The 288,358-nt window shown below is 33.6% G+C and overlaps 15 protein-coding genes, 1 long non-coding RNA gene and 6 other non-coding genes across 34 annotated transcripts; 7 read left to right on the forward strand and 15 right to left on the reverse strand.

The window, feature by feature from the left end:
- Positions 1 to 1,002: 1,002 nt before the first annotated feature.
- Positions 1,003 to 41,143, reverse strand: LOC129805585 (kinesin heavy chain). The gene is made up of 9 exons (XM_055853613.1): positions 40,558 to 41,143; positions 28,510 to 28,681; positions 23,735 to 24,401; positions 18,559 to 19,824; positions 15,625 to 15,726; positions 10,777 to 10,894; positions 10,369 to 10,708; positions 2,494 to 2,636; positions 1,003 to 2,429 (listed from the first exon to the last, which is right to left on the reverse strand). Exons 1-8 carry the CDS (start codon positions 40,705 to 40,707, stop codon positions 2,542 to 2,544), a joined length of 2,910 nt encoding a protein of 969 aa, XP_055709588.1. The 5' UTR covers positions 40,708 to 41,143; the 3' UTR covers positions 1,003 to 2,429; positions 2,494 to 2,541.
- Positions 41,144 to 45,203: 4,060 nt separating this feature from the next.
- Positions 45,204 to 47,443, forward strand: LOC129805594 (splicing factor Cactin). Its single transcript, XM_055853627.1, has 2 exons — positions 45,204 to 45,326; positions 45,391 to 47,443. Exons 1-2 carry the CDS (start codon positions 45,307 to 45,309, stop codon positions 47,360 to 47,362), a joined length of 1,992 nt encoding a protein of 663 aa, XP_055709602.1. The 5' UTR covers positions 45,204 to 45,306; the 3' UTR covers positions 47,363 to 47,443.
- A 3,680-nt stretch (positions 47,444 to 51,123) lies between these two features.
- On the forward strand, positions 51,124 to 66,201 carry LOC129805596 (ankyrin-1). Its single transcript, XM_055853628.1, has 5 exons — positions 51,124 to 51,338; positions 51,432 to 51,663; positions 51,753 to 52,089; positions 59,324 to 59,474; positions 59,598 to 66,201. The coding sequence occupies exons 1-5, from the start codon at positions 51,125 to 51,127 to the stop codon at positions 60,461 to 60,463; spliced, it is 1,800 nt and encodes a 599-aa protein (XP_055709603.1). The 5' UTR covers position 51,124; the 3' UTR covers positions 60,464 to 66,201.
- LOC129805642 (ankyrin repeat domain-containing protein 39) lies at positions 66,106 to 69,827 on the reverse strand. The gene is made up of 2 exons (XM_055853686.1): positions 69,708 to 69,827; positions 66,106 to 66,698 (listed from the first exon to the last, which is right to left on the reverse strand). Exons 1-2 carry the CDS (start codon positions 69,820 to 69,822, stop codon positions 66,235 to 66,237), a joined length of 579 nt encoding a protein of 192 aa, XP_055709661.1. The 5' UTR covers positions 69,823 to 69,827; the 3' UTR covers positions 66,106 to 66,234.
- Positions 69,828 to 70,091: 264 nt separating this feature from the next.
- Positions 70,092 to 81,535, reverse strand: LOC129805648 (uncharacterized). Its single transcript, XM_055853693.1, has 2 exons — positions 81,479 to 81,535; positions 70,092 to 70,428 (listed from the first exon to the last, which is right to left on the reverse strand). The coding sequence occupies exons 1-2, from the start codon at positions 81,505 to 81,507 to the stop codon at positions 70,092 to 70,094; spliced, it is 366 nt and encodes a 121-aa protein (XP_055709668.1). The 5' UTR covers positions 81,508 to 81,535.
- Positions 74,463 to 81,560, reverse strand: LOC129805647 (uncharacterized). Its single transcript, XM_055853691.1, has 3 exons — positions 81,479 to 81,560; positions 74,994 to 75,097; positions 74,463 to 74,674 (listed from the first exon to the last, which is right to left on the reverse strand). The coding sequence occupies exons 1-3, from the start codon at positions 81,558 to 81,560 to the stop codon at positions 74,480 to 74,482; spliced, it is 381 nt and encodes a 126-aa protein (XP_055709666.1). The 3' UTR covers positions 74,463 to 74,479.
- A 4,281-nt stretch (positions 81,561 to 85,841) lies between these two features.
- LOC129805622 (reticulocalbin-2) lies at positions 85,842 to 92,422 on the forward strand. The gene is made up of 2 exons (XM_055853665.1): positions 85,842 to 86,933; positions 91,990 to 92,422. Exons 1-2 carry the CDS (start codon positions 86,116 to 86,118, stop codon positions 92,159 to 92,161), a joined length of 990 nt encoding a protein of 329 aa, XP_055709640.1. The 5' UTR covers positions 85,842 to 86,115; the 3' UTR covers positions 92,162 to 92,422.
- LOC129805652 (intraflagellar transport protein 80 homolog) lies at positions 92,421 to 107,634 on the reverse strand. Its single transcript, XM_055853697.1, has 5 exons — positions 107,170 to 107,634; positions 101,667 to 102,073; positions 101,234 to 101,610; positions 96,050 to 96,860; positions 92,421 to 92,701 (listed from the first exon to the last, which is right to left on the reverse strand). Exons 1-5 carry the CDS (start codon positions 107,543 to 107,545, stop codon positions 92,429 to 92,431), a joined length of 2,244 nt encoding a protein of 747 aa, XP_055709672.1. The 5' UTR covers positions 107,546 to 107,634; the 3' UTR covers positions 92,421 to 92,428.
- On the reverse strand, positions 107,634 to 136,365 carry LOC129805574 (dedicator of cytokinesis protein 7). 2 transcript variants are annotated; one of them, XM_055853575.1, is made up of 12 exons: positions 136,153 to 136,365; positions 135,991 to 136,075; positions 135,538 to 135,918; positions 129,299 to 131,073; positions 124,087 to 124,342; positions 123,184 to 124,005; positions 123,007 to 123,113; positions 117,364 to 118,453; positions 117,141 to 117,299; positions 112,277 to 113,162; positions 109,350 to 109,899; positions 107,634 to 109,270 (listed from the first exon to the last, which is right to left on the reverse strand). In XM_055853575.1, exons 1-12 carry the CDS (start codon positions 136,191 to 136,193, stop codon positions 109,231 to 109,233), a joined length of 6,192 nt encoding a protein of 2,063 aa, XP_055709550.1. In that variant the 5' UTR covers positions 136,194 to 136,365; the 3' UTR covers positions 107,634 to 109,230. The 2 variants fall into 2 exon arrangements, with proteins under 2 accessions (XP_055709550.1, XP_055709549.1); XM_055853574.1 differs by having other exon boundaries at positions 135,985 to 136,075.
- A 53-nt stretch (positions 136,366 to 136,418) lies between these two features.
- Positions 136,419 to 169,353, forward strand: LOC129805613 (cytoplasmic protein NCK1). 2 transcript variants are annotated; one of them, XM_055853652.1, is made up of 7 exons: positions 136,419 to 136,609; positions 149,783 to 150,149; positions 150,231 to 150,435; positions 154,792 to 155,140; positions 157,862 to 157,962; positions 158,042 to 158,339; positions 162,725 to 169,353. In XM_055853652.1, the coding sequence occupies exons 2-7, from the start codon at positions 150,128 to 150,130 to the stop codon at positions 162,932 to 162,934; spliced, it is 1,185 nt and encodes a 394-aa protein (XP_055709627.1). In that variant the 5' UTR covers positions 136,419 to 136,609; positions 149,783 to 150,127; the 3' UTR covers positions 162,935 to 169,353. The 2 variants fall into 2 exon arrangements, with proteins under 2 accessions (XP_055709627.1, XP_055709626.1); XM_055853651.1 differs by having other exon boundaries at positions 136,433 to 136,609; positions 154,792 to 155,146.
- On the reverse strand, positions 138,886 to 138,958 carry Trnas-aga (transfer RNA serine (anticodon AGA)). The gene has a single exon. It is a non-coding gene; the product is annotated as a tRNA-Ser (tRNA).
- On the reverse strand, positions 139,244 to 139,316 carry Trnas-aga (transfer RNA serine (anticodon AGA)). Its single transcript has one exon. It is a non-coding gene; the product is annotated as a tRNA-Ser (tRNA).
- On the reverse strand, positions 139,602 to 139,674 carry Trnas-aga (transfer RNA serine (anticodon AGA)). Its single transcript has one exon. It is a non-coding gene; the product is annotated as a tRNA-Ser (tRNA).
- Positions 139,960 to 140,032, reverse strand: Trnas-aga (transfer RNA serine (anticodon AGA)). The gene has a single exon. It is a non-coding gene; the product is annotated as a tRNA-Ser (tRNA).
- Positions 140,318 to 140,393, reverse strand: Trnas-acu (transfer RNA serine (anticodon ACU)). Its single transcript is given in 2 exon segments — positions 140,318 to 140,353; positions 140,357 to 140,393. It is a non-coding gene; the product is annotated as a tRNA-Ser (tRNA).
- Trnas-aga (transfer RNA serine (anticodon AGA)) lies at positions 140,679 to 140,751 on the reverse strand. Its single transcript has one exon. It is a non-coding gene; the product is annotated as a tRNA-Ser (tRNA).
- On the reverse strand, positions 168,650 to 174,362 carry LOC129805640 (uncharacterized). 2 transcript variants are annotated; one of them, XM_055853683.1, is made up of 3 exons: positions 173,961 to 174,362; positions 173,560 to 173,640; positions 168,650 to 169,602 (listed from the first exon to the last, which is right to left on the reverse strand). In XM_055853683.1, exons 1-3 carry the CDS (start codon positions 174,247 to 174,249, stop codon positions 169,394 to 169,396), a joined length of 579 nt encoding a protein of 192 aa, XP_055709658.1. In that variant the 5' UTR covers positions 174,250 to 174,362; the 3' UTR covers positions 168,650 to 169,393. The 2 variants fall into 2 exon arrangements, with proteins under 2 accessions (XP_055709658.1, XP_055709657.1); XM_055853682.1 differs by having other exon boundaries at positions 173,560 to 173,742; positions 173,961 to 174,360.
- LOC129805657 (uncharacterized) lies at positions 170,651 to 174,168 on the forward strand. The gene is made up of 2 exons (XR_008752106.1): positions 170,651 to 170,825; positions 173,475 to 174,168. It is a non-coding gene; the product is annotated as an uncharacterized LOC129805657 (long non-coding RNA).
- Positions 174,363 to 177,493: 3,131 nt separating the features above from the next.
- Positions 177,494 to 180,735, forward strand: LOC129805588 (26S proteasome non-ATPase regulatory subunit 2). The gene is made up of 2 exons (XM_055853618.1): positions 177,494 to 177,693; positions 177,854 to 180,735. The coding sequence occupies exon 2, from the start codon at positions 177,929 to 177,931 to the stop codon at positions 180,635 to 180,637; it is 2,709 nt and encodes a 902-aa protein (XP_055709593.1). The 5' UTR covers positions 177,494 to 177,693; positions 177,854 to 177,928; the 3' UTR covers positions 180,638 to 180,735.
- A 3,566-nt stretch (positions 180,736 to 184,301) lies between these two features.
- Positions 184,302 to 185,841, reverse strand: LOC129805633 (40S ribosomal protein S2). The gene is made up of 3 exons (XM_055853675.1): positions 185,757 to 185,841; positions 184,887 to 185,382; positions 184,302 to 184,675 (listed from the first exon to the last, which is right to left on the reverse strand). The coding sequence occupies exons 2-3, from the start codon at positions 185,379 to 185,381 to the stop codon at positions 184,361 to 184,363; spliced, it is 810 nt and encodes a 269-aa protein (XP_055709650.1). The 5' UTR covers position 185,382; positions 185,757 to 185,841; the 3' UTR covers positions 184,302 to 184,360.
- A 4,895-nt stretch (positions 185,842 to 190,736) lies between these two features.
- Positions 190,737 to 195,533, forward strand: LOC129805602 (sodium channel and clathrin linker 1-like). The gene is made up of 5 exons (XM_055853638.1): positions 190,737 to 190,934; positions 190,993 to 191,100; positions 191,165 to 192,220; positions 195,212 to 195,310; positions 195,404 to 195,533. Exons 1-5 carry the CDS (start codon positions 190,908 to 190,910, stop codon positions 195,518 to 195,520), a joined length of 1,407 nt encoding a protein of 468 aa, XP_055709613.1. The 5' UTR covers positions 190,737 to 190,907; the 3' UTR covers positions 195,521 to 195,533.
- LOC129805578 (tyrosine-protein phosphatase 10D) lies at positions 195,533 to 241,909 on the reverse strand. Of its 10 annotated transcripts, none has more exons than XM_055853586.1 (14): positions 240,667 to 241,884; positions 216,794 to 217,040; positions 214,783 to 214,889; positions 213,767 to 213,935; positions 213,502 to 213,552; positions 210,620 to 211,717; positions 209,242 to 210,033; positions 206,796 to 207,869; positions 206,549 to 206,563; positions 202,875 to 203,557; positions 200,321 to 200,579; positions 200,127 to 200,255; positions 198,430 to 199,053; positions 195,533 to 195,879 (listed from the first exon to the last, which is right to left on the reverse strand). In XM_055853586.1, exons 1-13 carry the CDS (start codon positions 240,730 to 240,732, stop codon positions 198,998 to 199,000), a joined length of 4,746 nt encoding a protein of 1,581 aa, XP_055709561.1. In that variant the 5' UTR covers positions 240,733 to 241,884; the 3' UTR covers positions 195,533 to 195,879; positions 198,430 to 198,997. The 10 variants fall into 10 exon arrangements, with proteins under 10 accessions (XP_055709561.1, XP_055709559.1, XP_055709558.1 ...); XM_055853584.1 differs by having other exon boundaries at positions 198,445 to 199,077; XM_055853583.1 differs by having other exon boundaries at positions 198,430 to 199,077.
- Positions 241,910 to 288,358: the final 46,449 nt, after the last annotated feature.

Consider the following 288,358-nt stretch of genomic DNA (forward strand, 5'->3'; position numbering starts at 1 on the left):
GGGTAGATGCTCCTAATATCAAAACGCTCTAAATATCGATCAAGCAATGCTTGTTATATCGAATTCTCTTCCAATTGCTGAATAAAAAAATTATTTTTTCAACATGAACTTTAATTATTATAAGATTGTTTAATTATTTTATGTTTCACGATGTCAAATAAAAAATTTCACAATTTTTACAGTGATATTTGCACAAGAAAAGTGATTATTAAAAATGTGTGCACAAAATTACAATAGTAGCCATTCCAAAAATTTATTTTGTTGCCATTTGTCTTAAGCAAATGCAGTCAGTTTTGTCAGTGAATTGACCAGTTTGTGCACTTCTTATCGATACAATTGGTATAGATATTGGAAGCCAATTAAGGATGGAAGCTTACATGTGAAGATTTCATAGGTAAGTACTGTTAGTTGAGCGTAATAAGAGATTTTCTGTAATCGATAATCTCAAATTCTGATGTGTGGAATATCGATCACTTTTTTCTTCAGCAAAAATATGGCAAAAACACCAAAAAAAGCCTTCAATACCGGGATAATGAAATGGCAAAAGTCCTTGAGGATGCCAGGAATGGACTTAGTAAATATAAAATACATATTCACATTCCCTGATGGTACGTGTAAAACCCATTTTTCCTTGATCGATACAACAAGCATCAACTGATCGATAATACCATCAGCTGATCGATATTACATGCAAATGCACTTCAAAAAGTTTTTCGTGTTTTAAACCACTTCAAAATAAATATATCAAGAATGTGAGTGGTCGATCTTGTGGAGGACATCTGCAAGATTGACTATAACAAGTTTTCATTTTAAAAATACGAAAGTATATATGGTTTTCTTGTCTGTTAAAGTTGATCATTTCCTTAACTGATCGATAATACCCACTCTTACCCTACCACTGTTGACTTCATTTGAAAAACTGATCATAAACCTTTAGAAAAATTTTCAAAACGTTCAAAACAAACAAAGAAAAACACCATCGACACAATTTCTCGTTCTCAATTTGAAGACAGAAAAATGTTTCTTTTTATTTAGCCAAAGCTCATCAAAAAATGTTCATTTTTTATCATTTTCGTGTATGCACATTAAATCAAACAAAAAATATATTGCGTTCACTTTCTTTTTTTTTATAGTTAACTCCTTATGTAAAAATACATTTACGAAATTGATTAAATTATGCATCTTGCAGAGTTCCATTTCTTTTGTTTTTTTTTTATTAAAATAATTTATAAATTGTAATAATTTACTAAGTTCCTAAGGATGAAGCACTGAGTTTTTTTTTATTATTTACCTTTATCTTTATATTTTTTTATAATTTCGGATTATTATATAGATTAGCTCGACTTTTGTGATGGGCAAGCACGGCAAAAAACAGTTACCAAGTGAGGAAATGTTCTTCCTTTCTCATTAAGTGACTCTTTATAATTTATAAACATTAGTTATTTAATTATGTTGTAAAGTATCTTTCATTGCAATTAAGCATTGATTTTTTGCCCTTTTGCTTTATATTTTTTTGTTTTTGAAAAAAAAAGAGAAAAAACAAGAGGTTTTAACGAATGATAAGCATTTCAGTTTCAGTGAATGAATTTATGACTGATGAAGATTTTGCATTAAAAATGTCTTGAACAGCTGATTCACAATCATTAAGTTTTATATTACCTCTATTTTTCATTTTCTCACAATTGCAAGAAGAAATGTGTGACCGAATGTTTTACAAATAGAGTTAATTTTATCAGATTATTATGTTACATTATCATGGGAAACATTAATTATTCACTGGGAATTTATTTATAATCATCTATTAATCGTAATGTACTCGGTAGCAATTTTTTATGCTCATTTAACTCTGTTTTTCTTTTCTTTTAAATTTTCATTTAACCATTTTGCATTTTTATCGTAAATAGCATAAATATTGCATCTCACAACGCAAAAGGGTTTTTTTTTATCAGCAAAAGTAGAGTTATTTCAAATTTCTGAGATAAAGAAGTTTTCACTTTTCTTTAATAAGGAAAAGAACTTACCAATTAATTTTCTTTTTCTTGAGTTCTTCCTTACGTCTCTCGTTCGTTTCGCATTTTACACTATATCATCATTATTTAATTTTTTTAAACTATTCTTCACAGGGATAGTGCCAAAGAGAGAAGCTTCTTTTGATTTTTCATTAGCAGCACATCTAAACGGGATATATCTTTCTTTTAAAAGCATTTTTTTTGGTGTGCAACTCTTCACAAAGAATGCTAAATCAATTACATTTTTTTCCTCTTTTCAAAACAGAAAATGCTAGTATGGAAATACAGGCAGTGTTGAAAAAAACTGCTGCACATTTTTGTCTCAATAATTCTTTCATTTGTCCACTAGAAAAAAAAATACTACTATATTTAACTGGATGTCTCCTCTCTCTCTAATAGGAAAATTGTCAATTATTTCACCTGAAAGATTAAAGAGCAACAATTTAGCCTTTGACACAAGATTCTAGATCAAAAACTTCCATACTTTCGAGAATGTTCACTAATTTTCCACCAAGAAGAACCTCTGATAAATTTACTGAGGAACTGCATTTCCACCGGCTGGAATAATTCCGCCACCACCACGAATTCCACTCACAATATGTCCCTGACCAGCACGAATTGGCTTGGCTGAAAGAAAAATATTCAATTTCATATCACATTACAAAAAATGTCATTATTTATTTTAAAAAAGTGGTGACAAAGCAGCCCAGAATTTGCAAAGTGCTCGAATTCTTGACTTAGATGCTGTTCCTTCAAATTACTTTCACATCATTTACCGTTTACCGGTTCGCAATTGATTTAGTAAATCACTCGAAAGATTCCACAAAATAATTTTAAGAGTAATAAAATTGATTTTAGTACAAAAAATATTTATCGGATCATAACCGGTGCATTACCGCTTCAAAACCGATTGGAACTGGTTCAGTTTTATCGGAAATTCCAAGATCTTTCCAACGAGCTCAAATATAACCCCATTCGCCTAGCTAATGCGCTCTCTACACGGTAAAAACTTTTGGACACTGACCAAAATATTGGAACAAGTTTTCCTTGGAACAAATTTTTTTGGAATCAATTTGTACCTAGAGAAGATAATTGTTTGTTCCAAAAAGTTTTTTTTACAGTTTTGTTGCGGAATATAGTTACAATTTTGTTACAGTTTTCTTTTGGAACCGTTTTGATACAGTGGAATTTCTACAAATTTGAGTTGATTTCGTTTTATACAAATTTGTTCCCGAAATTTGGAACAGAATTTGTTGCACTCGGCTGTTTTGTTCCCACTGTCAGGAACAAATTGGTACATATTTTTTATAACAATATTATTCCTACATCTGTAACATATTTGTTCCAAAAATTTTCGATGTCCGTGGACGAGGTAATTTTTGGAACCAAATTGTTACTCATATGGGGAATCTTTTTGTTCCCATTGTCGGGAACAAATCTGTGTAACCGATTTCGTCTTACAGTTAAGGCCTATACTTCAGTCGAGATAGATTTCGGTGGCGAAAGTTCATAAGGAACATCAAATCAAAATCAACTTGAGTGTTTTATACAGACGCATGCATGACGAAATCATACGCAAGTGTTGGCAGCAGGAGGGGAAGGGAATCTCGAATTAAAAAAGTTAAACCATGTAGCACGAAAATTGCCACAGATTTGGCGTCCTCTTCACTTCGGTGACGGGTGACTGAGTGTGAGAGGAGGGATACGCTTTTATACTAGACGAGCTATTTATTGGAACAAATTCGTTACTAATATTGGGTATCTTTTTGTTCCTCCTAGAAGGTACAAATTTGTTCCAAAAATTTTCGGTGTCCGTGGACGAGCTATATTTTGGAACAAATTCCTTACTATTGTTCCTCCTAGAAGGTACAAATTTGTTCCAAAAATTATGGTGTCCGTGGACGACCTACAATTTGGAACAAAATCGTTACTAATATTGGGTATCTTTTTGAGTCTCATAAAATGAATAAGATTATGCCAAAAATTATGGTGTCCGTGGACGAGCTAATTTTTGGAACAAATACGTGCCGAAATTTTTTACCGTGTACACAGTAAAAACTTTTGAACACTGACCAAAATATTGGGACAAATTATCTTTGGAACATTTTTTTTAGAACAAATATGTACCTGGAGATGATATTTTTTTGTTCCAATATTTTTTCTTTACGGTTTTGTTACGGAATGCAGTGACAATTGTGTTAAAGTTTTCTTTTAGAACCGTTTTGATACGGCGGAATATCTCCAAATTTGAGTTGATTTCGTGTTATATCAATTTGTTCCTAAAAGTTGGAACCGCATACAGATATTAGGTGAGATTCTTAACAATCTCACCTACTATAATCCTAACAAAATTTCATGTCGTCCGATCGACCTCAAACTTGGCCAAAATGTGTTTCAGCACTTCCTGATCACGAATATATATGTGGCTATTTTACGTTCCCGGCCGGCCGGCCGGCCGGCCGGCCGCTCTTTGGAGCTTAATAGCTCCTAAACTAAAAAAGATATCGACTTGCGGTTTTCGGCAAAGGTTATATATCGGGTGAAAATTGCAACTTGGTGCATTGACCCCCCACCCCCCACCCCTCCTTCCGCCATTTTGAAGACCCCCCTTTTTTTGTTTTCTCAATAGCTCCGCCCCTATGGCATCGAGCGGGCTCAAATTTTAGTATGTTATAGCTGGGCCTTAGAGCTTTCCATAAATACCAAACTTAAGGTCCCCCGACCCCCCTGACCCGAGCTATAAGGGACCAAAAAAATTTTCTTAAAATGGCCATAACTCCGGTTCCAATTGTCAGAATTTAAAAAGTGAGGGCTTTTTGGAAAGCTCTCGTGAAATGCCACTTCTCCTTCTAACATCGCAAGTTCATAAAACCACCGCTAGGGGCGCTATTATTAAAAAGAAAATTTTTAAATCTTATAAGTTAAATAACTCAAAAATTCCATTGTGCATCGGGCTGAAATTTTAGTATGTTGTAGCCGTTGATTATACCCATCAAACAAAAAAAACCTTAAGTCGATCCATAACCCCTGACCCGAGCTATAAGGGGTCAAAGTTCGAACATTGACCGGCCTCTATCTCCAGTTCTAACTAACATAGCGACCTAAATTTTACCTTTTTGGTTTCGTCTCGATGAGCACTTTCAGATGGAAGTTCAAAAAGTCACCACAGGTGGCGCTGTGATAGCGTCAAAATTCATCGAAATTCAAAGTCACTTTTCTCAAAAACGGCATTGTGCAAGTTAATGAAATTTTAATATGTTGTAGTCCAGTCTAGGACGTTTCCAAAATGGTGCGTATGCGCGCTGTGGTTTCAATAGAACCGGAGATATGAGGGGTCAAAGTTCACAAAATTCAAAAAATCATATCTCCGGTTCTATGTGACCGATTTTGATGAATGAGGGCTTAAACGAAAGATCTCACCAAATGCTACAACTTTCTAGAACATTTGAACTTTGTGGGACCAACACCAGGGGCGCCACAGTCGAAAAACCAATTTCAATATCACATAACCTCAATTATCTCGACTGTCGCTGAACCGATTTTAATGATTACTTCAACATAATTGTAGAGCACATTTGTCTCTACATTTCGTCCATACATCATTTTCCGATCAGACTACGCTATCACTCCGATTTTGCCGTTTAAGTGTGAAAAAAATGATTTTTCCCATAATAACGCTTTGAAATCACTCAGATGCCAATTTGACTGCCTCTACTCCACCAAGACACTTAAAATAGGGTTTTAAATGGAAAGTCCCACAAAATACAACAATTCTTTGAAATAGTTGAAGCTCAACAAATGACTACTTGGGGCACTCTGGATGAAAAAACAAGTTAAGAAACAAAAAACCTCGATTATCTTGGCTTCTGAGTAATCGATGAGATCATGTTCTATAGGAAAATTATAGAGTACATTCTGGTCTACATTTCACCCATATATCACTTTTGTGCCAGTTTATCCAAATCCTTGATATTTTGGTTTAAATACAAAATTTGTATAATTCCACGAATTTGATTCAAGATAACTGAATGGCGACTCACAATTTCAGCTCTAAATCGAATTTGCATGCACTCCGAGTTAGTTCACGTTAAGAATCTCACCTACATAAGCCGGTTAGGATTATCTGTCCCTTTTGTTCCCATTGTCGGAACAAATTTGCGTAATTTAAAAGATTTCGTCCGTTTCGTCTAACAGTTAAGGCCTATACTTCAGTCGAGATGGATTTCGGTGGCGAAAGTTTATAAGAAACACAAGAAACATCAAATTAAATTCAACTTAAGAGTGTTTTATACAGACGCGTACATTACAAAATGATATGTGAGTACTGGCAAGCAGGAGGGGAAGGGAATCTCAGGGGAATCCCGAATTAAAAAAAAGTGAAACCATAAACATTGTAGATCGAACAATGCCACAAATTTGGCGTCCTCCTCGCTTCGATGCGATGGTGGCTTTCGGAACAAATTTGTTACTAATATTTGGTGTCTTTTTGTTTCTCCTAGAAGGTACAAATTTGTTACGAAATTTTCTGTGTTCATGAACGAGCTAATTTTTGGAACAAAGGACATTGGGCAAAACGGTCCAACCTTTCGCCACGAATGAGACCTATACCATCGAATAGGTATTGGCAAAGGTAACAACTTTTGTTCCGGGACCAACCCCAAAAATATGTTGGAAAAGCACTAAAGCATAAAACATATATGTATAAGAATTGTAATGTTTTTTTTTTGCAAAACTCCTTTTATACAATAAAGGTTAATCGTATATTGGTCGTTTCTAAGAATAATTTGTGAAGAAGGACTCAAAGAAAATTTTCCTGGAACAAACCATATCTTTATCTCTTCATTTTCCCTGCAATTTTCCAGATCTTCCTTATAAATCTTTTATGATCCTTCAAACTCATAAAACAAGGATTGTATCTAGGAAAATGTCTCTTATGCAGTAATATTCTTCTTGAAAAAAGAATTAAAACCTCTAAAGATCGCAGGGTCCTAAAAAATACCGTTATTTAAATACTTTGAGTAATAAATTCAGAGAAAAAATGTATAAATTCATCCAAAAGCGAAAAAAAATCCCACGACGCGTTTTCGAGCAATCCTAAAAAAAAACCTGGTTTTGAAGGGGCAGGGGAGGAGTGGGGGAAAATGATGGACATGTTAACGATCCTTCGGTCGACTTATGAGAGGGTCCCCCTTAGGACCCAAGTCGCTGTCTCTAACCATTTGGACTCTAGAGGTGGCGACAGCTGGACAGACAGACGGACAAACAGCGCGACAGAGGGATTATTACTGCTCTTTCTGTGGAGTTTAAGCAGTACAGTAGACTCTCGCTCAATCGACTCTTTTTCAATCGCGCGAAAAATTTTGTTGACAATTTTCACGTTTAATTATGAAGCTAATTTGCTCAAATTCGCTGTAGTTCTTCCTATTTTATCGTGATTCTTTATAATTGAGCGCTTTTTGTGGAATTTACAAAGGCTTTGATGCCCAAATCTATCGATAAACCGGATGACATTTTGCCCCAAATGCCCAATTGAGAGAGAGTCTACTGTAAAATAGACAAAAGAATAAGGTCTTCCCGTAAGTGAGATTTCTGGATTTTAACTGTTATTTTACTTCTAAACTCAATAAAGCATTTTTTTTAAACTTTTTACCATGCTGGATCTTAAAAATTAAGAGGTATCAACTTCCAGTCTTCGGTGACCCCTCCCCTTAAAAATATGGTTCCTCCTATTCCACACATCCTTTCCATCCCCTCTTAAATAATGTTTTTTTTGTGTTTTTCTTGAAAACGCCTCTAGAGATTTCTTTTATTTTCGGCCATGGTCGAAAAAAATTCGACATTGATTGTTCGAATGTCAAAGTTAAACCACTTTGAAGGGCCTATTTCTCAATCGATTTGTTTAAATTTGGCTTTTTTTGGAAAGATTTCTTGAATTTTCTAACTCACTTGTACCGTACTCAATCGGCAATGAACCAGATAAAGACCCGTAAATGACTTATTTTGGGAAAAAAACTTTAATGGTTGTATATATTTTTCGATCTAGGAGCTAAACGATAAGAGATATCGACGTTTGGTCTTCAGTAACCCTCCACCCTTCTATAAGTCTATTGTCTAGGGGAATCTTTCCTCTTTTTCCCCTCATCCCCTCCAACACCTCCAAAAACATGTTCGATGATACAAATCAAACGCACTTAAAACAGTTTTGAGGGGACGATTAAAAATCCAGGAGTTTCCCGTTCATAAAGTTTTTATAATAATAAATTGCAAAAACAAATAATAAACTCAGTTTTTGTATCATTGAGGTGTTATTTCAATGAAAAATTAAAAGGGGAAATCTTTTTCCTGAACATTCCCGGCTGGAACAAAATCGGAGCTTTAACCAGGGCAGAGCATTCTCATACATTTTCCGTACAAAAATTAGGTATATTTTTTCTTAAGTGGTTTTTTTTTTGGTATAAAACCAAATACAATCATTTTAAAACTTTTACCAAATGAAAAAGTAAGGTAAAGTACCCTTACTCGACCGGGTTCCTCTATTCGACCGGTGGGTCAATTTTTGAATATTTGATGGTGAATTTCATCAATTTCTATGAATTTGTCACTTATTCGTATTATTTAAAGAATAATTGACCTATTAATGTTAGATCATACACAAAATATTATAGCAAATATAAATAAATTGAATAAATAAATCTATCGGTCGAATAGAGGAACCGGTCGGATAAAGGGTACTTTACCTTATCTAATGTTATGTTATTAGCACAAAATTTATAATGATTGCACGAGGATAACAGTTCCTAAAACCTATATGAAAAAGACGTAAAATTCGCATTTTTTTTTTTTGAATTTTTCTGACAAAGTTTCTATTTGTAATACCAGTAAAATTTTAAATTTAGTAAAAATATATTCTCTGTATAGGGTGAGTGAGAATTTCGGTATAGTTGCATGCAAGCGACAAAGTCTCAAGTTTGAAACGTAATATTTTTAATAAAAATTAAATATTTTTGTTACTCTTTTATAAGGAGTGTTGCTTGGAACCTTGCAGATAGTTTATCATCTTTATTTTCTCCAAAATCATTCTTAATACATTTTAAAATGAATAAAAATGTAGAAATAGCATTGGTGGCCTATTTCGGCCACCTTCATTCTCATAGTTCATTGTCCTTCAAGAATTCTTTCAATGTCTTTTTCAGGTCATCTTGCTCGTCGAAGCGACATTTTTTGTAATTTTTTTGCATTGTATAATCTCTAGACTATGTAAAAACTAAAAATTCATGGAAATTCGAGGAACAAAAAAGGTGGCCGGAATTGCAAGCTGGCCGAAATTTGGCTCACTTACCCTATGTGGCTACCATTTCGTGTTTTATTTATTTTTGTGGGATCTAAAGTTAAAAAATTATAAAGAATTTAAGAAAAATATACCATTTGTGAATTAAAATGATCTATCCATTAGGCTGTAACATATTTCCATGATACTAGTCCGATTTTTATTACATTTTTCATTTATGAATACAGTGCCCGCTTTGTAATCTTTGTATCGACTTTTTTTTGTACTGGTTCCTATCTCGACTATTTTCCCCAATCCACGCCGTGTTATAGAATCACAAAACAGTCGTGATAGGAACAGGAACCAATAAAAAGAAAGGTTGATTATGTAGAATCACCTGAGAGCAGAAAAGTGCTAAAAAGATGTTTATTTTTCATTGGAATACCACCATTAGTCAATTACTCTTAAAGGGGATCTCAGTGGCGCAATAGGCAAGAGCGTTCCCAAGAAGCAAAACAGCTGCCTTATAGAACCAAGTATTAGACAAGTCTTTTAGTACACTTTTAAAAGACTTAAAGTGAGAATTTTCGATTTAAATTTTTACAGAAGCTCTTAAGATCCTTAAGAGTGCGCCACTTCACTTATAAGTAATCTCAGTGATGGAACCAAGAGCGTTATAAGCAAATAAAAAGAGTTTTGGTTCTATAATGCCTTACTTAGGGAATTCTACAAGACTATTTTAAGAAAAAATTGTTTTTTGGGTTGAGTCTTGGGCGGACGAGATCTCTGAATCGACTCTCACAGTTGTGAGTTCGAATCCCGCCGGATGCAAAGATCTGAATTTAGACAATTTTCACACTTCGGGGGCATGAAAGAAGCATCCACGCCACGGGAAGGCGCTCCTGGGCGGTCTACAATGGACTTATCAGATTTTCTACTACGAAAATTGACATTGTAAAGATGATTGCCTTGTATATCTCGATACGATTAATAATAAAGGGGTAGTAAAAAATCGTAAAAGATGAAACTTATCCTTCTTGAACTGCCCCACCCTCCCCTATGATCCAAATAGAAAAATCATTTTAAACTTACCAATTTGTGCCTGAGGGCCACGTCGAGCGAGATTCTTCTGTCGAACGGCCTCCTTGATGCGATCCACTTCATATTGGTAGCGTTTGCGATCGCGCATTGCACCTTCCTTTGCCTCCTTTAGAGCAGTCTCTAGCGCCTTGACACGTTCCATCGTTGTCCTCAGGCGCTTCTCCAATTTCGGCAACTCACAGCGCAAATCAGCATTATCGCGCACCAATTGCTTGTGCACTTTGGTCAGTTGCTCCAAATTATTCTCCAGGAAGGAGATCTTCTGCTTCTGAGCCAGTGATCCTCCATCATCCTCATTGTCTTCCGAGGTGATTGATTTCTTGATACGTGCCTAAAAATTTACAATTAACAATTTTTCGGACAATTTGCTAATGAGTAATTCCTGAATGATTTTATTACCTGGAGATCTTGCACGAATAATTTACGCAAATTGTGAAGGGTCTGAAGTTCCTTCGAGACGGTATCTTCCAATCCTTTGAGATCTTTTCTTGCTTGTTCACGACGCTCATTTGTCAAGCTGTCGGAAAGGTGAGAAACAAGAGGGAAAACCCTTTGATAATAAATCCATTTGGCAAGAGATAATTTTATCGAAATAAAAAAAAAAAAACTAAATGCATAATTACAATTTTAGAGGGAGAATTTCTTGCTGTTTAGTCCATTTTTTTTTAATCACACACACAAAATACTTCTTTGTTTTTCCTACAACATCCTAAAGAGATGGCATGAGAAAGAAAATTCCCAAGAGACCACAGAAGGAAGTGAATAAAATATTCTTCGAGAACATGTGTTATGATCTTTTCATAATATATTTACATTTAATTTAACACCTTCTATACATGGTTGTTTTTTTTAATTTATTTATAATTGTTCACTTTCTTGTTCTACAATTAATAAAATACTTTTTTTTTATTGCATTTTCTTTAAGAACATGAAAGGGATGTTATTTACACCATCACAAAAGAAGCTTGGAAAATAACTTAAGCAGTTACATTTTTTCTTTCTTAAAATATCACATTTAAGAGTTAAATAGAGCGAAACCCATAAAATTGAAATTAATTGCAAACCTGACACTTAAAAATCATTATTTTTTTCATACACATTTTTTTCTTCTTCTTAAACAGTAAAAAGTGTGTGTAAGTACAATATTTCGTGTTGTTTTTCTTTGTAACTCTTCAATATCATTAAAATTTCTAATATTGTCCAAGAATAGTTATATTTTTCCAATATTTAAAAAAAAAGAAGAAATACATCAAATACGCAGAATCTCAATGTAATTTCAAAACCAAAGTATTTTTCTCTTTATTGAAAAATCGAAAAATCCGGTGAAATTAACCAAGATGAAAGAAACAAAATGAATTTCAACAAAAATACAAAAATCCATTCTACGCATTTTTGCCAGGTCAATAAATTACAAACAACAAAAAAAAAGAAGAAGTTCCAACTCATGAGTTTTGTGTTAAATCAAATGAGAAACTATAGTGTACGAAAGAAAGAAAAAATAAAACAAAATAAACCAATTATAAAATTGCTAAATGGAACCAAGATCAAACACATTACAAAATGATCGCGATTCCCTGGCAAAAAGTCATCCATTTTTTCTTCATTTCTTTTTTTTTTTACTTTGCTCTTTCGCAAAACACATGTTCTCGTTCTATAGTCTCTTTCTTTTGCAATATCTTTGCACTGTCTCATATTTATATATTTTCTCAGCAATATATAAACCAGACCATTTACAGAAATTAGATTCAATCACAAAAAAAAACTATTACATTAATGGAAAAAAACAGCAAGAAAATACTCTTTGTGAATTTTATCATGACAATTTATAATTCTTTTTTTCTCTATTCAATCTTACTTTGATTTTTAATTTTCTATTTTATTTTTTGTTTCAATTAATTTCACAGTATGAAATAGCGATCATTTAAACAGAGTGAAAAATAAAACAACTAGAGAGGAGAAAATTTAGTCAAGAGAAGCATGCAACTTAATGTTTAAACAAAAAATAAGATTACATCAGGCAAAATATGTCTGTTCAAATGATTATAAAAATAAATAATTACTAATAATTCATGGAAGGAACTTGAGTATATTTCATGAAAGGTGTTTCATTTTGGGATAATTAAAATTGTGCAACTTTGCGGGCTATAATTTAATCAAAAGGGAATATGATTGCTAGTTTAACCCTGTTCGATTGCAATTTGAAAGTATTAAAATTCAAATTCAGAGGAGAGTGGGGCAGTTCGCGTAGCTGATTTTTTTTCAGGACTCAGGTTGCTAAATGAATACACTGAGAAAAGAAGAGGGTGCGATTAACTTTTTTTCCTCATAATTTTAACACTTTTTAGGTGTAAAAATATATCAACATTTTTTAATGTTAATTTTACACCTTTTTAAGGGTAAAATTAACATGAAAAAGGGTAACTTTAACCCCTAATACACCTAAAAAGGGTAATATTTACACCGATTTTGAATCAATACTGCAGGGTAAAATTAACATTTCCGGAATGTTATTTTAACTTATTCGGATTTCTCTCAGTGTAGGAATCATAATGGTTCCGGTCAGTAATAACCTTTCGAAGAGACAAAGCCACTCCAAAGCCAAGCCAAACCTATTCGAAAATCCACCGGAAGTCTAAAGTACAAGTTTCTGATTGTTCTGCCATTTCGAAGTTCGATATTCTTAACACTTTCATCGTCAACAATGTCAACAACAGTGAAATATTTGCTTCAAAAAGTAAATTTTTATGCAATTTCAGGATGGCAGAACGTTTGAATTGCAATTTTATTAAGATAAATGTCCTTTTCATGAACTTGCTCACTTTTGTGTAACTCGTCGATTTAAACCAGGCCTGAGCTAAAAGAAAAGCCGAAGTGAATTTGGTGGTGCCTGGTTCACTGAGAGAAATACGAAAAAGTTAAAATAACATTCCGGAAATGTTTATTTTACCCTGTAGTATTGATTCAAAATCGGTGTAAATATTACCCTTTTTAGGTGTATTAGGGGTTAAAGGTACCCTTTTTTCATGTTAATTTTACCCTTAATAAGGTGCAAAATTAACATTAAAAAATGTTGATATATTTTGAACCTAAAAAGTGTTAAATTTATAAGAAAAAAATGTTAATCGCACCCTCTTTTTTTCTCAAAAGTTTGCAGTGCGATATTGTCAATACTAATTGTTTTTTTTTTGTTACTCTCTTTTTAGGAAGGTTGTTTAGAAACTTATCAAGCTGTTTATCGTCTTTGTTTTTACTAAAATTAGTCTTAATACGTTTAAAAATGAATTGATATGTAGAGGTGAATTTAACTTAAATTTTGGATTGGACACCTTGGTTGTAAATTTGGACACTTTGTTTGTAATTTTGGACAGTTAATCCACCTCAATAATTTTAATCATTTTTTCTCCATTTCAAGAATCTATTTTACCAAATCATTTTTTCTGTTTATGTAAGGGGACAGTAGAAAGTCACAAGAAGTCCGGAAACTTTCCATATCATTCATTAAAATGAGTTGATTTCGGTACACCAAGTACGCGCGGATTCGTACATTCTCTGGCCTTTCCGAGACCCTTTTAAGCCTTTTCCCACTACATCTCGTTCGTAGAGATGATACTCCTTTAATAACCTAGTCATCACGAAAGCTAAAACATCACGAAATTTAGTGAAAAGAAACACCTGCCCAAAATAAAAAGTATCACTTCACTGGTGAATATTTTCTTCTGTCATATTTCACGTAAGGAATTGCTCACAATGCAAAAGAATAACAAAAAATGTAGTTTCGACAAACAAGATGGCGTGAAAAAGAGATTTGAAGAATTCCCGATGGGCAAAGAACTATGAGAATGAAGGTGGCCGAAATAAGGCACCAAAGATATGTCTACATTTTTATTCATTTTAAATTTATTAAGAATGATTTTAGAGTAAATAAAGACGATAAACTGTCTACAAGGTTTCAAGCAACATTCCTTAAGAAGAAGGAATAAAAATATTCAATTTGTATTAATATTGCCTTTAAAACTTGAGACCTTGGTGCTTGCATGCGACTATGCCGAAATTTGGCACAGTTACCCTAAATATTACAAGAAAAATTCATAATTTTAATTAATTTATTTTTAGTGTCCAATTTTACCCTCAAAGTGTCCAAATTTAGAAACTATCCACACTTATGAGCTCTTTCCCTACCTGAGACATTTTTATCCAAACTTTGTGATTTTCCCTGAACTTTGAAAAATGTGTAAAGCCTAATTACTAAGTTCTTTTGGATCGGAAAAAATCGTTCTATTAAAGTAAGACTGAATGAAATTTGCTTCCTGAAAATAGTTAAGGGATCTTTTCTCTCAATTTAGCAAAGGAGAAGGTCTAGCAAAAATTCAAAGTTGCACGATTAAAAAGCTTACTATCAAAATGAGAGCTTTTTAATTCCTTTAAAACACCCTTCATTTTCAAAAAAAAAACAATATGTATATAATAAAGAGAGAAAAAGCTCAAAAATATATTAATTAAATAAAAAAAAGTTATAAATATATAAAATACTGAGATAAGGATTTTTTCATATCAAAAATATACAATCCCATTCACCAATTTTGCTTTAAGGATTCCATTTGATATCTCTCAAAAAATTTTGAATCACGATACATTTTGACTACAGTAATTTTAGCTCAATTGAATATCACAATAATTTAGTCAATTAGAATTTTGCCATTATTGCAAAGTAAATAAAAATATAAAAAAACGCATATTTTGGCATAAATAAAAAGATAAAAGGGATTATTTTAGACGACAATAATATACTGGGGACATCGATGAGTGAGAATGACCATTGTGAGGGAGATGAGAAGATGCAAATGCAGCGTGGGAATTGTAAATGGGAAATATTCAAGAATTGTCGATAGAATTCTTCTGGTAAAAGTATTCGCCCTATCAGAATACTCAATCAGACAATTCTTCTTTACACTTCCCTTCATCACCACGGTTTCTGCATCATCTTCATCACTGCTAGATTCTACCATTTCATCTTCGCAAATAATTTGTCGCGAATTTAGCAGATTCTTGTGATATTTCGTGAGAAATTTCTCATCACCAAATGAAATAGCCGTTCTATCGTGATTCAAATTCAACAAATTGTATCTTCGTTTTGGTGATGTTGTTGGTGAATGGACTTGATGATTATTGCATTTTACGGGATATTCTAATACTGCTTCTTTTCTTAAATTATTCTTTTGGGACTTTGGAATTTTCTTTGATACTGACATGAGCTCCTGGAGTTTGCTGGACTTATCTGCCTCCTCCTGCTTCAACTTCTCATAGTCCGATGACATTTGCTGGTGAGCAAGGGTTAATTTTTGGTTCAAACTGCAAAAGAAAATTTTCATTTATTTTTTTTCTTCATATTATCAAAATTGGGCAATTTTATTCGGTATACTTTATACTAAATCGAAATCAACTGACTAAATGTAAGACTTTACCATAATAATTGTATTTCAAGACCCATAGCATTGTGATGGGCAGGGCTTAAGATGCGGTAAATAAAAAAATAGACCACGCCTCTATTAGTATTTTTTTGTTTATAAAACGCCTCTATTAGTTAATTCAACTTCTGAGTGGGTACATGCAGAAAAAAGTTGTACTCCATGACGTCTCGACTGAAGAAATGTTTATAATAAATATGATATAGGGTAAGTGTCCCAAATTCCGGCCGGCTTGCAATTCCGGCCACTTTTTTTGTTCCTCGATTTTCGATGAATTTTAGTTTTTGCGTACTCCAGAGATCATACAATGCAAAAACATAACAAAAATGTCATTTCGACACACGAGATAATGTGAAAAAGACACTGCACTGGAAAAATCCCGGGAAGGCAAGGAACTTTAAGAATGAAGGTGGCCGAAATAGGCCACCAAAGCTGTGTCTACATTTTTATTTTTTTTTAAATGGAATAAGAATGATTTGAGTGAAAATGAAGGTGATAAACTGCGTATAAAGTCCCAAGCAACACTCGTTAAAAAGAAGATAATATAAAAATCAATTTGTATTAAAAATATTACTTTTCAAACTTGAGACGACTTTGACGCTTGCACAGTATGGCAATTTGGCACAATTACCCTATTCACAAAAAAAAGCAAAAAAAAATCTGATAATGACGGAAAGGGGCCAAAAGTGACAGAAAGAGCTAACTTTCCTGTTCGAACTCAAAGAGAACGGTAACTATTCACTTTTTCAACTTCTCTCCATCTTAGCGTTCCAAACTGTAAAAGGTATCAACTTTCGGTCTTTTATTACCGTCCCACAAGTCAACGTTCTCTAGCGAACTGACTTTATCTAAACCATTTTGGTTTATTTCGAAATTGAATTAAGCGATTTTCTTCATTTTCGAATATATCGCTGGAAAGTATCGATAATAGGTTCATTTTAAAAACACTGTAAATTACTAAAACTGTAATCAAATGCAACAAATATCTAAAAGTGGTTAGAGGACACCTTGGATGCACTTAAGCGAAAGAATTTTGATTCGAAACCATCTTTTCGAAATAATAAATCTCCCACTACACTGTTTATAATCAGTTGATTATATGAATATTTCAGACTTAAATCAGTTGTTTTTTATTACTGCTCGAACTCAAAGAGAGAGCAGTTTTATAATCGTCTTTTTCCCTGGAGCTTAAACGGTAAAAGGTATCAACTTCCGGTCTCCAGTGAACCCCAATAAAAAACAATATTTCCAGACGTTTTCTTCCCCCCCCCCACAATCCCACCATCCCCACAAAAATCATGTTTTTTGGTTTATTTCGAAAACGGCTCCTACGATTTCTTTTATTTCTGGATATGTTTTGTAGGTCATCCAAGTAGACATTTCCTCCAAACATATCTATGACCTAAAAATCGTCATCTTGAATAATTAAAAGTCAAAGTTTAACCAGTTAAGAGAGCCAATTTTTCCTATTTGACTAAATTTAAATTTTTAGGACAGGCCTTGACATTTCCAAACGAGCTGTATCGGTCACAATCGGTAAAGTACCCATAAATGACCTATGTTTTATAATTTTTTTCAGTCCGTATACTCGTAACTCAACTAGAATCCAAACAAGTATAATCATAACAGTTTTATGCTTAAGCTGTGCATGTTTTTAGCACCATTTTCTGTTTTGTGAATTGGCTGTGAGTGCTTCAAACACAATTTAAGTCGTTTTATGATTGAGCTGCGCGTGTTTTTAAACGCAATCTTGACCGTTTTATGATTGAGCTGCGCGTGTTTTTAAGCGCAATCTTGACCGTTTTATGATTGAGCTGTGCGTGTTTTTAAGCGCATTCTTAACATTTTTACTATTGAGCTGTGCGTGTTTTTAGGCGGAATCTTAACCGTTTTGTGATAGAGCTGTACGTGTTTTCAGCACATTGCTATAAAATGTCGCTGAAAAAATAATAATTTTCACTGTTCTTCTCCTTTTCTGCGTTGCAAAATCAGTGCTGGGATTTTACATCGTCTTTCCATAATAATATTAAAATACTCCCTCTGTCCCAAAATAGGATTTGGGATCTGTACAGAATAGGAGTGGGGAAGCATAAGGGGCCCAATTGGTGGCCTGGATGCATCGGAAATCCGAAATGGAGAACCCCTGGCAAAATCTTAACTACAATAAAATTTCTATAATTTGTTCAAAATTCGAAAAAAAATAGGTGCGGTTATGGTTTTGTCGCACATTGTATTCATAAATGGCTTACGGGTGTAGCCGGCGTAGCTTATTTTTTATGATTGAATTTCTGCCTTCAATTTTTACAGATATATTTAAAAAAACCCATAATAACATTAAATGATGTAAAAATTCAAACTGACGTGAAAAATATGCGTTATTCCATTGTAAAACTCTCAGGGGGCGTGGCTTATGTTTTTGTGTGTGGAGCTTAATAAATCTTGCCAATATTTCAAATTGTAAAAAATTTTCCTTAAATTTGCCACAGTCTATTATCTGTAATCAAGTATTGGGAATATAAATATATCAATTTAGAATTCTTACAATTCCTAAAGAGGGCGGGGTCTAAAATTATTTTACGCTAGAACACAATCAAAAATCCAACATTCTTATTTTGGGATTTAAAAATGAAATATTATGGTAAAGCCTTGGAGTCTCTATGGGATTTTTCATATGAAAAAAAAATTATAATAATTTAAAGTAAAATTAAATACGTACTCCTTAAGTTCATTGATAGCCTCTTGTTTCTCTGAGATCTCATCTCGCAACTCGGCCACTTGTGCTGTATGCCCATCGCGCAGCTGGTCCATTTGCTTATCAAAGGCCTCCCTCAGCTGTTCAGCCCTCTGCTTCTCCTCCGCACTCACAGCCGAAACCTGCTCGGCAGCCTTCAATTTTGCACATTCTTCACGTAGCGCATCAATATTCTCCTCCAGCGTTCTCTTCTTATTCTCGGCTTCACGCATTGACTCCTGCAGACTCTTCATCCTGGCCTCATGCTGCGATATCAGCAATCGACAGTCAGCCAGATCCTTCTCATACTCTGACACTTTCCGATTGGAGTCCATATTCTGACCCTCGAGATTCTGACAGCGCTGTGCCAAATTCTTCGCCTCACTCTTCATCTTACTGATGTACAGCCGAGCAACTGTGAATTCCTCCTCAACTTTCCCAGCTGCTGTATCTGGGTTGAGCTTGAGATCAGCCGAAGAGTCAGTACAGAGTGCTTGACCCACTTCCGACAGATCCCGCAGGAGATTGCTCAAGATCTCATTGTAGCGCTTCTTCTGATGTGCCGACATATCACGCAATTGCTGCAAATCCGTTGAGGTAGTATTCAAGAGTGCCTGCTTCTGCAGCAACTCCTCATTGATGGTATCAATCTCTTTATTCTTCGTCTCAATCTCCTGACTCTTCTGATCATAATTCACAGCCAGCTCCTCAAGTGCCTGCAACACCTCCTTCACCTCCTCCTTGGCACTCTCATTCTCCTGCTGGATGCGCGTCATTTCCGTCTGCAAATTCTCATAATCCCTCCTAACATTGCCAATCAACTCCTCCTGATCCATTATCTGCTCCTTCAACTTCTCCACATACTGCGAATGCTGATTGATCTCCTCATCCTTGTCATCGAGTTGCTGATAGAGACGTTCACGTTCACTCTCGAACCTCGCACGCTCCTCTGCACTAATTGATCCAACCATGGTCAAGCCACTAGGTGTTGCTGGGACAGGGGCTGGAGGTACATTTTCAGCCTCAATGACTTCAACATTCGGCGTACTGGCCTCCATGGGATCCTGCAGATTCACCTGTTCATCGGACGATACCGTTTCACCAGCACGCCATCTGGCAAGTTCAGCTTCCAACTTCTCCACTTTGCCCTTGAGGCGACCCACCTTCTCCTTCTCACGCTCATACCGCCTCTTCCATTCCTCAGCCGTGAGTTCCTCATTGACGCAAACGACATTCTTAACCGTCTTAGCACTGCAATACACAATGCAGAAAAAAATGTTTTAATTATAAACACGAATAAACTTGTACCAATTGGAGATTCTTTATTAATCAACTCTGAACAGATGATTCAGAAGGTCTGTTAAGGTCGCCTAAAATTATCTTTTGGAATAGGGAGAAGTGGAGCAACTTTGAAATAGGACTTTTCTATCCTATTACTGCTCGAACTCATAGAGATAGTATACTTTAAACAATCCTTTTTTCGAATATATTTGGAGTTTAAACGGTAAGAGATATCAACATCCGATCTTCGGTGACCCCCGCCCCCATAAACCAATACTATGTCGGGATGTTTCTCCCATTTTTCCTCCTACCCTGCTCCTTCCCATAAAAAAACATATTTTCTGATTTATTTCAAAAACGGTTCCTACGATTTCTCTTATTTTCAAATATTTTGCAAAGGGGAACATAGTGTTCATACTAGAGCGCGGATGGAATGGACCTTGCACCGAAACATGCTGGAGTGTCTTCTATCACCAGCCACTCAGAGTAGAGTCCCCATTGCCCATTACCGGGAATTCACGGACAGAGCTTCCTCGCAGCTTCACTCTTAAAGGCAGACTGACGAAGTGGATTAGAATACGCTTTCGGGATAATCCATCAGACTCTCACCATTACATCTCTTGGCGATTTAGTGTTTTCCAAAGTTAGCAGCCCATATAGTAACCCTCAGAGTCACCACCCCAACTGAACAGTGATTGGTGCACGGTAAAAACTTTCGGCCGCTGATCGAAATATTGGAAAAAATTTACTTTGGAACAAATATTTTTGAAACAAAATTGTATCTAAAGAGCCCGATCACAAGTAGATTTTGATTTTCCAATAGTGTCTTGGATAAAAGGTAAATGGAACTCTATTTGCACAAAAAGTCGTTGATGTTCGAAGAATTCAAATTCAATTTCGAATTTTCATACTAAATTTTCGAGCAAGGTGGGGAAAATTTACCAAATATTACACTAAAAGGCTGGCAAAAGAGTTACTCAGTGATTATGGAGTGATTAAATACTGGGGCAAGAACAGTAAACGTCGTTGTTCTGTTATTTTTCCTCACAAAAATGTAAGACCGACACATTTTGACACTTGAGCACTTCGAAATTCGAACAGGATGTAACTTCCGCCACCTTACGAAAGTATTAAGAAGTAAGAAAGTCCCTTTTGAGCCTGATCACAAGATTTTGATTCTCCAATAGTGTCTTGGATGAAAGGTAAATGGAACTCTATTTGCACAAAAAGTCGTTGAAGTTCGAAGAATTCAAATTCAATTTCAAATTTTCATACTAAATTTTCGAACAAGTTGGGGAAAATTTATCAAATATCACACTAAAAAGCTGGAAAAAAAGTTACTCAGTGATTATGGAGTGATTACATAATGGGACAAGAACAGTAATCGTTTTTGTTCAGTTTTTTTCCTCACAAGAATGTGAAGACCGTCACATTTTGACATTTGAGCACTTCGAAATTCGAACAAGATGTAACTTCCGCCACCTTACGAAAGTATTAAGAAGTAAGAAAGTCTCTTTTTTGGATCTTCAAATAGAATTTAGAATTTTTCAAGATCTACTTCTGCACGGAAAGTTTTTGGATCTTCAAATAGATTTTCGAATTTTTCAAGATCTACTTCTGTACGGAAAAAAGAAGACATTTTAATCCCAAATACATACAAATTTGTTTCAAATAGATAGAAATTTTTTCTAAAAATTTGGGTGTCCGTAGACGAGCTAATTTCGGAACAAATATCTGCCGAAATTTTTTACCGTGTACCGTTGGCTAGAAGGTCTTCGTCAGGACGGGCTTTTTCCTTCAACTCCTATAGGTGCAACAGTCCTATTACAATAGGGAAAAGTCGGGTACCTTTGAATTAAGGCAGATCCGAAACTTGGTTTTTCCTTATTTTTAAATGGAATTGAACTCCATCATGATGTAATTTAGATTCAAAATTGATTTATCAACTTAAATTATGTCATTATAAAGTCCAGTTTCATTTAAAAGTATGAGAAAAAAGATCAATCTCAAAGATGCCCCACTTATCCCTACATAAAAATGACCGAAAAAATTTTCGAAAGTCAAAGTTAAACCGTTTTAGAGGGTATATTTCTCAATCGATTCCATCAAATTTGTTTTTTATGGAAAAAATTTGAAATTTCCAATCCGGCTGCATCGATTTTAATCGGTAAGGAATCGGTAAACTCAAAATTGATTCATCTTTTTTCACGTTTTATTTTTATTTGTTCGAAAGTTTGTTACTGGGTTAGACGTCAAACGGTAAGAGATATCAACTTTTGATTTTCGGTGACCCCCCCCCCCCCATAAGTCAATATTATCTCGAGATGTTTTTTTTTATCCTACTATAACATAACACTAATATAATAATAATGCTGCAACGACATTCCATGAAGGAAGAAGGCCTTCCCACAAGGGGATTTCTAGACAAGCATATTATTATTTTTTCTTGTACGGGATGAGGTTGTCAGTCCCATGCCCGTGGAATCATGTGCAGTGAAGCTCACTGGATGCAATACGAACACCTTTAACGCCAGAAACATTCCTGGTGGCCTAAAGGAGATTTGAATCCGGGACACTTGCATCATAGAGCGAGTGCTCTACCACTTGACCCATTGAGTGCCCTTTCTCCTACTTAAGACTAATGTCATTTTTAATGGTTATCTGATTTGCGTATCGGCTCACTATTTACCACTTTTAATACAAGTATAATTAATAAGTCTTATTGCACAAATTTGTTTGTTACATTGCAAATTAATTAATGTAATGAACTGTGGAACTGCCAGTGATATGGGAAAGATTTTAAGCTTCGTATGACGACAGTATCGTATTTCTCGATTTTTCTTGTATTTCTTAATAATTTTACCTATAGCCCTCATCATGAAAGCAATCCATAAAAAAATGACCAAGGATTTGCTTTAAATAACAAACATTTATTTTGATTTCTTGATAATTTCTCAAAGCGACTCATGATTTTCTGTTCAAATTTCGATAGATCTCGATTGTCAACAGTTAAAATATTTACTTTTGGGTGGAGTAACCACTTATCGCCTCTTTTAAGAAAAACCGAAATCAATTTAATTATAATTTTTAAACCCTTGTTACAAAGTAACTTAAATTTGACACAAAGTCACTTAGATAATGTTGTCTATAGATATATAAAAGTAATAGTCCCTCAATTTAACGGTGGATTACTTAAAAAAAATATTTTTATTAAAAATTAAAAAATAACCACTTCTCGCCACCTACTTGAAAAGGCCCAAACTCAATTATTTTGTAAAATATTATTAAAAAATATATTCAGCGTTGCTTTTTCTTCCTGATATCCTTTTTTCTACTCGTATTATATGATTTTTCTTCGATTTAACTATAGGTGGCGTGAAGTGGATCACTGGCGAGAAGTGGTGACACCACCCTATTGGGAAGTTCACAATGTCCCTATGTCCTTTCGTAACACGCAACCATTTGCGAAGATCAACATTTCATTAATTACCACAAACAACCAGAAAACATTTTTTTTATAAAATTGAGTTCGTAATGTTCGAACATCAGTCTGAAGATTCGAACATATCAGCGACATATTTTTTTTAGCCGAGACAATTTTAATTTAAAAACCGGCTGTGAACTAGCCGATTGTGTTATTAAATTTAACTTAAATACAAAGAGCATTTTTCCCATGTTTTTCAATTTTTATATTTTTAATCAGTCAAAAACTCAATCCTTCAATTAAAAAAAAATCATTACAGTACGTCGTAAGGAACAAAATTTGTCTCTACTTTTTTTCGACAAATAAATTTTTCAGAGATTTTGTCGACGAAATGTGTTTTTAATAAAGAATTCCAACTGTAAAAAATGTATAAAAAGAAAATTAATATATACTTACCGCTTTCCAAATTCAAGTGTTGACTTGGTTTCGGACTCATTGAAACTTGCGGGAGAGCAACAGATGACAATGGTTGTCCTTGCATTGCCACCTAGTGATTCCTGCAGAATTCTAGTCAATTTGGAATCACGATACGGAATGTGCGTTTTATTGCCATCAGCTAGTGCTGATATAACATTACCAAGGGCCGATAGTGATTTATTGATATTCTTCGCTTCATCCAGCACCGTACCTTCAGCTCCAGTCTTTGACACCTTCTCCGAACCAGCCAAATCAACCAGATACAGCTTTCCCGACAATTTCTTCTGATTCTCCAAATTCTCCTGCTTGACATTTATTAGGAATACTGAATGGGATCTCGATGAGTGTTCATTCATATTTGTCACAGCAATATGCCGATTAGCCTTTCCCTCTTCAATCACCTCAAAGACATCTTCGGGACTTGAGACAAAGCGCTCAGTGGCACCTTTGACATAAGGCACACGATTTTTATCCTCATGCACACTCAAATTCACCTTGGATATATCCAATAAGTCCCGAATTTTGTCCATGTAAATCTCATAATAGGATACTTTTATGTGAAACTCCAAATTCACCTCCATCGTGTAAATGTGATTGAAGATGTCATTCACAATACGAGGAATGATACCTTGTTTTATTGAGTCACCTGAAGCACAGAATCATTTTTTTTTTACTAAATTTATCTTTCAAAATTGATTATTAGTGTATTTTTTTGTCTTTAAACTGATGAACAATGAAAGATTGACTGCAGATAAATCAATTTATGAGAGAAATTTTTCTTCTTTTTACTTTGGTCCAATAAGACTTTGATACTGATAATAAATTTGTTAACTAATGATGATATTTCAAATGACTTTTAGCTTCTTAAATGGTTTATGATCAGTAAAAAAAAACCTGTAGAATTGAATTTATTTTTTCACATTCTCCCAAGACCAAAGAAACTTCTAATCAGGATGTATTTGTAAGAAATTTTCCGCTCTACATTTTTTTCAGAATTATTTTTCACTATCCTAAAGAGACATGTTCTTCTTGAGTTATTTTCCTAAAGGGGATTTCCGATACATTTTCGGGATACATTTGCCTTTACTTGTAAAGTTGTAAAAGGAATCTTTTACAACTTTGTCACGAACTTAACTGCTCGAACTCCAAGAGAGAGAGAAGTTTCTACAATTCATTTTTTTTTCAAATTCTCACCATCCTGACCGGAAGTCAATATCTCTAACCGTTTAGGTTAGAGATATTGACTTCCGGTCTTCGATGACCCCCCCCTCCCACAAGTCAACATTCTCTAGCGAACTAACTTCCCCAAATTGCGCCCCACTTTTTTCATCCCGTCCCAAAACATGATTTTTTGACTTATCTCAAAATTGACCCTAGCGATTTCAATAATTTTCGAATATGTATTGTAGTTAGTCCATCTGAACACTTCGTCCTTAAACACCCTTCCCCGGTTAATTTTTTCAGTCTTTTGACCAATATAAAGTTCAAACGGTAAGAGATATCAACTTCCGGTTTTCGATGACCCCTCCTCAAATGACATTATCACGAAACTAGTCTCTTTATTTTTCCCCCTCCCCTTTCATGCGTTCCCCATCACTCAAAAATATGTAAGAAAAAAGAGGCTTTTCCAACTTTGCAAAAAATTGGCCCTGACGATTTCGTTCATTTTTGGAAATGTTTTGGAGGTAGTCCAGCTGAACAGTTCGTCCTTTGACACCTGTCACCGGAAAAATCGCCATATTGAATTACAGAGGTCAAAGTTCAACCACCCTGGAGGACCTAATTTTCAACGGATTTGATTAAATTTGGACTTTTTTGAAAGATCTAGTGATTCTGAATTGGACTGCATCGGTCATATTCGGTGATGGATCAGGAAAATAACAGTAATAGCTCTATTTTAAAAAAGTAGGTGAGATTATTAAGATTCTCACCTAATACTGTTTTTCGCACTTTTTCAGTCTTTTGCGCGATATAAAATTCAAACGGTAAGAGATATCGACTTACGGATTTCAATGACCTTCTTGAAATGACAGATTCTCGAAGCTAATCTCTTTATTTTCCCCCCTCCCTTTTTATGCATTCCATATCCCTCTAAAATAGGTAAAAATGAGGTTTTTCTAACTTTGCAAAAAATTGACCCTGGCGATTTTGTTCATTTTTGGAAATGTGTTAGAGGTAGTCTAGCTGAACATTTTGTTCTTTGACACCTTTCACCGGAAAAATCTCGGTCTTGAATTATTTAAAGTCAAAGGGCCTAATTTTCAACCAATTTGGTTAAATTAAATTAATTATGATATTAATTATTTTTTAAAATCCCCTCCTCTACTTGCACAATTTTCAGCTTCAAGATTGTATTGTCGTAATTCATAGACAAGTTAATCAAAATCAATCTGGTATAAGCATACAATTACATTTCCGAAAAAGTATATAAGGTAGAGCTCCTCATCGGGAGTTTTTTTTTGTTTTAAACAAAAAATAGGGTAAATTAAGCTAATTCAAAACCTGTTCCAAATGGAAGCTTTTCGCTACTCCAAATGGAAACATCATTCTTTTTCCCATGATAAATGCAGTATTAAATTTTTATTTATATATTTTCTATATTTCATTTTCATTATTTAATTAATTTTACTCCAAATAAAGCGAAAATCAATTCATATTTACAAATTTTAATTTATAAATTTCTCAGAAAAGTAAAAGTGTACCTTTTCACCATCAAATTTTTCATTTATCAACCATGTTTTCTAATGAAAAACACAATTAGGCTGATGGGAATTCGTCTCAGGTCGGAAAGGAGAAAACACCAAGAATAAGAATAAATCTTACATTCAAGCGCAATTCAAAAGGTTTTTGGAAGCCTTTCGTTGCGGTTTCACTTACACTGTTTGTCTCCAATTAGATACTTTCCCTTGTCTCCATTTGGATTAATATGTTTCCAATAGAAGCATTTTACACTTGTGTATTTTTCTTGTATTTAAGGAGTTTTCAAATTATATTAAAAGAATTTTCACTAAACAGTAACGTTCTAGAAGAGTCAAGGAGCAAATTTACGTAATTTTCTTGAGAAAAAATTAACTTAATGTGTTGAATCTTCTGTCAAAGTTAAAGCGTCTGGAAATGGTTTTGAATTAGGATATTTACCCTATTTCATGAAATTATTCGTCAATTTATGTAAATTCCCAATGGGGACTTACGGAATGCTCGTTAAATCGTATAACTCACTAAAAGGTTTGTAAAAGTTTTCCTCAAACATTGTTCGTAGCATGATCACTTGACGAACATTTTTGTTCTTTTACAAACTTTGTTCGTATAGAAAGAATACAAAGACCGTATACGAATACAAAGAATGCTCATCAAATGATCATGTTACAGTGAGAAAGAAAAAGAGGGTGCGATTAACTTTTTTTCCTCATAACTTTAACAATTTTCTGGTGTAAAAATATATCAACATTTTTTAATGTTAATTTTACACCTTTTTAAGGGTAAGATTAAGATGAAAAAGGTTAACTTTAACCCCCAATACACCTAAAAAGTGTAATATTTACACCGATTTCGAATCAATACTGCAGGGTAAAATTAATATTTCCGGAATGTTATTTTAACTTTTTCGGATATCTCTGAGTGTACGCACAAACGTTTGTGAAAAAATACAAACTTTTATACGATTTGGAAGCATTTCTTAAGTTCCCATTAGGATTTCATGAACAATTTTGCGAAATATTTTTTCTGTGTAAGACAAACTTTAAATAAAATGATTCCTGACGCTGACCGTCTTAAAAATGTTTACACTTCAAATTGAATTATGAAAAATTAAGACAATGTTGATGCTTTTTGACCTAACTGAATTTTCAGTAATCTTCAGAAGAATTACAAAGTCTGTACATTTTTTTTTATGGAAAAATAACAAAATTTTAATTATTATAAATCCGCCTTACAGACTTTTCTAAATTAGAAAAGAGGTTTGAAATGTTCATGTTTCATTAAAATAGTTATTAATTAATTAAGAAAAAATAATCTTTCAGCAGATTAAATTTTTCAAATACAAAAACTGGAATTTTAAAAATGTTTTCATAATCACTCACTGATTTTTTTTGTCTATTTCTCATTAATAAAAAAAATAAAATAATGCCATAAATTCACTCTTCAGAATGATAAACAGGTGGGAAATAGAATCAGATCGAAAACAATTCAACAACTGACTGAATAACAAATTTGTTATATGAACTGTGTCATTTTCCAGTGACACAAAAATAGAGAGAAAATTATTCTCTATAATAAATTAAATTGCAAATTGAATAGTACACACAAAAGCCCACAATTTGATGAATAAATTTGCTTTAACTCTACACAACTTGTCCAACAACACCAATAATATTGAGTCATGAATCGATGATTGCTCTTTTCACCTACAAAACAAAATTCTCTATCTCTAGCGCAAAGTTGGAAGTGAAATAATGTTGAAAACATTATAATCCCAAGATTGTTGAGAGTAACAATCATCATCAGTTCATGTTCAATCAACTGTGAAGTTAATTCAAATCAATGGATTTTCTTTAGACTATGATAAAATGTAAAAAAAAATATCTCATCATTTGATTGGAATTTTGCTTTTGGCTAATTGGTAGTCTTCTGACTCTGAACAGTTGAAAAAAGTACCAATTCAATTATACTGCGACAATCTTTCAAGTGATTCTTTGTTTAGTTTTTTTTTTTGTTATTTGCTTTGCAAAGAGTCAAAGAGAAATTTATCTTCTCACCTATAACACCTTCCATTGTATGTGTTTTGCCAGATGATGTCTGACCATAGGCAAAAATTGTTCCATTGTATCCCGCCAAGACATCAGAGACGATTGATTTTGCCGCCTCATTGTAAACCTTCTCCTGCGATGCATTGGGCTTGAACACTTTATCGAACAGGTAAACTTTTCCCTGTTGTAAGGAATCCAACAACCATCAAGGAACAAGAAAAAAAATGCATAAAAAGAATCAATTAGGGTGCATCAACCTCTTTCAGAGTTCAAAACCTCAATGAAACATTCATAAAAATCATTAGTATAGTTTTTCATTCTACTCTATATTTCTTTCCCAGGGAGGCCAAAGAAAGGACACGGAGAGGGAGAGAAAGAGAGAGCCATTATCCTTGAAGGAATTTTATTGCGGTTCATATTTGACTGAATTTATCAATGTTTTTCTTTACTGATACTGCGCACAAAACTGTTAGTCTTTTGGTGAATCGAAAAATTTCTAGGAAATTTGTACTCCTATATATTGGAATGGACATGCGTATGATATCATGCTGAGAATCAGAACAGAGTTGTTTAGACAAAAAAAAAACAAATATATCTAGTACATTTCTCCAAGAAGTACAAGCCTATCTAACTAATCTCTAGATTTTTTTCTGATTTTAACTCTGTGTAAAATTATGTGGCTTCACCACTTCATCTATATTACTCATCGTTAATAGAACTTATATTCCATTTAATGAAAAATATTTTCTCTTCTTCACACCCAACATACCGTATTATGTTAGATTTATTTTTAAAACATCCATCCGTTATTCGATGCCTGAAAACAAAACTATGCATGAGACTATTAAAAAACCAATTCCTCGCGAGAAAGAGAGAATGTACAGAAATACACAATTGACAATTTATTTCTTTGCAATTGCTCGCATTGATTTTCCATTTTGGTCACTATTTTCTATCGTATATATATCAACGTTAAAATCATTTAAATCCACGATTGCATGTTGTTAAAAGGACGATAGAGGTGCAAAAAGGCGTCCACACCGTTCAAAAGTGTTCTATGTCATTGCAAATGCTTTGTACATATTTTTTTTTTATTTATAGCCTTAACCCTCATGCCTTTAACACTTCATCTAACCCATTTAGTGTATGATCTCAATACCAAAAAGCATAAAACAATTTGTATGAGAAAACACTGTACAAAAAAAAGTAAATATTTCCTCAACATTCTCAAATAAATACGTACAGCTACAATTCAATGGTGAGAAGAGTTTTAAAATGATTCAAAAACAATAAATAGACATTTTCACTTAAAATGACTTCAGAAGAATTTCCTGTATATAAATCTTTAGTTCTGTGTTCTATAACTGGGAGCCAACGGAAACCAAATTGTTCAGGCTTATACCAACTTATGATAGAAGAGATACTTAATTTTAACCTCTCGAAAATTAGCAAAAATCAGTTCGAAATTGTACAAAATTTGCTGAAATTCTGAAACCGAAGATCAAAATTAAAATTAGTAAGGAGAAGAATAAGACATGTGCTCGGTAACAACCGTGCAATACTGGAAAGTTTGTGTTGATAATTTTAATGGAAATTACCGAAATTACAGATAGTCATACTGGTAACACTAATCCCGCTCATTCACGCTGCCATGATAAATATTTTTCCGTCAAAAAGACATAACAGAAATAAAAACTCATATTGAAATAAATTGTCTTGTTGATATCTTTGTCGGAAGACGGATAGCTGTTCAGTACACACCCTTTTACTTGAATCTTGCAGAAATACAAAGAAATTAAATGCAAATATCACTTCAAATTAATCAGTTCTTAAATAGCGCGCAGTTCAACTGTAAGAGAGAGAGATAGAGACCCAAATAACTCACTTGACAAACGTCTGGCGGCGCTGCGGTTGCAAAAAATCTCTAAAATGCCACAAAATATTTTCTTCTCTATTTTATGCTTATTAGCAGGTTGTGTCCCTTCTTGTAATACGTACTTTTTGCATTCCTTATTAACCAAAATAGTGTTGTACAAAAGGGTTTTTCTCAAACCTATCCTGAATTTTGGGACAGCTCAAAAGAATATGAGTATTCCAGCTCAAAATTTCATCCCAATATTTTTGTTGTAATATCGACAATTATTAACAATAATTAACTCAAATAACTATATTCAACTAAATTATTAAAAGGATTTTCTTGTGAAAATGACTTAACTCTAAGGAATTAAACAATTTTCACATTCAAAATCCTCTCATTTTCTCTACGTGAATTTTCGCGGCATTTCGAAGAATGCCATCAAGGCACCACCAAATTCACTTCGGCTTTTATTTTAGCTCAGGCCTGTAAATATTAGGATTTTATAGTTTTCTTTAAAAGGAACAACGAACAAACTAGCACAGGGATTCTGTAGAAATATGACAATGTCATATGACAAATTAAAAAAATTTTAAGTGGTAAATTCGAAAGAACTAATCAAACAACCGATTTATGTCAGTTACTCAGAGTTTCATAGAGACTTTAATGTTATTCTGCACCCTAATTCACCATGAAAGTTTGTCATAATGACATTGTCATACCGTTATTGACAGGGGGTGACATTAGCTCTGAAAAATGCGACCGGTTTTAGTGTAAATATTTCCCTGTATTCGTACACATTTCACAAGATATCTCCAAAACGTCCAAAAACGACGTAGGTTACCAATTTGTAGTTTTCGGTTGCCTATTCAATATTAAGTTGTCTTTTATTTTGTATTTATATTTTTTGCTAATTCATTCTACACTAACAGAAAACAGCTAATAAACCCGAAAGTTTTTTCGGCAGGCTAGAAACATATAGGAAACATAGAAAATGTCATGCCCCTGGTTATAGATGAATATTCTTTTTTATTTTTCCCTCTGCAAACCAGTGCTTAAGGATATCGTTATAGAATTATACCCTACAGATGTGACACTATAACTTGTTTTCGACTGTCGATTCTGAATAATGTTGTAAACGATATTCAGAACACTCATATTCTTTCAAGGGTGTCTCAATATCAATGCGTAAAAAGTCGAGATTCACTGAATCTAACAGATATAGTTTTATCGATATTATCGATTCGATAGTATCGAAAACTTACCATACCACTCCTGTATTTATTCAAAGGATCTCCTCTTTTATTAACTAAAATATTTATCAGTCTGATTTAAACATTCTTTCACTAAATTATATACACAGAAAAATCCGTTTTATAGCTTATTCTCAAGGGCTTCAACACTTAAAAAAAATGGCAATTCTAAAGTATTTGTTTTCTTGTACAATTTGCTTAAGAGCTCTTATGTCCAACGCACAATAACTTTTGTTTGTAAACATGTTTTCAAAATTTCCTATGAGAGAGACCGAGATGACTAGATATACATTTCATTCACTCTCATAGGAAATTTTGAAAGCATGTTTACAAACAAAATCTATTGTGCGCTGGGCATTATAATAATTAAATAAAAACATATGATATAGATATGAGAAGTCATATTCGTTAATATAGAGAGAGTAAATAAAAGCTACTGACAAGCAATAAATGCGATAAATCCTGAAATTTTTATGGTAGGGTAACGTGTGGTTTTTCCGGACAAGGTGCTTTTCGGGACATAATACGGGTATTTTTGGACACATTAAAAATCCTATAAATATTTGTTTTCTTATTCTTTTTATGTTCTTTATGAAATATTAAGCTCTTTACGTATCAGATAAACAAAAAACTTCTGAAATGTTATTTAATTTAAGTCTGAAATACGCGTGAATTGTGAGAGTCACATTCCACTTTTTACAACAGTGTGGTCACTTTTGCAGATGTCCACAAAAATATTGCTGAGTTTTTTTTTCGTTTTAATCCACTTTGCAAGTGAAATTTAAACAAAATTTTTATGAAAGACTGAAGTTTAGACCTTCTACTCGAAAGTAAATATCCAGGATCAGTGAAATTTATTTGCATATAATAGCCACTTTTGTCTGTCCCAAAGTACCGAATTGTCCCAAAATATAGCCATCTTACTTCTTTAATATTTTTTGCTATATTTTATAAAAAAAAGGAATTTTTCAATATTTTTCGGTAAGAACATTATTCTGTATAGAATAATGCACATAAATATTTGCATCAACATAGAAAAAAATAATTTGACAAGTCGTTAAGCTGTTTGAAACTTGAAAGCGCTAAAAAGTGTCCCGAAATAACACACGTTACCCTAGATGTGTTTTAAATGTCATCCAGAATAAATTGGTAATTTTTCCAATATCGTGGTATTTCATACTAGTGAAATTACACTATTTCAGTCATTTGCATTGCAAAATACCGTTGGCATTTTTTAGTAATATAATATTGAATAGCAATTTATTCAACATGTCATTAAATGAAGCATAATAACAAGAAGTAACATTACCCTACTTTAGCGCAACATTTGGGAATACATTCAATATCAATTAAAGTAAATTATATGTCAATATTGAATATGAGAGACGATTAGCCTGTTTGAATCCTATCTTATAGAAATTTCCTTCAAATTCAAGCGATTTCCATGCTCTTCGAACTTTCTTTAGAGGAAGAGTTTTTGAAGCCTCTGACAACGCAAGCAACATCGTAATATATGATTTTTTCCTATTTTTTTCTATTATTATATTCCTGTAAGGCATTCAGTAAAAAATCTTAAATATTGGATATAAATTTCCGTACGTAGTTGCACAAGTTTCCCCTACATGACTCGAGTCTTTATAACAAGATTGCGATATATTTTATATGTTAAAACAAAACCCATTTCTTCTCGCTATTTAGAAGATAAAGTAACTCTCAATAATCTTTTTTTTTTAATTTTGGATACCGGTGTCCCACTTAAACTTAAAGGGATAATTCTGGTTTTCTGATTTAAAAATTGTCAAAAACATTAAATTTTCCTAATTTTGATCATGGACTCACAATTGGAGACATTTTCGTGAAAATAGAAATTGCAAGCCGAAACTTACACCCGGAAACCCTAAAAAATATCTCGTCGCTTGGATCAAAAACTGTTGTAACCTCATCACCTGAAACAGCAATTTTTGTTTAGTCTGTATTCATAATTACTTATTGCCACAAGAATTGCTGACATAGACGACGAAAAAGTTACAGTCATTTCTGATCCAATCGATGCACTTTAATCATTTATATATTTATTTAGTCATAGCTTTTACGAAGAATCTCAATTCAATAGGAATAGGAGTGTTTTTCAATGAATGTCTTTATTTGCTGTACTTAGTGAATATCATAATCGTGATTGTAAAAACGTCTTTTGAAACAAATTCTAAAATCAAATGAATAGTCAGCTTTCAGTTTCAATCACAAAAACTGTAACTATGATGAATCACAACTAAAAACAGACAAAGATTCCATTTATACATTTAAAGAATGAAAATGCGTCGACCGCAATACTTCAAATTGTACTTGTGGCACTTTTTCAGGTGAATGCGCCCAAACAATCACATGTAAATGCTTCAAAGTTTAAATTAGTTGCTTGAAAATTTGTGACTTACATCATGAAAAGTTTCAGGATGTGTCGCAGTGATCAAAGTTCTTCAAAGACCCTCACCACAAACTATTCACACCTAATGCAAGAACTTACGCGTGAAGAGAAACGCAAAATAACATTTTCTCACGCTACACAAGAACAACATTAAGTAAAATCTTGCACTTGAAACAGGCAAACAATCTGACTTTTCTGTCGATATAGCTTTTTTTTTGCCCAAAGATCTATCAGCCCAAAGAAAAAAATCAGTCATGGAATCTTAATTACCTTCAGTAATGATTGTTTTCCTGCCTTTTATCTACCTCAGATATAGAGAAAAAAACTACAATAAAAAAAACTTGATCTCCAAACTTTTTTTATCAACTGGAATTAGAGACGATAATCGTATCCATAAAAAAAGATAATGAACATTTTATGGTTGTGTATGAAAAGTATGGAAATTTGCATAAGAAACTAATCAATTCTAATGAAAACTTTTTGTAATGATAGGATTCAATGCACTAATCAACAAAGTTATCCAACATTTGAGAATTCTTTTATAAAAAAAAAATATTGTCATCTTACTATCATCTTGTATTTTGGCTTGTGAGAATTTCATATTCAAAATCTCTTTTTATATAGATATGAAAATATATAAATTATAAATTATTTATAAATTAAATTAAAAAAATATTATAAAATTTATAATTAGAGAATTATAGGGGAAGTGTGCCAAATTTCAGCCAGCTTCTAATTTCGCCCACTTTGAGTGTAATTTCGGCCATGCAAATAAATTAATTAAAATTATGTATGTTATCTTCGAATAGTCAATGAATTCATTTTGCTTTTAAATATTTATTCATTACAGTACAGTACAGTTCATCACAGTACAGTCTCTCAAAAGCGTCTCTCCGGTGAGGTAGTGTTGCCTATTCCGGCAACATCTTTTGTTTTCCTAATCTCTTATTCATTTTGTGTTTTTTTTTCAATTTCTGAGTTCTACAATGTCCAGAGAAAAAAAAACATCGCTTCTATGAAAAAGATGATGTGGAAAAGGCCTTGGAAGAGTTCAGGAAGGACAAATTGCTACGGGAATCTGCGCATAAATTTGAAATGCTACTCTTCAGGTCTTCAGGACAAATTACGCGGAAGATCTCAGGGCTTGTGCCTCAGATAATCGTTTTAAACTAAATGTTAAACTCATTCCGCTTGACGTTTTGAAATTTTCTATCCGTTCCGTCACAAAAGGTGGTCAGTAAAAAGGTGGCCGGAATTTCACTCAAAGTGGCCGGAATACTACCCAAAGCAATGTCCATATTATTATTAATTTTCAATATTTTAACTAGTTTTCAAGGTTCCACACAACCTTCCCGAAAAGGAAGTAACAAAAAATATCAATAGGAATTAAAAATATTGCATTTCAAACTTAGGACCTCTGTGCTTATATGCAACTATGCCGAAATTTGGCACACTTACCCCACTTAAATTATGAAAAAAATATTATGTCGTTCAATAACCAATTGCCGATTTATACGTTAAGAATTTTGAGCGGTGTAGGGGTTGTAGGGTAAGTAAATGGATTTATAACTAGCAACTCCTTATCACATATAAAACATTTGAAATGTGATAATGATAAGGATAAAATCCGAACTTAAATATGTAGGAAGTTTATATCACTTTTGAAATGTGTTTAGAATCCAGTGTAAAACAACTTTAGGAAAGTTATATTATTGTGAATGCTAAAAACGGCGTTCTGGAAATGCAGAAATGATTCTAAAAATATGGAAACGTTTCTACAGAATTTCGAAAATTTATCAAAAAAAAAAACAAATAAAACGTTCTTAGAAACGCGAAAATGATTCTTAAACGTAAAATCGGTCGTACAAATGCAGAACCGATCCTGCTTTTGGAAAAAAATCACTTGTAAATTTTATATCGTGATCGCTTTTTCTGCTGTCTATCCCACTTCTGAAATTTGTGGGCTTCAAATCAGAAATCACTCTTCTTCCCTGAAACAGTAATTTTTCGTGTATTTGATGTGATTTTCTTTTGAATCTCTGCTGAGGGATCACAACTCAAATTTTCTGGCCAACTCAATGGCTGCCTAATCTACAAAGACAACCGACGCGATGGAAGTACGATAAACAAGCAAAAGTTTTTGTAGCTTAATCTACAAGTTCTTAATTTTCCCTTAATATTCCCCTTTTTGCATTTATTGACTATTATTTATTTTTTTATTCATTATTTTTACCAAAATACTGCCCATGCCCAATCTACTATGGCCTTATTTTCCAAGACAATCTTTAATATTTTGAAAAATTAAATATAACCTGTATTCTGCAATGATAATAAACTAATAATGAGTTGAAAAGAAACCGTAAAATAAATTGTTTTACACGAAACGAAATTGAACATTGGAGAAATGTCGGAAAGCAATTTCTGTTGAAAAGATAATTACATTTAGATTTTATGACCTAGTTCAAACTATTTAGTAGAATTTTTGATTAGGAAACCTAATGTTCACTCCATTGAGCAATTGACCATTGAGTAAGCAAGAATTTCAACAATTTTCCTAGGTCGACATTAAAAAAAAAGCAATTGCTTCATTTGGTTCTAAATAAAGAATAAAACAGACGAAATTGTAGTTCATTTAATAATTTTAATTAGTCGATAAACTAAATTAATACTATTAAAAGTTACTTTATGTATTCTTTTCTAATTAGAATGATATTAATGGTGTCCTTTAAGTTTGTTTTCATTGAATTCCTTGAGATAGAACACTTTAGAATGGATTATTCCCCAGAACGAAAATGTTATAAATGCCTCCCCTCTTTGACTTTTCCCTCAAAATGGCGCTCTCACACAGCGGGGGAAACTCCCAAGGAGATTTTCCCCCTGTCTTCCAACTTGTCACCTATATGAAGGGCTTTAAAATTCATTTCATACATTTAATTTACTCGTAGGAAAGAGAGAGAAAAAGCCCCATCTGGATGTGAATAAATTTCTTTCTTTCAATCGAATGCTTTTGTGCATTAAATTGCTTTCCCTTTTTTGCCAAACACGACAAATATTAATGCTTTCTAGAGCTACCCAGCCAGAGTCTTTGGCGCACACGGTGTTTGTTGGAGCATTTGGAGTTTGGTGTGCAGAAAAGAAGCACATCAAAGAGGTACAATGCTGGTGAGAGAGATTCTCTTTTCCGAGGCAAATATTACATATTTCTTCATGGTCAATTGTTACCAATGTACAACCGTAAAAATGAAAGTTAACCAATTGCGGTGAACAAAGTAAATTGAAGAAGAAAATAATTTTTTTTCGTAGCTCAAATTATAACAGTAAAATGTGAAGTTCTTGCCACGACAGTCATTTGAGGATTTGGTGTTTATGAAGTCGCCTGAGAAGCCCTCAGGGTGAGATGGGAGTATATTCCATGGCTGAGATTTGATGGTATTTCCACGAAGATGGTAAAAAAAATTACGGGCAAACAGCAAGAGGTAGTAAAGTTGATTAGAAAGATCTAGATACACTTGTATTGATTGTGATTCTTTTGCTAACCTCATAACTATATGGCTACTAGTAAAAGGCTGTATAAGAATTTAAACAAAATTACTAATTAAACAAATGAGAAAAACTTTGTAATTACTTCTAGTTCTTAAAAAAATTAAAAATATTGAAAATGAAAAAAATAATTTTTTTTTTAAATGTTTACGAATTTTTAAGCAAATTTGAAGTTATGTGACTCGTTAATAAACCGTGCTGTGTTCGATGAAAAAATTAATTGGGTAATAACAATTTGTTTAAAATTTCCAAAATCTGCTTTAAAAAAAAACTTTGGTAAATTCCTTTCATTTTAAACAACTTTTATAGACTTTTTTTATTTTTATAGTAAACTGGTTCTAGCGTACGTATTTCTCAACTCATTTGGCCAAGTTCTTGAGTTCGATGGAAAGGTCTTGGAATCGCTCACATTTTACATACGTAGGGGAAACTGGGGCACCACCAAACACGGGGTACCACCAAACACTGCGATTTTGGATATCAGAGGATAAGACCGATAGGAATTTATAGGCACTATAGGGATGCTTGTCCACTGAAGGAATGGTCGAGATAATCCAAGTAGTTTAGAAATAAAAATTAGTGTTTGGTGGTACCCCAGTATCCCCTATAGTATTTTTTTAATATACTTTAGAAGAGTTATTTAAACAAACTAAAAGTTTTGCTAATATCTGTTGGATTTCAAGCGCTATTAATGATCACAGGGCCATTAATCAGTCAAAGTTTTATTTAATTAAGTCTTATAAGAAATAGCACCATTTTTATATTGATATCCCTATAAATTTCGAATTCAAGGGCTGATTGTTGAAGAAAAGTGCAGGTCGAAACAAAAAAATAAAGATTATTAGGTGCCCCATTTTGGGGCTTTACATACATTCTGGTTCCGATAAATCCTTAAATTAATCTTTAACTTAGTGGCAATATATTTTAATAGCCAGTCATAAGTCTCACATTTCCTGATAAAATTTAGTCGGATTCATTAAATGTAAAATGGGAAAAATATGAAGTGTTTGAAATCAGAGTATATGCGAAACCTGAAAACTTTTCCCTATACGAAAATCTTTTGTATAATAGCAAAAATCGTATTTTTTTTTAAATAATGTTAATAAGCATTGACTTTGCTGTACTTACTAAGAGAACACTCCTTTGAATATAAACAAATACCCAAAAATTATGAATTTTGGAATTTTGAAAGTCAAAAAATTTGTATTTTACCAAAAAGAACTAAATCTAGCTAAGTAATTTTGCTTTAATTTGCTTATAACCCAAAAGAAACTTTAGATTACTTGATCGTTTTACTGCTTGATCTCAAATAGAGAACAATATAAATCAGGAATGGAATGATAATTTTTCCGTACTATCGAATCGATTGTACATATTGATAAATCTATATGTGTTCGGTAAAGTGAATGACGAGTTTTCATGCATTATTAGGCCGTTTATTGTAACATTCTTAATAGAATGTGGTATATGATAATTGTTTATTTCTTTTAGAATTGACAGTCGATACTATCAAAAATAAGTTATTATATTACCCTAGTTTTTTTCAACTTTTCAGAGTTCTGGAGCTTAAAAGGTAAAAAGATAGTTCGTTCCGGTTTTCAGTGAGCCCTGTCTACTAGAAAAAAACCATCCCTTAAAGAATTGTTTTTACCGAATCCCCCCTCCGCACTTAATCCAAAATCAATTATTTGATTAATCTTAAAATTGGCCTTAGCGATTTCATACATTTTCGGATGTTATATAACTAGGTCAGGGGAACATTTCGTTCATATATACACATATGACTGGAAAATTAGCCATTTTGAATTTTCGACGATCAACTTTTTTAGAGCGCTCAATTTTCAACGGAATTGTTTAATTCGAGATTCTGAATAAAATTGTGAGAGGAAAGCTATCTAAGTTTCCAGAACACTGATAGGTTCTTTGACAGTACCTGTTTCTAACAAGACAAAAATTACAATTCCGCGACCGTTTTCAGTCAATTTTCTGCATTATAGGGTAAAGTGGTACAAGTTGGACAGTGGTACAATTTGGACAGGGATTTTTGTCTTCATAAATTTAGTACCTCATTTTTATTTGTATATTTTTAATGCTTTAGTTTTATCATTTGGTTCCTTGTGCTTAAAAACAAATTTTGTACTGTATTTATCAAGAAAAAGCCATGTCCAACTTGTACCGGCGAATTGTCCAACTTGTGACACTAATTCCAAATTATATCACTTTACCCTACTTGAACACATTTTCGAGATTCTAAAAACTGTTCCGTGTTTCTAGGATGCATTTCCGCGTTTTCAGACGCATTCTCATGTTTTTTTTTGTGTATGATTTTACATTTCTTGAAATATGTATAAATTTCTATTATTGTTTTTTTGGTATCCTGGACAAGAATCGGGATTTTAACCGCTTTTTGATCCTTGATTACCTTTTAACATTCTCTCTTCATGGACACCGACTTCATTAAATAATTAACGATTGTTATACTAGCGAGCCTCAATTTTTTGTTACGAAAAAATTAAAAAAATATATAATAACAACATTTGCCTAAAACTATTTTTGAGGTAATCAAAATAATACAATTGAATTCGATAGAATTCATAGCTTTTTGCAAAAAAAAATTATCAGCCAAATTATTCTAATAAGTAAAGCTATATCAGAATTCTGATAGGCAATACGATTTCCTATTCTAATCACTAATAAATAATCCTAGTTCTTGAAATTTCGAATTAGGTCTGAAGCCTGGTACCCCCCTCCCGCTAAAATAATCCAACTGCTTTCTGATTCGATTGCAATAGCTGTGTATTCAGTATAAACTCAGTCAAACTTGTCATGTAATTTTGCGTGCGGATGATTCATCGATGGTTGAGCCGCATTCTGCCTGCTTACAGGGGTTTTCTCTCACTCTCCTTCCAAGTCACCCACACAATGAGAATCAAGAGAATCTTATCCGGAGGACTATGCAAAAAACAGCCCTTCCGGAAGGTACTTACACCAATCGATATGCAGTTCTCCTCGTTGCTGTTGGGGAATTTGACGATGAATTTGGAGCCAGCTTTTTCTTCGCTGTCATTCAATGGTCGGAACCGACATACAACTTTGATGGAGTCTTCAGCTGGAATTTCTCTCTCTGTGCCCGTCATCCTGACCACTTCTCTTGCACAATCACACTTGGAGTAATAAATAAAGCAAATATACACTAGTTTTGAGACCTAATACCGCACATCAAGGCTCTTTTTTCCACTGAAAACTTTCCGCGACGACACAACTCTTCCCTCAATCGGCCATTATTTTTCACTTCGCCACATCAAATTGGGGAAATCGAAAATTCGCCGTCACTCGCCTTTCTCTCTCTCTCTCTCTCACTTCACACCAGACACAGAATTTCAATCAAAATACCAATTTTTACACACAAATCCCAACCGTAGGCGACTTATAATTGCACAGATGATACAAATAACTAAAAAAAATTGGGGAGAATTTGATTAAATTCTCAGAAATCTCCGGAAAAAAGACAAAAATGCCACCCGCGTGTCTCAATCGCGATCAGAGCACACTCTGTCAAGGAGTGTGTTGGCATTTGACATGTCGGTAATGCTTTTTCTACACCATGTACAATTAAATACATGTAATAAAATGACTTCATCATAATAAAATTTCATCTTGAAATTTCATTTTGAAATTTCATCTAGAAATTTCATTCTGCAGCACCACGGATCAGCTTTTTACCCTGAGGATGATTGTCGAAAAGGCTTGGGAGTATGCAATTCCACTCTATGCTTGTTTCATAGATTTGGAAAAAGCATATGACCGAGTACCGAGAGAACAACTTTGGGATGTACTGCACGAGTACGGACTGGATGAAGAATTGGTAGGAGCCATTCACATCGAACAGACTGGGCTTTTTTACATGGTCATTGCTTTTTTACTCCTTCATTCCTTTTTTACACGTGGAAAAAATATTCAAAAAATTGAGACATCAAACCAATTTTTGCATCAATTTAATCTTTTTCCGTTCTCTGAGACAATATTCTGTAAAAAGAAAATGATATTTTAGTAAAATTAGCCAAATTTAAATACCTTGAACAAAAAGCAAAAAGCAATTGCCTGGTCAATTGCTTTTTCTTGACACTTTCATATTACATAGTCCGTTAACATTCTCTATTTGAATTCACTGTTCGAAATTTCATCGACCACCATCGAAATCAGCTGATGCCAGGAAAAATCAAAACAAAGGAAATTTTATTCATAAAACTCTTGTGAAAACTTTTGAAATACATTTAAAATGAGTCTAGGCTTAGTGAAATTAAAGTTTAGTATAAAATACATGTGAATATAATGTGAATTACATTGTTTTGAACAACTGAAAATATTTCCCGCCGTGGACATTTTACTTACACTGGATGGCGCTGTTCTCAGTGAGTTATCTAATCGAAAAAAATGAATGTGTCATATCACTTCTCCATTGCTTAATCGATTAAAATTTTACCTCTCACTCTTTCAAACTGAAATAAGATATTTTGTCTCTTTCTGTCAAACGAAAATTGGAATTTCAATTTCATTTTCAATTTTCCTTTTGGTAGAAAGGGATAGCTATACCTGATTTCAATTTGAAAGAGTAAGAGGTAAAATTTTAAACGATTGAATTTCACTCAAATGAAAAGGTGTGCCAGAGCCATGAAATTTCATTTTGAAATTTCATTCTCAAATTTTATCATGAACATAATTGACACCCACTGTATATCGCGATGAACCTTTCCGATATATCGCTTGAAATTCGATATATCGCTATGCTATCGGTAGCAGTGTTGCCAAGTCTAGGAGATTTTCACCAGATCTAGGAGATTTAAGAGGGCATCTAGGTCCGAAAATTTTGATCTAGGAGTTAGGAGAATTATTTAGGAGATTGGATTTCTTTTTTAGGTTTTTTTTAGGGAAATTTCTTTAACAAAAATACCTAAAGCATATGAAGAAATCAGGTTTTTTTTTAGGTTTTTACATCAAATGGAACGTTAAATTTTTAAATTTAAAAGTAGAAGAAGAAAAGAAGATGGATGTCGTGTAGTCTTTTCTCTCTCTCTCTTCTTCGGGCATCAGAGACGTCAAGCTTGACAACCTCGCGTTGTTTGTTTAGACAGAGGAACCAACATAGAAGGAAAAAGTCGTTTTTCTGCTTTTGTAGTGGTAGTCGCCAACATTGGAAAAAGACGTCGCCAAGATTGCTTTTTAAAACCAATTTGTGAAGTTCAATTAATGAAATTTCACTAAAAATTGGTGTAAACATAAAGAAAATAGTTTTTAGAATTAGTTTTGTGACATAGAATTGGTTAAAAGGCATGATTTGATAGCAAAAATAGGCTAAATATGGGTCGCCCAGCGACTTTTGCAACATTTCATTCTTCGTGGAAAATTATGAAAATTATGTGGAAAATCGGTGATTTATGAATTGGAATAGAAAATTGGAGAGTTTTGGAAGCTCTTCTGGCTATTTATTTTTTGAATTCTCCGTGAAAAATCTTCTAAAAATTGCCTTGAAAAAGTGCTTACTTTGCTCGAAAAATGCACCCAATACGGTTCAGTTGTCAAATAGAAGATGGCGGACAGTGCCCTTTGGAACATTTCTGTTGATGTTTTCACGTCATTTTGCACAGAAGTAAGCAAATTCCCGTAGTTAATTCATCAAAAATTATTAAAGAAGTGGTCAGTGAAGTGATTTGTGGGAAAATTCTGTGAATTTTACTGTCTTTTCTTGTGTTTTTTTAGTGTGAAAACTGCCCTCGAAAATTGCTCTGCAGATCGTATTTGTCATCTGTTTTGGGGCTCTTGAGGGCTTTTTTTTAGACATCCTGATACTCTATCTTCTCGGGAAGAGGCCCTAGAAGTTCTAGGTAGCCTCCCAGAGAATCCGTGTACTGTTAGGAAGCCTTCCGGACACAAAAACTAATTCCATTATATGACCAGAAGTGTCATTGACTAGAAAGAAATTCCTTTTTGTCCTTCAAGAATTGTAAAAATTTCACATCTTTTGCACTGTAAGGATTCTAGAATAGTTTCTTTTTCTTTGTAAAGGAAGAAGAGAATAAAAATGTTACAAGAAAGATTAAAATTTTCCAATTTTCTATCAGTGTTCGTTAACCCATTGTCTTTTGGTCTCGAAAAAACCTGCAAATTTCACAAATTTATCACAATTATCATATTTTTTAACTTTATTAGCTCTCTCTCAACATAGTTAGGCAAGAAGAATACCTAAAGAATAATCAAAATTCCTAAAAACATTAAAAAATAAATGCAACATCAGCCACTTTTTTTAGGGTGTCCAGATTTGAATGCAAAAATGACTTTTTCCTTTAGTAGTGGTTCCTCTGGTTTAGATTTTTTTTGAATAGTGGTGTGGTGTGGGTTGGGTGTGGATATCGAAGAAATCCAAAAGAAACAAATCATTCAGGCACACTCAGTAAGTTGATTGAAGTCGTAAATATGAAATTCTAGATACTCATCATAATCTCTTTACAGCCGCAGAAAGAAAAAAAGAATTTGTAAGAATCAAAAACTAGTCGCAGCCGTCATTTTAGAAGTTCCGGAAGATAGTACGTCAACACAGTTAACAATAGACTTGAAATGAGATTGGAATCTATCAAATGGATTTCTGATGCTAAGTTCTTCTTGCTAAGATGCAAGAGAACTTAAGAACTGCAGGCAGAGAAACTTCAACAGGTAGTACGATATTTTGTAATGAGGATTGATGTATAAAAGATTGAAACATCTCCAAGTTCAAAGAAACAGATGAAATTGCAACGAAAATTGACTTCCAATGGTCAAAAATTTCGTTTGTGGAGTGAGAGAAAACAGACAACATTATTGAATTTTGGTGCGAAGTCAGGAGCCACAAGGACGCTGCTGGAGACAACCCATTTTATGATCTTGCGGGATTCGCTCTTAAGGTTCTCTCCCTACCTTGGGCTAACGCTGAGGTGGAGAGAACCTTTAGCCAAATGAATATAGTAAAACATCCATTAAGAAATAGAATGAGCGATCCCGTATTAGTATCAATTTTAAAAATCCGTGCTGGGTTAAAGAGGATGGGAAAATGCTGCAATGAAATAAGCCTTCAAGTGCATATCCTTGGAAAAATTGGTACAAGTGCAGCGTACGAGGGAGAAGTGACAGTGGCAGAAGAAGACGAAATGGGAGACATTCCTTATTTATATTAAAATGATAATTTTTTTGTATTATTTTTGTGGTATTCTGTGATATTCTTCCTCTTTCAAATGTAAAAAATATATTTAAAACGTGAATGTTTTTTGGATTTGAAATTATTTTCAATAAATCATTAAAGAGCAAAAAATTCTTTCCTTAATTTCGCTCTTGATTTTGAGAAAAAAAAATCAATCTTTAATGACTACTAATTTTATTATACATGGCTCGCGTAAGAAATAAAAATAAGTGTCAAACCAATATTATAAATTAAATCATTTTTTTAACCCACACAAATGAAAAGTTGTGTATGAAATCTCATATTTCTTGTAAAAATTCTCATATTTTTACAAATAACAGATAAATATTCAAATTTTTGAATTTTAGGAGAATTCTAGGAGTTTTTAGCTCTTGATTTAGGAGGAACTGTCATTAAAGTGTTGGCAACACTGATCGGTAGTGCTGTCATTTTCGCAAAAAGTAAACAGTGTTTCTTGTGTTTTTCTTTGATTTTTGAGAGTTTAAAAGTAACAAAAAGTCCAGAAAATATGCCTAAAAAATCAAAGAAGTAGGGAACTTTAGAATAAAACATGTAAATATTGTATAAAATTAATTTTCATGGATTTTTTCAGATCAAAACATCGTAGCCGTAGGGATGATTCAAGCGATTCAGGAAGTTCAAGTGATTATAGAAGATCAGACAAGAGGAAACACGCAAAGAAGAAAAAGAAGTCCCGCAGGAGATCCAGCTCCTCCTCCTCCAGTGAAGAAGACTCAACTAAAAAATCTTTTGAACTCATGAAGAGGTTAGAAGCACGACGTCAGCAGGAGATTTTGGATCGAAAACGTTTACGAGAAGAGATGAAGGCCAATGAGACTCCGGAGGAAAAACGTGCTCGGAGGCTATTTGAAAAGCAACAGAAGGAGCAGAAGCGAAGGGAGAGAATGGGCTGGGATAAGGAATATCAACACTATACGAATCAGGATAATCCCTTCGGAGATTCCCATCTAACTTCGACTTTTGTGTGGTCGAAGAAGCTGGAAAAGGAGGGTTTAAAGGATGCCACAGCTGAACAGCTTGAGGCACTGAATAGGCACAAGCAGCTGGAGAATAAGATTGAACTTGAGAAAGTGAAAAAGCGAAGGCAGGAGAGAGAATTGGAGCGTCAGAAGCGCGAAGAAGAGCAAAATATGATGCAGAGATCGAGAGAAGCGGCTCAGTTTGAGGAATGGGAGCGTCAGGAAGATCAGTTTCACTTAGAGCAGGCACGTCTGAGGAGTAAAATAAGAATTCAGGATGGCAGAGCAAAGCCCATTGATCTCCTGGCGCAGTACATTTCCGAAAAGAATCTGGATGATTGCCTAGAGATGCAGATGCATGAGCCCTACACTTATCTCAATGGACTGGGAATCAAGGATCTGGAAGATCTCACGGCAGACATTAAGGTATACATGGAGCTGGAGAAATCTAAAAATTCTGAATATTGGGAAGATTTGACCATCATTGTGGAAGATGAATTGAGAAAGCTTCAGAAGGTCCAGAATGCTGAGTATCAGGCGACTCTGGGACGTCGAGAGGGAATTCATCAGACTGTGGCTAAGGATGTGGGCGAGATCTTTCGTGGGAAGACCACTCTGCAGCTGGAGGAGCTGAAGAAGAAAATTGAAAATAAAATTTCCGGACAGAGTGATGGAGTTGATGTTGGATATTGGGAGAGTTTGCTGTCCCAGCTGAAGGCTCACATGGCCAGATCGAGGCTTCGGGATCGTCATCAAGAGAATCTGAAGCACAAATTGGAACTACTGCGCCAGGAACAGTCGCAAATAGCTGACGAGGAAATCAAGAAGGAGCCAAAATATTCACCAGAACCCAGCACAAGTAGATCTGTGGAGGAAGAATCTTCCACCACCCAAGAATCATCTCAGGAAGAAGAAGGCCCCGAAGAGTCCAGCATAGTGGAAGAAAGTATTGGACTCTACCTCAAAGGCAACTACAGCCCTCCTTATATCCGGGAAGATGATCTTGAGCCAGGAACTCTGGTGATATCCGGTGATGATGACTTTGCTAAGCTCGAGTACCTCCGGAATCAAATGATGGGACGCGAGGAAGAAGATCCAGAAGCCTCGCATGAAGATCTTCGAATGCAAAAGGAAGCTCGCAAGGGAATGAATGACGATGAAGCTGAATTCGCAGTGGAATCCAAACTAGATGCCCAGATTTATCTCTGGTCGGACAAATACCGTCCCCGTAAGCCCAGGTACTTTAACCGGGTACACACAGGTTTTGAGTGGAACAAATACAATCAGACTCACTACGATCTGGAGAATCCTCCGCCAAAAATTGTTCAGGGATACAAATTCAACATCTTCTATCCTGATCTCATTGACAAAAACAAAACACCCAAGTACTTCCTGACACCGTGTGCAGATAACAGAGACTTCGCCACGCTGAGATTCCAAGCGGGACCTCCGTACGAGGATATCGCCTTCAAGATTGTCAACAGGGATTGGGAGTTCAGCTACAAAAGAGGATTCCGGTGCCAATTTCACAATAACATCTTTCAGTTGTGGTTCCACTTCAAGAGATACCGCTACAGGCGGTAAATTTTTTTTTTGGTTTTCATAGAGAGGAAATATGTAATCAATATTTCTTTGAGGGATGATAAAAAAAAAACATTTTAGCAATTACTTTTGTTCTCACTTTTCTCAAGGAAGTGTAAAAATTTAAGCGCGATCACTGAGTTTTCCCAATATTCCGCTAGAGGCGTTGTCTGATTTCATCCAGATGTGTATTAGGGGAATTTGGTAACTTTGTTTTTACACTTATTAGACAAAAATTTGGAAGTAGGGGAAGTGTGCTAAATTTCGGCCAGCTTCTAATTTCGGCCATGAAAATAAATTTATTGATGGATTTGGGTGTCAAAGCCTTTGTAAATTCCACAAAAAGCGCTCAATTATAAAGAATCACGATAAAATAGGAAGAACTACAGTGAATTTGAGCAAATTAGCTTCATAATTAAACGTGAAAATTGTCAGTAAAATTTTTCGCCCAATTGAGGGAGAGTCTACTGTAAAATAATATTTTAAAAGTAGAAAAGAATATTTAATATAAATAAGCAAATAAGTGAAAAACGGTAAAAAGTCATGTAATTTTTTATTTCCTCTCTTTTAAAATTAATATACACCGACTTTTTAGTTGACAGTTATTGGATTTTGCCAAAAAAAGACAATTGTGTTGACCCCGTTGACCCTCTATCAGCACGTAAGACCGTCTCTAGACGGTTTTCACAAAAATCACATTTACCATTTTTTTATTTATTTAAAAGTGCTATAGTGTCCTCGCACTACCATCCTTTGAAAGTTTGAACTCATTTTGACTCTTTGTGTAGTTGTTATCCCCCAGTTTTGTGTGACAAGTCAAAGAAAAAGCAACAAAAAATATTCGTACAAAAAACTTTTCCAATTTCAAGAAAAATACCGATTTAAAGTTTATCTAACTAAAATAAATTTATTTTTTACTGAAAGATTTGTCATTCCACTTTGTGTATTTTATTAAAAAAAATGAAAAAGTTAAAATGTGAATTTTAGAAGCAAAAAAAGTTTCAAAAAAATTTTATATTTTCTCACCTAGCGCCTAAATTAAAAAAGATAATGAAGAATGGATGGTTTTTTCGACTTTATTGGATTATAGTTATCCTAGAAAACATTTTCTAACAACTTTTTTTTTGCATATTAAAGAAAATACTGTTAGAAGGTTAATTTCCTAAAGTACATCTCATAATCTTCGAATATGATTGCATAGTGATTAAGAAAAAAAATTGAAGGTAAGAAGCTATTGAGTAATGACCTTTACACACTAGAAGAGAAATATATGTCCATATTGAAGAGTTTTTCGTACACGAGCGTAGGGAATTTGCTTCAATATGGACATTAATTTCTTTAGTGTGTTGATGCCATAAGGCTTAGGAGAAACTAGGACAAAACTAAAAACCACAAGCTTTTCTGAAGACCATTTTCCTCTATCACGAAGAGAAATGTCTCTTTCGAGCCATTTTCCAAATCTAAAAGTATGGATTTGAAAAACATCTCAAAATGTTGGGTCAAATAGCAACGAGGGCAGTTAAGTTAGACATCAGAACTAAGAGAAACCATGGCAAATTTGAGCATATTTGCTTCATTTGATAATCATAATCAAACTTGAAAAATGTCAACAAACTTTTTTCAAATTTAACTGCTGCCCGAATTAAAAAGTAGCCCGATCTTAAAAGAGCTGAATTAGCGAGAGTCTACTTTAACCAAATAAAGTAAAATTTAACCAAAACAGTTTAAAAAATTAGCCTTCCAAAACGACTGACTTCTGACCTTCAATATTTCAAAATGGCGAATTTTCCGGTCATAGGTATGTTTTGGGCAAAATTTTTGTCTGGACTACCTCTGAAACCTATCCGAAAATAATTGAATACCGAAAATAAACAAAAATAATTGGCCAATTTTGAGAAAAATAAAAGAAAATAAAATACATGGTTTTGGAGAGTTGGAATGACTGAGAGGAAAAAGGAAAATAATCGTATGGAAATAATTGGGAGTTACCGAAGAACAGTAAGTTGATATCTTTCGTTGTTTAAGCTCCAAGGCGGTGAAAAGTTGGAAAAATGCGCTTTGTAGCAGTAAAGATGACGTCTACACATTAGTAGAAATTTCTTTAAAAAATGCCTTTTTAAAGAAAATTTCCCCTATCCTTGTCGGCAGAAACGTCAGAATTATTTTAAAAAAGGCCATTTTTGACGAAAATTTCTACTAGTGTGTAGACACCAGAAAATTTTTTTTATTACGATAGAAATACAGTAGACTCTCGCTAATTCGGCTCTTTTAAGATGGGGCTACTTTATAATTCGGGCGGCAGTTATATTTGAAAAAAGTTTGCTGACATTTTTCAAGTTCGATTAGGATTATAAAATTTAGCAAATATGCTCAAATTTGTCATGACTTGTCATAGCTTTGATGTGATTTTGCATTATTAAGAGGTTTTCATAAAATTTATGATACCAATGAGCATATAAATAAACTCAATATGAGTATGCAGATGAACAAAAAGTCGTTGCATTTCAAACAATTTGTTGCCCGAATTTGTCTCTAATGCGGTTGACATTTCAGTCCCAAACGCCTGTATTTGGGAGAGTCTACTGTAAATAATCAGAAACAAAGTTGTGCTTGATCGAGTAAATAAATATCAAGGTGCTCATTTTTGTTACTTTTTTATCCTGAATGGCCATTTTTACTGAGAGAATGGTTAATAGGAAAACGGCTTTTAGTTTTTGTAATTTTCTTAGAAAACATGAAAATTCATTTTATTTTAGATAAGAATATCTAAATCCATACTTGCGTTTTAAAAACAAAATTTTAGGATTGTGAGCTTAGGGCCTCGACAGACCTGAGGATTAGCCGAGAGACGGCTTAGCGTAATTATATTAGAAATAATGGTCAAACTACATTTTCATCATTTCCACTAAGTCGTTTCTCGGCTTAAGTCGTAAGTGTGTCTAGGGCATTATAGAAAGAGTTAAAGGAGTTTAAACACTTCCATCATGCACTCTTAGAAAAGTTTAGACGTGATTACTAATGAAAATTAGTTGTTCGGGCGATTATTATCAAATCTATTTAAAATGGTTCTTATATTCTTAAAACATTATACTCATAATAAATTTATTAGTAGTGAGAATATAAGACAATATTTACGTGGATAAGTTGCGGCAATTATTTCATAATGCTTTGATACAATTATATTTGCTTGTGTTAATTAAATGAAATCATTATCCCAACTAATATTGGTCACTAATTCCTTTTAGTTCTCACAACCAATGTAAATAGATGGGCCTATATTTTCATAAAGTTATGACTACTTTTCCAATAGAAAAGAATGATTTTTATTTTAGTAATGCGTTGAAGCTCTTTCGAATTTTAAGCAACTAATAAGAAATATGCATCACAATGAATGCTATATAGTAACCACAACTAATATGATATAGTTATTACAGCCAATAAGATGGGTATCAACCCCATTTATTTAGTAATTGGAACTAATATGTTATAGTACCCAATACTATTTTGATTTAGTTGTGATAACTAAATGAAAAGGACACTTTAATTAACTGTGGTCAACTATTTCATTTAGTTACCCAAACTAAATATATAGTTGGGTCTATATTTACTATATTTTATAGTTCTAATAACTGCATATGAGCTTGTACGAACTAATTTTTTCTAAGAGTGTGCATTTCCTCACTCTGTACGTACACGGTACACTACTGGACGATTATTTCCCCCTTGATTTTCCATATTCCCCCTAAATGCGACCCTGTTCAGCGAATGTCAGTGGAAGAAAGAAAGAGAATTAGAATAAAAGCGGGTGTAGTGGAAGAAACTCGCTCGGAAAAGTTCATTCTCCGCTGGTTTGTGGCTAATTGTGGAGTGTTGATCGAGAATGGGATGGAGACGATCATAAGCGACAAGCAGAACGAGAAATTGTGTGATTTTGTGGAGAAAGGATGCATGACTTCCATCCGGATCTGCCTCCGGAAAGGTTGGTGTCCTTTTTTTGTGTGTGGCTGCTTGAAAAACAAAATTGGGCCTTTTTTGGGCAGTTTGTGCAGTGCTATGAGTGGTTCTGTTGCAGGAGCTGATCCAACAAAGGTGGGATCAAATGGGATGACTGCAATTGGATTGGCAGCAATGAAGGGAAACTATGGGATTCTCTCCAGGCTGCTGTCAGAGACACAGACACAGAAGAAGATTGACCTGAGTGAGTACGATTCCACCCCAGACGGCATGGAAGGCCTGGAATGGGATGATGAAATTGACGCTAGGTACTGCTTCTCACCGGACAAGGAATGGCTCAATCTCTATACGTAAGTATTATTGGAGATATTCTTGGGAGAGGTTCTTTATTTTGGGGGAGATTCTCTGGAACTGTGCGTGTGTTTGATGTAATTGGCAGTTACTATGCGAGAATGTGGGAGAATTTTGGTGATATGCTTACAACTGCCAGCAAAATTCGCGATGATCCTCACTGTTTGGACTATAATCACTATGCCCCAATTCACTATGCTGCCAAATTTGGCCATATGATCTGCGTTAAGCTTCTGCTGGACTACAAATGTCCAGTGGATTCGGTAACTCATGCTGGGAAAACTGCCCTCCACATAGCCTGTGAATTTCAACATAAATCCGTCGTGGAGCTCCTCATCCGGTACAATGCGAACTTGAACCAGAAAACCTTCAAATCCGGCGACTTTCCCCTCCTGATTGCCGCCCGGAATGGAAATACGGAAATTGTGAGTAAAAGATTTGCAATTTCATTTTCACACATTTTCCCCATGTCCACAATTCCCATCGGTTTTTTTTGTGTTTCTCTGTACAGATAAGGGGCCCCCCAGAGAGGCTTTCTTGGGAGCTCCTTCTGTGCTAAATAAATTTGCTATTTTTGTCTCTCGTAATTTTTTTTTTGCCAGCATAAATCTCTTGTTTTCAGTCTTTGTTGGATGATATTTCTCTCCTTTGTCTCCCGCAGTTTTCTTCCTCATTCCCCAGCATTCTTTTTTGTTTACATCCAATGTTTACGAATCAACACAGAGGATTTATAACAAAAATTACTGTGTCAATTACTGATTCTCTATCTACAAATAACTCTTGAACTAATTGCCATTTTCAAGCGCTATAGACTCTTTTTTTTTGCTGGCATCTCAGCTGTTTCTTTTTTTTGCTGTTGCCTCTGTTCCTGAACACACAGAATGATTTCATTTGCGAATCATGAAGAGAACACATGGGTTTGCTGTTTTGATTGGAAATTGTGGCATTAGTAAATAAATTAAATTGATAGCAATGTGAGAAGCATTTCCAAGTGACTCAAATGAACCGCTCTCCCTACTTGAGAATCTGTCGCACTTGTAATTCCCTGACAATTACTTAGCAAATATTTATCCTCTCCAGTGAAATGATTTTACCAATCAACATAATTCATTGATGAATTTTGATGAGCAAAAACTTCCTCTGAACAATTTGGTCGAAATTTTATATTTCCTTGAACGCTAACTTCCTAGTTTTGGCGTGAATAATACCATTAAATATCGTAACCAAGAGACAATGAGTATTTCCTTTCGTATAGCACAAACAGAGTATCAAGAGACAATTTTGGGGATTAAGGTTTATTGATCTGTCCTCCACCAGGTTTATTTTTATCTCCGACGCATTATCACGATTATCACAAACCCTGCCCACAAGAGATATTCATAAGCCTTTTTGGCGGGATTAAGAGTATGAATTAAAAAATCACTCCTCGATTGTTCTATGCAAGAATCCAGTACAATTAAAATTACTTTTTCTAATACTGATTTACTCCCGGAAATTCGTTTCATTCGAAAGACTATTTTTTTCTCCCGGAAACTTTCTCTCAGAGATCAAGAAAATGCATATTAGCACTTTCTCTAATGACTTCTTATGCAAATTTGTTCACAAAAAAAAACGCCCCACAAAATGCATTTATAATTTGCATTCCAAATGAAAGTTTTTTGACTTTCAAAAAATTAAGGAATTTTCCAGTCTAGCTGAGAGGTTATGTCTTAAAGTAGATATAACCTCAAAATATCATTTAATTGAATTTACAGGAACACAACTCGGTTTCATGCTATTATTCTGAAATTTTGGTTTAAAAAAAAAGAATTTAATTTTTTTCGGATAATTTAGGCAACTTCCTTTGTTAAATTTCTGATACTTTCTTGGAAATTGTGGTTATGTTAGATTTAACCTAAAATATTTTCAACGATGATTTGAATAATAACGGTAAAATAAAGTATGAAGGAAAAACTAACATACAGAGGATCCCGGCATTGTGCATATCGGAATTATGCATAAACGGGCTTATGCAAACACATCTATGCATCTTTGCCTATTACAGTAGACTGTCGCTCATTCGGCTCTTTTTCAATCGGGCGAAAAATTTTGTTGACAATTTTCATGTTTAATTATGAAGCTAATTCGCTGTAGTTCTTCCTATTCTATCGTGATTCTTTATAATTGAGCGTTTTTTGTGGAATTTACAAAGGCTTTGGACGCCCAAATCTATCGCGGCGTTATCACACTTGCACATTAAAATTTTAATGTGCCCGATTCACATTAATTGTCGCTTGTGAGCTTCCAAATATGTTATTTGTGTCTTTGAGTCACTTAATATTTGGGGTTTTTCTATTTATTGATAAAGAAGTGGACTTGGCCTGCAAAAATAAGTTTAAATTTACCTAAAGCATAAATATTTTTCACATTAAAAAATTGAAGAGAAAATCGCATTAATTTTTCGCATTAATGCTATAAATCAATTTATATAAAATTTTGCGGGTCAAGTCTACCTTTTTATCAACAAATAGATCAAATTTTAAATATAAAATGATTCAAACACACAAATTACACATTTGAACTCTCACCAGCGACAATTAATGTGAATCATATTAAAATTTTAATGTGCAAGTGTGATGACACAGTTAATGTATGCGGTTTGTTAAGGCGGCAAATTTGAAATTTATTTCTTATGGCTCGGGCACACCTTTTAGATCTGGAAAATTTCATGAAGTCGAAATTCGAAACCCTTTCTTTCTCACATGTTTTGCATATGACTATCTCATTCTTTCGCATACCAAATTCGATTGAGCTAAATTGAATTTGGACTGATGTTTAAAAAAAGAAGAAGAAGAGTACAAGAAATTCGAATTTCGACTTCATAAAATTTTCCTGATCTAAAAGGTGTCCTGGAGCCATTATGGCCTCTGGTACATCTTTTAGATCGGTAAAAATTTCATGTAATCAAAACTACCATCCCTTAGTTAGTTAGAAATTTTAGGTTAGGTTATGCATAGCCCTAAAAAAACCAGGAATGATTTTTGTACTAAAAATTACCTAAAGTGTATGAATAAAATTGCGCGAAGTACGAAGACATGTCTGTAAAATTTTCTAAAGGCAAAGATTTGTCGATCATTTGTGATTAGAATTAGAATTTACTTTTTTATTTCTTGTGCTCTGTGGGTTATATTTTGTTGAATTTTCTCGAACTCCAGCGATTGCTACATTTACCACAATTCCATTTAAAATTTGTTACCGGAATTTTCCCTATAACCTGAATTTTTGAGGTTAGGTAAATCAAATATAGGGTGGAATCATCACTTATGCACGTTATACGTTTATGGACAGCGTGCAAAAATCTTAAGTTCTTACCTTAAAATATATTTAGAAAAATAATAAAATCATTAGTTTATGATGTGATTATCAATTTTGTGATTTTATTGAAATCTGCTTTATGTAAGTGTAAGGACTTAAGATTTTTGCAAGCTATCCATAAGGTGTATATAATGTCCATAACTGATGATTCCACCCTAACCTTAAATATTAGGTTATATTGTTTTGAGGTTATTATTTAGAAAAAAATAACAGGTTAGAATATTAGTAAAAATTTCCGAACTTTATGATAAAAAACCACGTAGTTTCTGTTTTTTTTTTTGTAAATTAATGTATCAAATTTGTGAGAATCTGGCCCAAGGTTTTATTAGAATTAGGACAGAATCACATTGACAGTAAAATGCTAACCTTATTTCATTAATTTACGTATTTTTAATTGCAATTCTTACGCAAATTTTCCATTACCGTATTACCTTATCTCAGACTCGGTGGCACTAGGTGAAAATAATATAAGAAAATTGAAGAAATAAAACAAAACTGCGATAAACGGTGAGCAAAAAAAAAACTGTACGATTAATTTCTCATACAGTTTGTTTTTGCTCACCGTTTATCGAATTTTCGTTTTAGTTCTTCAATTTTCTTACATTATTTTCACCTAATGCCACCGAGTATGAGATAAGGAAATACAGTAATGAAAAATTTGCGCAAGAATTGCAATGAATATGCGTAAATTAACGAAATACGGTGAGGCTACGGCGAGCATTTTATTGTCAATGTGATTCTGCCCTTAATATAAACTCAAAATAAATAAATTTTCAGAAAGTAGATTTGAGAAGGTGAACTTCAGGAAATTTCATTTTAGTACTTTACAAAGTTTATTTATTTCTTAAGACATTAACCTCCAAACATTAAAATGTAAATAAAATTCTTAGAATCTCTAATTTTAAAATGTATTCAGTTACTCTTGTTTTGCATACGATATGCAAAAAAACTAGATAAATAGAAAATAAGAAAGATAATTTTAAGCGGTGTACAATGAAAAAAAAATCACACACACACAAAATGATGTCCCACAAGAAAAGAATAAAAGAGTTCTATTTTTTTTATCCACTTTGTACATATATAAATTTTATTTTGTGATATTTTCTCACTTGCGAATGAACTCAACGTTTCTCCGCGAGACTTCTTGTTTAAAAAAAATTCTCAAGTTTATTCTTAATGCTGCTGAAACGTGTGGGAAAACTTTGTGCAATCATGCCTTCGATGCGTGTTCTAACAGTTTGCTGTAAACAGTCTTTGTGTCTGCAAAATTCGCATTTTGAGAGATTTTTCCCCGCGAACACACTTTAACGTCTCTTTTGGTTGTCTAACAATTAATTCATGGGCTGATTCAATATCTCGCGCCATTTCTTTCGTCACACACAATTTAGCTCAATTTTTTGGGGAAGTTAGTGATATTGATGGAAGAAAATGACCAAGCATAGGACGACACCCAGTAGTAACATGCTATCGCAAAATGTAGAAAATAAAATTTCAAGTGCCGCAAGTGCCAATAAATTTCTTTGGTCGAAAAACATGCCAATTCATATCACTGAGTGTGTATTTTCTATTTTGATTAACTTCAATCATGATATTTGATTCAATCAAAATTGATTCTCATCTTCGATTATTGCGATTGTGTGTGCGTCTGCGGTTTGTTTTTTTTTTCGCGACAGAATGCTGTTTAAACGTTGTAGGAAGATGCGTGATAATGCATTTGACCTCACAATGAGGGGCGTATAAATTGTAAAATTAATGCGTGACACTTTGGATGTTTAGTCACAAGAGAATTAATTCTTCTTGACTTTAGAAATTTCAGATAGGATATATTGAGAATAGACTTTTGCTTGGAAGAACAAGATATTCCTGTTTAGAACAATTTGTTTTATTTAATAATTTTATCTGGTAGAACAATAAGATCCAAATAATTTAGAAAATGATCATGTTATGTTCGAGATCTTAATGTGTCTGTAAACCAGTTGATAGTCTTAATTTTCGCAAGTTCAGTGGAAAGCATCTTACTCTAAAATATTTTGTTCAGAAGAGCGAAAGGGAAAATTTATCTAGAGTCATGTGGCCATTACTAATTCGATGTATCTGGCATTAAATAAGGTAGAATAGTCTATTTCAAAACCTGCTCTAAATGGGATTTTTGATTCTCTGAGTTCCAGATAAATCAAAAAAAAACCATTCATATTGAAAAGTTTTATTAAAAAAAAATAATAAAAACCTCATTTGAAGTCGGTTCTGAACTTAGTCTATTTTATTGTATGTATGGTCATTTATTTTTAAGAGAACAATATTTTTCCTTAAACTTCTTTATTATACTGGATTGAATTGCAAGGATCGCAATCTATTAAAAAAAACCATTCCAGATTTCTTAAACACTCTAAAGATGGTGTAAATCAATTGAAAAAAAAACTAAATTAATAGGGTGGAGTAACCACTTATCGCCACTTTTAGGAAAAAGTGAAATTAATTGTATTATAACTTTTGACCCCTTATTATCAGATAACTCAAATTTGACATAAAGTTTCTTAGATATATTGGCTCTAAATTCGTCAAAACCATAGTCATACAATTTAACGCGGGAGTACATAAACAACTGATTTTTATTAACAATGCAAAAATAACCACTTCGCCGCCACTTTTTACCACTTTTCGCCAGTTCTGTAACCAGTTCTCGCCACCCACTTGGAAAAGTTCAAACTCGATTATTTCGAGCAATATTATGCAAAGAATACATTCAGCATTTCTTTTTCCTCATGATCACCTTATTAGTACTCACATTAAAAGATTTTTCTTTACTGTTATTTGAGAAATCAAATTATTAGACTATTGCAGACAGTAAACAAAGCAGATTTGACAACTGAGAATATATGAAGTGAAGTTAGCGTCGTCTGTTGAAAAGCTATGGCGAGAAGTTGTGATTCAATTTTAGAATATTACCACTTTACGCCATGGCTCATTTTTACATTAAAATAATATAAAATGAAATATTAACTAACTAAATCAGAGGTGTGCAAGAAACCGTTGAAACCGAATTAACGTCAAAATAAGTTTGTTATAGTAGCGTTTTGACCATTGACGTACATGTTTCATTTGACGTTAATTCGGTTTCAACGGTTTCTTGCACACCTCTGAACTAAATACAAATTTTAAGTATTCTTCAAATGTAATTAAATGTTCAATAGACAAATTATTGATTCAAAATCGTAAATTTTGTTCGATAAAAGTTTCATGACACTTACGATGTTTGGTAAGAAATATTGGATTCGATGCACTTGCTTAAAATATTCCTCTAAAAAATGCTCAAACATTTAAATTCAAAACAAAAAATGAGTGTTTTTCGACTTTATACCTAGCAGCAATAAAAATGCAAGTAACTTTGCGGCTCATTTATTTCATAAATCGTGAAAAATAGCAATTTCAATATAAGTGGCGAGAAGTGGTGATTCCACCCTACACTTGAATTAATGTGTTCAGTAGGAGAATTCTGTACTTTTCGTGGCATTGTCACGCGTGATTTCGAAACCTGACAATGCCATTCGAGCTTTTTTTGTCATATCATATGAGTTCGAAAATGCTATTCATTTATTTTTAATGAAATCCCTTTACTTGACGATTTTATGAAAATACAGTACGTGTTGGTTGATTTGTTTAACGAAATTCATTGTCATTTGAATTGCCAGAAATCTCAAATATGTGACTTCTAACAATGCCACGTGAGCTGAAATGGCAATGTCACGGGTACAGAATCGCATTTTCGAAAAAGCTCTCCTAAGATTCGAGGAGAAATTCTGTAACGCATTTTTTCGAAAATGCGATTCTGTAGCCGTGACATTGCCATTTGAGCTCACGTGGCATTGTCAGAAGGGTCAGAAGTCACATATTGAGATTTCTGGCAATTCAAATGACAATGAATTTCGTTAAACAAATCAATCAAGACGTACTGTATTTTCATAAAATCAAGTAAAGGGATTTCACTAAAAAATCAATGAATTGCATTTTCGAACTCATATGATATGACAAAAAAGCTCGAATGGCATTGTCAGGTTTCGAACTCATGTGTGACAATGCCACGAGAATTACAGAATTCTCCTACAGGATCAGTTTATTACTGGATTGTAACCAATTAGAACCGATTTAGATTTGTCAAGGATTCCAGGACCTTTCAAATGAATCCAAATTTGTCACAATCTATTGAGAAATACGCTCTCTAGAGCGGATAACCTTTTGACCTTGAAAAAATTTCAATTAGTTTTGGGTCTTTAAATTTAAGCAATTTTTATCTGATATTATCATCAGATCTCTATGCTACTCAATGCTGGTGCTCTCGTTGACGAGTGCAATCTGCAAGATGTCACCCCGCTCATGGAGGCCATCCAGATGAAGAATGTCCCTGCCGCTAAGTTGCTGATTGAGCGTGGTGCCAATATCAATTTGCAGGATCGTGAGGGTGAGTTGCAAATTTAATTATTTCGTATGCTGTTTTTTTTTTCTCTCTGATTCAATTTCGCGTTTGATTGATGCATAAAACAAAAAAAAAAGCTGGTTAGAGTGAAAAAAATGGTTTTTCAAGGTCTCTCGCCTCTCTGTCTTGCCGTCATGAGTGAATCTGTGGAGTTGGTGAGGCTGTTGCTAGAGAGAAATTGTCGGATTGTGCTATCGCACAATCTTCTTCACAAATCAATAGCTGCAAATAACAATGAACTGATAAAGTTGCTGGTGGAGGCAGGGGATAATGTCAATGCTAGGGATACCTTTGGACTGTCAGCATTTGAGAAGTTGATTACGTTCGGAAATGAGGAAATGGTGTTATTTTTGCGGCAATATGCCCCAAAGAGTGCTACATGCTCATCTGAGTCCACAGAGATCTTTATGGCCATCAATATTCAATGTAAGCCAAAGTTTCAGCGAATGCTGAATTTACTGTTGCATCTCAATAGTGATATCGATGCTACATTATGGAATGAGACTCCGCTCTCGGCCACAATTCGCGTCAAGCAGTATGACTATGCTAAGATTCTCATAAGGGAGGGTTGCTCAGTGAAAATTCCCCAAATGGGAAATTCGGTGGAATTGCTGAGGCGCGATGGCACAACGCTTATACTAAAGTACCTCATAAATGCTGGTCTACGACTCTGGGACTTTCCGGATGTTGTGGCATCGATAAAGGTGCCCCCATGGTCTGGGGGTGTCCAAACAATTGAACACTATCTCACTCATACAGCCAGAAATCCCCTTTCTCTGCAACAACTTGCCCGGATTCGCATACGCGATGCTCTGAGGCAGAGAATGAAGAAATCTCTAGAGAAAGTCTTTAGGTTCTCAGCAGTCAATGCCAATATTGACTATACTAGTTCGATGTTTGAGGAGTGTGTTCAGAGTCTTGGATTACCAAGAAGACTCATAGATTATGTCTATAGATTCTCAGATTTAGAATAAGTCTCTAAAAATTTTTAGAAGATAAGAAAAAGTATAAGCAGAAAAGTGCTGAAAATTCTCAAATTGCTATAACGAAGAGACTCTCAAATTCACTTTCAATATTTTCTGTTGTGTAGAAGAATTATAATAGATTGAAAGAGTCAACAACTTTTTAAGCTCAAGGACGAACAAATGGTTCAATTAAAGCAAATTGAACAATCTTGGAATACTTTTCGCACGACTTTATGACGTAGTGAAAATGATTAGATCAACATTTTGATATCTATCATTGATCTCTCACTATTACTAATATAATAATTTTTTCATCAGAGCTTTAATAAATTATGGACTGGTTCTATAAAACATTTTGCTGCTGGATAAATGCATTTTTATATGATGGGGGATCTTGTTGGAGAGCATGGAAAGTTTCAGTAATTTAGCCACAGACAGAATATTAATCAATTTAAAGCAATTGAATAAACTTGAATAGCTTCGCACGACTATTAGATTTTGTGTTGCAGATGAGATAACTACTTGGTATTTACATATTTTGGATCTTACAGAATTCCAAAGTATTCTTCCAAGAACACTTAAAAGAAAAATTTGCAAGTGAAAAAAGGTTCTTTTAATGCCCAAAAAGATACTAGGATGCGTAATTTTTGATTTTATCAAGGGGGAGATATTAGGGTCGGAAGTGGTGTACAGCTGAAAATGAAGTACTTGGAAGTCTTTGGAAGTGGGAGTGTCCGAAAATAAAGTCTTCTCTGTTTAATTCTGAATTTTAGAGATTATACGCTACTTTTAGCTCAGATTTTAAATTCGAGTGGCAAAAATACGTAAAGAACGAAAAGGTTTCTTTGTAGTATTTAATGTTAATCCAATTTTGGAAAGGCCTAAATGATAGACTTCCATTCCATTTCATTGAGCATTTTGGGCTTTTTATTTAGATCGTGTTTAAATGACTGAAAAGTGACTTGAAAAATTTCGATATAGAGATTTATTCTTGAAAAGATCAACTTTATCTTAAACGGTCTCTAACATAAACGGCAATATTGTGGGTATTCGAGTGGAAGACAATTGAAGAGGTTGAAGAGATTATTAAGATTTTGGAAAACAATAATTCGATCGACTTTCGCTATTTAGAAAAACTTGGATGTATTTAAAAGCTTGATACGTGGGTGCTACATCTCTTCACTGAAAAGAATAAAGGGAACTGTAGGAACTGTACTACGGGTTATTACGGTACTTTTTAGTGGTAACTTTAATCTAAGACTTCTCTATCCAATTGCGGAGTAGAGGATTTGCCGGATTCTATGCTGTGGTTCAACGGATATATATGAAGTCTTTGCGGTTAACGGGAGTGAAATAAGAGCGTGGTAGTGCATGGTGCTCCGAGAATAACCCTAATCCGAGCTATGCTGTCGGATGATCTATTTTGCAGAGTGAATTAAATAACTTTTTCAAATGTGACAAGAAACTTTTAGACGATAAAAATGATCAACTTTTGGAAAACAATTATTTTGGATACGATCTTAAATAAAACATTTTTTTAAATGCACAGGCAACTCATTTGCAAAAAGAAAAATTTTAAGAAGTATTTATCATTTTTTCACCTGATTTCTTGAATATAACTTTGTCAAGAATTTTTTGGTCAATACTGTACTTCTGAAGTGCTAAATTAGTTGTTGCACTCGTACTTTTGGTCTCTTGCAGACTTTCCAAAACAATTTCAACCAATTAGAAACGACCATACTTTTTTTTTGAGACCTCTTTTCCAGAAGTAGCTTCACTGGTCTGTTGTGGCCTCTACACACTAGAAAAATTTATGTTCATATTGAAGATAATTGCCTACGCTTATGTAGGAAGAACTCTAAAAAATGGACATATTTTTCTCTAGTGTGTAGACCATTAGAAAATGCATAGAAAGAAATTCTGTTGGTCATAAAATACAGATAATAATAAAATATCATTAGTATGCAAGAATATCTGCTGCTATTAAAATATTATTATAAAATATTAAGAAAAAATTTTAAAGGAAATACATGTAAAAATAAATTTCTTAAGATTTTTTTAAAAGTGTTCTTACTTATATTTTTCATAATATTAAACAAATTATTGATTCCTAAGTATGAGAAGTGCAAGAAGTGCTGGATGTATTGCAGCATTTTTGAGAGTCTTTCGAAACGCTGGAAGTGTAAAGGGTTCCAAATTGTGGAAGTGTCTGGAAGTGGTGTACACATTTTCATCCTAATATGTCGCCCTTGGATTTTATTGAATATTTAAATTTTGAATTGACGTTAAAGACTGATTCGTATCCTGCATAAAAGATCTTTTATTTTAAAGTATCAAATATCTTTACGGTTTTACAACAAGATGTAACAAACTTCACTGGAACTGAAATTGAACCAGAAATTTCAAGCAACTTTGATTAGTTTCCGATTCTTTGAAAAAATAGTCTAGGGTACCGTAGAGTAAGATGGGGTAATTTGGAATCATGTATAATTTTGAACTTTAAAATTTTCTAACAGGTTTAGGACAGCAAAAGAAAAAAAAAATAACGAGGAAGTACTACTTCTTTGTAGTTTTCCTTTTCTTTTTGACCGTCTGAAACAGTGAAAAATTTCAAAATTCGAAAATAGGCATGATTTGGAATTATTCCGTCTTTCCCAAAGGGTTATGCCTTATGCCCTAGACACACTTACGACTTAAGCCGAGAGACGACTTAGTAGAAAATTATGGTAATGTAGTTTAACCCTTTAACGACGAGACACTTTTTACGGAGCGAAAATCAACAATAAAAATTTAACCGATAAACAAAATCAATTGAACGTCTTACATTTGACTTCGGAAACTCCAACAGAGGTCTGATTCGGTGCGTGTTTTACCTCTACGAGCGATAGGAACAAAAATAGCCCAAAAATTTAAGTAATTTTTCTGATAATACCAATGAACCATAATTTTCAGTCTAATGAAAAATATTGTATATGAGTATTGTAGTTTCTTTTTCCAAAACGGTTAAAAATTAAATAAAGCTTGAAAATTAAATTAAATAAAGCTTAAAAATTTACTATATAGCAAATAGCTGGAGACTTGCAAGAAATATCCTAGATTCCTTCAACCTTCTACTTTGCAATTACGTACAAACATAGGGGAAAGTGCCCATGCTTGATACCACTGGAAGCTTCGTAATGACTAAATTTCTCCTATGTTTCTCAATAAACGTAACTCCGCAATATATTTTAAAAACTAGCCACTTTCTCATAGTTTTTAAAATATGGTTGCGACAAGTCAAATATATATTGTGAGACATAGAAAATTTAGTCATTACGAAGCTTCCAATGGTATCAAGCATGGGCACCTTCCCCTAAGAAAAAAATTACTTTAGGTAACCAAAAAAAAAATTTTCTTTATGGGACACCGGTGTTCCAATCGTCCTTAAAGGGTTAATTATTATTTCGAATATAATTACGCTAAGCCGTCTCTCGGCTAATCCTCAGGTCTGTCGAAGCCCTTAGACACACTTACGACTTAAGCCGAGAGACGGCTAAACGTCATTATAATCAAATTTGATTAAATCCTCATCAGTTTCCCACTAAGTCGTTTTTCGCCTGAAGCCGAGAGACGGATTGGTCAGGAGGAAATGTAATCATAATTATTTTGATTATACTTACGTTAAGCCGTTTCTAGGCTTATGCCGTAAGTCTGTCTAGAAGAGCATTACAAACGTTTCTAAAAGCTTTTTCTGTGGTTTTCTAATAGGTTTCACCGTGCAAAGTCTATATAATCGTGCATTTAGGAATATTTTCTAATTCTTCCGAAGACAAATTTATTTTTAGGATGTTTCCTGCGAAAAAATGTATTTTTTACGATTATTAAAGTTATAATCATAATTTGGGCATTTTTAGACTCGCTTTTATAACTTTTTGAAATATGCGTAGTTTGTCTGACGGTCGCTAGTGGCATTGCCGGCATTGGAATCGCATGTTTAATGGCTCCGCGCCACACCCTTTAGATCAGGAAAATTTAATAAAACTAAAATTCACATCTCTTTCTTACTTAAAAGTTTCGCAGATGTCCGTCTCATTCTTTAGCACTTTTCTTCTTCTTCTTTTAAGTGTCAAAACAAATTCAATTTGGTTTAAACCAATTTTGAATGTGAAAGAGTGAGATAGACATATACAAGTTTGATGAAGAAATTGAATGTGAATTTGGATTTCATGAAATGGTGATCCTGATTAAAAACGTGTGACGGAGGCATAACCCAAATTTGTGATTTAAATTCAAATATAATTTTTTGAGGATGATCTGAGTAAGTTTTCTAAATTTATTACTGATCTATTATGCCCTATTTTATTCTTCATTAATTTGTGATTAATCGGAATTTATTGAAAGAACCAAAGTCCATGAAATGATGGATTTTGAAGAATCACAAAATCTATCATTTTTTTTTTAAGAAAAATTATCAAAAGTTTACAGCAATTTTGCATCGCTAATAAATTAAATAAAATTGCCGGAAAAGTTTTTGATATTGTATTGATCTCTTGAACAATTAAGAAAAGAAATTGAACAGAAACTCTAAGAAATTGTTGTAGAGTATGGAAAATTTTAGTTTTTTAGCAATACATCATTTTTTTTTTAATTATTTTAATTGCTTTTCAGAGGCTTTTCTACTAATTGTGATAGAAAAATTATAATAGAAACAAAAAAAATTATGGAGTTTTAGGAAGAAGCACTGAATTGAGCCAATACTCATTAGATATTCTTGACTCTTTCATACATTATTCAATATACAGCCTTAAAAAAAAATTGTGAGCAATTTGGGAATTTGCAGAAAGAACAGGAAAGATTTTTAGATGGTTAACAGTGTTTCCCAGAACTTGGAAAAAATATTCTGCAAAAAAATAAAAAATTGTAGAGAAATTAATTTTTGACAGAAAAAAAAAATAGTAAGATTCTTCTCAGAACATTATAAATGATATTCATTGAAAATATTTGTATTCTAGAAGGTATTATTAATCATGGAATGAATTATAAAACAAATCAAGTTTATTGGATTTTTTGTTACAAGATTTTTATAAAAGATAAACTTGCTTCAATTTGCATTTCTCGAGGAGTTCAAGGAGGTTTAAAAGAACAAGTAAGAGTTTTTTTGCACAAGGAAATTATCCTTGATTTTTTATAAAATAAAATCGATGAAAAAAATTGAATAGAAAAATTAAAAATTTATAAAGTTGCAGAAAATAAAACTTTGTTGCTATCCATCGATCGTGTTATTGGTAAATTGCAAATTAATAATCCAAATAGCAAATTAAAGCAATTATTTGCCAAGACAGAATGTCTTTTGAAGTCTAATTGAAAAGTTGTTAGCATAAGAATAACATTTATACTGCATTTATATCGCTTCTTCATGTAAATTGAATGGCTTTATTGTTGAGAATGTTAGCAATTTAAGTGATTCTGTGGCATCTCCAGTGAATAACTTTAAATTATATGTGATTAATATTGGATTACCATTGTAGATTGTAAGAAATCCATAAAAGCTTATGCATTTTTTTTTTACCTGGCGATTAGAATACCTTATTTGGTGAGAACGACAATTTGCACAATCTGATTTGGGAAACACTGATTGATAGAGTTGCAGGAGATTTTAATGAATAAGAGACATTTATTTGAAAGTCACAAAGAAAAACTCTGTATTTTAAAATGTAATTTCATTGTAACAATTATTATAGATTAAATTGCCTCTGAATATTGCGAAATGAGACTCTCAACGGAGGGATTTTTCTTTACATTTATTCTTCTTCCAATGAATCTGGTATCAGCATTTTCTTAACCCTCTCATCCAAATCCCCTTTGCTGCCAATCAAATCAATTGGAAATCTTCCTCTGTTATCACGGACATTCTTCAGGGAGGCCATTCTGCTCATAAGAACTTTTGCAGTTTGCATGTGTGCTCCCTGAGCAGCCCTGTGAAGGGCATTCTGTCCATCGGAATCTCTAGCATCCACTAGAGCTCCTTTCTCACACAGAAACTCCACAATTTCCACTCTGCCCATCATTGAGGCCCGATGCAGTGGAGTTACACCTCCGTTTGTCACGCAATTGACATCCGCTCCAGCTGAAAGGAGCAATCGGCAGGCCTTCAAATGACCAGCCCGTGCGGCATAATGGAGAGCTGTATAGCCGGAATTGTCCCTATCATTTGTAGCTCCTCTTCTTATGGCACTTTCCAGGCGATCCAGATCATTGTAGAGAGCTGCAAAAAGTACACAAAAGAAGCTTTAAACCTTCTTTCATTTTTTTTTAAATGAAAAAATGAAAGAAAAATTATTTATTTAAAAGGTAAGCTAAAAGAAATGGCAGGACGTCCCACACTGAGAGAAATACGAAAAAGTTAAAATAACCTTCCGGAAATGTTTATTTTACCCTGCAGTATTGAACCGAAATCGGTTTAAACCCTTTGTAGGTGTATTAGGGGTTAAAGTTACCCTTTTTCATGTTAATTTTACCCTTAAAAAGGTGTAAAATTAACATTAAAAAATGTTGATATATTTTTACACCTAAAAAATGTTAAAGTTATGAGGAAAAAAAGTTAATCGCACCCCCGTTTTTTCTCAGTGCAGCATTGCGAATTGAACTCACGAGATAGAGCTCTTCGCGAAATATCTTTTTGGCTAATTTTGGTTAAAAATTGGTCACTTTAAAAATTGGTTAGAACGTTGAATGTTAGAATATTCTTGATATATTACATTGTCTTTGGATATAGACTATAGACAATGTATATTAGTAACATTTTTACGCACAAATAAAAACACTTAGGAAAAAACGGGGGTGCGATTAACTTTTTTTCCTCATAACTTTAACACTTTTTAGGTGTAAAAATACATCAACATTTTTTAATGTTAATTTTACACTTTTTTAAGTTTAAAATTAACATGAAAAAGGGTAACTTTAACCCATATAGTAAAAAAATGTGTAAAATTTTACTACTATAATAGTGCAAAATCGACCATTTCAGTTGTTTAATTTAAAAATGTTTAAAAAATGCACAACATTTTGGTAATTTATTGTCACGTGATTGAAAATTACCACTATTATAGTTGAAAAATTTTCAACAATCTTGTTTAATTTGAAAATGTGTAAAATTTTAACACTATAATAGTGTGAAATCGGATAAATTAATTATTTAATTGCGATCTGTGTAAAATTTCTCACTGTTATAATCATAAAAATTTTTCAACAATGTTTCGTGATTTAAAACTGTTTAACAAATTCTAAAAATTACCACTATTATAGTATGATTACAGTTTTTCACATTATTATAGTGTGAAAAATACACAACTTTATGGTATTATTTGTCACATGAACAAAAATTAACACTATCTATCTCTATCTAAAAATCTAAATCTATCTATTACAGTTTGATCATAATTTTTAACACTATTATAGTGTGAAGCCCTGTGTATTTCAACCAAATTTGTTCAATTTTTAAACAAAAGTTGTTGAATTATGAGACAAAAGTTGTTGAATTTTTAAACAAAAGTTGTGTAAAAATTGTTGAATTTTCAATTAAGACTTATACTTCAGTCGAGATGCTTTTCATTGGGCAAAAATCATATAGAACATCAAATATTTATATGCATAATAAGTATATCGTGAAGATCCGAGCATCAGATGTAATCATTTCGTATTAGGGGGGATCCCGAGTACACGAAAAACCAATAGAAATGTCTAAAAAGGCAAAAAAATCAAAATCTTCGAAATAAAAAGAAAATTCAACAATAAACAGAATTCAATAATTTTTGAATTTACACATAAAATTTCAACACCAAATTCAACATCTTGAAATTCAACAACTTTAAATTAAACACTTTTTCCAAATTTAACACTATAATAGTGGTGTGAAAGATTCAATTCAATTCAATTTGAAGTTTATTTCATGCCTAAAGATACAATGCTGTTCCTATTTAAGGCTATACAAAATATTATGCTAGTTAGATTACACACTATAATAGTGTTAATTGTTTTTATTGTGCATAACACACCTAAAAAGCATAATATTTACACCGTTTTCGCATGAATAATACAGGGTAAAATTAACATTTCCGGAATGTTATTTTAACTTTTTCGGATTTCTCTCAGTGAAGGAATACTCAGTAAAAATAAATAAATTACGGATACTTGACTAATTTGTTAAAGATTAGGACCGATATAACAGAGTTGGAAATTTTAAGACCTCCAAAACATCCAAATATAACTAAATCTGTTGAAAAATAAGCCCTTCAAAGTGGTTGAACTTTGACCCTTAATAATTCAAAATGGCGATTTTCCGAGGTATGTATTAACAAAACATATTCAAGAATGAATGAGATTTATAGTGCCGTTTTCGAAATGTACTAAAAACATAGTTTTGGAGGGGATGGAGGTAGTGGGAGGAGGTGAATGGAAAAAGAACGTTTAGAGATATCCTTTTTTAATGGGGGTCACCGAAGATCGAACGTTGATATATCTTACCGTTTAAGCTTTAGGACGGTGACAAGTTAAAAAAAGCGGATTATACCTCTCTCTTTAAGTTCGAGCAGCAGTAAAATGAGGAAAACTTTCAGGTTTTTTGTGAGAGGTAAATCTGTATTAATATATCACAGTTCTCTATAAAAAAAATTAATATCTCAGGATCTAATCACATACAACCTGAGTAATTGTAAATTTGAACAAAATGTCTCATACACAAAAAATGTATCAATAACTCTTTCGTCTCTTTTGGGACTCTGAGTACCCAAAGCAGCATATGAATGTTCTGTGAAAAATAATGTTTTTTAATTATTCAGAACTGATAAAAATCCTATTCTTGTGGATGATTACAAACTATAAGGATGTCCAAATGTAAGATATTTTTTTGTAGGACCTCAATTAATTCCTGAGCTTAGATATTTTTGATTAAAAAATGGTGAAATTGGCTTGCAGCATATGCTGCGGTCCGGAAAGAGATAACGGATTTTGGTCCAACAACATGGCATAGATCATAAAAACCAATTAAAACAGTGATCAGACTATTTATGCTTTAATTAGTGTTAAAATTAAAAAAGAAAAATCGGACGCTAACCAGAATTTATTACTGTAATTGGTTCAAAAATTCACTTTTAGCGAGACCTAAGCTATTTGCTAGCCTTTAAAAATAAATCTTAAAAAATATGATCTCTAGATGTGTTTAATCCTTGACCTTGAAAAAATATTATTGAGAATAATTTCAAAGATTAAAAATTACCTGCTGTCCAGATTCCTCTCTCAAAATCCATCTCGTCGAGCGTTTGAGCAGCTGCTGATGGGCGGCATTTGCACACTCCATCATTTCCTGACTCGTGCAAATGATGATCAGTCATAATCGACTTCTTTCAAATCACTCTAAAACTATTATTTTTATCTAAAAAAAACCAATATAACAAACAAACACCTGAGTTTCTCGTTTTCTTTTTGCAAAAAACACACAATTATCTGGTACGAATTGAATACTTTAGAAAATAAAATTAAATACGAAATGTTCACAATATTTTAAGAAATACTTTTTTTTGTTGTTGTTGTGAAGAAAAACCGAACTACGGCACTAACTTTGTATATAATAGGATTAAACAATTTAGCGATTGCATTTTAATTAGACTTCCCTCTGCATTGTCCACACAATTTCAGTTTCACCAGTGCTACACACAACTTTGTATCCCAACTGGCTCAGGGCATTAATCACTTGAATAGGATGATTTTTTATCATCACTCCACCAACGACTTTGTTGGAGTCAGTGGAGAATTTCTGCGTAACTGCAGTTTCTTCCTCCTTACTGAGCCCAAAGACGCAACTGTCGAAGGCATGAAGAGATCCCTTCACAGCGATATACATGTAAGTGCCCTCATGGTGAATAGCTTGCACAGGAATTGGGATTATCTTGGTGCTCGCAGGACTCGTTGATTCCATGCTTAGAATGTTAATATGACTCCTTTGTGAAGAAACAATATTGTGGTGGAGGAAAAATATGTTTCAATTTTTGGAGGAATTTGTCATACACATAAAAGCAAAATTAAGCACTTAATAAGCAATGATATCATTAAATTAAAAAAATTATTTTATATATATATATATATTTTAAATTTATTATTAAAAATATGAACATCAGTATTAGAATAATACTTCCTCTCAAAAATCAACCAACCGAAAATGCGAGTATATCTTCAATTAAGAAAATATGAAATGGAAAAAGAATTAAATGGTAAGATAGAACATTGAAATTTGACATGTGCACAATTAATTTTGACGTCTAACGTGCTTACTAACATTATAAATAATAGAAAGTCGTGTTAATATTTAACCCAAACCTGACTGAAAATCGCTAAACTCAGTCGTGTGAATCAATAGAACGTTGTGTTATTCTTCAGAAATGTTTCGGTTTCGGTTCAATATCCTATCACGATCAATATTAGAACGGCATGCTAATATTTATCACAGGCGAGATATTTTTTCTACACAGAAAAAAAAATAATTTGTAAAAATGTTCGTAAATGTTTGTGAATTTCTTTTGGGAACTTACAAAATACTCGTGAATCGTATAACCCACAAACAAGTTCGTAAAAGTGTGTACTTTTTCACCAACATCGTTGGTAACATGATCATTTGACGAACATTTTTCGTACTTTTACAACATTTGTTCGTAAATGTTCGCAAACACACAAAAAATGTTCGTAAAATTTTGTCATTTGTTCGTAAATTTTCATAAAATGTTCAGAAAAACATGGACAGGAAAACAAACATTTACGAACAAATGACAAAATTTTACGAACATTTTTTGTGTGTTACACGAACATTTACAAACAAATGTTTGTAAAAATACAAAAAGTGCTCGTCAAATGATCATGTTACGAATAATGTTTGTGAAAAAATTACAAACTTTTACGAACTTGTTTGTGGGTAAAGAATCATTGAAAACAATTCCAAGATTCTTTCCTTTTTGGACGTAAGGAATAATAACAAGATTTTTTGGCATATACGATCTATGATTCAGGGGTTCTGCCGTTTACCTGATGAGTTCGGAAGTGCTAAGTCGGCAGCAGACGCTGCAAAGCATAATTAAGGAGAAATATATAATTGAATTGATTTGAAATGAATAAGAAGGATGGGAGAGGGACGGAATCTTTCATAAAAAATTATTAGAGCTTGTAACTTTTTCGGATTAAGCAGAAGGTCATTAATATTTGACCAACGGGAAACTACCTCAAGAAGAGAGTTAGAAAGTCTAATAGAAAGATTTTTTTTGGCGTCTGCATACCAGTTACGCTTAATAATAGCATGCTGTTTTAATAATTTTATTAACGTACTGTCGTTGCGGGTGACTTTGCACTTGGGGGGTGACTTTGCACTCTGCTGTTCGTGAGACTTTCATTAATTCTAGCACTTATTGATAGTCTTCGCCGATCTGGTCTACCATGTCAAAGTACATAGGGACATGTTATGTACCAAGTAAGGTACAATGATCCTCAAAAGTATTCTTGTAGTTTCAGTAAGTCAGTAAAATGCTAATATAGGTATTTTGTCAAAAAACAGCTGCGTGAAAAAGTTATCTGAAGCTGCAATTCCAAAATCCATTTCAGAGTAGTAAATTGCCCAAATCTATTCTAAATTTATCTGGCTAGAATAATCCACTTCGATTTTGTTCATTATTTTTATTAAAATACTTTTTTTTCACTATTATCTTCCTAAGAACGCATGATTTATGTTATAAAATTGCATATAATGGTCTTTCTAAAGCTTTATTATAGAAGTATTTAGCTAAAAATTATCCAATTTCTTGAGAACTCAAGATAAAATGACCGAGACAAGATAGTATGGTCGCCATCTTGATTTGACGTTTCTGTCCGCCATTTTGAATAACTGTCAAAACAAAAATCTCATCCGATTGAGCTGAAATTTTAGTATGTTCTAGCTGATGTCAAGACCTTTTCAGAACATATATAAAATACGACCTAGGTCAAGCAATTGTCTGGATACTGGGGCTCCGAGATCAAAATATTGACATTTTCATGAATACTGAACTACGGGGCGAGTTTTTTATCGAAACCATTAGAAAAAACAGCGCTAACGTTAGGCGATGAGATCTAACAAACAAACAAAAAGAAAAGTAATGTTTTTGTTTATAACAGCATGTTCTTTGAGGACTTGAAAATCTGTTTTTGCAAAGATGAAAAAATAAAAAAAATAAATAAATGCACATTTTGTTTATTTATTTTTTTTTAAATATATAAGAGTAAATAAATATATAAAATAAAAGTCCCAATCATATTTAATGGTTATTGAGGCATTTCCTTTAGGTTTCAAAATTCAGGATTAGAAAATAAGGATCGCCAAAATTTGAATACTTCAAAATTTTAAACTTTGAGCATCTGTGTTTAGGTAATTGCTCGACCTAATTCGGAACAAAGATACATTTTGAAAAGGTATTTACATGAGATATAACATACTAAAATTTCAGCCCAATAGGACAAGTTTTAAGTTTTGACAGTTATTCTAAATGGCGGACAGAAACGTCAAATCAAGATGGCGACCACGTCATCTTGTAGGTCTCGTGCATCTTACCCTTAGATGTGAAGTTCTTTATTGTCGTTTATTATCAGAAATTGTTGATTTTTTAGTATTTATTAAAAAGTGCAAAGTCATCCGCACCTTATCCCAAGTGCAAGCCTTTTTTCTTGAATTTTTTTAACATAGTAAAATTTTATAAAATTAATGCTAGTGGTACAAAATCCATTCATTAACAACTGAATACAAATAATTTTATCCATTAACCCCCTTCCCTTTATTTTAACTATCCACTTTTAGAGGGTAAAGTTGAAAAACAGCGAAAAAACGTGGAAAGCCACTCGCAACGACGGTACCTGATTAAAGTCTTAATTAAGGAGTATTAGAACGTCGTTTAGTATTTATCATGGACGTGATTATCGGCCGAGTCAAAGCACCAGCGTAGTAAATGTTAGTCGTATCGCAAATGTCATAATATTTATTTGAAACCGTAATTATTCGTAAAAAACTGTAATAATTAATATCTATTACAAATAAGATTATTTTTTAATGGTGAACATGCAGTCATGATAAATAATAGAACGCTGTGCTAATACATCATGGAAGTTAATTATTTTAAAAATTACATTTTTATAAAGTAATACTAATGTTTAATGAGCCAAGAATAAAAATACTTTATATCAGAAAAGGAGTGGCAAAAGGTTCTATAGGCTTTCCGAGTCGAAGTGCTTAGATGCTACACCTCAAAAGTTTTAGCTTCATTTAACGTTTACGGGTTCTCAACCGATTTAAACCGATTCCTAAATCACTCAAAAGATCTCACAAAATAGTTATAAAAGCAATAAAATAGATTTTCAGACTCTCTCTGTGAAATTCGAGTAGTAAAAATCATTGATCATTAAACGCAACAATAATTAATTCGATATATTGGTGTGATTTGTAGCTGATTTCCGCAGCTTTTCCTTCGTCATTGTTTTGAACTTCAAAGCGGATCAAATTTTAATCAATAGTAAAATCAAGAGTTAATTTCCTAGAAATTAGTCACATTTTCTCTGAATTCAAAACAAACTTTATCAGTTCAGCTTGTATTAAAGAAAAATCCTTTGGTTTTTTTGTCACTATCTCCCAAAGGATTTGTTTATATTTAAATAATTGTTTCGTGACGCACAAAAGTGTTATCAAACATGCAACAGTGTCGTGTGAATATTTTGTAATTTATATTTATAGCAGTTGATTGATGTTTAGGGAGCAATTTTTAATAAAGCTTTTATTTCACTCTTAAACAAAATGCAAAAACATGTCAAAAAATCAAGATAACAAAATGATTCTTATGCAAAATGATGTAATTAAATTCAAAATCCAATTCCCACAGTTAATGATAGTTAATGAAATGCAAATGATTCTTCTTCCAAGCGTAAACAATGTAAGAGCTTCTTATCCTGGCTATCATTTAATGATACTCACAGATTATCAATGCAAATTTATTCAGGCACATCCACTTTGTGCACACCAGAAAGGGATTCTCGGCCAAAATTGGCAATATTGTCCCTCTCACCCACAGTGGTATCCGTAAAGGGTTCTGGCTCTGAGAATTCCTTTCGCATAGTCCACATATACTCGTTATAGTCTTGTTTTACGGCCGTCGAAGATGACGCCACAACTCTATAGCCTAAGACCTAAATGACACGATAAAAATACCGTGCGAATTTTATTATAATTGGAATTTTTACGAGAATAGAAAAACACATTTAACAAAAAAAAAACCTTCGTCCACAAAGCAATAAAATAATCCGTGTACCAAAATTAATTAAATGAAAAAGAAAAGAAAGTGAACCAAATTCATCAGAATAAAATGTGGGGTTAATAGAAAAAAGTGCGCAATTTTTAAATCAAAATGAAAGAAATTGGGATAAGTGTTTCATTTTCTTTTGCAAAGAATAATACAACGAAAAGGTTGAATTTTTTTTTTTTGTGAGATAGATCAGACGAACAAACCTCAAGAGCTGTTAAAATTACACAGGGATGCTGCAAGTACACAATAGTCGACTCGTCACTATAGCCACCACAAGGAAATCTATTCAATTGTTCGATATCCGCCGCTAAAATTGCAAATTCAACAATAAAGAGAATTTTGAAATTTTGAGGCTAATGTCTCACAGCATTATCTACAATCTACATGCCAAAATATTGCCTAAATATTCAATCAATCTACTTTCAAATAGATATTCTTATTAAACTTGAGATTTTTTTTCAATAGTAAAGAGGAAATAACTATAAGCTTTTATTATATACAATATGAGAAGAAATAAAGGGGTACTCATACGAATAATCTCAAGAACATCTTAAGAATCGCAAAAACATTTTGCGAAAGACTAAAAAAATATTGAAAACTCAAGAAATCCGGAACCTTGTCCCGTATGCAACCGGGCAAATACAACAAAAATTTACTGAACCCAAGAAAGACCATAGAAACATATTGCGAAATTTAAGAATATTTGCTCTCAAAAAGTTTATCGAAATACGTGCGAGACACCCGATAAATTTTCCAAAAAAAAAAGACTGTAAAATATTCGAAAAAATGCGATAAACACGATAAAACTTTCACAAACGAAAGAAAATGAAAATGTTTTGCGAAACTTAAGAACGTTTGTAAAACCGAGAAACTCAAAAAGCTTCAAAAGACCAAAAAAATTTACAAGATACTCAAGAAACTGGCCGATAGACATAAAGATATTATAAAACCTGCATGATAAATTCAATTAAACTTTCACGAAACCCCAGAAAAATAATTTAAGAAAAATCTTTTGCAGAAACGAAGAATCTTTATAGAAACTAAGAAATTTCTGAAAAAGTTTAGAAAAACTCAAATAAAACGATAAAAGACACTTTTGCGAAACCTAAGAACGCTTACAAGAACCGGGAGATTTAATTATTTTAACGATATCAAAGAAAACGAAAAAATACAATAAATCCGATATATTTATTGATAAACTCAAAAATTTTATGAAAACCAATAAACATTAAAAAACTGTTGCAAAAACCAAAAGAGTTTGATAATAAGAAGTTTTTCGATCTAAAAGGTATCCAAGAAAGCTTCCATTAAAACATAGAAACTCAAGGAGAATTTACATTTAGCGAAACCTAAAAAAAATCTTTTTCATGAAACTCGAGATATCTAAGAAATTTCTTTAAAAACACTCAAAGAGTATCATAAACGTTAAAAAAAAAGAAATTCTTGTTTTGTGAGATTTGAGTATGAGTTGCCCCTTGGAAGAAGTGCTTTACAGGAATAATTCATTTACTAAGGAAAGAAATGATTCAGATTTTTATTTTGACTCAAAGATGATGATTATTGTTCATTGTTTGTGCTTTTGCAAAAAGAATTTGTACAGATTTTTGAATATACAGTGCAGTGAATAACCTTTTTCTACATTTTAACCCTACAATAATTTAATTTAAATATTTACTTAATTGAAAATTTTGAAAAATAACAATTCCCGTAATAATTGCCGTAACGTGTGCCTGGTTCAGGGAGTCGTAATTTTCGCAACTCCATACTTGTGGAGGGTGTTATTCTCTGGAACGCTTTACCAAGGGAGCGAAAGAGGGGGCTTATCTTGAGTCATGTGGTCTCCATTAACAACTCGTCCTAACTTATTATATAGGGCCAAACTTTGTTCAGAGGACAGTTTGTCCTAAGGATTTTGAAATAAAGTGAATTGAATTGAATTGAATAATTCACTAATTTCTATTTCTAAACTACTTGAACTTTGGAATTGGATTTTGGCTTTCGGGATTGTTGGCCATTCGGGATTTTGGCTTTCTGGGTTTTGACCGGCACCCGTTAAGTTATCCATTTTCAATCAATTTCAATCTTTAATCATAAAACAGTACATTTTATAAATAGATTTTTTTAAAATAAAATTTCTTTCCCATTATTTCTAACTAGGGTAAATGTCCTAATTCAAAACCATTTCCAGACGCTTTAACTTTGACAGAAGATTTAACACATTAAGTTCATTTTTTTCCTGAAGAGAATTACATAAATTTGCTCCTTGACTCTTCTAGAATGCTACTGTTTAGTGAAATTTAGATATAATTTGAAAACTTCTTAAATGCAAGAAAAATACGCGAGAGTAAAATGCTTCTATTGGAAACATATTAATCCAAATGGAGACAAGGGAAATTTTCTAATTGGAGACAAACACTGTAAGTGAAACCGCGACTAAAGGCTTCCAAAATCTTGTTGAGTTACTCCTGAGTGCAGGATTTGTTCTTATTCCTAGTCTTTTCTCCTTTCCCATCTAAAACAATAAGAAAATTTCTCCAAAAAATCATATTTCTGGTGTTTCCTATTGAAGCATTTGCAGAGAGTTCTGAAAAACTTTTTTGTTCACGGAATAGGTAATTATTTCATTTGAAAACTTCACGTACCGTTAAGAATAAAGATTAGCACTTAATTTGACTAAAAGTAGCTAGAAATATGACATAAATGTTAAACAAAACGAATAAACAACAGTCACTTCATTGTGTTTTTCATTGGAAAACATGGTCGATCGATGAAAAATTCGATGGTGAAAAGGTACACTTTTAATTTTTCTGAGAAATAAGCAATTAAAAATTTGTGAATATGAATGAATTTTCGCTTCATTTGCAGCAAAATTAACTAAATAATGAAACTGTGATATAGAAAGTATATATATATAATAATTTAGTACTGTATTTATCGTGAAAACAATTACGTTTCCATTTGGAGTAGCGAAAAATTTCCATTTGGAGCAGGTTTTGAATTAGCTTAATTTACCCTAATTTGTTAAATAATTTAAGAAATTTATGAAGAAAATGTATGACAGTTTGGGCTAAATCTTTACTGACATTTTTACAGGATAAGTATTATCGAAGAATCTTCGATCAATCAGTTCCTGATCAGAGCCTGAGTCAGTTTGGATCCTAATATGAGCTTCAGACCTAAGGCTTAGCTATATGGCTTAACTTCTCCAATTCCTTATCAGTCAAGATTTGTTGGGAAAATATGACTAGGATTGAACATTATGGGCAAATGATCCGATTAATTCTGAAAAATCAATAACGAACGAAAAATCAATTTCGCGAACTGCGCTAAACCTCAGGTCTGAAGCCGACATAATGCCCTTGATACACTTACGACTTAAGCCCAGAAACAGCTTAACGTAATTATAATCAAAATAATGATTTGACTAAATTCCCATCAATTTCCTACTAAGCCGTTTCTTGATTTAAGCCGAGCAACGGCTTAGTCAAGAAACTGATGGAAATGTAATTTAAACATAACGCCATTTTCCGTTCTAGATAATATTGAATTCTGTGGTTAAGACGTATATCGGCTTAAGTTGTAAATGTGTCCAGTAGGGCAATTCTCTAACAGTATGACAATGTCATATGGAAAATTCAAATTTTTTTATGTGGTAGATTCTAAAAAAACTACAGTGCCCGCTCTCTAATCCGGATCGGCGTAATCCGGACGAGTTATCGACGGTTACATTTAAAATAATTTTGAGGTCGTGTATGTATGTGTCTTTACCAATGAAAATGAATTATCCTATGATGTTTTTTTTAATAAATGAAGTATAATAGCATAGAATACTCTATTATGTGTTTTTAATCTTCTTTAAAACTCTTATTCTTATTGTAGAAAAAAAACCTTGTATTATATTTTCGAGACATTGAACAAATTCAAAAAATCCATTCGGATTACGAAGCGGACATCTGTCATATTGTCTCCCAATCATCCGGATTACAAACCGGGCACTGTAGTTCAATACCCGATTCATATAAATTACTTAAAACTTCATAGAGCTCTTTGTAATGATTTTTTGATAATCCTGGTTCCGAATCATACTGTTACAGAATTCCCCTTCAGGACCTAAGGCTTATACTCCCTCGTGATCTTCCTTTTTTCTTTGCTCATCTTAAATAAGTAAGGAGATCTCAAGGTTTAAATTAAAATTCTGTTCACAATTATACTATAGTACGCTACCCTACTTATTTTTGAATCTTCTATCAATTTATTGAAAAACTAAGAACAAAAAAGCATTTAATTTTTTTTTCGTTGTATGTTAAAAAAGACATATTATTATATTTTTAAAATAGATGCTGAAAATGCTCCCAATTCGAAAGATATCTCCTGCATTTATGAAATCATTCTATGTTGTGAATTGCGAATTCGTGCGATTTCTTGGTCCCAAAAACGTTGTTAATCCCGAGACCCCCCGTACCTGTACCCCGTACCCATTTATAATCAGTATGGGAGACTGGGGCAAAAAGTCACAAAACGGATATTTTATTTTTTTACAAGCTACCCTAGCGCTCCAGAAATTTCTAATTAGTGCAATTTTATAAGACATTTACTGCTCTACAACTTTGTGAATGCCATTTTCCTCTATTTTGTAAGGAAATACGTTTATCGAGCCATTTTCTAAAAGGTTAATTTTGTGACCATTTTCAAAATTCTGGAGAAAATAGTACCAGGCATGAGGTATTATAACTTTTTGATTCGTTTCATTACAGGCTTCCGTAAATTTGAAAAAATACCTAGAGGACATATTTTCATAGAAAATTTATTCATCTACACCTTTGTACAACACCGTTTTTTTTTTATTTAAACGAGAAAAGAGCTTTTCAAGCTATTTTAGAAAAAAAAAAAAAACACAAAAAAGACTGCAAATCGTTTGAGCAATGCAAACAACAAGCGGCGAGACTTGGCAATGATGTTTCTTTTCGCCGTGAGACATCAGAATTTCCTTAGGTTTTTCTTACTTTTTGCTCCATACCTTTTGTTACTTTTTACCCCAAGTGATCGTTTTTAATAAAAGAATTTCTGGAGAAAAGGATCTTTGTAAAATTCTAAAATAGATAGCGGTTTCGTATTCAAAGATTCCAAATTATTTGGCAAATATTCACCAGTGCATCAATTTTGGAAAATAAGTAGGTAATAATTGATATAATAATTTTATAATAATATATTATAATAATTGATATAATAATTTTAAGTCCCAAAATTTGAATGAACAAATATTTGATCACAAATTTTTTGTTTCAAAGTGTCTATGACCAAATATTTGATAGAGAACTCATTGGGTCAAGTGGTAGAGCACTCGCCCTATGATGCAAGTGTCCCGGGTTCGAATCCCCTTTAGGTCACCAGGAATTTTTCTGGCGTTAAAGGGTGTTCGGATTGCATCCAATGAGCTTCCCTGCACTTGATTCCACGGGCATGGGATTGACAACCTCATCCCGTACAAGAAAAAATAATAATGCATGTCTAGAAAAATCCCCTTGTGGGAAGGCCTAGTTCCTTCATGAAAGGAAGTTGTGCCAGCAGTATTATTAATAATTGATATCTTCTGCCAGCAAAATATTTCAAAAATAGGGCTAAAAATTTCGATATCTTTTATTTTCTAAATTCCTTGTTCGAATTCTAAGAAAATTACGACATTGAAAAAGGTATACGGAGGCTATCTATGGAAAAAATTTTAAGCCGCTATATCTTTTTTTATATTGGAAGATATTGAATTTTGAATTTTTCGATTTGTGACTTTTTGTCCCAGTCTCCCCTAACTATAAATTATAAACTAATATCAAATTATCTACTACAACACACCATTTCCCGTTAAGCCGAGACACTGCACTTTTCTGATGAGCGAAATTGTTTTTAAAAATGCAAATATTTACACCGCAAAAATTTTTGCAGTTTACGGTAGCGAATTTTTCAAAGAATTTTTTGAACTACATTATTATTTGTTCCTAACGTTTTCTTTTAAAGGATATTCAGGGTTTCATTTCTAAATTCCTTCTAAATTATTTCAGCACTACAATTTAACCAAGACCAATGAGAAGGCATTCAACACTGCAAGTTTCTATTCAATAATTTTTCCCATCTGACGCTTTTATGGGCCTTTGAGTCACGTTCTACGAAATTTTGGAATGCGTCCAGAGAAGAGAACACCAAAGATGAAATGCTTGTAAGCCCATTTACTTTACTCTATTATTCACTATTCTCTAATGGTAAGAACCAATGTGAGCCTCAGTCTTTGAATTTTGCCTTGAATTTTGGAATAAACTTTCGTATCATTTAATTTAATTTATTACATAGAATCTTTCAAGCCTGCTTCATTTATTGCATAGACCGCATAGACCTATTATTTCTTATCTATTGTGCTCTACTATTTATAAATTTAAGATAGTGGAATGATGGTTTATGACTGAAAAATGCTAATATCTTTGAAGAGATTGCCTGTTTGTATTATCAAAAATTTGCCATGTTAATGGGAATTGTCGCAATGATACTCTAATTAAAGGTTCAAGTATCTTGGGTCTCCGCTTGATATACTGGACAGTTGCATTGATCGTATGAATTATTTAAAAATGCCTCTGCCAAGGCTAGAAAACTATTGATTGGAATCTTGACCGGGACAGAACAACCAAAATATCTTCCAACGTACCTTTGAGTCCGGAAACCAAGACTCTCCATGGGTATTTGTGACTGTAGGACGCCAAATTCCCACGCACCAAAACGTATGGCATTGAAGATGGTTTTCTGGAAGTGAAAAAGACCTTTTATTGCACCTCAAAGTACAGAAAAGCAGAAAAACAAACAAAATTTCTCTTTTGAATTGTGTTCAGTATGGTTGACACACCCAGGAAATCTTGCAAAAGACTAATAAAATCGACAAGAGGTATTTATCATTGGATGTTTAGGATACTTGTGGTAACTGCGTGGGGATTGTCATAAAAAACAACTGAGGAAAATTTCCACCAAATCAATATTTTATGGCGTGATTGTTTGGGAAATGGAAAAACTGCCATACTCTGATGAAGAGGTATCAGGAAATGAAAAATGTACCTTTCTTCACTCGTACATGAGACAATTAAATATTTATCACGTATATATTGATGTTGAGTTTCAAATCAAACGTACTAGACAGGTGGCAAGTATTATTTTTCACGGAAAAATTAATAATAAATCGTGTGAAAATTTCTCAATGTCGAGGAGAAAAACATCCACTTTCGCTCAGACTTTACGGCCCACTAAATACTTTGTCTGATAGATATGATGGCTGGCATCTAGATTTTCTACTGACAATTCCTATGGAAGTTTCCAAAGAAATGATAGTAGAAGGAATTTTTGCAATTTTTGCAATTTTTTGTAAATTAATTTCTAAGATTTTTTTTAAAACTTAAACCCCATCCAAAAAATCACGTAAAATACCAAAAACTGGCATAAAATGTAAGTGCAGATATTTTCAACAAAAAAAGCAATTTTTCAATCCGTAAGACTACTACGGCAGTTCTAGGACTCATAAATTTCATTTTCCAATAAATATTTTCACATTTCTTGTAATTCTTACAATTTAATTATATGAATTTTCTGAAAATTGACAAAAAATGCCACATTTGCCAATTGAAGACATTTACTAAAGGAATATATATTTCCAGGTAAACTGGGCAGGAAGAAGAGGGTATTAGATATCACAGAATCCTATCACAGAGAAATTATTGTTTACCACAGGTACGTGAATATCACAAACGGTAGAAGGAAGCCCAAGAAACACACAGTCCCTGACAGATTTATAACACCACAATATATTTATAGGCTTTATAGGTAATTCTCCACACCTATATTAGACAATTATTAGAGTATGTCGAATTATTTTTTGCACATTTTTTGTTTGCGACAAAAATCAACTGACAATTACGTCTGTTTCAACTAAATTCCGCGAGGTGCGCCACTTGTAAAATGCTTGGAAAAATGAGTGGCGAAAAGTAGTTACACAACCGAAAAAAGTAAGCCCTATTTCACCACATCCGTATTTCTTCATTTTTTTGGAAAACATTATTAAGGTAAAGTACCCTCACTCGACCGGGTTCCTCTATTCGACCGGTGGGTCAATTTTTGAATATTTGATGGTGAATTTCGTCAATTTCTATGAATTTGTCACTGATTCGTATTATTCATGGAATAATTGACCTATTAATGTTAGATCATACACAAAATATTATAGCAAATATAAATAAATTGAATAAATAAATCTACCGGTCGAATAGAGGAACCGGTCGAATAAAGGGTACTTTACCTTAAATAATTATATTAGAGTGAAGCTTAGTTAATAACAAAGTGACTTTCAGTGAAAAAATATCAAATACTGTACTGCAAAACAATTTGCAAGACAATTTGTCTGAGCGTTGACAAGTTTATTAAGAACTCCATATTTTTTTGGTGACTGTTCACCTTGTCGACAATTTCTTCAATTAACTTGCAAATAATCTAGTCAGTGGAGCACCAGTTATGATTTTCTGATCCGTTGGACTAGAGGTTACGATGTAATAGTCATTTCGTAGTTCCATGAGCTCATAATTCCCTGAAAGAGTGATTTTATTTGTAGGTGGCGAAAAAGTGCTTACTGGCGAAAAAGTACTGATTCTACCCTATCATATATTTTTAAATGAAAAATATAATACAAATCGGACTCAGATTTTTGTCAGACTAGTATCATGGAAATATGTTATAACTCCGATTTTGTTCCGGCCGGGAAGTGAAGTTTTACAGATTTTCGTAGCAAAAAACCGCTTTCCTTTGAATTTCCCTTTTCCTAGCGATTTAGCAAAAATTTTAGGACTCATATCAATATATTTTCCAGTAAAATTTTCAGATTCTTATTATATATATAGTTTGCGCTTCAAAAAAAATTTTTTATGTGAAATTCCAACAGGAATTCGTAAAAGAAAAAACAAGGCGTAAAGTGAATTTTCACTTTATTTTTCTGTACAGTACCACTTTACAACAATTCTAGGTTTTATATTATTTAATTTTTTAATCATTATTTTAATATTTTCACGTATTTTTTGCGATTTTTGCGAATCGCGACAAAACTAAAAAAAAATAACAATTTTTAGGTTATGTAGTATAAGCCATTCAATTGTCCATTTCTGATGCCAACTTCATATAAAAAGTGGCATTTTACGGCAATCTGGTATTCTACGCCCATTGGCTTTTTCCCTATTTTTTAAATAATACAAAAGTTATCAACTATTTTCTTTCCACTAAACGAAAGCTAATTAAATTCTCTATACATTTGTATTATCACTTTAACATGATATTAAATAGAATTCCTACTATGAAGCTCTAAACTTAAAATTGGAGCAAAATGCCACTTTGGGTTTTAAGTGTTAAATGGATTGATCCAGGTCACTTAGATCGAAAAAATTAAATGAAATAAAAATCCACCGTTTTCTTTGCATATATATAACACTCTTTCAAACGATTCTTTTTGTTTTGAATGTCACAACAAATTCAATTTAGTTCAACGTTCAATCTATTTTTGAGTGTGAAAGACTTAGATCTTAGATAGACAGAGCTTTATAGAGAAAGGGATATGAATTTTGATTTCATGAAATTGTTCTGATACTAAAGGTTTGCCGTAAGCTTTAGAATCGTATTTAATGTACAGTAGAGTCTCTTAAATTCGAACGCTCGGGGGGTATTTTTGACATTTCTCACCTCCCAAATTCGAACGATTTTTTCAAAACTAACGAAATTTGTGTGAGATTAAATTGTACTTTGAATCAAATTCCCGTACTTTCTCGCAAGTCTTAGTGATAACATACTTCCTTTTCATTTTACACGACCATAATGTATGTAAACATTCAGGAAGAAGCACATAAATATGATTTTCATTCATCAAGAATACGAACTTTCTAACATAACCTCACAATTGACATTTTGAATCCAAACGTCGTTCGAATTTGAGAGATTCAGATTTGAGAGACTCTACTGTATTATATTATAGAGTTAAAAAATTCAAATTTTACAGGCAAAAAATCACACGTAGAACATAAAATTAACATAAAATGCCAAGAGCAGATATTTTCATAAAAAACGTTGATTTCTGAATTGTTGTCATATTGTGACAATTGAAATTTATTTTCAATTGTCAATTTTTTTTTAGGTAGGTGAAAAAAGCCATCAAAATGTCCATTTATGACTATATCTAATGCCATACAGCCATAAAAAAGTGACATCTTCTCATTTACGCCAACAAGTATGCTAGTTACACTCGACTCTTCGTTATCCGGCTGACTGGGGGACAAAATGACATTTAGGTTTTTTGAATGATCAACGGTTTTTATATTTTGTGCTGTGTGAATTTATTTTCTGTCTGACAAAGAACAAGAGAATTTTCTTCATGGTGTGCTTATGTTTCATTTTTTATCACAATTATGTATTAAAAACTTCGATACAATGATAATAATACAAAATTCACACTGGAGAAACTTCATGTTTAGTAAAAATAATTTTGAATACATCAACCGCCAGTGTTTGGCAGCTGTCACCCGGATAACGAAGTGCCGGATAACGAAGAGTCGAGTGTAGAAGGAATTTTTGCAATTTTTGCATTTTTTTCTAAATTAATTTCTAAGATTTTTTTTAACACTTTAACCACTATAGCGAATTGAGCATATTAGCTTCGTAATTAAACGTGAAAATTGTCAACAAAATTTTTCGCCCGAATTGAAAAAGAGCCGATTGTGCGGGTGCGAGAGTCTACGTCTACGTCTACATTGTATTTTATATTATTACTTTTTTTTTAATTTTATTTTACTACTCTTTGAATATTCCGATTGAAACATTAAAGAATTAGCGAGAGTATTGTGTACTAAAATCAGTGTAAAACATTAAAAAAAAAACAGATCCAACAATGCATGATTCAAGTGACGATAACTTACGAAATATCTTATGATATTCCGTAGGAATTAATGGACTTTCCGTGGAGCGTATACAAAAATATTTTAGTGGGATAATGTTTTGAATTGTCTTGTGAGTGCCACCTTGCGGAAAATTGAGAGTTCACTTTTACCTTCAGTGCAGCCGTGTTTATATAAATTTGTGCGAGTCGTGCAAGTTGTGCAAATATTACTGTTTTCTCGTGAAAAAAGTGATGATGCAACAGTGAGACTGAAATAGGGCATTTGTGTAGTATATCAGTAATCAGAATTGCATATCCAATTGATTTTTGTGGACGTGGCAAGAGGTGAAAATCAAGTTTGAATTTTTGGCTTTGGCAATTGACAACAAAAAGAGATGAAGTTGGAGTATTTCCTGTTAATTGTTACCACGCTCTTTGTGGCTGTATTGCCGGCAACCACGCATAAGCACGAAAAGCATACGCACAAGGAGAGAATGGAAGATGGGTCGTTTAGCCCGAAAAATGCTCATCATTTCGATGGGGCAGAGCACCATTCAGAATTTGATCATGAAGCCATCATCGGAAGCGTCAAGGAGGCTGAAGAATTTGACAATCTGTCGCCGGAAGAGTCCAAGAAACGCCTGGGTATCCTTATAAAGAAGATGGACTTGAACACAGATGGCTTTGTGGACAGACACGAACTCAAAGCATGGATTCTGCGATCGTTCAAGATGCTCTCCCAGGAGGAAGCCAATGACCGCTTCCAGGATGTCGATGCGGATAATAATGGTCTAGTAACGTGGAATGAATACCTCAAGGATACCTATGGCATGGAGACAGAAAATGAAATTAGAGATTCCGATGAGCAGTTTGTTGAGGAAGAGAATAGGCTTATTGAGGAAGATAAAGTGATGTTTAAGGCAGCTGACAAGAACAAAGATGACAATCTCACTCCAGAAGAGTTTGTGGTATTCCTGAGTCCAGAAGAACATCCGGAAATGCTTCCTCTGATCCTCGAGCAAACGCTCAGGGAGAAAGACAAAGATGGAGATGGAAAGATTAACTTCAAAGAGTTTGTTGGAGATTCAGCGAAGCATCACGACAAGGAATGGTTGATAGCGGAGAAGGAAAAGTTCGACAATGAGCACGACAAGGACAAAGATGGTGTTCTCAATGGGAACGAAATCCTTTCCTGGGTCGTCCCGAGTAATGAGTAAGTTTTCTCTTTCTGTTCTTTGTTATTTAAAACCGTTCAAACCTTGCAACTCAGGGAAACTGCACCAAATTTCGGCCAGCTTGCAATTTCGGCCACTCCTTTCAGTCCTCAAATTTCCATGACTTTAATTTTTGCATTCCCTTAAGAGATTATACCACAAACACAAAAAAAAACAAGATAAAAACAAAAAAATGTCGTTTATACGAACGAGATGATTTGAAAATGTCTGCAAGAATTCTGGTAGGGCAAGAAAATATAAGAATCAGTTTGGCCGAAATATTACTCAAAAGTAAAATAGAGAAAACAAAAATGATAAACTATCTACAAGATTCCAAGCAACACTCCTTAGAAAAAGTAACAGAAAATTTCAAATTGTATTAAAAATATTACATTTCAAAACTTTGCTGAAATTTGGTACAGTTAGGGTAAGTGTACCAAATTCCGGCCAGCTTGCAATTCCGACCATCTTTTTTATTCTTCTAATTTCCTTGAATTTTTAATTTTTGCATACCCTAGAGATTAGGGTAAGTGTGCCAAATTTCGACATAGTTGCATGCAAGCGTCAAAGTCTTAAGTTTGAAATGTAATATTTTAAATTCAAATTGATTTTTTTATTCTTTCTTCTGAAAGAGAGTTGCTTAGAACCTTGTAGACAGTTTATCGTCTTTATTTACTTTAAAATCATTCTTAATACATTTTAAAATCAATAAAAATATGGACATAGCTTTGGTGCCCTAGTTCGGCCACCTTCATTCTCATAGTTTTTTGCCCTTCGGGAATTCTTCTAATATCTTTTTCACGTTATCTCGTTTGTCGAAGCTACATTTTTTGTTATTCTTTTGCATTGTATAATCTCTAGAGTACGAAAAATCTAAAAGTTCATGGAAATTCGAGGAACAAAAAGGGTGGCCGAAATTGCAAGCTGGCCAGAGTTTGGCACACTTACCCTATGCAATGCAAAATATAACAAAAAATATCGCTTCGACGAACTCGATGATGCGAAAAAGATATAGGAAGAATTCCAGAAGGGCAAGGAACTATGAGAATAAAGGTGGCCGAAATTACCCACCAAACCTATGTGTATATTTTTATTCATTTTAAAATGTACTGAGAGTGATTTTAGAGTAAATGAAGACGATAAACTGTCTACAATGTTCCAGGTTCAAGCAATACTCCTTAAAAAGAAGGAATAAAAAAATCAATTTATATTAAAAATATTACATTTCAAACTTGAGACTTTGGCGCTTGCATGCAACTAGGCCGAAATTTGGTACACTTATCCTACCGTATAAGTAATTTGCAAAATTCGCTTTTAAATTAAATTCAATTTGAATAAAAGAATCAAAGTCTGCGTCTGCAGATTGTGTGGAAAATGACTTTGCAAAATAAATATTTAAGAAAAACTCTAGAATTAAACTCTTTAAAGATGAAGATGAATCTGACTCACAAATTTCCAAAAAAAATCTTAACACTAAAAAGGTTTAAATATTCGAAAAAATTAAAGTATATTCAATTTATTTTCTTTGAGAAATCTATGCATAGTGTAAAGTTTGCTTTAGAATTAATTGTCTAAACTTATAGCACTTTAAATAAGAGCAAACCGAGGGGCACCTCATAAAGAAAATCTGTGATATTTTGACATTTTTAACAATAAACGGTTGACCAAGGGTTCTTGCAATAAAATCATGGCCCAAAAGGATGCTTGCTTTTTATTAAATATAAATTAAAATAAAAAATAATTTTACTTTGGAAACTTTTAAAGCTTCCTCAGTTCGATTCTTCTAAGCGTATACTTCGGGAGAGAAACCATAACTAAATAGAACATTCTGCCAAGGAATCAGTTGCGTTCCATTTTACAAATGGCAGGAATTGGGGCACTTTTGGGAATTAATTTTTGAAGCACAGTGCCGTCTAGACATATAGAAAGCGTTTGAGAATGAATCAAAATATGATTCTATGAAATTTTTCACTAAATTCTAAGAGAGGTGCCGGAAGATGCATTTATCTTGAATTCATTTTGAATTTATTCAACAGCAGAAACGGAAAAAAGACTTTTTATAAAATATTTCAAAAAATAATTAGGGGAAACTACTCTCCCTACGAACGTTCAAGCCTTCGGATAACGTGAATTTTTTTTTTCTAAGAGACTTACACTTTTCTATTAAATAATAGTTAGCTTATTATCATTATTGACAATTATGTGATAATAATGTGTAAGTATTTTGGGAAAACAAAAAGAAATTCACATTATTCGAAGGCATGAACGTTCGAAGAGAGAGTACTTTCCCCTACTGTCCTATAACTGAATAATTAAAAGCGACAACACAAGGGATAATTAATTCAAATTTTTAGTGAGAAAGGTTTCTGGTTTTTCAAGTTTCGCAGATAAATTTTTGAGTTACGATAAATGTCCTAATTCAAAACCATTTCCAGACGCTTTAACTTTGACAGAAGATTCAACACATTAAGTTCCTATTTTTTCTGAAGAGAATTACAAAAATTTGCTCCTTGACTCTTCTAGAATGTTACTGTTTAATGAAAATTCTTTAGATATAATTTGAAAACTTCTGAAATACAAGAAAAATACGCGAGTGTAAAATGCTTCTATTGGAAACAAATTAATTCAAATGGAGACAAGGGAAAGTTTCTAATTGGAGACAAACAGTGTAAGTGAAACCGCGACGAAAGGCTTCCAAAACCTTGTTGAGTTGCTCTTGAGTGCAGGATTTGTTCTTATTCCTGGCCCTTTCTCCTTTCCCATATAAAAGAATAAGAAAATCTATCCAAAAAAAAATCATATTTCCGGGGTTTCCTATTGAAGCATTTGCAGACACTTCAGAAAAACCCTTTTTGTTCACGAAATAGGTAATTATTTCATTTGAAAACTTCACGTACCGTTAACAATAAACAAAACGAACGAACAACAGTCACTTTATTGTGTTTTTCATTGGAAAACATGGTCGATCGATGAAAATTCGACGATGAAAAGGTACACTTTTAATTTTTCTGGGAAATTAACAAATTAAAATTAACTAAATAATGAAACTGTGGTATAAAAAATACATAAATATAATAATTTAGTACTGTATTTATCATGAAAACAATGACGTTTCCATTTGGAGTAGCAAAAAAATTCCATTTGGAGCAGGTTTTGAATTATCTTAATTTACCCTACTCGCACTTTGCAATGCAATTTTTGGGTTTTTCGTGTTTTGTGAAGCAATTTTTGGGTTTCTCGTGCTTCTCGAAGTAATTTTCTTCATGCTGATTTTCTTGTGCTTCACGAAGCAATTTTTGGATTTCTCTTGCTTCGGCGAAACAAGTTTTAATTTTCTTGTGCTCCGTGGAGTAATTTTGGACTTCTGCTTTGCGGTGCATTTCTGAGTTTCTTGTACATCGCGATCTAGGAGAGATTTTTCTCATCCCCTCTAAAATTACTCATATTCTTTGGTCAAGGGGTAACGCATTCACATTTTTTCTGACAAGGGTGTCTGGTTTTTCGATTTTCGCAATACAAAAATTGAATTTTTCGGGTTTCGTGAAGCAATTTTTGGGGTTTTCGGTCTTCGAAATGCATATTTTTGATTTTCTTGAGCTTCGCGATGCAATTTTTGAGTTTCTTGTTTTTCGGAACAGAATTTTTGGGTTTCTTGCGCTTCGCGATGCAGTTTTTAGATTTTTTTGTGTTTCGCTAAGCCATTTTTGCGTTTCTTATGGTTGGTTCACCATGCAATTTTTGGGGTTTTCGTGTTCGACGATGTTATTTTTAGATTTCTTGTGCTTCGCGATCCAATTTTTGAGTTTTCCATCCTTCACGTTGAAATTTTTGAGTTTCTTGTGCTTTCCAATGCAATTTTTGTATTTCTTTTAGTTCGTGATGCAATTTTTGGGTTTCTATGGATTCGGCGATGCATTCTTTGGGTGTCTCTTGCTTCGAGAAGCTATTTTAAGGCTTCTTGTGCTTCAAATTTTTGGATTTCTCGTGTTTCGCGAACCCATTTTTACGAATCTTATGACTTACGATGCAAATTTTGGGTTTTTCGTCCTTCACGATGCATTTTTTGGATTTCTCGTGCTTCGCGATGCAATTTTTACATTTTTCTTCCTACCACGAAGAATTTTTTGGGCTTTGCGACGCAATTTTTGGATTTTTCTTGCTTCGGCGAGGAAATTTTTTGCTTTCGCGTGCTTCGCGATGCAATATATGGATTTCTCGTGTTTCGCGCCGCATTTTTTGGGTTTCTAGTGCATCGCCATGCCATTTTTGGTTTTCTTGTATTTCACGGTGCATTTTTTGTGTTTCTTGTGTTTCGCAATGCAATTTTTGAGTTTCTCGTGCTTTGCTACAAAATTTTTGAGTTATCTTTTGCTTCGCGATACAATTTTTTTGGGTTTTTGTTCTTTGCGATGCAATTCCTGGGTTTTTCAGGTTTCACGACCCGTTTCTTGGACAATTGGGATAGGGGAAAGGTTTCTCGATATGAATCACCCCTTGGAACAATAGAATTTTCGCTTTGAGATGCATTTTTTAATAATTCGTTCTACTTTAAATTAAAATTTCGGAGAGAATTTTATTGTATTCCTTTTGAAAAATATGAAGTATATAATTGTTTTTAAATGCAAGTTGCAAAATAAAAACTAAAAAATTAATTTAATAACTTATCCATTACCCTATTTTTGACATTTAAATTTTACAATGATTTATAGATTATAAAATATAATTCTTTTTTCACTTGAAGTCTTTTGACCAAAGATTTCATTTTTCATCACGTTGTTGAAAGTTTTATCATTTTTTCAAAGATTATATGACTCTGGTTATTGTGTGTTCCAATATTACATTTTAACACTGTTAATAAAATGTAACTATTTTGATGAATTTTAAATCAATCATTTCATCATATCATCAATTTTTATGCTTTTCACGCTCTATAAAACTTTCATTAAGAAGAATCTCATAAAAAAAACGATAAGGGCTTCGATATGAAAGTAAAAAGTAATAATTTTCAAGGTAATGCAGAAAAGCATTGTAAAATTGTGATTAATTTGTTTCCAGGGATGTTGCAGCCGATGAAGTTGATCATTTATTTGCTTCCTCGGATGACGATCACGATGATCGTTTGTCCCATGATGAAATCATTGACAACTATGATACTTTTGTGGGCAGCGAAGCCACAGACTATGGAGATCATTTGCAGAATATTCACCATTTCAGCGATGAACTGTAAGCTTCTTCAGACTTTAAGTTGGTTTTCGACCTACTGAGCCATTTATTTGCCAAAATCCAATATTTATTTAGGAATTATACCCATTTTATTTATTCAAAGTTTCTTTAATTCTTAAACACCTTGAGTATTTTCCATGACAAATATTTTAATCTCTATTTACTACTATTTACCTAGTGATTTCAATTATTTTGTTTCTAACTTCTCCCCTCTTTTATCTTATATTTCTGTCGTACAAATTAAAATACAATTGAAAGTGATAAATACAATCTATTTGACTTTGGTGAGGGTGAGGAATTTGGGATTCATTTCACTCTTGTTCAGTGCTCGGAGATACTTTTCTCGCTCCTCAATCACATATTCGAGGTCTGTTTGGTGCTTCTCAGCAATTTCCAGTGCTCTTTCCCAATTATGCATCCGGATGCACATCAGAATGGCCTCTCGGATTTTCTTGTTGTGCACCAGGCAGATTTCAGCTTCAGTTTGACGACCGCTGAGGATTGAATTCTCAGCCATTTGCTCAACGCTCGATCCTGGAAGGTTCTGCAATTGATTTTTAAGCAAGATAATTAGCAATGATTTCCTATAGACGACTGTTTAACTTCATATTTTTTTAAATAATTTCTGATAAAAATAGGTATTTTATTATGTGATGTGGTTATTAATTAATTCGTTTTCTTGACCAGAAAATTAAAATTTTCAGCGACTTCAATTTATGATTTCGAAGTGCTAGAACTCGTGACTTGCTTAGCGCTGTACCCTAAAAGCAATTTTGCATCATTTACCGTTTAAACCGATTCATAAATCACTCAAAAAGTCCCCCAAAATAGTTTGAAGAATAGAATTGATTTTTGATTTAGAATCGGTTCAGTTTTATCAAAAATTCCAAGATCTTTCTAACGACCCAAACACGATATCATTCGGTTGAGAAATACGCTCTCTGGAACCTTTTTAACCTTTGATCTTGAAAAACCGTTACTAGGAATGATTCAACGGTATTCTCGTATAAGGACGAAAAGAAACATATCCAAAAGGGGTGGCAAAGCGTCCCAGACTTTGCGAAATACTCGAACTCGTGACTTAGATGCTATATACATCAAAAGTACTTTCGCATCATTTACCATTAGCGGTTTTCAAACGATTTGAACCGATTCATAAATAATTCAAAATATTCTCCAAAATTGCTTAAAAAGCAATAGAATTGATTTTCAGGTAAAAATTATTTATTATCTATGAACCGGTTCATTACCGGTTCAGAACCGATTGGAACCGGTTCAGTTTTAAGGGAAATTCTAAAACCTTTCCAACGAGCCCAAACATGATTTCGCTTGATAAATGCGCTCTCTAGTGTCTTTTTAACTTTTGACCTTGAAAAACCGTTATTAGGAATGATTCAACGATATTTTCGTATATAGACGAAATGTTCGCCTGGGTAATCTCTAAAACATATCCAAAAATGAGAAAAATCGCACGACGCGTTTTCGATAAATCCCAAAAAAAAAACATAGTTTTGGAGGGGAAGGGGAGGGACCGGAGGGGCATGAGGGGCATGTTAACGATCCTTGGGTCGACTTATGGGGGGGGGGTCCCCCGAAGGTCCCAAGTCGCTATCTCTAACCATTTGGCTTCTCGAGCTGGCGACGGACAGACGGACAGACGAAAAGACGGACAAACAGCGTGACGACATTTCTCAGAAATCGTCTGAAACGTGAAGATTTGTTGACAAAAGTGGTCTCCGAGGGGTGGGGTGGAAGGTGGAAATTTTGATGGAGGGGGTGAAAAAATCGAGGGATTATAACTGATCTCTCCGTGGAGTTCGAGCAGTAAAACGAAAAAATGGCGAGACGAGTTTCTGAGCAATCCCAAAAAACTTGGTTTTGAGAGGAAGGGGAAGAGTGGGGGAAATGAGGGGCATGTTAACGATCCTTAGATCGACTTATGAGGGGTTCCCTGAAGGTACGAAGTCGCTATCTCTTACCGTTTGCCTTCTAGAACTAACGACAGCTAAATCGATAGATGGACAAACAGGGTGACAAGATTTTTCAGAAATTATCTTAAACGGCTATTTCTTGAGAAAAGGAGTCTCCAGGGGGTGGAAAGTAGAAATTTGGGGGGGGGGGGGGGGGTGAGAACATCAAGGTATTATATATCCTACTCTAGGTAAATCATTTATGAGTTCGTTATCGATTAATTGCCAATTGGAATCGATGAAGCCGAGTTGGAAAAATCAAAACCTTTCAAAAACTACAAATTTGATCTAATCGGTTGAGACATTGAGCTCTCTGAAGTAGTCAAATTTTAACCTTTAAAAATTCACAATAGTGAATTTTCCGGTCGTAGGTGTCTGTAGACGAAATATTGACCTGTAGGGGAATTCTGTAACAGTATGACAATGTCATATGACAAATTTAATTTTTTTTATATGGTAAATCCAGAAAAACTATTCATAAATCCAATTTATATGCATATTTAGCTTCATAGAGCTCCTTGCAATGGACATTCGATACTCACTTTGCTGTTATGTTGGCTTACACTCGAATTTTGTCACAAAAATTTTCATTTTATTTATAAAAATTTAACATTATGACATTATCATAATGTTACAGAATTCCTCTACTGGACTAACTATACAAAATATCCGAAAATGAATGAAATCAATCAAATGAATGAATGAATCAAAATTCCGGTTATCGTATTTTGATTAATTCATTCATTTGATTGATTTCAATTTTGAGGCAAATTTTGAGATAAACTTAAAAACAAACTCATTGAGGGCTGTGGAGAATCATGGAGAAGGTTGGAAAAAAGAAAAAAATCTAGGCAATGTCAATTGGCGGGGGGGTCATCGAAGACCAGGAGTCAATATCTCTTACCGTTTGGCTTCCAGATCGGTAATAAACCCAAAAATCTAATAAGGCACTATTTTCAAAAAAAAAAATCGATCACAGATACTTTGCCGATTGATACGAATGCTATCTATTTGGAAATTTCAAGACCTTTCAAAAAATCAAAATTTAAGCAATTCTGTTGAAAATTAAGCTCCCTGAAGATGGTTAAACTTTGACGTTCAATAATTCAAAATGGAGAATTTTCCGGCCATGAACCAACATAATTTTGGAGAGGATGGGGGTTGTTTCAATAAAAGGGTTCATTAAAGGATGTTTTTTTTGGAAGGGGTCACCGAACACCGAAGACCAGAAGTCAGTATCACACTGAAAAAAAAGAGGCTGGGATTAACTTTTTTTCGTCATAACTTTAACACTTTTTGAGTGTAAAAATATATCAACATTTTTTAATGTTAATTTTACACCATTTAAGGGTAAAATCAACATGAAAGAAGGGTAATTTTAACCCATAATACACCTAAAAAGGGTAATATTTACACCGTTTTAGGATCAATACCTGCAGGGTAAAATTAACATTTCCGGAATGTTATTTTGACTTTTTCGGATTTCTCTCAGTGCAGTTACCGTTTAAGCTCTAGAACGGTGGCAAGTTGGATAAAAGCTGATTATTCTACTCTGTCTCTGAGTTCGAGCAGTAAAATATATTTTACGAGAGTTAATCAATTTTAACTAACTTATTTTTTGAATTTTAAAAAGTAGTCAGTGTTTTGGGAATAATGTGGATACACCGAATCCGTGGTTCGTTTTAGGATTTTCCCCGGATAGTTTTCTCTTCAAAACTATTTTTTTAAAAATAACCAGTCGCTATTTAAAGGAAAATGTAATTAAGAAATCGCCTGATCTTGTGTCTAGTTCTCATTTTCTGCATTATCTAAAATCAATGAAGTGAATTTTCTTGCCAACAACGTTACATAACGCTACAGTTAGTTACACAATGAGACTACTTGCAGTACTATGTATTTATGAAAATCAGCTATTTTATTACCTTTATGTGCTGAAGATAGTGAACTTTGTCAATTTGAAGAGCAGCTGAGTATGCTTCCTCACTGATGCTCAGTTGATTCTTTTTCGTGGCCATTGCTGCTAGAGTTGCCCACAAAACAGGAGTTTGCCCCAATCGGCATACCTTCACAGCCTGACTCCAAAGACCGTCCTGGACAAATTTATGCAGAAGATTGCAATAGATTTTTACAGAAACGGTAAAAAGTGCTCCAGAACTTCTCAGACCAATTTGACATCCCTCAAAGGATTCTAGAGTTACATTCCTTCCGAATTCAGTGGTGTCGTACGTGAGAGTTGTCAGACCAATGAGTGTAGGATCTGCACATGCCTCTCCCGGACAATACCAAATGGTGTAGCAGGCATCATGAAGGCCTACGAGGATGTTTGAGTCACTCCCCCACATCACTGAAATCACTTGAGTCCCAATCTTGAATATGGGGAAGTCTGGTCCACTTCTCAGCGATGTCACATACAAATCCCGGTGGATGTCAATAAACACAAGGTACTGATTGTCCGTTCCACCTGAACGACAGACTGAAATCTGAGTGACTGGAGTCTTGCAGCGAATTATTGAAGGTTCGTCTTGTCTTGTGGCTCCGGGAAGCAAATCAAAGACATAAATGATTGCTTGATCTGAGAAATCTTTCACTGCCAAGACGTCAGTTCCCAGAGAAATGCATCTCTCAGTCAAGCTGCCCATTTGAGCTGAGGATCCAGGAAATTTGGGCGTGAGATGCAAACGGCCAGTGTAAGTGTAGATCCAGATGGATGTTGAATCAACAGCTACAAAGTTTCTATTCAAAACGAAAAAGATAAATCATTTACGGGTATATTACCGGTTCAGTACTGATTTTACTGGAATTTTAAGATTTTTCAAAAAAAAAAATCCAAATTTAAGCAAATCTGTTGAAAAATAGGCCCCCCAAAGTGGTTAAACTTTCATCTTCGAAAATTCGATATCGAAATGATTTTCGACATACCACCAAATTGACTAGCTCCAAAACATAATAGAAAATGAAAAAAAAATTCTAGGAGCTCTAGAAAAAAGAAAAAAAGAGACTGTCCTTGACCTTAGAGGGAGGGTCATCGAAGACCGGAAACCGATATCTCTTACCGCTTAGCCTCTAGCCGTGTCACAAGCTTTCAAACAAATAAAAAATACTTGAGAAAGATACATTAAATTACGGGTACTATACCGACTCATGACCGATTAAGTACAATGCAGTTGGGTTGGAAATTTCAAGATCTTTCAGAAAAATCCAAATTTAAGTAAATCGGTTGAAAACACTCAATTTAGGTGAAATTCTTGGCAAATGAACCTAAAAATATTCTAAAGAAAAAACTGTAGAGTGGGGCAGATTCCCACATTTGAAGTTTCTTTCAAGGGTTTTTTCCAAATGTTTATGAAGTGTATTCAAACTAAATTTATATTGGCTACTTGAATCTGTATAACATATTTCCGAATATTTAGGTAGATTCGAAAGAATGGCGTCTACTAAAAAAATAAACCCCGCCTTAAATTAGTTTTATTTCCTACAAAAATATATAAACTGTTAGAATTGTTTAAAAACTTTGCGTTTTCTTGTTCTAACAATGTTCCAGGAAAGCGAATAAAAAACTTAAAATGTAAAAAGGAGGCGTGGCCTTTAAAGAATCTTGGCTATGAAAAAGGTGTGGTAATAATCATTTTTCCGTTTTAATATTTATTTTCTTTTGCTCAACTTACGGCGTTATCACATTTCCACATTAAAATTTTAATGTGATTCACATTAATTGTCGCTTGTGAGCGTCCAAATATGTTATTTGTGTCTTTGTGTCATTAAATATTTGGGATTTTTGTATTTATTGATAAAGAAATGGACTTGGTCTACAAAAATTAATTTAAATTTTCCTAAAGCATAAATATTTTTCACATTAAAAATTTAAAGAGAAAATCACATTAATTTTTCGCATTAATGCTATAAATCAATTTATATCAAATTTGCGGGCCAAGTCTACCTTTTTATCAACAAATATAATAGATCAAATTTTGAATATAAAATGATTCAAACACACAAATAACATATTTGGACGCTCACAAGCGACAATTAATGTGAATCACATTAAAATTTTAATGTGCAAGTGTGATAACACAGTTAGGATAGCACTTTTTATACAAATCAATTTGAATGCAAATTTTTCAGTGGTCTATTTTTAAGAAATTGAGCATTTTAGGCTCTGCTGAGTAATTAAAGGACAATGAGCAGAAATGTATGGGAGTTGGTCCAACCTTTCGCCAGAAATGAGACTAAGCCCACTTTGTAGGTATTGGCGTATGGCTTAAAAAGTACCAAGATCCAAATCCAAAAAGGACTGTTAGTCCTTGGAAAATTAACGATGTCTTTCTGAAAATTCATAATTTATTACTCGAAAACGACTTGATCGATCTTAACGAAATTCCGCTCAAAGTCGAAGCTTCAAATAAATATTTTTAGTTTTTCCCTCTGACTGGTCCATCTGGTAGCTTCCATATACAAACTAATAATATTTTAGAGAGATCGAGCATTACAGGGCATCAAAGCGAAAACTTTTTTCGTTTAATGGCAAATCACAGGTATTTTCGGAGTCCTTGGAGTATCTTGAACATATTTGGAGCTCAGAGCAAAAAAAACGCTATTTTAATAGGGAAATACATACGACTTAGAGTTTTTTTGCTCTGACCGCCACATATGATCTAAAGCTAAAGAAACTTATAGTCCATCACGTCAACTTTTTCAGATATCTTAAAGTAAGTGTTCTTAAGAAGTGTGTTGACCTATTTTTATGAAACTTGCTTTTTTAAATAACGGCATATCGTAGTTGTTGGAGCCAGAGAACGTTTTTTTTTAAAGCGAACTGAACTCAAGGAACATTTTCCTAAAAGAAACCGTATCCCTATGCCTTCATTTTTCTTGTATCCTGATTTTCCTCAAATATCCTCGAATATTCTTTAATTCCGCTAAAAGTTAAAAAAAAGCTAAAAATGCCTCGATTGCATCCTTCTGTCGTCTTTAGAGAAACGTTCTCCTTAAAAAAAGGAGCTAGGATTTCGGAAGTTCATAGGGTCGTAAAGGTACTGTTACTAAAGAATTTGAACAAAAGGTTCTGAATATAAATTAATTAAAACATTTGTTTTCTCTGAATTTATTACTCAAAATATTTAAATAACGGTATCTTTTAGGACCCTGCGATTTTAGAGATTTTAACTATTTTTTCAAGAGAGTATTACTGCATAACAGACATTACATTTCCTTAGATACAATCCTTTTTTTATGAATTTGAAGGATGGTAAAAGATTTTTATGGAAAATCTGGAAAATTGTAGGGAAATTGAAGAGAAAACGATATGGTTTGTTTGTTCCAGGAAAGTTTTCTTTGAGGTCCTTCTTTACAAATTATTCTTAGAAACGATCAATATACGATTAACGGTTATTGTAAAAAGTTTTGCAAAAAAAATCATTACAATTCTTATACATATGTTTTATGCTCTAGGTCTAGTGCTTTTCTTACATAGTTTTGAGGTTGGTACCGGAACAAAAGGTGTTACCTTTGGCAATATCTATTCGATGGCATAGGTCTCACGCGTGGCGAAAGCTTGGACCGTTTTGCCCATTGTCCCATTGAACTCAGTCATATTTCCTAAAAAGGTCTTGACAATAACCTAAAATTATTTTTGTCTAGCTCACTTATGAAGTGAAGTAACTACCTAAATTAATAAAAGTATTTTTACTACATAAAAATGTATTCAGATCTAGGGTAAATATCCTTTCAAAACCATTTCCAGACGCTTTAACTTTGACAGAAGATTCAACACATTAAGTTCATATTTTTTCTGAAAAGAATTACACAAATTTACACCTTGACTCTTGTAGAATGTTACTGTTTAGTAAAAATTCTTTAGATATAATTTGAAAACTTCTTAAATACAAGAAAAATGCGCGAGTGTATAATACTTCTATTGGAAACAAATTAATCCAAATGGAGACAAGGGAAAGTTTCTAATTGGAGACAAACAGTGTAAGTGAAACCGCGACGAAAGGCTTCGAAAACCTTGTTGAGTTGCTCTTGAGTACAGGATTTGTTCTTATTCCTGATCTTTTCTCCTTTCCCATCTAAAACAATAAGAAAATCTCTCCAAAAAAATTATATTTCCGGGGTTTCCTATTGAAGCATTTGCAGACACTTCAGAAAAACCCTTTTTGTTCACGAAATAAGGTAATTATTTCATTTAAAAGCTTCACGTACCGTTAATAATAAAGATTAGCACTTAATTTAACTAAAATTAGCCAGAAATGTGACATAAATGTTAAACAAAACGAATAAACAACAGTCACCTCATTGTGTTTTTCATTGGAAAACATGGTCGATCGATGAAAAATACGATGGTGAAAAGGTACACTTTTAATTTTTCTGGGAAATTAACAAATCAAAATTTGTGAATATGAATGGATTTTCACTTTATTTGGAGCAAAATTAACTAAATAATGAAACTTTGGTATAGAAAATATATATATATAGTAATTTAGTACTGTATTTTTTGAATTAGCTTAATTTACCCTAATGCATTATTTCTTGAAGGCTAAAAAATTATCCAGACGCAGATGGAATATATAATTGAATAAATAACTAATTAATTTATGGAAGAGGAAGACTTTAGTTAATTACAATAATTAACTCTTACTTTTCCAGGAATAATTAATTAAGTAAATAATTCATTCATTCATTTTCAACCGCTTATCCCTATTGGGGTCGCGGTAAGTAAATAAATCCAATCAAAAACTAAGCCACGCCTTCTTCAGAAGCTGAAGCTAACTAAAGGTAAGTTTTTTTTAATTATGAATAATTTCTACATTTTCTTTCTGGAAGTAATAAAGTCACAAATTGTTTGTAAAATCAATTGTAAAATTTTGGATCAAATCATTAGCATTTAAAGGCGTAATTGCTATCTCTAAGATCTAAAAATCCAGAGCAAAATCTCATTTATTGTCCTATAAAGGAGAATGGCCAAAAATATATGGGCACTGGTCGAAGAATCGCTACAAAAGAGAGTAGCATTTTTAGGTACTGATATCAAATTAAAAAATACCGGGATTCAGGCCAATAAACACTGTGAGTCTTTGTAAAGTGTTATAAAAACCATTTTATCTTACTTGACTCCCAATGAAAGAATATGAACATCCGTCCGTCCATCGACTATAACTGGAGTATTGATGTAGTTCTCATTGAAAATGTGAAGCTGATTAGGCGTTGTCACGATCAAATGTCCATATCCCAGGGACATTTTGATCACTCGATCCGAAAATTCAAGAGTATCACTGGTCTTAGTCACAATATCCTGCAGGAGGATAGTTTTTCTGCCCAAAGTCGTAGCCTTGAGATTGCGACAGATCACTTGACGATCGACAATGTGCCCAAAGAGTAGGGCTCCATTGCCACATCCTGCAACAATCTGAGTCCCATCTGGAGACCAACTGAGCGTGTAGAGAGATCCAATGTTCTCGGGAAAACGGCAAGTGCTATGACTCCACTGAAATGGAAAAGAGATTGTAGGCATTGCAACACCCTGGGAATACAAAAACATACTCCAGAATAATGACAGAGCTTGACCATGTTGAATCCCCCAACGGCAAGAAGATCACCTTCTGGCCGAATATCAATGGACGTGATAGGATGTTCATCAGGTGAGCTGGTGTAGAGATTCGATCCCTGACTGTCCCAAACTTTGTACCTGCAATCCTCTCCTCCAGAAGCCAGGAGATTTGAGTGATTAGCCCAAGCTATGCATAAAACCAGTCCATCGTGAGCCTTCCACTTGATCACTTTGCTATTGGCTGCCAAGGGTTTGATGGCAATCGAACTGCCTTGAGTGTAGACAATGGCTGAGGATGTTGGGGACCATTTTGCACATCGAATTGGTCCCTCATTCTGAATCACAGTTGACCGTAACATTCCAGTTCTGGACCAAATCTTCACGACCCCATCTTCTCCAGCTTTGGAGATATTGAAAGAGGGGTTTCTATTAGTGGCATTTCTTATTTAATATTAATAATCTTTATATTATCAATATTTTTGGACAATAGGAGACACAGGAGACATTTATTTTTCGATTAGAAAAATTTATTTCATGATTTAGTATGAACCGGAAGAAAATTTAAATAATTTTTGTCTTTGACTTATATTTTGAAAAATACAAATAAGAAAAATCAGGAAGATTGAAATTTTGTCAATAATTTAAATAACGGTGAAAATATTATTTGTTATGCTTTCATATTCAAAATAATAAAGGATTTACTGGAGATTGAATTCATTTCGTATTAGAGATTTGTTCGTTTCGAATTATTCGAAAAAATTATCTAGTTGAATGCTAACTGCTTGCGAGGGATATCACCTTTTATGGTTTAATTTAGTGAAACCTTCAAGAAGAAACCTTCAATCAAGAAACCGAGGAAATTAGTTACTATAAAAATTCAACGAAAGCATTAAAATAAATTTATTGCTCAAAATATAATTCATTCTAGGAAAATTTTCTTAATATACACCAACCATTTGATAAAGTTCTTAATGAACTAATTCCCTAAAAATCCTAATCCTATCTTAAGATATCTCAGAAACTTGACAAATAACTTCTGCATGGAGAAACTGGTGATGCAGATGCATGTTCAGGATTAGGGAGAAGGAGAGATATATTATATTAAAGTTAAAAGAAATAACGTGAAATTTTACAAGTATTGAAAGATCTTAAATATCTGTATAAGTTCACCAAGTACACCGTACAACACTTCCTACCATACTATGTGCTTTTTGATTCATATAAGACACCAAAGAAACCGAAAATCCAGATCGTTTCTCCGGGCTCCCAGAAAGTTCACACATTCGCGAGATTACGATTGGTGGATTAACTTAATACGGCCAGTATTAAAAAAAAAACTTCTAAATTCAATTTTAAAAATGCGATATCTCGAATAGGGTAAGATAGGGTAATTTTGAATAATGTCTATTCTGAAATTTTAAAATTTTCGACGGTTTCAGTTGGTCAAAGAGAAAAAGGAAACCATGAAGAAGTACAAGGTTTTACATTCGAGAGTACTTCGTTGTTTTTTTTTCCTTTTACCATAAACTTGATTCCAAGTTACCTCATCTTACCCTACAGATACGAATTTTCGAACTTGCCATCATTTAGGTCTACACAATTAGCAGTTTCCGAAATAAAGTAAAGAAATTGGGTTTCTCAAAAAAGTTTCTTCTTGAAGGAAATTGCATTTCAAGCTGGAGAATAATGTTCCAAAACGATGTTCTTAGTAAGTCTAAAATTGCTTATACTTCAAAAATCAACATAAATCCTATTTTAATTTCATTTTGATGGTTTTAAAGTGATTCAAATAGCTCATAAACAGTTTTTATTAATTTTTCAAAAGAAGATATTATCTCTTTTTGTTGTAGGGAAATGGGATCAAAAACAGCTTCAATTCTTCTTTGATTTTTTTTTTGGAAGTGTTCTATAAATTCTATAAGTTCTAACAAGCTTTTTTGTTTACAATTCACAAAAAAATCCATTTTCACATCGTTTTTAATGGTTTCAAATTATTTGCAAAGACGAAAACATTTCTACAAAAAGTTTCCTGTTACTTTCACATTAGGATTTTCACAATTTAATTTTAAATTCAATTGAGTCAAATGAGCATTATAAAATTTCTAGAATTTACTTGAAAATTTTCACAGCCTAGACACATTTTGCAAGAAATTTGCTCAATTTTAAATAGTGCCGCGAGATTTTCGATTATGAATAACTCCGGAAAATGTGTGATAGTACTTAAAATGTCTTATAAGTCACTTATCTGTTATGCAAAAGAATCCCCAAAGTCAAAAGAGAAGGTTGTAGGCAAGGGGGCTCATGAAGAGACTGTCATACAGTCTTGTTGAATATCTTTATGAAGTCATCCCGACTGCGATTTCTTGACACAATAATTTCCTTCGAATTGCAAATTACTCCAATTGCATTACTCGAATTGCAAATTGGGAACTTAGCAAATTACTCCCGATACTGGAGCTACAATTGCTTACATTGTAAGCCTTACAAGTTTGTCATTAATCACTATACTTATTTTATTTTTTTAGGTACAAATAATAATTACGAATGAATAAATTTAATAAGAACAATTTAATTCAAAAGGCTACTTGTTTAACTGCAATAAGAAATTTATGATCATTTTAATTTGCTGAATTCAAATTTAATTGAGCGACTACAGTCAAGTGTGCTAATTCGGGCGCTTCGTTATCTGGATCGTTTATGACTAATCCACTTAAAATAATATTTTTATTTTTATTTCCGTAATATAGTCACTACAGTAACATAATATAACTATTCAAGTTTGAGAAAAAGCAAAAATAATATTTTTATATTTTAATAATAACAGCTAGTTGATTGAAAACATTTATTGTTTTTTTTTTCCTTGTGAAAAAAGTATTTTAAATCCAAAGGTTTAATTAAAAGTAAATTAGCGAAAATGCGACCCCAGTTAGTGCATGCTGCATTTCAGTATTATCATTATTTTGTAAATTTTCTTTAATATTTTTGATAATTTTTTTTTATATTATGTTTCTGAATGGAACAGTGAATAATTATGGTTTTAAAAGAATAACTATGAATAACTATGGTTTTAGAAGAAGTAAAAAGAATTTCATCAGTCCAAAAACTAGCGTTTAAGTGGCACTCTTCGGAAAACGATCCAATTACCCCTCCTTACTATAAATTTATGCTATTTTAGCCTGCTTAAATATATTTTGGTGGGCCAAGTATTAGTTTATGTTTATATCAATAAATAAGCGAAAATCTATCAAATCAAATGTTTTAATGCAAAATAATACACAGGAACAATTCGTCTGAAAATTAAATTGAATTTACAAATTGAAAAATCCTAGTGTGATAGCACGGTTAGACCGAAAAGGCTTTTAAACTCTTTGTCGACATAAAAATTATTTTAATCCGATTTTGATGATTTTACGTTACGTTGTTCAGATAGCTCATAAACAGTCTTCAAATAGTTTTTCATAAGTAAATATTAGCCAGCTTTGGTTTTTCTGTTTTGAAGCTCCTTTAGGAAGATTTTTGCGAGCTCTCCATTTAGAATTCACTATAAATCAATTTGTGCATCGTTTTCTATGATTTCAAATTTATTTGCAAATACGAAAACACTTCTACAAAAATTCTCTAAAACGTCTGATATATTTCCAAAATGGGCTTTTCTTAGGTGGAAATTCTGATAAGGCAAATAAATGTTATTTTTAGTGTATTTAAAACTAAAGATTTAATTTAAATTCAGATCTTCGGAGCATTTCGTAAGCTAGAAGCTTGCTAAAGCCACCAGGGAGGTGTTTTCTTTAACTCTTGGTCACAAATCGGGGGTCAGAAGAAATCACTTTTTCTAACTTTTCAGAGCAAAGCATAACTTTAGCAGATCGTAGGAAAAATTTCATTTTTGGGTCACCGGTGACCTAATCGTCCTTAAAGCGTTAAGAAAATGCCGGGAAATTTATGAAAAATAGAATGGAAAATGCTTTTTACAAGTCCAAAACCCTCGTTCAAGACGGTATTGTAGCTTCTTTTGCGAAAAGCCCATTTTGAAAATTAAAAAAAAAATTTATTTTACACAATTCTTTTAATATAATTTCATCAATTTTTAATTCAAATTAAATGATTTTGGGGTTTTTTGAAAACTCATAGATATAGATCCAATAAATGAGCTACACAACAATGAGCTAAAAAAATTCAAAATATTAAAAAAAAAAAGTTGTTTAGGGGGTCTGTTGGGGATGAGGCCCATCAGCATTTCCTTTTTGCTACCCCCTGTATCCCCCACTACACTTTCTTAGAGAAAATGGTGGGAAATTGATAAAAAGTGAAAATGAAAATGCTTTTTACGAATCACAAAAGCTTTTTGGAAATCCTTTTTTTAAAGTTCAATGCAGTTCAATGCTAACCCTATTTTGATTATTTTTGGACGTGTTTTGGAAAACTCTCAAAACCTCTTCCAAGATGACTGTAGCTGCTGTAGCTTCCTTTTTGAAGAAAAAATTCCTCAAATTTCTCTTAAAAGCCTATTTTGCTGGTGTTTAACAGAAAGATTTTGCACAACACTTTTAAAACAAATCGTCATCAATAGTTTTTTATTGCAAATTAGGGGAAAGCATGATACCTTCAGACGACTGAACCTTGGAATTTTTTCTTTAATATCATTTTAATGAATTTGATCCATTACAATATTATAAAATTTTAATAACTTAGTCTATTGCCTCAAATTTCCCGACAAGAGCATAAATCAAATCTATGAACAACAAAGAAAAAGATTTAAGTTGTCCGAAGCCTGAGTCGTTCAAAGGTAGCGAGTTTTCCCCTATAAAAATTATGTTAAAATTACAGTGAGTAGACTTTTTCTCAATCGGGCATATGGGGCAAAATTTCATATAAATTATCGAGAGATTTGGGCGTTAAATCTTTCGTCTCTTTTGGGACTCTGAGTACCCAAAGCAGCATATGAATGTTCTGTGTAAAACAATGTTTTTAAATTATTCAGAACTGATAAACATTCTATTCTTGTAGATAATTACAAACTATAAGGATGTCCAAATGTAAGATATTTTTTGTAGGACCTCAATTAATTCCTGAGCTTAGATATTTTTGATTAAAAAATGGTGAAATTAGCTTGCAGCATATGCTGCGGTCCGGAAAGAGTTAAGTGACACTGTTCCACTTGAATAGTGGTAAAAATTACATGTTTGAATTACACGCTCAAAATTTTTACACTAATTATTTTTTACACAAAAATTACCATTTTAATAGTGGTAAAAATCAAAAATTACAATTTTTTTTAGTGGTAATTTGGAAATTACACGTTATTTTTTTACACGATTTTTTACTGTGTGTTTAATGGGAAACGTGGGAAACGTTGTACATGTAGGGGGAGTCTTTCAGGAAAATGTGTGCGAAACCTGAAAGACTATATTGTGTAATTTTTAACAAAAAAAAATCATCAGCAAAGGTAAAGGGCAAGGCCTTAGACTACGCCCATGGAATAACCCTTCCACTAACCTGTTAGCAATCCTGCGCCGTCCGGACTCCATCTGGCCGAAGTAATCGCTCCAGCATGAGCTGAAATGCTCCTCTCAAGTCTTGCACTCTTGTTCAAAATTATGAATCTCCCATCATTGCTGGCAATGAGTAGGGAATCACTACCCTTTCCTCCACCTCCCACATTTCCCTTCAACACCAATAAATGCAGATCCGTTGGATGGAAGTCCTCAGGAAGACTAGCCACTTGAACACTTTCGCGCGTATTTGCTTTCCATTTGAGCAGATTGTGATCACTGGAGCAGGAATATATCTCTTCGGCTCCTGACCAGTCCACACAGGACACCACACCGAGCCTAAAAGAGCCCTCTTTCGAGAAATAAGTCTTGAACTTCATCGCTTTCACCTTCTTTTCCGGGGACACGTTGTTTGGAACCCTGTTACCAGGGAGACGCCGTGGTTACAATCAATAACATTCCGGTAGATTTTTGTTTTTTTGAATGTGTATATTTGAGTGATAAAAGCACTAGTACAAAAAGTTCAATTGAAAATTTTTATAAAATATTGAATATTTTTTTGGTATAAATTTAGCATATTTTCTTCTTAAATAAATTTCTATTATTCTTTTTAAGAGAATTGCAATACACACAATTTAATAATTTATTTTAATGTCCTATGCAACATATAAGAGTAAATCAAAACTCATGTACTATTAATATTAGTAAATTAAGCTAATTCAAAACCTGCTTCAAATGGAAATTTTTTGCTACTCCAAATGGAAACTTCATTCTTTTCATGGTATATACAGTACTAAATTATTATATTTATATATTTTCTATACCACAGTTTCATTATTTAGTTAATTTTGCTCCAAATAAAGCGAGGATCCATTCATATTCACAAATTTTAATTTGTTAATTTCTCAGAAAAATTAAAAGTGTACCTTTTCACCATTGAATTTTTCAGCGTTCAACCATGTATTCTAATGAAAAACACAATTAGGTGACTGTTGTTTATTTGTTTTTTTTAACATTTATGTCATATTTCTGGCTAATTTTAGTTAAATTAAGTGCTAATCTTTATTGTTAACGGTACGTGAAGTTTTCAAATGAAATAATTACCTATTTCGTGAACAAAAAGGGTTTTTTCTGAAGTGTCTGCAAATGCTTCAATAGGAAACCCCGGAAATATGATTTTTTTTTTTGGATAGATTTTCTTATTCTTTTATATGGGAAAGGAGAAAAGACCAGGAATAAGAACAAATCTTGCACTCAGGAGCAACTCAAAATGGTTTTGGAAGCCTTTCGTCGCGGTTTCACTTCCACTGTTTGTCTCCAATTAGAAACTTTCCCTTGTCTCCATTTGGATTAATTTGTTTCCAATAGAAGCATTTTAGACTCGCGTATTTTTCTTGTATTTAAGAAGTTTTCAAATTATATTTAAAGAATTTTCACTAAACAGTAACATTCTAGAAGAGTCAAGGAGCAAATTTATGTAATTTTCTTCAGAAAAATATGAACTTTAAAGTGTTGAATCTTCTGTCAAAGTTAAAGCGTCTGGATATGGTTTTGAATTAGGACATTTACCCTATATGGTTTAAAATTACTGGAAAAGTTTATTTTTCTTTTATTTCGAGTTAAAAATTTATTTTGTTTTCAGAAAATCTATGTAATCAATTTGTATTCTTTGAATTTTTCACGAAAATATAAAAATTGGCAAGTTTTAATATTTAAAATCGAAACTATCTTTACGCAAACTCTAGTCAATCCCATCCAGATTGAATTCTAGTTTGATGAACGCACTATTAGGATTTTATTGATACTCTAAGTGGAATATTTATTTATTTTTGTTGCATAGCACATTTTTAATACTCGTAGATAAAATATTTATTTTATTTATTATAATAAGGACTGCTTACCTAAAGCATTTTGTAAAATGAATAGCAAATAATATTCCATAAATACTGTTGTTTAAATACGAAAAAAAAACAATTTATGGAACTAATAAAAAAAACTGGGATAAAATACAAAAATATTGCTCCAGATTGTTGAACGTAGAAAATATTGTTGAGATAGAAGAAATTTACCATCTCAGAGGAGTTGATTTTCCAAAATTTCCCGAGCTAAACATAAAAAAATCAAAATAATAAAAAAAAATCCTGTAAAAAATTAAAAAAAAAAACAAAAAATAAAGAAAATTACTTGATAACTCCAGCCGCTTGAGTTGGACTAATTGTAATGAGTGGAGCTAATCTCTCCGTGAATCTCTGATAATTTCTCTCCAACTCCTTTTGATAGTCCTTCTGGTCAGGCAAAATGAGATTCTTGTTCTTCTTCAGGGCATCGTGACACTTCTTGGAGAAATCCTTGAAGCACAGCCTCAATTTGTTCTGATGCTTCGACGGCACCGTTGAACCATCAGAAAGTCCTGATAGGAACACCAGAGCCATCTCCATTGGACCTTGATTGACAGTTGTCCCAATGCAGCCCTGCAGAACCATTTGAAGGATCTTGGGATCGGCCGGTTCTTGATTTGTTGCTGCTGCCAATTCAACAGTCTTCTTCTGAATATCCTCAATGGCCACTTCAATTGGTTCCAGAACTATCTGAGCCCGGCTGACCACCTGAATGCGCGTCTTAACGTAAGGGAAGTGATTGGCAGTGGAGAGGATTGTCTTCCTCTTACACTGCTCGTGCAAATCGCCATGGGCTTTGCCAGTCTTGGTAAAAGGCGTCGCAAAGATGAATCTCTCTGCAAAGGACGCCAAAATAAATTCAGAATGTCAAAAACCTTTCTTGCGATTCAAAACAAAAAAAAATGGGTAATTTCGTAAAAGTCGGACAGTGGTAAAAGTCGGACACACGGAAAGTCGGACTATCAAAAACAGCTTCAGTACATGAATACTGTAAATGCGGGTGATTTTGTCCCCTGCAGACGATTTTGACACCCTTGTGTTCGTAAGCTTTTCTTTATTCACGGTGCTTAGAGTAAGTGTGCCAAATTTCGGCATAGTTGCATATAAGCACCGAAGTCCTAAATTTGAAATGCAATATTTTTAATTCATATTGATATTTTTTGTTACTCCCTTTTTGGGAGGGTTGCGTGGAACCTTGAAAACTAGTTTATCATCTTTGTTTTCTTTAAATCACTTCCTAAAATATTGAAAAATTAATAAAAATATGGGCATTGCTTTGGGTAGTATTTCGGCCACTTTGAGTGAAATTCCGGCCACCTTTTTTCTGGACACCTTTTGCAACGCAACGGATAGAAAATTTCAAAACGTCAAACGGAACGAGTTTAATATTATAGGGAGGCAAGCAATATCTACTCTTAAATCTAATATACTTAGGAGGTGACCTGCTTATGCAATCGACTGGTGTGGGCTCCAGACTGTTGCGAGCTCTCCGCACTATGTCCTATCACTTGTACGACTCAAGACGAACTCACGTCCGTACTCACTGAGATCGTACGATCGACTAAACTAATACAGTCGTCTTTACCATCACCAGAGGCGCTGGCCTAGAAAGGAGACATTGCGTCTCGAATATTTAGGGTTGCCTCAGCAGAGCATTTATTGCTATAAGGCGGGAAATTTAAGCTCTACAATATTTAGTTTAATACGTTTATATGACCCACAAGCCCTGAGATCTTCCGTGTAATTTTTCCTGAAGACCTGAAGAGTAGCATCGGTAGCATCTCAAATTTACGCGCAGATTCCCGTAGCAATTTGCCCTTCCTGAACTCTTCCAAGGCCTTTTCCACATCATCATTTTCATAGAAGCGATGGTTTTTTTTCTCTGGACATTGTAGAACTTGTGGTCAGACGGTACTTAGATACTTAGAATAAGTGCCGCGAGATGGCTTTATAACAGACGAATACGGACGAACAACGAAGGATAGACAGACTTGGATTGGACGCCAGAAAGAGTAGACGGAAAAAAAAGTTCATAAAAGTTTTTCTGAGTGTTTTATTTAAGAAATTAGAAAAAAAGTCTACAAACTCAGAAATTAAAAAAAAACACAAAATGAATAAGAAATTTAGGAAAGCAAAAGATGTTGCTATGGGGCAATCATCTTATTGATGAACCCCTAATTAAAAAAAAAAAGGCACTGGAGACACGCTCACAAAGTATATACTTTTTTACGCGAAATACAGGATCCGGCTGGGAAATTTTACCCAAAATTTAAAGATTGATTCAATATTAGCATACACAAAAACAATCTTTAATGAAAACTAATCAATTTTCATGAAAAAAGACCGAAGGAAAACCTCTTGCACTTCACCACAAATCAAAAGACTGCTAGAAACACAATCGATCTGTCACATTTTTTTGTAAGACTCTTTCAACTCCACACTGAGTTAAGTTAAAACGTAAAATTTAACGGTCTTTGTGTTAATACATCCTAAAATGAATAAATATTTAAAAGGAAAATGAATTTATTGACTATTCGAAGATTACATTTTAATTAATTTATTTCCATGGCCGCAATTACACTCAAAGTGGCCGAAATTAGAAGCTGGCCGAAATTTGGTACACTTCCCCTATATTTGTCTCGGTCTGTCAAATGAAAATTATAATTTCAAATTCAATTTTCATTTGACAGAAAGAGACAGCTTCATCTTATTTCAATTTGAAAGACAAAGAGGTAAAATTTCAATCGATTAAATTTCACTCAATTGAAAAGGTGCGCCAGCGCCATTAATTTCGGAATTGTAAATTCAATTTCTAGTGCAACTTAGGAATATTAAATTGATTTTGTGCTGTAAATCAAGATAATAACGTTCTCTTCACAACTTTTAGATCAGAACAATTTAATGAAATCAATATTGCTATTCCTTTCATTCTCAAACATATCGTATATGTCTGTCCCACTCTTTCGCATTCTTCTTCTTCTTCTTTTGAGCATCACAACAAATTCAATTTGGGTTTTTTAAACTCATGATCATTGAGTTCCTGGGTTTAAAAATATTCTGTTAAGAAACAACTTCTATATGCACATTTTATTAACTTTTGCCCAAATTATCAAAAAAAAAAATTATTCTGAAATTTGATTGAAGCAATTTTACTTGCCTAGGTCATCCACTAAAAACTTTAGAAAAAAAAATAAAATTTATTTGAGAACTTACTTATGTTGAAATTCCTCTCGAAATGTGTCTCTCGATGACGAAGCTCGTAGGTTTCAAAATAAGGCTCAACGTAGGTTATTTGAATGTAGGCCTTCTCCGGATCCAACATATTAATATCCACATTGTTGGAATCCTTGATAATTTCCACACAATCCGGCCCAAAGCGATCAGAGTAGAAATTCTGCAAACGACTAAAAATCTCTGGCAATTTGGTCAAAGTTGGTTCTTTATAGATAAATTCCTGTTGATCCAAATCTCCAAATTTCGCTCCATAGAATCCCACCCTAAAGTAGGTCCCAAACACTCTCTTCCCATGCAACTGGGCAATTCGATTGAAAGCTTCCTGCAACTTCCCATGAATCTTTCCAAGTTTCTGGAAGTCACAATTGTTCTCACAAATGGGAATTAGCACCTTGTATACATCATTCATTGCCTCGTACATTCCGGCAATTTGGAAGGAATTTGCCGCCTCTTCGAGCAAACCCTTAAGTCCAATTTCTGTAAATCTGTTCCCCAGACAAATACCATCCTCTCCCGGATTGAGGACATCATCCGAAACGGCTGATTCCATGAGGGTATTGGGTGAAATGTGCTTGAATGATACAGCTCCAACTGGCAAGTGCTTCTGACTTTCCAGCATACTGAGATACTCAGCCACAAGAGCTGCACTGTGCACATAGCACATGGCAGCTTCGGTGTGATTGGCTCTCTCCATATGCTTCTTGGCCATATTTTCCAGCCAAGTAAGTCGCAAATCCGGAGAATTTTGATATCCTTTGGCAATGCGATGCATCAGATCTAACAACATTTCTGGATCTTCCTGATACTCCTTCATCTTCACTGTATCAGAGAGGATCATGTGCAGATTGAACAGCAGGTCTTGTACCTAAAGGGGAAATCATTTGGATCCCTAAATATATCTGAAAAAGTCACCTTTGCGTTGTATGGACTTCTTAACAATTATTTTCTATTTAAATATTTGCAGAGATATTTTTTGTACCAACTTCGTTAAATGCACTTAGCAGTTTAATTATAATCCTTAAAGGGCCTGCAAAAATAGGCCACGCCCACGTTTGAGCGTATAATACACATTACATAGATTGGCGTACAGGACAAGAATAATTGTTTGGTAATTCACATTTCCCCTTAAAATCATTATTTGAGAAGCGGGTAATTTTTATGGGGGTGGTTCTAAACTCCCGACTAGGACTAATGGGTTCCAATACTCAAACTCTCAATTATACACTGAGAGAAATCCGAAAAAGTTAAAATAATATTCAGGAAATGTTAATTTTACCCTGCAGTATTGATCCTAAATCGGTGTAAATATTACCCTTTTTAGGTGTATTAGGGGTGAAAATTATCGTTTTTCATGTTCATTTTACCCTTAAAAAGTTGTAAAATTAACATTGAAAAATGTTGATATATTTTTACACCTAAGAAATGTTAAAGTTCTGAGGAAAAAAAGTAAATCGCACCCTCCTTTTTTCCTCAGTGCGAAAAAATGCGAATTTAATCAAATCGGTTGAAAAATAGACTGTCTAGACTGCTTAAACTTTGATCTTCAAAAATACAAGATGGTGACTTTTTTAAATCTTAATTATATTTGGTCTAAATGTTTACCTGAAGAGGAATTCTGTAATGATATGACAATGTCATATGACAAATTTTAAAATTTTTATGTAGTAAATTCGGAAACATTAATCGAAAATTAGATTCATATCAGTTACTAAGAGCTTCATAGAACTCGTTACAATTGCCATTCGATGCTCACTGGGCTTTAATGTTGTCAGATTCTCGAATTTACTACGAAAATTTGTCATATGACAATGTCATATTGTAACAGAATTCCCTTACTGGACCAAATCTAAAACATATTCAAAAATAAATAATTAGTAGGAGCCACTCCTGAAATATACAGTAAAACCTATTTTGGGAGGGAATGGGGGAAAATCAAGGTCTTAATAGTGATCCTTAGGCCGACTTATGAGGGTCCTCCCAAGATCGGAAGTTCGTATCTCTCACCGTTTGACTTCAAGTAGGTTAACACGTTTACAGACAGAATAATGGGTATCTTATGGGTACTTTACCGATTCATTACCGATTGTGACCGATGCAGTGTGGTTGGAAATGCAACCAATGTAGTCGGGTTGGTAAGAGCGTGTGCCCCCATAGTCAGTGGTTAGGTCAGTGGATTATAGGGGATGCAAAATTATTCAAAAATCGGTATTTAACCGGTTCACTAGGGGAGACTGGGGCAAAAAGTCAGAAAACGGATATTTTATTTTTTTTTACAAGCTACGCTACAACTTTGTTAAAGTAATTTTCCGCTATTTTGTAAGGAAATGCATTTACCGAGCTGTTTTCTAAAAGATAATTTTGTGACCATTCTCAAAAATGCTGGGACAAATAGAGGCATGGAATATTATTTCAATTTGATTTTTTTATTACGGGCTTCCAGAAATTAAAAAAAAATACCTATATGACATATTTTCATAGGAAATTTATTCCTCTACACCTTTGTAAAACACCGTTTTTTCTATCTGAACGAGAAAGACGTTTTTCATGCTATTTTAGAAAAAAAAAACACACACAAAAGACTGCAAATCGTCAAAAGACAACAAGCGGCGGCACATCTCAATAACCAAGGGGTGAATAAATGGGTCTCAGAGTAAACTGTGAGCGTCAATCGGCAAAATAGGGCGCATCTGGAGCTAAAGATTGGCAGATCGGAACTATTTTGCTAAGAGATTGACAGATGGGCACAATTTGGCCAGAGATCGATCGGTCGGCATGCGATCAGCATGAGATCGGCAGATTGTCAAAAGGTCGACAGATTGGCACATTTTTATTTTAGCAGAAATCGACAGATCGGCACTCGAGTGAACCATGAGCGCATCAGAAATTGCTTAGGTTTTTGTTACTTTTTCCTCTACACCTTTTGTTACTTTTTACCCCAAGTGATCGTTTTTAATAAAAGAATTTCTAGAGAAAATAATCTTTATAAAATTCTATAACACAGCGGTTTCGTATTCAAAGAATCCAAGTCATTTTGGAAATATTCACCAGTAGGGGAAACTGGGGTACCACCAAACACTAATTTTTATTTCTAAACTACTTTGACTATCTCGACCATTCCTTCAGTGGACAAGCATCCTTATAGTGCCTATAAATTCCTATAGGTATTATCCACTGAAGTCGAATATCCGATTAAAAAATTGCAGTGTTTGGTGGTACCCCGTGTTTGGTGGTGCCCCAGTTTCCCCTATATCAATTTTGCAAATTAAATAGAATATTGATATCAGGTGTAAGGCAATTATTTCAAAAACAGGGCTAATAATTTCTATATATTTTTTTTATTTTATAAATTCCTTGTTTGAATTCTAAGAAACTTACGAAACTCAGGAAGGTCGACGGAGGTTATTTGTGGAAAAAAATTTAAGCAGTATCTTCTTTATCTGTGAAGATATTGAATTTTGACATTTTCGATTTGTGACTTTTTGCCCCAGCCACCCCTACCGATGAAGACCGATGCAGCCGGGTTCGAAATTTCAATACTTTTCCAAAAATCCAAATTTAACCAAAGCGGTTGAAAAATGGGCCCTGCAAAGTGATTGACCTTTGAACTTCAATAATTCAAAATGGCGAATTTTACGGTCTTTTTTTGGTATGTTTGGACGAAATGTTCGTCTGGATCATCTTCAAAACATATTCAAAAATGAAAGAAATCGTAGGAGCCGTTTGCGAAATAAATAAAAAACATAATTTTGGATGAGTTAGAGGAGGGAGAAAGAAAAAACGTCTAAAAAACCGGAAGCAGGAATTTTTTACCGGTAACAAATTGAAAAAAAAAACTGATTATATGCTGCTCTCTCTTTCGATGTCGGGCAGTAAAAATGACATTTGCAATTGACAATAAATTTTACAGAGGGCGTGACCTAAAATTTTTGCTAGGTAGACTACATTAAAGAACTCGAACACGAAATCATTTAATATTTTCAATACTAATCGTAGCCTTAATTTATTTATTTTTAATGTTAAACTATCTGTTTGATCCCATTATGACAGTTTTCCTTAATAAAAAAAAATCATAGCGGGGGCAGGGCCTATTTTAAAGCGGTTATAGCCTTTGGGATCCGCCCACAACAAAATTGTACAGAGTGCTGGATCTCTAGTGACTCAATCTTTGCTATTTAAAAAATAGAAACTAATATTAAATTTATTTTGTTATAACTCCTCTAGAGGGCGTGACTTAAAATTACAGTAGACTCTCTTTCAATTGGGCATTTGGGGCAAACAAAATGTCATCCGGTTTATTGATAGATTTTAGAGTCTAAGCCTTTGTAAATTCCACAAAAAGCGCTCAATTATAAAGAATCACGATAAAATAGGAAGAACTACAGCGAATTTGAGCAAATTATTAGCTTCACAATTAAACGTGAAAATTGTCAAAAAAATTTTTCGTCCGATTGAGAAAGAGCCGATTGAGCGAGAGTCTACTGTATCTTTGGATTAATCTTACTCAAAAACTCACTAATTTTAAAATAAAATTCGAAAGGAATTACGATATTGCAAAGTAGTCTTCAATTTCTTGCACCAATATTTTTTTTAGTTTTTCAGAAAATTTACTTCAGCGCCACTAGCGGCGATTTTCTGAATTTTTCATATTCTGAAAATTTTTTAATTCCCAATTTTTCATTTTTCACTTCTAGTTAAAATTAGTCAACTCTTTTGTTTAATTACAGAGAAAGATTAAGTACTTGCGTTTAAAAATAAATTCAAGGTAAATAAAAAAAAATAAAATAAATAAATTATATTATAAATTGTTCCGTGTTCTATGGACCTTAAAAAAAGATAAACTCACCTGTTCCGGGAATGAAGTCTCTTGCAACTCTGTATCAGATTCAGCGTACACGAGAATTGTCTTGAGAGCCCTCCTTAGGGATTGTTCACTGAAAGCCGAACTTGTTCCCACTAAAGAACTCAGTGACATTGTAACTTGCATTTTCACTCGAGCAAAATTCTGGAAAGCAAAAAAACAGGCATTTTTAACAACAATGATCAAAAATGCAGCTCGTAAAACTCACATTTCCTATCTCAAAATTTTGCCTCATTAGCAAGTAGAGAGAAGCTGCAGCTTGGGAACGAACATTGGGCAATTGGGAGCCACAGTGCTTGAGCAGAAGAAGACACAGATCAGCACAGCTGTCAGTTTCTTCATCAAAAAGCAAATTGTGAAATTTAAAGATGAGAGATCGCTGTGAAGCGAAGAGATTCTGCAGAGCTAAAGTGCTCTGATTGCGTGAGAGTGAATGTAGGAGAACCTTAAGTACAACTCCCAGAAGATTGTGATGAATCTCCGAAGATGTTGCAACTTGAACAATAAGTTCAAGCGTATCCAAGACTATGAGACAAACTTCTGTGGCCAGAGATCCTTCAATGGAATAATTCACCTCCAATTCACAATCATTCTTCGTGGAAATGTCATAAAATTGCGATCTATAGGGCATTTGATCCTTTCTCCAGCGGAAAATCTCTGTGGAATTTCGATCCTTGCGCCTATTCATAAAATCACTTCTTGCCGATCCTGTTCCCCTTATACACTCCTCGAGTCTCTCTTTGATATCAGGCGTCTTCCGGAAACTCTGAGTATTCCTCTTAACCGGTTGCCTTCGATGCCCCTTGTACTCAAAGCACGGCAGACAAGTATTCAGCACCTGAAGCACCTGATGCAATCGATGTGGAGCCAAACCCAGCGTCCAAATAAACAAAACATCTCGCTCGAGATTTTTCAGTACCCACAAAAAGCACGAGAGCAAGTGTCTGGTGTTCTCAATGCTCAGCGGTGACTTGTTCTTAATTGGATCCGGCGAGAAGGAGTACATGCGACTACCGGAAATTGCATAGGCCACTTCAGGATGAATTGTGGCTCGGGAATTGATATTCCCATGTGGACCCTGATAGTCGTCAAGTATTCCAATATTTTGCAAGCGATCGTGACTCTCGGGCAGAAACTGATGGAGTTGAGGAATTGTATCCATAACGATGCCCAAAAGGGGCAAATAGAGAGCAGCCACTCGAGCTTTAGCGCTCGGTTCAGAATATCGCGTATCGAGATCGTGGCAGGTCATCAAGTTTCTGATACATCTTATAGCTTTTCCATGTAGCGATGGATTACTGGATAGTTAGCAAGTGAACAAATATTAGGTTTGATGAATAAATTATTCTTATTTCTAAAATAAACACATAGGCTTTTTTAGGTGTGATTCTTTCATAATTCTTTCATAATCGCCACTTTTAGGAAAAAGTGAAATTAACTGTATTATAACTTTTGACCTCTTATTATCAGATAACTCAAATTTGACACAAAGTTACTTAGATATATTGACTCTAGATTCGTCAAAACAATAGTCCTACAATTTAACGCTGGAGTATCTAAAAAACTGTTTTTGATTAATAATGCAAAAATAACCACTTCGTCGCCACTTTTTACCACTTTTCGCCAGTGTTGTAACCACTTCTCGCCACCCACTTAGAAAAGTTCAAAATCGATTATTTTGAGCAATATTATGCAAAGAATACATTCAGCATTTCTTTTTCCTCATGATCACCTTGTTATTACTCACATTAAATGATTTTTCTTCACTTTCATTTGAGAAACCAAGTTATTAGACTATTGCCACTATTGCAGAAAGTAAACAAAGTAGATTTAACAACTGAGAATCTATGAAGTGAAGTTAGCGTCGCCTATTGAAAAGCAATGGCCATGGGTGGTGAATCAATTTTAGAATATTACCACTTTCCGCCGTGGCTCAGTTTTACATTAAAATAATATAAAATGAAATATTAACTAACTAAATACAAATTTTATATATTCGCCGAATGTAATTGAATGTTCAATAGGCAAATTATTTATTTAAAATCGTAAATTTTGTTCGATAAAAGTTTCATGACACTTACTATATTTGGTAAGAAATATTGGATTCGATGCACTTGCTTAAAATATTCCTCTAAAAAATACTCAAACATTTAAATTCAAAACAAAAAATTAGTGTTTTTCGACTCTATACGTAGCAGCAATAAAAATACAAGTAACTTTGCGGCTAATTTATTTCATAAATCGTGAAAAATAGCGATTTCAATACACGTGGCGAGAAGTGGTGATTCCATCCTATACCTAATCACCAAGTTTGGCCACTATCTCCGATCGCCTTCATATTTGCAGTGTATAATATTTGGAATTTGGACCATATCTGATGCCAAAAATGAGCAGCCGAATTTTCAGAAATCCGCGATTCCAGAGATATTTTGAAAAATGTGTACAAACACGGTTTTTCTGAATTATTTCGAAATTCTATTACACTTTTTCGCTCCTTTTAGGTTCATTTTGTACATCTTTTAGAGTAAATGAGTTTAAAAAAAATAAACGTAAATGACAGTATATATTAGTTCTCGAGGTATTTCTATTTGAATACGAATAAAAAAGAAATAAAAATTAAGAAATTTTCATTTCTGAATTTTTCGCACAACAAATAAAAGGCAGATGCACAAGTCGGGAACATGCGGGAAATCCGGCATATGATGCAACTTTCTCTCTCTCTCTCTCTCTCTTATAACATGTGGCGCATTTGGAGGAATTCGTCGCGAAACATCGCGGATCGCAGAATTTCTCGCGGCCTTCGCAGACCGCAAAATTTTTCGCAGACCGCGGAATTTTTCGCGGATTTTTTCGCGAATTTTCGCGGACTGCGGAATTTTTTGCAGATTTTCGCAGACCACAAAATTTTTAGCGGATTTTCGCAGACCGCGGAATTTTTCGCGGATCCGAGATATTCGACTTTGAAGTTTTTCAGGTATTTTTGTTCGTTTCTTTTACAATTTTCCACATTTTCAAGTGAAACTTAGCATATCTCAAGCCTAAAGAAAACTCTAAATGTATGTCAAGTTTGAGGTCTCTACCTATCTATCTCGAGTTGCACGCATTTCGAGGTTGCCTGCAATAAATTTCAGCTACCATAAGCTTAAATAGACTTCAAGTTTGTCCCCAATCCGAATTTGAAATGAAAGAATCACACCTACCATAAGTCCAATCAGGCTTATCACTATGGCTTTACTTTATGCCTCCAGGAGGGAAATTCTGTAACGCTCTGGGAATGCCATATGACAAATTGGGTTCGAATCTTAGGAGAGCTTTTTCGAAAATGCGATTCTGTAGCCGTGACATTGCCATTTTAACTCACATGGCATTGTCAGAAGTCACATATTTGAGATTTCTGACAATTCAAATGACAATGAACTTTATTAAAAAAATCAACCAAGACGTACTGTATTTTCATAAAATCATCATGTAAAGAGATTTCATTAAAAATTCAATGAATTGCATTTTCAAACTCATATGATATGACAAAAAAAGCTCGAATGGCATTGTCAGATTTCGAACTCACGCATGACAATGCCACGAAAATTAGAGAATTCCCCTACAGCACACATTTTAGATCAGTAGAATTTCATGAAAGCACAATTTGAGTCTCTTTTTTAAAAAAAAGATTTGAATAAGTCGATCTCACTCTTTTGGACTCGAAATTGGACTGAACTAAATTTAATTTGTTGTGATGTACAAATGAAGAAGAAGAGTGCAAAAGAATAGGACAGACATCCAAACAAGAAAGAAAGGAATGTGAATTTCGTGTTTATGAAATTTTCCTGATCTAAAAGGTGTGTGCAGGAGCCATTATGATATCTTTTTCTGCAAAATTTTGTTAATAAATTTTTATTTTTTAAGTATATATACAAAGTACAAAGTAAATCTATAAAATTACTATACATTTAGGTGCGAAACAAGACAAATCTTTTTTCACTAATGCATAAGAGTGAACATGACCAGAAGAAAAAACTAAAAGGCCTAAAAAATTGTTTTTACTTCACATGTTTTCTTTAAAGTAACATTTAATTTTGTTTCCACATTGTGCTTAAAATGATGGAAATGATCCCGAAATCAAAATTTTTGGCATCAAATGTTTGATAATTAACATTTTGTGTCTAAAAATTTTGTCATCAAATATTTGGTTATTAAAATATTGAAATTTGAAAATTTTGTCGTCAAATGTTTGGCAGTCAAAATTTGAAACTGAATAATTTAGTGATCAAATATTTGGTCATTGAAATTTTGGGAGTTAAAAATTTGAATCATCGAATATTTAACTACCGAAATTTTGGGACATAAAAATTTTAATAACCAAATACTTATCATCAAAATTTTGTAACTCAAAAATTTAATCATTAAATATTTTTCCATCAAAATTTTTGGACTAAAAAATTCAGTTAGCCCATACTTATTTGTTCATCGAAATTTAAAACTCGAAAATTTTGTTATTAAATATTTGGTTACCGAAATGTTGAGACTCAATTATTAACTGATTAAATATTTTGGCTATCGAAATTAGAACTCAAAAAGTTTATCATTAAATTAACAAAATTTTTAAACTTAAAAATTGAGTGATCAAATATTCGGTCATTTAAATTTTGAGAGTTAAAAATTTATTCATCAAATATTTAGTCACTGAAATTTTGGCACTCAAAAATTTAGTGATTAAATATTTGGCTATCGAAATTTTGGTACTTAAAAATTTTGTTATCAAATGTTTGCTCATAAAAAATTAGGTATTGAAAAAATTAATGATCAAATATTTTCCCGTTGAAATTTTCGGATTTTATAATTTGGAGATCAAATATTTGGTAATTGAACTTAAAAACTGACACGGACTTGAAAATTTAATCATCAAATATTTGTTAATCAAAACTTTGGGACTCAAAAATTCTCTCATAAAATATTTGGCAATCTAAATTTTGGGACTCAAAAATTTAGTGATCAAATATTTGATCATCGAAATGTTGGGACTCAAAAATTAAATCATTAAATATTTAACAACAATGGTGGCTCAACATTCCATAGAAGAACTTAGGCCACTTAGGCCTTCCCACAAAGAGAGCTCGGGACATCTACTATTATTTTTATCAAGTGCAGTGAAGCTTACTGGATGCAATCCGAACGCTTTTAACGCCAGAAAAATTCCTGGTAACCTGAAGCGGATTCGAACCCGGGGCCCTTGCATCATAGAGCGAGTGCTCTACCACTTGACCCATTGAGTTCTACATCAAATATTTTGTCATAGACATTTTGGGACTAAAAATTTGTGATCAAATATTTGGTCATTCAAATTTTGGCACAAAAATTTTAAATTTTAAAATATTTAGCAATCAAAGTTTTGGAATTCACACATTTAGTGATCAAATATTTTGTCATCGAAATTTTGGGACTCAAAAATTAAATCATCGAATATTTGGTCATAGAAATTTTGGGACTAAAAATTTGTGATCAAATATTTGGTCATTCAAATTTTGGGAGTCAAAAATTAAATCATCAAATATTTGATCATAGAAATTTTGGGACTAAAAAATTTAGCGATCAAATATTTGATCATCGAAATTTTTGAGCTCAAAAATCCTGTGATCAAATATTGTTATTGAACTTCTGGGCCTTAAAAATTTAATCATCAAATATGATAATCAAAATTTTAGCCTCAAATGTTGGGTAATCAAAATTTTGAGTCTCAAAAATTTAGTATGTTAGCTGGGCCAAAAAACTTTAGATTCCAAAAGTTGAATTACGAATTACAAAATTCTATGGGATTTTTATTCCTTAAATAATTTAATGAAATTTTTAGACTTACGATATTTCAAGAACTGCTGCCAATTCAGCCAGAACAAGGCCAACCAGGAAATGTTGCTGTCGGAAATCGTGACTCAGTTCAGCGTACAGAGTTTTATCCAAACCAGCCTGAAAGATCATTATGAAAAACCAATAGAGAAAAACATCCTGCATTTTAAAATCGAAAAAAGTTCCTTACCACAGCACTGACGTAAGAATTCTGGCTATTATTGGATGTGATACTCGGTGTAGGGCTTGCCGGAGCCGAAAGAGTTGTGTAAGGAGTTGCAAAGGGTAAATTCAGAGCCACAAAGTGCTCATGACTGCATACAATCCGCAAAAAGTCCAATTTGTAGTGAATTAAATCTGGTGTGGAAGTCAGCTTTGAAGTCATAACTTTGTAGTAGGTTTTAATCAAACCAAAAACAAATCCCCTGTCCATAATATTGAGCAGATCGAAGATGAAGAAAGCCACACTAGAATTGAGAGCTTGGGCAAATTTGGATTCGCTGCAATGGAACCCAATAACTTTTGTCGTGACCAGATGTACAAGAGTTGAGAGATCATCAGTGAATTGATGCGGAAAACGATTCTTCCTTGGAGAGTCCATCAGATTCATAATATCCAAATGTTCAATCATGCACTTCACCATCAACTCAAACAACATCCAGGAATTATTCATAGCCAAATCTGAAGCACTTCCACTGGATACAACCCATCGGAAAGCCAATTCTTCATGCAGAATTCTCACTTGACCATCGCGTCCCGTGACATCCGATGGAGAAATATCCTTGGATTCATTCTTAGCCAGAAGAGATCTGTCCAAACTACGACTGGACAATTCAGTGGGAACATGTAAATCAGGAATACTGCTGCTCTTATTAAAACCCTCCCCACTCCTACTCGATGTCATTCTCATCTTAGAATTCATTGGATGAGGAATAAAAGCCTGATATTGAATGTAAGTGCTCAAAAGGGGATGACGACCGAATGTGTCAAGAGAAACTTCATCCTGAAGAACCTAAAAAAAAATAACCCATTTAAAATTCATAATTTGCAAAAGAAAACTTATTTTTCCCTCCCCCATTCAATTGCAAATTACCGTGAGTTTCTGTGATATGGAAATGAGGGTCTCAAAGACAGTTGGAGCAAGTGAAAGAACCTGTCCACTAACTTTGTACGTTGTCACGAGTAACTCCAAAAGTTTATCCATTATTACAGGCAAATGTTTCACCAGAGGCTCAATATCTGACTGCTGAATATCTAAAAGAGCCTTCTTCATCTCCTTCTCCATATTTCCCTCACCAATTCGCGGTGGAACTTTTCTCGTTTCTAAATACTCACACAGAGTGATGAATCTACAAGTGAATCAAGTAAATTGCTTTTAGGGTTGGCGGAAAAGTTCTTGCACAAATTTCACTCCGTTTTCTGATTTAAAATACTGAATGTTTAGTCAGTCTTTCACTTCTAGATATTTTTTGCATTGTTTTATAAATTATGTTAAACTTACGGAAAAATTACAAAAAAATATCTTTATATAAAAATATTTTTATTGAAAATATAGATTATTTTTCATTTTTTTATATTTTTGAAAAGGACAAATGAGTGCTAAACCTAAATGTTTGAAATGATTTTTTTAGCACATTTTAATATCATTTTGTCTTAATTATGATAATAAGTTGTATTGCAGCTCTGTATCCACGCTGATATGAATTCAGAGTAATAATGTTCATAATCGTCCCTAAAAATTAAATATTTCTTAAGTCTGAATTAAAGCGATAAAAGCAGGTAAGAAAATGTCATTCTGATACGCTCTGGGTGACAAACCAGTCCTTAAAATCCAATGAAATCAATTAATTTTGGCTCAACCTGAGATTTTCATGTTAAGCTAAAATTCAAGCGAGCAACTCGTATAATAATAATAATGGTGGCACAATGTTTCATAGAGGAACTTAGGCATTCCCGCGAGGAGAGTTCAAAATGTCATTACAGTAGACTCTCGCTCAATCGGCTCTTTCTCAATCGGGCGAAAAATTTTGTTGACAATTTTCACGTTTAATTATGAAGCTAATTCACTCAAATTCGCTGTAGTTCTTCCTATTTTATCGTGATTCTTTATAATTGAGCGCTTTTTGTGGAATTTACAAAGGCTTTGACGCCCAATTCTATCGCTAAACCGGATGACATTTTGCCCCATATTCCCGATTGAGAGAGAGTCTACTGTATTATTTTTTCTCATTGCCTCTACACACTTAGGAAATATATGTCCATATTGTAGTAGGACTGTTGAGCCTGGAGGAATTGGAGGGAAAAAGCCCGTCCTGATGAAGACTCTTCTAAGCCAACGGTACAAATCACTGTTTAGCTGGGGCTAGTAACGTTAAGGGGTGCTATAACAACGGCTAACTTCCAGTTACGACATCGCTATAATTCCGCTAGATGGGGTTGTGAGTGCTCGGCGAGTTATTCCGAAGGAACAATCGAATCGGCTCCTCAGTCGGTTTTCAACAGTGAAGCGAGGACGCCAGATTCGTGGCTCTCTTGGAATAGGCAATGGAGGCTCACTCCCGGAGATAAGCGATGAAGGGTACTCCAGCATGTTCTGGTGTGAGACCCGTAGCAATCTTGCTACAATATTTTATAGTTTTTCCTACACAAGCGTAGCGAATTTGCTTCAATATGGATATAAATTTCTTCAGTGTATAGAGGCCATTATACAGGGATGAGATTGTCAGCCCATGCCCCGTGGAATTAAGTTCAGTGCAGCTTACTGGATGCAATCCGAACGCCTTTAACGCCAGAAAAATTCCTGGTGACCTAAAGGGATTTGAACCCGGGACACTTGCATTATAGAGCGAGCGCTCTACCCGCTCTACCACTTGACACATCGAGTGCCCTGGCAACTCTGGTTCGACCTAAAATGTGCTGCCCAAACTGAATTTGTCCAGAGTTGGGAATCAATTCTGACAATTTAAAAGACTGTTTTTAGAAGAAGAAAGTATGGCTGTTTGAACCCGTTTTCCCTACTCTGAAAATGGGTGTGCTTTGCGATATTTTGCCCTGCTCTAGTGTCTAGCCTTAAGCCCCATTATTCCCTGCTAAACTGTGGTGACTTTCCATAAAAGAGTATTATTCATGTCGAGGCAATGAGAAAAAACAAAAAAAATTACACGTGTCTTGCGCAGTAGCGAGCCACGTCAATTGCATTTGGGTTTGCATCTAAAAGATCCTCAACTCCACAAGGAGAAGGTATCAGTGTGAGGTAGTCTGTATCTCCCCACAGTCGCAAGTGATATCACCATCGAGGAAGCCCCATTTCTTCCTGTTGTCCTTTGATCGTGCTACGCCCATAAAAGAGTGGGAAACAGAAAGAAAGAATATGTGGAAGATTGGCGTTCCCAGAGAGGAGGACCTAAAATTTCCGCCATCATAGGTTTCTTAGGAGAGATAAGGGACTGATTGAACTCGACTTCACCAGCGTCTAGCCATTTTTTTTACGAAAGGGAAAGTGATTCAAACCTCTTCTAAAGGTCTCGCCATTTCACTACTCGGTTATGCATTGGACCCTTCCCAATCCCGGGTAATTAATGTGGGATTTATTTAATAGACTAATAAATGGGGCACACAATGGATTAAGTGGCAGAGTACTCGATGCTGCAAGTGCTTCGGGTTCGAATCCCTATTTGGGTCACCAGAATTTTTTCTGGCATTAAACGCGTTCGGATTGCATCCAGTAAGCTTCACTGTACTTGATTCCACGGGGCGTGGGCCATGGGACTGACAACCCCATCCCTGTCTAAGAAAAAATAATAATGGATGTCCCGAAATCGCCTAACGGGAAAGTCTAGTTTCTTCATGGAATTTTGTTGACTCGTCACGAGCTAGCTCCTGGCCTATGCCATCAAGACGCTCTTTCAAAACCACTTAGTCATCAAGAGCGTAACCCAGTGCAAAAATGAACTTCCTGTACATTCTCTGCTACTTCGACTTCCATATTCCCCCTACGCAACTGCCGATGCAGTACCTTCATCGGATTCTCAAGGGGCCCCGCCACAATCGCGAAATAGAAGAAAGGAAGAATTGCGTTTTGAAAGATGCAGAGGAAAATAAGAAAGAAATAAATTGATTTTCCTAACATTTCAGTGTCCATTGCAAAAGGAAATTGTGACTTGCTCCATATTTCTATCCCGTGGAATATTTTCCGGCTATCAAGAGTTCTTTGACCGGTTATCAATAATTTTTGGTGATTTTTGCAACTCAATAAGACAGTTCGATAGGCTTAACGGTGGGCCAATAAAAAGTGGTGGTAAACTACATTCAGAAAAATAATCGAGTAAAACTTACTCGAATCGATGTTGAATTAACTCTTTTACGTTGTGATTTTCGATTAACTATATTTTAGAGTTTATTTTACTTCTATTTAGGTGTAATATTCGGAAGAGTTGTTTTAACTTCTTTTTCCTAAAATTTACATGACAAAAGAGTGTAAATAACTCTTTTTAAGACTGAAAATTATTCGTTTTAAGAGTTAAAATAACTCGTCTCAAGAGTAAAAAAAAACCTTTTTTAGGGTTAAAATAACTCTTTCAAATCCCAAAATGGATAGATTTTGCAATTTTATGTTTTTTTTTTAATTTCATAATTTTCTTAATTAATATTTTCTTGACGTCAAGTTCCTTGTTTTCCGAGCGAAATATCATGCATGATGTACGCACATGACCATGAACCATTGTTAATCATATATCTACACAGTAAAAAATTGTGTGAGAAATAAAGTTGTATATTGTCAAAAGCATTTTGGTTGTAAATTGTAAAATTACTATCATATTTGTAGTACGAAACTAACATAATGCTAGTAAAATTAAGTTTGTGTAATGAAATTTGTGTATAGGAAAATTTGTGTGAGAACTGTCAAAATTTCATTGTTTACTATTGCAATTTTTCTAAGATTTTAGTGATTTTTCGCATTTCTAACTATCTAATTGTCTTCTAGAATCATTCATTGGATTCTTAAAATATGCCTCAGTCGTAAAAAATGAGGAGTAATTATGTAATAACAAAACAGAGGAAGCATCATGTAAATTAGAAAAATTGACGATGCAACTCTAGGCCATTTGCTTAAGAGAAGTAAGCAAGTTCGTGGCGCAGCCGGAAAACGCGAGACCAACAACGCAAAAGCTATGGGTTCAAGTCTCAGACCCTCTCTTCATGTTTTTTCCTTTTTTTTGTTCTTTTTTTTTCTTTTTTTCTTAGTTCAATACAGACTTTTCACAGATAATACACATAAACCGAACAAAATTGCTCTACAATCAAAATTATAGACAGGAAGCCATTTTATAAAATTGACAATACACAACTTTGCCAATACACAACATTGCCAATACACAAACTTCACAACCATAGCGCTCATGCAAAAATTACCAACGATAGTGGGTTGTAAATTTTTTTTACTGTGTAGTTGATGTTCCATATGAACTTTGTCACACGAAAATCTTATTGACTGAAGTATATTCTTAAAACGAAAACACTTAAGCATATACTTCAGTCGAGATGAAATTTTACATCGAAAAAGAGTAACAATTACATCGATATTCGTACAGTAAATTCAACTCTGCCATAGAGTTGTTTTAACTTTTTAGGTTTTTTCTTAGTGTATCAATCTCTTAACCTTGACTTTAATTATATCACATAGTAAAAATCACAAAATATAATATAAAAAAGGGGATGGCAAAGCGTCCCAGGCTTTGCGTAATGCTCGAACTCGTGACTTAGATGCTATACCTTAAAAGTACTTTCGCAACATTTATCATTCACCGGTTCTCAACCGATTTGAACCGATTTATAAATCATTCAAAAGATCCTCCAAAATTGTTTTAAAAGTTAAATAGAATTGATTTTCGGATAAAAACTAGTTTTCGGCTATGTACCGGTTCATTACCGGTTCTGAACCGATTGAAACCGCTTCAGTTTTATAAGAAATTCCAAGACCTTTCCAACGAACTCAAACATGATCCACTCCCTTGATAAATGCGCTCTCTAGTGTCTTTTTAACCTTTGACCTTGAAAAACCGTTATTGGGAGTGATTCAACGGTATTGCAGTATAAGGGTGAAATGTCCGAATGAGTAATCTCTAAAACATATCCAATAATAGGATTTTTGGCTTTCGGGCCTTTGACCGGGACGCAGTTTTTAGATATTACTTGTTAGGTCTTTTTTTTTTAAATACTAATTAAATGCGCAAGATTTTTTAGACCGACTCAAAAAGACTAAAAATATGACCATTTCAAGTATAATTCTGTAAAATTTCACTTACTTATCCAAAAAAGGGTTCAGCGTATGAACCGAGGTAACAGCATCGATGGTGAGTGAAAAAACTGGACGATGGTTGTCCAACCATTTAGTTCCCGGCAGCTGCACATCCGGCGGGATGAAAGAATAGTTCTCCGGAGGCTCTTCCACCATCACTGGCAAATTGAACTCTCCCACATTGAGCTTCCCGTCCTGCAAAATGGGTATCCAAGTGTATCCAATTGGACTCTCTACAGTTGTCTGGATCTCCTGGGGCTTTTTCTGGCAGGAAACATGATAAACCGTGAAGAATAGATGATGGTTCTGCTTGAGATTTGCCGGCAGGACCATTTTGATCTCATCGTAGAATGAAGGGCATTTATTGTGGTAGTTAACAGCAGTGTAGGCTTCTGACGTGAATTCTGGACAAGAGCTCTTGGCAAAAATAGCCATAACAGCATCCGATTGCTTCTCTCCAGCCATCAACTGCACCCTGACAGCAATATTACGGGCAGATCCGGCTCTAGCGGCAAAATTGAGTTCCTTTGCATTGATAAAGAGCAAATTCCGGTAGAAATAATGAGGCTGCATGATGGGAAGTGCAGGGAATTCCAGGATTTCTTTAACGGGACGGGTTTTTTCATCTGGATAGGGATCCAATTTGGCCAGTTCTGGCGTTAGAGCACACTTCACTTCGTCCGGACATGGAGAAATTTCCAATTTGATAGAGCCAGGAATGCATTTGTACTTCTTTGTGACTGCTCCTGGCCTCTTGAGTTCTGGCAGAAATTTAAAGAGATCCTCATCTTTCATCTTATCACCTTCCTGTTTGAAAAAACTCGACACTGTGATGGCAATTGGTCGGAAAGTCTCAATACTATTTGCAAAGTCATCTGGTGACCAAGATCTTCTCTTCTCCTGACGCCTCTCCAGTGATCCTCTCCTTGTCAGAGTTCCCATATCACTGGCTCTCTTCCTCAATTGATCAAAACTACTCGTAGAAGATTTCCTATCGAGACTGTTTGAGCTTGAAGCTGTTGTCATTCCATCCCTCTCATCCTTTTCACCATTTTCGCCATTGAAGATATTCGTCAAGTAGATTCCTGTCCAGGCAAAAGGCATTCGATACTTTCCAAGTCTCTCACAAAAATCAGCAGCATTTGACTTTGCTTTGTCCCGATACTTATCCTTGTCCTCCTTCAAATACGGCTCCACTGAATCCTTAATATCTCCCTGAAGGACTTTCTCCAGGCGAATGACCAGGAAAAGATCATTGCTGGGATTTGTCACTTCGAAGATAGCAGTTCGACTCTGAGAACTGATATCACTGTAGGGCACATGAGAGGCCAGCATTCGTTTCAGAGATTCCGAATTCATGTCAAAGTAGAAGTTTTCCGACAATTTCTTCTTCTCTTTGGCATCATAAATGGCCATTGAAGCGAATATTGGCTCAACTTCAAGTTCCAGCTTCAACTGAAGACATTTCACCATAAATCGATTGCCCAAATGCTCAATTGGCATCTCAGCCGGCAAACGACGTTCAACGGCGTCTTCAGTGTCAGAATCCGGATAGAGGCTGAACAGAGCATCGTGTCGTTCATCACTCCGTCGATTCTCATTGGCCTGATCAATGGTTTCTGGAGCTATACGGTCCAGAAGACCCGGAATCAGGGGATCATTGACCGAGCTCCTAAGATCGAAGCTCGCCCAGGAACTCCTGGGCGTCAAAGTGTCTGTACAAGTGGACACAGAAGAGAGACTCGCGATAGACTGGCGACTACTTGGAGTACAGCTATCGCTCTGGAGGAAATAATTTACTAAGATTTAGGATTCTAGCCCTATTAAGCAAATTTGTAGATTTTTTAAAGTTTAGAAGCAATAGAGTGCAATCTTCACTTCGAAAAACTGTGCAAATTCCAAAATAAAGCGTAATAAAAAAAACCTCAATGGGTCAGGACTTAGGTAGGACTCATGACAGGCCTAAGACCGAGGATCTTTCTATTCCTCTATTGAAAAAAAAAATACTTGTCCGTTTCATATTTTCATAACAATATTTACAAATTCGAAATACAAAGACTAAAAATATTTTTATTTAAGCTTTACAAAAAAAAATATTTTAATTGGTTTTATCATCACGTTCAACATTTTTTCAAGTAAAATAAATGTATTTTCGTTTTGAAAAAAAAATAAGAATAAAAAATACAATCGTTAGTTTAATTCTTTTGACTTTAAACAGCTGTAATTTTTATTTTTCCATTTTCAAAGGAAAATAAAAATAAAAGTTTAAATAGAGGTTTTTAAAATGCTGCTAAGAAGCATTTTTTTCTTCTAAATTTAAAACGTGTGCAAATTATCAAAAATGTTTCTTTTCGATCTTTGAATAAAAAATAATGCTTGTAACTAATTATTATTGTATTTTTTCCTAAATTCAATGATACGTAGGTACTTTGAAAATTGAGAATATAAAAAAATTGCAATCGGTGTATTCAAAATTTTTAATTGGATAACTTTTATTATTATTTTTTTTATTTATTTTTACACAAAATGTTACAAAATGTTAACGCCCTCGATCTAAAGTTTTTTGATAAAAAGTTTTGTATTTGCCAATTTTTAAAAAATTTGTGAAGAAAAAATAGGAAACCAAATTATCTGTCAACAATTATCTGTAAAAAGTCAAAAATAATAAATTTTGCAAAATTTTTCTAAAACTTATTAATCTATTCATTATTTTTATTAATTTTAAATTTAGTGTTTAGTATTTATCTAGGACAATATTTTTTAAACATTTACTTCGAGCTTTACAAAGAGCCTAATTCACAATATTTTATCGAAGCAATATTTTTTTTATAAATTAGAATCCATTATCCTCAATTATTTATAGTTTTTTTTAGCAGTAACTCACAAGAGAAAAATTTTACATGTGATTCCCGTTTTCGGAAACGGGATGAGATGAAAATAATTATGATTTATAGAAGTTTTTCCGTATTTCAGTAAACGATTTTACTTTTCTTGTGTTTTCACAATTTCTAGAAATGCTCCTGTGTTTCAAGAAATATTTTCTTGTTTCTAGAAATATTTCAATGTTTCTAGAAATGTTGCAATTGTTTCTAGATCTAGACCTTCTGTTACTATGTTTCTTGAAACATTTCCGTGTTTCAGTAAGCGATTTTACGTTTCTTCTTATAATTGTTTCCAACTTCTAGAAAAGGTCTTGTGTTTCAAGGAATATGTTCTTGTTTCTGGAAATATTTACATGCTTCTAGAATTTTGCTACTGTTTCTAGATACGTTACCCCGTGTTTCTTGGAAGCATTTCCGTGTTTCATTATGCGATTTTACGTTTCTTGAACATGTATCCAATTTTCAGAAATGTTTCCGTTTTTTCAAGAAATAGGGTAAGTGCTCATAATTTTGGACAGTTTCTAAATTTGGACACTTTGAGGGTAAAATTGGACACTAAAAATAAATTGATTAAAATGATGGATTTTTATTCCAATATTTGATGAAAAATGAATTCTATCTAAATATTTGTTCTTTTTGGAAGATTTTGACACTAAATACGTTAAAATTTGAATATGATTTGAGTTGAAATTGCTTTGTTGAAAATTCAGTGTGAGCAATTGCTTACGAGAAATATGACAGAACTTTGTGTTTACTTCAGTCTTATTTAGTTTTGGTGAAGTACTAACAAAGTTTGTTCGCTGTTTTTGAGTGATATTATTGAATATTCATTGAATATTGTGTTGATTCACGTTAGTAGTGATTTGTACATTTGATCTGAAGTGAGATTTGCCTTGTGAATTAGATTTTTCGTGTGAAAAATAGGAAATTCTTTAAGACATTTATCAGTGAGGTGATGGCTCTTATTTTGGACAGGTGTTTTTCTCACGAAATTTCGTGAAGTTTTAGCTTTTGTGATGACTAGGTTGGAAAAATGCCTGGAGAAACAAAGGAGCATCATCTCTACGAAAGAGATGTAGCGAGAAATGCCTTGAAAGGCTCCCGGAAAGGTCAGGGAATGAGCGAATCTGCACGTACTTGGAGTATCGAAGTCAACTCACTTTAATGAATGATATGGAAAGTTTCCGGGCTTCTGTGACATTCTACGTTTCCCTTACATGAACAGGAAGAGGACTTGGTAAGATTGGTTCATCAAATGAAGAACAATGGGCATCCTATTGAGGCGGATTAGCTGTCCAAATTTACAGTCAAGTTGGACAAATTAATAAACAAGTTGTCCAAAATAAGAGCCAAGGTCACCTCTACTTATCAATTCATTTTTAAACGTATTAAAACTAATTTTAATAAAAATAAGACGATAAATAGCTTGCTAAGTTTCTAAACAACCCTTCTGAAAAGAGAGTAACAAGAAATGTCAATTAGTATTGAAAATATCGCACTTCAAACTTGGAACTTCGATGCTTATAAGCAGACTGTCCAAAATTATAAGCACTTCCCCTATTTCTTATTTTTAGGAATATTTTCATTTTTCTATAAACGTTGCTATTGCTTTTAGACACGTTACAGTGTTTCTTAGAAATATTTCCGTGTTTCAGTAAGCAATTTTACGTTTCCTGTAATGGTGTCTACAAACTAGAAGCAATTTTCTTCAAAAATTGCCTTTTTTAAAGAAAATCTGACTTTTTTGCCTACAAGGGTAGGGGAAATTTTCTTTAAAAAGACTTTTTTTAAAGAAATTTATCCTTAACTGTTTCCAATTATAATAAGACCTTAACTGTTACCAATTTCTAGAAATGCTCGTGTTTCAAAAAATATGTTCTTGTTTCTAGAAATATTTCCATGTTTCTAGAAATATTGCTATTTCTAGATCTTCTAGATATTGGCGGTTGCGTCTACCTCTGTCGTATCTGCATTTCTTATGTGTCAGCATTTCACGCAAGAGGGGATGTCTGTATTGTAGCTTGCCCCAAAACATTTCTGTGTTTCAGTAAGCAATTTTACGTTTCCAATAACTATTTCCAATTTCTAAAAATGCTCTTGTGTTTCACCAATTTCACGTTTCTTATGTTTTAATTTCTAGAAACGCTTCTGTGTTTCAAGAAACATTTATTTGTTCCTAGAAATATTTCCATATTTCTAGGAATGTTGCTATCGTTTCTAACCGTGCTTCTTGGAAGTATTTTCTGTTTCAGTAAGCGGTTAAATAAACGTTTCATGCACGTGTTTAAAATTTCCAGAAATGTTTGCGTATTTCAAGAAATATTTTCTCGTTTCAAAGGAATATTTTCTAATTTCTACAAATATTTCCGTGTTTTTTTTTTTTATTTTGCTATTGCTTATAGACATGTTATTCTTTTCCTTAGACGCGTTTCAGTGTTTCAGTTCAGTAAGCGATTCTACTTTTCTTATGTTTTTAATTTCAAGAAATGTTTCTGTGTTTCAAGAAATATTTCTTCTGTCTAGAAATATTTCCGTGAATCTAGAAACGTTTCCCTGTAGCTTGCAAACTTTTCAGTTCTACGGTTTTTTTTTTAGAAACGCATTGACAATAATTCTGGTGTCTAAATAAAGATTTTTGCTTTTCTAAAGTATCCCTATTTCGCAAAAAATTTCCGGGATTCTTCAAAGGTTTTTGTATTCCTAGATAATGTTTCTCTGCTTCTAAAAACGTGTCAGCGTTTTCTTTGAAATGTTTTTACGCTTCTCAGGACACATTTACGTGTTTCTTGGGAATGTTAAGAGCATTTATAATTTTCTGGATACATTTTCGTGTTTCTACAAAGATTTTCATTTTGCTCGTAATTTTCAGAATTACAAGACTTTTTCTAGAAACACAGACATTAGAAACTTTATAAAATTTGGTTTTTTGAGTTTCGGTTTCTCGAAATATTCCTGCGATTCTAGAAACGTTTCTATGTTTCTTATGAGAGATGCAACGGATGCAACATTTCTAAAAATGATTATTTGTTTCAAAAAACGCGTTTTGTGTTTCTTGATATATTTTTTACGTTTCTAGAAATATTTCCAAATTCACGAAACATCTCTCGGCCAAATGATTTGGATTTCTGTAATAAAGCTACAAAGCTTAAAAAAATATTTTTCCTAATAATCTGTAATGCGAAGAAAAAACTCAATATCAATTTAATCCAAGTAACATTGTGTAAAAAAATGAATAATTTTTCCAATATTTCTTATTGGATAAAAAGGTTATTTCGCAAGTCTTATGGGACTTTTTATTCAATCTCGATTATTATGAGAATATTGAGAAAGACGAGAAAGATCAAAACGAGAGATTTTTACTCACCCGGTAAGTTAGTGTGTCGTCAAATGAGACGAAATCCTTGTCAATCTCAAATTCCTGTTGTGACATTGGACTCAAAGCTCCCTTGTCCAGGCGCTCACGGACACAGCAGGAACTTGAGAAGTGTCGATGGGCAAATTCTACCACCTTCCACGGTCTCGTGAAGCAATCCACGCACTGTTGCACATAGAGTGGCAGAGTCTCAATCGGCTCTTTGGGCACAATATGCTCCAGCGTCCTCAACTTCCGTTCGATTATCTTGATCTTGAGATCCTGCGGTGGGAAATCCAGGATTCCACGCAGAGGATCTCTGCACAGCAGTGTAAAGTGTTGCATTAGGAAGTCCTCGTAATCTATTGGCTCCACCAAATCATTTATTGAGATCTGCAAAGGAGGAATCAGGGGGGTACTTGAGAACTTTTCTTGAGCCTTCCGGAGACTTTTGTTTACATTTACCGAAGACGAGCATACTGAGCTTGTGTCGCTTTTATTGGAAATTTGCTGCGTGGCTACGTTCTTCCTCACATCTGAAGCATGATATCTGGAAGGAAAATTGCAAGGAAGATTTTAAGTTACTTGAGAAAATTGAGGAAAAGGGAAAAAAGGCGTTGTTCTTACTTGGAAAGTTTCTGGGCAAAAGCCCTCTGCATTGAGGCCATTGTAACGGAATATTTGAGTTATTTTTCACCTAAATGAATAACCGGAAGCACCACTGAGATAATTAGACACCAAAAATCACCATATTTCTCTATTTAATTGTATTTTTTCAGTAAAAATCTGGGTGAGTGAAGAAAATCCGGACAAAAACAATGGCGGCACTGTCAAAACTACGCCTCCTGTGAAGATTGAATGGGAATTTTTTTTACAAAAGTCTATATTCACCATTTTCACCACACTGCATCTTTTGTCGCGCAGTGGAAGAAAAAGAAGAATGGAGTTTTTGCGGCTGTGAAATTTGTAATGAAGAAAAATTGCACTTTTTATACAGGAAATATAAACAAAAAGTGAGAAAAAGTGTGTGAAATTGGTGGTCAAGAATCCACTGAAGGTGGTGCAAGTGAAAAATCTGAGAAAAGTAAGTGGAAAAGGGTGAAAAAGTGCATGTGAAATGGATGTGGAAATAGGGGCTGGGGCGCCGTCTCATCCCTTTTTATGGCCAACTTGAGTGCAAGTGGTGAAGAGCCATTGTGTAATTGCGGATGTTGCACATCGCTCTTGCAGGCAGGGATTGGCCCTAGGGCTTAGAGGCCGCTCCCAATTTGCTGGGAAGGTCAAGAGGATCCTATACATGGAGTATTTGCAGCATCTCGCAATGGCTTCGTGTGTGACCTTTTTTTACCTCCGGACGGCTATCCGGAGACGTCGACAGCCGCACCTCCCTCTCTCCCATTAAACCCAACATCACATAATTTATCCGCAAAATATTGCCCTCTTAGTCTAATGTCGTGGCCCAATGTTGAATGATTTATTTATAAATCTTGTCACCATGAAGAAAACAGACGCCTTCCAAGACAGTAATTGCCCGAGGAGACTTTCCTCCGAAGCACACGGAATAAATTACAGAGGTACCTCAAAGTAGTGCGACGGGAGGACTACCTAGTGTGGTCAGTGACGAAGGTCTCCTGGTGCTTTCTCTTTTTTCATTCCCGGTGAAATTCTATAAATTTCTTGCCCATTTCTTCCACCTCTCCCTGACCATGGAATTTTCCTCGCCCAACGACATGCATTGATTTTTTTCTCCTGTATACCAAAGATATTACTCTCACAATTCACCAGATGTAGACAGTATTTTTTAACATATTTCGCCACAGAAACTCCCCCGAAATTCTTTTTAATTATTCAATTAACTTTAATGTGATGATATCAATTTGAGATTTGGACGCACTTCGCCGGTTTTCTCCGTGGAAAATGACTAAATTGATTAAATTTCTCTTGAGTAAACTCACCCAGAAACCACGGGAAATAGCAAGTGCAGAGAAATTGGGAGTTGTTTGTCCAAAGATGTGACTCACATAGTGAAGATTTAGGGCTCTTTTTCAACACGGAATGTCTCTAACTTTCGCCTTCTCTTTGATATTCATCTGCTGCGTTATTTATGGACAAAGAATCTGTTTGTTTTTACTGTATGTTAATTATTATGTGTGAAGCACAAAAATTAGAATTACTTGCTTGAATAATTTTAGAGCAATATACCGGCAATATTGATACATTTATGATCAAAAGGTCAATGTAAAAGTAGAATTTTCTTAAATTTAGAAATGATTTTTTTAGCTAAAGATTGTAGGGAAAGCTCGCTACCTTCCGACGACTTAAGCTTCGGACAATTCAATTTTTTTCTCTATGTTCCTTATGAATATCACTAACAGCTTTTTTTCTAAAAATTTGAGGCATTGGACTAGCTATTAAAACATAAGGCCAAATTCATTTATAACACTGCAAAAAATGAATTGTTAGAAGCATAAATCGTCCGAAGGTAGCGCGCTTTTTCCTATACACGTAGTTAATTATTTTAATCCATAACGTTTTTTGATTGGCTAAAAGTTGAAAAGAACTTAAAGATCTAGCTCTAACCATCAGAGAACAAGAAGGATTATAACCTATCAAAACCTGGTACAGGTGCTAGCGCTACTTGCGGTACTCGAATGAACTTATTATTATAATAAATATTCATTTAATAAGGCCTCTAGGGTGGAGTAAACACTTATCGCCACTTTTAGGAAAAAGTGAAATTAACTGTATTATAACTTTTGATCCCTTATTATCAGAGTTATCAGATAACTCAAGTTTGACACAAAATTACTTAGATATATTGGCTCTAGATCTAGATTCGTCAAAATAATAAGGGAATGTTGGTATGGTTCGCACGGTTCGTACAGAGTGAACCTTCAAACAACGCAAATTTTCTCTTTGTTTACAAAGAGCCAGTTCATTATATCTTAGCCATAAGATAGATAATTATTAAGCTCATGAGACGAGATGATAAATGGTAAGTCAACTCTTTGAAAACAAGGAGAAATTTCGTATCGTTTGAAGGTTCACTCTGTGCGGACCATGCCTACATTCCCCTAGTCCTACAATTTAACGCTGGAGTACCTAAAAAACTGTTTTTATTAACAATGCAAAACTAACCACTTTTCGCCAGTTTTGTAACCGCTACTTGCTTGCCACCCACTTGGAAAGGTACTATTATTATTTTGGGCAATATTATAAAGAATACTTTGAAAGTGATTGAACAGAATTCTGTTCGCTTGGTACGTAATCCCAAGAATTGTGTTTATGCACAGAGAGCGACAATCAGAACAAGTGATTCCCAACCACAATTTTAACCCAAGTAGAGACCGGAAAAAATCCTGTCTCCACCCGGGATCGAACTGGGGTCTTTTCGCTGTCTAGGCGAATGCTCTACCAACTGAGCTATGGGGACACACTGGCTCTGACTGTCTTTTTGCCACTGATCTTGATTAATTGCCAACGTGCACTTCAACTCGTTTTCGACTCGTACCACAAGTCTTGCCAACGGTATCATGCGTACAATTAAACCAGCAGCCCATGTTTTCCATGGATAATTAATTTATTTTGAAAGTGATTGAACAGAATTCTGTTCGCTTGGTACGTAATCCCAAGAATTGTGTTTATGCACAGAGAGCGACAATCAGAACAAGTGATTCCCAACCACAATTTTAACCCAAGTAGAGACCGGAAAAAATCCTGTCTCCACCCGGGATCGAACTGGGGTCTTTTCGCTGTCTAGGCGAATGCTCTACCAACTGAGCTATGGGGACACACTGGCTCTGACTGTCTTTTTGCCACTGATCTTGATTAATTGCCAACGTGCACTTCAACTCGTTTTCGACTCGTACCACAAGTCTTGCCAACGGTATCATGCGTACAATTAAACCAGCAGCCCATGTTTTCCATGGATAATTAATTTATTTTGAAAGTGATTGAACAGAATTCTGTTCCCTTGGTACGTAATCCCAAGAATTGTGTTTATGCACAGAGAGCGACAATCAGAACAAGTGATTCCCAACCACAATTTTAACCCAAGTAGAGACCGGAAAAAATCCTGTCTCCACCCGGGATCGAACTGGGGTCTTTTCGCTGTCTAGGCGAATGCTCTACCAACTGAGCTATGGGGACACACTGGCTCTGACTGTCTTTTTGCCACTGATCTTGATTAATTGCCAACGTGCACTTCAACTCGTTTTCGACTCGTACCACAAGTCTTGCCAACGGTATCATGCGTACAATTAAACCAGCAGCCCATGTTTTCCATGGATAATTAATTTATTTTGAAAGTGATTGAACAGAATTCTGTTCGCTTGGTACGTAATCCCAAGAATTGTGTTTATGCACAGAGAGCGACAATCAGAACAAGTGATTCCCAACCACAATTTTAACCCAAGTAGAGACCGGAAAAAATCCTGTCTCCACCCGGGATCGAACTGGGGTCTTTTCGCTGTCTAGGCGAATGCTCTACCAACTGAGCTATGGGGACACACTGGCTCTGACTGTCTTTTTGCCACTGATCTTGATTAATTGCCAACGTGCACTTCAACTCGTTTTCGACTCGTACCACAAGTCTTGCCAACGGTATCATGCGTACAATTAAACCAGCAGCCCATGTTTTCCATGGATAATTAATTTATTTTGAAAGTGATTGAACAGAATTCTGTTCCCTTGGTACGTAATCCCAAGAATTGTGTTTATGCACAGAGAGCGACAATCAGAACAAGTGATTCCCAACCACAATTTTAACCCAAGTAGAGACCGGAAAAAATCCTGTCTCCACCCGGGATCGAACTGGGGTCTTTTCGCTGTCTAGTAGGCGAATGCTCTACCAACTGAGCTATGGGGACACACTGGCTCTGACTGTCTTTTTGCCACTGATCTTGATTAATTGCCAACGTGCACTTCAACTCGTTTTCGACTCGTACCACAAGTCTTGCCAACGGTATCATGCGTACAATTAAACCAGCAGCCCATGTTTTCCATGGATAATTAATTTATTTTGAAAGTGATTGAACAGAATTCTGTTCGCTTGGTACGTAATCCCAAGAATTGTGTTTATGCACAGAGAGCGACAATCAGAACAAGTGATTCCCAACCACAATTTTAACCCAAGTAGAGACCGGAAAAAATCCTGTCTCCACCCGGGATCGAACTGGGGTCTTTTCGCTGTCTAGGCGAATGCTCTACCAACTGAGCTATGGGGACACACTGGCTCTGACTGTCTTTTTGCCACTGATCTTGATTAATTGCCAACGTGCACTTCAACTCGTTTTCGACTCGTACCACAAGTCTTGCCAACGGTATCATGCGTACAATTAAACCAGTTCAATCACTTTCAAAATAAATTAATTATCCATGGAAAACATGGGCTGCTGGTTTAATTGTACGCATGATACCGTTGGCAAGACTTGTGGTACGAGTCGAAAACGAGTTGAAGTGCACGTTGGCAATTAATCAAGATCAGTGGCAAAAAGACAGTCAGAGCCAGTGTGTCCCCATAGCTCAGTTGGTAGAGCATTCGCCTAGACAGCGAAAAGACCCCAGTTCGATCCCGGGTGGAGACAGGATTTTTTCCGGTCTCTACTTGGGTTAAAATTGTGGTTGGGAATCACTTGTTCTGATTGTCGCTCTCTGTGTATAAAGAATACATTCACCGTTTCTTTTTCCTAATGATCACCTTATTACTCAAATTATTTTTCTTCACTTTTATTTGAGAAATCAAATTATTAAAATATTGCAGAAAGTAAACAAAATTTAACAACTGAGAATCTATGAAGTGAAGTTAGTGTCGCCTATTGGAAAGCAATGGCGACAGGTGGTGAATCAATTTTAGAATATTACCACTTTCCGCCATGGCTCAATTTTACATAAAAAAATAAATATAAAATGAAACACTAATGAACTAAATACAAATTTTATGTATACGCCGAATGTAATTAAATGTTCAATGGTCAAATTATTTATTCAAAATCGTAAATTTTGTTCGACAAAAAATTTCATGACACTATATTTGGTAAGAAATATTGGATTCGATGGACTTCCTTAAAATATTCCTCTAAAAAATGCTCAAAGATTTAATTTCAAAACAAAAAATTAGTGTTTGTCGACTATATAAGTAACAGCAGTAGAGATTACAAATAATTTTAAGGGTTAATTTATTTCACAAGTAATGGAAAAATTGCGATTTCAATATAAGTGGGGAAAAATGTGGCATTGGCGAGAAGTGGTGATTCCACCCTAAAGATTGTGAGCAATTTTCTTTAAAAAATATTTTTTGAAGGAAATCTACTGCACTGCTGTAGATGTAAACGTCAAAATTGTGTCAAAAATGTATTAAGGAGTCGTGCCTGAAACCTTGTAGATAGTTTGTCGTCTTTGTTTTCTCTAGTCGTTCTTAATGCATTTTAAAATAATGTGCATATAGACATTAATTGCTAATTTAATTTTTTTAGTATATATCGAAATAATAAAAATCTTCCATTGTAAAGTTAAAAATTTAATTGATATATTTTTTATGAAAAATCGCTCAAAATATTTATTATCAGAATTGAATTTAAAAATGAATCATGGGCTTCTCAGCAATTGCAAAAAAATCATTATTTTCCAAGTTAAAAAATTACTACAATTATCTTTTATATTAAACTAGGGCAAAATGACTAATATTTTGTACAAATATGAAATAATATTTTTTTTATGGAAATATAATTGGCGGATATAATTTTTCCACACTTTGTTTTTAAATAACAAAGATAGGTTTTTAAATTATTATTCAAATACTAAGAAGTACAAGGGAAAGCGCGCTACCTTCGCACGACTGAAGCTTCGTACAAATAAATTTTTTCTATGTTCCTAATGGATTTGTCCCATGGCTCTTTTCGGGAAACTTGAGGCATTGAATTAACTATTAAAATATTATATTATAATGGGTCAAAATCATTAAAAAAAAATATTGAAAAAAGTGAATTATTAGAAGCTGGGGTCGTCCAAAGGTAGCGCCTTTCCTCCTACGTGATAATTTATCGGTGAAATATGCGATTAACATTTTGGAAAGAAAATGAAAATTGCATTCTTGTAGCATCAATTTCTGTTTAATTAATAATAATAATAATAAATTTATTCAAGCTCTACATTTCCCCCCTTACCATGCGTCTGCCGCCGTCTTACCGCTGTTGATCAGCCTCCGAAGCCAAACGGCAGAAATGCTTCTTCATTGGCTGTGTAATCTTTGAAAAAAATTCTTTTACAAAGTTGATATGGCAAGTTTTACAATTTTATGGCAGAAACCTAGCGCAAAGGCACAGGGATGTAGAGTGCGATTTTTTATAGAGTAGCGCATAGCCGAAAGGCTGTTCGCGCTCTCTAAGTGGAGATGAAAGCTCCATAAAATTAAAAATTAAGTTAAAATTAATTAAATTAAATTAAATTGAATTGAATTGAAATAAGGTTAATTAGATTTTATATAAGAGTAGGACCATATATTCCCCATTATAAACTGTAAACCGAATGGATCCGTATGGAAACTCGACAGACAGACCCCCAAAAAAGCAACGGATAATTCCGAACCCTTTCGGAACTATCAGTCAAGGTTGCCGAAATATTACCCAAAGCTAATTTTATATTTTCTTTTCATTCATTTTAAAATATATAAAGAATAATTTTAGAGAAAAGGGACAGATAATCCTAACCGGCTTATGTAGGTGAGATTCTTAACGTGAGCTAACTCGGAGTGCATGCAAATTCGATTTGATGCTGAAGTAGGGAGACGCCATTCAGTTATCTTGAACCAAATTCGTGAAATTATACAAGTTTTGTATAATTTCATGTGTAGTCATTTGTTGAACTTCAACTAAATCAAAGAATTGTTGTATTTTGCGGGACTTTCCATTTAAACCCCTATTTTAAGTGTCTTGGTGGAGTAGAGGCAGTCAAATTGGCATCTGAGTGATTTCAAAGCGTTATTATGGGAAAAATCAATTTTTTCACACTTAAACGGCAAAATCGGAGTGATAGCGTAGTCTGAGCGGAAAATGATGTATGGACGAAATGTAGAGACAAATGTGCTCTACAATTATGTCGAAGTAATCATCAAAATCGGTTCAGCGACAGTCGAGATAATTGAGGTTATGTGATATTGAAATTGGTTTTTCGACTGTGGCGCCCCTGGTGTTGGTCCCACAAAGTTCAAATGTTCTAGAAAGTTGTAGCATTTGGTGAGATCTTTCGTTTAAGCCCTCATTCATCAAAATCGGTCACATAGAACCGGAGATATGATTTTTTGAATTTCGTGAACTTTGACCCCTCATATCTCCGGTTCTATTGAAACCACAGCGCGCATACGCACCATTTTGGAAACGTCCTAGACTGGACTACAACATACTGAAATTTCATTAACTTGCACAATGCCGTTTTTGAGAAAAGTGACTTTGAATTTCGATGAATTTTGACGCTATCACAGCGCCACCTGTGGTGACTTTTTGAACTTCCATCTGAAAGTGCTCATCGAGACGAAACCAAAAAGGTAAAATTTAGGTCGCTATGTTAATTAGAACCGGAGATAGAGGCCGGTCAATGTTCGAACTTTGACCCCTTATAGCTCGGGTCAGGGGTTATGGATCGACTTAAGGTTTTTTTTGTTTGATAGGTATAATCAACGGCTACAACATACTAAATTTTCAGCCCGACGCACAATGGAATTTTTGAGTTATTTAACTTTTAAGATTTAAAAATTTTCTTTTTAAAAAAAGCGCCCCTAGCGGTGGTTTTATGAACTTGCGATGTTAGAAGGGGAAGTGGCATTTCACGAGAGCTTTCCAAAAAGCCCTCACTTTTTAAATTCTGACAATTAGAACCGGAGTTATGGCCATTTTAAGAAATTTTTTTTGGACCCTTATAGCTCGGGTCAGGGGGGTCGGGGGACCTTAAGTTTGGTACTGATGGAAAGCTCTAAGGCCCAGCTATAACATACTAAAATTTGAGTCCGCTGAATGCCATAGGGGCGGAGCTATTGAGAAAACAAAAAAAGGGGGGTCTTCAAAATGGCGGAAGGAGGGGTGGGGGGTGGGGGGTCTATGCACCAAGTTGCAATTTTCACCCGATATATAACCTTTGCCGAAAACCGCAAGTCGATATCTTTTTTAGTTTAGGAGCTATTAAGCTCCAAAGAGCGGCCGGCCGGCCGGCCGGCCGGCCGGCCGGGAACGTAAATTAGCCACATATATATTCGTGATCAGGAAGTGCTGAAACACATTTTGGCCAAATTTGAGGTCGATCGGACGACATGAAATTTTGTTAGGATTATAGTAGGTGAGATTGTTAAGAATCTCACCTAATAAAGACAGTAAATTATCTACAAGGTTCCAAGCAACACTCCTTAAAAAAAGCAACAAAAAAAAACAATTTGTATTAAAAAGGGACAGATAATCCTAACCGGCTTATGTAGGTGAGATTCTTAACGTGAGCTAACTCGGAGTGCATGCAAATTCGATTTGATGCTGAAGTAGGGAGACGCCATTCAGTTATCTTGAATCAAATTCGTGAAATTATACAAATTTTGTATTTAAACCAAAATATCAAGGATTTTGATGAACTGACAGAAAAGTGTTATATGGGTGAAATGTAGACCAGAATGTTCTCTATAATTTTCCCATAGAACATGATCTCATCGATTACTCAGAAGCCAAGATAAGCGAGGTTTTTTGTTTCTTAACTCGTTTTTTCATCCAGAGTTCCCCAAGTAGTCATTTGTTGAACTTCAACTATATCAAGGAATTGTTGTATTTTGCGGGACTTTCCATTTAAAACCCTATTTTAAGTGTCTTGCTGGAGTAGAGGCAGTCAAATTGGCATCTGAGTGATTTCAAAGCGTTATTATGGGAAAAATCAATTTTTTCACACTTAAACGGCAAAATCGAAGTGATAGCGTAGTCTGAGCGGAAAATGATGTATGGACGAAATGTAGAGACAAATGTGCTCTACAATTATGTTGAAGTAATCATCAAAATCGGTTCAGCGACAGTCGAGATAATTGAGGTTATGTGATATTGAAATTGGTTTTTCGACTGTGGCGCCCCTGGTGTTGGTCCCACAAAGTTCAAATGTTCTAGAAAGTTGTAGCATTTGGTGAGATCTTTCGTTTAAGCCCTCATTCATCAAAATCGGTCACATAGAACCGGAGATATGATTTTTTGAATTTTGTGAACTTTGACCCCTCATATCTCCGGTTCTATTGAAACCACAGCGCGCATACGCACCATTTTGGAAACGTCCTAGACTGGACTACAACATACTAAAATTTCATTAACTTGCACAATGCCGTTTTTGAGAAAAGTGACTTTGAATTTCGATGAATTTTGACGCTATCACAGCGCCACCTGTGGTGACTTTTTGAACTTCCATCTGAAAGTGCTCATCGAGACGAAACCAAAAAGGTAAAATTTAGGTCGCTATGTTAATTAGAACCGGAGATAGAGGCCGGTCAATGTTCGAACTTTGACCCCTTATAGCTCGGGTCAGGGGTTATGGATCGACTTAAGGTTTTTTTTGTTTGATAGGTATAATCAACGGCTACAACATACTAAAATTTCAGCCCGATGCACAATGGAATTTTTGAGTTATTTAACTTATAAGATTTAAAAATTTTCTTTTTAATAATAGCGCCCCTAGCGGTGGTTTTATGAACTTGCGATGTTAGAAGGGGAAGTGGCATTTCACGAGAGCTTTCCAAAAAGCCCTCACTTTTTAAATTCTGACAATTAGAACCGGAATTATGGCCATTTTAAGAAATTTTTTTTGGACCCTTATAGCTCGGGTCTGGGAGGTCAGGGCACCTTAAGTTTGGTATTGATGGAAAGCTCTAAGGCCCAGCTATAACATACTAAAATTTGAGCCCGCTCGATGCCATAGGGGCGGAGCTATTGAGAAAACAAAAAAAGGGGGGTCTTCAAAATGGCGGAAGGAGGGGTGGGGGGTGGGGGGTCAATACACCAAGTTGCAATTTTCACCCGATATATAACCTTTGCCGAAAACCGCAAGTCGATATCTTTTTTAGTTTAGGAGCTATTAAGCTCCAAAGAGCGGCCGGCCGGCCGGCCGGCCGGCCGGGAACGTAAATTAGCCACATATATATTCGTGATCAGGAAGTGCTGAAACACATTTTGGCCAAATTTGAGGTCGATCGGACGACATGAAATTTTGTTAGGATTATAGTAGGTGAGATTGTTAAGAATCTCACCTAATATTACATATCAAACTTGACATTTTGGTGTTTGCATGCAACTATGCCGAAATTTGGTAGAGTTACCCTATATTTAGCAGAATGTCCAATCTGAGGTTATCCGAGACATTTTTTTACATTTTGGGCATTTCGCTTCTAATGCATTCCTATCAATCACCAGCTGAAATTTTGTTCGGTAACGCCCGAGTTAGACCTGAGGTGGAATGATAATTTTTCGATACTATCGAATCGATAGTATCGATAAACCTATATCCTATTGGATTAAGTGAATGACGATTTTTGACGGATTGTTGGGCTATTCATTACGACATTTTTAAAAGAATGAGCCTTTTAATACACATCTTCTATATCAGTTACAGAAAGTGCAGCTATCGTTTAAATTTTTAAGAATCCACAGTCGATACTATCGAAAAAAAGTTATCATGTCACCCCTGAAGTTCTTCTATCATTTTTACAATTTTAGTCAGAAAAAAAAATGTTCGATGAAGGTGAAATGTTACAACCTGCAATACCTATTCCGGGTCCTTCTTTACAAACCTATATTCTTTTACCTTTATGGTAAAAGGATATTCACTAGATGTTCCTGAAATTAATATTTGTTAACCATTTGGTTGCCAAATTGGTTCACAGACTGATAAATGGGAGAATGAAACTACGTCATCTTCCACGCTCATTCTAAAATAAGCACATTATTAAAGTGTTTGAGAACGATAAAAAAAATTGTGTGTGTCAGCTAAGATTATCGAGAAAATCTTGACCTCTCCAATGAATCTAAATTTAATTGGAGATATCGGTCAAAAAGACACGTTCATCAACAATAACATACAAGATACTTGACCTCAAAATCACAGCGATTTACCGATAAGATAACTCTTTCATTATGGGCTTTTACCTACACGCAATGAAACAGTGCAAATGTGAGCAATTAAGGAAATATTGTAGCATTTCCTTTGCGTAAGAGGGGTGAATGTATAATTGAGTAATGCAATAAAAGTAAACAATTCATAGCTATAAATGAATTTTAAAAATATTTGAGCGTTTTTGAAAGTGTTTGAAGCTCATTTGGTTTCTGTAAATCCACAGAGATGGCAATTTATGTAATTTTTTATGATACTTTGAAATTTTCTCCTTGTAACCCCTTCTTCCAGGGGCACATTTTTAGGTATATCTTTACAAATCAAAAGATATCTAAAAGAAATTATTTTACGTTTATTTGTTTGTCCGGCCGTTGGTGAAATTAAAAGACAAACGGTTAGAGTTAGACGAGTTAGAGAGTTTGAGGGACTGCACATATATCAATACAAGGATCATTAGCATATTTTTTTTTTATTCATTTTTGGATACATTTTTCCGAAGTTGCCTGATCGAATGTTTCGTCCATGTATGAAAACATCAAATGACTCATAAACGATATTTTTTCAAAGTCCGACGTTAAAAAGGCTTTGGATAGCGTTTTTCTTAACTTAATGATATCATATTTGGGTTTGTTGAAAAGGTCTTGGAATTTCTAACAAGACCGAACTCCGAACTGATTCCAATTGGTTATGAACTGATAAGTTTATTTTATCCGAAATTCAATTTTATTGTTTCTAAGCTATTTTGAATAATTTTTGAGTGATTTATGAATGGGTTTAAATCGGGTTTGAACTGACTAAAAATAAATGATTCTGAATTATAAGTCATTTTTATCCAGAAAGCAATTATATTACTTCTAATTTGATTTAGGTGATTTTTTGAATGATTTACAAATGCGTTTAAATCGGTTACAATTCGGTAAACGATAAATGGTCCAAAGTTGAGGTGTAGCTTTATCCGAAACTCAATTGTATTACAGTAGACTCTCGCTCAATCGGGCGCAAAATTTTGTTACCAATTTTCACGTTTAATTATCAAGCTAATTTGCTCAAATTCGCTGTAGTTCTTCCTATTTTATCGTGATTCTTTATAATTGAGCGCTTTTTGTGGAATTTACAAAGGCTTTGACGCCCAAATCTATCGATAAACCGAATGACATTTTGCCCCAAATGCCGAATTGAGAGAGAGTCTACTGTACTCCTAAGATATGGGCGGGTTTTTCAATGATTTCGAAATCAGTTTATAATCGGTTTTGAACTGGTACAATTAGAAATTACAGGGGTATGGCATTTGCACGCAGTTAAACTTTTTTTTCAAGGCTCATTTACTAAACTAATATGAAGCATATTCAAATAATTAACACCTCTTTAGTTTTCTTGGGTATTGGCTATCTAAAACTGTGTATTTTCAAGAAAAAAATATGTAAGAGTGAAACTGCCCTATCCTCCCCTACGTCCTTTTCAGAGCCGTTATTTGGAACCTGGCCAAGCAGTGTATCGCGTTTGCTTCTTATAAAATTAATATTAATACGTTTACAAATGAATGAAAATGTATACATGAATTTGAGTGTAATTTTGGACAACTTGCTTCTAATTTTGGACACTTTGTTTGAAATTTTGGACACAGCTTGAGATTTTAAACGCTGCTTGTAATTTTAGACAATAATTGGAAGAAAACTTCATAATTTTAATCATTTTTTTTTGTAGTGACGAAACTTTACACTCAAAGTGTCCAAAATTACAAGCTGTCCCAAATTACAAGCAGTACCCCTAATGCAGTAAAAAGAACTACGAGTTCGATTAAGTACAACTCTTTTTCTTATTAATTGAAGTACCAAAGTAACTTTAAAAATCAAAAATAATAATTGTAAATGACTTGGACAATAGCATCAAAAGCACGATTTCGAGCATTTCGCAAAGCTGAAACTTTTTACCATTTCTTTTTTTTTTGGGTAGATTGCAAATGATTGTGTGAAATTTTTGATTAGCAATTTTTCACATTTTTTTGTAAGAATAAGATTTGATGTTGAAAGTGAGCAAGAAATTCCAATTTTATACAGTTTATTTAATTTGATGTCTTGTGACACAAATTGATCTTATTTCTCACATAATTCTTTCTTATTGTTCTTCCAACGCGCGCCTTTTGTAGCTTTGAATCTCCAATAATTGGCAGAATATAATATCATTTGTGGAGAAAATAGAAGGAAAAAAGAAAAAGAATAGACAATGATGATTAACCCTTCCACATTGTGGTGTCAATTGATGGAGGAGTGAAAATTTCAAAGAGAAGTCAAAGCAGCAAATGATAGATGTGGTGATTGCAGAAAGTGTACCACAAAACTACGAGTAAATTGTATTCAGGATATTTAAGCCAATACGGAAGATTCAATTGACTCTCAGAATAATTTATGTAAAAAAAAAAACAACAACAAAATACAATAACAACATCAGCCATATAAACGAGAGGGAGTGGAAAAGAAAATTTTATCAATCAATGGCGGGCAATTTGAAACATGGTATGAAAGCTAATATTTAACTATTTACCATTTTGATGAAATATTGATGGGAATTTCTTGTGTGGCAATTGATTCCTTCAGGAAAGTCTCAGGAGGACGTTTGCTATGTGGTGGCAAAGTATGACTATGCAGCTCAGGGAGCTCAAGAGCTCGATCTGAGGAAGAATGAGCGATATATGCTACTGGATGACTCAAAACATTGGTGGCGCGTTCAAAATAGTCGCAATCAATCCGGATATGTGCCCAGTAATTATGTGAAGAAGGAAAAACCATCATTATTTGATAGGTAAGTACACTTCTCTTTTATTTATCTTCAAATTGCAAGAAGTGTTGATGAGAAATGGGAAGAAAATATTTAGCAAGCATAATTGTTATTGTAGCATATTGTTTTGTGCCAACTTGAGGTGTCAATTTCCGCAGTTGATGAGTTTGTTTGGTGTTATTGTGAATGGCAAAAAAAATCAAGGGGTTCGCTGTTGCGTGAGAATTCAAAATATTAGCATTGTTTGAACTTTTTACATACACCAAAATTGTTTCATGTTAAGGAAAACTTGAGAAGTATTTCTATTTCCTTCCTAGAAAGTAAATATTTGATACGTTTCAAAGTTTTGATTCATATTTAAAAGTTTAATAAAATATTATTTAGGTACAGAGTGAAATATTCTGATAACACCATTTTTTAACTGTAATATTTTTTATCATTAAAATGAGAATCGTTAATTTAAAATAATCCTTTTAAATCCTTTTTAAATTTATCCTTTTTAACGAGTTTTTAGATCATTTATTGTGATATTCTTAAAAGAATGTGACCATTAATAAATATCTATTTTGGATATTATAAAAGTGCAGCTATCGTTTAAATTTTACAAATTCGACAGTTGTAGAAGAAAATTGAAAAGAAGTTATCATGTCATCTCTGATTTATTTATTGCTTTGCGTTTTGGAATTAAAGAACCTTTGCTTTATCTACATTTTGGCAAGATTTCAGGGGTAATAGGTATGATGCAGTTACGGCTTTTGTCTAAAATCTCTTCTTAGCAAAAGGCGAAAAAAAATCAGATATAACTAAAATCAACGCAGATGACGATATACACATTATACATAATTTGATTTGTTGGTTGAAAAGTAGAAAGCCTAGATCAGTTCATGTTAGAGCCCAAATGGACTCAGATTAATCCTCGAGAGTATTTTTCCTGTAAAATTTAGCAGTAAAGATTTATCCCAAACTGTCATACACTGAGGACTTAGGATTATACGGGCTTCAGACCTAAAGCTTAGCCAAATGGTTTAACTGCACCAATTTTTTATCAATCATGATTTTTGGGGAAAATTTAACTTAGGATTGGATTATTAAAGATAAACAGCATATTAGAGCAATTAAATTGCACGCTATTCAGGATTTTGAGACCTACGGAAATTGGGCTAAACCTCTAGTCTGAAGACCGCTTTATCGATTAGAGGTCCTTCAACAAATTTCCTTAACATAATCGTTTGCTGTAAAATTTTATAGGCTAAATATCCTAAATATTTTCAAGGATCAGCCTGTATCTATTTGGACTCATATGCCCTAGACATACTTACTATTTAAGCCGAAAGACAGCTTATCGTATATGTATATAACCAAAATAATTATCAGATTGCATTTTTATCAATTTCTGAGTGATTCGTCTATCGGCTTAAGCATGAGAAACAGCTTAGTTAGCGGGAAACTGATGGGAATTTAGTCAAAACAATATTTTGATTATTATAATTACGTTAAACCATTTCTCGGCTTGAGTCGTAAGTGTTTATATAGGGCATTAGGTGGTTTTCTCAGAAGTCAAATCGTAACGAGTGGAGTCCGATGCGGAATTGAATAAATCTAATTGAGCAATTGGCTAAGGGCGGTGGTTTAGTCAGTAAGAGATTTGCTTATCTAGCTCTGTGAGAGTAGTATGCAACACCCTCCAGAATATGAGGATTTCGGACCGCCTAAGCAGATGAGACCAATGCCTTATAGCTTACAGCCAGAATAAGAATCGGCCACTACAATATAACTCATAAATACATTATGGAAAGGACTCTACGCTATCCCTAGTATGCGATCACTGCCAGAGTTTATTAACAATTAAACACATTGGGCCTCTCATTTAAGGATTTCGGATCAATCACTTTTGTAATAGGAAAACAATATTGCATCTAAACAGTGAAGAAACATTTCCGGCGTTCAGCTTCGGAGTCTGATCACCAACGTCCAGACGGCAGCGAACTCATGGTACGGGGGGTTATGCGAAGTTGAATAAATTTACTATAGGGGAAAGGCTCATAATTTTGGACAGTTTCTAATTTTGGACACTTTGAGGGTAAAATTGGACACTAAAAATAAATTGATTAAAATTATGGATTTTTATTTCAATATTTGATGAATAATGAATTTTATCTAAATATTTATTCTTTTTGGAAGATTTTAACACTAAAAATGTTAAATTTTGAATACAATTTGAGTTAAAATTGCTCCGTTGAAACTTCACTGTGAGCAATTGCTTACGAGAAATATGATAGAACTTCGTGTTTACTTCAGTTTTATTTAACTGTGGTAAATAGAGTTGGTAAATTTCAAGAAATTTCATGAATTTCCGCCTAAAGTAGGTGGCGACTGCTGTGAAATTTCTGAAATTTTACCATCTCTATTGGTGAAGTACTAACAATTTTTCCTCGCTCTTTTTCAGTGATATTATTAAATATTCATTGAATATTGGGTTGATTCACATTAAGCTAAGGGGGACCGCGGCTATGTCAAATATTAAAATAATCGAGAGATTTGAGAGTAAAGTTTTAATACAAATCGTCAATGCGCTATGGTATGTCCCTAATGAAATTATTAGAAATGATTTAGGATTTCCCCCTATCAAAAATGTAATCTTCAGTCATAGACGTAAATCTGCTGTGCGATTATTTAACCATCCAAATGGCCTAGCCAGTGATCTTTTGAAGGGTTTCGGCACATCTAGATTAAAACGCATGCGAGTGTCACAACTTTAAACTAGTTTGTTACGTAATAATCCTGTATTATTTGTAAGCGTCTATTTTCTTTTACTTTGGAAGATTAGGTCGGTAGATCTGCTCTTCATCAATCTAAGCCTAAGCAATCATTTTTTTAACTCATATAAGTGAACAGAATTGCTGAATGTTATTAAAAACAGATTGCAATAAACAGTTAGTAAAAAAAATTGATCGCCAAACGTCACAAACGAATTTTCACGCATTCTGAATTGCAAGCACCCCGAGTTGCACGCATTTCAAGGATACCTGTAAAGAATCTCAGCTATCATAAGCTTATCGCTGTTTTTTGTTATTGAGGGGTCATTGAAGACAAAGCGATGATATCTCTTAGCGTTTGACCTTTATTTCGGTATTAATTTGAATCTTTTTGAATTTTTTCATAGCTCTCTCTTTGAGTTCGAACCACTATAATAATAACAATACTTAGGGATTATTTATTAGAGAAAATCAGTTTCTGAAGACGTCTTCAATTTTTACAAATCAAAACAAACTTTCAAAAAAAAAAAAACTAATTGCGAATTGCAAGTGAAAACTTTAACTTTAAATTTATTCCTTGTACTTTCTTGTTGTGAATTTTTATTTCGACGGAATTGAAAAAATATTTTTTAATACATGATCTGTGAACTGCGTAAAATTTTTAAATTATTCATCTTGAAAAAAAAATGAAACACTGAATTTTCGTTACTAAATTCTTAAAAATTGTGAAATTTTTCAGTAAAGGTGAAATCTTTTTTTTTTTGAAAATCTCATTAATTGAAGATCAATTCAATTTCACACGATTAGGGTGAAAGGAACACCTATTGACACTTTAAGACGTGTCAAGACATATTGATACCTTACGCTGTACCATTTGGAATACGAAATTTGAACATCCTTATCGAAAAACGTAAATTAATGAAAAAACGCCATATTACTTGCATTTTATTAGATACATTAAACAAATTTCAACATTTTGACAAAAGTGTCCATAGGACTTCCCTGTCGAAGAGGTGTTTATTTGAGCCTAATAAAAATTAAACAGAATATTTTTAAATCAACAGATTAACTTTAAAGTAGCAATATGATGTACTGCAATGTGTCTTCAAGACAAAAATGAAACGTGTAACATTTTGCATTAAATTTTCAGAATCTTCTATGTGCACAATGGAGGATAAATTTAACTTCCTTCTAACGGAAGTAAGGTATTTCAATTATCCCGCAGTCGTTTAAATTTGAGAAATTGTTTTCATAAAACATGAGTTTCACGTTATAATTATCTCACAGAGAATTTAATGTGTGTTTGCACAGAAGAGGTTGTAATTTGATGAGAAGCCTCTAGAAAAAAATGGGAGAGAGAAAGAGAAAGATTCCCTTGTTGCTCAATGAACAACGTGTTGCAATTAACTTTTAAATTAATTTAAATAAAAGACTTGATGATTGAGAGGGAAAAATAATAAAAGATGCTCTACTGGAGAAAGACTAATAATATACAAAGTCTTAGAGTGCAAATGTTTTTTTTCCCTCCCCACAACACTTCAAATTCACTTTCACTGCAAAAATGTAAGTGCCCTAAGTCGATATGGAACTAAAATGGAATGCAATTTCATTTGTGTGGTTGTAGCATTAAGAAGAAAGTGAAGAAGGGATCTGGCTCCAAAACCCTCCCCAATTGTTCACCATCTAGACAGACAGACAGTCCCACGATGGCACGTCGGCTGCCAGTGGATCCGTCTGAGGCCATCGGAACGGCCATCGTGAAGTATAACTATCAAAAGGTGCAGAATGACGAGTTATCCCTGACAAAAGGAACTCGGATTCTCATTCTCGAAAAGTCCAATGATGGATGGTGGCGAGGACAGAGTGGTAACTGTGTCGGATGGTTTCCCAGCAACTACACCACAGAAGAGATTGATAACAACGATGAGACTCTGCATACTTACGCCATGGCTGAAAATGTTCTTGACATTGTGGTGAGTGTAAGTTAAAAAATTATCAAATATTAAAATATTCACTCTATGCACCAAATTTTTTAAAGAAAAAAGCTTCAGTAAAAATTTAGTCATTGTACTTGTTTTGGTAAATGAAGTCTGAAAAATTCAAAAAATGTGTTTAAAAAAATTTTAGACAATTTAAATTTTTGAAAAATGACAAAGTAATTGAATGCTTTACATTCCAATAATTCAAATAAAATATTTAAAAACTCATAATGAAAAGTTTTTCTTTATGAATTGTACTTGCTCTATTTTACTTGAATTTGTCCATTTGCAAAACACAAGTGCAAATGATTAAATTTTCTCAATTTGTAAGTACAGATTTTACAAAACATAAAACAAAAAAAACTTCATTAGATTCCCCGAAAAGCAAAAACCCAGTAATTTTTGAGTTGCTTATTTTCAAATTGAATTAAAAATAATTTTACAGAAATCGTTTTAAATTATTATTGTATTTTTTTTGACTTATTTATTATATTAAAGAAACATTGTGTAAAAGAAAAGGGTTTAGTTTAATTAAAAATCCTAAATGGATCAAAATCTTAAATTGGTCGAAAAACCGAAAGAGAAAATCCCAAATGGAATCTTAAAAGTCAGAATCCCAAATAGACCAAAAATCCTAAAAAGCCAAAATCTTGAAAGTCGAAATCAAGAATAGGTCAATCGAATCATTATCTTGAAAGTCAATATATTGAAAGGAACAAGCCTTTAAAAAAAATATTGAAGGGAAAAGTTAAAATCCGGAAGAGGTCAAAATCCCGAACGGGTCGAAAGTTCGAATGGTGAAAATCCCAAAAGCCAAAATTGAAAAAGGGTTGAAATTATGAAAGTCAATATCCCAAAGGGATCAAAGTCCTGAAAAATCAAAATCCTGAAAGGGCTAAAATCTGAAAAGTCAAAATCCCGAACTGGCCGAAAACCCGTATGATCAAAATCCAAAATCGAGAAGGTGCTAAAATCTTGAAAGTCAGTATCCTGTAGGGGAAATCTATAACAATATGACAATGTCATATGAGAAATTTTCGGTATTAAAGGCCAGTGAATACCGAATTCCTATTAAGAGCAGTACATTTGAACATTTCAATTGTTTATACGAGTCACATTTTCGAATATGTTTGCCGAATTTACCACATAAAAATTAAAAATTTGTCATATGACATTGTCATACGGTTACAGAATTTCCCTATTGAAAAGTCAAAATCTTGAAAGTCAAAATCCTGATTAGGTTGGTATATCGAAAGACAAAATCCCGATTGGTAATCTTCAAAGTCAAAATATCGAAAGACACAAGCCCTGAAAAGTTAAAATCCCGAAAGGGCCAAAATCCCGAACGGGCTGAAAGTTCGAATGGTCAAAACTCCAAAAGCCAAAATTGAGAATGTGTTGAAATCATCAAAATCGATATCCTGAAGGGATCAAAATCCCGAAAGGGCTATAATCTGAAAAGTCAAAATCCCGAATGGACCAAAATCTAGAATGGGCCAAAAACCCGAATGGTCAAAATTCAATATCGAGAAAGGGTTAAAATCTTGAAAGTCGAAATCTCGAATGGATCAAAATCCTCAAAAATTAAAATTCCGAATCGACCAATATCCCGATCGCGCAAGTTCCCGAATTTTTAATATACAGAAAAACCAAAATCAAGAACGGACTAAACTAAATTCTGGAAAGTTAAAATTCCGAATAGATCAAAATCCTGAATATACCAACATGCCGAACGGGCATAAAATCCGAATGGTTAAAATTCCGAAAGGGTTAAAATTTAAAATTGTTTTTGCCGGGGCAAAAGGAAAGCTTCTGTTCTTGGAAAATTACTTATTTCCACCGCTGGGACAAAAGGGTATTTTTTGTGTTTTTGGAAATTAGAACACCGAGACTTATATGATTTCAATGAAAAATTACCTCATGGGATATTGTTTTTTGCGAGTTATTGGCCCATTCGAGATTTTGGCTTTTCAGAATTTTTGTCCATTCGAGATTTTGACTGTCCGGATTTTGATCCATTCTGGAGTTTTTCTCTTAGCGATTTTTGGTTTTCGAAATTTGATTTTTAGGATTTTGGCTGGGACCGTTTTTGTAAATAAGACATTTTTCATTTTTTTTCTATAAAGATAACGACATTTTTAACTGCAATTTTGCAAGGATGTAGTTTTGGTCAATATAATAACTTCTGGTTTTAATAACTTTAAATCACTCTCCCTCATTAATTACTACAATATACATGATTTTTTAAATAACGTAATTTTTTTTTTATTATTTGTGGATGGAACAAAAATTTTCATTATAAAAAAATCTCAATCTGAAAAAACTATTTTTCCTGTAAAATATACTTACTATTTAGTAGAAGCCTTTACCATTTTTACTCTGCTTGTGATTAGGGTTAAAGGAACACTTTTGAAAACTCTTTTTGAGTTTTTATACAATATTCAAATTTCCAAGTGATTTTGAAAGAGTGCCAATAGATGATGGCACAAGTTCCACAAAATCCCAATAGGTGTTCCTTTCACCGTAATTTTTTCTTCTATTATTAGTTCCTTTACTGCTTTTCACTGACTTTGGGCATTATCTAAGAAACGAGTTAGCGCCATGATAATTAAAAACACATTTTGTGCTAAGTCGTCTCTTGGCTGCTCCTGAGGCCTAAGAGTAGCCTACATCAATGTAAGACTTATTATTAAATCAATTTCTGTATTTTGCTAGGTCGCTCTCTATTCTTTCAAATCCAACAATGATCAGGAATTGTCCTTTGAGAAGGGCGATAGACTCGAAATAATTGATAGACCTGTTTCAGATCCAGAATGGTAAGATATTTTTCAAAGACAATCTCGATTTTGATGGATTTTCTGTGTCATAAATTGAATTTTTTTTTTGGGTAAAAAGGTATAAGGCAAGGAACAATGCGGGCCAAATTGGTTTAGTGCCCAGGAATTATCTGCAGGAACTGACGGAATATCTATCAGGACCATTCCGTGGTGGTCAAGTTGGTGTTGGATCCGACAATGGATCAGTGGATCGACGCAAGGATCCGGGACCAGGATCTGTGCAACAACCACTTGAACGTCCCAATTTGGCGGGCAAGAGTTGGTACTATGGAGCCATAACTCGCAATCAGTGTGATACTGTGTTGAATCAACATGGACACGATGGCGATTTTCTCATTCGAGACAGTGAGACAAATGTAAGTTAAATATTTAAATTTACATTAATGAATATTCTCGAATTCGAGACAAAAAATCCCATGCGAAAATATTCATTGATCAGAAACTTTCATTTATTAATTGACAGGAAAAGTAATCTACAGCATATAGAATTAGCATTATCCATTTTCTTCTTCCGCACAGAATTCCTAATAATAATAATAATAATAATACCGATTTATTAGATAGAATAGATTCATTTTAAGGTGTTCTAGTTGCTAGAATTTGATCGTTGATCGCACAAATTAAGGATCTCAATGTTTCATTTCTTTAGAACACCATAAATTCGTGCAACTACCGCCGAATGGCTTAACTGCTCTAATTTCTTACCAATCACGATTCTTTTTTAATTTAACTTAGGATTGGATTATTAAAGATAAATGACTTATTAGGGTACTCAAAAAACAATGAAATTGCTCATGATTTGGAATTTTGAGACCTTTGGAAACTGGGCTAAGCCTCTAGTCTGAAGACCGCTTTACGGCCGTCAACTAGGTTGACATGTGTCGAATGGGCCGTACGCTCTTCAATTTCAACACTTTGTCCTAAGAAATGGAGGGTAGCACAAAGTTGTGCAACTTGCTTACAACTCTGTGGCACATTCCTTACGTTCAGTAATAACCTTCCCTATTGGTGAGCTCCATCCGGTAGAAATTTATATTGTACCGATTCGAAGGTTATATCAGAGAAAACTTACACACTCAATTCAATCAAAACTTACTTACACAATCAGAGGACATTCGCTTTAATGAAATTAAAATTTAAACTTTCACAATAAATTAATTCTTCATGGAAAACATGGGCTGTTGGTTCAATTGTACGCATGATACCGTTTCTCAAGGCTCGTAGTGAGTCGAAAACTAGTTGAAGTACACATGGCAATTGGTTGAGATCAGTGGCAAAGACAATCAGAGCCAGTGCCCCCATAGCTCAGTTGGTAGAGCAGTGGCCTAGACAGTGATAGGCCCCCAGTTCAAGCCTGGGTGGATACGGGAATTTTTTGCTGTTTCTATTTGGGTTGGGAATCATTTGTTCTGATTGCAGCTCTCTGTGCACAAACACAAAATTTCTTGGGATTACGTACCAAGCGAACAGAAGTCTGTTCAATCACTTTCACAATGAAATTTAAACGTTCCGCCATCCTGAAATTCCAGAAAGATACACAAAAATTTACTCTATATCAAACGTAGATGATCTATTATTAAGGTTGAAACTTTTCGCTACTCTAAATGGAAACTTGATTTTTTCCATGATAAATACAATACTAAATTTTTGTTTATATATTTTGAATACCACCGTTTCATTATTTAGTTAATTTTGCTCTAAATAAAGCGAAAATCCATTCATATTCACAAATTTTAATTTATAAATTTCTCAGAAAGAATTTAAGAGTGTACCTTTTGACTATCGATTTTTGACCATTGTTTGACCATGTTTTCTAATGAAAAACACAATAGAATAATTGTCTTTTATTCGTTTTTTTTTTATATTTATGTAATATTTCTGGCAAAATTATATGAAATTACTTGTTAATCTTTATATTTAACGGTACGTGAAGTTTTCAAATGAAATAATTACCTATTTCGTGAATAAAAAGAGTTTTTCTGAAGTGTCTGCAAAGGCATCAATAGGAAACACTGGAAATATGATTTTTTTTAGAGAGATTTCCTTATTGTCGCAGTTGGAAAAGGAGAAAAGACTAGTAGAGGAATTCTGTAATTTTCGTGGCATTGTCACGCGTGAGTTCGAAACCTGACAATGCCATTCGAACTTTTTTTTGTCATATCATATGAGTTCGAAAATGCAATTGATTTAATTTGTAATGAAATCCCTTTACATGATGATTTTATGAAAATACAGTACGTCTTGGTTGATTTGTTTAACAAAATTCATTGTCATTTGAATTGCCAGAAATCTCAAATATGTGACTTCTGGCAATATCATGGCTACAGAATCACATTTTCGAAAAAGCTCTCCTAAGATTCGAACCCAATTTGTCATATGGCATTGCCAGAGCGTTACAGAATTCCCCCTCAGGAATAAGAACAAATCCTACACTCAAGAGCAACTTAACAAAGTTTTGGAAGTCTTTCGTCGCGGTTTCACTTAAATTTATAATATATAATAATAATGGTGGCACAACGTTCCATAGAGGAACTAGGCCTTCCCACAAGGGGAGTTCGGGACATCCATTATTTATACAGGGATGGGGTTCTGAGTCCCATGCCCCGTGGAATCAAGTGCAGTGAAGCTCACTGGATGCAATTCGAACTTCGAACACCTTTAACTCTTTCCGGACTGCAGCATATGCTGCAAGCCAATTTCACAATTTTTTAATCAAAAATATCTAAGCTCAGGAATTAATTGAGGTCCTACAAAAAATATTTCACATTTGGACATCCTTATAGTATGTAATCATCCACAAGAATCGGATTTTTATCAGTTCTGAATAATTAAAAAACATTGTTTTTCATAGAATATTCATATGCTTCTTTGGGTACTCAGAGTCCCAAAAGAGACGAAAGAGTTAACGGTAGAAAAATTCCTGGTGACCTAAAGGGGATTCGAACCCGGGACACTTGCATCATTGAGCGAGTGCTCTACCACTTGACTCATTGAGTGCCCGGTTTCACTTAAACGTCTTGTTTCCAATTAGAAAATTTCCTTTGTTTCCATTTGGATTATAATTTGTTTCCAATTAGCAGCATTTTGCACTCGCGTATTTTTCTTGTATTTAAGAAGTTTTCAAATTATATTTAAAGAATTTTCAGTAAACAGTAACATTCTAGAAGGAGTCAAGGAGCAAATTTATGTAATTTTATTCAGAAAAAAATTGAACTTAATGTGTTGAATCTTTTGTCAAAGTTAAAGTGTCTGGAAATGGTTCTGAATTATGTCATTTACCCTTTATTTGTTTGGGTGTCGCGTGTGTTTGCTGAAAGAGAGACAAAAATTCAAAAATAAAAAAAAAGAATTTCATGCAATCTGAGTTTGTTCACGTTCAGAATCTCACCTACAATAAACTCTCTCATTTCTCTAGTGTATAGAGGCCATAAAGGATTGCCAAAAGTTTAATGAATTTAAGGATCGTGTAATTATTTTTCTAACAATTTGAGAATGTTGTGAATATTTCTCTTCAGTAGGGGAAAGGCTCATAATTTTGTCCAGTTTCTTATTTTGGACACTTTGAGGATAACATTGGACACTAAAAATAAATTGATTAAAATGATGGATTTTTATTCCAATATTTGATGAATAATGAATTCTATCTAAATATTTTTTCTTTTTGGAAGATTTTGACACTAAATACGTTAAATTTGGAATATGATTTGAGTTGAAATTGCTTTGTTGAAAATTCAGTGTGAGCAATTGCTTACGAGAAATATGACAGAACTTTGTGTTTACTTCAGTCTTATTTAGTTTTGGTGAAGTACTAACAAAGTTTGTTCGCTGTTTTTGAGTGATATTATTGAATATTCATTGAATATTGTGTTGATTCACGTTACTGATGATTTGTACATTTGATCTGAAGTGAGATTTGCCTTGTGAATTAGATTTTTCGTGTGAAAAATGGGAAATTTTCTAAGACATTCACCAGTGAGGTGATACTCCTTATTTTGGACAGGTGTTTTTCTCACGAAATTTCGTGAAGTTTTAGGTTTTGTGATGACTAGGTTGGACAAATGCCTGGAGAAACAAAGGAGCATCATCTCTGCGAAAGAGATGTAGCGAGAAATGCCTTGAAAGGCTCCCGGAAAGGTCAGGGAATGAGCGAATCCGCACGTACTTGGAGTATCGAAGTCAACTCACTTTAATGAATGATATGGAAAGTTTCCGGGCTTCTTGTGACATTCTACGTTTCCCTTACATGAACAGGAAGAGAACTTGGTAAGATTGGTTCATCAAATGAAGAACAATGGGCATCCTGTTGAGGCGGATTAGCTGTCCAAAGTTGGCCAAATTAAGTTGGCCAAAGTTGGCCAAATTAAGTTAAGTTAAGTTGGCCAAATTAATAAACAAGTTGTCCAAAATAAGAGCCAAAGTCACCTCTACATATCAATTCATTTTTAAACGTATTAAAACTAATTTTAATAAAAATAAGACGATAATAAGTTTCTAAACAACCCTTCTGAAAAGAGAGTAACAAGAAATGTCAATTAGTATTGAAAATATCGCACTTCAAACTTGGAACTTCGATGCTTATAAGCAGACTGTCCAAAGTTATGAGCCCTTACCCTATATCAATGAAAATTTCCTCATGGGAGTTGCTGTTTTGCAATTTTGTGAATAATTAGGCCCAGAAAGAAAGAAAATAATGAAAATTTATGGTAGATTTGGGTATGTTCTTTTTTTTCTTTTCTTGTAGATGGGAGATTACTCAGTAAGCCTTAAAGCCCCGGGACGCAATAAGCACTTTCGTGTTCACGTGGAAGGCAATATGTATTGCATTGGTCAGCGAAAATTTCACAATTTGGATCAGTTAGTCGATCACTACCAAAGAGCACCAATTTATACCAATAAACAAGGTGAGAAATTGTATCTAGTGCGACCACTTCCGAAGGCGAATGGCACATAAACGTAATTTTTTTTTTACAATTTATATAATAACTTAATTTATATTAATGAATGCCCAGAGAAGAAAAAAAGAGTAAATTAAATGATGAAAAAATATTGCTAATTAGTGAAGGAAACACATTTTTTTGGTATTAAAAACAAAAACAAAAAAACTTACATGAAAATTACAGAAAAAAATATAAAACAACGTATACACAAGACACAAAAAGAAATCAACTTAACTACAGTAAACATTATTGAAAATATTAACTAATATTAAAAATTAGGATTTTTCATACAATGAGAGAATCTAAACTGATATTGAAGGCGGAAGTTTGAGAGGGGGAGTGGGAGTGGGAGAGAGAGAAACTTTTTTTCTTTCTTTAAAAAAAACAACACGATAAACTCTTCAATTCAATTGAAGATGAAGTGAAGAAAGCACAAAGTTGCACATAAAAAAAATGTTGGTATGAAGAGGAAAATATTTTCTTTCACATAATAATTCCATTTCTCATTTATTTTATTTGTATTATTCTTTTTTTTATATAGGCATGAATGAAGAACTCAATTATAATCAAATAAACTATAATAATTCTATTTAAATATTATTTTCTTCACAACAATGTCACTGATATCTTGAGATATTTATAGACATGCAATTCCGAGAAATATTTTCCTCAATTCTTCACATTTTTTTTTCAATCTTTTCTTCTTTGGCAATTGATGTGCTCTCATGGTTTCCTCTTGAAGTGAATTGGAGTACAAGGAAAAAAAATAGGATAACTAATGAGTAATTTATAAGTAAAAAAATATTAAAAAAAACAAAAAAAAGATTTATACATAATTTTACGTAAAAGACATTTTTTATAAACAGTATATTTACAATCGTCAAGTAACAATTAAAGAAAAAAAAAGAATTAGATATTTAATGAAGAAATCTAAATTTTATCAACACTAGTGTATTACGCAATTAATATAATTTGAACATATTAAAAAAAAAAAAAGAAATGAAGCAAACCTACATTAGTCGTGTGAAAAAAAATGAGATAATTTGATTGCATGAAATCCACATTAAGAAAAATGATGAGAAAGAAAATCAACATAATACAATTTTATGGCACTCATGAAGAATTGCAAACTAATTCATTCTTCTTCCAATTTTTACACCTACAAACAAACAAGATATTTTTAGTATGATTACGATGGTTGTAGCATAAAAGTCTCCTGCAAAATGATAATTTTTCATTCATTCATAAGCGCACAATTAAGTTTTTTTTCCATCAAGAAAACTTATGTTTTTACAACAAACTGATTTTTCTCATGACTCCTCCATGTAAAATGTTTTTGCTAGAGCACAGAGGTGGGAGGAGAAAAAATGCGTGATAACCCTAAATTAAGTCTAAAACGCTCCATAATTCATTGGAATTTTGTAACATATCCAAAAAAAGAACATAATCTCCATGGTTTCAATGAGTTTCTTTTTCTATAACAGGAATAAATTAACTTCGTAGTGCTACGTACGACATATCGCTTAAAATTTAGAATCGATAATTGTATTTGGCAATAAATAGTACCTTTATTTACATACAGTATAGAGTCTCCTAAATTCGAACGCTCGGGGGGTATTTTTGACATTTCTCACCTCCCAAATTCGAACGATTTTTTCAAAACTAACGAAATTTGTGTGAGATTAAATTGTACTTTGAATCAAATTCCCGTACTTTCTCGCAAGTCTTAGTGGTAACATACTTCCTTTTCATTTTACACGGCCATAATGTATGTAAACATTCAGGAAGAAGCACATAAATATGATTTTCTTTCACCAAGAATACGAACTCTCTAACATAACCTCACAATTGACATTTTGAATCCAAATGGCGTTCGAATTTGAGAACACTGACTGATTCGAAAATTGCTTCGAAAATTCGAAAAAGATGTTTTTATGCTTTTAGCAGACCTTTGAGATCATGCGAAAATTTCGTGAAACCAAAATTTACATCCCTCTGTTTCTCAAAAACTAAAACAGATTTGTTAGGACATTCAAAAGAAGAAGAAGAGTTCAAAAGAGTGAGATAGACATATGCAAAACGTTTTTGAGAAAGAAAAGGATGCTAATTTCGGTTACGTGAAATTTTCCTGATCTCAAATTTTGAAGTATCCAAAGGGAACATTCATCCATTCGTTCATTTTCAACCGCTTATCCTTATTGGGGTCGCGGGCCCATGGCATTCAAATTAGCAGCCAACGCTGTCGATCCTCCGCCACTTCATGAAGATGTTCGGGTTCGATCCCAAGGCGTTCCAAGGCAAGATTCTGAATTTGATTCAGCCACCTCGTCCTTAGGTCTGCCTCGAGGTCGACGTCTTCCCACAATGGCTTGCATAGCTTTTCTGGGGAATCTTTTTCTATCCATGAGTTGAACATGTCCATAACATCGAAGTTGTGATCTCTCAACCCAAAGAAGCAACTCCTCGACTCTTAGCTCTTCACGAACGGCCACATTCTTCACTCGATCTCGACGAGTGATTCCCTTAACTCTTTCGCGTCTTTAGGGTAATGTCATGACTCGGGGAAAAAAGTTTTTTTTGGGTATTTACATTAATTGAAATCTATCAATAATCTGTCAATAAAATCAACTGTAGTAGATCAGTAAATTGCTAAATATTTATTAGAAATCTTTATAATCACAATCAGAGTTTACTTACCTGAAATTGTACAGGGAGTTCCGCTTTCAAAGAAGTTCTCGGGGCCAAAAAAAAGCCTGCAAATTCACTCCAGTGACACAGAAAAATTGCATACCCACAGGAGAGGTCTTTGGAATAAGTTACATAAATGCCGTGTTGTATGCAAATTTTTTTCCACGCCAATTTTTCAGCCTATTTTCAGCGCCAACGGTTCATAAGATACATTATGTATTTCAAATTTACCGCTTGAAGAATATTTTGCATACATTTAGGGACATTTCAAAAATTATTTTACAAATGCGTTCCTAATAGTAGGCAATTCATATCAAATTATTTCAATTGGGTTTCACATAAGCCGGAACTCCCTGTACCAACTAATAATTAATATAATTTGCCTAATATGCGTGCTCACATCTATAGTTTGATTCTTCAAAAGTATCTCAACTGAAAGTTAAATAGCTTTTTTATTTGCACAAAATCCTTGGTGTTCAAAAAGTTCAAATTGAATTTCGAATTTTAAAACTACATTTTCGCGGAAGATCGAGGAGATAGAAATTCACTAAGAATCTGTTGAAAAAGTTACTCAATGATTCTAAGAAATTATAATGGTGCAGCAAAGAATGTCGCGTCGTTGCTTTATTTTGTTTTCCGTAACAAAATGAAGACTGACACTCGGGACACTTCGAAATTCGACCAAGAAATTCCAAGTTACAATTCATTACAGTCACTCCCCTGGCAAGTTGCCTGAAATTTGAAGCCACTTTCTCATATTTCGATTTAAATTTATATGGGAATTTTTTTGCACTCGCGACCGTTACGCTAAATATCTAAAAAGTGAGAAGTTTTTCCGTATTATAAGATATCTTTCCGTATGGAGGGATAAATATACTAAATTTTTGTTTAAATACATTTTTTCTTCAGAGCACTGTGAGCTGAATTCGAGATCAATTTAGGAAATTGGCTTCAAATAGCTCCATATAAAAAAATTAACTTGATATATGCTTGATTACAGTTTGATATCACAACGATTTTTTGTTCATAATCTATACACACTTATAATTCTTCTAAATTCCATGAAAACTACCTAAAACTATCAAAAATGAAAAATCACAACATAAGTACAAAAATCATAGCAAATTTGTGCATGTTTCGACGATTCTATTTCATACTCTGCTATCCCAGAATGACAACTTTTCAGGAGAACGATTTGAAGTCGGAGATTTATTATGCTTCACGTCTAATTTTTTATTTTTCGAAAAGCTTGAATATCTCGTCACCTGTAGAGAAATTCTGTAATTTTTATGACATTGTCACACGCGAGTTCGAAACCTGGGGTGATATGATCTTTCCGTACAGAAGTAGATCTTGAAAAATTCGAAAATCTATTTGAAGATCCAAAAAAGAGACTTTCTTACTTCTTAATACTTTCGCAAGGTAGCGGAAGTTACAATCTGTTCGAATTTTGAAGTGCTCACAAGTATCAAAATGTGACGATTTTCACATTGTTGTGAGGAAAATAACAGAACAACGACGTTTACTGTTCTTGCCCCAGTATTTAATCACTCCATAATCACGGAGTAACTCTTTTGCCAGTTTTTTAGTGTGATATTTGATAAATTTTCCCCACATTGTTCGAAAATTTAGTATGAAAATTCGAAATTGAATTTGAATTCTTCGAACTTCAACGACTTTTTATGCAAATAGAGTTTCATTTACTTTTTATCCAAGACACTATTGGAGAATCAAAATCTACTTGTGTTTGGGATCTATGAGGGTAACTTTTTCACCCTGCTGTTCCTTAATTTTTATTTAAAACACCTGTCCAAAATAAGGACTATTACCTCACTGGTGAACCTCGTAGAAAATTGCCCATTTTTCACACCATTAACCATTAACGTGAATCAAAACAATATTGAATGAATATTTAATAATATCACTGAAAAACAGCGAGGAAAGATTGTTAGTAGTTCACCACAGCTAAATAAGACTGAAGTAAACACGAAGTTCTGTCATATTTTTCGTAAGCAATTGGTCACACTGAATTTTCAACAAAGTATTTCAACTCAAATCATATTCAAAATTTAACGTATTTAGTGTTAAAATCTTCCAAAAAGAACAAATATTTAGATAGAATTCATTGTTCATCAAATATTGGAATAAAAATCCATCATTTTAATCAATTTATTTTTAGTGTCCAATTTTATCCTCAAAGTGTCCAAAATAAGGAACTGGACAAAATTATGAGCCTTTCCCCTATCGGCAATTTACTATAAAATGAATAATGTTTAATATTTGAGCGTGAGAGTGAGGTTCAATGGTGTATTCAAAGTCTTCGACCTGAAAATTGTTTCCAATTAAATTTAAATATTTAACCCTATTGATTTTGTCATGGAGATTAGACTTAATTTATCGTTTATTCATACACCAATCTGTGCCAGTAACCACCTTAATGCTACATCCTCGTGTCATACACCTTTATAAGTAATGTATTAACCGTAGTTCACAGTAAATATTCCCAAAATAATAGTGAAAAGAAACTAATTACATAGAACAAAGATAGATTTTCAAAAGGAAAAACTCCTAAATAAAAACTTAAAAGTTCTTTTTTTCAGAGGTTATTTTTCCGAAAAATTTTTCATGCAACAAATTTGTTATTTTAAAATTGAAGAGTGACATTTGTTTTTTTTATTTAGTTTAATTTTTCAAATTTTGAATTGTAGAAAAGATGTGAATTTATTTTTTAAAACAAAAAAAAATCGACAATTTTGTAAATTTATTTTTTATATATTTTTGTGGTAATGCTTTATTCTAAAAAAAAAACTCAACGAATGTATTCTTAAAAAAAAATGAAACTGACTCTTAATACAAATTAATGCATTTATGGTTTGATCTTCAGAAAAGGTGGACATAATTTTTAATTCGAAATAGGAATGCAAAAGAAAAGTGAATTATTGGGATAACTAAAATAGAAAGAAAAAAAATTTACTATAATTATACTCAGAAAAAAAGGGGGAGAAAAAAGTGAATTATTAATAGTCAAGTGAAGAAGACCATTAATATCAATCTTAACATATTTATTGCTATATTCAAATTGTATTTGAGAAAGATGAAAAAAATAGGGATACATTGCTGTCGATGTGTGTAGATGTTTTTTACTATTTAGACGACAATGAGATCATCTGGAATAACACTGAACAGCAGAGTTGGAAGGGTTTGGCCCCATTTATATTTCAATTTATTTTTTGAATATTTTTTTTTTTAACTTAGAGAAACTCCAAACATACCATTCTAGTCATTAAAAAACTTGAGGAGTTCTCTGCAAAATCATAAAACAAAGAATTAATAAAAAATCAACGAAATTGAGCATTTACTTTATCACTATTTTGCAATTTATTTTTTATTTATAAATTTATTTTCTTTAGGAAAATGTTGCAATTAAAATGTATTATTTAAATATAAATCTTACGAAATTAATAAATGAATTTCACATTTTTTTGGTCAATAAAGCATTAAGAAAAAACCTCCAACTCTGCTTCATTCAAACACAAAATGTCCAACAATTATTAAGATTAATAAAAGACAAAAAAAATAAAAGAAATAAGGTGCAAAACCAATTTGGATGTCAATGTAATATTGTCATTTATTATTTTCCATATTTAAAGAGAAAAAAAAACAAAAGAGAAAACAATCCGCTTGAGAAAAAAATAGAAAAGAATGTATAAATGGTAATGAAATAAAACAAGAAAGATAAAATTGAGTGTGTCTTTTTTTTATTGGAGGAACCTCCAAGGCAAATATCACAAATCCGAGTTGCTGGAGTGCAACTTTTCAATGGAAACAGACAAATTTTCCAGCTTCTTCACCAACTGTGACATCTTCTGCTGAGCATTGCATTCGGACTGTGAGTCCTCGGTGTCTCCTCCAGCGCCCAGTTCAAAGTGAAGCTTAGCCAGGCGTTCCTGTTGCTCCCGAATATCAGTCATTTGTTCCATTGTGCACCCGGATCCTGAAATAGAAGTACATTTTCTCACTCTGTTTCAATTCCATTCAACTGAATTTTCATTCATTTCCCAGCAGAACATTTTATTGTCATTTTCTTTTTCTCATCCTCTCCAACATCACTGAATTATTGTTCCACTCTGATGAGCTTTCAAACACTTTTCAAAATATTGATTTATAAGGAATATATCGTCCTCTAATAAAATCTTTTCAAGGATTCATAGAAGGTGTTCCATAATTAGATATTCAAATAGAACTTTTAAAAGTTGCCTGGAGCCTTGAAACTAGCAGCAATGGGCATTAAATAGGGGAAAGACAAGTTATTTTTCCTATTATGTTCTTAATGAATTTCAGTTCTTTTCTGGAAATTTGAAGCACTTGATTAGCTATTAATAATATTGTAATGGGGAAAATTAATTTAAAACACATTGAAAAAATAAATTGTTCGAAACTTGAATCTTCCGAATATACCGCGACTTTCCCTAGCTCAAAGGATATTTCAATTATGCGATTTTTGAGGAAAATAAACAGCAAATCCAGCTCACTTTAAGGGCATTTTCACGCAAACAAAAGTGCCAATACTAGCTTGAAAGGTTCTTTGTGGAATATTTTGAATTTTATGATTTTTAAGGGAGTTATTCCAGTGAAAAATAAATATTAGCATTTTACTGTTCTCAAGTGTTTCTGCATTATCAACTTTTCTTTGTTTTGGTTCTTGTCTCGACTTTTCTCCATTCTTCACTGTAGATTCCAGCCCATTTCATTCGCTCAGATCTTCTAAGCTTAAACGCCTTGGAAATCCCGGGCCAATTTAAGTTCTCACGAGATCTTATATATTCTTAAACTTAGGATCAAAATGTTTCAGTGTGTTAGGACATTATTCTCAAGCTCAAACGCAATTTCCTTCAAAGGAAAACTACTCAGATCAATGAGAACGTTTGTATGCCGTTTCTATGGCTTCTACCACTAGTGATTCCAAATAACCGGGTTTTTAGGATAGACGGTTAACAGGTTTTGGAACGGTCTGAAACCGGTTAACCGGTTTAATCCTCTAACGGGTAAGACCGCCTCCAGGCGGTCTTCACAAAAATCACATTTACAGCGACAATAAAGGTTTTATTTATTTAAAAGTGCTATAGTGTCCTCGGTAATAGTCTTATAAACATCTCTTGAAAGTTTAAACTCATTTTGACTCTTAGTTTTGTTGCTATTCCCAGTTTTGTGTGACAGGTCAGAGAAAAAGCAACAAAAAATATTTGTGCAAAAAAACTCATTTCCAATTTACATAAAAATACCGATTTAAAGTTATCTGACTAAAATAAATTTATTTTTTACTGAAAGATAGGGTAAGCGTGCCAAATTTCGGCATATTTGCATGCAAGCGTCAAAGTCTGAAGTTTGAAATGTAATATTTTAAATACAAATTTATTTTTTTATCATTTCTTCTGAAATTGTGTTGTTGGGAACCTTGTAAAGAGTTTACCGTCTTTATTTACTCTAAAATCATTCTTAATACCGTCGTTGCGGGTGACTTTGCACTCTGCTGTCCGTAAGACTCATAAATTCTAGCACTTATTGATGGTCTTCGCCAATCCGGTCTACCATGTCAAAGTATATAGGGATATGTTATGTACCAAATAAGGTACAATGATCCCCAAAAGGATTCTTGTAGTTTCAGTAATAGTCAGTGAAATGCTAATATAGGTATTTTGTCAAAAAACAGCTCCGTGAAAAAGTTATCTGAAGGTGCAATTCCAAAATCCATTTCAGAGTAGTAAATTGCCCAAATCCAATCTAAATTTATCTGGCTAGAATAATCCACTTCGATTTTGTTCATTATTTTTATTAAAATATTTTTTTTCCTATTATCTTCCTAAGAACACATGATATATGTTATAGAATTGCATATATTGGTCTTTCTAAAGCTTTATTATAGAAGTATTTGGCTAAAAATTATCCAATTTTGTGCGAACTTAAGATAAAATGACCGAGATCTACAAGATGGTATGGTCGCCATCTTGATTTGACGTTTCTGTCCGCCATTTTGAATGACTGTCAAAACAAAAAACTTATTCGATTGAGCTGAAATTTTAGTATGTTGTAGCTGATGTCAAGGCCTTTTCAGAACATATATAAAATCCGACCTAGGTCAAGAGATTGCCTAGATATAGGGGCTCCAAGTTCAAAATTTTGACATTTTCATGAATACATAACTACAGGGAGCTTCTCTTATCAAAACTGTCACAAAAAAGACAGCGCCATAGTTAGGCGATGGGATCTAACAAAAAAAAGAAAAGTAATGTTTTTGTTTATAACAGCGCATTATTTGAGAATCTTAAAAACTGTTTTCGCAAAGATGAAAAATAAAAATTTAATGAAATGCACCTTTCGTTTATTTTTTTTTAATTTGTATTAGAGTAAAAAAATGTATAAAAAAAATGCGTCAATCATTTTTAATGGTTACTAAGGCATTTGGTTTAGGTTTCAAATATTGAAGATTAAAAAATAAAGACCGCCAAAATATGAGTATTACAAAATTTTAAACTTTGAGCCTCTGTATCTAGGTAAATACTTGACGTAGACTGGAACATAAATATGTTTTGAAAAGGTCTTGACATCAGCTACATCATACTAAAATTTCAACCCAATTGGACCAGTTTTAGGGTTTGACAGTTATTCAAAATAGCGGAGAGAAATGTCAAATCAAAATGACGACCACGTCATCTTGTAGATCTCGTGCATCTTACCCTTAGATGTGAAGATCTTCATTGTCGTTTATTATCAGAAATTGTTGATTTTTTAGTATTTATTAAAAAGTGCAAAGTCACCCGCATCTTATCCCAAGTGCAAGCCTTTTTTCTTGATTTATTTTAACATAGTAAAATTTTATAAAATTAATGTTAGTGGCACAAAATCCATTCATTAACAATTGAATACAAATAATTTTACCCATTCGCCCCCCTCCTTTCACTTTAACTATCCACTTTTAGAGGGTAAAGTTGAAAAACAGCGAAAAAACGTGCAAAGTCACCCGCAACGACGGTACATTTTAAAATGAATAAAAATATAGACATAGCTTTGGTGTCCTATTTCGGCCACCTTCATTCTCATAGTTCCTTGCCCTCCACGAATTCTTCCAATGCCATTTTCATGTCATCTCGTTTGTCGAAGCTACATTTTTTGTTATTCTTTTGCGTTGTATAATCTCTAGAGTGTGTAAAATCTAAAAGTTCATGGAAATTCGAGGAACAAAAAAGGTGGCCAAAATTGCAAGCTGACCGGAATTTGGCACACTTACCCTATGTCATTCTACTTTGTATATTTTATTTCAAAAATTTGAAAAAACTAAAAATGTGAATTTTAGAAGCAAAAAGAGTTTTAAAAAAATTTTATATTTTCTTTTTTGCAAAAGTAGCTTTTGCAAATTTTTTTTAAACATTTTAATTTGAAACTAGACTTTAAATAATTCTATTATTTTCTTAAAACTCCGTTATACTGCAATATATTGTAGGCTTATGGCATATTCTGATTAATCCGCTTTTGATTAGTTTGTCAATTAGTTTCCATATTTCTGATACACAATTAACCAATATAAATAATATAAATAATTCATAAATCGTATTTCCAGTGATAGAACAATAGCTTCAAAAGATAAAACAAGCTTATCAGAAGCTTTTTCGTCAATGGCTTTCCCTCATTTCCCTCGATCCCTTTGAGATATCCAATTTTTTTTTTACATTTAAAAAGCTAGAATCAGCAATTGTTCTAACGGCAAAGTCCTAAAGATACTTAGTACTGTTAATGACCTTTTCTGAAGTAATCAAAATTCTTTGATAAGAGCCCAAGATAGTGAAGAGTCAATTATCTGACAAATTCCAGCGAATGACTTACGACAGAGGATACGTGAGAAAAAGACAAAGAAAAATGCCCAAGGTGAAACTAAAAATGTCTATGGGGTACTCACCGAAAGCTCTCAGCTTCCCCGAATGGAAATCCTCGAGAAGGCCCAAGAGAGCCCTCTCCATGTTGCGTACATCTCCCTCATCTGAGATAAATGAATGATGTTTCAGAGGACGATCGGCAAAGGAAAAGTTTGAACTATGAACTGGATGTGTTGGCGCCTGGACAGTTTTGGGTGACGGAAGATCTAGCCGGGGACAACGTAACAAAAGAAAACAGACAAAGCCCAGGCGCGCAGAAATCAACCAAAATAAGATTACCATAAAATAAAAAAGAGGAATGGCTAAAATAAGTAAATTAAAAAAAAATACTATAAAAATGAAACTGATGGAAAAGTGCGGCAAAATAGAGTGAAAAAGCTGAAGGTGAAAGAATGAGGTCGAGGCTGAAGGGCGGAGTCCCTACCTCTGTTGATTTTCTTGGCTTTCGCTTTGGCAATTGCCTCCAACTTGCGCTCATTGACGAACGTGAGCTTTGTAGACTGCTGAGAGCTGGCTTCTGGATGACCCTTTCCCACGGAACACGTCGTGGAATTCTGGGATCGGCTGGTGTCTCCGCTGGAGAAGACTTTGCTCAGCACTGGCGAAATGGGGGTCTGAATTGAGGACTTTGGGGCACTACTTGGCACATCGTCCGTCTCTGTGTCATTCGACACCAACTTCTGGCGCTCCACGGCCTCATTGCACTCCATCATCTTTCTGGGAAAACTTTAGCTTTTCACACTGTTTTTCATTGCACGGACAAGGCGGAACCACAAAACCAAAATATTTCTCAACCAGACTGAAAGTGTAACAAATTTGACAGCTTACAAAAACCTCAAGGGGGAGTCAATACTCAGATGGTGTACGCATCATTTTTAGTACTTAACTTCCACCACTTCCTTCCAGGATTTCTACATCTGCAAAACTCCCATCACGATTTCAGAATTTATGAAGAGCTTCAACATCACAGGTATTTCTTACGCATATTAAATACAGGATTCTCGAATTCTCTAGGTAAATACAATAATAAGTCTTCAAAAATTTATTCTCGTTTTAGAATATCCGTAGTAAAAAGAGAAATTTGAGATTTCCTTGCAAACATTTTAATTTTATTATCAAATATTTAATTTAACAAACAATAATACAAAGAAAATGAATATTTTCAGCTGGATTTTTTTTTACAATCTCAGCTTCTGTGATTCGATGTGAAATCTCCGTGCGTTCGCAATAGGAACGCTGCTAACAGACAGATATCTATAACGGATTTCGGAAAAGGTTATATCGTAACGTCAGTGTTTTGAACCGAACTTAAAGACTTTGTTGTTTATGGCAGGTTTTATTGCTTCTACAATATTTAGAATTTGATCTATTTATTGATAAAAATGTAGATTTAACATGAAATGCAAAAATACGTAGTCTCTCGCTAATTCGGCTCCTTTAAGATTGGACTACTTTTTAATTCGGACTGCACATAAATTTGAAAAAAGTTTGCTAACATTTTTTAAGTTTGATTATGATTTTATCAAATGAAGCAAATATGCTCAAATTTGGCGTGGTTTGTCATAGTCTTGATGTGATTTTGAATTATTAAGGGATTTTTATGAAATTTACAATATATCGACGGCTCCATTTCATACTATTCTAAGTCGAATTAAAATTATATTACTCCGAGAGATATGTTGTTCCTGGGACCGAGATCTACAACTGGTGAAAATTTGGTGGTCATCCTGCGTTCGGGTAACGAGATATTCATTTTTTTTTCGAAAAATATTTACACGGGCAGCATAGGAAATCGCCAACTTCAAATGGCTTTCCTGAAATGTTGTCATTCTGAGATAGTATAGTATGGAATGGAACCGTCATAAAAAAAGTCATAAAAAAAGTTCTCTGATCTTTTAGGTTTCTATACATGCCTAGTTCACTATCACAGAATTGTTGGGTTTTCCTGAACTGGAAAATGAAAAATATATGACGATTTGTACGATTCTTGCTCCCGGAGGCAGCGTTCACATGATGCGGGGTTCGGGTTCGTCATTGCTTTTTTTCTCGAAATAAATTTTATCCACAATTAAAAATTATTTTCCGATTGTTATACTGTATCCCCGTGAACCCACGGAAATTATCACTGCACTGAAAGAAGATCTTTAAAACACTTTTTTCACATTTTCTGGAGCACTGTTTTTTCTTCCAAATGAGTATCGAAAAATCGACTAAACCGGAGGTGTGCAAAAACCGTTGAAACCGAATTAACGTCAAAATAAGTTTGTTATAGTAGCGTTTTGACCATTGGCGTACATGTTTCATTTGACGTTTATTCGGTTTCAACGGTTCTTGCACGGATCTGCACTAAACTGTCAATATTTCAAATGTGGCAACCTTAAAAAAAATTAATCATTTGGTCTGCTGGAATCGCTGGAACATTGTAGAGGTTATGATTTTTTCAAGCTGGAGTTGCCTGATAGACGTGTGAACACTCACACACATTCAGTGTTTTAAACCACGCAGAGTGTAATACTTGCAAATTTTCCGTCACAGTGAAAATAATTTCCCTCCGATGCAAAAAGTTATTACGTAAATATCATCTGAAGTATACTCTCCATCCCAACCCCCCTCATAAACAAGAACTAAATGGAGGCTTCGTCCACTGTGTAAGTGGTCTTTTTTAGAAACGAATTTAACTATGAAAAATCAAATGAAATGTGCGCCATCAAAATACCTATTTTGGGCCAATTTTCCATTTGTGATCGTAGCACCTATAGGAAAGAAGGGCTTGGCTGCGTATTGTTACAAAGAAGATAAGGCTCATAAATACTTAACATATGGCTAAGAAATGCGGAACCGACTCTTTGCAAACAAAAATTAAATTTGCATCGTTCGAAAGCTCAGACTCACACGTGCGAACCCTGCCTACATTCTCCTATTAAATATTAATGTGAAAATTGCGTTATTTTTCGAATTAATGCTATAAATCAGTTTAAAAGACACCGAAGAAATTAACACTTTAAAACCCAAAGTGGCATTTTACTCCAATTTTAATTTTAGAGCTTCATAGTAGGAATTCCATTCAATATTATGCTAAAGTGATAACACCAATGTATAGATAGAGAATTAGTTTACGTTTAATGGAAAAAAAAATAATTGATATCTTTTCTATTATTTAAAAAATATAGAGAAAACCAAAAAATGGGCGTAGAATATCAGATTGGCGTAAAATGCCACCTTTTTTTATATGGAGTTGGCATTTGGACATTTGAATTGCTTATATTACATAACCTAAAAAATGTTAACATTTTTTGAGTTTTGTCACGATTCGAAAAAATCGCACAAGATACGTGAAAATGTTGAAATAATGGTTAAAAATTAAATAATATAAAGCCTAAAATTATTGTAGAGTGGTATTGCAAAGAAAAATAAGGTGAAAATTCACTTTTCGCTTTGTTTTTCTTTTTCGATTCCTTATTGGAATTTCATATATAATTTTCTTTAAAAAAAACGCTATATAGAATTTGAAAATGTTACAAGAAAATATATTGATATGAGTCCTAAAATCCTTACCAATATGCTAGGAAAAAGGAAAAGCAATAGAAATTGGCTGTTGGCTACAAAAATCTGTAAAAATTCACCTTGACATTTCTTGTCAATTTTCAGAAAATTTATATAAAAATGACAAGAAAATGAGAAAATATTTAATGGCAAATTAATGTACGAGTCCTAGAACTGCTGTAGAATTCTTATGGAACGAAAACTTATTGAAAAAAATGCTTTTTTGTTGAGAATATCTGCACTGGCATTTTATGCCAGTCTGGTATGTATTTTACGTAATTTTTTGGCTCGGTTCGGGTTTTTAAGTGTTAAAGTTAAAACGAATTTTAAGAAGTTTTTGCACTCTTTATAATGTACACCATTTTTGAAATTTATGCCCCTTGGGTGTACTAAAATTCGATTATATCGATATATCATTGACTGCAAGCGATATATCAGTTCAAAGTGGCAGTGTTTTTGTTGGCGTGTGCAGGAAAAGTTTATTTGCTGAAAAACTGAGGGAAATACAAGTGAAATTGCCAGAAAATCTACAAGATAACAAGTTTAAATAGTGTTTCAGTGAACAGTATTGAAATTCATACTGAAAATCCTGGGAATCGAGTCTAAACAAAGAGGTAAAAATACTGTAGTTTGCGTTTGCATTTTCCTCAGTTTTCTTCAGGAAAATTAGGAATATATTTATTTTTTTTGTCTTTAGGGAGTTTAGGGAGTTTTCTGGAAGTAGTTTTTATTTGTTTAAATGCTGTAAATTGTGTATTTTTGTGGTTTTTTCAGATTGTGAAACATAACCTCACATTTGGTGATTATCGCAAGTCATTTGACAGCAGTCTCCGGAGATTTTTTGGAAAAATGGTCGAGGAGGTCAAGATAGCAATTGAGAAGGATAACAAGGCACCTCAGGATGAGAAGGAGAAACCAAAGGTGGCCGAGGAGGAGAAATCTGAACTGTCGGAGGATGATAAGCAACTCCAAGAGGAATTGAATATGTTGGTGGAGCGTCTGCAGGAACCCAATCAGGATCTCTATTTGCCAGCATTGGAGGCACTGAGGAAATTGATAAGGGCTTCTACGACGTCTATGACGTCTGTGCCGAAACCACTGAAATTCATGAGGCCACACTATGAGACAATGAAGGAGATATACAAGAAGATGGTGACTGGTGAGCAAAAATTTGCCTGTGCAAATATTATTTCAGTTCTGGCCATGACAATGGGTACTACTGGGAAAGAATGTTTGGTTTATCGGTTTTTGTGTGATCCTACGGATCAAATTGGAGACTGGGGACATGAATATGTGAGGCACTTGACGTGGGAAATTAGTCAAAATTGGAATGAGACTTCGGAAAATTTCCGGACACGTTTGATTGATCTGGTGAAGCAGATTGTGCCCTACAACATGACGCACAATGCTGAAGCTGATGCTTGTGATTTGCTAATGGAGATTGAGCAGTTGAACTTGCTGGAGGAGTATGTGGATGAAAGTACGTATCCTAGGGTTTGTTTGTATCTCCAGAGCTGTGTTCCCTATGTCCCAGATCCCGAGAATACCACTCTGCTGAAGGTGGCACTGAGTATCTTTCGGAAATTCAAGCAGTACACTCAGGCAATGCGTCTGGCTTTGATGCTAAATGACATCCCAGTGATTGAAGAAGTCTTCAATTCCTGCGAAGACACGTCTATCCGGAAGCAATTGGCTTTTATGTTAGTGCGTCAGCAGATCTTCATTGAGGTGAATTCCAGTGCTGCTGACTATGATGATCTCGTGGAAATCATGTCAAATTCCCATCTAAATAATCATTTTCTCAATCTTGCCCGTGAGCTGGACATTATGGAGCCCAAGACACCTGAAGATGTCTACAAGTCTCATCTGGAGAACTCCCGGACACCCTTTGGGGCCACTCCGGTGGATTCTGCACGGCAGAATCTGGCAGCAAGCTTTGTCAATGGCTTCGTCAATGCAGGCTTTGGCCAGGACAAGTTGCTGATGGAGGATGGGAATAAGTGGCTGTACAAAAACAAAGAGCACGGCATGCTGAGTGCAACAGCCTCCTTGGGTCTCATTCTGCTCTGGGATGTGGATTCTGGACTGTCATCTATCGACAAATACCTATATTCAGCAGAGGATCACATCAAATCCGGAGCCCTCCTGGCCTGCGGCATTGTCAATTGTGGCGTGAAGAATGACATTGATCCGGCTCTGGCTCTGCTCTCTGACTATGTCCTCCATCAGAACACGACCATGAGGATTGGAGCAATTCTGGGATTGGGTTTGGCCTATGCAGGATCCAATAGAGCCACTGTCCTGGAATTGCTATGCGGGGTGTTCAATGTGGACAGGAAGACAGGTTCGACGATTGAGTTGATGGGAATGGCAGCACTTGCAGTTGGAATGATCGCTGTGGGATCCTGCAATGCTGACATCACTGAAACACTCATCCAAACCATCATGGAGCGTTCAGAAGCTGATTTCAAGGATACCTATGCTAGATTCCTGCCCCTGGGCTTGGGTTTGCTCTACCTAGGACGTCAGGAGGCAGCAGAAGCCGTAATAGCCGCCCTCGAGGTCATCCAGGAGCCCTTCCGTTCAATGGCAACGACAATGGTTGAAATCTGTGCTTATGCAGGAACGGGAAATGTCCTGAAAATCCAGCAATTGCTACACATTTGCTCCGAACACTACGAACCGGCCACAGAGTCAGAATCCACGGGGAAATCGGCGAAAGATGAGGCAAAGCAGGCTAAGGAAAAGGAGGCACGTGAGAAGGATCTGTCATCGACTCAGGCGGTTGCTGTCATTGGAATTGCATTGATTGCCATGGGTGAGGAAATTGGCTCAGAGATGGCGTTTAGGTCATTTGGAAACTTACTGAGATACTGCGAACCGGTTATTCGCCGAGCAGTTCCTCTGGCTCTGGGCTTGATTTCTGTGTCAAATCCCAAACTCAATATTCTGGATACACTGAGTAAGTTCTCTCACGACAGTGACATTGAGGTGGCACACAATGCAATCTTTGCAATGGGATTGGTTGGAGCTGGCACAAATAATGCTCGGTTGGCATCGATGCTACGTCAGTTGGCGCAGTACCATGCCAAGGAGCCAAATAATCTGTTCATGGTGCGCATAGCTCAGGGCTTGACGCATCTGGGGAAGGGTACAATGACACTGAGTCCATATCACAGTGATCGTCAATTGATGAATCCTGTGGCAGTGGCTGGACTACTGTCGACCCTTGTGGCTTTTCTCGATGTCAAGAATATCATCCTGGGACGCAGTCACTATCTCCTGTACACCCTCACGGCAGCCATGCAGCCCAGGATGCTGGTGACATTCGATGAGAACCTCAAGAGTATCGCAGTGCCTGTGAGGGTGGGAATGGCAGTGGATGTGGTTGGACAGGCGGGGAAACCCAAGACAATCACGGGATTCCAGACACATACGACTCCTGTGCTGCTGGCCATGGGAGAAAGAGCTGAATTGGCTACTGATGAATACATCTCATTGGCGCCCATCATGGAGGGATTCGTGATACTGCGGAAGAATCCCAATTACGTCCCCTAAGGACACTTTTTTCTTTTTTTTATATTAATACTTAGAAGATTATGTACTGCTTTTGAGATATTTTCGAGAACTAATTAAATGAGTATTTCTCATAAAAATTATAAAAAGTTTATTTTCTGAAGAATAACGCATTAGAATATTGTATCAATTGATTTTTTCTGGACAATTGCTGTGATCAGCAACATGACAAAGACACCAACCAGTTTTCGAATAGCCCCTTTGAATTAGCTAAGGCACCAACCTTTTTTGGGTGGATATTGACTCATTTTAGGGATCAAGTAAATCTGAACAGGGATTTGTGTATTGGCTAGCCGAAAGTCAATTAATTGTTAGAAGCCGAAAAGTGTCTTTGCTTATTGGTTAGGCCTTTTTCTTTAAGGCCTCTACACATTGGGAGCAATTTTCATAAAAAATTGCATTTTTGACAGAATTTTGACGTTTCTGCCTACAGCACTGCAGCCAATTTCCTTCAAAAAGCAATTTTTGACGAAAATTGTTCTCAATGTGTAGACACCTTTAGTCTCAGAAGAAGTGGCTTAATAAATTATTTCTCGGTTTACTCAAAGTGCTTAACCCTTTAAGGACGATTGGAACACCGGTGTCCCATAAAGAAAATAATTTTTCCTGACTACCTAAAGTTATTTTTTTCTTATGTCTATAACATAATTGTAAAGTAGAAGGTTGAAGGAATCTAGAATATTTTTTGCAAGTCTCTAGCTATTTGCCATGTAGTAAATATTTAAGCTCAAAAATGGCGAATTTTTAAATTCTCAAATTTATAATTGATTGTATTTATTTTTTATACTTCCAATTTTTTTTAAGCAAAACCCTTTTGGCAATAAAAACTACAATACTCATACATAATATTTTTCATTAAAGCGAAAAATATTATTCATTGGTATTGTCAGAAAAATTACTTAAATTTTTAGGCTATTTTTGTCTATCGTTCAAAGAAGCATAAAATACATCGAATCCGACTCTGTTGAACTTTCCAAGATTAGACCTTTAAGGACGATTGGGTCACCCGTGACCCATAGAGAAAAATTTCCTGACTACCTGAAGTTATTTCTTTCTAATGTTTGTACATAATCACGAAGTAGAAAGATGTAGGAATCTAGGATATTTTTTACAAATCTCCAGCTATTTGCTATCTTTGCTATATACGAAATACTTGAGTTCTAAAATAACGAATTTTCAAATTTTCACGTTGGTACTTGAATTTTAATATTTCTAATTTTTTTTAAGCGAAAACCTCTTATGACTAGAAACTATAATAGCTATAAGGTAAAGTACCCTTTATTCGACCGGTTCCTCTATTCGACCGGTAGATTTATTTATTCAATTTAATTATATTTGCTATAATATTTTGTGTATGATCTAACATTAATAGGTCAATTATTCTTTAAATAATACGAATCAGTGACAAATTCATAGAAATTGATGAAATTCACCATCAAATATTCAAAAATTTACCCACCGGTCGAATAGAGGAACCCGGTCGAGTAAGGGTACTTTACCTTACATAACATTTCTCAAGAAAGTAAAAATTATAGTTTATTGGTATTTTCAGGAAAGCTTCATAATTTTCATGGGTCATATATGACCCAATCGTCCCTAAAGGTAAAAAACACCGAATCTGTTACTAGTGTATTTTCCAAAATTTGAGGTTAGAATGTTTCATGTTTTTGTTTATGTGTGCGCAAAATAGTTAATTATTCGTGTGATATTATGTGATAATATCAATTAGCTGAGATTTCCCAGTGCAATACTGACTGAAGAAGGTTATATTTTGATAATTTACGAGATACCTGCGTATATGTTGTAAATTCATAACTTTTTACTCTTGTAGATGACTTCAAAAATGGAAAAAAAAATTTATGATCAATGAAACTGAAATCATCCACATATTATGCCCGGAAGATAGCGATGATGCCAACAATCTTGTCCTGAACGAAAGTGATATAATATATTTGGAACAAGACGTGGATGAAATGGACTTTGAAGTCTTCATCGAGAACGCATCAACTCCGGAAGAACTCCCGGATCCACAGCAATGTGTAACTTTACGTCTGAAAATCCCAGAGACAAGCAACATTGCACCTACCCATTACCATCAAACATGTTTCGAAGAAAACTGAGGTGCACATGGTGCTATCAGAAAAAAGGGTTATAAGACCAATTGTATTTGTGAGGCATGCGACATTTATCTCTGTGTTACCTTACCAGGAGGGGAATTCTGTAACGCTCTGGCAATGCCATATGACAAATTGGGTTCGAATCTTAGGAAAACTTTTTCGAAAATGCGATTCTGTAGCTGTGACATTGCCATTTCAGCGCACGTGGCATTGTCAGAAGTCACATATTTGAGATTTCTGAAAATTCAAATGACTATGAATGTTGTTAAACAAATCAACCAAGACGTACTGTATTTTTATAAAATCATCATGTAAAGAGATTTCATTAAAAATTCAATGAATTGCATTTTCGAACTCATATGATATGACAAAAAAAAAGCTAAAATGGCATTGTCAGGTTTCGAACTCACGCGTGACAATGCCACGAAAGTTACAGAATTCCGCTACAGTATGCGAAATGAGTTTCGATGAATATATCATAAAAATTAAAAATGAAGTAAACAATAATACATTTTTTCATAAAAAATCATTGTTTTTGTGTACCAGTCTTCAAGATTCTTGAGACCAAAAATTGAATGAGATTTTTTAAAAATTAATTTTTGATCGTTTTAATTTTTACTCGTACTCTAAATATTTTTTTTATTATTACAAATATATTCAAGTTATTTATCTTTCAAAAATAACAGAGCAAACGAGTAAACTAGTCGTCTGGAAAATTTTGTGCTTTTTTACCTTTAAGGACGATTGGGTCATATATGACCCATAGTTTTCCAGGACCCCTAGGGATGGGAATTTTTTTTTTAACCATAAATCTCTTATTTAGAATAAAATATCGAGGGAAATTTGATTTCATTGAATTTCGCTCAGTGGAAAGCTTCTCGTCCTTAAAGGGTTAATCGATGAGATCAAGTTCTTCGGCAAAATTATAGAGAACATTATGGTCTACATTTTACCCATATATCACTTTCTGTCCGTCCATCCAAAACCTTGATATTTTGGTTTAAAATACAAAATTTGTATAATTTTACGACTTTGATTCAAGATTTGAATGGCGTCCCCCCAATTTCAGCTCTAAATCGAATTTGCATGCGTTCCGGAGTTAGCTCATGTTAAGAATCTCACCTACATAAGCCGGTTAGGATTATCTGTCCCTTTTTTGTAGGACCTCAATTAATTCCTGAGCTTAGATATTTTTGATTAAAATATGGTGAAATTGGCTTGCAGCATAATGCTACGGTCCGGAAGGAGTAAAAACCAAAAAGGGTTATTTCTATTTCGAATTAAAATATCCTCGTTTAAATCAGCCTTTTTGCAACTTTTCTGTTAAGACACAAAAGACACAGGATCAGATCGTCAATTTTTCCCATCCTAGACACAAACCTTCACTTTTTGTCTTTGCAGCCGGTTTCTGAAAAGATAAACGCCCAAAGGTATGCAAAACAAGAAACCCAAAAAAAAAACACTAATTCCGGATGCTCCTTTCCCTGAAGGATTATTCTTGAAAAATCCCAAAAAAAAGGGCACAAAGATGAACATCTTATTCTTCTCCCTTTATTTCCTCGCTCTCTCTCTCTTACACTGCGAATGTTTACACTTCAATCTGCCTTCCGGAGATGCCTTTGTTGGTTTCAGCGAGGAAGTTGGCGTACTCCTGGTAAGGTGTCTTGCCCAGCTGCATCTCCTTCCACAGATCCGGTGTCAGATAGGCGTACGTCTTTGCGATGGCGGCGTACGTTGCTTTTGCGAAATTGCCCAGAGTTCCAGTGGATCCTCGAGCAGAAGTGTAGCAGTCCTCAATTCCGGCCATCATGAGGAGCTTCTTGGGAACCGGAGCTGACACAATGCCAGTTCCACGTGGAGCAGGAATCAGGCGTACAGACACAGATCCGCACTTTCCGGTGACCTGGAAAAAGAGATGCAGAGCCTTCTAAAGACATTTTTTTCCAAAGGGGAATTACAAATGGGATTCTTTATGGGTATTTTGGTCAGACACTCTATAGCCATCCTCGGATTCTCAGGGAACCCTCCGGTGGAAACCGCAAAAGAGAAAAAGTAAAATCATCATGTTGGAAGAGGGATTGTTCTGGACAGAGATGAGAAACTGGAAGACTTACCTTGCAGGGCACGGTGTGTGGCTTTCCGATTTTGTTGCCCCAGTATCCCCTCCGGACAGGCACCACGGACAATTTGGCCAGGATAATAGCTCCACGGATGGCTGTAGCCACTTCTTTGCTGCACTTTACACCTAGCCCAATGTGTCCATTGTGATCACCAATAGCCACAAAAGCCTTGAAGCGTGTTCTCTGACCAGCACGTGTCTGCTTCTGCACGGGCATGATCTTCAGCACTTCATCACGCAGAGATGGGCCCAGGAAGAAGTCAATGATCTCAAACTCTTTAATGGGCAACGAATACAGATAGATCTCTTCTAGCGTCCGGATCTTTCCATCGCGCACCAAGCGTCCCAGTTTCGTCACTGGAATCCACTCCTTTTGATCCTCCTTGCCACGACCTCGTCCACGTCCTCTGCCCCTGCCGCGTCCCCCACGTCCTCCGCGACCACTTCCACGGGATCCAAACCCGCCACGCGATGGTGGAGCGTCTGCCATTCTGCAAGGAAAACACAAAAAAAATTCCCGGAATGAGGTTATGTTCACACATCAACAAAACAACATCCTCCACAAAAACCCTTTTCCCAACGCATTTTGCAAAAATCAGACATTTCTTGGCCATCACTGAAATGAATTCTCCGGTGGAAACCGCAAAAGAAACAGGAAATATCATCATTTTGATGCAAAATGCCCCCTTTTTGTCCCTCACACGTGGCTCACACAGAAAAAGCCCCAATAACACCACAAATCCACCCATCAGAGGGTGGAATTGGGGCAATATTTGAGTAAGGCCATCACAGAAGTAATTTTACATAGGAAAAATATAAAATTTTTAAGTAAAATTGGGAGAAATAGACAAAATTGTGCACTCACATTATTGATTTTTGAGGCTCAACCAGCAAAATGGCAGAGAAGTGGGGTTAACAGCGCCGCCTGCCATAAAAATCTGCAGATAACCCTGCAAAAGACTTTATTACTGTACAATAAATTACACAAATACCATGTATGTGTAAATTAATATTTTGCGACATATTTTACGTTCTTAGGTTATAAAAATATTCTAATTTAGAGTAGACTCTCTCAAATTCGGGCATATGGGACCGAAATGTCAGCCGAATTAGACAGAAATGCGGGCGACAAACTTTTTGAAATGGAACGATTTTTTATTCATGTGTATATAGATATTGAGTTTACACACTCATATATAACGCAAATTGCATGAAAATCCCTCAATAATGCAAAGTTACATCAAAACTAAGACAAACCATGCCAAATTTGAGCATATTTGATTCATTTCGCTCCTTGGAAATTACAAGGGGCCAACTCAATCTGAGCCATTTTTCAGGAGACAGCATGAAAGATTCAACTTTATATAAATAATTATCTCAATTAAGTATGTTAATAAAAACAATTTAATTATTTTCTATTTGTATGAGCATTATTATAAACATCGAAACATACATATTTTTACCTTTCAAAATATGTTTTTTATGAGTTAGCTCTTTGTCATTCTAAATGATGCGCAAATTTTCATGAAATTAGAATGACACGGGATCAACTTGCTTGAGTTAGTCCCTTGTTTCACAAAAATTTGAACGATAAATCTATTTTGTGTCCCTTGACTTCAAACAAAACCGTGCAAGCAATCATAAAGATTAAAATTTTGAAAAACTTTTCTAATAACGAAATTTATTGACTCATATCATCTGAAATTTTATTAAATTCTCTGTCTGAGTACATTAAAACCTCAAAATCGCCAAAAAGTGAGTTGGTCCCTTGTAATTTCCAAGGAGCGATTTGATAATCATAATCAAACTTAAAAACTGACAACAAACTTTTTTCAAATGTAACCGCTGCCCGAATTAAAAAGTAGCCCGATCTTAAAAGAGCCGAATTAGCGAGAGTCTACTGTACGTATTTTGCATATTAGACGAGATGAAATTGTTTTGAACATAATCAGAATAGGTCGTAGTCGCTTTACACACAAAGTTCCTTAAGGCTTTTTTTATGACACTTATACACGGCTCTTCGTTATCCGGCTGACTGTGGGACAAAATGTCATTTAGGTTTTTTTTTGAATCTGGTCAACGGCTTTTATATTTTGTGATGTGTGAATTTATTTTGTATCTGACAAAGAAGAAGAGAGTTTTCTTCATGATGTGCTTATGTTTCATTTTTTATCACAATTATGTATTAAAAACTTCGATACAATGATAATAATACTTTAATTCACACTGGAGAAACTTCATGTTTAGTAAAAATAATTTTGAATACATAAACCGCCAGTGTTTGGCAGCTGTCACCCGGATAACGAAGTGCCGGATAACGAAGAGCCGTGTGTATTTATAAATTTTGTAATAGCGAACCAAGATGTTTGCATTCTCACTTCCCCTCCCTGGTGAATCACTAAAACCAGCGACGTCACAGTGAAACTATCTACATTACTAAAATGGCTACTCGGGTTTGGCGGGATCCGAAATTTCGGATGGGACTAAATAAAAATTTCAGAGTAAGGTTACTATAGCTTATGGGTGATGTGATTCTCACTACTTTTTTCAGTTTGTGTGCAATATGGGTACAAATTTATGGACAAAAAATGAAAGACATTTGCATCACACATACTCTAGAATTTTTTTTCGTGAAAAAAAAATCTGAAGAAAATCCAACTAATCCGAAGAATGAAAATATATGCAATTTGACAGACCCGAAGATTAATGAAACGCATGTTCCGAATCAGACTTCATTTGTTTCAACAAGCTTTTTTATAACACTATAGATAGAACAGAACGGTAGATAGGAATCTGAAAATTAATTAATTAATTGTTAATGGCGTGACATGTTATCTTTTAGCAAACCTTACTTTCTAAGAATTTTCCTCTTTCCTTATCTCTTTTAGTATCCCTGATCAATTCAATCAAATTTCTTAGATCTGCAAAATTACATTAAATATCAGAAACAAATCTCAAATTTATAAGTTATTTTCTCACCTATAGATCACTTTAAAATCAATAAATTTTAGAGAGCAATATAGAGCATGTTTTTCACTGAGTCTGCACGCCATTAAACTAAACTAAAGATTTGCCAGAAGGGCTTACAATAGAACATTCGAATTTAAATTTTGTCAGTTGGCAACAACGTAAGTTAAACGTTTACACCAGAGGTGTGCAAGAACAGTTGAAACAGAGTAAACGTCAGATAAAGCATGTACGTCTATGGTCAAAACGCTACCAAAACAAACTTATTTTGACGTTTATTCGGTTTCAAACGGTTCTTGCACACCTGTGGTTTACACAGATCTGAGCTCGTTAGAAGTCGTGTAATATCGGAAAATTTGTGTTGATTATCCTAATGGAAATTGCAGATAGCTGTGCTGGTAACAATAATCCCGCTTATTCACGGTGCCATGATCAATATTTTTGCGCCAAAAAGACATAATAGAAAAAATCATCATATCAAAAGAAATTGTCTTCTTGATATCTTTGCCGGAAAACGGGTAGCTTTTCACTATACAGTAGACTCTCTCTCAATCGTGAATATGGGGCAAAATGTCATCCGGTTTAGCGATAGAATTTAGCGTCAAAGCCTTTGTAAATTCCACAAAAAGTGCTCAATTATAAAGAATCACGATAAAATAGGAAGAACTACAGCGAATTTGAGCAAATTAGCTTCATAATTAAGCGTGAAAACTGTGCACAAAATTTGACGCCCGATTGAAAAAGAGCCGATTGAGTGAGAGTCTACTGTACATCTTTTCACTTGTATCTTGCAGAAATACAAAGAAATTAAATGCAAATATCACTTCAAATGGAAAGTTTCTTGAATCGCGCGCAATTTAACTGTGAGACAGAGATAGAGACACAAATTCACTTGACAAACGCCTGACGCCGCTGCGGTTGCAAAAATCTCTAAAATGCGACAAAATATTTTCTGCGCTAATTTATGCTTATTGGCAGGTCGTGTACCTTCTTATAATACGTATTTTTTGCATTCATTATTAACCAAAATAGTGTTGTATGAAAGGATTTTTCTCAAACCTATCCTGAATTTTGAGTAGCTCAAAAGAATATGAGTCTTACAGCTTAAAAATTTCATCCCAATGTTTTTGTTGTAATATCGACTAGTATTTACAATTAACCCAAATAGCTGTAGGGTGGAATCACCACTTCTCGCCACCTATATTGATATCGCTATTTTACACGATCTAAGAAATAAATGATCCGCAAAGTTATTTGTATTTTTATTTCTGCTACGTATAGAGTCAAAAAATAACAATTGTTCGTTTTGTATTTAAATTTTTGAGCATTCTTTAGAGCAATATTTTAAGCAAGTGCATCGAATCCAATATTTCTTACCAAATACAACAAGTGCCATCAAATTTTCAACGAACATTATTTACGTTTTTGGATAAATAATCTGTCTGTTGCATATTTAATTACATTCGTAGAATACATAAAATTTGTATTTAGTTTATTAAAATTTCATTTAATATTATTTTTATATAAAAATGAGGCATGGCGGAAAGTAGTAATGTTTTGAATTGATTTTACCACCTGTCGCCATTGCTTTTTAATAGGCGACGTTAACTTCACTTCGTAGATTCTCAGTTGTCAAATATGCTTTGTTTACTTTCTGCAACAGTCTAATAATTTGATTACTCAAATAAAACCGAAGAAAATTCATTTAAAGTGAGTAATAATAAGGTGGTCATGAGGAAAAAGAAATGGTGAATGTATTCTTTGAATAATATTGCTCAAAATAATCGAGTTTGGACGTTTTCAAGAGGGTGGCGAGAAGTGATTACAAAACTGGCGAAAAGTGGTGACGAAGTGGTTATTTTTTGCATTTCCGTCTGACCAGGTAAGCGTGGATTATAGCCTCAATTAACTTAACCCCTATCTTTCATACCTTACTTTTAAGAAGCTCCCATACAAAATATGCCTTACTAAATATATGTGAAGGACACTGTTTTGCGTTCATGGTTGTGAAGAGCGGAACTACGAAAATTATGTTGCCGACCATGTTGCTCAGTTGTCAGTGACAAGATGGAATATTTTCCAATCATTTTATATGTTTTTTTTAAATTCTCGCAAAGATTCTCAGTGATTTTAGTGTTTTTTTAATTAATAATAAATGTGCGGGGGTGCGTTTCGTCTAGAGAAAAGTGTCGTGGTAACTATAAACAAATTTCCAATCTTGAAATACGTGTATTTATTTTCTTTCGCGGGTATTTTTTTGAGACAATTATTTTCAGAATAGTTTTTGTTTTTCTAAAGTGTTAAATCGTTCATCCTGGTTAAATAAAACATATCCCTATCTTTGTAGCTTCTATCATTTATATAAAATTTGAATGTGAAATCAGGATGTGAAATTGACAGTTTCATTCAACCGCCATTGATATACGTGGCAAGATTCAGTCCTTAATTTGTTCCTTACCACTCGGATCTTTCCGATGAGGGCTAAAATAGTGCCTAAAGCTGGGTGTTAATTAATGGGTCAACGCTGGGGGACCCTGTGTCAGACGCGTTGTTAATAAAAATCGTAGTTCAGCATTAAATTGGAGTACTACTTTTTTGACGAATCGAGTCAATACATCTCAGTATCAAATTTGACATTTCTTATAATAGGTCAAAAGTTATAATTAAATTAATTTCACATTTTTCTAAAAGTGGCGATAAGTGATTACTTCACCCTAACGAAAATTATAATATCTGTTACAGTTAAACAGAAAAGAAATTAAGTTTAGATTTTTTCATTAAATTACGGGATATTTTTTTATATATTACAGTGGTGTAAAAAATTCAGTAGAAATTTTTGGTGTAATATAAATATGGCAACACTTTTTTTACATTTTAATGAAGAATTCCGCACGGGGCGCTGTAGCTGTGTTTCTTTTGTGTTTTCTGTTTGGGAAAATTGCTCAACCATTTTTTGCGCTCCAGGCAAAATACAGCATTTCATTGGGAATTTGTTTAGATTTTGTGTGATAATTGATTTAAAACTTGGTGAAAAAATATCATTGTCAAAATGAGTAATGAATCGTGTTCAGAAAAGGTGGGATTTGTTTGAAATTTTAAGCGTCCTTTAATATGTGCGCCATTTTGTTTTTTAGGCTGAATCGCTTTCAGAGTCGGAAGAAATGCCTTCTGCCTCATCTTCGGAAATGGATTATGCCCAGGTCCAGATAAGAGAGGAAAATATGCTAGATATGTCACAAAAGGTGATAATTTGTTTGAAATCTAAAAGCGTTGTTTTTCTTAAGTCCACTACTTTGATTTTTTCAGGCTAAATCGCTTTCCGAGTTCGAAGAAATGTCTTCTGAGTCATCTTCGCAAATGGACTATGCGCAGATAAAGGAGGAAGCTGATAAGCTATATAAGATGATGTTTAGTGACCCGGATGATAGGACAAAAGTCTTGCTAAGTTGGTATGAAGAGAGGCAGGCTGATTTGCAAGATCTCTACAGATTTCGCTTCGATTCTCTCTTGTACGATGCATTGAAGGAGGCTGCTCTCCAGCAGGTCACCGTAATAAATAAATTGAATAGCAGTCAAGTTGCAGAATTTGAAGAAACTTTGAAGAAAGGTGATGAGATAAAATTTGCCATCAATGATGTCACCGTTACTGAAGAAATTGTCAAGCAGTACGAAGTTAACTTAAACAAAAAGTCCCTGATGGTAGAAGCTGATGCTCAGGACATTTGCAATCAAATTTCTTCATCTACCAAAGCCTTGGAGAACTTATGCCACGATATGGCTCATGAGCTTACTTTGCAGGAGGAAGTGGAACAAAATCTGAGAAATGAACATGATTGTTGCGAAGATTTGGTGAAAAAATTGAATGGTGAGACTAGGAAGTACAATGCCTTGGTTCCGATGAGGAATCAGCGCACAGAAGCTCTTGTCAATATTGAGAACCAGAAAGCTATTTTGCAAAAAGAAATGGTTGAGGGAGCAAAGTTGCAAGATGACATTGCCAATCTGCAAGATTCTCTCATCAAGAAAGAAAATCAATTGAGCACTGATTTGCAGAAGATGGATAAATATCTGTCCATGAATGAATCCACTGTGATGGATATGAGAGAAAAAGTTCAAAATATTGAAGCTGAAACAGCTGATTATCTCAATAAGTCCACCAAATCCGTTGAAGATGCCAAGGCTGTTCTTGAGGCTGACATCAAATCGAACACGGAGGCTCTAGATAATTTCGATGTCAGTACCAAAAAGATCTTTGATAATTTGTCTGAAGCCAATGAAAATCTCATTGAGATAAGGGAAGAACTTTACCAGAAAAAGGAGATCCTTCAACAGGAATTTGATGAACTAGAATTAAAACAGAAGGTAAGTCCCAAAACAATCCTTATTAAACCCATTGTTATGAAAATTGAAGAGAATTTTTCTTATGTCTCGTAATATAAAATTTCCAATAATTTTACGTTAATAAAAATTAAGGTGTTATTACATGACCTAAATGTTTTCACACATTATAAATTTTTTCAATATAAAAAATAATAAACCTTTAATTAACTTCTATAACTTTAATTCGCGATAAAATATTTAGATATATAGATTTATTTCCTCTTAAACAATCTGCGGCTGCCGCCGACTTCACAATTGACCGCAACAGGCAAGACGGCAGAAAATCCCGAATCACTGGTCGTATAGGCCATTGTTACTTTTACAATTCATGATTAGTTTATATTAAATAGTATTAGTTTATATAAATTTTGCCAAAATATTTCTCGCAAATCCCTGATTTCGAATATAGGCATAACTATTTACCGAAATTTCGATATTTACATCAGGGTTTTTTCTGGTTTTTCTCCCTAAAATCTCCGACGATTTCAACAACGAGAATTAGGGTGGAATCTGTGGAAAAGTTACCCTGCTGAGGTCTCGACATTTTCCAAAGAGATCCCTTTAGATTCCCTTGGAAAATTTTTCTTAAAAATTCCCTCGGAAAATTTGGCTGGCTCCCAGTGAATTCCTGTTGAATTCAAAAGGAAATTTTATGGGAAAGTTTCTATCGGCATTCTTGGGGATTTAAAAGGAAAATTTCCTTATAGTAATTGCGAAAAGTCCCTGGAAATTCCTAAAAGATTCTTCCAAATTTTTCGAGGAAATGTCTTCGATTTTTCCAGACCATTTTCAAAGGTTTCCCAGGGAAAACGAACGGAAAATTCTCCCCGGAAGAGGACAATTCCTTCTGGAGATACATGAAAATTCCATGGCGAGTTCAGGAGAAATCCTGGGGGAAATTCTGTAAAAGTTAAGCTTATACTTCGGGCGAAATGGTTTTCTGATTGCAAAGTTCATATAGGGTAAAGTGGTACAAGTTGGACAGTGGTACAAGTTGGACAATGGTACAATTTGGACAGGGCTTTTTGTCTTGATAAATTTAGTACTTCATTTTTATTTGTATATTTTTAATGCTTTAGTTTTATAATTTGGTTCCTTGTGCTTAAAACCAAATTTTGTACTGTATTTATCAAGAAAAAAGCCATGTCCAACTTGTACCGGCGAATTGTCCAACTTGTAACACTAATTCCAAATTATACACTTTACCCTAGAACATCAAATATTTTATATAAATGAATAGGGAAATTCAAGCAGCCGTGTGAGGGAGCACTATCCATACGAGACATCAATTGAGTAACAAAAAGAATAAAGTTAAAAACGGGAAAAAAATTAAGAGACCTATAAGAAAAAGAAATACAAAGATAAGAAATAATAAAAGAAAAAAAGTTAAAAAGGAAAGAAAAAATGTGGGGATTTCTTAATGGTTTTTCCCAAGGATTTTCCTGAGAATTATCCTTAAGTTTTTCCGATCTTTCCCGAAGAGTTCCCAGGGATTTCTCTGAGAAAAGTTCCCTAGTTTTTCCGACTCCTTACTTTTTCAGGGGAGTTCACGGCTATATCCCTAGGTAAAATCTCTCAGTTTTCTTCACCATTCTTGGAAAGTTCTTCTGAATTTCCTTTAGAAAAATCCCCGTTTTCCTGTGTCATATTACCGGGGTTTACTTAAGAAAAATCTTAGGAATCTTCTCCCCCGAGGTGGGGAAAATTCCCTAGAAAGTTGCATTACATGCAATTTCAGCTTTGTTATTTGGCCTCTCCCTGGATCTTGTTTTTAACATTACTGCAGTAGGTCTTGTACGTGAGAGTTCGATCGAGAGTTACTCTAAGGTACTTAGGCGTGAAATTGTGTTTCAGAAGGAAGGGAAAAGGGAAAGTTTTAAGTTTTTTAAGGGAAAGTTTCTAATTGGAGACAAACAGTGTAAGTGAAACCGTGGCGAAAGACTTCCAAAACCTTGTTGAGTTGCTCCTGAGTGCAGGATTTGTTCTTATTCCTGGTCTTTTCTCTTTCTCCATCTAAAAGAATAAGAAAATCTCTCAAAAAAAAAAAAATCATATTTCCGGGGTTTCCTATTGAAGCATTTGCAGACACTTCAGAAAAACCCTTTTTTTCACGAAATAGGTAATTATTTCATTTGAAAACTTCACGTACTGTTAACAGTAAAGATTAGCACTTAATTTACCTTAAATTAGCCGGAAATATGACATAAATGCTAAACAAAACGAATAAACAACACTCACCTCGTTGTGTTTTTCATTGGAAAACATGGTCGATCTATGAAAAATTCGATGGTGAAAAGGTACACTTTTAATTTTTCTGAGAAATTAACAAATTAAACTTTGTGAATATGAATGGATTTTTACTTTATTTGGAGCAAAATTAACTAAATAATGAAACTGAGGTATAGAAAATAGATAAATATAGTAATTTAGTACTGTATTTATCGTGAAAACAATGACGTTTTCATTTGGAGTAGCGAAAAATTTCCATTTGGAGCTGGTTTTGAATTAGCTTAATTTACCCTATTCTGTGGTTTACTGATGTGTCAAAGGCTGCCCAGAGATCGACGAAGGCAGTACCTGTAATTCGAAACCATCCTCAATAAATTGAGTGAGGTTCAGGGCTTGATCATAGGCGAATTTTCCAGAGCAGTATCCAGCTTGCTCTCCGATCAGCCTGTCTTGTACGGTAGGTGCAATATTTTGTGCAGCAGCACACTTTCAAATACTTTGAAGAGATGGCACAAATGAGAGATAGGCGGTAGTTCCTCAGATCCTTGATACCTTTTCCCGGTCCTAGGTCGTATGTAAAGAATCTAAGCTAGAACAAGTTTATCTTTGTTTTTTCTTGGTTCGTCCTGGAATTTTCTCTAAGAATTGCAAAATGGAATGAGTTTCAAAAAAAAAAAGATTAAAAGAAATCATAAAATGAACTCTTACGAGGTTGTCACTAGTTTTTTTCTATGGTTTCTGTAGGATTCAGAGGCAAAGTTGGAGATGTTAGAAGAACTACAGACTTTGCAGGATAACATTGAATCCAAGGAAAAGGATCCCTTTAACCGTCCGCAATTGTTGGTAAGAAATTTTCTGTGAATCCTACCTTACTGTTGTGAGTCCATTCAGGACGGCAAAGGATAATTTTGAATTTTTGGTCGTATCTATTTTCAGGCCATTTCTTCAGAATCCTCAAAGTCAACTTCGAGCGAAAATAGCAAGGCCACATTAGGGACTTCCATGACAGGGACAACTGGTTTGTTCAAGAAACCTATTCCTCCTACAGATTAAAAGGCTTCAGTATGTAAGTACGATTGGTCATTTTATATTTAATTTTCTTTTTTTTTTTCATATAATAATACTTATTCTGATAAATTTCCAATCAATTTATGTACATAATTTACATAGTATATCCTTTATAATGTATTTGCTAAAAAAAATCTATTTACAGTATATTTTCAAAATAACCGTCAATTATTCACTTGTTCTTAATATCAAAATTCAATTTGTGAATTAATTTTTCATTCGATTGCGTTTGCAAAGTAAATTGAATTAATTATAATTACGTAGACACGGAATTCCATTAAGTATTTTTCGAGATGATATCTAGTGGAGGAATTACATTCCAGATTCAGCTATTCCTTCATCATCTGAAATTTCGTGGAAAAAAGAAGAACAAAAACATTTTGTTATTTTTACAATTTTCTATGGAAGTGTGTTACATGTAACACATTTTGTTTAACGAACACAACATATTATGAGAAAATATGCAAAAAAAAATTCTTCTGTGTTTCTGTAAAAGAATGATTGAAATATTCAAATAGACAAAAACTGTTAGTAACAAATTAACCAGTACAAGTATGGGGTTTAGAAAGGCAGAGACAGTGAAGATATAGCATACAAAAAAATCTACATAACGAAAAGCATCATTCACAGATTTGTATTTCTTCCGATGTACTTTGAACTATCCAATAACTAAATTTATAATACTTTTGTTTTATATAAAATCAGATCTTTATAATCCAAAGTCTTTTTTTTTACTCTGAAGCTATTTAGGAGTAGAGTTATTTAAAAATTGAATCAAATTGGATGTAAAATTACCGGTAAAACCGAGGAAATCTTTCTCTTGACTGTTCTCAAGTGTTTCTGCATTACCGACTTTTCATTGTGTTATTGGTTCCTGTCTCGACTGTTTTCACCAGTTCTTGTCGTGTTTTAGAACCACTAAGCAGTCATGGCAGGAACTAATGCAAAGAAAAGTCGATAATCGAGGGATCCTCAGGCTAACGGTGAGTAAAATTAAGAATTGCTCAAAAAATGTTCAGGTGAGAGGATTTCCTTTTTCCTTTTTTCATTGGAATAGCACCATAATCTTGCAAAAAAAAAATGAATTGTTCGAAGGTAGGGCTCCTTTACCTATGTTTGTCTAATTATAAAAACATATCGAAAGATGATGTGGATAATGAAGAACACTTGAAGGAAGGATAATGAAGCATCTTAGTGGTACAGTATGTAAGACCGGTAAGATCGGCGGAAAGGCCCTCCTGGGTGGTCCATAATGGATTTAGCATATTGTTCCAATACGGAATATGACATTGTAAAAATGATTACCGAGTTGGGGATTCTGGAGATCATCGGGAAAATACAATTCACCCAGGGAAAACTTATCAACTTTTTCCAGAGCTTTCGGCTCGGTCTCCAAGCCACTTTCCACTCCTCGGAGACCACTTTTCTCAACATATCTCCACTTTTTAGACGAGTTCTGAGAAATTATATTACGTTGTTTGTCCGTCTGACTGTTCATCCATCCGGCCATTAGAACGCCTAGAGCCCATACGGTTAGAGACGTTAGAGATATAGACTTGGTACCATCGGGTAACCCACCTAAGCCGTCCTTGGGACCATTAACATGCCCCTCATTAGGTGTGATTCCTTCTAATCACACCTATTTTCCTTTCCACCCCTCCCCTGCGCCGCAAAAACCATGTTATTTTGGGATTTCTCGAAAACGCGTTATATGATATTTTTTATACTTGGATATTTTTTTTAGAGATTACCCAGGCGGACATTTCGTCCATATACGAAAAGTCCGTTAAATCATTCATAATAACTGTTTTTCATGATCAAAGGTTAAAAAGGCTCTAGGAGAGCGCATTTATCCACCGTTTGGTATCATATTTTGGCTCGTTGGAAAAGTCTTGGAATTCTTGACAAGTCTAAACCTATTCCAACCGGTTTAACTATTTTTTATCCGAAATTCAATTACTCTTAAAGTAATGGGTAATATTTTGAGGGTTTTGAGTGATTTATAAAACGGTTCAAAACGGTTTTGAACCGGTAATGAACCGATAAGTAATTTTTGTCCGAAAATCAGTTTTATTATTCTTAAAACTTATTTTGGGAAATCTTATGAGTAATTTATAAAACGGATCAAATCGGTTGAGAACTGGTAAACGGTAAACGATGCGAGAGTACTTTTGAGGTATAGCATCTAAAGCCATTTTTACTTATATTTCGACTTTCGTAGCCTCAGTCAATTCTGTTCTGAATCAGAATTGTATCCTTTGGCACTGTATTTAAAGATTTCTAACTTTTCGATGTGTTCATCTGCAGCGGAATAATAGAAGAATGCTTTTTCATTGAGCATTTCAGCTTTTCAATAATTTGTAATAACACTTAACTATTCTTTTTACGCTTTTACATTTGAATAAAAAAAAAACATTTGCAAAGCGCCAAACTCTTGTATATACGAAATGTATTTAGAAGCCATTGCCACTTGGTCCCAAAAAATTAGAAATGGTCAGGTGTATTATGCACTTTTATATCAGATTTACCAAGAGTAAGCTAGTAGAGCATATTTCTATAAAGTTACTTTCTCTTCATTTCTTTCTTTATTTGAGGTGTTCAAAGTAAGCTGTTAGCTAGATTTATGCTCCTGTAATTGCGAATGGGCGATGTATTTGAACTCTTAAGATCGATTAGTTATTGTATTACTGTGCTTTTTTAAGTGCAATGCAAGCATTTTAATCTATTATTAAGTTGCATAAACCTGTAAATTATGCAATTATAATATCAACTGGCGGTCTTATTTAATTTTTTTTCCGGTATTACTTTATGTTCTAAAGGCAAGTTTGTTTTTAACTTTGGTATTTAAGGCAAATCTGTGAATGTGCTTTGGAAGTAATTTGTGTTGTACCAACCCAAGATGCAATTACTTTTGTTAAGTCCATCACCATCACTGTTCCCATTGATGTGAATATCAGGATTAGTGTGTGCCAAAAGTTCTTCGTCATCATCATCATCACAATTTTCACTCTCGCTGTATCCATTGATGCCATTTTCGTGAATATCACCGTCACCATTGACAAGGAGAGTGCATTCGTGTTCATTTTTCATGATGATTTTATATCCTGGTTTGCTGTTCTGCGTGATCTTTTCGCAGTCATCAGTAGATACGCAGTTTCCATTGTAGATATCATGAAAGCCATTTTCTACAGCAATATCAGCTGCTATAAATTTAATTGATGCTCGCGATTGGCGCTTCTCGTTGGGATTGTTGTCAATATAGGCGGAATTTTCAATTTCAACTATTACTTCACTACTTTTCACGTTAGGTTCCCCATAAATCTCGTGCACTCCATTAGTCCCTGTTGTCTCATCACAATTATCCTCAATGGACACTCTTATTCTCTCATCATCTACATCTACAGGTGGCGGATTATTGTCTGCAGTGACAATAAGAATATTGTCACTATCGTTGTCTTCCTGTCATCTTTCCGTTTTCCACTGATTCGTTGTTTCCTCAATATTGGTCGTATTAACAGCTAAGAGTGGATCATCTTGTTTCTCTAAATATATATCATTTTATATTTGGTTTCCAACAATCAATGGGGAGTTTTTTTTTTATGATTTAAATTAATTATCCAGTTAAGAGTGAGCAGCAAGAAAAGAGATTAGGTGGATGTATAGTATATCAATTTTAGAGGTATTCTGTATAGACTATATTCTCAATTGACTAATTTACTAGAAATTTGGCGTTATTCTTTGACACCGTTGTTGTAAAAAGAGGAAATTAAAGATAAAACGAATTAATTAGAAGCAAAATATTCTAAAGGCATTTTTAAACTAAAGGTTGGATACTTTGGTGCAAAAAATCAGGCAATTCACATTATATTTTTTAAGTGTGATATATTTGCGTTTGTAAAAAAATATTTCGATTAAAGGCTAACAGTGGTAGCAAATGTTATTATAACGAATAGCATTTGCGATTATTATTATTAATTTCTAGTAAAATTTTAGTACGATTCCATGATTCGCGTTTTCGTCGTTTTTACGATGAGACCAGTTGTGATAAGGCGGCGATAGCCGCTTTCCGAGATATATTAAAATGATTTAATTGAATAACACATAACACTGTAATATATCATAGCAAAAAAGCTGATAAGCGCTGGTTCTCTTCTTTATCTCATTATCGGTCATTGACAAAATGATTGCTTTCTGACGAAATTGCTATTTTATTGACTAAAAATGTTTATTCTTTAAATTTAAAATTGGGTGAAGTGTGTTCAATTTTTTGGGCTTTTTAAAATGTCTCTGAAAATCTTTAGATTTCATGAGTTATAATATCGAGTTAACTTGATAGTATTCCTTGTCAAAAATATGTTTCTGAACTAAGAATTGACACATTACTGTACATTAAAAAATGCTGCTTTTCAAAAAGCTACAAGCAGTTTTTTTGGTTTTAAATAATGCGAATTACCTGATGAAAAAGTGCGAAAAAATAGACAATTTTCCCGCCACAATTGCGTTTAGTCAATTTCAGGTGTTACCACATTATTCTGCATCTAATTGTGTCTTTTGGTTGAGTTATATGATATATTTGTGCAGTTGTACATACCTTCATATCCCTGATTATCATGCATTTCTCTCGGTGGAGACATAACATTCTCCTTCCCCTCCAACACAGCCTTCAAACATTGATGAATACAAATGTATTGTTGTTCTGTCTGAACCATCCAGACTCGTTCTGAAAGTATTAATATTTTCAATAAATAGAGCCCACATCAAATGTTTCTTTGTCAGTTTGCAAACCTTTTCGCATTGCCCACACAATGCCAAATATGTCAACATAGTCTGAAACGACAATTTGCTGAAGGATACGATCGAGAGCTATAAAGGTGCCTGAACGGCCAACTCCAGCACTGCAATGTACAACAATGGGCTTTTGATCAGGTCCCACTCGATCCCGGAAGGCTCTCACAAAGCGCGCCAGGGTTTGAGGTAGATTCGGTACACCAAAATCTGGCCACGTGGTAAAGTGGAAGTGTCTGATGCATCGTTGTTGATCACCCTAATAAGATGTTTTATTTTTGAATTAAAGAAAAAAAAACTTCCTGATTGGGTTGATTTGAATTTTTAATATTGTAAATTTTAAATCTGCCTATTTAATTTTATTTGGGAAATACAGGAAAACACGCTACCTTCGGACGATTTATGCTTCGGACAAATCATGTTTTTCAATGTGTTATAAATAAAGTTGGTTCATTATAATATTATACTTTAATAGCTAGTCCAATGCCTCAAATTTTCAGAAAAAAATTATGGGTGGAATCCATTAATAACATAGAGAAAAAATTGAATTGTCCGAAGTTTGAGTCGTCCGAAAGTATCGCGCTTTCCCTTACATATAATTCGTAAGTTTTTCCATTTAGTTTTTTTCCATTCGCATTTCTTTAGGGTAAAATAAGGTAATTTGGAACCATTTACAATTTGGGACAATTGAGATTTTCTCATTGTTTCAGATGAGCAAAGAGAAAACAAAGACCGCAAAATCAGAAGAAAAAGACGATTAAAAAGAAAAGGAACTGATTCCATTTGAATCTCAATAACAGTGAGAAAATCTCAAATGTCCCAAATTGTAAATGGTTGCAAATTACCTAATTTTACCCTATCTCCAAAATTCAACTCACTATCTAATCTAGAGGAAAGTGTTCATGCTTCGTACGATCTCAAGCTTCGTAAAAAGCTACCAAGCTTTTAAAAACCTTGGGAAAGCGGTTAGACAGGAAAATTTTAGACATTGCAAAGCTAAGTATCGTACGAAGCATGGGCAGTTTTCCCTACACCCCCTATACGCATTTTCAGTAAAGAATCTAACCTAGCTGCTATATACTTATTTGGGTTTGTCGATAGTTTGGCTATTTTAAATAGTTCGAGTACAAAAGAAGAACAATAGTATTTGACTGACGCCAATAGTATAAAAAGGGGTGTCAGAACGTCCTATGCTTTGCGAAATGCGCGAACTCGTCATATACATGCTATTAGCTTAAAAGTACCTTCACACCATTTACTTTTTATTTACGGTTCATAACTGGTTGTAATCGGTTCAGGCCGTTCAGGCTTATCAGGAATTCCAAGACCTTTCTAACGAACCCTAACATGAGTCCATTTGGTTGAGAAATACGTTTCCTGGAGCCTGTTTAACCTTTGGTCTTGAAAAATCATTAATTTTCGTATATATGGTTAAAATGTTCGCCTTGGCAACCTCTGGAACGCATCCAAAAATGAAAATATAAAAACGCTCGAAGCGTTTTCGAGCAATGAATATTGCAGATACGATAAAACAGATAAACAGATACGATAAATTATTTAAAAAATATTCTGTCTAATTTTAAACTATTGGAAGTTTTTTATGACGGGATCTTCCTGAATATATATTAAAATATTTCTGAAGTTCGAATGGAGTAAATTAAAATCGTCTTGTTTAAAAATGTTGTTTTAATTAATTCCTATTAAAGATCTTATACAAATGTAACATCATCATAATATTTTTTCAAATGCATTGTAATACCAGCAATTTGTTTCAAATCACTTGATCACTGAGTGAAGTGATCTATTTGAATTACTTTCTTGTAATGTTAATTTCAATGTCAAAATTTCAATATTAATGTGGGTCTTTTATTAGCTCTGTTTTTTTTTACAATCTCAGCTTTTGTGGTCTGAGGTTAAATCCGACTTCGTTAGATCGGGGCCAAATTTTAGATTTACACGTTTTGACACGTTTTGGAAAGCTCTTGTGAAGTACTACAACGCTTTTGGTAACCCAATTTAATTTGATTTATTCGAAGGTCCTATTAATCGAAATATCGATTTTTGAAAACTGGATGTCGAATATTTCAAAAACTAGATGATGCTTTTTCTTTAAATTTTAGTATGTTGTATTTAGGTATTTAGAGGCCATTTCTCTCTCGATGTTCCTGTAATCAAAAATATCTTGACCGGACTGCATTTTCGGTATTTACGAAGCAATTTCGCTGAAATTTTAGTATATATTGTATCTGAGATCGAGATCTTTCTAACGGTAGGTCGCAATCAGTCTCCACTCCACTGCATTGTATCCTTACCCTTACTATAGTGATATTGACCGTACCTTATCTCTAATGTTTATTAACCGATTTTAATGAACTTTCTTTTCCTTTTGTTTGCCCTTTGTACTCAAACTATTTAAAATAGAAAATGAGCAGATTTTGAGTTGAATTTTGGGAGTAAAGGATCGCGTCGATCCAATCTTATCACTGGTTCTTTAAATCGACATTTATATCGTGACTTTTATTGATTAGGTTAAAGAAAAAGTGTACAAACTTACCCGACTCATCATAAATTCCGTGATTACCCAATCGGGATAGGTACTGAGGTTCAGCATATGTATTCGAATGTCTCCGTAGTAGACGGGAACTGTGTCATTTGGCCAGTATCTGTCACACTTTTCGCGTCCCTTCTCAAAGCATCGCGTGAGCATGACAATGGCCCTCGAATTGCTCTCCCAGCACATTCGCCAGAAGTCATCTCGGGTGGAGTGAAGGGGTCCTTGAGTCACGATGAATTCTCGTGGGGAATTGTGACCGGGCACGTAATTAGCATTGATATAGTCAGAACCTTCTTCATCATCCACAGGTTGCAATTTGAAGCGTGAATGATCATATGGCAGAATATTTGTAAAGCGATTCTTTGGTCTATTGCATGGCAAATCGGCAAATGTGCATGGTTGGTCGCGTCCAACGTGCTTTAACTCCTCAAATTCTTCGCTAAATCGAAAATCAGAATCAGCTGCCATTCTTCGGTAATGTTCAGCAAAGTTCTTTATCTCAATTGGGCGACTTGTTTCAATAACACTATCCGGAAGTGACATATTGTCGCTGGATCGTGGCTCTTTTGTTGCCTTCCGGGTGCCGTTTCGTCTCTTACGGATGAAAAATACCGCCACAAGAATCAGAACCAAGAGACACAGGCTCACTGATGTGGCTATTATGATTGAAGTGTTATCTTGATCTAGAAAATGGAAGGGAAAAAAGACATTTCATGTGAATTATTAATAGCACTTTAGTGATAATTGTGCAAGAGTCTGACTGGCAAATATTTAGCAGTCAGTGATTCGAGTAAATGTTGGCAAACTGTTTTCAACGAAATTCAACTCTAAAATGCACATAAAAACAGCAATAAAAATAATTACTCATTTCAAGAAAATTTTCAAATACAATATTACAAAATTAGGGAGTTCAATTGAGGCTCATGACATACCTGAGTAAACATTATTAAAAAATAAAACATTTAGAATTTTATCTAATATTTTGAAACAAAATCAGAAATAAAACTTAAAGAATATTTCAAGAATAGAAAACAATTAGTTTCACTGCTGAATTTGTGGAATTTTTGCCATAAAAAAACCACAATAAATTTTGTTCTAAGACTTACTTAATTGAATTTTCATAAGTATATAGGTATTAAAACAAAATTAATTTGAAAAACTCAAAAATATGCATTTTTTTTTAAATAGGAGAAAAAGTTACGTGTTGTCATTCACAAAACAATTTCTGAAGCACAATTTGTCACAAACTTTTTTTTTTATTCAAGAAGTATTTAAGAACCAGCGATAATTAAATACTTTATGCTGAAAAAATTTAAAATTTGAAAGTCTAAACATTTTTTCATTAATTTAATAATTTAAATCAAGTTAATTTATTTATTTAGGTAAAATTTTTCAATTTTAGTAGCATAAAATTGGCTTTTGAAGATTTAAGTATGACACAATATCAACAAATTATTATATGTTCAAAAAAAATATATATAAAAGAAAACAAGGCAACATAATCAAATTTCTTAGATTTATTACATGCAATATATTTTGCTGAATGAAAATCTTGATCACTACGGTAAAAATTGAAAACAAAAAATAATCTGTTTAAGTTAAAAATTACAGTGACATTATGGTTTTTAGGGGAAAGTGCCCATGCTTTGTACGATCTCAAGTATCATAATGACTAATTTTTTCTTATGTTTCTCAATAAATGTGACTCCGCAATATTATTTTTAAAAACCGGGTACTTTCCTCTAGATTTAGAATATGGGAGCGATGAGTAATTTAGTCGATAAACGACTTAATGCAAATACAACCATAATAATGTTAAAATCTCGTCTAACTATTCTTTCTAAGTTTGTTTTTTCGCCGTTTAGCCTACTTAGTTATGTTTTTGTTAGATTAGCGACTGGATTGCAAATGATCTCTCTTTTGTCGGAATATTTTGTTTAATTAATTATAGATTTATCTCCCGAAGTATACGCTTAAATGTTAATCTCTTTGAAAGGATCGAAAAGTTAAGCATTTTTTAAACGTCTCATTGCATAGGACCCTTTACTTGGATTTACAGAAGTGGGTCTTTAAGTTAGGCTTTCATGATTTTTGAAGGGTCCTCGTTGAACGCTTTAAATTTTCTTTTGGTTTTACTACGGAATATAGGGACGAAAGAACAACTCGACGGCTTAGAATATACAGTAGACTGTCGCTAATCCGTGAACTCTTTTTCCGGGTGACATAAAAAAGTCCGTGAGACAGTAGAATTTTTAAAATTTTGTTGACATATTGTCCCCGTTTTGGTTTTTTTTTGTTAAAGCAAATGTGCTCTATCTACTGAAATTCTTTCTCGTTGGAACGTTTTTGGATAGTTACACATGTTTATAGACAATGTCGATTGAGTCAGGTCAGGATTTACTCCACAAATTTTCAAAGTAAACAAAAAAATCGTTGTATTTCAAAAAATTTGATGTGTATCAATCGCAAAATCCGTGTGACATTTTGGTTCCGCTCTCACGGATAAGCGAGAGTCTACTGTAAAATGAATAAGTCGCTAATGGCATTGTCTAGACAATGCTAATGGCCAACTTTACAGGAGAGCGCTTTCAAGTTGAGGTTTTACATGCTGACTATAGGATTTTTAAGATTGTAAACCTGTATAACTTTGGGAATAATTAACTTTCCGGTATATAATATTCACAGGGAAGGTAAAGGGTGTCAAGGAGTACCCAAAAAGCAAAAAAAAAACAAATTTTGCAAAAAATCGACTTATTCTGACTTATTTCGGCAGGGAACACCTATTAGCAAGCAATTTCGTAAAAATATAGAAAAGTAATTAAGAATCGAATTAAGAAAAAAATATATTTTAAAGGAAATTTATCACACAATATTCTGTGACAGTTTTGCGAAATGTCAACTTAATATATGACAGATTTAGAGTTTTTGAGAGCTTAAGCCTTAACTCAGTTTAAGGCTGGAAGGGCTTCTTGCTCTGCTTAAATTGTTAGTCGTATAAAAAGGCTCTTACTTTTATGCTCTTTAACAGACATTATAATAAGCTGAAAATTAGCTTACAAAGTATAATTGTGTAAGAATTGCTGTAAAATAATTTATATGTCCTTTAATTATGATGAATCGTCTCTCGGTTAATTTTAGGTTATGTATGGGACATTAAACATTCGAAGTCAAGAGACAGAATAACACAAAATTGAATTGCAATAATGATTCAAGCATAATTTCCTACCTAATGGGACTAAGAAAATCTTCTTTTTTTTTTTTACAAAAATAATGATTTTTTTGTATAAATAAACTGTCCTTGAAAATAACTCACGTTTAAGCCAAAATATGACCTTAAGATTTAGAATTAGATTTTAAGAAAGATTTCAATTCCCAATTTCTTCACAAGACAAATTACTCTTTTTGATTGCATAACAAACATTTGGAAAAGAATAATAACAACAAATAAATAAGTAATTTGTGAAGAATGAACTGTATTATTAGAGGCACTGAAATTAGGTGAAGAAACAAAACCACTGTCACTCAAACGACCCACAAAATCTCACACACTCTAGCATAAAAATAGACATTGTGGTAAATAAATCAGAAAGTAATAGAAAAGCGCAAAAATTTTATATTACTAAATAATAGCTTAAGACAATGGCAAAAGTAGAGCAAATGTTGAGACAACTCACCCACTGACAAGAGGCCTAAAATGGAGTGTTGTTGGGAGAAAGAAAGAAAGAAACAGGTTGAATTACTGTTGAATTTTCCCAAACTTTTATGCACTGTCTATCTCAACACAGTATAGTTTTCGGGTGTTAGAAGAAATGTTTAAAAAAAATATGTCTACGATCCACGATGTATTTGTGGGAATGTCGGAGATATGAATGAGAAAAATGTTGGCTCTTGAAAATGAAACATTGAAAATGAAAAACTCACCGGTTTGAATTGGAAAACTGTAGGCGGTGTCCGTGAATTTATCTGGTGCAGTAAAAGCCCTCACTTTAACCCGAAACACTCTTCCCGACTTCAGGGGTCCATTGCAGTAGCCAGTTTGTTTGACATCGCAATTTTCAGCACCAATTGTAAAGTCCTCAACGGAATTATTTTTGAAAGGATAGTAGGGCTCAATGACTTGATATGGTGGCCAACTACTGTATGATTGTACATCACGCCATGATGGCATTTCCAAACCCGATGCATTTTTCGTATCATCTTCAGCCACAATAATGGTATACATAATAACAGCACCATTTTGGTCTGAAAAATAATTTTTGCGGAAGCGTATTTGAATAGTTGATGAACTACGGTAGACTTCAGTAGGAACGACTTGGGTTGCGGGTTGTGGTGGTGCCAAAATTGGCATTTTCTGCTTCCAAATTGTTTCTGGACCATATCCAATTGCTGTTTGGGCTTGTATCCTAAATACATATGATTTTCCAGGGAGGAGATTTTTCAGTATTCCATGGAATTCATTTGGCTTAAAGTCACGAACTTGAGTATGGGCTGAACCCTCGAGGCCGTACGTTATTGAAAATTGCCGAATAACACCATTTGCTTCACTAACCGGTAGTGACCATTCAAATGTTATTTCACTCGGCTGGATGTCCACCGGTTCAAATCTGTCCACTCTTCCGGGTACGGATTCTTTGGTGGTGAAACTGGCTGATACTGGAAGACTATTTCGCAAGACACTCGATTCGGTGCCTGAACGTACAACAACGGTAAAGGTGTAGTTGCGATGGGGTTTTAAGTCTTTTATCGTAATACTGTCATGTACGGTTAAATTTTGCACATAGTTATTGTCAATTGTGAGATATTGCACTTCAAAGGCATTGTATTCGCCATTTGGAATATCCCACTTGAGTGTTATTTCTGTGTCAGTGATTCGGGTGGCATTGAGTTGAGTTATGGGTTCAGGATACATGCGATCCTGACGCTGAATTGGAAGACTTGCCACACCTCCACTTACAGTCCAAACTGTTATATTGTACAGACGACCCGGCATAAGACCTATACAAGAATAGAAAGTAATTATTTTTTAAAATCTTAAATAATAAAGCTAAATTAAAAATTGCAATGTAAAGGGTTAACAAATTTGTGGAATTTTCAAGGTTTTCTCCTATGGTACAGCTTTATAACTTCTTGGAAATATTACAAATTTGCCTGGGATTTCAAAACCTTTCAAATGACTACAGCCAAACAGATTGAGAAATTCGCTCTCTAGAATATTTGTAACATTTGACATTGAAAATCGTTATGAGGAATAATTGAAGGGTATTTTGTATTTGTCCTTTGTGCCTTAAGCATACTTTTTGGATCAGGAAAATTTCCTGAAATCAAAATTCACAACTCTTACTTTCAAAAGTATGTTCCATATCTATATTCCACTCTTTCGCACTCAAAATTAGATTGAACTAAGTTAAATTTGTTTTGATGTTAAAAGGAAGAAGAAGAGTCCTGAAGAATGAGACAGACATATGCAAACATGTAAATTTTGATTTCATGAATTTTCCTGATTTAAAAGATGCTGATGCCAAAGATTAAAATAAAAGCCGATCAAAAAATTTCTGTTATACCAAAGATAGGGTAAGTGTGCCATACTTCGGCATAGTTGCATGCAAGCGTCAAAGTCTCAAGTTTGAAATGTAATATTTTAAATACAAATTGATTTTTTTATTCTTTCTTTTGTAAGAGTGTTGCTTGGAACCTTGTAAAGAGTTTACCGTCTTTATTTACTCTAAAATCATTCTTAATACATTTTAAAATGAATAAAAATTTAGACATAGCTTTTGTGCCCTATTTCGGCCATCTTCATTCTCATAGTTCCTTGCCTTTCGGGAATTTTTCCAATATCTTTTTCACGTCATCTCGTTTGTCGAAGCTACATTTTTTGTTATTCTTTTGCACTGTATAATCCCTAGAGTACGTAAAATTTAAAAGTTCATGGAAATTCGAGAAGTAAAAAAGGTGGCCGAAATTGCAAGCTGGCCGGAATTTGGCACACTTTATCTAAATTTAAAAAAATAGGAAAACATAAAAAAAGAATTCTTTAATCCACGGATTCGGAATATATAGAGAAATGGTTCACACACAGTGAGCCTTCAAACGATGCGAATTTTCTTTTTCTTTGCAAAGAGCTAGTTCGCCTTTTCTTAGCCATAGGAAGGATAGATAATTATTAAACTCATGTGACGAAATGAGAAATGGTAAACCAGTTCTTTGCAAACAAGGTGAAAATTCGTATCGTTTAAAGATTCTCTGTGTGCGAACCAAGCCTACATTCCCCTAAAGTGGGTCATTTTTTTTTAAATTTTATTATGTACAAAAAGCCTACGTGATCCCTGTGAAAGTTTTATTAATTTGGCAAATTACTTAAACTCACCTGTGAACGTAACTTTTCGGTCTGTGTCATTGGCCAATTTCTCCTTATCGAGAATATCGGGGTCGCCAAGAGAGAAGCGATAGAGGTCAAATTTGGAAGACATCTGAGGTGTTGGTGTATAGCTTAGTGTAACTGTATCACGTTCTTGGAGGTTGTTTACCACAAACACCTCCGATTGGATTAAGGGTTTAGTTCGTGTGGTAAGTTGCGTAATATCACTGGTTAGTCCGTAGGAGATGGTATGAATGCGGAACTTGTATTGAACTCCCGGCATCAGATCCCCAATTAAGACATGAACTGTTGGTGTTTCGTCGACATTCAATTTTCCCTCGGATTGATCTCCAATCCAACTCATTGGAATCACATAGTGTTCGGATACATTCTTGGTGTGCACTTGATCGGGATTTGCCACTGGCCACCAGTGTACAAAGTATGTCTCAACACGTCCTTCTGGCCTTGGCCACTCCAATGTGATGTTGGTGGAGTCAACAAGGGGTATGATGTTTGAGACTGGATTGGGTCTTACTGTTTGATTAACATGCTGAGGATTGGGACTTTCAACACCATAGCTCACAGTGTTAACTTGTATTGTGTACTTTTCTCCTGGCGTCATGTCTGTCACATCAGCTTCTGTTGATTTCACTGAAGGCAGACGAATCCACTGACGTTCACTTTCAGTACGATAGCGAATTGAATATTCACTAAATTCACTCTGAATCGGTGGCATCCAGCGTACCAGCACGGAATTGCTTGTCACTTTTTCAATTGTCATGTTACGTGGTGAATTTGGATCTGGAGAGAATGGAAGTAGAAGTATGTTAAATTGATATCAAATGCAAATGCGTCTTATTGAATTTTTCATGTATTCAAGGTATTTTGCAAATACAATTCAGGAGAAAGAAAATAAAAAAAAGAACTATAAGTGCAATGTATTTTCGCAAAAGTAAAAAAAAAAAAATAGAAATGGGTATTTCGTATTTTTTTTCTTGTGATATATATTTTTTTAGTTTCAGCTTAATCCAGGTATCATTAAAAAGTGCATTATATACGAACTGCTATAGAAACTCAATTGTCCGATATCTCCAAACTTTAAAGTTTTTCTCATTAAAATGATTGAGGAAAAGTTTTATACCAAGTTTATAGAAAATCCGCACAATTTTACTTCAAAAATAACATTTTCCAATATGTTCATTCGAAAGTAGAAAAAAGTAACTTGAACTATAGTTACTTTTTGAACAAAATGTATGAAATAGTGTTCAACTTAATGGGATGTAAAAGTTTCAGGATATAGGAATTCTCTAGTTAGAGTCTGAATTGTGGTTTGTAATATGGAAATAGCATATTTGGAATTCCATAGGAAACTTTATAAAGTACTTACAGACAGCTTGAAAATATGCATGAGGTTCACTGCGAAGTCCATGGCTCAGTGCAAATACTTTTATTTCATATCCTGCTCCAGGATACAAATTCTTTATGACTCTTCGAGAGTCTGTTGTGAGAATGGTCTTCACTTCACCAGTATCATTTCGAGAATACATTATCTCGTACTTTTCTTGCCGGGAGTTCACATCACTCTTCCAGCTGATGTTCAATCCCTCACGAATGGACTTGAGATCCTCGATGATTGGGGATGATGGACGAGTGACAACATTGATGGTTGATTCATTAGATTCAACTTTGACTGAAATTGCTTGAACTGTTACGGAGTAATTACGTCCTGGCAGTAGTGTTTCGAGGGGATATGTTGTTTTGTCGGTGTTCATTGTACTTGAGTCACCGTTGTAAATCTCAACTTCGTGGTAACTTATTTTGTATTCTTCTTGCGTACTTGCTGGATCGGGATCCCATGTTATGGTCACTAAACCTGTTTGTTCGTTCGTGAATGATCTTAGGCCAAGAACTGGTAAGGGTTTTAGGGTAACGTCACCCGTTGCTGGCCATGAAGTCACCTTCCCTGACACTGTTTTCACTACAACCTGATATGACTTGCCCGGTTCGAGATTTTCACGAAATTCGAGCCATGCTACACTATCACTTGTCCGAGGGACAAATTGCTGGCGCCGCGAAGTGGCCAGCGACACTTGATATTTGTCAAACTCACTGTTGCCTTTTGGTGCTTCCCACATCACTTTGAATGAGTTAGATGTGATTGAGTTCCAGTCAAAGCTCACATTCATTGGTCTTAATGGAACTGTACGATATTGAGCGGTAGTTGGCAATGATATTTCATCCTCTGACATGGTTTGCACTGATATGTTATAGGCTCGTCCAGGTACCAAACCCTTAAATGCCGCCTGTGCTGGTCCAGGTGGTTCACCTTCTTTTTCCACGTAAAGTACACTTTCTAGGGCGTCAGCTGGTTCAATTGACACCTTATAGTGGGTGTAAATTCCCGCTGGATAGGGTGGTTGCCACAAAACAAGCAATGTTGTCTCATTTCGAAACCAAACAATAAATTTCCCCGGTGTATTTGGTTCTAAGATTGAACAGAGAGAAAGAAAAGTAAAATGAGGATGTGATTCAATTCGTTGTTTATTCAATGTGCTTCCAGAAGGAAAATCATCTACACTATAGTATAAATACAGAAATGTAAACAAGCAGTGCAATATACTATAGAATTCACAGGCTTCGTTAGAGATACCATCTCCGCAAGCACCGTGAAAAGTTAATAAGAGAATGATATTGAATAATTTATTAATATATTAGTTGGTAATGGTGATTATCAAACATTTAGGGGTGAATTTGTTAAGATAATGCATGCGCTAATGTGATTTTGTATATCAGTTAGGCAAGATCATTTTCCCAACCCAAGTCCGGTAATGATATTCGGTAAACATACGCTGATGAACAAAACAAAGGATGATATTGAGAGGTCTGATTTAATGCCACTGGAAGATACTCCTTGAAATTTTTTTTAATTTTAATTAGTTTTTTATATAGATTTTATGAGATTTTTTTATTTCATTTCAGAATAAACCTTCTCTAAACATCGTGACGCCGGAAAACTGTCTCCTGGCCTTGATATTCATAATTTCAATATTACTTAATTGAGACCGAAACTTGAAGTACATAAGGTACGTAATTATTTTCTATACTTTCTTTTTTAATATTATTATAGAGATAATATTTACTGGCTTATTACTGCCAAAATTTAACACTAACCTATATATTTGGAATATTCTTACATTAATTACTTTGTGAATTTTAAACTTCAATGTCGACCGTTTTTGTTTAATTTAACAAAAATTGAGTTCAATCGTCAAATGAATTCTTAGAAAATAAATATTTAAATTAACATACGCTGATGAACAAAACAAAGGATGATATTGAGAGGTCTGATTTAATGCCACTGGAAGATACTCCTTGAAATTTTTTTTAATTTTAATTAGTTTTTTATATAGATTTTATGAGATTTTTTTATTTCATTTCAGAATAAACCTTCTCTAAACATCGTGACGCCGGAAAACTGTCTCCTGGCCTTGATATTCATAATTTCAATATTACTTAATTGAGACCGAAACTTGAAGTACATAAGGTACGTAATTATTTTCTATACTTTCTTTTTTAATATTATTATAGAGATAATATTTACTGGCTTATTACTGCCAAAATTTAACACTAACCTATATATTTGGAATATTCTTACATTAATTACTTTGTGAATTTTAAACTTCAATGTCGACCGTTTTTGTTTAATTTAACAAAAATTGAGTTCAATCGTCAAATGAATTCTTAGAAAATAAATATTTAAATTTCACTTGAGAGAAAAGGTCTGTTAATTTCCCGGATATATATGTTATTAAAAAGTAACCTAAACACTGTTAATGCAATATGCATTCCATTGATATTGTATACTTATAAAATTGCTGTAGTACATTTTTCAAACCATGTGTGTAATCGCCACACGTGAAAAAAAGAACATCATACATCAATGCTAAGTATTTTATGTACCACCTGAATAAACTGAAGTAACTGAATAAATAGTCAACATCTAACATTTTCTGCGTCGGCGAAATTTAATTTAAATATCTGGGTCTCTCTTTGCCGTATATAAATAATGACATCATCGATATTACATAGATTCAATGACCCTATTTATGGGACAAGCAGTTCACATTAAACATTATTATAATCTGGGGTTCATATCGATATTAATTTTACACTATCTGCCATGATGATGGGTAATTTTTGACGAATAAAATATTAGGTTATATTTCTTTTTATCTATATGAAACATACACAAGCAAACATATCTTTTACCTCGTAAAATTTTTATATCCAACAATTCTTTATGGCGAATTCGTTGTTTCACTGCTCCAATGTGAATTGTGTTAAATGATTTTGGTGAGCGCAATGATAATGAGAAAGTGTCATGTATGTTAGTAAAAGAATTTCTTTTAAATGAATAGACGGAAAATATTATGGTAGTAGATGTAAGATATGCAAAACAATCACCTTGGGAAGCAATTTGATTAGAAATTCCAATGTGATATAACCAATAATATAACCAATTAAAATATCTTACTCGTGGTAAAATTGCGACTGGTGTATGCAACAGATTCCTTTCCATCGAAAACGGTGTATGCTTGCACTTGATATGTTGCACCGGGAGTTAATTCCCTCAGTGTATACTGCAGAGAATTATTTTCAATGGGAATTGTGCGATTTGTGGAACAGTCTGATAAACCAACGACCTGCAAATACAAAAAAAGGCAAAACGAGACTCAGACAATGTGACGTTATCACAAAATTTCATTATATTGTGCACAAGGTTTTACAGATTCACACAATTCTGTTTACATTTCCGAAGGCAATAAAGTAATATCAATTAATTGACTGAAGTGGCAATGTTTCTAATTGAGAACTTCAATTTCATGTAAAATTTTATTTCTTTTAAATTAGTTTTGTTTATTAATTTTTTATAAATTAGATCGAGGACATATATTTAATTTCTTCAAAATTGTTGAGCACATGTATTAAAACTTTTAATGAAAATGATTCAAATTGAGATTTCAGAGTCATAGTAAATTCTTCATATTTCTTCCTATGCCCTTGAAGTATTGGTTTTCTCTGAAACTACATTTATTATGACTAATATTTAGTTAATTTTGAATTCTAGTAATTTTAACATTTTTTTTTCATTCTTTACCACAGGTCTACATTAACTACAAAAAGGTATTTTTTTATAGCAAATATAATTTTTGGTCATTCGAGCCGAATAAATACATAATACACTGTGATATTTTCAGTAACAATTTAAGTTCTTCAAAGCTATGTTTCTTCAAGTTATTTACAACAAATCAGGTAAAAATGTACCTAATTTCACAGTAATTATGACCACTAAATAATCCAATAACTTTCAACACAAATTCTTCTTAACAATCACTAATCTCAAATCATACTCACAAATGTTCATATTAACAAGTGTAAACATTGGTAATGCTTCTATAATACCTTGAAACCAATGATTAAATTGGAAAGTCTGTTTGAATGGATGCCGTAAATGAGTAAAGCAATATGGAATACAGATGTTATATTTACCCGTAGCTTAAAACTAGTGAAATTGCCTTGTGTGGGCGGACTCCATGATATGAGGACGGTTTTACCACTTCGTACAGAAACTGAGAGATTCGATGGTGGTTCAGGAGCTGTAAAAAAAGTAAAAAAGATAGATTTCTCATCAATAATTTTATTGAGGGTGAAATGGGAAAACTTTTATGATGTATATTCTTTGAACTACTCATTCTCTCTACAATAATGCACAAGCCGCAAAATTTGCATATATTTCCCTCAGCGCATGAGAAACATAGAGGAAGTTTTGCTTTTTGGTAGTGATTCAACTCAATTCAAAATTTTATCCACGTACAATCTGCATAAATTTGCAGAAAGATCGTTCTACGAATTTTAAAATTAGTTTTTAATACTATCCTCACAATGCTTTGTTGCATCAATATATTGTTGAAGATTATTCCTATTATTGATTGTTTTAGTTTTTAATATTCCATGGAAAATTTCAGTTATTTATATTTTCTGTAAATAAAATATTGTAAAGTGCTTGTTATTTGTTCATATTTTGAAAATTGCAATTCTGTGAATTTTTATCATTTACACAAATACTTGATATGTTTTAGAAAATTTGTCTGCTTATTATAAAATAACGAAGAGAATTATTGAATATTTTGCTTCAGGGTTATCGGCGTACTTAATAGAAAAGGATATCGTAAGATAGTCTTTTGTATGAAGCAAAACCTGTTCGTATAACTTTAAGAAATTTTTTCTTTCGTAACACATAAGACGAAATATTAAGTTTGACCAATTTTTTTAACACTAGGTCTATATCGATGGCTCAGAATATAAAACGAATAAATCGTAAATGGCCAACTTTACAGGAGAGTTATTTCAAGCTGAGATTTCACATGCTGAGTATAGGATTTTTAAGATTTGAAACCCGTATAACTTTTGGAATACAGTAGACTCTCGCAAATTCGGCTCTTTTAAGATCGGGCTACTTTTTAATTCGGGCATCGGTTACATTTGAAAAAAGTTTGTTGTTATTTTTCAAGTTTAATTATGATTATCAAATGAATCAAATATGCTCAAATTTGGCATAGTTTGTCTTAGTTTTGATGTGATTTTGCATTATTGAGGGATTTTCATGCAATTTGCGTTATATATGACTGTGTAAACTCAATATCTATATACACATGAATAAAAAATCGTTGCATTTCAAAAAGTTTGTCGCCCGAATTTCTGTCTAATTCGGCTGACATTTCGGTCCCATATGCCCGAATTTGAGAGAGTCTACTGTAATTAACTTTCCGGTATATAATATTCATAGGGAAGGTAAAGGGTGTCCAGGAGTACCCGAAAAGCAAAAAAAAAACAAATTTTGCAAAAAATCGACTTATTCTGACTTATTTCGGCAGGGAACACCTATTAGCAAGCAATTTCGTAAAAAGTTTGACAAGTCGGTATATTTATTTTCTTTTTTTATTTTGCTAAATTAGGATTCTTACACAATTTCGTTTTGCGTTTTAACGTAGAATTCAGACGAATTTAACTTAGTGTTCAATTTTTATTGCTCAAGAGCTCATGAAAAAGTAACTATCGCAAAGGATAAAATTACCTTCATGCGATTTTTTATAAGTAATAGGCTATTAATTAAAAGGTATATAACTAACCATAAGCTGCATAAGGGTTTGTGTTTTTTTTAGTCTTACTTATAACAATAAGAGTACAATGCTTTTAAACTAACTAGTTTAAATTTAGTTTGTATTTCTTGAGACTATTTCTTGTGAATGAAGACTAAGTTAGAGTCAGTGTCATCAAAGTTAGCTTTATTTGATAAGCACATTAAAACAAAGTTTTCTTACTAACAGTATTGCTGGATAATGAATGCATGAATCACGATTTGATTAAAATGTCTGGTGCATAAAATTTATACATAAAGTTGAAAACATCGCATTTCAAGTGCAGAAGTATATGAAATCGTGTGTTGATATGAAACCATATGAGAAATTCGGTTTCTTTCTCAATTTGAAATTTGCCTCACCTGTCGTGATTGAGACAGTCCAAGTTAGCCAATCATGATGAGTGGCATTTGTGTAGTACAACCAGAAATTGTACCGTGTTCCAGGTAAAGTGTGTGAAAATTGTATCCTGTCACCAATGTCACGTGATGCTATTGTTGTATTTGGTGCTGGATTTCCATACGGTGGATAGTAGTCTAAACGGTAGTATGAATCGTCTTGGCCCAAATTACCGGTTATTTCAATTACTAAATCAGCACATTGGCACAGCTGCAAAGAGAGAAAAAAAAGTTATCAAATTATTACACAATCCTTTCGTGTTACAATATGCTTTACATTTTTATTTTGTTAATCAAAGATAAAACACGAAATATTTGGGACTTGTACTATCATCTATTCAATCTGCTGGTATTTGCGTGTGAATAGAACTTTATACCCATATTCAAGATTGATGATGTGATTTTTTCATTGCAGATATGAATCACATGATAGATTTTTTGCTCAACGTATTGAGCATTAAAAGTCAAATATGCATAACAGAGATTGTAGCAAAAAGTATAGTGATTAACAAAAAAATTAATACTGTCTACAAATATTGATGCGCAATTGCTTTTGAACCCTCTGGTATATGAGTTAAATTAGAAATTTGAGCTCTCACGTTCTCATGAGCAATATTGAATGAATAAGTGTACTTAAACCTTCTCATGTGTTTAGTGTTTAGTGCACGTAAAGTACATTTATTTCTAAAATGGGTATTTATTGCTGGTGGCAGACATGGAATTTAGTTTTCCTATGTCATTTCACAATACACATATTGATATTTTAAGAAGATGGATTCTGAAGGGAAAAATTCCGATATAGCAATGAACGGTTATAATGGTCTTTGTCAAAGATTATTATTATACTGAGATAATTGTCTTTCATTTATTTTTTTTTAAATTATTATGAATAATTAATTGATTTAGGAAGCACATAAATTGCAAACTAATTGATTTGATATAAATTTTAACGAAATATTTTTGGGAGTTTGTACGAAGGGTACGAAGTATGACGTATGATTTTTAGCAAACATTATTTTCGTGATATATGAGTTAAAATCGTGGTCCTGTAACTTTAGATTTGACCGATGGCTGTCAAGTTTCACTTTAGACCACAGAATACGATATTTATAAGAATACTCATTAAAATATTGGAGAATTGTAGGGGTATGTACAACAAAAAAATGATTATAACAATGTGAAATAATGCTTAGACCGGAAATACTCAAAAGTCAATCATGCATGACTGAGTCTTCAAAAATGTGAACAATTGTCACTGTTTTTTCATCTTCCACAACACAATTTTGCATTCTTATTCAGGGGCAACCAAACCATTGTTATTCCACATTTTCTGTCTGTTATAATAATGATGGCATTAAAATGATTTCCACAAATCTCTTTTCCTCTCAACCTTATATTCATTTTAGTCTTTTATTATCATTAAAAATATTTAATTGTTTTCAAATTGAGTGTTGATGTTAGTTCTCCCCTCGATTTGAATGAAACTGCGAATTAAATACGTTTACATCGAATATCTATTTAACTGAAAATCTTCTCATAAAATTGCAATTCTGCTGTGGGAACTTTAATAGAAGATAGAACACGTTATGTTGTTTTGATGCTTTTACAAATACAATCTCTTATCTATATCGTTGACCCATTTGATTGTATGTGAGTGTTATTGGGGGAAAAGATTAAGTTTATTGAGCAGCAGGAGGAGATTCGATTAAATTTTCTAAGTTTGTATATCGGTTTAGGGTCACAACAAAATGGTCATTGTATTTTGAGTGCAGGGAAGTATTAAAGAAGGAAATTGTTGGTATACTCAGTTCTAACACCTTCCCATTGTGAAGGAAAATTTTGTTGCCTTGTGCAGCTTTCGCTTTTCACAGACATTTTCATTGTAAGCCCAACATTTGTATATACATAGATTTATATAAATATTATTTACATTATATAGTTGCGCTCTGAGTGTAGAGCAAAATGAAGGAAAAAGTAATTTTGTGAGATTGTACACCTTCATTCACGACACTTCCTTTTCCCCCTGTATGTGCATTTCGTATTATAGTTCATATATATTTTGTATTACAATAAAGAGGGAGTTTTCTTCTATATTCTTCAACAACATTCTTTCACTCTGGTGTTGATGGAGGAAAAAGTAATTAATTATTTATAACTCTCTCAGGTATACTATTTATCTATTTTGTTTCTTTACTTCACAACGAATACCGCTAACAGGTATTGTTGAAAATGTGTAGCACTAAGAAAAAAGGAAAGAAACTAATTGAAGTTTTTATAGCACATTTCCATTGGGAGTTGCCACACATCAACACAAAAACATTTTGAAGTCTCCCCTAGACAGGCTCTGGTAATATTTCTGATGAATTACACTTGAATATTTCTCCCTTTTGATGGGGGGAAATGCAAGGTGTTTCTTCAAATGTATCCCCTGTGGATGTTATACGACATTGTCTCAAATATAGCTTTTCATATTGTGTGTCTGTCTCCCACTCTCACTGTGTTAGAGCATTTCACTCATATTTCAAGTGCACATTTTCAGGTGAATGAACACACAAGCGCATTCAGGCAACAAATTCATGCATTTCCAAAGCAAGAGAGATAAAAGATTTCTGTCAAAATTATGTAAAGATAGAGCTTACATAAAATTTGTACATTTTATGTGTGAAGTAATTTTTAAATTATATTGGATATTTAAATTTCATTTGAACATGCAGGAAAACATTTTTTTTCATTTGCGTTCGCTCAAACTTGGTGGTATTTTTCAACTTTTGTGTGTACCACCAAACCAAACTTGCAAAATTCATTTAAAAATCTCGAAACTATTCCAAGTTGTCACACGGGAATTTTCACACTCAGCTTAATCTATGAAAGAAAGTTTAATTTTGAGGGAAACTTCGTGGTTTGGAAGTTTTCCTGCGGTTTCGGTGGAATATTGGGGGTTCTATAGAGTATATTTGTACTTTATATTTCACATTATGTATTGACAGTGAACTACGAGTATAAATGAAATATGTGTATTCATGTGAAAACTTTGAAATTTAAATTGAATAACTGGGGAAGTCGTTAAATATAATAAGAAGCATTTATCAGATATTAATTATAAGAACTCTGTACGCAAAGAACTAATAATTAAACTTTAAATCAATGACGTTCTTCAGCAGAGGGTGGGGAAATTAAGTATAGGGTGGGTTTAGGCTTTCGAAATGACTTGAATACTAGTATCTTCTTAGCTTAAATTTTCTAAAATTGTCGCTCCCATAGAAATGGTGCTCTGATTTTCCACTTACTATTTGTCCGCTGATTTTTCAATAGAAAGCAAAGTTGCAGTGTTCTTTGCTGTACCTTTAGCATATACAATAAATATATACAATTTACGTAGCTATAAGGTTTAATTAGTTTTAGACGCAGCTAGCTTTGAATTTATTACAGCGCCTCTTTCCAAAAAAGGGAGAAAATTTGCTAGGCTACATTAGTAGGGGGAGGCTTTGATCGTTCGCACATACGCTACCTTCAGACACTTCATATTTCTCCCATATTCCTTTATGAATCTCACATATGGCTATATATTGTAATAGCTAACCTTAAATCCCATCTTTCCTGAAAAAATTGAGAGTCTAATCCTTTTTTCCTAGTTTCAGGAAACAAAAAATAAAAACAGGTCCAAAACTGTAATTTTGCTGTGCAATATTTCATACGATTGTGCAGAATTAATATCACTTTTCTGAAAAACTACTATCACAAAGGGTAGAAGGGTTATTAGGAATCAGATTTATGTAAAAATCTTTTAGGCTGAACAGGCACTTTTTGTGGGTGGAACAAAATTCACAAACTTGACTCAGATTCATCGATCGCACATAGAAGACTGCTTCTTTCAGATATTTTCCAGGAAACTTCATTTTAGATACGATCCCTCATATTCACATCTATTGTAATCTACCGATTTGATCCACCACTAAAAAGGAAAACTTAAAAATCGTAAAGTTGATAAACAAGAAGTAATTTGACTCAAATAGGCTGCAGTTGAGTAATTATTAAGCAATTTTGCATTTCTTTGATATAAAAATATTTTTCAAGCTTGCACAAACTGAATGTGCAATGAAAGAATCACATCTGCAATAAGCTCATACAGTTTACAACTGGTTTTTTGACAATCTTTGACATAACCTCACTATTGTGTTGTTTTGCATGACAAAGAAAAGAAATTGTCCGTGAGAAGCTGTTTTGTGAAAATTTTAGCTTGTTCACCTGCTGAAGCTCAATATCTGTGCTAAATCCCGATTCCTGCAGCTGCAGGAACAGAGAAATCTTCAATGATGCGCATTCAAACGTTTTTGTGCATATCCGGCTCCGTGGAGGAATGGTGGAATCTTGTGTGGTCTTCTCGCTTGCAGAGTTTTAGTCAATTTTTAGCTTTAAAAACTTATTGATTCGTGTAAATTTGGTGATATTTGGACTTTTTAAGAAAGTATTCATCAGATTTAACCGTTTCCGGAGTGAAATTCTCGTAGAACCAATCAAAAAAATGGTTTTTAATGTCAATAAAACATCCCTCAGAAAAGTTCCAAAAAAGTGATATTAAAATGTTTTATTCTATATAAAAATGGTTTAATCAAGTAGATTAGAGTTCCCTTTAAACAATGATGTGCAACTTTTAGTGTCCGGTGCAAAATTTACGGTGAAAATGGGGTGTTCAATGATGGCGTGAATCGTGTGCGATAATAGAAACTTGATTCATCTATCGGATAAATCGCCATTAAATTTTAATTTTCCTCTGGAGGAAAATCTAAGGATTTCCTGGAATTTTGTTTGGTGGGATTATAAACCTTATAAGTAAGACATTTTTTTGGCATAGTTGGAGAATCCATACAGTTTGCATGGTAGTCAGAAAAAATCACTGAACTTGAACATCATTTTTGTATGCGAAAGTTCAAAGCCTCCCCCTACATTAGTAAACACTATTGCAAGAATGATTCGAAGTATGCTCAAGGTAGGTGTGGCAGGAGCAGTTATGGTCCCGGGGTCACACTCATTTTGATTCTCCTCAATAGGGGAGAATCTGCATGTTTGAGACCAGTGGATTATTTTTTTATTATATAAATAAATGTGAGATAAACATTAATAGAGTTATTTTAATAAAGTCTATACTAGTGAGTATACTAAGCGCTTTACAAAATTTCAAGAGAATTATCTGAGTTTAGGAAATTAAAATAGAAAAAAAGCGTCTCATACATGCCGGCTTTCTCCTATATGAAAAAAAAACAGAAATAAGAAAATTATCTAGAGCGTATAAAATTTTAACTTATCCAAAAAATCTATTATTTGTAAATCTTCCTTTCGGCCAATTTTTCAGTCTAGCAATGCTAAATATTGCTAGACTGAACAGTAAACTGATCTTTCTTGTGAGCCAGGATCCAGTGGTATGTGTATTACACTATGCAACGCAAGGATGAGTTACCGAGAAAATACAATCATTCAGGAATTGATTTTGAGCTAACTTAATAGAAGCTGTCGCACTATATATAGATTGATATAACATAGTAGTCTTTTTTTTTATTAAAGTATCTCTTTGTAATTTCGCACGTTATTACACATTATTATTGACAAGGTAATAAGGGACAGATAATCCTAACCGGCTTATGTAGGTGAGATTCTTAACGTGAGCTAACTCGGAGTGCATGCAAATTCGATTTAGAGCTGAAGTTGGGAGACGCCATTCAGTTATCTTGAATCAAATTCGTGAAATTATACAAATTTTGTATTTAAACCAAAATATCAAAGATTTGGATGGAGTGACAGAAAAGTGATATATGGGTGAAATGTAGACCAGAATGTACTCTATAATTTTCCTATAGAACATGATCTCATCGATTACTCAGAAGCCAAGATAAGCGAGGTTTTTTGTTTCTTAACTCGTTTTTTCATCCAGAGTTCCCCAAGTAGTCATTTGTTGAACTTCAACTATATCAAAGAATTGTTGTATTTTGTGGAACTTTCCATTTAAAACCATATTTTAAGTGCCTTTGTGGAGTAGAGGCAGTCAAATTGGCATCTGATGAGTGATTTCAAAGCGTTATTATGGGAAAAATCAATTTTTTCACACTTAAACGGCAAAATCGGAGTGATAGCGTAGTCTGAGCGGAAAATGATGTATGGACGAAATGTAGAGACAAATGTGCTCTACAATTATGTTGAAGTAATCATCAAAATCGGTTCAGCGACAGTCGAGATAATTGAGGTTATGTGATATTGAAATTGGTTTTTCGACTGTGGCGCCCCTGGTGTTGGTCCCACAAAGTTCAAATGTTCTAGAAAGTTGTAGCATTTGGTGAGATCTTTCGTTTAAGCCCTTATTCATCAAAATCGGTCACATAGAACCGGAGATATGATTTTTTGAATTTTGTGAACTTTGACCCCTCATATCTCCGGTTCTATTGAAACCACAGCGCGCATACGCACCATTTTGGAAACGTCCCAGACTGGACTACAACATACTAAAATTTCATTAACTTGCACAATGCCGTTTTTGAGAAAAGTGACTTTGAATTTCGATGAATTTTGACGCTATCACAGCGCCACCTGTGGTGACTTTTTGAACTTCCATCTGAAAGTGCTCATCGAGACGAAACCAAAAAGGTAAAATTTAGGTCGATATGTTAATTAGAACCGGAGATAGAGGCCGGTCAATGTTCGAACTTTGACCCCTTATAGCTCGGGTCAGGGGGTTATGGTTCGACTTAAGGTTTTTTTTGTTTGATAGGTATAATCAACGGCTACAACATACTAAAATTTCAGCCCGATGCACAATGGAATTTTTGAGTTATTTAACTTATAAGATTTAAAAATTTTCTTTTTAATAATAGCGCCCCTAGCGGTGGTTTTATGAACTTGCGATGTTAGAAGGGGAAGTGGCATTTCACGAGAGCTTTCCAAAAAGCCCTCACTTTTTAAATTCTGACAATTAGAACCGGAGTTATGGCCATTTTAAGAAATTTTTTTTGGACCCTTATAGCTCAGGTCTGGGGGGTCAGGGGACCTTAAGTTTGGTATTGATGGAAAGCTCTAAGGCCCAGCTATAACATACTAAAATTTGAGCCCGCTCGATGCCATAGGGGCGGAGCTATTGAGAAAACAAAAAAAGGGGGGTCTTCAAAATGGCGGAAGGAGGGGTGGGGGGTGGGGGGTCAATGCACCAAGTTGCAATTTTCACCCGATATATAACCTTTGCCGAAAACCGCAAGTCGATATCTTTTTTAGTTTAGGAGCTATTAAGCTCCAAAGAGCGGCCGGCCGGCCGGCCGGGAACGTAAATTAGCCACATATATATTCGTGATCAGGAAGTGCTGAAACACATTTTGGCCAAATTTGAGGTCGATCGGACGACATGAAATTTTGTTAGGATTATAGTAGGTGAGATTGTTAAGAATCTCACCTAAAATGCAAGGCATCTTTATTTTGGATCAATTGAATGAAGGTTGTCCAAAAATAATAGATCTTTAGAAGGTCCTTTCTTTAACCAAAATTCTACGCAAAGGTGTATTTTGGTTCACTTATGATTGTCGACCATATGGATATTTAAGGCAAGTCGAGGTGGGAGTTCGGTCTATTTTTTTGTTCTTCAATTTATTTCCTCACCCAATGTTTCGATCCTGGATGGGATCTTCTTCAGGGCATCACCAGTAGAAGAGTCTTCCACTGGCGATGGATGAGGAAGTGTTGAAAGAAGAATTAGTGAAAAGTAGTGATAATTTCCTGATAATAGTTCTTCCAGATTTTTGATGCCCTGAAGAAGATCCCATCCAGGATCGAAACGTTGGCTGAGGAAATAAATTGAAGAACAAAAAAACAGACCGAACTCCCACCTTGACTTGGTGTATTTTGGTTTTTACTTGAAGTTATAAGTATATTTTTAAAGTTTACTGTAAGCACTTTAAATATTTGCTCAAGAAAATCCATTAAGATAATTTGATATCAATCTTGAAACTAGGAAATTCTAGTCACAAATTTAGTAGATAAAACTCACCTAGAGGCCAATTTCACTACAATACTCATGTGATCATTCACTGCAATACCTTTCAATAATGCATGAAGAAATTTTATTTCCCTTGAGAATTTATGTGTTTTCAGTTCACATTTCGTTTTGTCTTTATTAAATCTCCGATAGATCGAAAATGCATTTCCCACCTTTTATATTCTGTCTATGTGGCTCATCGTGCAATTTTAATGGAATATACGATGAATGTATCTGACTTGTAGTGGAAAAATGCATGATACTGAATGTACCTACTATAGTAAAAGTCAAATTACAGCCACTTTGGTGTTGTGTGGTTGTTGAAGAGTGTACTTGTGGGGTATATTAAGTGAATAAAAATACTTGTTCAGGGAAATACCAACATTATTTCACATCAATGATTTCTCAACATGAGAGGAAGGATAGAAAATTCAACAATATTTCACCATAAGTTGCACATAATGTACTTTCTACTATTTTTAGCACGATGAAGGAAACAGAGGGTAAAGAACCACACAAGATGTAGAAAAGTAGCATCATTTTACTAAATAATTGATTCACTGACTTTTTTCTCTGCTCTTTTCGTTTCTGGTGTGTTTATAGAGTAGATATCCATAAATAACATGATAATATTCTTGACTTTTAACATAACCACTGTAAAAGCTATAAACTTGCAATGCTTCCGTCTTAGAATCGAAAGACATTACCCTCTTTCCCAATTTTAAACCATCTTCCTTGCTATCCAGATATACTTAAGTATTACTTTCATTTTCCTGTGTTTATACATATCCGATATGTATATTATATAGTCCTTCCTTACATAAGAAAGTACACAGAACATTGGTGAAACTCACAGAGCAAATATTAAACTGTAGCAATGTGTGCGAATATTTTGCAACCATGGCAACGAATATAACGAGCTGAAGAATCTTTTTTTTTTGGTATTATATGGCATTGTGCAGAATGTCCTGTGCGAATGAAAGCACTCTTCGTTTCACCAAGTGCAATCGATGAGAAAAAATTCTCAATTTCATATTAATGTCAATGGTGCTTTTTTTATGAAGGAAAAATTTATCTCCGTATCATAATCTTGCTTACACGAAGGGGAATTATTTCCAGGAACCCCTCTCAGAATTATTGTCGAAAACACCTCCCATTTCGAGTAAATTGTCAGAATGGTGTGACTTAAAGTCAATTTGAACTTAATCAGTAATAAATTTATGGGCTGTAAATTTTATCATTATGCTTCTGAATGTCGTGGGAAATCACTTTCATTTTTTCTGCACGACCCGTCACCACAATCCACTGATAAGGATTTGTTGAGTAATTTATAGCGTCTGAGATTTTATTGCTTGTTCTACTAGATTGCATTGGGATGAGTAGCAATTGTACACATTGATGTATTATTGATGAAAAATTGGAAACAAAGTTTCTAAATTACTTGACAATGACCTACACAAATTGTAAACAGGTTTTTCCTTAGTGCCCTAATAGGCCCAGGTTGATCCTCGAGAATATTTAGCCTGTAAAATTTGGCAGTAAAGATTTATCACAAACTACCTATCATTAGCTTATTGCTTAGGGTCAAATTTGTCCTTTGTATAAATTTCCTTCACCTTATCCTTTATTACCGAATTTTAAAAGATAAATACTTTTAAGGATCAGCCTGAGTCTATTTGGGACTTTAAACTTAAGCTTACATCGTCGGATGGATCAGCAATAGTGCCAACTTAATTTGCTTTGTGCTTCCAACAAATATAGTCACAAAGTAAATGCAGTTAGCACAGTTGCTGATCCAACCGATGACATGTCTTGATCTGTGTTCGATTTCTTAAGTAAAATAATAAGTACATAAGTACAGCTTTTGAAATTTTTTTTTAGAAAACAATATTTTCTTTATTATAGCACTGAGAAAAAAAAGAGGGTGCGATTAACTTTTTTTCCTCATAACTTTAACACTTTTTAAGTGTAAAATATATCAACATTTTTTAATGTTAATTTTACACCTTTTTAAGGGTAAAATTAACATGAAAAAGGGTAACTTTAACCCTCAATATACCTAAAAAGGGTAATATTTACACCGATTTTGGATCAATATTGCAGGGTAAAATTAACTTTTCCGGAATGTTATTTTAACTTTTTCGGATTTCTCTCAGTGAGTAAACATGTACTGTAATTTTATCACTTTTGTGAGTAGATAGCAAATAATAGTACAGCTGTTTTGCATAAGTTGATAAATTCTCAAATGTTAAACAAATAGAGGGATTAGTGTAATCTTTGAATTAACTCTGCAAATGGAATTTAGATTAAATTTGACATATAGATATTTTTTGCAAACTTTTGTAGTTTCCCATATTCTTACTTAGTTCGTTATGAATTTTACTAATTTGTTTTTAGTTTATGGCGATTATGGCCGATCAACTCTTTATCTTACGATTACTCCTAATTTACAAATTATTTTTTTTCGTTTGATGTAAACAAAGAACTTGACTAAATGTTAAATATAAACAAACTCATATTCCGGATTTTTGAATAAGCAGTGAATTTCTAGCAATTAAAAATCGATTTATTTACTTTAAAAAAATCTGTGCCATTTGTTTGGAGCATTATTATCTTTTTTCCCAGAATTTAATTTGTCAGAAATTTAATTTCCCTTACGCATTGCACCAACAAATAAAGAGGAAATGCGTAAACAAGAGATGTGCAAATTGTAATGTGATGCAATAAAAAAGAGGGTGCATTGTGCTAAAAAAAATTGGGATAGGAGGAAATTTATGGTTTTTTTCTTTCCTCAAGGGTGGCATTTAAATAAAAATCAATTATATTAATGTGAGATGAATGCTATTCACTTCCTAATTTATGCATATTTTTTTTGGGTTCTTTTTTATTATGTTTTTCCTGTCAGCAGCATATACTTAGTGCCGGGTGACAATTGTTAACATGACTAATGTTTATGTTGTTCTCCCTTCCTAGTTTGGTATAGTAAATTTTATATGTTGATATTCCTTTCTTGTTTTATATATAACTATACTATGCTATGTAAATGTGCACTTGTGAAAAACAGTCTGGTTCCACAGACAACCGGAAGATATTTAACCAATAAACGACATTTCGACCCTACACGCAGATATTTGTCTGTCTCTCACCCAATGTTGGATGAAGATGGTGAAACCAGCAGTCAGTTAGTACACTACATTTACAAACAATCTATTGGGGAGACAGGAATTTATACCGGAGATTTGGAATACGAATATTCAACAGCCGCTTTTTGCGACAAGGGGATGAGGATGATGATTGGAAAGGGCCCATAAAAAGGGGAATAAGACAAATCTCAAGTGTTCTCTACTGCCTCAATAACTAATATGACTGTCATATCACTTTAAGAAGCACAATAACAACCCTATGAGGGAATTTAATTACCAATTTGAATAAATTCTCCCACTTTAAATTGTTTACGCTTTCTTTTGCAGCATTATTTACCCTTGCACATATTGCGGAAAGTCATGAAATAATCCGTTCTAGGAATAATGTCAGTCATAACGAGGTTTTCTGGCACAGTATATTTTCCGAGAGAAATCCTCCACCCCTCGCAAAATAACCCTCTTCTCATTCACCCCTTTGGCAGTGACACTATGTGCGAAATATGCAATAAAATGCTGTTCATATCTTTGGATATTCAGAATTTCAATTTCTCTAAATCAGCACAAGTGTTGGAAACATGATTTGAGATAAGGATCTCTCATGAAAATGTGGCACGTGAGGATATGTAGTTAGTTACATACAATGTATATTTAACTGAAATATTTGTTGAGAGGGTCGCGTAAAAACTACTTTACTCCTCACTTGAACAAATACCGTCCAAATGCTCGACTACGGTGCATTTATATCAAGGGATTTTCAGCCACTTCAAATTTGCATTAAAGGCTAGAGAAATACCACAACAAAAAGTATACAGAGCCGACCAGTAAAAATTGTTTATTGGATAACCTCTACGTAGATTTTTTTCTCTTCGAATACATCGTGATTCATTGAGGTACTAAATTTTCACACTCTACCACTTCGTATTTTAAATTCTTTTATTTACAAATGTCTTTAGAGGCAGGGTATTAACGTCAGAAATCCCACAAACAAAGCTGCATGACTTTCAGAAAAAGTCCCCTCGGTTAATTTACACAGAAGGAATATTCCAGTTGAGATATAATAGAGATATTGAAGACGTGGCAACCTCTCCAAACCATTCTAGTATTGATTTGCCAAATACTAATTTTCCCTGGAATCATTAACATTGTGTCTAACACACCCCTCAAGTTAACTTTAATGCGTTAGGTATTCGATGTAAAAGTCTACTTGCACGTAAACAATTTTAATATTTAAATTACAATTCACAGTGCATGTCGACGGTTCCATTCCATAAGCTATCTCTAAATGACAACTTTTCAGGAGAGCCATTTGAAATTGGAAAATTCCTATATGTTGTCCGAAAAAAAAATGAAATAAGCCACTAGACGTAGAGCTCGATCTCAAGAATAACACATCTCTCGGAGTAAAAAGGCCTAAAACGTCTTATCATAGTATGGAATGGAGCCGTCGTTATATAGTTATAGTTGTTGAAACTCTGTCTAAACTTTAATGATGATGACGATAAATCACAGTAGAAAATACGGCCTTAGAATTTCCCTTGTTTAATATATTGAATTTTCCTAACTTGCAAGTGCAAGGCATTTGCCAAAAACCCAAATTGGGTTTATATTGCGGTTTTAATAATGAACTTTGGTTGTAAAATGAGGGAAGAAATTTGGTTTTCATATTAATTACAACGTATTATTGAATACATAACTGTTGCTTTTCATTGTACGAATTATTTAAAAAGTTCTAAAAACATATTTTTAAGAGTAGTATAGATGTAGTATGGTGTAGTAGTATAGTGCACGTTTTTTTAACCTAGACTCCGAGATGTCATTCTCTCAGTACACATTCCTGGATGTTTTATATCAAGTGATGCAAGTGAATGAATGAATGAATGGAAGAATGAGATGAATTTTTTTGAGATTTGGAACGCCTAATTTTTATTTAGTGCATTTGTATATCTGACACATGTTGGGAAGTTAATCCAAGTTTAACAAGGAATAAACTATACTAATTAATGAAAATGAAAGAGCTCTCTAATAGCTTCATGATGTGTGCTCATGTGCTCATTCATTTGTCTGCCATCAGAACAGATTTTTACAAAAATCAATCAACTGATAATGTTTCGAGCAACATGAATATTGTTATCACTATAAGTGAACTATCTCTCAATGCGTCAGACAGATAATTTGACTAATTAACATGGACTCTGCAAATTTACCTTGTTTTATTCCATTATCTTTGAAGTGGTAGATCTATGCTTTTATGTCTCCATTACTGGGTACTTAAAGCAAAAACCACAATATTTGAAGAGCTTATACATGTGAGTCTATCCAGTAAATTTTGCCTGTTTGATTGGATTTAAACAGCTCCCAAATAGGTAGTTTCCGAATTGACAGAGTTAAGTACAAATAATTTTGAATTCATACGTGATGGATATATTATTTCCGTTTCAGTAAATTTTATCTGAAAATTGAGTGCACTTAACATTGAAAAACGAAAAATACTAATACTTTTTGTCGGTATATCACGTGTATTTGAATGCTTAGAAAGTGTTTTTATGTCTTCTTCGTGTTGATGGAAATATTTGAAATTAATTTCAAAACATATCGGAAATGGCGGTGTATTGATTAACATTGGCGAAATATGTATGTGTGTGAATGGAAACAATGAGAAACAACTGGATATATATTTCATGTACATGTCTGTTATACAATGATAATGAAATTCCCATTTATATTCTCTCGGTATTCTGTACTATTAAAATTAAATTACTTCCTGAGACAATGTCACGATGAAGAGCCAACATCCCGTCTGATTATACAAAATTTTCTTTTCCACTCAAATTATTTTCCACCAACTTTTTTAATGCATCTGGCACAACTTTCAGTGCTCTCTAATGCATTTCTACAGTTTTAAAAGTGACTATTATATACATATTTTAGTATATATTTGGTTGTTTTGAAATGAATTGCATCTGGAAATTTTTTACTATACGCTTCAAATGTTTTCATGCATTTGAGAGCAGCCGGATATATGAAAAATCTGGATATTTAAGTTATCTGCGAAAAATTTCTAAGCAAATGAATTTGCGACTGCGAATTACTGCTAAACCACAAATAAAGAGACGTTGTTGAAGCATGGAGAGTCATGATAAAAAATGGATTGTACGTAGAAGATCGAGGAAGGAGTGCGCAGAAGCTTGTCAAATTCTGACCAAAGCCATAGGTGAAATTATAACTGTCCTATGGCGATGCATCGCCAATATCGAGTGTCGATTTTGGGTGATCGAGATGACAACTTGTATTTTTTGTCGCTAGTATCGATAACTGTCGCCACTATCGATTTATACTCTCGAAGTGAAATTTAGTGAACGTTATACATTTTTTTGTTTAGGAAATATTGTTTTTACTTGTTTAATTTATCTTTATTAAATTTTGTTAAAATAGTTCTCGTGAAATGTTTATGTATGTATGTTTATTTACAACTTAATGAGCAGAAATATAAAATATGTGTCATTACACTGACAGAAATCCGAAAAAGTTAAAATAACATTCCGGAAATGTTAATTTTACCATGCAGTATTGATACTAAAACGGTGTAAATATTACCCTTTTTAGGTGTGTTAGGGGTTAAAGTTACCCTTTTTCATGTTAATTTTACCCTTAATAAGGGGTAAAATTAACAAAAAAATGTTGATATATTTTTACACCTAAAAAGTGTTAAAGTTATGAGGAAAAAATGTTAATCGCACCCTCTTTTTTTTCTCAGTGTAAGGATTAAGGATACCTAGCTTAAGCTGTTTGGCACCCACAAAAGAAACAAGTACTACGCGCGAGTATCTTGTAAAAACCACCAATTTATTACCAAATAACATAATGCATTGATACTGAGTACTGATCTGTATAGTGTCACGTTTTGCACTAAAGTATTAAAATATTTTTTTTCTTTTTTGCAAAGACACATGGCATTAAAATGATAATAAAACTATATTGTGACTCATTTAGTTTCCATCGCTGTAATTTGCGTAATAAATGATCTAAGGCACATGTGACGGGAAATCCTATACTGTGTCAAAAAAAAAAAGATTATGAGAATTTTTATAGTAATTTTATCTCATTGTATAAGACTAAAGAGACATTACTGACTGATGCTTCTGTCTCTGATTAAATGTCATGAAAATATCCGCGGGATTATTCTTCTTTTTCTGTCGTTTTTCTTTTGATGTATCTTGACACATGCTAAATTGATTACTTCAGCACTTTTTTTTACTCTTCTCGGTCTATGTCCGCTTTTTTTTTATTGAAATTGATTTCTGTTTCTAGCAGCCACTATTTGTACATTATGAAGAAAACAATTCTAAATGGTATAAATTGTGTAAAAAAAAGTGAGAGTTAAGTCATGATAAAAAGTAATTGCAAGAAGTAACCAATTGAATAATTTTCAATTAGATCGTATTATAAAAAAAAACTGTATGAAATGTTTATTTCTTTTTGCTCATACTAATAGAAAAGGCACAAAAAACGCAGTGAAATTCCGCATTTGAAACATTTAATAATTCAGTGGGAGAGAGAGAGAGAGTGACAAAAGAAAAGCGTCTTCACTCTGGGAAAACTTCACCATGTGGCAAACTAATAAATTTAAATTTAATGCAATAAAAATAGATTGTCATACAATTACCAACTTCTTTAGCTTCATATGTGTAGCCATTGGTACAATATTCAAGCATATTAAATTTTGTCAATGTGATTGAGGCACATTTGTTTAATTCCTCAACACATTTTCCCACATTTTCATTTGCGAAAAGATACATTTATCCTTTCGTGTTCTCGTGAGCACTACGCCAAGTCATTTTGCACTCTTTTGCAAATATACTATTTTATGTGGATACCTAATAAATTTTCTCATACATTTTCATTAAAAGACACTCTCGCGTGAAAAATGCTAAAAAGCCGGGAGAAAGTGTTTGTCTATTTTCTGAATATTTGTAACATTATTTCTCATATCTATTTCTGCAACAATTTAACATATTATACAGAGATACACAATGCAATGTAGTATTTACACGCTTTCAATGTCATATCTAATGTGATTTGAGTTTATAATTCGTCCCCATATTTTTTTTTAAAAGCCGAGCGAATAAAAATGCGATCAAAGAAATTCTTTTAAACAGAAATTGAGAAAAGTCAATAGACGTGTACGTAAAAATGTCAATAAATCTGCAGATGACTAAGTGGAAAATACTATTAAATTCCTCACTTTGTGCTTATACATCTCATTCTGTCAGGCTTTTTCTAATGAAGGTAGATTCTCTGCTGTGATTTATATTGCAATGGAATTAATAAATCAGACTCGTACTTTATAAATATCCAAGTTCTTATCTCATTCTGTCTCCAATCTTATCCAATTTCCAAGACGCCTTCTCCATTCCACTTAATTTAATTATAGTTATTGTAAATCATTCACTATATATTTCGTTTATTATTGTATGCTTATTTCTGTCATGCAAATTTAGAAGAAAATTTCTCTCTATCTGAGGTCATTAACTTTTAAAGGCAATCTTATACATCCCTTTCATCGGTAATTAACGCACCGAGTATATTTATGTAATATTCATTTATGCTTTTCTATTTATTTTTTTTATATCACACTCCCATTTTAACAGTCAATTACAGAACTTTTTCGCTTCAATAATTCTTAATATACCTCTTATGATACCTATTTTATTTTTAATTAAATTATCACAGCAACTTGTAAAGAAAATTACATGTTTGCTTTAGATTTTATTTTTAAGTGCAGATGAGCAGAACACTTCAGAAACATGTTCCAAAAGATGTTTTTTAAATGAATATTCGAGGAGAGTATTCCAAGAATTTGGCAGTTTTCTGTTCTGACAGAGATATTTGAAAATTTCTGAGATAGGAATTTATTTGGTGATTTATTCGACAGAAGGATTCATGTGATTAAATTCCTTACGTGTCAGTGACATTAAGACAATAATGGTGTTACATTCTATTTGAATTATTGTGGGTAATTCTAATTACCACATCAAAAGAAGAATCTTTAATTTAAAGTTTAACCATTAAGACATTTGCAATAAGAGTCAAAAGTTTGTAGTATAATGAAATCGTTATTTTCTAATGGTGTCTACACACTAGAAGCAATTTTCGTCAAAAATTGCCTTTTTTTAAGAAATTCTGACGTTTCTGTCTACAAGGATAGGGGAAATTTTCTTTACAAAAATGCTCTTAGTGTGTAGAGGACCTTAGGAAAAATAAAAGAAAATTCATATTATTCGAAGGCATGAACGATCGAAGGGAGTGTACTTTCCCCTATATGTGTGTTTTTTACTTGTTGACTTCACAGGATGATACCTATATACTTATAGGTACTATAGGGTTGCTTGTCCACTGAAGAAATGGTTAACATTTCCAAGAGTTCAGAAATAATTTTTTACTAAACTTACGAGAATTCGTATTGTGGTTATTAAGAGTTCTTATGGAAATGAATAAAATAATCACAATTACATCAGTTCTTTTAGCTGTTTGACAAGTATAAGCAATGATATCAATGAATTTTCTGCGGAAATTGAGATTTAGGGGAAATCGGACAGAATATATATTCTTTGCATATAATTTGTGAAAAATATTTGAATAAGACAGGAAAATATTTCAATGAATAGGAATGATGTGTTTACCGTACTGCCCTCTGAGGGTAACTTTTTCACGCTGCTGTTCCTTAATTTTTATTTAAAACACCTGTCCAAAATAAGGACTATCATCTGACTGGTGAACCTCGTAGAAAATTGCCCATTTTTCACATGAAAAACGTAATTCACTGAAAAACAGCGAGGAAAGATTGTTAGTAGTTCACCACAGCTAAATAAGACTGTAGTAAACACGAAATTCCAACACGAATTTTCAACAAAGAAATTTTAACTCAAATCATATTCAAAATTTAACGAATTTATTGTTAAAATCTTCCAAAAAGAAAAAAAATTAAGATAAAATTCATTATTTATCAAATGTTTTAATAAAAATTCAGAATTTTAATTCATTTAAATATTTTTAGTGTCCAATTTTATCCTCAAAGTGTCCAAATTTAGAAACTCCAAAATTATTAGCCTTTCCCCTATGTATCGGCTCTAGATTTGTTAAGCAAATGGTCCTCTAATTAAACGGTGCACTGTTTAAAAACTGATTTTTATTAACAATGCAGAAATAACAACTTCTTCGCCACTTTTTACCACTTTTCGCCAGTTTTGTAACCAGTTCTCGTAACCTTTTAGAAAAAGTCCAAGCTCGATTATTTTGGACAATATGAAAAGAATACTTTCAGCATTTTTTTTTCTCCATGATCACTTTTATATTACTCACTTCAAATGATTTTTCATCGCTTTAATTTTAGAAATTAAATTATTAGACTATTGCAGAAAGAAAACAATGCAAGTTTGACAAGTGAGAATCTATGAAGTGAAGTTAGCGTCGCCTATTGACGACAGGTGGTGAAATCAATTCCATTTATCATTTTTACATAAAAATAACATAAACACATCGAACAGACTAGGATTTTTTACATGGTCATTGCTTTTTTACTTCTTCATTGCTTTTTTACACGTGGAAAAAATATCCAAAAAATTGAGTCATCAAACCAATTTTTGCATCAATTTGATCTTTTTCCGTTCTCTGAGACAATATTCTGTAAAAAGAAAATGGTATTTTAGTAAAATTAGCCAAATTTAAATACCTTGAACAAAAAGCAAAAAGCAATTGCCCGGTGAATTGCTTTTCCTTGACAATTCCATATCACATAGTCCGTTAACATTCTCTGTTTAAATTCACTGTTCGAAATTTCATCGACCACCATCGAAATCAGCTGATGCCAGGAAAAATCAAAACAAAGGAAATTTTACTCATAAAACTCTTGTGAAAACTTTTGAAATACATTTAAAATGAGTCTAGGCTTAGTAAAATTAAAGTTTAGTATAAAATACATGTGAATAATGTGAACTGCATTGTTTTGAACAATTGAAAATATTTCCCGCCATCGACATTTTACTTACACTAGATGGCGCTGTTCTCAGTGAGTTATCCAATCGAAAATAATGAAGGTGTCATATCACTTCTCCATTGCTTCTTTGAAAATCGATTAAAAGAGCAATGGCCCAGTCTGTTCGATGCTAAAATGAAACATTATCTAACTAAATATTAATTTTATGTTTTCTATGAATGTATTTAAATATTTAATTATTCGAATTAATTATCCAAAAACGTGAATCTTGTTCGATGAAAGTTTCATGACAATCGGCGTATTTGGTAAGAAATATTGGATTCAGTGCACTTTAATAAAATATTGCTCTAAAAAATGCTTAAAATTTTAAATCCCAAACAAAAAATTATTTTTCGACTTTATAGGTAGCAGCAGTGGAAACACAAATAACTTTATAGCTAATTTTTTTTTAATAAAAAATGAAAAACTAGCGATTTCAATATAAGTGCCAAAATGGGGCACTGACAGGCGAGAAGTAGGAATTCCACCCTAATTAATTTTTGCCAATCTTATATCCATTGGATACATTTTGGAATTCTTATTTGGAATGTATTGTCATTATTATTTGGAATCCAATGGTTCCTTACGGCTAGCATCAGAAACCCATTTTTACTGTAATAATAAAGTTTTTATTCAATTAAAATTGCTTTGGTATGCACTTAGTCATAGTCTTACTGGCATTTCTTCTGAAGGTTAATGTGAATGAACGTAGTAAATGTTAATAAATGCAGTAAATGTTAATTTAAATAGTTGAAATGTGATTTTTTGGTTGAGTTTTAAAGGGTTAAACCCGCGAAGAGCTTTTTCACCGTTTTCGTCCGTTATTGTTTACCTACGCCAAGATGGCGGTGAACGCTATATCATACAGCTTGTATAACTGCAAAATTGTTTATTGCTCTTAAAGTATTATTAAACACGTGGAAATCTGCGTACTACTTTTCAGTAAGAATAATATAGTGTACTTTGAAGTTAACCCTTAATGGTTTAGACTTTTTGACTGGATGCGGATTTGATGTGTAAATCAAACTTATTAGTGTCTTTGCGTAAATATTCGATAAATCCATTTTAACTAATAATGGTGTCTACACACTAGAAGCAATTTTCGTCAAAAATGGCATTTTTTAAAAAATTCTGACGTTTCTGCCTACAAGGATAGGGGAAATTTTCTTTAAAAATGCATTTTTTAAAGAAATTTCTACTAGTGTGTAGAGGCCATTATATATTAGATAGCAAAGAAAAGATTAAAATTAAGATTAGCAGTAGTTGTCCTATTTATTTACAGTATTGGCACCTTAGAATAGGACTCTCCACATCTTTCGAAAGTACTTTAATGAAATGAAATATATACATTGAGGTGCTTGCAATATTTTGGCTAGATGATGATATTTTATCATATCTCTAGGAAAATTCGTTTCGTTTATGGTGAAGAAAAATCACATTTAATTTCCTTAATTGGAGTTCATCTATATAAACAAACAAGGTGATTTATCAACCTCCCTTGTATTGTTGTATCGAAATGTAAATTTAATAAAAGATTAAATTAGAAGATAATGAGTGAAAATGTGTTTGAAATACATTTTGGCGACTGGTATGTGAGTGGAAAATGTTAGTGGCATCGATGGTGGGATGTGGTTTAAATTATAGCTTTTCAAACATAGGAAAATCGATAATGTTCCGGGAAGTGCTTTAAAAGCCAATATCCATATTTTATTATAAAAACCGACAAGAACAGAGACAACAAAATCATCCCAGAGGTTTTTACATGCTCTTTCAAGTCCCTTTTCCCAAGTATTGAAAGGAAATGTAGGGGAAAAATCGGAAATGTGACCTTTTCTTTTGACATCACTTACAGGGACCAAAGATGAATCCCATTTGAATAAACTTATCTGTATACATATCGTTAAATTTTCCAGATATTTATCTTTGTCTTGTAAAAGCAAAGATATATACCTTCTTTTCTCAAACAAGAGAGGTACGATAAATTTTTGCCTTAAGGCTTTTCTCATGAAATTTTGTTTTTTTTATATGTTTTCCATCAATGTACATTATTTGTTTACGTGGGTGGACACTAAGGATGACACAGTCACATTCAAGTGAGACAGTATGGATACATTTTGCTCCCGGGTATACAGTTGTGAGTTCAATTGGTGTATATGTGTATATAAAGACAGACAAGGAGGATTGTGAAATGCTTTTTAGGTCCCCAACTAAGCATTTTTCAATTTCATTCACATAACGATTGAGCCAATTATTAATTTTTTTTCATTTAGGTTTCTACAATTGAGTGCTGTTTAAATAGCAAAACACCTTGATTTCTCACCTCCACACAATAAAAAAGACTCACCCAATATTTATTTATGTACGTTTTAATTTCAAAATGAATTATAGTCTCTTCTTAAATTGTCTGATTTTAAATTAAATTCAACCATTCGAAATTGTAGACAATCTGTGTGGGATCCATCGTAAAGGCTCGCATTTCAAATAGATATGAAAGTATGTGAATCCTTTTTACTGTCATTTTTGGAATGGTTTTTTTTTGCACATAGATTTTGCACTCAAAGAAAGTGTATCAATTTTATTGTCTTGGTTTGGGGAGTGGATATTTATAATTTGACCATTAAAACTTCCTCTTTCATCATATCTACGATTGCATTTTCACTTTCATGTGGAATCTCATAGAGATGAATTTATTTTACGCCAGTGATTCGGATTACGAGGGATAGTGCTCGCGTATCCCATTTTAAAGTTAGCTGTTTGATTGAAGTCAAATTAAACCGGGCTTGTTGTATACTAGATACAATGTAAATATAAAAAAAATTACATTGTTAAACTTAAATATGTAAAAAACAAATCTAGCAAAAAGTCATCCGAAAGAAACTAGGGATATAGAGAGCAAAGAAATTATTTTAGACAATCGTTTCTCCACCACCAGAGGAGGAGGTCCTAGTATGGGGATATTGCGTCTTGAATGGCTGGGGTTGCCTCAGCAGAGAAATATTATGTATAAGACGAATTTGTTCCGCAGTGAAAGTCCCTGCCATTATTATGAGTTCCCATAGACTGATTGGGTAAACTGTCTTGTCCACAGGATTAGCCCTCTGTGAGTTGAAGGTTAAGGGTGTTAAAGGTGTGCCTGATGTGCATCCTTAGAGCAGAGAGCGATCAAGTCTGTCTTTACTTATGGCCATGTCGCAAATTTTGTCAGAAAATGATTCAGAAAACCAAACAAAATGTGATATTTTTAATTTTGAGGTTTTTCGAAATTATTTTGTGACATTGTAAAGTTTTTTGCGAGGAGGCCATAAGTAAAGACAGAGGCCACAAGTAATGCCGCCACCCTACGTGAACACATCCTTAATAAGATAAATCTTGTCAGGGTACCACCACCAGTAGGCTCTTGATGCCCGTTTTCTAAGATCTCGGTAATTTTCATGTTATATAGAATACTAAAAAAAATCACCTAAAATCTTGATTTGGTACAGCATGCATCCTACAAATTCTTGAACTGAATTCTTAAACTCGGGTGATTTTTTTTTAATAATTTTATTTTCTATGGTCTGAAGTGACACCCGACGTCATTTCGGAGCTAGAATTTTAAGCATACATTTTGGAACTTATAGATCACAATTATAATTATGTAAGATTGAATTATGTTTAAAAAAAAAACAAAGAACACAAATCTTCGTAGTGACAGGGTAAAGTGATACAAGTTGGACCATGGTACAAGTTGGACAGGGCTTTTTCTTGATAAATTTAGTACTTCATATTTATTTGTATATTTTTAATGCTTTAGTTTTATAATTTTGTCCCTTGTGCTTAAAAAAAAATTGAGTGCTGCATTTGTCGGGAAAGGATCCCTGTCCAACTTGTACCGGCGAATTGTCCAACATGTAACACTATGTCCAACTTATACATATCACTTTACCCTCTTTCTTCAATCATCCACAAGACGAATTTTTCAACATGACCTCACATTTGAAATGGGCGGAATGTTTCGAATATTGCGGCCTTCTAATTTTTTCTTTAATAAATTTCAATAAGAACCTTCTGAAGTGTACAGTGCACAATAAGTTCTGTTTGACAATTTTTTTCTAATTGGTTTTACAAACATTCCCCTTTTAAGTAGGTACCTATTAGTTATAATGTACGTATGCACTATCAAATACAGAATAATGTTATCCGCCGTTTATTGATTGAAATAAGTTTATATCGAAGGCAAGAATCTTGTATAGGGTGGAGTCTACACTTATGGATGTTATACACTTGTGGACAGCGTGCAAAAATCTTAAGTTCTTACGTAAAACAGATTTCGAAAAGTTATAAAATTATTAGTTTATGATGTAATTAACAATTTTTTTGGCCTTTCGAAATCTGTTTAATGTAATAACTTAAAATTTTTGTGTTGTCCATAAGTGTGTACAACATCCATAAGTGTAGACTCCACCCTATATTGTTTTAGGATGTGAAATAGTGTGGAATGCCGTTTCCTCTTTCATAACAAATATTATAAGAACTTGAAGTTTACGTTTATAAAACTTGTGTAGTCTAAACTTGTAGATATTGGGATAATCTTAATATTTAATGGCATCCGACACATTACACTATGGCATGTAAGTTACGCGAGTGTCCCCTTGTTTTGTAAAAGTTTCTTTACCTTTGCAATTGGTCCAAGAAGAAGAAATGTTGTGTAGAAAAGATAGATTTGCAATTTCCTTAGCATTTTGACACGTTCGCTCAGGTATAGACGATGTTTCAAGTGGTGGCTTCCTTCTAAGAATTTCCAGTTTCTTCCGCCAACAAAAGATCTCTACCTTTTGCCGTACTAAATCACCGTGAGACACCCAAAAACTCACAGGAGGGGATTTGGGTTTTGCGTTGGAGAGTAAAGTGAAGGATTTGGCGGTGGAAGAAAAATAGGAAGATATTAGCTGCCTCTTTTTCCGGGGAGAAGGTGAACAATCTTCACCACGTCGCAAACTGGAGGCTAGAAACTAGATAGAAACCAGATGAACTTGAAGATGACGTCGTGGTGAGAGATTCACAGACTCAATTTCCATTTCTTGTTGAGTTTTTTTCTTCTTATTCCTCCACTCTCGTTGATAGTAATTTAGCATCCATGTGAAGGACGCTATTTCACGATTTTCATAGCACTTTTCCAGCTTTTTAAAGCAACACGCGCGAATTTTCGTTGGAAAAAAACGCAATAATTATCTTAATTAAAAAGTAACACTTAACAACACGTTTAAGATATGGTTTTAGTGGTGGCACAAAAAGGAGACACCACGTAAGGGTATAAAAAAAATCACGTAAATTATATACAAAAATTAAAGAGTGAAGGAAGGTGAAAAAGAGTAAAAGACTCTTTTGAGCTCACTCACAAAAGTCAAGATAGATTTCACTTTGCGCACCAACACATGTATAAACTGGGCAATGGTATTTTTCTTGGCTCTATTCAAAATCTCCACACCTTGTTTATGATGTATGTGGAGTGAGAGAGAACACGGATATTAAAATGTCTTCACTGTATTGAGCATATTGGAGAAGAAGAAGAAATAAAATGTTGAATGGGAGCCGTACTCTTTTTGTTGCCGTTGTATGTGTGGTGGGATTTACAAGAGGCAAGAAGTTGAAATTCACCAGTTTTCTCCCATTTTTTGCACTTTTCCACAATTTTCTTTTCAAAAATTGCTTCTATTATGATCAAAAACACTATTTATGATACTTTTGATGGATATTTTGTGGATTTGTGATGGAATTTGAGCACTTTTTTTGTTCACAGAAATTTACGCAAGTGAAAGACACTAGATACCCACCACACTGGCAATCCATTCAAGACTGAATAGTGGAGGTACTTCTGTCGTATCTCGAAGGCGCTCTGTGGCTGTGCAAGGTGAAAATATTGACATGTGTCAAAACCGTTTCCATTCGCCAGATGTGGTTCTTGTCAAAGATGAGGGCACTAGGAACAAGATTCTTTTGGGCGAGAACACTTAGTAAAGACACAATACGCCTAAATGTAGTCTATTTATTGAAAAATATCCAAAAAATGTCCAGCCTATTTTTATACAGTCTTAAGAGTTTAAACTTTTTAGAAATGCCGTTGTTATATGAATTAGTGCGACTTAGTAAACGCTTTTGAAGTTTAAATTATGTTTAACACTTGGAAGGACCCTAGTGGCAGCCGCTGCCAATTTAATTTTCAATTTTATTCTTTATAGTGAAGAATATATCATTTCGCCTGAAGGCCTGATTGAATGCGTGCAGAATTTATCTGGCTATTTTTTCGTTATAAAATTTTTAATAAAAATTAAATATTAATGTAAATATATTGCAAAAACAAAAAACTGCACTCGGAAGGACCAAGTGGCAGTAACTGCCATATGCATTTTATATGGCAGTTTGACGTTCTGCAGATGTAATTTTCTTGATTGTTAGTGTATAAAAGCCTTAAAAGAACAAATTAAAAGTGTTTTTGCAAATTATTGAGAAGAATTATGGGAAATATTGAATTGGGAAATATGTATGAAATATGAATAATTATCGGAATTATTCAATTTTTCTCTTATTTACCAAAGCTCAAAATCCATTTTGTTAAGCGAAGTTAATAGAAAATAGTTAATAGTATTAACTATTGTTCATATGTAGAATTTTTGCTTTGAAAAATAAGAGAAAAATTGAAATATTCAAAGGCTGCCGCATTCAAAGGCAGACCACTTTCCCTGACGCCATGATTCTGATAAAAATGAAAACATCGAATGGTTAAAAATCTTTAGATACAGTACCCAAGGAGGTGAAATTTCTGATTCAGACACCAGAAAAGAACTGACTGAGGCTCCGAATGTTAAAATATATGTAAAAATATTAAAATATTATGTAAAATCCGATAAGTGGCAGCGGCTGCCACTTGGTCCTTCCGTGACACTTTTAGTTAGGGTTCTACGAAGTGTTAAAAATATAAAGTAATACAGAGATTTCAAGTATAAATTTCTAATTCTAAACAACAACTAAATGGCTGAGTGAACTTCTTACGCCACGGGATAAAAAACTCCTTTGTTTGTTTCGAATTGTTTTCGTTTTGGGAAAATTAGTCATCAATCTGTTTCACAACATGTAAAAGTGTCATGTGCAGCATTATGTTCTAAGTTCAAGCCAAAGCTTTACAGCTCTTTTTAATATTAATAGAGTAAGATGGGGTAATTTGGAATCATATCTTATTTGGAATTTTGAGATTTTCTAACAGTTTTAGATGACGAAAAGAAAAAAAAAAAACAACGAAGAAGTACTCTCTAATATAAAGTCTTGTACTTCTTCGTGGTTTTCTTTTTGTCTCTTTGACCATCTGAAACAGTAAGAAAATCTGAAAATTCCTAAATAGTCATTATTCTAAATTACTCCATATTACCCTACTCATGCAAAATATGGTGTAAAAAAATTAAAATTTTAAATGGGTAGCGCAAGAAAATGAAAAGTTTTCGGAGTTTTCTTTTTTTTTTTAATTAATTATTTTCTTGTTAGTCCTAAACTATCCTACCAATAATATTTTAAATTAAGATAATATTTAATTTATATTCAATAAATAAAAATTCACGTCTGTGTAAGAGTTCACACGTTTTTCTACGTATGATTGATAAAGAATTTGGTTCTAACCCGTGCGTGTAATGAATACCAATTCATTCATTGATTTCAATAAAATATCAGGCTGGCTATAGTGTCAGTCTCAAAATTTAAACAATTTCGGTCACATGCAAAGTACAATTGAGTCGAGAGTAAAGAAATAACTGACGGAGAGTCCCAAAGAATGAGTAAATATTTTTCTGGTTAAAAATGCTATTGCGAAAGAGGAGGTATACAACTCCCAAGAAAAACATAATTGTTATTTAAATATATTTTATTACGTCTTTTTTATTATAAACTGTTTCTTGTTTGCTCTCAATTTCTTTTCTTTCACGTTTTGAACCAAATAGTCGTCAGGAGAAAAAGTTCATTTACATATCAATTGATTTTGAAGGTGTTCTTTCTGATATTCTTCGAGGTGTCACAAATTGTGGCAAATTTTTGTCAGTCTCACAGATTTAATTTAACAAGTGCAAAAAAACGAGAACAGTTTTTATTATTTTCAGACGTGAAATTTGATAATATATGCATGACAAATTTATTTTGTGTTTGACTTTTATATGCTTTATAAAAAAAACCCTTACATATTTATGAGATTCGAATAAACTCCCAGTGCCTTTTTTTTTAAATTCTACTACCATTTTTGCTTAAGTTTAATTGTAGATTTTTATACGCTACTTGTTCTAAGTGAAGATAATAATTCTAAGTATAACTGAATGGTAATTTATAACATTAAATATCGATAGCTCAGAATAAGAAACGAATAACTCGCAGTAGGCAAATTTTACAGGAGAGCGATTTGATACTGAGATTTTACATGCACCGAAAAAAATGTGGATGGTAAAATTTACCATCCTCCATACAAAATTTTAATGGGCAGATAGTAAAAAAGTCACCCAGCAAACACGATATTAGATCGAACTCATAAATTGTAGAATCTACGTGCTCGCCTTTAAAATTTACTATCCTATGGATAGTAAATTGTAATATCCGTGGATAGTAGATTTTAATAGCCGGATGGTAGATTTTACTAGCCGGATAGTAAATTTTATTAGCCGGATATTAGAATGAAAAATCTTTGAAAAATTTAATTTTTCCTTTTTTAATTAATTTTTGGCCATTATTTGAGGGCTTAGCATCCTTCTTGGTTGATATTCTTTCAAGCCATTTTAGTGCGTAAAAATCTTTTTCCAACATTGGTAATTGCGCCGAGATTTGAGCACGGAACCTTTGTGATGACGGTCGAACATCTTCCAGCTGCGCCACGAATTCCTATAATATTTACAAAGTATATCGGGAACCGTTGCATCGTCACCCAAGATATTCCAAGATGACATTCTAATAGCAGGATCGTAAATTTTACTGCTTGGATGGTAATTTTCATCCAAATTATTATCCTCCCGTTAAATTTTACTGTCTTCCAATTAAATTCTAACATCTAATATCCGGCTAGTAAAATTTACTATCCGGATAATAGAATCTAGGAAAGGTCAAGGTGAAATCTATAGGAGGACAGTAGATTTTACCATCCGGCTATTAGAATTTAATATCCATAGGATAGTAAGTTTTAAACTTTCAAGATGGTAGATTCCAAAGGAAAATGTATATGGAGGATGGTATTGTCTACTACCTTTTGATGCAGTTATAATACCACGGCATTGATACCACGATGTTCTTGAATTGATACCACAATGCTCTTGGACTGATACCACGATGCTCTTAAATTGATACCACGATGCTCTAAAGCTGATCACACAATGCTCTAAAGTTGATGCCACAATGCTCTTAAATTGATGACACAATGCATTAAAATTGATGCCACAATGCTCTAAAGTTGATACCACAATGCTCTTGAAATGATACCATAATGCTCTTGAATTGATAACACGATGCTCTTAAATTGATGCCACAATGCTCTAAAGCTGATGCCACAATGCTCTTAAATTTATGCAAAAATCTCGTGAACTTCAATACAGGATTTTCTAGATTTAATGCCATTTGCTGCTAAAATTGGGGTTTTTCAAAATGAATGCCAAAATGTACTAAAATTAATGCCAAAATGTACTAAAATTAATGCCACAATTTCATTAGTTTTGGAGCAGAATTTGAAGTTAATATCAAAATTGATCTAAATTTAAGAGAATTTGGCATACTTATGACATTGAATTTATGGCATTGATTTTGATGCCATTGTTATTGAATCTCTCTACTTCAAAATTTTTCTCTGTGTAGCAAGTAGCTGATAAGATTCTTAAAATGATCCAATTATGGAATACGCTGATCGTTTTTTTAATAAACTCCGGTAGATAGTTAATTACTGAATATTGGATTGCATTTTACGTCATGGACTAGAATATAAGAGTGATATTACTTCATTGGTGTAGGGTGGAATAACCGGCTATCGCCATGTTTAGGAAAAAATTAAATTTATTTAATCATAACTTTTGAATCCTTGTTACAAGATAAGTCAAATTTGACACAAAGTTACTTAGATGTATTCGCTTTAGATACGTGAAAACAATAATCCTAGAACATAACGCTGGACTACTTAAAAAATAGATTTTTATTAATAATGCAAAAATAACCATTTCGTCGCCACTTTTTACCACTTTTCGCCAGTTTTGTAAAATTTGTAACCACTTCTCGCCACCCACTTGAAAAGAACCACACTCGGTTATTTTAGGCAATGCTATGAAAAGAATACATTCACCATATCTCTTTCCTTGTGATCACTTTATCATTACTCTCTTTAAATGATTTTTCTTCACTTTTATTTGAGAAATCAAATTATGGGGCTTTTGCAGAAAGTAAACAATGCAGATTTGACAACTGAGAATGTACGAAGTGAAGTTAGCGTCGCCTATTGAAAAGATATGGCGACAGGTGGTAAAATCAATTCCAGAATATTACCACTTCTCGCCATGCCTCATTTTTATACAAAAATAATATAAAATGAAATATTAATTGACTAAATACAAATTTTATGTATTCCACAAGTGCAATTAAATATTCAATAGACAAATTATTTACCCAAATAGGTATTTTTGGCCTGATGAAAATTTGACGACACTTAGTACATTTGGTAAGAGATGTTGGATTCGATGCACTTGCTTAAAATATTGCTCTAAAAAGTGATCAAAATCGTGAATCCAAAAGGAATAATTATTATTTTTCGATTCTATGCGTAGAAGCAGAAACAATACAAAAAATTGCGACTCATTTATTTCATAAATTGCGAAAAATAGCGATTTCAATGTAAGTGGCGAGAAGTGGGGCACTACTGGCGAGAACTGGTGATTCCACCCTATATGGACGATATGTTTATGAGACAATACCAAATAACAAAAGAATTTTGTTAAGCCGTTTAGATGATAAACCAAAAATAACCATAAATTATTCTGATTTTCGAAGAGAAGAGGTGTAGGCCGAAAATGAAGGTCATGTAGTTGGATTGACAGGATTGAGATATGGGGAAAGGGGCCTTAGAACCTTCCAAATCGCTATCTCTTATTTATTCGACTTAAGACTTAGCATTGCTGTAGGAATTCAATATTATCATTGAAAATGAAGAATAGTGAATGCAACACTGACCATAAAACTGTCTCTATTTTTAATTTTTTCCAAAATGTACGAATTTTCTCGAAACGAGAGAATATTGGAAGATTGAAAAAAACAAATTATTGAAATTTGAAAGTCGAGTACATGTAAATCAAAAAAGGAATTTAAAAATCTCATTCAATATTATTATTATAATTAAACTAGTGGTTTTGTTATTTTATTGTACAACAAATCAACACCAATACCAATTAATCAACGAGGACTCGATTTCAGAAATAATATTTACATCAGTCGTAAAGAAAAACGAGATTAAGCAGTGGTATTATTTTATAGTTCTAGATTCTAGTTGTGTTTTTCAGTAAGTTTATGTAAATGAAATTAACATTTTAACGACTTTAATGTGTATCATTTGTAAATTAATAGTTTAGGCTATAAAAAGGCTTTTGTGTAAAAGCTTTGTTAACTACTCTTTTAGATTTAATTTACAATAATTTGTGTAAATGTCTAGAATTAAAGGTTAAAAACGGCTATTGACTTGTTAATCTAAATTTATTATTTATTTATTACTTGTTTTGCAATTTGAGATTCTGATGAAATTCTGGTTGATAATGATACTCTTTACTGAATTTGCAATCAAGAGTATCGTTTACGAGTTCTCAAATTCTCTTTATCTCCTTATCAAGTCATTTATTGCACCTCTTTACGAGAATATAACAATTTGGAGTAGAAGTAAAATGAAAATTTTCACAAGTGTGCACAATTAATGGAACTCCCAGTGGTAACTGGATATTTTAAGTATTTCCATATTGTATGTATGTATATATACAAGTCTTTTACTTATATTTTTTTTTAAATTAAGGGAAAAAAATAAGCTCGTCTTAAGTTGAGTCATTTTCATGTAGTTTTCCATATTTTTTCTTAATTTAGAGACCTTGCTCGCTAGATTTTTAGTGCTCCACGATGTACTTTCCTAGAAAATGTTAGAAGGAAAATTCTGGAATTGCTTCACGGTGAGGACGATGTCTGTTATGAAACGTTTCCACGTTTTTTTTTATAAAGCCTAAAGAACCGGTTGAAAATATTTTATGACTCTCTTGAATTTAATTTCTTAATTCAATGGGTGCTTTTATTACTTTGAGATTCGCATTTAAATTGTGATGATTCTACAATTTTATACGTACAATCATAAGTATACATCGTTCCTTTGTACTTGTAAGGAGCCAACTCAGTTTTTTACGCTTTTGAGATTTTAATGAATTTACAAATATAATTAAGTAAATTGTGATATAAAAATAACTTGCTATATTTCGTTTTTAGAAATGTTTTTAATTTTTTTTTGATGGATTATTAGTGCGATTTGTTTTAAGTAAAGAGTTATCGTTCATTTTTTGTGAGACATGGGATTAATTCAAGCTTGTCATTTATATTCCAGGAAAATTTGCCTATAACTAAGTATTACAAGGAGCTAACTCAGAAAAAAAAAACATCATTTTGAAAGGTAAAAATATTAATGTTTCGATTTTTTTAAATTGAGATATTTACACAAAATTGAATCTTTCATGTTCTCTCTTCAAAGGTTGTTCAAAATGAGTTAGCCCCTTGTAATTTCCAAGGAGCGATATATTCTCAGAATGACTTGAACTTAATCTGCATCTTGGTGAAAATTTTGTGACTTCTTTTATAATAAAAATTTTTGGTTTTATGAGATACAATATTTTTATATTACTGTTTTTTGCACTAACTGCCATATGATGTTTTGGTATATATTTCAAAATAATTTTATTACATCGTGAATGATGGACTTCACTTAATCTTTTAGAATGGACGAAGAACAAGTTTCCGTTTTTATAGATTTTATTGAAAACATTATTCACAAACGATGTGGAAACATTTCAATAATATTACACGTTGATGGGATTTCTTCTTTTTATTCGTTCTTGTATGATCGGGTTATGAAAGATGACGAGGAAATAATTAAAAAATGATAAATTTTAATGATGATAGTGGAAAAGGTGAAAAATTCCTGCATGTAGAATATGCAATTATTTTCGCGAAATTCTTCGAAAGGAAGTTAACTTGATGAACAAGTCTGAAATCACTATCTCTTGATCGTTTTGCAAATTAATGTGTAACAGTAGCTTGAAGAAAACAAACATTTAAACCAAGAAGAAACTCTTGGTGAGAAAGGAAAATTTGGGACACAATCTGGTTCAAGTGAAATTAATAGCATCGCATCAATTTAAATTTCTTCACTAATTGCACACATAAGTGTCATTCTTAATGAAAACCATTTATCTTAAGCCACAGCAGCTGATGAAGAACTTTTATGTGGTATTGAAAACCTCATCTGTTATTGTCTATTGCTCATTTTGCAACGCCTCATGGTTATACAATTTAACAAAAAATCATTTTAAACTGAAATTTTCCCGATCATCAAACCTTTACTGGATTCTCAGGCTAAACTACGGGTTTCGTAGTGGTTCTGTGGAGAAATAATGGTTGGAAAAGAGGGGTTATTAAGTAATAATTTTTGAAGTATGAGGGAAAAGGCAATTACAAAAAATAGAAATATTCTAATTCACAAATAAATTAATTTAATTTGATATGTGAATCTTATCTGTTATAAAATCTTTCAGATATCCTCGTTCTGTGGTCCTTCAATACCTTCACTACCTGCGATATAAATAGAGCTCCTGTGTAATAGCTCAGTGTATTATTACAGTTGAAGATAAATCTTTAGTTTGCGAAATTTTACATATTAAATATTCCCGAGGATCAGCCTGAGTCTATTTGGACCTTTACTTTTGGAAAAATCAAATAGTTCATTTTGCCCTATTATTTCACCAATATACTATTTTTCCATTATTTCATGCTATTATAAAATATTTTGGTATAAGGGGTTATGTGGGTCAATAAGACTGAAACCATGATATTTTATCTATTTCTTTTGAACATAAGAAAAATTATTTTAGTTTAAGTTCTTGAGCATGTCATATTACAAAATTTAAACTATATTTTCTGAAATTTTCATTAACAAATCTTAAGAATTCAGCCGTTCTGACCTGAGGGCAAATTATTGAAATCGTACTCGCACCCGTCAGCTCTTTAGAGGCCGAGAGAAATCCACTCGCACACCCCGCAGATTCTTGAGTACGTACTGCAAATACTTCATATTATAAAGAAGTAACTACAAAAGGATTTGAATCTTCCGAGTGTGCGAGTGGATTTCTCTCGGTCTCTAAAGAGCTGACGGGTGCGAGTAGGATTTCAATAATTTGCCCTCTGGTTTTCGGAGCTTTTTTTTGAAACAAAAGAAGAAACATACTTTTTGGTGGACAACATTTCTCAGAGTAACTTCATATGACCAATTTTTTTTGTGTTAGCTGATGAGTTAAACTCGTACTTTAACGGAACCTTTTTTTTATAAAATTTTAATTTTTGGCGAAATTTTATAAAAAATTCAATTTTTTAAATTTGTCATGTAAAACAAGTTGTGAACAAGGTAAGGAAAGTTAAAATATCAAGTTAAAATGTTATGCCTTTATGAGCTTAAGAGCTCGAATTAAATTTTACTGCTCGAACTCCACGGAGAGAGCAGTATATATAATCTTTCGATTTTTTCACCCCAGAAAATTTCCACCTTCCATCCCCCGGAGACCACTTGTTGACAACAAATTTTCAGGTTTCAGACGATTTCTGAGAAATGTCGTCACGCTATTTGTCTGTCGGTCCATCTCTCCGTCTGTCCGTCTGTCCGTCGCCAGCTCTAGAGGCCAAACGGTAAGAGACAGTGAATTGGGACCTTCGGGGGACCCCCCATAAGTCGACCCAAGGATCGTTAAAATGCCCCTAATTTTCCCCCACCCCTCCCCTTCCCCTCCAAAACCATGTTTTTAGAGATTACCCAGGCGTATATTTTGTCCATATACGAAAATCCCGTTTAATCATTCCTAATAACGGTTTTTCAAGGTCAAAGGTTAAAAATACACTAGAGAGCGCATTTATCAAGCGAATGGGGTCATGTTTGGTCTCGTTGGAAAGGTCTTGGAATTTCCGACAAAACTGAACCGTTCCAATCGGTTTTGAATCGGTAATGAACCGGTTCATAACCGATAAACAATTTTTATACGAAATTCAATTAAATTACTCCTGAGGTGTATTTTGGGGAATATTTTGAGTGATTTATAAGTCGGTTCAAATCGGTTGTGAACCGGTTATTTGCCGATAAGTAATTTTTGTTCGAATATAATTTTAATTGCTCTTCAAACTATTTTATGGAATCTATTGAGTGATTTATGAATCGATACAAATCGGTTGAGTTCCGGTAAACGGTAAATGATGCGAAAGTGCTTTTGAGGTATAGCATGTAAGTTACGAGTTTGAGCATTTCGCAAAGCCTGGGACGCTTTGCCACACCTTTATATTATGTTGAAAAAATATTTCAAGGAATTATTCTGTTTTTTTTAGGCCGCGTAACCCACGGAACATCTTAAATACGAATTTTGTATTTGTGTTTAATAAGAATTTTATACTATATTTATTAAAAAAAAACTGAAAGATTAATTTTCCGAAATTTTATAGACAAGTTGTTTGCCCTTAGAATAAGACGGTGAAAGAAAGAAAGAGCATAAGTATGTTGCATATTATGTACAGTGAATAGACTTCCATAGAATTTTCTCTAGACCATGATGAAGAGTCTCAAAGCATGAGAATGTTCATTCCCGGATGAGTTCGATGAACTTCCACTCCATTTACTTCTTCTCAACACCACAATATTCATTTAAACTTGCACATGTGTTTCCGCCACTGAACAATGTATTAGAAATGAAGAGGTAGATAAAAAACGAATTATGAAGAATTAATTTATTGAGAAAACAATAATTCAAGTGAAATTTCTTCTTGAGTTCTTTCACTGTGGCATGGAATATAATAAAAATAACTTAGTCATCTCTTTTGCAAAGTTTCTTATTCTTAAGAATGGAAATTCTACTCAATAGATCTCGTAAATACGAAAGATTTCAACGAAAAAGCTTCTAGTAGGCAACGAACCCGACAAATTTTTTCACATTCGTCAAAACCTCTTGTTTTTTTTTCATTTAGTTTGTTCGACCAAAAGAGAGCTTTTGTTGAGGTTAATCCATAGGAAGAAAAAGTGTTTGGAGAAATTCAGCTTCTCTTGTAGGTAATAATGACCATATATCACGGCATATGTTGTGCTGAGGCATTTATCTTAATTTGTGAATTAAGCAAAAAATCAATTTTGACCTAACTGGATTCTATGATTACGTACAGCACACAATACACTTTTGAGTATATTTTGAGATTACTTTATGCCATTATTATTATTGGTTAAATAGCGCAAAAATTACAGTTACGGATACTTTATATTGCTCGAACATTACTCGTGCGTTGTTAAGAACTATTCTTATTCTTTTATAAAAATTACATGCACCCAACACATGGTTGAGGCCAATTTTCTCCATATTTAAGTTTTTTTCTTAAGCCACGCAACAATAACGTACCCGGGGGAAAAAATAGAGTTGAGGGAAAAATGTGGTGTGAATAAAAAGTGTTAGTGAATTAAAACGGAAAATTATGTTTCACCATGAATAATTACTGAGTTAATTTTCTTCTAATTTCTTCACAATTCTGCACAGGAAAAAATGCATATGAAGTTATAAAGTCTTATGTGCAAAACGGTTGTTGCTTTTTTTTTGTCGGGTTTGCAATAATTCAGGAGAATCTTAATGAAGAAATGTTTGAAACATGCCATTTTGAACTTCACACTCAAAGGAGTTAGCTTTTTAAATTCTAAAGAATTTCGAAAAATGATCTGAGATAAAAAGTGCTAGATTGAAGATAAATATAATCGCTCTTTTTAATTTATAACACTTTTGTTTGTTTCAGTTCTTATATTGTTTTTCATATAGTTTTGGTTCAATAAGTTCGGAAAATGATATGAGATTCACTTATTAGTAGTTAGGTGGCAATAACTCTGTTTCTGCTTAACCATAAAAAAGATGAAGGCATTTAAATGACCGACAATTCTCTAAAACTATTAAAATACTGATGTTTTGCAATGAATATTGCATAATTTTACTCTAAAATTATGTTTTACAAGCCATATTCTTTTTATTTATAGAGTAAAATGGCATTTCATTCTCTTATTCTATTCTAATTGTATTTATAGGATAAAAATGCTGGAATGATCAACATCGACATCGATGATCAGATCGCCATTCCAAAATAAAAACGACTTTTTTAAAATAATTTGCTTTTATTAATTGTCTTATGTAAAATATTTTGCATTACGCTATAATGGAACGCTCCGAGATTCAGTGTCGACCCCTCTGGTATTTCCCTTAAACTGTACCAAATTTTGGCATAGTTGTATGCAAGCATCAAAGCCTTAAGTTTAAAATCTATTAATTTTTCATACAAATAGTTTTTTTAACTTCTTTTTAAAGAGTGTTGTTTGGAACCTTGAATGTAGTTTACTGTATTTATTTTCTCCAAAATCATTCTTAACACATCTTATAATGAATAAAAATATAGCCCTAGCTTTGGGTACTATTTCGACCGTTTTGATTCTCATAATTCCTTGCGCTTCCGGATATCATCTTTTTAACATCATCTCGTTCGTCGAAGCGACATTTTTTTTTTCTTTTTTGCTTTGTATAATCTCTACAGTATACGAAAGCTAAAAATTCATGGAAATTTGAGGAGCAGAAGAAGTAGTAGAAATTGCAAACTGGCCGAAATTTAGTACAGTTCCCCTATATTTTAAAATTTTGAATATTTTTAAACGGATTAGACTACCACTTCTGTACAATCTAATAAAGTAGATGTTTTGTCGTTGCGTCTCAGTGATTATTGCGAGACCACGAAAATTCTCGACTAGAGCAAGTAGAGCAAAAATATGGTGAATGTGCGAAAAGATCATGTGAAGTCATTTGAGGTGAATTCTGGGAAAAGCTTCGTTGAAATTTTAAATTGTAATTTTAAGTGAGATTCAACTTTTGGAATTCTTGACAAACAAGAATTGAATTACACAATAACATTCACCTCAGGTTTTTCTCACAAGTGCGAAAGAAAGAAGAAAGAGAACCTGGATGAAAATTTTTCTTTTCTTTCTCTATACTTGAATATAAACTTTTAATTCTGTGCATGTTCTGGACAGGAGAGAAAGGTAGGGAGAAGTGAAGGAAAAAAGTCCAAGAGACATTGTACAAATCCGAATCAGCTCGGAGCTCGTCTTTATTTGTTGTGTGTGTTCTTGGTGGCTTCGCCAAAGTGGGTCAATGCGCACTTCATACTTCTTAAAACACGTCTCTGGGTGGTTATTTCCTCTTCGTCATGTTTAGTCATTGACTTGGGATTGTGCCGCAGTCTCTCAAATAATTGTGTAAAATAACCTGTCATGATTTTACTCTTTGGTAGAGAAAAGAACATGACTTTTTTTTTCTTTTTACCGCATCTCCGTCTGCAATCACGCATATTGGTTGAGATGGTAATGACAACGAAGAAAAAGTTTCCTTGGCAACTTTTCGTCCACTTGTGTTGGGTTGGTAAATAAATTCTGATGGGATGTCTTTCATAATTTCTGATGATTGATAAGGCACGGTTCCATCCATGTGCTAAAGAGGCGAGAGATGTGGAAGAATCCTTTCTCCGTGTCACAATCCATCGAGAGGTGGTAACAAACATCACGCAATGAATCACACCGCTAAAGAATGAGGAGATTTGGCTTGGAGGAAAATAAAAAAAAGGTCAAGACTTTCTTGTGTGATCCACCACTAAAGTGAAAAATAACAACATCAAGATATATTCAAGTTAAATGGCTTTCTGAAATTTTTAAATTGGTTCTGGATTATAATTAAGTAGACTTTGTAGTAACGTCCATTTTCATATTGGGGAACTTGTTACTAGATGGCGTATTAAATGTAAACATTCATAATTCGAATGTGATGTCATATATAAGATTAATATTATACGTGCCTCCCACTTATACTTGTGAACTGTGAACATTGATGTACAAAGTTGGCAAGCATGGAAACTACTCGAAAACTGCCCGAAACACAGTTAGCACGCATGCACAAGTGCTTGAATTGCTTTCCATACTACTTTGCACCTCTCTGTATTTTTTTTTTTAATATTAATGTTAATCTTATATGTGACATCATAATGGAAAGCAACTTGTACAATTTTCTATGCGTGCTAACAGAGTATCGGGCAATTTTCGAGCAGTTTCCATGCTTGCCAACTTTGTACACCAGTCGTGTGCGGGTTTAGCAAGTGGAAGTGGTCGGAGCAAGATCAAACACTTACTAGGTTTTTATTTTTATACATTCTTGCAGATTAGTATTATTATTAATCGTATAGTGTCACCATGGTAAGTTAATATGAGGTGAGTTACATCAAATGATGAACCGACCCTACGCATTGTGAGAAATTTTTGTGAAAAAGTATCATTTTGTTAAGGTTTATGTTTATATATGCAAACGGTATGCTTCAAAATAATTCCTTTTTATGAATATTTTTCTCATATAGAGGTCTTTAAAAATTTTAACCAGCATCGAAACGTCTAATTTTAATGCGTCATATAACATTTTACATGTAGTATTTTCGGAAGAACTATTTAAAAATGCGTATTTTTTAATAACCAAATATGAAAGCTTAGAGCTTCTTCCAAATGTCCATTTGATATTTTTATATTCTGCGTGCGAAAATGCACAACTCTCTCCTACATGTCTTCCTGTACAAGAAGTGCTTAAATCAATCAATTACCGTCAGTTGATTCAAAGAGCAATGAAAGGAATGCACATTCTTGTATACCTATCACATATTGATGAGGAATTACTTTATCTCAATCGCTGTTTACTCAATAATTCTTTTCGAAAAGAAATATTCTATTGAATGGCAAACAATTCAAATTCAAAACACTCTGAACAGTATTACAATCTTTCTCTCTCACCTTCATATGGCAGAGAAAAAGCCACCAAGAGTGAATTCACTGTACAATTTATGCCGTTTATCGCTGAATGAAATTTGCAATTTTAAGGGAAAGCACTCGCCTACAATCGAACCTGTTATGTTTAATGCCAACACTCACTATTTACCGCACTATGTATCTCTTCTATGGCTTCTCCCACATTATATGTATGACCAAGTGCCATCGTAATTTCACCATAATACAATTCTCTGTGATTCTTCTGGCTTCTTATACATACCGCCAAAGTATGCTGCAAGAAAATGTTCTTTAGAACGATTACAAGGATTATCCACACTTCTCCCGCAATCCCGCAATTTTCCTTTTTAGGTCGCATTGGACTTTAAGATGGCAGATAAAACGGACCGTCATGCTATTTAATTGCCCCGCAATGGACTCTTCTGGGATAAATAATTGGCAATTTTACTTTCGTTCTTCTCTTTTACGGTATCTCATTAAATAAATGAAGTCTTTCCTGAGAGTTCTAGCCACAAAAATTCATATATAGGCAACAATAGAAACAGAAATCTATTGATAATGTGAAGAGGTGTCTTCATACCCAAAGCAAATGAGATGAAAGAGAAAAGATGAATAATGAATTTCTATTTCAAATAGTATAAAGAATCAACTGTTAAATTCAATAGTATAATTGTACGGATTGAGGTCAAGCCGCTTTGCTAGAATTTTTGACTCATCACAGATGGGCTGAAAACCACATTGAAAGAGAACTTTTTTGGGAGAGAATGTAAGGAAATAGCACAAGAGTGTACTTAAGAATGTTTGTTTCCAACATAACATAATACACTTTGAACTGAAAAAAAAAACATCTGTTACTTCAGAGTTCAGGAAAATTGTAAGTTCGATTTATCCTCGTATCATTAAGCATTAATCAAGTTTTTTCCCCTAATTGTTGTAGTTTCATGAAACTCCACTTTAAGTTTTTTTTCTTTTTTTTTTGTTCCTTCCTTTGTCATGTTACCCATCGTCCCCAGGTCTTAGGCCTTAGGCCTATTTTGACCAACATACTAGGCTTCTACACATTAGCAGCAATTTTCGTCAAAAATTGTTTTGTTTTTTTGACAGAATTATTACATTTCTACCTACAGAACTGCAGGCAATTTCCTTCAAAAAAGGAATTTTTGACGAAAAGTCCTCCCAATGTGTAGATGCCTTTAAATTAAAATACTTCAAAGAAAAACCATGCTATCAGTAACATAAAAGATAAAAAAAAACAATAAATAGCGAAAGTTGACTACTAAGTTTTTTCTCTAAGAAATCAAATTTGTTTACAATTATAATAGCCTTGCCTAATCTTCAGAAGAGATTTTCTAATTTCTTGTTTTTCTATGATAGATCATTTTATTTGAGGAACCTTTATTTTAAATAAAGGATAAAAACTTACTAAAGCGGTATCCAAGCACCATGTTCACAAAAATATTCACTTGGGTTCTGCAATTGATTTAAAAAAAAACTACATCAAAATCAAACTTTGGCATGTCTCATTTTCATTCATTTCTTAACCATTGCAGTTGTCTATTGAAGCAACATAATTGTAATAATTTACTAGTGATATCATGATAGTTATATGGTAGGTATTTAGCTTCGTAAAGAAATTGCTTAGCTTAGTTACATTGTTGTAAAGCCCGATTTCATTTCAATTTAAAATAGTAAAGAGAAACCCTATTTCAAAAGTGCCCCACCTCCCCTTACTAAAAAGACAAGGTTTAAAGCGTTATAATGATCTTTCTTGTAGCCTTGCGAAAGATCTTGTATTCACAGACAAATTTATCAAAATTTATAGCTTAATAAAGAATTATAAGAAAAGCTTAAGTTTTCAAAAAAAAAAAAAACATTCCTTTAGTGTGAAGGTTAAAAATTTAGTAATAATTTAGATAAATTACTAGAATATAATTTTCTTCTTCAGAGCACTAGGGCAAAGTGCTCCCCCTTTGAACGTTCATGCCTTCGAATAATGCGAATTTCTTTTGTTTTTCGTAAGAGATTTACACTAAATTATCATGTAATTATTAATAATTATTAAAATAATTAAAAATTTAGTTCTGAACTCTTGGAAATGTTAACCATTTCTTCAGTGGACAAGCATACCTATCATCCCTATAGTACCTATAAGTATATAGGTATCATCCTGTGAGGTCAACAAGTAAAAAACACGCATATAGGGGAAAGTACTCACCCTTCGAACGTTCATACCTTCGAATAATGTGAATTTTCCTAAGAGAAAATTCACATTATTTCACATTATACATATTCACATTTTCCTAAGAGACTTACACATTTCTATTAAATATTAGTTAGCTTTATTATCAATTATAATTGATAATAAAGATAACTAATAACTAACTAATAAATCCAGACAAATTCTACCCCGATTCTCCCTATGTTGCTTTCTGTCCCAGATATCTTGTGATAAGTGAAAAATGTATAATAACACAATTTTAATTTTTATGGAAACTGAAACTTTTTTTTTATTCTGATTAATCTTGATATATACATACAACCTATATCTATATAATATGTTCCTAATATTTACTATGTTTTTGGAACATTCATTAAGTCAACTTTGAACTTTTCCCTATGCATCACTCCTGCCCGCAAATCGAATGTGCTTCTATTAACTATTAACGAGCCATCATTTCGTATCTCTTTAAAATACTTTTAATGTGATAATAATTTGACGGACATTCTTAGTGTTTTATTGTTTTATTTAAGTGCAGGTTGAGAAGTATGTCTTTGAAATTGTTGATGATAATCGCACTGGAAGAATATCCTCAGAGAGAATACATAAATTGCAGAGAAAATCAGCAAGTGTGATTGCATCTTGCAAATCTTCCTGTTGCTTATCTTTGGCAAACTTTTTATGTGCAGAGAGCAAGTTTTGTGATTCTTAGTGGCCTCTGAGACAAAGAAAGATAGGTTAAACAGGATGGTGCAAAACTCCAGTGTACCTTCTATAGATTCAGGTTCTTGTCGTTTTTTCTTTCTGGAATGGTGAAAGAAGAATTAAGTGGAGAAGGAATGGGGAGAAAAAAAACCTGTAGTCATAGAAGAGAGTTGGAGAAGAAATGTGGAATGTTCCGTTTCTTTGGCTCCAGCACTCGCCTGTTTGTGAATCCCACTGAGGAACCGTTAGATTCTACTTGACCGCAAATGTTCTAATACGCCCAGAGAGATGGATGATGATGGTGATGCAGGAAGAGGAAGATGCCTTTGGAATTATATGGTGTTTTTCTTCATTGTATATCAACCCTCGGTGTCTTGGGTCTTTCATCTCACTCACCTCACCTTGGCTTGCGCAATCATAACGACAGGTATTTTAATACGAAAGCCGCGCTTGGGTGAAAGATAGCATTTCTATGTCCGTTTGTTTGAAAACGAGTTCGGCCTTGAAACATACACACGTCGTCACGACAATGAAAATTATTACATTAATTTCACCTGCGCAATTTACTCAATGTACACAATTTACTCTTACACGGTGTTTCACCGTGAAAATTATCTCTTTTGCCGCTCTTTCTTCTGGCCAAAGAGCTTCCAGTCACAAAAGCTCCAATTTACCGGTGGCCCCCATCCACATTGTTATACAATAATGCGTGTGTTTTTCAATAAATTTAGGAATCGAATGGCAGGTGTCTGCACAAACCATGAATCATCTCCCAAAATTTGTCGCACATCCAAAAAGCGAAAACACACCGGTGTTTTTCTGCAAAACATCCAAAATTGAGGGTCCATAAATAAGCACATTGAAATTTGTAGGACAAAATTTGGCGGCAAAAGAAGCATCGTGCAAATTTAAAATTTTACGGATAATAAATTCTTCAAATATGATCATAAATATTGCTATAAGTAGATCATGATTGAAATTCTGCAAATTACAAGTGGTCGAAAGATTCTGAGAAATTACTTTGTATTTCTTTATTGATTAATCCCGTAAATGCAGAAGAAGAAATTTATATTAGTAAGCTTGAGAAAAGCATATTTCATAATAATCGGCAATAAGGAAGGCACGGGGTCTTTAAAGAGTTTGTTTTAATGTTACCTCATAATTATAACTTCTTCATGAGGCCTTCAATAACCACGTGGTTTAAATTTTATGATTTCAGGATAAAGTGAAATTTTTTGAGAAGACTTATGTCAGTGAACCTTTTTGATACTTGGTACTCACATAATAGGCTTCCTTTTTAAAATTTGAGAAAACTGTAAATGGATAACACATGACTTAAGAAATTAGGAGCAGGCTTTCAGGCTTCGCACACATTTTAGCTTCGAACACTTCCTTTTTTCATATTCCTTTAACGAATCTGATCTATCTATAGTAATATATTTGAAAAGCTAGTCTTAAGTCATATATTCCCTGAAAAAAATAGATCAGAATCATTAAAAGAATATGGAAAAAATATGAATCGTTCAAAGCCAGAGTGTGTACGAAGCCTGAAAGCCTTCCCCTATTAGCCTGATGTACTTCAGTCTCTTTGCAGGTGCACTGGATTATACTGTGTCTTTTACAAGGATAATTTGTGTAAGAGTTTTAGAAAGAAAAAACTATATAAAACCATTCGTGCAGTGATACATAAGGTAAAGTGCCCTCAATTCGACCGGTAGAGTTATATATTCAATTTAAATATTTATATTTGCACTAATATTTGGCGTATCATCTAAAATTAATAGATCCATAAATAAATACGAATTAGTGACAATTTTCTAAAAATCACTATCAAACATTCAAATGTTGACTCCGGTAGAGTCGAGGAACCGCTCAACTCGGGGGCACTTTACCTTATATTTAATTTTTTTGATTTAGAATAGGTATTAGAAAATAGCTAGACAGGCTAAAAATAATCATGTTTTAGTACACTAAGTAAAATAAAAAAAGTCTTGTGTTTAAGAGTAAATGAACTTTAAAGAACATTGTCAGAAAATTTCAGTCTTACATACAAATAGACATCCGCTTTGCAACATTAATTTGGATGGGATTAAGATTATTTTAAACTTTACAATAAGTCTTATAATTTGCTAATTTGGAAAAATTTTGTTCCAAATTGACTAATTTTGCATTTTCTAATTAATTAAATGCAATGTTAATTTAGGCAAAAATTCCAGGCATTTCTTTAATTGCCGTCCACTAACATATAAAATGCTTTTTATTTGAATTGAATTAAATAATTCAAATTTGCATATTTTTAGGCAAGAGAAATGCCTATTAACAAATCGACAGAAAGTTTATCTGATCTTAAAAGTAACTGAAAAACAACTAACTAAATTGTTCCATTTTGCTTGAAGGAAATACATTAATCAGAATAGTGAATTATTTTAGTTTTTGGAAAATAGTTTTAGAAGGAATAAATATTTTGAGAATTTAAATTTCAAGTAAAAATTTTTTTTGGAACTACGACGACAGCAAAAAAGTATTGCAAGCTTTTACTATTTTTTTTTTATTAAAAAATTGTACTTTAACGTGACATAAAGTTTTAGTTAAGTTTCTAAGTTTTAAGGGATAATAAGAATTCTTAACGGTCTATTGAGTAAAATTTACTATATAAAGTGGAACGAGGATTTTTGCGGCATTTCTGTATTTTATTTTAAGGCATTTATTCAAAAAATTCAAGGAACCGGTTGTAGAATTTTATATGACCCATGATATATTCACGAATATTGACTTTATTAAAAGGACTCAATTGATATTGGGAAATGAATGAATTCTGTTAGAGACTGAATGGGATTAACCCTTAAAACTTTTTAATGTAAATTTTTGAATACAGTGACACCATCCAGAAAGCTTAGCGGCCTTTAGCATGTCTTTCAGTCCTTAGGGACTAAACTTTGAGGCTGACCCTCGAGAATAAGCTTGTAAAATTTGGCAGTAATTTATCCCAAACTGTCACATACCAAGGGCTTAGGATCATCTGCTAAAGGTATTTTGCATGTATTTCTTCTGCTTAATCTTTTCCTATCAAATTTTACAGGCTAATATTCTCAAGAATCCGCCTGAGTCTATTTGGGCCTTTCCACTACTTTTATCACAGCTCTTTTTAAACAACTATCTCTAGTAGAACAATTTTCTCTCCCTTTAACATATATATTATCGTATATTTGGACGTCAAAGCGTTTTAAATAACACATAGTTCGCAAAAGTATATTCTAATCTTTCCAACTTTATTGAAAAAGTGTATAAATATAATCAATAAACTTATAACAGGGACAGGGTTCTCACTTCTATGATCAGTGGAATAAAATATAGTGAAGTTCACTATGCAATTCGATCACCTCTTATACCAGAAAAAATTGTGGTGGCCTAATGGGGATTCGAACCTGGGACACTTTGTATTTTAGAATACTTAATCTATCACTTGACCAACTGACTGTTTGAGCGATGTTAATTCCGTGTTTAAATATTTAGTGGTTTATTTATTTTTTGATAATACAAAATTTGTGTGTATCAAACTACCCTTGTCCCAGAGAGCCCCATACTATGATATTTCAAAATGGCGGAAATTCATGATAGTCAACTTTAAAACATAGAGGCGAACTGGGGTGAAATTTTGCCAACTAATAATTTTTTAGTGATATTTTTAGCCAGTGTAACTAAATAAAAAATAAATTTATCTCTTTAGAATTCAAATTAGGACAGAGTAAAGGAAAATATTGTCAAAATCGAAATTATATGAAATACTCCATGCATAACTTCATACACTGACTGCATAACTTTCTGCGAAAATGAATAAAAAAAACATCAACAAAATGTATTTCTATATCTGCTGAGCTTTTTCTGTATTACTAAAAGACTAAAGTAAATTAAATATTATGTCTGTCAGCAATTCCATGTATTTATTGCAAAAGATTTATCACTAAAAAGGAATTTCGTGAAATTGTTTGTATATGTTTGTGAATTCCTATTGGAGACTTACAAAATGCTTGTAAATCGTGTAACGCACTAAAAAGTTTGTAAATGTTTGTCTTTTTACATAAACTTTGTTCGTAATATGACCATTTAATGAAAATTTTCCGTTATTTTACAAACATTGGTTCGTAAATGATCGATAAAATTTTGTCATTTGTTTGTTCGTAAAGTTTTGTCAGACAAACAAAAAAGTATGAACAAATGTTTGTAAAAGAAAAATGCGCGTCAAGTGATCACGTCACGAACAATGTTTGTGAAAAAGTACAACATTTACGATTTTTTTGTGGGTTATACAATTTACGAGCATTTTGTAAAAGTCCCCAGTAGGAATTTACAAACATTCACGAGCAATTTTACAATTTTTTTTCTGTGTTGAAGGCTGTGCTAAAATCTAAAATCCTAATGTTTTCCTATAATACTGAAATAAGATTTTGATTTAGCAGTATGTATCTTTCATAATCACACCTACAATGCAGTATGTCTGATTCATATTAATTTATTACTTAACCTCAATGACAAAAGTAAAGTTTCACGGGAGGAAAGTGGTCAAAATTCATTTGAATCACTAACTAAATACAAGTGAAACATCTTTCAACCAAGAGATGGTACAGCGAAATCACATAACAGTAATGACAGAAAAATCTCAGAATTTTACTTTCTGTTGTTTACTCAGCGAAGAAATGGTCAATGAGGGAATGGGTTTTTCGTATTGCAAATTGGCACTAAAAATTTGCGTTGACGACCTAAAAACAAGAATTCCCCACCTATTCAATGATTCTTCTTCCTGTTTTTCTTCATAAATTTGTTCTACATTCATTTTCCGCACAATTCTGCCAGTGTTCATTAAATATTCATTAACCTTCATTGAGAAGGGAAAATTGAATTCTATCTGTGATTTCTATCCTATGGCATGGCTAAATTGGTCAGTTCCAGGAAAAGAAAGAATTGCAGATGGGACAAAAAAGTGCGCATCACTGAATGAATAATGAGAAATTGGATGTGAAAATCACCAGGGATATTTTTGTGAAATTGAGAGGACTGAGAAAAAATGCAGTAAACTTATAAATCACTGCAGGAAAGGTCAATGTTTTAAGGGTTAGGAGATTATTGAAGAGGAAACGGGTCATTATATTCATCGACTTCCATAATTGTGCACACTTTAATGCTGTTGAATAATAACAATAAAATGCTAGACATGTCCATAAGTATTAAATAAACACTTCTTGGGATGGTAGGAAATAGCATGGAGAGAGAATAAGGAAAAAAAACATAAATATTTTTTTTACTTCTTATATATCTCCTCTGTCGCTGAGAAATGGGGCCATCGCGAAATAAGAAGGGAATGGCCGGGAACCAGTTGAAGCAACCCAACGAGCCAACTCAGAGTGGAGTCATACAATAAACTCTCTTACATCCACATAATACCTACATATTTCTCGCGATTTTACCGTTAGGTCTTTTGGTTTTTAATGGAATGACTCCATACAGGCACAGACACTATATGATAGAGAATTCACGAGAATTCTTCCGCTGTATTGCAGAGTGTCCACAGCAAAAAAAAAAAAAATAAAAATATGTACTGTCGAGAAGAGTATGGGCCATAATTGAAAATGATGTCTAAATATTTGCCGGAGAGTGAATTTGAATTTTACCTGAAGTAAAATTCGTTTGGTGTGTCGTCGGTTTTTTTTGGGTCGTCAAAAATCTCTCCTACTTTATGAATAACACATAGAATGAAAATCAACAGTGTCTCCTTGTGAGAATAAATCCACAAAACATCCAAAATGTTAATTCAATACGTGAGATGGAAGAAGGTGAGAGATATTCTAAAAAGCTGTGACAGAATTCTTTTTACTGTCACACATGATTGGTTGAATTTATAATATCGAGGCATAACCACAAAGAGCATTAAATTAATCGTTTGGCGTAAAGAAATGTGTAAGAAAAAGTGTAATCAAATGTAATCAAGCAGGAAATCTTCTTTGTGATTAAATCCGAATTGAGCAGTGTTGCCAAGAAACCAGATTAACTCTTCATCTTCAATCATTATCAAAAAATTTCTTCCTTATTCTGTCAATCATGGGTTGTTACTTTGTTTTATTTCTTTTCTTTCTGTTTTGCTTCCAGTTTCATTCACTTTACGCTTCCTGGAACAATCTTTAACACTATCATTTTCTTATTATACGATACTTATAGAGGACAGCGAAACAGTTTTGGATATGTATGTTTTGTTTAAAGCTATTTAGTTGTTCAGGAATTGAAATCGTATTGCTAATGTATAAAACGTGTGAATTGATACATTAAAAACAACAATAAATTCGTTTATTTAATGTTCAATTCACCTTCAGGAAATAATGATGTACCCTAACATAATTTTAGTTGTCTATTCGTTTTAAGTAATTAAAAACAAACTAAAATGACGAAAATAGGCAGAATTCTTAATAAATTTGAGCCGCTTCGGGCCAGAATTTATTTGTTATTGTAATGAAAGAGGTCTTCATTGTCTTCATAAACATTTATAAAATTGCTTAAAAGATGCTGCAAGAGTATCCTGATTTTTATGAAATTTTATCATTACTACTGTTGAGATAGCATAGTAGGGAGAAGTGGGGAACCTTTGGGGTGCTTTAAAATAAATATTTTTCCTAATTATGAAACTGGACATTACCATGATATGATATAGCTCCATTAATCATATGTGAAACTAAAATACATCATGATAAGGTTCAATTCCATTAAAAAAAAAAATAGAAGAAATTAGCACAATTTCAGAGCTGCTCCAATTCGAAGGCGCCCCACTTCTCCCTATATAAGCACAGCGATAAGTCAATTTTGAATAAAATTTATTTATTTATAAAAACAGATAAACTGCTCTTCATTGCGTATCAGTGTTCTTTATAAATTCTCTAAGATTCTTTAGGACTATACTTGTTGCAAGCATTCTATTAAAAATATACTTCTCTCTCTGCGTTCGAGCAGTAAAATTAATGGTTTTTGTATGCTAAATTGCTAGTGTAATAAAAAATGTAACAAGAATTATTTCTTTAGAATGATCCTAACAAAGGAAATTGATTTTTTTTGCTAGAACATAATTGTTAGAAAGTAAAAAAAGAAGAAATATTTTAAGCACAAATGTAATTTATTGTCCTAACGTGCATGATCTTATTTTTTTTATTTAAGCATATGCTTCATGCGAGCAACACTTTAAGGGTAGAGAAGTATAATTAACCACCAACTTATTACTTTGGAATACCACACAAAAGCTCTTATCGCTAGAGCAGTGTGGTGAGGCCTGACTAGCCTCGGATTTTTTTTTGGAAGACATTGGCAAAAGCGAATTAATTTTCCTCGCCAGGTCCCATATTATCCGGAATCCCTTAATTATTTTGTTAACCCTATACAGCGCGCATGGAATAAAGTATCGAGAGAAAAATATATATGAGATTATTAATTATCTCACCTAAAAATGAATTTACAAAATTCTTCATATTTGCACAAAATAGTACTTATGCACAGATAGGGTAAGGGCTCATAATTTTGGACAGGGTGCTTATAAGCATCAATGTTCTAAGTTTGAAGTGCGATATTGTCAATACTAATTGATTTTTTGTTACTTTTTAATCAATTTATTTTTAGTGTCCAATTTTACCCTCAAAGTGTCCAAATTTAGAAACTGTCCAAAATTATGAGCTCTTTCATACAAGAATATTGTTAAATGAATATAATGGTATTAAGTGTTTCTATAGCATCCAGTAAGCCTCATTATATACTTGATTTCATAAAGTTTTGGTTGAAGTAGAATATAATCCTTATATAAATTCTTAAATTTGCATTCTTAAAAAAACAATATACATTATTTACGAATCTCTCATTATATATTCGCAACGTAGATATTGTGGTGGTATTTTAAGAATTATTCAACTTCTCTGTGGAAATAAGATTAATAGAGCATTTTATATAATTTTAGAATCTAATTTCGCTTTAACCCTCTAAGGGCGAAAGGGTAAAAAATTACAAGGTCAGTAAAAATTTCTGATCGTTTAGAGATTAAGATTAGATTTAATAGATTTAAGTATTTTAGTAGGTAACTTCGATGAGTTTAGTATTTTGACTAAACTAGTAGTATGACTTTTTTTTTAACAACGAATATAAGGACCTTAATATTTTCAGAAGACTCTAAAAGGGTCAAGTGGTAGAGTATTCGCTTTATGATGCAAGTGTTCCGGATTCGAATCCGTTTCAGGTTACCAGGAGTTTTTCTGGCGTTAGAAGTGTTCGAATTGCATCCAGTGAGCATTGCTGCACATGATTCCCACGGGGCATGAGGCTCACAACCCCCATCCCTGAATAAAAAAAAATCATGAATGTTCAGAACTCCCCTTGCGGGAAGCAATAAGTTGCTCTATGGAACGTTGTACCACCATTATTATTATTATTATTAGATGAGCAAAAATGATATAATTGAAAAAGTCATACAATAGCATTTTCATATTAACATTGGATTGAAAATAAGTATATTATATTCACATCTTCGAAATAAAAACTGAATAAAAAAAATATTCTAAGGGAAAAGAGAGCGAAATTTGGAAATATCAAGTACTATATCGACCACTCAGAATATGAAACGAATAACTCGCAGTAGACAAATTTTACAGGAGAGCGATTTGAAGCTGAGATTTTACATGCAGAGTATAGGATTTTTGAGATTTAAAACCTCTATAACTTTGAAAATAATCATCTTTCAAGTATTCACAGGGAAGGTAGAGGGTATAAAGGAGTATCCAAAAACAATTTTTGTAAAAAATCGAGTAGTTTGATTTATATTCTGAGTGGTCGATATGTTACTGGAGACGTGGGTGCAGGGGCCTCCTCGACATTTCATTTTTCCATACGTTTTTGCTTAGAGGTACTGAAGACTATTAGTAAGTTTTTTCCTAAAGAGAATTGACTTATCAGTCTGATATTTCGAAATCGTTCATCAAAGGCTATCTAAAAAAACATATTTTATTATGCCCGCCGAAATAATACAAGAACTACGAGCAAATTTATTTAAGTCGCGGTGTAATATCTGCAAAATTTTTATAAGGAAAAGTGAAAAATAGCTTCACTTTGTATTACGCTTGATGGGCCCTTGCGTGGGTGACTGCCACCCTAATGTTCTTAAACTTTTATTTAATTCTCACCGACGAATTTTATTTAATTCTCACCGACGAATTTTATTTAATTCTCACGGATATGCTAGGCCGGATAAGTGAAGATCATCCTTAAATGTTAGAATTAAAGAAAACCTATGAACAGACCGCCGCCGGTGAACACAATCACCCGCATATAGTATAAAGTTCGAAACGAATTAAATATTCAATTGGTTCTTGTACGTTAGTGAACTGATAACTTTGATTTTGTTTTCTGACCAAGTATATTTAGGTCACACTAACACTTAGTAAGGCCTCAATCTTTAAGTTTCAAGTTGATGATCTTATGCCGCTCTAAGACACCTATGAAGTACCTAAGTTCGTAAACATGCCAGTGCAATTGAAACTAAAATCTGCATTTTAGATTGAGGGAACCAGGCTCACATAACATTCCCCACTTGTCTCAAGAAGATGAATTACAATAATGTGCCCAGTGAAGGGAGTGTTCTGAGGCATGCTGGCTTACCTCAAGAGCCATGGTGGGTTACCAGCCATACCAGAAATATCTTTGCGGACACATCATCATTGTCAATTCGATGGAATTATTGACTGTCCCACAGTCCCCAATTCCAAACGTGTCCAACACCGCGTGGAGAGTCACGCATATTAATGGCATGATCGTTTTGGAATTGTGTTGGATTGGCTCATTTTGTCCCCGCGGAGCGGAAGGTGAGAAATGGTTTTTGGCTTTTGGATGAGGGGCTTAAGTTGAGCCACGAAGGCGGAGGTGCTGAAGAGTTCGAAGGAATGAAAATAGGTCGCGTCGATCGTGTGGCTATTCAGAGAGTGTTGCTTGTTGTATTCCTCCTTGTGGCCATCCACAGTCCACTCTGCATTTCATGTATGTTAACTTTCGATGTGGGTGGAGGAAAAGTGTGAAATGGTTGTACATTGATATGCCTTTTAGAGGTGAAAATGACGAAGTAGTGTATCTTCCAGGATGACCACAGGCTTGCATTAGCGACTCAATTAACTAGCCATTAACTCAACAATCTTCCGCCCAGTGTATCCCGCTGCAGTTGTTGTACAGGAAGTGTACGGATAACTAGCCTCCGGTAGCCATTGCAGTTTTCCTCTTAAGCACTCCGCCCAAGCTCGATGATCACCTTGGGGAATCTTGCGATCTTCCTCGGTGGTGATCATGCAGGGAAAAAATATTCAAAATTCCAACCTCTACTTGGGATGTAGCTGCTTAAGTATTCGTCATATGAGCGATTCGCCATCCGTGGATTCTTGTTTTCATTCTCGTACTTCCAGTTTGGTTCACTTGCTGCGGTCGCCATCATCATCATGATCATTGTACGATCATTGTACACTGTGTGATCGTACGGTTTGTAGTGGAAATTAACTTTTGTTGATTGTGCGCGCAATCACTATAAGAGAGAAAATTTTACCGTTACATTGTTTAGTCGCCCATTATATAATACAGCCATATTAAATTCTATGTAGTTACTATGTGAATGAATGCGATATTCTTAAAGCTTTATACACACTCAATTTTCCTTCTCAATTTTTCTCCCAAAAAAATAGCAATTAGGCAGGTATTTGAGTGAAATTCCTTGAAGAATTTTTCTCTGAAGATGCACTTATGTTGGGCCAAGACATAAATTATCTTAAATGGAATTTGGATATTTTTATTGTCAGTTGGAGAATTGAATTCCAAATGAGGAGAAATTTATCAATGCCACTTTTATGACGCAAGACTCTGCAAAGAAATGGCTAAATATGATATTCTTGGAGCAATAATAGCTGTGTGGTTCATTTGACTTGGGAATAACATCTTTTGGAATTTGTATGGAAATTTATTGTATTGGGCACTTCATAAAAAGGATCAATAAAATTAATTTGTTTGCGTAGGTGTTGTGAAATGTTCTGAAAATTGTTAAACATTTTTCAAATGTGCCACAATTTTATTAGTATTACAACTAATAAAATAATTGGCCAATAAGTAAAGTTATTCAAATAAATTAGTTTATTGGAAACTAGTGTTTATGTTTCTCAGATAAGTAATAAAATTTTCTACAAGACGCATTAAGAACATGTAGAAAGACGCTACAATTTTACGGATATTTTAGTTCAGAAGTAAAGTTGATAAAAATAATCAATGTTTCATGTTTTTTGATATTATATATACAGTTTAAGTGTTTTTAAAGCCTGTTTTGCAAATTTCGCTCTAGAGAGTTTTCGGTCTTTTACAGATTTTTGATTTGCTTTTTATGATGATTTATATCAGTTCAATAGAACCAAATATATGATTAATATACTTCCAACGACATACAATTAAGAGGGTAACATCAAGTGGATGGTGTGTAGGTCTGATCAGCCTAGCATTTTTTTGTACAAAATCAAAAAAATGCTGTAAACAAGCGCGAAACTACATTGCTGATTATTTGTTTTCGTAAGTGACTGAATGAATCCAACCAATACCCTATACAAAATATTAATGGGAAACCAAACTCAAAATTCTACTTTTAACCCCAAAATAAACTCAGGCTTATCCTCGCAAAATATTTATCCTGTGGAATTTGATAAAGATTTATTCCAAACTATACATTTAGGGCTCAGGATCATCGATTAAGCCACTTACACACTGAGAGCAATTTAAGAAAAAAACTTTTAAAGAAAATTGTGTCTAGTGTGTAGACGCCATTAGTGGTCCTTTGTTTAAATTTCCTTTACCTAATTCTTTACTGCAAAATATTGCAGGCTACATATTCTCGTCTGAGTTTGTTTAAGCCCACGGTCATGGATTAAATGTTCTTTGCATAAATTTTCCATACCAGAATCCTATGCCGTAAAATATTACGATCTAAATATTCTCGAGGATTAGCTTGAGTCTATTTGGACCTTTACAACAATTGACTTTTACCACTTTTACCTTTTATAATAATAATGCTGGAGCAACATTCCATGAAGTAACTAGGCTTTCCCGCAAGGGGATTTTCTAGGCATGCATTAGTCCGCGAGAGTTTTGATTGCGAATCACTCTTGAAATGTGCGATAGTATTTAAAATGCTTCTTATAAATCACTCATCTGTTATTTAGAAGGATATCCTAAAAGCCGTAATAGAGATTTATATGCAAAGGAGCTCCTAAAGGGATCGTCACGATTTTGTTGAAAATCTGTTATGAAGTCATCCCAACTGGAGATTTCTTGATACATCAATTTTCTTCGAATAGCTTAAACTAAGGCTAAAAAAACATATTTTAATTATGTTTTTTCAACATATAACAATTATTTATGCAAACTTTTAAGCCCATAAAAATCCAACATTTGTGTCCTGTATAGTAGGGGAGACTGGGGCAAAAAGTCACAAATCGAAAAATTCAAAATTCAATATCTTCCAAGATAAAAAAGAGAGCGGCTCAATTTTTTTTCTATAGATAGCCTCCTTAGATCTTCTTCAATGTCGTAAGTTTCTTAAAATTCGAACAAGCAATTTAGAAAATAAAAAATATCGATGTTTTTAACCCTATTTTTCAAATATTTTCCTTGCAGAAGATAACAATTATTACCTACTTATTTTCCAAAATTGATGCACTGGTGAATATCTTCTAAATAATTTGGATTCTTTGAATACGAATCCGCTATCTATTTTAGAATTTCACAAAGGTTCTTTTCTCCAGAAATCCTTTTATTAAAAATGGCCACTTGGGGTAAAAAGTAACAAAAGGTATAGAGCAAAAAGTAACAAAAAGTGAAGCAATTTCTGAAGAAACGTCATTACCATGTCTCGCCGCTGGTTTTTTGCATTGGTCAAACGATTTGCAGTCTTTTATGTGTTTTTTCTAAAATAGCTTGAAAAGCGCTTTTCTCGTTTTCTCACTTTTCTCGCAGAGAAAACGCTGTTTTACAAAGCTGTAGATGAATAAGTTTTCTATGGAAATATGTCTTCTAGGTATTTTTTCAAATTAACGGAAGCCCGTAATGAAGCGAATCAAAATATGACAATATCCCATGTCTGATACTATTTGCCCCAGCATTTTTGAGAATTTTCACAAAATTACCTTTTAGAAATTGGCTCGATAAACGTATTTCCTTACAAAGTTGTAGAGCGGTAAATTTCCTATAAAACTGCGTTAATTAGAAATTTTTGAAGCGCTCGAGCAGCTTGTAAAAAAATAAAATATCCGTTTTGTGACTTTTTGCCCCAGTCTCCCCTATAGTCCCAATTTGTTGCACTCCAACAGTGGCGCGAATTCTTGAATAAATCTATCTGTCTATCTAATCTATGTAGGAGAAACCGGGGAGTATTAGCCAAGGATAGAATTAAACAGTGTGGTATGTTATAGTTTTTCTTAAAAGGAATATAGTGGTACTATTTATCCAAATTAAACAGGTCCTTACTATTCATTGAAATATTTGTTATCCTGATACAAATTTTTTTTTTACAAATCATAATGGAAAATTTTATTATGTTAAAGTTTTTATGGTTATATCTAATTGTCTAGTCTTAAAATGAAACGCATGGAAGTGTAACAACAAAATTAAAATTGAATTTAAACCTTAAAGGAAAAGGCTTTAGCTGATTTTTTATGCAATTTTTATAATTGCAAGAAACCTAATAATTTTGACTGTTTTATAAAATGTTAACGACTTAAATAATGTCTTTAGTGTTTATAATTTTCAGTTTAAAATAGTAACTTATTGCAAGAATGGCATAATTTTATTGTAAATAACTATCGTGTATGATTGCTAACTTTTCCACTGTGCACTATTGAAATATTTTTAAAAATTAAACAAGCACTAGAATATTAAGAAATAAATCTGTTTGCCCGCTGTCGACGAGTCACAATAATCAGATTCATGCGTGGTAACCTTAAACTTTAAGAAGTTGAGTAATAATTTTCGATATTTCACTAAAAGAAATTGAAAATTTTGTTAATTTTATGAGGATGAAAAATTTATAAATGCCTTCTCAACTCAACATATTCTCAGGCTATTATATTTGCATTGATATTAACGCATATATATCAGCTTATTTTGATATCTTTATTATGAATTAATTTAATACAAACATTAATAGTGTTTGCTACCAAGATAGAATTTGTTTTATTTAACTGGATAGAGTTGAGCTTTCAATCAAGCTCAACTCAATGTCGTCATGATAAAGTTTCTCTTAAAAATATTTGAAAATTTTTAGGTCCCATAGAATAAGGGAGTTAAAATCAGATGAAACTTTGAAAAAAAAAGATCGTTTCCTGATTCATGTTTTCCGGCATAAGAAACGTAGAGGTTTTCACTTATCGATTCATTAACCTTTGGCCTACATAGCGTATGAAGAATTACCATGCAGTAAATTCTGATTTTTCTCTAATTCCATGGTATCTGATAGTAAAATCAAATGTTCAAGTCCAAGTGTAGTGTAGTTCAAGTTCATTAGTGTGATTGGAGAATGAAGGGGAGATAAGATCCAAATGCGTACGTTTTCTTTAATGGGAAGCATGGGCGAAAATGTTTGGTATATACAATGGTTAGTTCCATATATGAGAATAACCTATTTAATTTTAGAAAAGAATAAAATAAAATTGTAAAATATCGTGTTACATCAATTCCATATTCACTGCTGGGGATCAAATGATGAAAAAGTCCAACATCCGGATTGCAGGTATTTTCATTTGTGGAAGATTCTCTTTTGGGATGGTGAATGTAAAGGAAGAAAGAACATGATATAAAAGGACAGATAATCCTAACCGGCTTATGTAGGTGAGATTCTTAACGTGAGCTAACTCGGAGTGCATGCAAATTCGATTTGGAGCTGAAGTTGGGAGACGCCATTCAGTTATCTTGAATAAAATTCGTGAAATTATACAAATTTTGTATTTAAACCAAAATATCAAGGATTTGGATGAACTGGCACAAAAGTGATATATGGGTGAAATGTAGACCAGAATGTACTCTATAATTTTCCTATAGAACATGATCTCATAGATTACTCAGAAGCCAAGATAAGCGAGGTTTTTTGTTTCTTAACTTGTTTTTTCATCCAGAGTGCCCCAAGTAGTCATTTGTTGAACTTCAACTATATCAAAGAATTGTTGTATTTTGTGGGACTTTCCATTTAAAACCATATTTTAAGTGTCTTGGTGGAGTAGAGGCAGTCAAATTGGCATCTGAGTGATTTCAAAGCGTTATTATGGGAAAAATCAATTTTTTCACACTTAAACGGCAAAATCGGAGTGATAGCGTAGTCTGAGCGGAAAATGATGTATGGACGAAATGTAGAGACAAATGTCCTCTACAATTATGTCGAAGTAATCATCAAAATCGGTTCAGCGACAGTCGAGATAATTGAGGTTATGTGATATTGAAATTGGTTTTTCGACTGTGGCGCCCCTGGTGTTGGTCCCACGAAGTTCAAATATTCTAGAAAGTTGTAGTATTTGGTGAGATCTTTCGTTTAAGCCCTCATTCATCAAAATCGGTCACATAGAACCGGAGATATGATTTTTTGAATTTCGTGAACTTTGACCCCTCATATCTCCGGTTCTATTGAAACCACAGCGCGCATACGCACCATTTTGGAAACGTCCTAGACTGGACTACAACATACTAAAATTTCATTAACTTGCACAATGCCGTTTTTGAGAAAAGTGACTTTGAATTTCGATGAATTTTGACGCTATCACAGCGCCACCTATGGTGACTTTTTGAACTTCCATCTGAAAGTGCTCATCGAGACGAAACCAAAAAGGTAAAATTTAGGTTGCTATGTTAATTAGAACCGAAGATAGAGGCCGGTCAATGTTCGAACTTTGACCCCTTATAGCTCGGGTCAGGGGTTTTAGATCGACTTAAGGTTTTTTTTGTTTGATAGGTATAATCAACGGCTACAACATACTAAAATTTCAGCCCGATGCACAATGGAATTTTTGAGTTATTTAACTTATAAGATTTAAAAATTTTCTTTGTAATAATAGCGCCCCTAGCGGTGGTTTTATGAACTTGCGATGTTAGATGGGGAAGTGGCATTTCACGAGAGCTTTCCAAAAAGCCCTCACTTTTTAAATTCTGACAATTAGAACCGGAGTTATGGCCATTTTAAGAAATTTTTTTTGGACCCTTATAGCTCGGGTCAGGGGGGTCGGGGGACCTTAAGTTTGGTATTGATCGAAAGCTCTAAGGCCCAGCTATAACATACTAAAATTTGAGCCCGCTCGATGCCATAGGGGCGGAGCTATTGAGAAAACAAAAAAAGGGGGGTCTTCAAAATGGCGGAAGGAGGGGTGGGGGGTGGGGGGTCTATGCACCAAGTTGCAATTTTCACCCGATATATAACCTTTGCCGAAAACCGTAAGTCGATATCTTTTTTAGTTTAGGAGCTATTAAGCTCCAAAGAGCGGCCGGCCGGCCGGCCGGCCGGCCAGCCGGCCGGCCGGCCGGGAACGTAAATTAGCCACATATATATTCGTGATCAGGAAGTGCTGAAACACGTTTTGGCCAAGTTTGAGCTCGATCGGACGACATGAAATTTTGTTAGGATTATAGTAGGTGAGATTGTTAAGAATCTCACCTAATATGTATACGTTTATTTGCTGTGCTGTGCCTTTCATTCCCGAAAGTGCTCCGGCATTTAGAGTGTGGGAATTGCAAACAGCCTTTGGTCAAAATGAAGAGACTGGAACACTGAGCGCGGGATAAAATGAGCAAAGAAAGCAAATATATTCAAGAAAGTATGCCATTCCCTCCAGAAATTCTTCCTCCAATTGGCATTGGAAAAGTTTTATACGAGAAAAATTAATTTATTTTCGAAAACAGACCCATGAGGTCACAATGCAACTCTGAGAACAAGTCAAATGTTGAGAAAATATCACTGCAAGTTTCTATAATTGTGATGTCTTTTCTCACTCTCTCTCTAGAACCCAACCTTAAAGATTTTTCTATATTAAAAGTACCCGTAAAAATTAGAAAGTTTCTTCCAATCTATCGTCATTCTACAATGTTGGAAGCACAAGATGTTTCCTCATATCTATGAATATAGGTGTTATTAAGAATAACAGAGAAAGAAACTCCTTTACAACCATTGCTGATTGGCTCAGTACATTTATCTTATTCTTTAAATTAAATCTATCTATTGAACACTAAGATCATGCTTCTTAAGATCTTTTTCTTCATCTTTCTTTTAAAAAATCACGATAATTGCTGGTGTTTCAGAAGAGAAATCTCAACCTTGACCGTTGTTTTTATTATGTCTTTTTTGTTGAGGATATTACCTCTTATGCACTTCTTGGCTACTTTATGTATCCATTCAACCTATGAGCAAATGGCAGATAAAAAGAGAACCATTACTCAATCATTAGTGACCTACGTTCATATCGTTATGTAATTATTTAATGGTAAATTATAACATTTCCTCCACTATATGACTTAAGATGACAGAAAATTGCCTCTCACGGAAATGCCCTGCACTCTAAATGGTATTAGCATTGATTGTCAATTCTTGGGAATAATTTATCCCAGAGAAAAGATGATTTCTGTGGTGACAAAAGGGATGGAGTGCAAATGCTTATTGCACCTGTGACAAATTCCCACGCACTAGAAACCCCTTTTTCAACAATTCAATGAATAAGCAATGGTTTCAGGATTCAGGAGCAACAGCTGGAAAAGAAATTGCTTATCATCTTCTATCTTATGGGTATCCCTTTTGGTGTTTGATGGAAATCTACCTGAAGTAGGAGTTTTTTGAGGAAAGGGGTTTTATCCCATTGTGATGTTTTGGCTCAAAATTTAATCATTTCTTCACAAAATTTTAAATTGAAGATATGGGTTCGTTAAAAACTGGTGACAAAAAAAGATGACTGGCAGTGTGCTGGAACACAGCGACTTTGATTTTTGCGCTTTAGCAAAGGTTTTGCAACTAGTTTTCATTAAGTAATATATTATTTTATGTTTATGCATTGGAAACTAGTAGAAAATTAATACAAATTCTCTTTAAGGGGGAGCTTGAATTACAAAATAAGAAGCCCAGATAAGCTTATGGTAGCTGAGATTCTTTACAGGTGATCTAGAAATGCTTGCAACTCGGGGTGCTTGCAACTCGAAAATTCGATTGAGTTGAATTTTGAGGTTAAAAGCTTTACCCCCAAAATTCAACTCAAAATCGAATTTTCACACATTCCGAGTTGAAAGCACCCCGAGTTGCATGCATTTCGAGGTCACCTGTAAAGAATATCAGCTACCATAAGCTTATCTGGGCTTATTACTGGTCATTTTCTATATTAAGTAATCTTAGTGCGGAAGGTCAACATTAGAAAAAAAAAGTCCATTGAAATCGGTTAATAAACATTAGGTCCATTTCTATATAGTAAGTGTCGAGGTACAGTGGGTTGACGTGGTTGGGGTAGAGACGGACGGGACCCATTGTTAGAAAGATCTCGACCTCAAATAACTATATATATTAAAATTTCATAGAAATGGTTTCATAAACATTGAAAATGCAGTCTGGTCAAGATATTTTCGATTATAGCTCAGGTCAAGAGCTATAATCGAGGGAGGAGTGCGACCTACCGTCGCACTCCCTCCTCATAATTTTTCTAATTCTGATAATAAATTATCAGAATTCTAAGAACCGAGATATGACCTTATAGCTCGGGTCAGGGCGGTCGGAAGACCCAGCTTTTCTTTAATCGAAAGCTCTTATTCCCAGCTATAACATAAGTACTAGAATTTCATTTCGATCGATTCCATAGGGGCTGAGGAGAAAACGAAATTTCGGGGTGTTTTAAAATGGCGGAAGTGGTGGTTTAACATCACCTATTTCTAGCCACCCATTGAAATTTAACCTTTGCCGAAAACCGCCTGTCGATATCTCTCTCCGTTTTCTCTCAAGAAGTGGTTATGCGACGGACAGAAGGGACGGCCACGAAAATCGATATTTAGCGCATATGACATTCGTGATCCATGAGTATCAAAACGTGTTTTTAATACTTTGAAATGGGTTTTATTTTATCTTTTATTAAAGCCTTCTAAAGATCTTAAAATTATTTATTTTTTTAAAATCTTCAAAATAGGCTTTTAAGTGAACTTTGAGGAAAGTTTTGATCAACTTTTCTCAAAGGAAGCTACAATATTGTCTTGGAAGCGATTTAAGAAATATCTAATTAGAGCTTCCCGCATTTGACATCTACACTATTAGGAGCGATTTCATAAAAAAATCCATTTTAAAGAAAATTTCGCCTATCAGGCAGAAACGTCAGAATTTTTTAATAAAGGCAATTTTTAATGAAAATTGCTTCTAGTGTGTAGACACCATTAGGCTCCAAAAAAGTGTTAGTATTGAATGTTTGAAAGAAACTTTAAAAAAGTTTTTGTTATTCATAAAAAAGCATTTTCCATTCCATTTGTGCTCAATTTCCCGCCATTTTCTTTAAGGAAAAGTTTTCTTGGTGACTTAATTCAGTTTCACGTTTCTTTTCTAAAACTTTTTCCATCTGCCTATTGCAATATAGTGATACCTTTGGTTATAAAAGCGAGTTCCCTAAGTCAGGAAATTTCTGTATAAATCGAATGTTACATCGATCACCTTTCAGGAAGGAAGAAGGTGTATCCCGAATCTTTCCTAACGTATAATTCAGGTCATTTTCCTGTGCCGAAGAACAAGTTTCCTGAAGTGTGGGAAAATATTTAATCCATGGCAATCAATATGACAGATTTTAAACTAAACTGTCAATCAATGATTAATGATGTTGCGAATATCAAATTGAAAATTCAGAGATGCAATGACAGAAATTCAAATTATTCGAGCTCAAGAATTCATCAGAGTTTTGATGTGTGGTAAAACCGAAATCAAATTTCTTGTTTTTCTCTAACATCTTTATATACACTTTTTCTGTGGTTCCCGGCAATGAGGTCAACTTTCTTATATCATTGGCCATTGAAGCCCAGCACAAGTTGCCAGAAATGCTATTGACGTAAAAAGTGTTGAGAAAAGACTTTTTCTCCTCTTATATTATGAGATTTCTGACTTATGAGTTCACTGGCCTCTTTTGGTTAATGTTTTCAAAATGATTTAACTTTTATGAAGTCGGTGACGTTAAAATTTATCTCTCTAGATGAAAGCACGTGGAGAAAAAAAATTATAGTGTACAGTGTTTTAGTTTAGAATAATTCAATTCTCCTTTCTAAAATACTCAACAAAATAAATTTTAATTAAGTATTTTGGTTTATGCTTAATATCCTATTACAAAATTATAGTATTTTCTGAAAAAAATTGCTCAAGCATTGCAGAGAGAAACGTTCTTTTTTTTTGCTTTCTGTGCTGAATGTGATCAAGATAAATTAAACAAAGATCACTTGCCACATGAAAAAGAATTCTTTCTGAATGCATCTGTATTTTGCACAATAGTCTGCAAAATCTTCACTAATGGCAGGAAAAAATAGTCTCGAATTGTTTGCGGAACACTTAAACAAAACCAGATGGTGGATATAAGATTCAATCCTCTTTCTGGAGTCCTTCAATTCCACATCTCAGACACTTTTTTTTCAGTTCAGACCTCCGCAGGTATTAGCTTTCACTTCCTGACCATTTTTATAGTTCTTCGGAGCTGCTTCAAATTTTTAGGGATCTCTTTTTTGCTCTTTTTTTCTCGGTGAAAATGAAAATGACCTTCGGCAGGATCACACAAAATTTCAATTTCATTTAAGAGCATGCCACAAGATAATTTTCTGAGAGGATGTAACCCTTTCGAGTCATAAAAAAATGAAGAAAAAATATCTTTCTTTCCAAAAGAAGGTAAAATGAAGCCCTAATAAAAAAAGTCTTATTTTTTCGACAACCCTTTCGTTAAAATGCACTCTTCCGGCAAAAAAAATTGGGTTTCAAATATTTTTTACTACCTCTATTGTATTAAAAAATAGTCAAAATTTTGTAATTTGACTTGGAATTTGAATTTTTCCTACGAAAAAATAAACCCTTTTTTTTAGCCTTGGTTAAAGTCCAAATATAAAAAAACCCAAATGACTATTAGCACTATTAGCTTAATTGCAGTTTATTTTATACTTCATGGAACTAATAAAAACACGAAGTTTAATTTTAAGAGAGCAGAGTATAGTAATTAGGGTGATTCTTTACTTCAATTTTTGAAAAAAAAATATGCAGTCGGTTCGAGATTTTTAGTCCAGATCACTTATATCTAATTAAAACACTTGGTGAGAAATGATAACTTTTCGTTGCAATCGAATCGATAAATCAATATTTGTTGGATTAAATGAGGATTGACTTTTTATGCATTGTTGGGCCATTTATTGCATCATTCTAAAATGTGTATGACTGCTGATAAATATCTATATTACTTATAAAAAGGACAGTTAAATTTATTTTTTAAAAATCGATTGTTGATTGTATCGAAAACAAATTATAACACCGCCTCTGATGAAGTTGCAACATTTGATATCAAAATTTTGAAAAAGGGTAATTTACTAAAAGTCAGCCGGACAGTTTTAATAGTTGGACTATAAAAGACCATTTCATCGCAATGTACGTATAAAGTTGAGTTGTTTGTTGAGTGATCGTCAATCCAAATTTTCCTCTCCTTCACTGAGAGAAATCCGAAAAAGTTAAAATAACATTCTGGAAATGTTTATTTTACCTTGCAGTATATATCCGAAATCGGTGTAAATATTATGCTTTTTAGGTGTATTGGGGGTTAAAGTTACCCTTTTTCATGTTAATTTTACTCTTAAAAAGGTGTAAAATTAACATTAAAAAGTGTTGATATATTTTTACACCTATAAAGTGTTAAAATTATGAGGAAAAAAAGTTAATCGCACCCTTTTTTCTTCTCAGTGTTCTAGATCTGTGAAAACTGAACCGATTCCAATTAGTAATGAATCGATATTGAACCGATTCATAATCGATAACTAATTTTATCAGGAAATCAATTCTGTTACTTTTAAAACTATTTTGGGGGATCTTAGAGTGATTTATGAATCGGTTTAAATCGGTTAAGAACTGGTAAACGGTAAATGATGTGCAAGTACTTTGAGGTATAGCATCTTATTCACAAATTCGAGCACTTCGTAAAGCCTGAGACGCTTTGCCACCCCCTTAATATTTGTTTAATCTGTTTTATATTCGGTCTCTCATTGCTGTTTAGAACTTCATTTGCTTGCTTGCTAAAAGAAGACGAATCATTGAAGAGAGTCGAGTACGTGTCACATAAAAGGTTGCTAAAAAGCAGATATGATAGGGGAGGTGAGGGTAGATTGGGGCAGTTCACACAGTTAAACTTTAATTGAGACGCTCAGAGCAGAAGTAGACTGTTTTGATAGGCAAATGCATACAAAGGAGATCACTTCCACTCCGAGTATCTCAATTAATCATTTATTATCCCAAAAATGTGTAAAGGGAAGTGGGGCACCTTTGAAAGTGGGGCATCTTTAAAATTGGGATTTTTCTCCTATGTTTAACCCTCTAACGGGTAAGACCGCCTCCAGGCGGTCTTTACAAAAATCACATTTACCAGCGACAATAAAAGTTTCATTTATTTAAAAGTGCTATAGTATCCTCGGTGATAGTCTTATAAACATCTTTTGAAAGTTTGAACTCATTTTGACTCTTCGTTTTGTTGCTATCCTCAGTTTTGTGTGACAGGTCAGAGAAAAAGCAACAAAAAATATTTGTGCAAAAAAACTCATTTCCAATTTCATAAAAATACCGATTTAAAGTTATTTGACTAAAATGAAGTTATTTTTTACTAAAAGATATGTCATTCTACTTTGTATATCTTATTTAAAAAATTTGGAAAAACTAAAAATGTGAATTCTAAAAGCAAAAAGAGTTTTAAAAATTTTTTATATTTTCTCACCTAGCGCCTAAACTAAAAAAGATAATGAAGAATGGATGGTTTTTTCGACTTTATTGGATCATAATTATCCTAGAAAACATTGTTTTAGAACTTTTTTTCGCATATTAAAGAAATCACCGTTAGAGGGTTAAGTGGAACTGAGCTGTATCATAATGTAATTTAGCTTCTCAATCTGTTTGTGCAGCTAAATTTTATCACGATAAGGCTCAATTTTATTTCAAAGTAGGTGAAAAATCCCAATTTTAAAGGTACCTCACTTCCCCCTATTGCATACGTGAAGTTACCCCACTCTCCCCTACAAGTAGAGGAAACTAATGATATCTCTACCTTAGAGACTAAACGAATTATATAGATATGAACTTTCGGTCTCTGTAGAATAATTAAGTCGTCCTTCTTAAAAAGGACGTTATAGGGTATTTCCTAAGTTTATAACAAATTTAACAGATCTGTCGTTGTCGTTATAATATTCCTAGCTGTTTAAGGTTTCAAGTATTTATCTGGGACTTTACTTTTTAACCCTTTGCTTCACAAATTTCCTTCTGAGAACTATTATACAGCCTGTTCATTTTTCTCATATTGAGCTAAATATGTTAACCTTCTGGATCTTGTGAAGAAAGAGAAACAACTCACACTTTTGTTGTGCAATTTTTGAGGAACTCCAAAAAGATCCGTCATAAAAAAAACCTTCGTGATTTACAACTCTTTGACTTATGCGGCAATTTTGGGTGTGAACTTCTGTGGTCACAGTTGCAATTAGGGAGTGAAAACATGAGCCTGAAAGTGCAAGTTTGGGACTGGACAACAAAGGGCCAATGAACACATTAAAAAATATGCAGAATTTTTTCCCTTTTTGCCGCAATGGTGCATGAAATTTGCTCAAAATATTAAAACAGCAGCAATATTAAAATTTTTCCCACAATCCATTCGCAATTTATGGGGAAGGATTAGTTTTTTGAAACGACAGCAACAAATTTAACGTAATTGCAGAAATTGCCCACTGATGATGGAAGCTGCAGACAAAAAAACAGACATCTCTGGTGTTGATGGGTCAACATCATAAACCAGTATGAATCATAAATATATAGTCAAAAAATTATAAATGAGTTTGATGACTCTATAAATGAAAAAAGTCTTCATTAGCGAAGGTAATTTCTCTATGTCCATTTTTCAAAATTACTGCTTCACTGCTTGTTTTTTTTCGGCTAGTGCTGTCTGAAATGTTCTTTAAAGTATATAAATTTTTTGCAAAATATACGAATGTGTATAATAAAAAAAATGTATACGCAGATTTGTATGCATTTGAACGAAAGAGAAGTAAAAAAATTAACAATGGACATATATATATTGTATATATATATATATTTCTTTCATATTTATATTGTTGGACGTTATCAAAATTAATCTCCGGCGGAATCATTCATTAAGACTAAAAGAACTGGATGAATAATCTTGAGTACGTAATTCATAAATTTGAATAAAAATGTCAAATTTCCTGATGAAACCTCTGATGTCAGAGCTTTAATTAACTTGTAGAATTGGGCATAGAAAAAAACCCATAGATAAGATAAGAGCTGTAAAAGAACTACATTCTTATGAATTATTGATGCAATTAAATCATAATTGTAAAAGATATTTTCGAAAGCCTGCTCTCATAACGGCAGGTGAAAAATTCTTAAATGTGGAATACAGTTGGGTATTTTGTACTCCTTTGGGAAAAACGTCGAAAGAACTTCTGTGGAAAGTACAGTGGTTGTGATTAATGATTCTTCAAAATAGAAATCTGTTCCTCTAATTTATCAGTAATTGAGAAGTTGTTAAAGCACAATTGATTCCTTATTGATTTTGAGTGGAGAGATTTTTGAAGATTAAAAGATATCGATGAGGTCGAGCAATCATAGGGGATCTGTGATTTTATAATAAGTATGGATTTATCAATTTTTTTTTGCTATATAGGGGAGACAGGGGTAGAATTAGCCAGCAAATGAAGCTTTTTTTCGCGAGTGGCTTGTGAAAAAATGATAAGTTTTGTCTAATATTTTTATGTTTCATAAGTAGCATTAGGATATTGGCTATATGAAACAGTGTAGTTCAAAGCTCTAAAATCCTTGGCTTTTTCTTGAGAGGATAATGAAAAAAGTACTGCACATTGGCTACACTTACCCCTGCCTGGGTAGAAATAGCCACTTTTGGGGTACTAATTGCCACCAGTTTCCCAGATGAAATTTTAAACTGGAGATACCAAATATTGTTTCACTTGATACACTGAAGCCCACTGATGCTAAATATGTTACTTAAATCTAAAGAAAAGGGCTTTAGCCAACTTTTTTATGACATTTTTGTAATTGAGGCAAAATTAATGCAAACATTCTGAAAAAATCTATTTCTCAAGTTGCTCATACAAATGGCAATATTGCTTGGAATATCAATAGTACTTTTTCATCTAACAATTATCCATCTATTAGTGAAAAATCATTGATAGTTTTAGCCCGCCACGGAAGAGTGACTACAACTGCCCCGAGGGCTGTTTCAGTGTTTATCATCTTATATAAAAAAGTGGATAATTATTATCCGAGTGAAAAATATTTTTTAATTAGGTTTATTAAACCAGAAACGAGGTAAAACTATGAAATCTTGACTAGAAACTCAGAAAACCAAATGTTGGTCCAAAAACTGTAACATCAAAACTACAATTTTATACCCATTTTATAAAAATGCTTCTAAATTGTAGGATAACAGGATCAGAGTTATAAATATTTCTGGGAATATGGGGATGTGTTCCTACTTTCTTTAAAAAAATACTTTGCTCGATGTACATTTTAAGAAAAACGAGAAAAATCCACTGTCTACTTTTACCCCTGGCTATAGGTACCCCGGTCTCCCCTATAGCACTATTAGGATCTAAATATTTTACAAAAAAACAAGGGGTTACTAATTTCAACATTTTGTTGTTAAAAGTTTACCTTTTCCTATGTTTACGAACATTTTTGAGGGTTTCTTTCAGCAGGTAACTCATACACTGACATTAATTCGAAAATGTTAAAATTGAATTTCGGTATTTTGAAATTAGTGTAAATGTCACCTTTTTTATGTGTACTAGGGGTTGCCGTTATGCCCTAGACACACTTGCGACTTTAGCCGAGAGACGACTTAGTGGAATATGATGGAAATGTAGTTTGACCAAGCCGTTTCTCGGCTAATTCTCAGGTCTATGAAGGCCCTTATTGAAAAAATCTAATTATATTTTTGCATTTGAAAAGTGTAACCGTTATAACGAAAAAAAGTTGATTGTAACCTCTTCTTTTCTTAGTCCTTAGTGTATTAAAAAATCTCTTGGAATAATCTAAGAAATGGTTTGCAAAATTCATCAAGTTTAATAAAATTCCTGCGAAACACGAAAAATCTCCAATCCTTTTCGCTAAATATGGAAACTCTAGACTTTTCTTTAAAAGAAACCAAAAAATTATTAAGGAACTTTAAAAATATTCTTTCCTCTTTTCGTATTTTTTCCTGTTTTCACGAGATATATCTAAAACTACGTAGGTTGCTATTTTGGGGTTTTCGGTTGCCTATTCGTTATTAAATTAGCTTTTTTTTGTATTAGTATTTTTTGTTAATTCGTTCCACAATGACAGAAAACTGCTAAGAAACTCCAGTTTTTTTTGGCACGCTAGAAACATATGGGAAACATAGGAAATATCATGCCCCTTATTAAAGCAGAGTAATGCCATATTAGTATCGCTATTCGCCAGGAAGTGCTGACATTTGTCTCTTTTTCATCGATCGCTCAAAATAATAAACGAATAACTCGCAATAGGCAAATTTTACAGGAGAGCGATTTGAAGCTGAGATTGTACATGCAGATTATAGGATTTTTGAGACTTAAAATCTCTATAACTTTGAAAATAATTACACTTTGATGCCTTTGATTCGATGTGAAAATAATGAACTTTCAAATATAATATTGATAAGGTAGAGGGTATAAAGAAATATCCAAAAAGCGAATAAAACGATTTTTGTGAAAAATCGAGTTGTTCGACTTATATTCTGAGTTGTCGATATATTTTTAAATAGTTGTATGTTTTGCAACACCTTAAAATGAAGTCATTGACATAAGAATTTCTTAAGTTCTAAATAAGTACTTAATGTGTTATCCGGGTTTATATGGTATTTTTTTAGAACCAAATAAAATTGTTATCAGCTTGTAAACAAATCTATATTATGTACAGCCCTATAATGTATTATTAATATACAGGGACATGAATTAAATAAATAAATAAAAATAAATAAATTTGCGTTTTTAAGGAAATCAATAAGTTCTATTTTAGTCATTTTAGTATATTTTAACGAAATTTATGTTCTTCTTGAATATACCTAATAATTTGTTAGAAGATCATGGATGTCTTTGCTAATAATTAAAGTATAATATTTTCTCTTTAAATTAGAATTGTATATTAAGTAATTTCGGAATTTAGTGCTTCTCATTTATGGACACTTTTAATTCTAGATCGATTTAAAGTAAACGTATTTTACATTAGAATACAGTATCTGCCAATTTTTCATACACTATTTTATCAAAATCTGTACAATCTTCAATTAAAATTAACATGTTAATTCAAATTATACTTTATGATGAATCTTCTCAATTGGGAATAGTAGCCTTATACAATATTCCATGGAGAATTCAGAAATCCATATAATTCTTCGTGTCACGAATAATACATAAAATGATTTTTTTGTACTTCAACTGCTTAGTTTAGGCGTCTAACACTTGTTGAATATTCTAATACACTCAACTAACACTAGCACAGGTACTATATCCGCTTCTTTTTTTTCTGTTAATTCGATCTTCAAGCTACACGAGCCGCGATTTTCGGAGGTCAAAGAACTTTAATTCTTGATGATGAAAGCCTCAACGCGCGATTATAGTGACGATCATCGAAACGAAACCACATTCCGCTTCAGTGCGATGTGCTTTTTTACCACAAATATGTTTTTTTTAACTTCATGAATCCTTTTTTTCTTTTCTCGGTTTAGAACACCGCCAAGTCAAGTCTGAAAATATCCAATTCTCTTTATTACTCCACAACAATTTTATCATATTTATTGTTCATAACTACTGAGAATATTCTCACTAACTCGAGAGAAATGACTATTCTTTTGTGCCCTTTTGGACGAGAAAGAGAATATTAAGTGAAAAATTGTTTAAAGTTGTCTTAAAAGAGAGATAATGAGGAAATAAATAAAACATTTCTGCCATGTTTTTTTTTCTTCATCACATAATCCATAGTGTCGGTGAGCATATGAATAATGTTTATGGAATAATAATTGGCTAATTCTGTGTGTGTGATGGTGTTTTTTGTGATTATAATTAGAGCAAGAACGCTCTTGGAGGAGGCGTGATGAATCTTTCTTAATTGGAAAGTCTGGGCACAAGAAAAAAAAATGTACAACACCCATTTAAAATTTTGTACAAATTTTATCAGGCAACCTGAAGAACAGTTTTTGCCATGAAGGTGGAGGAGAGAATGTCAAGATGAAGGAGAAAAACCACCAACATCGTGGTACGAAAAAGACTTTGACATTGATGGATTCTCTCTGTGGAAAAATTACAAGCTTTCATTTCCTTAGAGCGATCTATTAAGAAAGATACACTAAACGAAAATTCTTGTGACACGAAATTCTCTTAAGAGATACCACAATTTTCTAGGATGTTTTTCCTCAAAGCAAAAACCCATGAACATAATGCTTACATGCTAACAGAATTAACTTTACCTGTTTTCTATATGCAAAATTCTTTCGAGCGAACATACAAGACGATAACTGATCGAATAAGATGAGAATTTAAAGCAGGATTATAGAGCTAAAAAAAATTATGCATAAATCTAGCAATTGATGTCATTAGTCAAAAATGTTCTACAGTAGAGTCTCTCAAATCTGAATCTCTCAAATTCGAACGTCGCCGTTTGGATTCAAAATGTCAATTGTGAGGTTATGTTAAAAAATTCGTATCCTGGATGAGTGTAAATCATACTTATGTGCTTCTTCCTGAATGTTTACATACATTATGATCGTATAAAATGAAAAGGAAGTACGTTACCACTAAGACTTGTGAGAAAGTACGGGAATTTGATTCAAAGTACAATTTAATCTCACATAAATTTCGTTAGTTTTGAAAAAATCGTTCGAATTTGGGAGGTGAGAAATGTCAAAAATACCCCCCGAGCGTTCGAATTTAGGAGACTCTACTGTATATATAAGTTTTTAATCGACG

Source organism: Phlebotomus papatasi, chromosome 3 (assembly GCF_024763615.1).
Source record: "Phlebotomus papatasi isolate M1 chromosome 3, Ppap_2.1, whole genome shotgun sequence".
Classification (NCBI taxonomy): Eukaryota; Metazoa; Arthropoda; class Insecta; order Diptera; family Psychodidae; genus Phlebotomus; species Phlebotomus papatasi.

Bases quoted from the DNA above. Each gene is read 5' to 3' on its own strand.
- LOC129805585 (XM_055853613.1), bottom strand. From the start codon at position 40,707: ATGACGGGCACAGAGAGAGAAATTCCAGCTGAAGACTCCATCAAAGTT. The intron at 15,727-18,558 runs GTACGTATTTAA...TTTCTTTTGCAG, and splicing joins GCTATCAATGAACTTAAGGA to TTTGAACCAAAAATTAACCC. The intron at 2,637-10,368 runs GTAAGTTTAAAA...TTTTTCTTTCAG, and splicing joins TGGCCCTCAGGCACAAATTG to CCAAGCCAATTCGTGCTGGT.
- LOC129805594 (XM_055853627.1), top strand. From the start codon at position 45,307: ATGCCTAAAAAATCAAAGAA. The intron at 45,327-45,390 runs GTAGGGAACTTT...GGATTTTTTCAG, and splicing joins ATGCCTAAAAAATCAAAGAA to ATCAAAACATCGTAGCCGTA.
- LOC129805596 (XM_055853628.1), top strand. From the start codon at position 51,125: ATGTCAGTGGAAGAAAGAAAGAGAATTAGAATAAAAGCGGGTGTAGTG. The intron at 51,339-51,431 runs GTTGGTGTCCTT...GTTCTGTTGCAG, and splicing joins CCGGATCTGCCTCCGGAAAG to GAGCTGATCCAACAAAGGTG. The intron at 51,664-51,752 runs GTAAGTATTATT...TGTAATTGGCAG, and splicing joins GAATGGCTCAATCTCTATAC to TTACTATGCGAGAATGTGGG.
- LOC129805642 (XM_055853686.1), bottom strand. From the start codon at position 69,822: ATGACTGATCATCATTTGCACGAGTCAGGAAATGATGGAGTGTGCAAA. The intron at 66,699-69,707 runs GTAATTTTTAAT...TACTTTTTGCAG, and splicing joins GAGAGGAATCTGGACAGCAG to CTCTCTACAATGATCTGGAT.
- LOC129805648 (XM_055853693.1), bottom strand. From the start codon at position 81,507: ATGGAGAGTCTTGGTTTCCGGACTCAAAG. The intron at 70,429-81,478 runs GTACGTTGGAAG...TTCTTCACAAAG, and splicing joins CTTGGTTTCCGGACTCAAAG to GAGTCATATTAACATTCTAA.
- LOC129805647 (XM_055853691.1), bottom strand. From the start codon at position 81,560: ATGCCATACGTTTTGGTGCGTGGGAATTTGGCGTCCTACAGTCACAAA. The intron at 75,098-81,478 runs GTACGTTGGAAG...TTGCAATTTTAG, and splicing joins CTTGGTTTCCGGACTCAAAG to CGGCGGATATCGAACAATTG. The intron at 74,675-74,993 runs GTTTGTTCGTCT...CGTGTCATTTAG, and splicing joins TAATTTTAACAGCTCTTGAG to GTCTTAGGCTATAGAGTTGT.
- LOC129805622 (XM_055853665.1), top strand. From the start codon at position 86,116: ATGAAGTTGGAGTATTTCCTGTTAATTGTTACCACGCTCTTTGTGGCT. The intron at 86,934-91,989 runs GTAAGTTTTCTC...ATTTGTTTCCAG, and splicing joins TGGGTCGTCCCGAGTAATGA to GGATGTTGCAGCCGATGAAG.
- LOC129805652 (XM_055853697.1), bottom strand. From the start codon at position 107,545: ATGAAGTTCAAGACTTATTTCTCGAAAGAGGGCTCTTTTAGGCTCGGT. The intron at 102,074-107,169 runs GTTAGTGGAAGG...ATATCTCCAAAG, and splicing joins CGGCGCAGGATTGCTAACAG to CTGGAGAAGATGGGGTCGTG. The intron at 92,702-96,049 runs GTAATAAAATAG...AATCAATTGCAG, and splicing joins ACTATCTTCAGCACATAAAG to AACCTTCCAGGATCGAGCGT.
- LOC129805574 (XM_055853574.1), bottom strand. From the start codon at position 136,193: ATGGCCTCAATGCAGAGGGCTTTTGCCCAGAAACTTTCCAA. The intron at 117,300-117,363 runs GTGAGTTTTACG...TTTGCTTTCCAG, and splicing joins AAAATTTTGAGATAGGAAAT to AATTTTGCTCGAGTGAAAAT. The intron at 109,900-112,276 runs GTAAGTTCTCAA...CGTCCTTTGCAG, and splicing joins CGAGAGGAATTTCAACATAA to AGAGATTCATCTTTGCGACG.
- LOC129805613 (XM_055853651.1), top strand. From the start codon at position 150,128: ATGGCGGGCAATTTGAAACATG. The intron at 150,436-154,791 runs GTAAGTACACTT...GTGTGGTTGTAG, and splicing joins AAACCATCATTATTTGATAG to CATTAAGAAGAAAGTGAAGA. The intron at 158,340-162,724 runs GTAAGTTAAATA...CTTTTCTTGTAG, and splicing joins TTCGAGACAGTGAGACAAAT to ATGGGAGATTACTCAGTAAG.
- LOC129805640 (XM_055853682.1), bottom strand. From the start codon at position 174,249: ATGATGGAGTGCAATGAGGCCGTGGAGCGCCAGAAGTTGGTGTCGAAT. The intron at 173,743-173,960 runs GTAGGGACTCCG...GTCCCCGGCTAG, and splicing joins AGCCAAGAAAATCAACAGAG to ATCTTCCGTCACCCAAAACT. The intron at 169,603-173,559 runs GTGAGTACCCCA...CTTCTATTTCAG, and splicing joins GGGGAAGCTGAGAGCTTTCG to GATCCGGGTGCACAATGGAA.
- LOC129805588 (XM_055853618.1), top strand. From the start codon at position 177,929: ATGGTCGAGGAGGTCAAGATAGCAATTGAGAAGGATAACAAGGCACCT.
- LOC129805633 (XM_055853675.1), bottom strand. From the start codon at position 185,381: ATGGCAGACGCTCCACCATCGCGTGGCGGGTTTGGATCCCGTGGAAGT. The intron at 184,676-184,886 runs GTAAGTCTTCCA...CTCTTTTTCCAG, and splicing joins CACACACCGTGCCCTGCAAG to GTCACCGGAAAGTGCGGATC.
- LOC129805602 (XM_055853638.1), top strand. From the start codon at position 190,908: ATGAGTAATGAATCGTGTTCAGAAAAG. The intron at 191,101-191,164 runs GTGATAATTTGT...TGATTTTTTCAG, and splicing joins TGCTAGATATGTCACAAAAG to GCTAAATCGCTTTCCGAGTT. The intron at 195,311-195,403 runs GTAAGAAATTTT...ATCTATTTTCAG, and splicing joins TTAACCGTCCGCAATTGTTG to GCCATTTCTTCAGAATCCTC.
- LOC129805578 (XM_055853584.1), bottom strand. From the start codon at position 240,732: ATGCTAAGGAAATTGCAAATCTATCTTTTCTACACAACATTTCTTCTT. The intron at 214,890-216,793 runs GTGAGGCAAATT...CTTTTTTTACAG, and splicing joins GACTGTCTCAATCACGACAG to CTCCTGAACCACCATCGAAT. The intron at 207,870-209,241 runs GTGAGTTTAAGT...ATTCTTGTATAG, and splicing joins CCGAAAAGTTACGTTCACAG to GTCTTATGCCGGGTCGTCTG.